Source organism: Pleurodeles waltl, chromosome 8 (genome assembly GCF_031143425.1).
Source record: "Pleurodeles waltl isolate 20211129_DDA chromosome 8, aPleWal1.hap1.20221129, whole genome shotgun sequence".
Taxonomy (NCBI): domain Eukaryota; kingdom Metazoa; phylum Chordata; class Amphibia; order Caudata; family Salamandridae; genus Pleurodeles; species Pleurodeles waltl.
In genome coordinates, this window is record NC_090447.1 from 800,519,850 (window position 1) to 800,808,207 (window position 288,358).

The 288,358-nt window shown below is 46.9% G+C and overlaps 1 protein-coding gene across 1 annotated transcript; it reads right to left on the reverse strand.

Moving 5' to 3' along the window:
- Nucleotides 1-13,060: 13,060 nt before the first annotated feature.
- Nucleotides 13,061-166,882, reverse strand: LOC138250306 (uncharacterized). The gene is made up of 3 exons (XM_069205058.1): nt 166,784-166,882; nt 132,355-132,426; nt 13,061-14,122 (listed from the first exon to the last, which is right to left on the reverse strand). Exons 1-3 carry the CDS (start codon nt 166,833-166,835, stop codon nt 13,362-13,364), a joined length of 885 nt encoding a protein of 294 aa, XP_069061159.1. The 5' UTR covers nt 166,836-166,882; the 3' UTR covers nt 13,061-13,361.
- Nucleotides 166,883-288,358: the final 121,476 nt, after the last annotated feature.

The following is a 288,358-nucleotide window of genomic DNA, read 5'->3' on the forward strand; positions in this document are numbered from 1 at the left end:
TTTCCAAATATTTGCGAATGTTTATTACGTATGATCAGTGAAATGCAAAATACCAGTACATTAAAATAGAGGTTCAGTATTCAGTTAACATTCTTTGCAAATCTTAAGAAAACCCCTTTTAAAGTCTTTAGTCCATATCATGTGCTTTTTTTTAGCATTCTACACCAATTTAACGATTGGATTGCAACTTGCAAAACAATACTACATCTAGCCCTTGGTTACTCATTTAACCATGAGTGAGGTATTAAAAAATAACAACGCTTCTGATATGTCGAACCACATAGTGTATCATCTACAACTTCGACTTCTTTGTTCCTCACCACATCCTTCAGCGAGGGTTTGCGGGTCCTCCAATCTGCATTGCACTATGCAGTAACATTTGTTCCATCTAAAGTTCAGTTATTATAGCAAAGGCCACGCCCAACCCACACATTGTGGCATTGTCAGTGCTTGTTAAATGTGAAAAGGATATTGATGGGACAGAATTCGCAATAATCTTAAGTGATGAGGCCACATAAACCAGGTTGTAGCACCAGCTCTGTCGTTCCATCTAAGGAAAGGCGACAAGAGGCTGAAAATGATCTGCAAAATGTAGAGATGCCTCAAAAATTTTAACTAATTCTTACTTGAAATGTAACCGGGGATCACACTTACACATTTCTGTGTTTTGGATGAAGACATTCTAGAAACCCCAACCGGACACAAACATAATTCCCAGATCTGTACATTTTTATAATGTATTTATTGTTGTAAGTTGCACCTGCACATAGAAATATTGAGTTTCTAAGTGTTAAGAAAACGTGATGGTCAACTTCCTTCCACGTGCTAGTGAATACATGTGTTATAGGGTTTTGTGGTCACAGCCATGACCAACTTCTCTCTTTTCTGGGGAGCAAGTGATATTATCACACCAAAACAACACCACTGACTGCCCTTCAAAATGCTTTTTTGCACTTTCGACATGCATTAATTTAAGTATATATTAACAAGAATAATGTAAAAACTGATGATGTTTATTTAGAGAACATAATATTGTGTGCTGAATTTTGTTTACAACAAAATTGACCTACTGAGTGTCGATTTTCTAAATTTAACTTCAGTGGGGTAATATTTCTCGCTATTTAGGGCACAATATTTATGTCAGACATTAATGATATTCTGGAACGACAGTTTACAGGAGTAAAATAACCCCAGTGGTGCAGCAAAACGGTTAACATAAAGCAACCTCATCTCTAAACCTTGCTGTTCCCGGATTAAATATGTGTCTGGGTGGACTGGCCCCATTATCTTCAGATACCTTTCACAGTAGAACTTTTGTCAATGTGAGAACTGCAGGATAAATGATAGAATAGGGCCAAATTAAGATCTGTAGTAAACTCATAGGTGGAAATGCAATCATATTTCACTGCCGCACGATACTTTGCATTTTAACAAGCTTGCACAGATTACCTAAAGAAGAAACGTTACTTTTTCTGTGTGCCCCTCTAAGAAGTTGATTTTCTACTTAATGAGTCCATAAAAGTCTAGCAAGGCCAAGGACTCACTAGGGTTATTAATGGTAAGTATCCCTGGAGCACATGACTCACAGCTAACTGCAGAAAAACAAAGGCCCATATTTACAAGAAAATGACCACGTTGAGCCATTATGAAAAATGCAGAGATGCATCATATTTACAGCAATATGACGCTTCCCTGTACTTTCCTCTGCGCTGGCGCACAATTGGCTGCCTAGCTCCAAAACAGGCAACCTTGCACCATTGGCTGCCTAGCTCAAAAACAGGCAACCTGTCCAAGGGTCCCTGCACTGCAGGGATGATTGTTTATGTACAGGAAGGGGTACCTTCCTCCACATAAGCAATAATCAATGGCGTTTTCCTCCTTCTATGTGTGCTGCAGAATGTTGCATCACTTTTTTGCCACCCCTTGGGTGTCATAGGAAACTGACGCAGTGTCAGGTTTACGAAACCATGTAAATCTGGGAATGCGTCAGATTTTATGGGTGTTGTGTGGGAACGCCCACAGCAACACCAATTGAATGTCTCTTCTACCTAAAATTATACGTGAAAGGGGGCCATATTTACAAAGCTATGAAAAGCCACACAAGATGGCTTTAAGTGGCTTTGTAAATATATGCAGACACACTGCACCATGGGAGCGTCACAAAAGTGATGCTCCAGCGGTGTTATTGTGCTGGAAGGGCCTTATAAATATTCCTCAAAGTCTTCCGAAACCTCTTGACCTTACATATATCCATATCCTGCTGTACACCCATATCAGATCACAACAGTCCCTGTCATTCAGTTTAGGATTGTCTTCTTACATAAATTCTTTCCTCAACCTTCCTTTCTGTGAAAGGATACATTGTTGAGATTTCCTCCTGGGCATCACAGCTGTGACTCCATGAACAGTAGAGAACATAACCTTGCAGGCAAAATATCGTGCACAATAACTTCTAATTGAATTAAACTGAAAAACAAAAATGATGTACAAAGTTCTATTCCCCATCTACTGCGCATAATGTGAACCATGAGAATACTAAGATTATTGCGAATTTTGTCCCATCAAGATCCTTTTCACAGTTAAATTATGAAAGGTCAAAGCACTGTAGTTTAAGGCACAAATTCACCAGGCATATGAATGCCATTTAAAGTTGTTGCAGCAGTAAGACACACTTCTCAAGCTATTTGACTGATGCCAACCCTTCCAGAGAGGGAATCCTTCTTATTTATTATATTAATAGGATTCTCACTCACTAGCGGTATTTAGTGGCACACGTCATCATTAAGTCCTCACACAGACACCTGTTGAGTTTGTGTGGGCCTAACCTTCCAGTGAGGGGTGCTCTTATCTAAGATTGTTTGCGAAGGGATTTGAAAAATTATTGATTAAAATTGCTCCTAGCTCCCTCTCCTCAATTGAATATGGTGTAGGGTGTCCAGCAAGAGTAAACACTTGGCTGATGCTAGTAGGGAGAATTAGTGTTATCCTGCATTAGAAGCTGGATTTAAGCGTTTCAGCCACTTTTCACAGCCCCCTTGTGGCTTTTATCAAGGCTAAAAATATCAGATCCACAAGTTATATTTCAGGACATTTTCCCTTCTTTGCCTCCTCTTGGGGTGTTCTCTCTGCCTCCTTAACTGCAATATGGTGGACAAGCATATACATTAATGCATGGCAAACACACACACCAACAGGGTTCATTGGCTATTCATTCACTGTGTTTGGCAAGAGAAACAAACTAGAGAGACATTATTACTCCTCAACTTAATCATCAATTCATCACTTCTCACCATTAGTGAGCACTGCAAGCTCTATAAAAAAGGTATACTGTCCCATGAGCAGACAACAGCATGCTTCGTTTACCTCCATGAGTGAACTATTGTGAAATGCAGATATAGGTCGCACGTGCTATCCTCGCCTTAAACAAACTGTGTTCAATCGTGGTTATAACTCGCAGGTTGAAAAGTGCATGCCATACCTAATCCACAGGCATTTTTTACTCCATAGAGTGGTTAGAGGCTGATTGGCCCTGTAGGGACACACTGCAAAAATACCTGTCAGATTGTAACACTCAGTACAAAGTCATTAGTATCTTTGAGCAATAATACTGAGAGGCCCCCTCCTCTAGCACGTATTTCGTCAAGGCATAGTATACAATTCGGAACCTAGGGGCATATTTATACTCCGTTTGCGCCAAATGTGCGTCAAAAATTTTGACGCACTTTCAGCGCAAACGTTGCCCCATATTTAAACCCTGACGCCCGATCCGGCGCACCAGGAAAATGGCGCTATGTGCACCAGTTTTTGGAAGCGTCACCCCGCCCTGCATTAATGACATGCAGGGTAGGCGTTCCCGTCCAAAAACAGACGCACATAGCGGTGCGTGGTATTTATGCTTCAGGGCAAAAATCACTCCCGCGCGGCAGGCGGCGCAAAAAAATGGCGCAAAGCACGAATATCGTGAAATTTTAACGCCTGGGTCAGGGCAGGCGTTAAAATGGGGCAAACACACCTGTACTTAATCAGAACACACAGAACAAACAACAGAGCAGCAGAGCAGCAGAGCAGCAACAGGGAGACATGGAGGTGATTTTTCTTCAACGTGCACGTAGACGCAGAGCCCTGCAGCAACAACAGCAGCCACAACAACAACAGCAGGGACCCCAAAGACAGCGCAGAAGGCAGGAGAGGATATTCCGCCCAAGAACAACCCTGCATGGCCTCAGGGAACGAGACATCATCCAGAGGTACCGGTTGAACTGGCAGGCCATTCAGCAGCTGCTGACAAATATTGAACAGCAATTGGCCCCCACTTTAGTGACTCCACGCACTATCCCAACAGAAACAAAGCTGCTTGCCGTACTTCACATGCTGGCAAGTGGCTCCTTTCAGACAACTGGTGCCCTGGTTGGTGGAATCTCACAACCATCTTTCTCCGCATTCCTGCCTAAAGTACTGGATGCCATCATTGGACTGACACCCCGCCACATCTGCTTCCCTAACACAGTGCAGAAGCAGCAGGAAACTAAACAGGGGTTCTACGCCATCAGTGGCTTTCCGCACGTCCTTGGTGCAATCGACTGCACACACGTACGCCTTGTGCCACCTGCTGCGAGTGAACACCTCTACCGCAACAGGAAGCACACACATTCCATCAACGTGCAGGCCATAGTCGATGACCAAGGACTGATCAGCAACATTGTGGCTAAATATCCTGGGAGTGTACATGACGCATTCATCTTCCGTCACTGCACCATCAACCAACACTTCCAGGATGGACGGTATGGCAATGGACTACTTGTTGGTAAGGACAAAAATCTACTTATATACTCACTGCACAGAAACCCTCTAGGATAAACAACCCATACACCACAATAGCAACACCTAGACAGGAACACACTGAGGTACTCACATCACTAGCCATGTTTCACAAGTCACCATTGAACCTCTCACACATTGGAATTTACTCCACAGCTTAGTGTGAAGACATTCATGACTGTGGTTGCCTAAATGTCACCTTGCAAATTGAAGTCTCACAATAACCTGTACACTAATACAATGCATAACTTTTAAGGGATGGGATGGCCTGGGTATGTTCAATTGAACGTTTCTAATACCCTTTCATGTTTCAACTCTGCATGGAACTATCATCACACCCCCAGTGAGGACACACGGACACCTGTGTCACAAGTCACAATGCAAGGGAGGGCACACTGTACTTGAGAAACCAATACATCCTGCTGACAAACAGTTAGCCAACAAACACTTGCTCAGCCAAGGAAAAAAAACAATGCCAAAGTTTCCACCAACAACCATAGGTTGTCACATTAGTACACAAAATAGTCACAGACAACACAACACAACTACTTCCATCAAAGATACGTACAACAGTGCCTCCTACATCTAATTGATACCATTCTGTGTTTCTCTTTCAGCTGATCAGGGGTATGGCATCCAGCCTTGGCTAATGACACCATATGGGAACCCAAATACTGCTGCTGAGCGGGCATACAATGACGCCCACAAGAGGACACGGAGCATTGTGGAGCGGACCTTTGGGATCCTAAAGTCAAGGTTCCGCTGCCTTGACATCACTGGCGGAAGCCTACTATACTCCCCAGAGATGGTCTGCAAGATCATACTCACTTGTGCCATATGACACAATATTTGTGTAAAAAGGAACATTCCCCTCCTTGAACCGGACACAGACATGCCTGAGGATGATGATGAGGAGGATGCTGGCCTGCAACAGGAGGGGGAACAGCCTAACACGGCAGCAGGAGTGCGTAGGCGCCAACAGCTTGTGAACAATTTTTTTACTTAAGTTATTATAATCACTTGTATTCCACACTTGTAAATAAACACAGATAACAAACACCACATCATGCTTTGGCCTATTCATTTCTGACCACCTTTAGTTTGAAATAGCTGAAGATGAATGTCGTCTCATTGATCAAGAATGCCATTAAAATTCATCACACCAAAAATAAACATCACAACTGTATGCACAGAGGGTAGGATGTGACATGATACATTACCATACACAGAGCCCAACAAGAGTACAAATGTGACAATTACACATGCCGGATCCAAACAACTGAAACAGTCTCTCATCCAGCCCAAAATTGGAGATCATTTGAAAGTCACATTACACGTGTTCAGAGACTGGGTGGGACCATCCATGTGTACGTGACCATGTCATCAATGGCTACTCTCAAGTGTGTGATATGAGCAATACACAATAGCTACAACATCAGCTGCCACTAACTCAGGAGGAGACCTTGAAGTTACAGTGACAACATACACCCAGACAGGTGATAGTGGATCCACATTCCAAAAACATGTACACATATGTCATACAATCAATCTAATATTTGAAAGTAGACCATCACAGTTGTGTCCCAGTCTGAACCTAGCAGGAAGATTGTAACATGACACTAAACCAGTTTATGCAGAAAGGGACACAGACAACCAAAATATTCTTCTCATTATCACATCGGGAACGCTGAGAGTCTTGCAAACATAGTCATAGTAAAATGGTATGCAAGTTTGCTCCAATTCATCATTACTGCAAACGTCAAATGGGCTAATGAGATGAATGAATGGTCAACAGTCATTCATACCATATGGCCTTACATTAGCCCGCTGCTGCAGGTTTGCCATGATATAATAAATATACTCCATGGATACAGTAGCTATTCTGGATGGTCAAATCCTAGGGTGCTGGTGGCCTAAGTCCACCTCTACCGCCCCCAAAACATACAAGAATCATGTACTTGTGAACCACACACATGCATAAGGCACATGTGTGGCCTCCATGTCACAAGTCCAACACAAATCTGAAACACAAAATCATAATGGGACATGCTCAGCCCCATAAAAACTGAAAGTGACTCTCCCACTCCCTGTTAGGACTACAGATAAAAGCATCACCATCATAAATGTGGACACATTTTGGAGACGGAATACATAATGGTATCCCATCCATCATTTCAAAATAGCCATCAGCAATTACACCAAATATGTCGTCAAATATGGTCAATACATTAGTTAACGTATCCCAAACATTACAGTGTGAATGCCTTCTATACATAAAACAACGGACATGTGTCATATACAAACACATATGTGTATCACATCGCACTGTTTGACCATGACAAATCCCCTTTCCAAAGCTAAAAACATGAAGACATAAGGAAAAATTTGCTCCATATTCGACTCATACAGCATGGCCGTCATAATTTGTTCACGTACATGTGTGCACACAATGCAGAGTCAAATACAAATGTATCCAAAAGTGTCTTAATATTTTGCCTTCAAAGTATAATTTACATCCACAATATTTTTGACTCTGCATCATGTGCACTACTGTACGTATAAAAAAAATGACGCCCATGCTGTATGCGTGGTAAAATTGACGCTACATGGACAATATGTTGGTCATCTCATGTACATTATAAAATATTAATATTCATATCATATTTTTTCACTCCGCATCATGTGCACTACTGTACGTGTAAAAAAAATGACGCCCATGCTGTATGCGTGGTAAAATTGACGCTACATGGACAATATGTTGGTCATCTCATGAACATTATAAAATATTAATAGTCATATCATATTTTTTCACACCGCATCATGCGCACTGTAATGCGTAAAAAAAAAATGACGCACAACTGTGTATGCGTGAAAATATGACGCAAAACGGGAAAATAAAAACGGCGGCCATTTTCTGCAGGAAGTGATGTAATAGGATATCCTGTTTCCAAAATCTGTACTTGGAGTTAACTTTCACTTTCACTTTGCAGTCTCAGATTTATCTAGACTGTGTGGTTGTGTGAAAGGTGTTGTCCTGTGTTTTACTGCTTTTGTGTCCTGTGTGCCTTGTATTTTGTCTTAGTGTCAATCTATTATTGTTGTATAACATTGTCTCAGTCTGTTTTGTGTTATTTTGTCTATACCTGTGATAGTTTGTATTGTCAGTGGGAGTCTGTTGTGGGTAGCATAGTTTGGGGGGTTATTTGGGCTATTTTTCTCCTTCTTCTTTTTCTTTCACACCTCTACCTTTCCCCATTTCCCACTTTTACTTTCATATTTATTTTGTCCAGCATTAGTCCTCTCAATATGTCAGGTAGGCCTCGCCTGTCCAGGATGGGTGAAGACGAATTGGGGGGGTTCCTATGGCTAGTAAGCCATTTCCTGCCCCTAATGCTGGAAGCTGGGGGCCGTGTGATACAGTGGTATCACACGGAGGCGAGGAAAATCCGGTGGGAGAAGGTGCGCCATCACCTGGTCCGGGTCTACGGGAGTCTGAGAAATGTACACCAACTCAAGCACCGCTGGGCAGATCTGGTCACCAGGGAACAGGACCTGCTGGACCACCTGGGACTCCGGATTGGTGGCCATGTTGGTGAGTAAAAATCTATTAAATGGGAATGATAGAAATCTGTGTGTGAACATGTGATGATTGTTAGCCAATCTGCAAAATAAGTAGCTGACTGTGTGTAATGCTAGGGAAACCTAGGCCCATGGTTATACACATAAATCCCCATATTTTGCAACACATGTACACGCAATAACAGCATTAAAATCCAACATCTATTTGTATTTTGCTAAGTCGCCCCCTCTCTGCGTCACAAAATGTTGCAAATGCTGCGCTACCAAGGTATACATATGTGTCCTAATGTGTATTTGTTGCAGAATGTGTATGAAGACCTATGCTACCAGTCCGATGGCTCATTTTTGCAACACATACCAGATGCCTGTAGCTGCATGTAATGTAGTGTTGCATTTGGGTCAGAAAAGCAACACGTGAACTGCTCTATTTGTACTCCACTGGTCATAATGGCCAGTGAGTACGTCATGTAGAAACAACATACCTACATATGCAGACGCCATAGCTAGACAGAAAATTGGAAACACATGATGATGCTATACATGTGTGTTGCCTTCACGTCACATGAAGTTAGTCATGTTGTTCACGCATATGTCACATGTGTGTCTGGTTGCTGTGTGTTGAACCTGTCTACATAGCCTGGTTGATTGTGAGTGATCATGCAGTCCTCATGGAACCAGTTTTGGAATGTCTCTCTGGGATGCACATGCTGAGATGTATGGTTAACATTATTGTTGGGGCATACTAATGGAGGATTAACTTGGACGACACATGACTGTCCTGGCCACTGCATGAGTGTAGTAGGGTGTGACACTGGAGCAGGAGACTCATCCAATGATAATGTTGAATACAAAGTTATCCATGCAGGATGAGCATGTGTGAAAGTCTATCATTACCATGTCATATTCACACAGTGTCATTGTAACAGAAATCATTTGTCCGTTCACCCAGTCTGAGTATAATCTTTGTTTCATGCTTTACAGGTGGACCAGCCCCGTACACCGTGGGAGAGGTGGCCCATTTTGACGACCCCGATACCTACAGTGAGTGTCGCCTCAGTGCTATTTACATTGTTTGGTAATGACGCATGATGGATTACTGTGTGTTAAAGAGAATTCATGATTTGATGTGCTGGCCGTCCATTGGCTTTGTTCTTTTAGTGTGATATCAAATTTGAATTATGTTTCTGCAAAGCAATACGTAGTCATCTCTCAGATTGAGGGGCTGTAGCCCATTCAATTAGGCTGGCAATTGGGAATGGTATGACTCATTTTTAATACACTGGTCAATGTTAGACTTGGTCAGGGACTTGCCATCAACTGAGTCTGCATATCAGACTGACAGTCTCCCAGATAGCTTAGGCACATGGCTTTGATGACAAATGCTTCTTCCTAGTTGAGGATGGACTGTGTACACTGTAGGTTGGATCTTACGGGGGCATGTACTTCCACAAGGTGAACTCGAAGTGTGTGTGACTTGAGTGCAATGCCCTAGGTGTTCAGTTGAATCATGTGAATGGGTGTACTACCTCCTCTGTGTGTGTTGTTAAACATGCCTCACTAATAGTATGTTATGTTGGGCTAAGTCATACCAGTTTGACATGTGTGGACCTGGGATGTGACAAGGTTGGGCTGACTACAACGTGTTGCTAGCCCTTCATAGGTGTTGTGTGTGAAGGCACATACTTGTTGAACTTTCTGTACACTCCTGGGTGTGCATTGAACATGGGATTGTTGGTTGTTCTTCCCACACCACCCACAAAGACTGGGATCTTACTGTGAAACAGGGTACCTAGGACTGTAGCAACCAGTATGTTACACGTCCTTAACACCTTTTGTGACTTGAGTTAGTACCTTGGGCCAGAGTGAGAAAAATGTCTACATGTTGCAAATGGCATAAATATATGTGTGGGATTTGCAAACGTCTGTTTCCTATTCCAAAATGTATTTGGTGGTCATGTACATATTAGCAAAATGCTTTTCAAAATTGAAATATTAAAGGGTTTTACCAGACCTACTTGCAAATCACAGTGGTAGGCAATCCCATTTGCAACCGAGTACGTGGTTGCAAAGTGAGTAGCTGTTATCATCCACTTGAAGTGGATGGTAACCAACTTGCTGACTGGAAGGGGTCCTCATTGTAAAGCTTCACCTTTGTGAGTGGACTAAAATAATCCTGCGCAAAACAGCCAGTGGTCTAAGGGACCAATAATTACAGTGAAAATTTCCAAGTTGAATTGTTGTGATTTAAAACTAATTGCAGCTCATTTTCCTTTCCGGTAAACGGCCATACACTTGGGGAAAAATAACTTGCTTAATTTAAAAGCAGTCACGTCTATGGAGTTCTGCTGGTCCCAGCAGGCCTCCATCCCCGTGAGTGCCCATGTTGCTAAGGTGGGGCAACTTGGAACCCACATCATTGATGTTCATGAGGTGGGTTTTAGGGACCCCACAGCGACTCGCAGACGGTGTCAAAGACACCGTTTTGCTTTGCAAATTGCTAGTTGATTTTTCTAAATTCCTACATCTGACCCCTAGTGTGGACATATGATTCTGGGCCAGGGGTTCAATCTTAGCACACAACTAATTCCAAATGCCATTGAGTGAGGAGTGTGAGTGTTATCACATAGAATGACATATGTACTGAAGTCAGTATGCGGAAGAGCTGGTGCCATAATGTCAAATGCCTTAGGTATGATTTGGATGAGTAGTTTAGGGTGATGTCATCCATCATGTAGAGACATGGATATGCTATGTGTGATATGACCTTAGGTATGCATGATTCACATGTACTTCCTCTGAGCCTTTCCGTGAACTATGTTGTAACAATTGCTGCAAACAATACATTTCTAGTAATGGACAAATGACCCATTGTGGTATTCAACCCACTGTAAATTCAATGCTCAATATTTCCCTTTTCTCTTCACAGCTGCAAACCTGAGTGCCGCAGAGCGCAACAATTTTGAGCGCCGTGCAATGAGGTACAGGCACATCCTGCAGGTGCAGTGTGGGTATCGGAGGATGGCCCGCAGATATAATTCGGATCGGGCCTCTGGGGCGTGGTATGCCACACCACAGGCTCCCCCAACGGTGCCACCTACAACCACCACCACTACAACCACCAGGTCTGCCCAAGGGGACCCAGCGACGGACCAGGCATCTTCATCAAGACCTGGACCCAGCCGCGTGTTGGGAGCAGGGCTGTCCCGTGGCCACTCCACTCCAGCACCAACATCCACCTCCACCGGCACGCAGACCAGCACTGACCCTCCTATTGACCCTGCAGCCTTCCAGGCATTGTCTACAAAATTGGACAGGTTAATTCGCAAGGTGGACAACCTGACGGAGGACATGGCTGAGGTGAAGAAGAAGGTGCGCTCCATCCGGCGCTCACTTCGGAGGGCAAATCTTTAGTCATTTTGCCCTCCTGAACTTTTACCCCTCCCCTCTCACCTCTTTCCTTTTTCATACTGTTATTTGAGTTTGGGGGGTTAGTTATAGGATAAGTATAGGAAATTAGCTTAGTTAGTGTTAGGTAAGAGGGTGGGGGGTCATTATTCTTTCTATCTAATATTTTTGTGTGGGTGGGTGGGTGGGGGGCAATGTTGGGATTCCTGTTTAATAAAAAAATAAAGAAAAAAAAAATACAAAAAAATATATGTTTGTTTAGGATAGTATAGTATGTGTGTAGGTTAGTAAGTGTTGTCCTGCATGTGTCTTGTCTCTTAATGGTGGGTGGGGGGTTGATGTTTAGATCGTTTTGTTACATGTGTAGAGTAAGTTTAGCTTAGGTTAGTTAGGGACAGTTGTGGGTTAGTAGTAGTCAGGTTAGATTAGTGTAGGTTCACCTTTCCCTTAGTTGCCTCTTTTATTACCACTTTTAAATACAAATTTTGTTAACCCTTTACCTGATGCGTTAGGTGCTACCTTTTCATGGCCTTGACATCAGTGTAGCAGAAAGTTTAAGTATGACATTTGTGTTCCATGCTCGCTATCCCCAGGCTTATGAGGTTTAACATGCCAGCTACCTGTGTGCTAACTTGGTAAGTATCCCCATGTTGGAGAGCCACCATTGGTAGTGTGCATTGATCATCAAGGTTTGGGGTTGGTATGTATCCTACTTCACAAAGAGTGCTTCCAGACTTGTTATTGTAGGTAAATAGATAGGCCGGACAGCATTGTGAAGTTCAGGGAGAGCTTTATAGATGATGATTTGTTCACACTCTTGTCTTGTTGCTGTCATTGCTGACCTACATCATGTGTGTACTGATTCAGCATTAATTTCCTTCATGGAAGTATCCGCCGTAAGGGTGATTGATGCTGTGTAATTTGTTTATCATTCCTTTCATTCTACAGCATAATTTCAAATTTTAGTATTGCATGGTGCCTACATTTCTCAGCCACCATTAGTTGTGTAGAATGGCTATAGATGGTGCATCATTCTGTCCAACACAGCATGATTGTGTGTGCTTAGTCCCTTCATCAGTTATTTTCCCCAGTATAGTAAAGCTATGATGCAATCCTGGCCACTGCACAGATGTTTCAGTATACATGAAATCAGGACAGTAGTATAGAGAATCGACATGGTTGCCACACAGCCACTTTGGAGTTATCTACTGCACAGTTGAATTTTGAAATGACACAGAGACACAATAGGTGTGCAAGTGATATTTATTTATAGGTGGTGTAGAGCAAAATGTCCATTCACCATGTTTGCTGACTCCTTTCTGGTGCATTATTACATGGTGATCCTACAGAAGGGGTGTGGATGATGCTCCTGACATGCTGGGGTGATGTCACAGACAGTGCAGAGGAACATGAAATGCCAAATGGTAGGAGAGAAACATTCACTGGCAAGGTGGACAAGTCATACAGTGGATTGCCGAACAGTCATTGAGGTTAGTTGTAGTGAGACTGGCACATGTCAAAACGTAGGACCTTGGTCAGAGTAGGGCATGGTGCAGGGACTAGGGCTTCCGGGTACTCTTGCGTGTGAATGATATCTGTTCCATGTCTTCTTCTTCTGATGTGTGTGTTGCCTGGTGTGTCCTTGTTGTTGTTGGTTGTGAAGGGGCAACACACACCTCAGTGTTAGAAGACATGGAGGCAGACATCCCGGGGGCTGATCCCTGTTGAGTAAGGAAGGGCAGTACTGCAGCAAGGAGGGCCTGCTGGTTTTTCAGAATGGCAGCCACATCCCGATGGTAGGCAGCCAGGTCGGCCCTGAGGGGTTCTATGTTGCATTCGTGCACACGTTGAGTGGCTTGCAGTTGGAGTTGTTGTGTCAACTGGATGACAGCTGTGCCAATTTCCTTCAGTGTTTTTGAAATGTCCTCCAAGAGCAAAGTTCTGGCTTGCATTGCAGCTGCCTGATCAGCAGTTGATAACATGCACGAACGCACCCCCTCAAGGCTGGCTGCCATATTTTGCATCCCCACCCGCACCTCCTTTGCCAGCTCCCGCTGGACCCCAATGACAGTTCTTTCGAAGCTGGTGCCAGTGTCGTCAGAGTCCTCAGCTGTGTTGGAGCTGGCAGGTCTTACAATTTGGGTGGCGGGTGGTTCTACTGTGGTGGCTGCTTCTTCTGTGCTCCTCCTTGTGACTGAAGGTGGGGTTTGGAGGCTTTCAAGGACCATGTCAATGGTCTCTTGTGGGAGGTTGATGGTCTCGTCATCCATGTCATCAGGGAACTCATGGACAGGCAGATCAGCAGGAGATCCGTGTTCTTCTGCAATGAAACAGGGTACAATTAGTGTGTCTGTGTTGTGACAATTTTGCAGTAAGATACAAGCCTTTGGATGCCTTAACATTGTACTCTGTGTTTGTCTAGGTATCTGCTGTCCGTCATAGGGCATTGTTGTAGGCCTATGGCCCACCTGTGTGTCACATGTTTGATATGGAGCTATCAGACATGTCTGCCTGATCACCTCCAGCTGTTGCTTTGTAATTATTTAGGAATAGGCGTTTTTTTCTCCTACTCCTCACTCCTCACTCAGTGTTTCACTATTGTTATGGAGGGTGGGCTCTCATTATCCAACATGTGATTCTTGGCTTTCTAGGCAGCAGGATAGCTAATGGTGTGGGGGACTAAGTTTGACCCACTTGTAAATATCTCTGTCACCCAGATATTCAATTTAGCTAAGACTAACTAGCAGTGCCTCTGGTCTCCCACATCAAAGGAATGTTTACACATCCGAGCGCATGACATCTTTGGAACTTCTCAGGGAAGTGGTGGTCACTCAGGTCCTACACATTTCTATCTTTTCCGGTATGTTCCCATACACAAATGACGAAGACAGTATTAGTTTGATATGAAGTTTCATTGTACAACTGACTTGTAGGAATTTAGGTGTGAGCCCCAATTACACAAACAATACACACTGTTAGAATTGAAATAGTCCGCAGGAGAGTAATACATTAGTACACAGCTTTCATGGTGCCTAACAGTTTCTACTCTCCCTCTGCATGTTCTATGTATAGCACAGCATGTTAAGTTTGGAGGTTGCCTGTCAGAATCACAGGGGAGACATCATCCCTCATATCAGAGGAATGGGCTGGGATCTGGTTGTGCATCAGCAGCAAGGCAGGCAGCATCTAGTTGTGATTTTCTGTTTGGAAACTCCCCCATGCGTGTCTTGGGACAAGGAAGTGAATGTAAAAGACATATGTCATGGTGATGACAAAGTTTCCCTACGCAGGAATGCCAAACCTTAACCCCTACCACATCTATCAGCAACGTACCAGACGGTATCCTTGACTGGGGCACAGAGTGAATATGTTCTGGCAAACTCCAGTGCAGAAGTAGGCAAAACAGTGTGATTTGACTAATTAAAAACACCCTAGGACTGACTATTGCTACATTAACTGATAGGAAGGGCAATGAGAATCATTTAGTGCAAATTGCTCTGAGGCACTTAGATGTGAGCAAATGAGTATGAGTACAATCAGGGTAAGATGCACAAAGGCCTAAAGCCTGAAGCTAATGCGCAAAGTATACGTTACACTTACAACACTACACTTTGACTGACTGTGGGTGTTGTGACTGCCCTGGCAGCACACTTGCCTCTCAGGCCCTACCCCATACACTTTTTATTCACATTGCATGATCTGTACATGTCACGTGGCATTACCTATGCATGTCAATGTTAGGATGTGGTATGGATGTAAACATTCTTGATGTTTTGAGATGATGTTGGGTGATGTGTATTTAATTGGATTTGCCTGTTTATCGTATGAATGTCCTATTTGTTTGTCCGACTTTGCAGGTGTGTTTCAGTGACCAGTTGCCTGTGTCCCCTCCTCAATGTTGTTGTCTGAGCAGTATGACATTAGTGATGTAGCCTTGTTAGCCAGGCACGTCAGGGACCCTGACGTATGCAGCATGTGTGTATCGTTAGTGCTGTGTGGCTCCTATTGCTGTTTACTTAGGCTTATGTATGTGTCAGTTATGGACATTCGGCATTTGAGTGTACTGGTACCTTTGTCTTATTTCTAGGAGTAATTGCAGATGTCATCCTCACCCCCTAATTTAGGTATGTATGTTCCAGGGTGGGGTTCCTGCCATTTGGTACTATAGCTGCACAGAGATGAGAGGTGTTATTGTCAACTGTGGTTGCAGTTAAGTTACAGTTGTTGTATTTGCTACTGCATTACAGGTAGGGACCTAGTTGATGGGGAATAGATTTTGCAATACAAGTGCCTGTATGTGGATTTGAGGTAGTGTCCTTCCCACCTGTCACTGCTTTCCCTTGGCTCTCTTGTTGTAATTACAGGATGTCCCCGTGGGACTGTTGTTGTTGCTGTATTTTGTCGTGCCCCAGCTTCGGTCAGTACTGGGCATGCCCCCCTGCCGTGCCCCTTTCCCCATGCCACTTCATATATGTGCTGACTTATATGCATTGTGTAGTAGGTATCCCCCCTCTGCTTACAGTCCCCATTATTGTATTATGATTCCCCATGCGACTTACCCTGCATGTGCGTAGTGTCGTGGTAGTCTGCGCTGTCCAGTCCTTGAATCCCTGTGACGATCTCCTCCGGGATGACGGCTGCGACCATCTCCTCCAGGTGGTCCAGGGCCTCCTGTTGTGCTGGACTCCCCCCTCCAGTCTGCATTGCTGCCTTCCTGTTCCTGGCCATTTTCTGTTTGGTCCTACGTTTGCAGTCATGCCAGTGTTTCTTACACTCGGTGACTGTCCGGCGTTCTTCAGCCACACTGTTAATCTTGCCCACAATTTGTTTCCAGATGGCCTCTCTCCTACTGAGTGGCAATTTAGAGGTGATGAAAAGTTGGTGCTGGTGTTCCGTCACCTCTTTCACCAGGATTTCCTGCTCCTCTGCACTGAAGCGACACTTTCTTTTTTTTTTTTAAATGTCCTGGTTCCTGTATGCTTCCTCCTGGCTGGTTCCTGGTCTGCTCTCATCCTCCTGGGGTCTGTTGGGGCATCTAGGATCCATTTTGGGTCTCCTCTCCTGAAAGGGCAGTTTTCGCGCAAAAATGTGACGCAATAGCATTAAAAAAAATGGCGTTTTCACGATTGCGCTGTCGTAAATCGACCCACAGTGATGTGCGTCGCATTTACGTTGGTTTCCTTTACGACAGACCGACGCTGTCTGCGTCACGAAATAATGACTCCCACCTGGTGGTTGCGCCGCCGTACGTCAAAGTATAAATTTGACGCCCGCATGGCGCATCCAAATGGCGTTAGACGGCGCAATTTTTTTTTACGCAAAACTGCGTTAGCGCAATTTTGCATCAAAAAGTATAAATATGGCCCCTAATTCTTCCTCCAAACCCGTGCATGTTCCTGGTGCAACAGGCCATGTTTGATAAACCCCACAGATCGTTGTTTGAAATGTATGGCCCTGCCACTTTAAACATCTCTGTCTCCCTCTTTTAATGTTATATAGCAGTAAGATCCACTTTAAATGCATCTCCACTACATCTATCCTTTATTCAACTGAACCGTTTGTGTTTTCCAAAGTTCTTTGCTGACAAAGTACATTTGTTATTAAATAACTTTATATCCATGATTATTCCCTTAATTATAAAATCTACAACTTGTCTCTTTGAGCCACATGTACGTAGGAATTGCAATTTACTAATTACAATTCTATGCGAATCTCAATTAAGAAATTGCAATTCCAAATGTACATAAGTTTCTTTTTAGAATCCAATTGGGTTGCAAATAGACCTACCTCATTAATATTAATGAGGCAGGTTGCAATTTGTGACCCACTGGCAATCGCAAAAATCACAGGGATGATGGACTGCTGGGTCAGACCAAGATCTGTGACTGTTTTTAAATAAAGCAATCTTTTTTTTATAAACGCAGTCTGTTTTCTTTAAAGGAAAATGGGATGCGTTGAAAAAGAAAGAAATGAAACGTTTCAGTTTCATTTTTTAAGATTAGGTCCGTGGGACCGCTGCCTGCTCTTAAAAAATGCGTTCACAAAGTGGAAAGGATCCCTTAGGGACCCTTTCCTGTTTTCAAATGTGTTAGCACCAAATTGAAATTGGTGTTAAAAACTGCGTGTTTTGCGACCGCATTACGGTCGAAAAGCATTCGCACATAGGGACAACTTTAAAACGCCCCCTCCTAATACAGAATTGCTAACCCATTTTGTGATTCGGTAATAGGTTACCGAATCACTAAATAGGGTTTTGTACATAGGAAAATGCTTTCTTTTGGTCGCAAACAGCCCGATTCTGTGAAAAAGGTACGTACATGTGGCCTTAAATGTTTTACCTCTCTGGAAAACTACTGTCTCACTCAAAGTCCCCCAACTAGACCCCATATTAGCACCTATGATCAAGAAAGCATGTCTAGAGAGGATGCAGCTCAGCTGCAATGCCGCCATCTTGAAGATTGTTAACAATCTCATTTGCATCCCACGCAAAGGAAAGGCTTGCCTGCCTATTCAAATCTGCCTTTAACAATCCAGACGGTAGAATACATGACTCATTAAAACCACAAATCCATACATAAGGGTTAATAGAAAAAACTTCAAATGGTATGCCTCTCTTCATCATTTGCTGATGTCAAATGTGATTACATGGGTATTACTGTTCAGAACTACTTTATGGCCACACATACAAAGCATTTTCCTAGTCACAAATGGGCCGATTCGCAGACTGAGCCCTTTTATGACTAGAAAAGCTCTTTTTGGGATGTTCAAAACTCACATTGCGAATTTGGTAACATGTTACCGAATCGTAATTTGAGTTTTACGATTCAGTATTAGGAAGTGGGGTGTTCAGGGTGTTCCTTCCTAATACTGAATCTGAATGGTATGTATAATTGTTTTGTGACCGTGAACGCGGTCGCAAAACAATCGCAGTTAACACCAGTTTCAAATTGGTGTTAGCCCATTCGCAAACAGGAAAGGGTCCCCAAGGGACGCCTTCCACTTTGTGAATGGTAGCGAAAATATTTTTTCAGAGCAGGCAGTGGTCACACGGAGCACTGCCTACTCTGAAAAAAGATCAAAAGAAAACTTTTTATTTTCTTTTTGATATGCATCCTGTTTTCCCTTAAGGAAAACGGGCTGCATTTAAAAAAAAAAAAAAACTTTATTAAAAAAGTAGTCACAGACATGGTGGTCTGCTTTCCTTAGCAGGCCGCCATCCCTGTGAGTGCCGCCATTCCCAATGGGGTCCCAATTTGCGACCTACCTCATGTATATTGAGGAGGGAGGCCATTTCGACCCATTTGGGAATCGCAAACAGTGTACTTAACACTTTTGTACTTTTTGTTTTGCGACTCGCAATTTGCAATTACCAAACGGATCGTAAATTGCGAGTTACAAAACAAAAGGTCGTACATCTGGCCCTTAATGACATTCACCTTTAAATTAAGATAATGCACTACCAGAGTGTCATGCCAAATTTTTGTTCAAAACTTGATGCCTGCACTTACAGTGTTACGTGACTCTCCAACCATAGATTCAAAAACAAAATTCTTTGGCTTCATGTTGGATGCAAGATCCCAAAATGTTACCTACATTTTATTCTAATAATATAAAATACCTCATCTGTCTCATTCTCCTCTGCACTCATTCATATGCCCTGTCAGTGCCTAGTCGTAGTATGTAACTTGCATATCCAGCCATGCTTTTTGGCACATTCTCATATTTACGAAGACTGATAAACCTGGGAATGCATCAAAATCACACACCTTCCCAATAGAGGTGCAATGCGGAGAAGTATCTTTATTTCTCTTGGTTGTTTTCTCACATTCTGCAGCACACTTAGAAAGAGGAAAACACCTCTAAGGATTGTTTATGTGTGGAAGGGTGGCACAAAAACAATCCTGGCAGCTGCACCATGGCGCAGGGGTGCCTGAGAATGTCGATAGGCAGTACTCTGTGTGCCAATGGAGGGAGAGAGCAAGAATGCACCATATCTTGATAAATATGACACATTTCTGTCCTGACCATTTGATACAGCACAGAAAGTTGGCTTGCTGCATTGCACTGCATCAGATCATGATAAATATAGACCAAAAGGTACAAATCCTGGTGTCTCTATGAGCATGGGTCTGATACATTACAATGTATGTTGAAGTTCAATGACATTTGTTTAAAGGCAATCTCTTTTATATTGCAACAATACATCCATGTAAGAAAGACAATAATTAGTTGGGGTGGATGATTGTTCAGCACAAATAATAAACCTACTAACCAGTTAGGCCCAGTCAAAGGTTTAAATAATTAAACCTGAGCTCAAACACTATTAGCTATGAAACTGAGCAGACAGGCTGAACATAAGGAAAATATATAAAGCAGTTAGAAGTACCAAAAGAAGCTAAAATGTCAAATTCAAAATACAATAAAAAATCTAAAAATATAGAAAAATATAATAAGCAAATGAACACCAAAACAATAAATATCTGGTGGGGGAAAACAGGTTAAGAATTTTTTAATGTAACAGCCAAGAAAAATAAAGTGTTTAATATAAGTCAATGGACACATTAGACCGGAACGAAGGGGCAATTTCAGGATGACCATGATTGTTTGAACTGGGGTCTCTAGTTGGCAGAGGTAGACACCCTTCTCCAAGTAGGGACCACAATCCTAATCAGGGTAATTCACACACAATCCAAATTAACCTGTGCCCACCCTCTGCTCGTTTGGCACTGAGCAGTCAGGCTTAACTTAGAAGACAATGTGTAAAGTATTTGTGCAAACAAATCATACAGTAACACAGTGAAAACACCACACAGGTTTGGAAAAATAGTCAATATTTATCTGAATAAAATAAGGTCAAGATGATGAAGGTTCAATAAGCTCAAGTTCAAATATCACTATTGCAGGTTTAAAAAGTGTCTTAAATCTTAGAAATCAACAGTTGTCTCTTGATTACACAAAGTACCTGGTTTATTTAAATAATAACACATGTGTAAACCACAGAGGAGGAGATGCAAAGAAAAATATGGTGTGCGTCGGATTTTCCGACGCGGCACAGACAATGTGTTGTTTCGTTCCACGCTGCAAAGGGTTTGCGTCATTTTTTGGTGCTCAGTCTTTGTTCCTCACTGTGATGCGGGGATCTTTTTGACGCCAAGGGATGATACGGGGAAATCCTGGGTGTGCTGGAAGAAGTGACAGGAATCGCGTCGATCTGGTAGGGCGATGCGTCAAATGTTATGTTGCACGGCAGGCGCTGCGTCGATTTTTTGCCCGGGGAATCAGCTGCATCATTCCGGTTTGGCTGTGCATCAATCTGGTAGGACTGTGCATCTAATTCTCTGTCGCAAGGCAAGCGCTGCATCGAATTTCCACTCGGGAAGTCGAGGTGCGTCGTTCCGGTTCGGCTGTGTTTCGATTTCTCGGTCGCAATGCAGGCTGTGCGTCGTTTCTGGCAGGCTGTACATCGATTTTCAGTGCACAAGGAGTTTCCTGAAGAGATGAAGTCTTTTTGGCCCTGAGACTTCAGAAAACAGGAGGCAAACTCAAACCAAGGCCTTCAAGAGCACTTCTCAGCAAAGTCAGAGGTCAGCAGGGCAACAGCAGTGCAGCAGTCCTTCTCAGCAAAGCAGTCCAGATGAGTACTTTGGGCAGCCAGGCAGTTCCTCTTGACAGGTTGCAGCTTCAGGTCCAGAAGTGTCTGAGTTAATTGGTGCAGAGACCCAGTTTATATACCCAAAAATGCCTTTGAAGTGGGGGAGACTTCAAAGAGTGGTTTTTAAGTGCACAAGTTCCCCTTCAGTGCAGGTCTGTCTGCCAGGGTCACAGGAGGGGGTTTGTCCGTCCATTATGTGAGGGAGGCCATTAGGTTATGAACTGTAAGTGTTGGGCCCTCCACCCTTCCAGCCCAGGAAGACCCATTCAGTATGCAGATGAGTGCAGGTGTGACTGAGTGTCCTGTGTTTGTGGTTGTCTGGGTGAAATGCACAAGGAAGCTTTCAACCAGCCCAGCCAAGACGTTGATTGGAGACAGGCTGTAAGGCACAGATGGATTTTAAGTGCAGGGAAATGCTCACTTTCTAAAAAGTAGCATTTCTAAAATAAGAATATAAACTCCAACCTCACTAGTAAGCAGGATTTTCTATTACCATTCTGGCCATACTAAATATGACCTGGTTACCCCTTTCTGATCAGAATCTACCACTTAAACAGTATTCAAGGGTATTCCTAATGCTATCCTATGAAAGGAATAGGCCTCACAGTGGTGGAAAATGAAGTTAGGAGTTTTCCCCTACCAGGACATAAAATAACACACATGTACATGTCCTGCCTTTTACCTACATAGCCCCCTGCCCTATGGGTTATCTAGGGCCTACCTAAGGGGTGACATATATAGAAAAAGGGGAGTTTAAGGCTTGGCAAGTACCTTAAAATGCCAAGTCGATTCGGTAGTGAAACTGCACACACAGGCCTTGCAACAGCAGGTCTGAGACATGGTTAAGGGGCTACTTATGTGGGTGGCAAAACCACTGCTTCAGGCCTACTAGTAGCATTCAATTAACAGGCCCTGGGCTCATGTAATGCACTTTTCTAGGGACTTACAAGTAAATCAAATATGCCAATTGGAAATGAACCAATGTTACCATGTTTAAGGGAGAGAGCATATGCACTTTAGCACTGGTCAGCAGTGGTAAAGTGTGCAGAGTCCTAAAACCAGCAAAAACAGTGTCAGAAAAGTGAAGGGAGGCAGGCAAAAACTTGGGGGATCACCACCCTGAGGCTGACAGGTCTAACAATGATGAAGATGGGACAAGTATACCAAGTGGATTGATTGGTCCCTGTGAAAGTTAAAAAGTCAAAAGATTTTCTAAGTCTCACTCCAGAAAGGGATTTTCTTACTTTTTTAAAGAAACTGTATGAGATTTCTAATGAATTCTAATGCAAAGGGGTAGTTTGTCACTTTTTGAGAACAAAACTAATCCTCAAATGGGTGCTATTGAAAATGTAGCTTCTGTCGTGGAACTAAAGGCCAGATACCTGCAACAGGGTGGTCTGGCTGGAGCTTTAGAGTTTTGGAAACTGTTTGCTGATAATTTTCTAAGTACTGAGGCAGAAGGGGACTTAGTCATTTTCATAGATGCTGGGACTTTTCCGTGGGACAAAGCAGAAATACAACCAGACTCTGTGAAACTGCTGGTTGGATACTTTTTGTAGCAGGTCCTGCTGAAGCTCTGGAGAAAACGTTTTCAAACTTTTTCTGGTGCCCAAACAAACACATGAGTACAGTTCTAAGGCACTCAGGACTGCATTTGTTTAAACTTTTTTTTCTCTTATTCATTAGGAAAAGATTAAAACATATAGGCCATCATTATGACCCTGGTGGTCGGTGATAAAGTGGCAGTAATACCGCCAACAGTCTGGCGGTAATTACTGGCAAATTATAACCATGGCAGAAAGATCTCCGAAAGACAGCCAATGCACCACACGGACCGCCAGGGCGGAAACAACCGCCACCACGGCGGTAGCCGCCTACAGTCAGGTGGAAGTCAATGTTCTGCCCACCATATAATGACCCTGCAAACCATCACCTTTTCCGGGGCGGTACCAATGACATCAAAAGCCTGGCGGATACTGAGCTCAGAAGGGAAAGGACTCACCATTGGAGACACAGTGAAAAGAACTACGCCGCCATGGAACCAGAACTGCATGTCTTCCCGATGATCTTCTACGTTCTGCTCCACCACGAACACCAACGCGGGCGAAGACGATGAAGGTGAGTACAGCTGCCTAGCACACAAGGGAGGGTGGAAGGAAAATGAGAGTGACACACACACGCATCATACACACCGCAGACACGCACACCATACACACAACCAGATGCATTATAAAAACAATTTTACCCAGTAACTCTGCAGAATAATGCAAGGACAAAATGATTTCACAAAAGTGAATGTAATATCAACACAGTATGAAAAATAAGTTAGGCAACATAATAGATATATACATATGTACAGAAAAAGGGAAACAGCCCAGTCCACAATGTTCATAGGCCACATGACCACAGGCCAAAGTCCATGGCCACACATGTCACCTGCTTCAACATGGAGAGAACACTGCAGGGGCATCAGTTGGTAAATAGGCAGGCACCTCACGGGAATGGGGGTGCACCTCAGCCGGGAGATGTTACAGGACCACTGGTTCTGGAGGGGGCAGCATGACCTGTGCTTGATCCTGGGGAGTGCAAGGCCACAGTCTCTCAGGTGGGTGTCTTCCCCACTGGTTCAGGAGGGGGAAACATGCCCTGTGCTTGACCCTGGGGAGTGCAAGGCCACAGTCACTCAGGTGGGTGTCTTCCCCACTGGTTCTGGAGGGGGCAACATTCCCTGTGCTTTTTGTCCTGGGGAGTGATGGGCATTTGGGTGTCTTACCCAATGGTTCTGAAGGGGTCAACATGCCCTGTGCTTGATCCATCCTGGGGAGTGATAGGCATGTGGGTGTCTTACCCACTGGTTCTGGAGGGGGCAACATGCCCTGTGCTTGCTCCTGGGGAGTGATGGGCCACAGTCTCTCAGATGCGTGTCTTACCCACTGCTTCTGGAGGGGGCAACATGCCCTGTGCTTGATCCTGGGGAGTGCAAGGTCACAGTCTCTCAGGTGGGTATCATACCCACTGGCTTTGGAGGAGGCAGACCGCATAGCAGCCCATGGAGGCAGGATTACATACCGTCCGCCGGCGGTGACGGCTGCACAGTGGTGGTGCTGCTGGTAGGGGGAAGCTCCTGCCCATCCCCTGCAACCTCGGACTGCTGCACAATGGTGGTGGTGCTGCTGGTGGGGGGAGGCTCCTGCCCATCCCCTGCAACCTCAGACGGCTGCACAGTGGTGGTGGTGCTGCTGGTGGGGGGTAGCTCCTGCTCATCCCCTGCAACCTCGATGGCTGCACAGTGGTGGTGGTGCTGCTGATGGGGGAGGTTCATGCCCATCCCCTGCAACCTCGAAGGGCTGCAAAACCATGGTGGTGGTGGGGCCTCCATCACAGTTTCTGCCCCAAGCCCCTTGGTGTTCCTGCCTTCTAGTGCAGGCTCCTTGGTCTTCCTGGCTGCTGGGGCAGGCTCCTTTCCCTTCCTGCCTGCTGGTGCAGGCTCCTTGGTCTTCCTGGTAGCTGGGGCAGGCTTCTTTCCCTTCTTGCCTGCTGGTGCAGGCTCCTTGGTCTTGCTGGTAGCGGGGGCAGGCTCCTTTCCCTTCTTGCCTGCTGGTGCAGGCTCCTTGGTCTTCCTGGCAGCTGAGGCAGGCTCCTTTGCCTTGAGGCTGCCTGGTGCAGGCTCCTTCACCTTCAGGACATGTGGCCTGGATCATTTTCCAACACGAGTGGGTGTGGTGACTACCGGGCCCGTGAACTGTATGGCTGAGGTGCTTGGCTGGGTTCTTCTTACCCTGCCTATAAGTGCAGGACGGGGGAGGAGTAGGGAAGAGGTCAATGGTGGATAGGAACAGTTTTTTAGGGGCATTGGGGTGGGAAGGGGGAGAAGGAAAGGGAGTGGAGGATGATGGGTGGTTGTTGGAGGTATCTGTCTGCTGCTTTTGGGTGCAGGTGCATGGGCTGTTTGCTGTTGTGAGGTGGATGACTGTTGGGTGTCTGAGTGCTTGTGTTTGTGTACTTTACGGGGGGGACAGACACAGTGGGAGAGGACACAGGGGTCATGTGTATGGCTGTTGGGGAGGTGTCTGCCAGTGAGGTCTGTCTTCTGCTTGGTGTGGTGATGCTGGTAATGGAAGATGATGTAGTGCATGCAGGTGTGAGTGTGGATGGAACTGGGTGGGAGGTGGTGGAGGAGGAGTGGGGAGACAGTGGAAATAGTGGATGTTGGTGTGTCTCCAACTGGATGGTGTTTGTGTGAGTGCCTGTGGGATGAAGTGTGGTGCTTGTGTTTGCTGTGACACTCTTGGATGTCTTGTGTGCAAGCTCGTCTGGCTGTGTGCTTGGGATGGGTTGGGTTGAGGAGAATGGGATTGGGCAGTGGAAGTTGGAGGCGGGAGGGTAGAAACAGAGACAATGGCTGCCATCAGAGAGGAGGCCAGAGCCTGAATCGATCTCTGTTGGCCCGCCAATCCAGTGTGAATGCCCTCCAGGAATGCATTAGATTGTTGCATCTGGGCTGCCAGCCCCTGGATGGCATTCACAATGGTTAACTGCCCTACAGAGATGGATCTGAGGAGGTGCCTGGGGCGAAGGAGATACCCACCCTCCTGGGTGAACAGGCACGGGAAACTCGGTGAGGGGCTGCTGGGAGGGCGGTGCTGGTATGGGGGATGGCGGATGTACCTGTAGCTGGGGTGGACACAGAAATGTCCCCCACCACCAGGGAGCTTTCATCGGAGGAGGTATCTGTGTCAGAACTGTCCCCTCCAGTCTCTGCCATGGGGCTCCCCTCTCCCTCCATCCCACTGGTGCCCTCACCATCGGTGGACTCTGCCTCCTGGATCCTGTGGGAAGCAGCTCCCTCTGTCGCCAGTGCCTCTGCTCCTCCGCCAGATGATGCTAATGCACATAAGGACAGGATGACAAAACAAAAAGGGGGGAAGAGACAAAGGATAGACTTGGTCAATGGCTGCACCAACACCACCGTTGGCATACACAGCACCCTCACACACAAGGAACAGGCCTACGCAATATGCCATAGAACTACAGGAGAAATAGTTAGCAGCCAAGGCATGGGGAGGTGTACACACCGCCAAATCCAGCACACCTGGGACCCACGCAGCGTTGACCAGTAGTGGATGCCTACGAGATAAGTAGCAGGATTATCCCTTCAGGACTCTTGCCACCAGGGGACCTACTCTGCAATGTCAGGCCTGGCCTAAGGGCACCCACTGACACACATCCCCCACACGGATACCACCCTACCGTGCGTAAGTTGATAATGATGGGCAGTGTACTCACCCCCCTTGTGGCTGCTCAAGCGCCCATCCAGCCCAATTATAACCAATGAGGAGTTGCACAGCAATTCCTGACCGCCTCCTGCAACAGCGCACAACGTCAGCGGAATTACCTCATTTCCACCTGTCCCTCCACACAGGAAAGACGGGTGCCATTTCAGGGGGGGAGCAGGCCCTGGAAAATTGCTGGATCACTGGTGATATTAGGACATATTGGACAAATCACACTGACCCATTACAAGTCAACAGGATCCAAAATTCAGTTGTAGCTCCATTGTTCAATTTGTGTCCGGCTCCTCACTCTTTTGTCCTTTAGATTCCTACCGCTGTGGATGAATAGGAGATGGAGACATACCCTGGTGTACAGACCCCTGGTGGACGTGGCAACATAGGAGGACAGGCACATTATCCTCACCTATAGACTTGACAGGGCCACAATAACAGAGCTGTGTGCCTAATTGGAGCCTGACCTGATATCTGTTATCTGTCACCCCTCGGGGATCCCCCCTTTTGTGCAATTTCTATCAGTGCTCTATTTCCTGGCAACTGGTTCTTTCCAAGGGACAGTGGGCTTGACAGCAGGAATGTCACAGCCAATGTTCTCAATAGTGCTGACAAGAGAGTTGTCAGCTCTGATTAAACACATGTGCAGCTACATTGTTTTCCCTCAGGTTGAAGATTTGGCCACAGTGAAGGCTGAGTTCTATGCAATGGCACATATCCCCAACATAATTTGGGGGATTGATGGAACACATACTACATTTGTCCCCCCCCCCTCTGCCAGAATGAACAGGTGTTCAGAAATCGGAAGAGTTTCCACTCTATGAATGTACAGTGTGCTTAGCGGACCAGTACATCTCCCACGTCAATGCTAAGTATCCTGGGTCGGTGCATGATGCCTTTCTCCTGAGGAATAGCAGCATCCTAAATGTGATGGGCCAACTACAGAGGCACAGGGTGTGCCTAAGAGGTGAGCCCTGGTTCCCACCCAGTATATGTTGGTGTATGGGTATGGTGTGGGACATATAGGATAGTGTGTGGCTAAATGTTGTCCCTCAATATTTCAGGTTACCCCAACCTATTGTAGCTGCTACCTCTGTGAGGAATGCCAGGGCAAGGGCAGAAGAATGTTATAATGAGGCCCATGGGCATACCAGAAGGATAATTGAAAAGACCTATGGCCTCATAAAGGCCAGGTTCCGGTGCCTCCATCTGACAGGTGGATCCCCGTGCTACTCACCGAAGAAGGTCTGCCAGATAGTGGTGGCATGCTGCATGTTGCATAACCTGGCCCTCAGACGCCATGTCCTATTCCTGCAGGAGGAGGACGCTGGAGATGACCGTGTGCCAGCAGTGGACCCTGTGGACAGTGAGGGTGAGGAGGCAGAGGATAAGGATGAGGACAACAGAACATCTGTGACCAGAAAATACTTCCAATGACACACAGGTAGAACAGTGTTACTTCACATTTCAATGACATTTGGCACTGGCATATTTCCCACCTCTATGCCCACTTACTGTTCCCTCTGGCAATTCATTTTGCAGATGTTGGTGACCTCACATATACTCCTGGTGTGATCACTGCCACCAGCTACAGGTCATTAACCTATGCCCATTTTCTGTACAGTTGATTTGCAATGTTTGGGCCTGTTTCAATGAATACAAAATTGATAAACATGACATACTCCAAACCTCTTTTTTCCCAAGGGTGTTTATTTAAGTGTTAAAATATAGAGGGACAAGTGCAATGGGATGGGGTGATGATGGAGGAAAGTCCAGGGTATTGTTCCAGTCTGTTTGTAGCACAGGTGCATTGTCCAAGGGGACATAGGAAGGGGTGCAATGGCAGTTCAAGGTGGACAGGGTGACTGAGTGGGACACAAGGGTAACAATCAGGAGAGTCTCATTTCCTGGTGGGTGTATTGGCAAGTGTCTCTGGCTTCTGTCTGGATCACAGGGAACGTTTGGGGTGTGGTTCTACTTCTGCAAGAGGAGGAGTGCTGGTAGCCTGTGAGTCCTGTGGCGGGGCCTCCTGGCCACTAGCGGTAGCAGAGGTGGAAGGCTGTTCAGATATCTGGCTAGTGGCAGGGGCCCGCTGTTGTGTGACTGCCTCCCTCATTATATTGGCATGTCTGCCAGCACCCCTGCTATGGAGATCAGGATGTTGTTGATGGCCTTCAAGTCGTCCCTGATCCCCTGATACTGTCCCTCCTGCAGCCACCTGTTCTCCTGCACATTGTCCAGGATCTGGCCCATTGTGTCCTGGGAATGTTGATAGGCTCCCAGGATCTCTGCAAGTGCCTCCTGGAGAGTCGTTCCCTGGGCCTGTCCTCCCCCTGGCACACAGCAGTCCTCCCAGTTTCCCTGTTGGCCTGTGCCTCTGTCCCCTGAACCGTGTGCCCACTGCCACTGGACCCAGGGCCCTAATTGTCTTGGGTCTGAGGTGTGGCCTGGGGTCCCTGTAGAGGTGGAAACACTTCAGATTGACGTGTCCTGGGGACAGAGGTGTGGGTACGCTGGGTAGGTGCTGTGGTGATGTTTCCTGATGGGGGAGGCTCTGTGGTGGTGTGTGACTGGGCCTGGGTAGCCGGCTGTCCAGAAGTCTCTGATGGGCCACGTAGGTCATCCAGATCCTGAAGACCAGAGTTGCTGTCATCACTGTGGGCCTCTTCTGTTGGGGGACTTGATATTTCTGACACCTCCTCTCCGCTGACATTGGCTGGGGTACCTGTTGGGATGTAAATGATGTGTTATGGTTTCTGTGTCTGACATATTGTGCATCCGTAGCTTGCCCTGGCAGCTTTCACTTGTGTATGTTGGTGTATGGTGGGATGATTAGTTCTCTATAGTGTGCATGCTTTAGTGATGAGTGCCCATGCAGCGCTGTGAGTGGTGTCCATGCATTGGTAGATCATGCAGGGCTTGGCATTGGGATGAATGAGATGTGATGGTGGGGTGTGTGGGAAGTGGTGGAGTGATTAGAGTGAGGATGAGGGTGGGGTATATGATGGAATGCAGGTAGGGGGGTGATAGTAGTAGAGAATTTACTTACCAGAGTCCAGTCCTCCTCCTACTCTGGCCAGGCCCTCAGGATGCAGGATTGCCAAGACTTGCTACTCCCATGCTGTTAGTTGTGGGGGAAACATTAGTAACACAAAAGGATGATGGACGGAGTGCTGACAATGCAAACACTCACCCCCAGTCACAGATCTGGGTTTAATTCATCATTCTTTTGCTCACCATGCCACCCCAGTTCGGACGCAGACATATGCAAATCAGTCTTGACCCTGTTCCTCATGGGAACAGTCCAGCCCGAACTGCCAGGCCAGGTCCTCCCTGGACCAGAAACAAGCATCCTGGGACCGGTTTCAGGGTATCACCCTTCTTCAGCTAGGCTAGCTTGATTCCAGTGGCACAGTGAGCAAGGGACCCACGTCTGGGCATACCCTTCCCACTTAGGGCAACATTAGTAACACAAAAAGATGATGGACGGAGTGCTGACAATGCAAACACTCACCCCAAGTCACAGATCTGGGTTTAATCCATCGTTCTTTTGCTCACCATGCCACCCCAGTTCGGACGCAGCCATATGCAAATCAGTCTTGACCCTGTTCCTCATGGGAACAGTCCAGCCCGAACTGCCAGGCCAGGTCCTCCCTGGACCAGAAACAAGCATCCTGGGACCGGTTTCAGGGTATCACCCTTCTTCAGCCATGCTAGCTTGATTCCAGTGGCACAGTGAGCAAGGGACCCACGTCTGGGCATACCCTCCCACTTAGGGCAACATTAGTAACACAAAAGGATGATGGACGGAGTGCTGACAATGCAAACACTCACCCCCAGTCACAGATCTGGGTTTAATCCATCGTTCTTTTGCTCACCATGCCACCCCAGTTCGGACGCAGCCATATGCAAATCAGTCTTGACCCTGTTCCTTATGGGAACAGTCCAGCCCGAACTGCCAGGCCAGGTCCTCCCTGGACCAGAAACAAGCATCCTGGGACCGGTTTCAGGGTATCACCCTTCTTCAGCCAGGCTAGCTTGATTCCAGTGGCACAGTGAGCAAGGGACCCACGTCTGGGCATACCCTTCCCACTTAAGGCAACATTAGTAACACAAAAGGATGATGGACGGAGTGCTGACAATGCAAACACTCACCCCCAGTCACAGATCTGGGTTTAATCCATCGTTCTTTTGCTCACCATGCCACCCCAGTTCGGACGCAGACATATGCAAATCAGTCTTGACCCTGTTCATCATGGGAACAGTCCAGCCCGAACTGCCAGGCCAGGTCCTCCCTGGACCAGAAACAAGCATCCTGGGACCGGTTTCAGGGTATCACCCTTCTTCAGCCAGGCTAGCTTGATTCCAGTGGCACAGTGAGCAAGGGACCCACGTCTGGGCATACCCTTCCCACTTAGGGCAACATTAGTAACACAAAAGGATGATGGACGGAGTGCTGACAATGCAAACACTCACCCCAAGTCACAGATCTGGGTTTAATCCATCGTCGCAGCCATATGCAAATCAGTCTTGACCCTGTTCCTCATGGGAACAGTCCAGCCCGAACTGCCAGGCCAGGTCCTCCCTGGACCAGAAACAAGCATCCTGGGACCGGTTTCAGGGTATCACCCTTCTTCAGCTAGGCTAGCTTGATTCCAGTGGCACAGTGAGCAAGGGACCCACGTCTGGGCATACCCTTCCCACTTAGGGCAACATTAGTAACACAAAAGGATGATGGACGGAGTGCTGACATTGCAAACACTCTCCCCCAGTCCATCGTTCTTTTGCTCACCATGCCACCCCAGTTCGGACCCAGCCAAATGCAAATCAGTCTTGACCCTGTTCCTCATGGGAACAGTCCAGCCCGAACTGCCAGGCCAGGTCCTCCCTGGACCGGAAACAAGCATCCTGGGACCGGTTTCAGGGTATCACCCTTCTTCAGCCAGGCTAGCTTGATTCCAGTGGCACAGTGAGCAAGGGACCCACGTCTAGGCATACCCTTCCCACTTAGGGCAACATTATTAACACAAAAGGATGATGGACGGAGTGCTGACAATGCAAACACTCACCCCCAGTCACAGATCTGGGTTTAATCCATCGTTCTTTTGCTCACCATGCCACCCCAGTTCAGACCCAGTCATATGCAAATCAGTCTTGACCCTGTTCCTCATGGGAACAGTCCAGCCCGAACTGCCAGGCCAGGTCCTCCCTGGACCGGAAACAAGCATCCTGGGATCGGTTTCAGGATATCCCCCTTCTTCAGCCAAGCTAGCTTGATTCCAGTGGCACAGTGAGCAAGGGACCTGCGTCTGGGCATAGCCTTCCCACTTAGGGCAACATTAGTAACACAAAAGGATGATGGACGGAGTGCTGACAATGCAAACACTCACCCCTAGTCACAGATCTGGGTTTAATCCATCGTTCTTTCGCTCACCACGCCACCCCAGTTCGGACGCAGCCATATGCAAATCAGTCTTGACCCTGTTCCTCATGGGAACAGTCCAGCCTGAACTGCCAGGCCAGGTCCTCCCTGGACCGGAAACAAGCATCCTGGGATCAGTTTCAGGATATCACCCTTCTTCAGCCAGGCTAGCTTGACTCCAGAGGCACAGTGAGCAAGGGACCCACGTCTGGGCATACCCTTCCCACTTAGGGCAACATTAGTAACACAAAAGGATGATGGACGGAGTGCTAACAATGCAAACACTCACCGCCAGTCACAGATCTGGGTTTAATCCATTGTTCTTTCGCTCACCATGCTACCCCAGTTCAGACCCAGCCATATGCAAATCAGTCTTGACCCTGATCCTCATGGGAACAGTCCACCCCGAAATGCCAGGCCAGGTGGTCCCTGGACCGGAAACAAGCATTCTGGGACCGGTTTCAGGGTATCACCCTTCTTCAGCCAGGCTAGTTTGATTCCAGTGGCACAGTGAGCAAGGGATCCACGTCTGGGCATACCCTTCCCACTTAGGGCAACATTAGTAACACAAAAGGATGATGGACGGAGTGCTGACAATGCAAACACTCACCCCAAGTCACAGATCTGGGTTTAATCCATCGTTCTTTTGCTCACCATGCCACCCCAGTTCGGACGCAGCCATATGCAAATCAGTCTTGACCCTGTTCCTCATGGGAACAGTCCAGCCCGAACTGCCAGGCCAGGTCCTCCCTGGACCAGAAACAAGCATCCTGGGACCGGTTTCAGGGTATCACCCTTCTTCAGCTAGGCTAGCTTGATTCCAGTGGCACAGTGAGCAAGGGACCCACGTCTGGGCATACCCTTCCCACTTAGGGCAACATTAGTAACACAAAAGGATGATCACCGCCAGTCACAGATCTGGGTTTAATCCATTGTTCTTTCGCTCACCATGCTACCCCAGTTCAGACCCAGCCATATGCAAATCAGTCTTGACCCTGATCCTCATGGGAACAGTCCACCCCGAAATGCCAGGCCAGGTGGTCCCTGGACCGGAAACAAGCATTCTGGGACCGGTTTCAGGGTATCACCCTTCTTCAGCCAGGCTAGTTTGATTCCAGTGGCACAGTGAGCAAGGGATCCACGTCTGGGCATACCCTTCCCACTTAGGGCAACATTAGTAACACAAAAGGATGATGGACAGAGTGCTGGCAATGCAAAAACTCACCCCAGTCACAGATCTGGGTTTAATCCATCGTTCTTTTGCTCACCATGCCACTCCAGTTCAGACCCAGCCATATGCAAATCAGTCTTGACCCTGTTCCTTATGTGAACAGTCCAGCCTGAACTGCCAGGCAAGGTCCTCCCTGGATCGGAAACAAGCATCCTGGGACCAGTTCCAGGGTATCACCCTTCTTCAGCCAGGCTATCTTGATTCCAGTGGCACAGTGAGCAAGGGACCCACGTCTGGGCATACCCTTCCCCCTTAGGGCAACATTAGTAACACAAAAGGATGATGGACGGAGTGCTGACAATGCAAACACTCACCCCCAGTCACAGATGTGGGTTTAATCCATCATTCTTTTGCTCACCATGCCACCCCAGTTTGAACCCAGGCATATGAAAATCAGTCTTGACCCTGTCCCTCATGGGAACAGTCCAGCCCGAACTGCCAGGCCAGGTCCATAGGGAACAGGGTCAAGACTGATTTGCATATGGCTGGGTCCAAACTGGAATGGCATGGTTAGCAAAAAAACGGATCAATTAAACCCAGATCTGTGACTGGGGGTGAATGTTTGATTTGTTCAGCATTCCGTCCATCAACTGTTCTTTTTGCATTACTTGTGGGGGAGGAGGCGGGGGTCCGCCGCCAGCCCTCTGTACAACAAGCTGGTGTCTTGCTGCAATGGACCATACCTTCCCCCGTAGGTCATTCCACCTCTTCCTGATGTCATTCCTAGTTCTTGGGTGCTGTCCCACGGCATTGACCCTGTCCACGATTCTCCACCATATCTCCATCTTCCTAGCTATCGATATCTGCTGCACCTGCGCTCCAAATAACTGTGGCTGTACCCTGATAATTGTCTCCACCATGACCCTTAGCTCCTCCTCTGTGAAACGGGGGTGTCCTTGTGGTGCCATGGGTGTTGTGTGAGATGTGTTGGTGAGGGTGTGTTGGGTAATATGTTGGGGTGTGTGATCTGGGGTGCATGAGTGGTGTATAGGTGTGAGAAGTGTATGGCTCTAGTTGTGTCTGCGGCAGTCAGCATGGCATTAAGTGGATTTACCGTCAATGTCATAATGAGGGCCATAATGACCCCAAAATACATAGTAATACAAGTTCATCTACAATTTGACAAATCAGTCATGAAAAGTATGCACATAGAGAAAAACAATAAGAGGTAGTTCTTAATCAACATAATGTTAGTCACATCAAATACATGTTAAAGGGTAATATCATCTTAACCAGACAGTAATCGGTTGAACCATGATTCCATGGTGCACCATATTTGATGACATCCTTTCCTTGCGTTTGTTCCCTCACAGAGGTAAAGTGCATTCTCAAGTAGATAACATGAAAAATATCAAGCCCGTCAGTGCTGACAAACTGGTAGAGCCATGCATAGTGATTAAATCATAATCTTGTCCTAGAGTAATAAAATGTGGACTGAGGGAGATCTGTACATTTTGTAGGTTTCCATTAAAATTAAATATTAATATCGTAATATATGCACTAAGCTGGCAGCTTTTTTTTTTTCACTGTGGACATTATGGATTATCCTGATGAGCCCAAGCCCATAATTTAGCCTGGGTGTTAAATAGATTAAAGATTGTCTTAAAGTGTTGAATCTTACTGCTGGCTGAGAGTGGAATCAAGTTTTCCAAACTAAGAGGCAGGGGAGCCTCCTCCATTAGGGCGGAGGAGTATCGTCCCTCGCCAGCAGCAGCAGCTGCAAAACCATTACAAGAAAACAATAATAAACTGTGTTTATTATTGTTTTCTTGTAAAGGGGCAGGGTCATGGGGGTGACGAGCAGTGAGGGGAGTGCACAGCACTCCCCCTCAGATCGCATGTGTGTTTGAAGGGCCGTCTCGGGCCGGCCAAACACACATGCGCAGTAGGCTCTCTCCAGCCCAGAAACACAGTTGGAGAGAGCATGCACAGGCTCCCAGTCTGCCTGGAAACACCTTGGCTGGATGCTCTGAGCAGCGTCAGGATTGGCTGCAGGGCAGGCTGGAAACCTCTGCCTGCAGCGACAAAGTAGAGGAGACGGAGGAGCGGAGTGGCACGCAGTGGGCAGGTAAGTGTTTTAAAAAAATAAATAATTTCATGTTTATTTCCCCCTGCCCCCCTCCGTGTGCTACCCCACCCCTTCCATGCCCTGTGAGCCGCAACTGCTAAGGTTTTTGAATATCAAATCTTTCTGCCTTTATGTTCAGTCTCCCACCTCAGTTTTGGTTCTGTATTTCAATTTCGATTTTATCTTATCCCCAAAAAATATTGTTATACTCTTTAATTAGGTGGATTTTCTGGGTTTTCATTTTGTGTTATAGTTCATTCTGTCCCATTGGTATCTAATTAGCTGCCAGTATGTTAATGAAATTCCTTATTCACAGATATTTCTAGAATGGTTCTTTAGAGCGATTACACTTGTTTTGCATGGAGGATAAGGCACAGTTTGCACATATCACCCAGCCTAATAATGCCTGATTTTCCCCATATCTTACTATAGACATCTGAAAATAATTCGGAAAATAATACAGAATGCCATAAAGGTGTATGTAAAGTGATGGGTGTAGGAGGCTGGACTGGCTTGTAGTGAGTACCAAGGGGTACTTGCACCTTGCACCAGGCCCAGTTATCCCTTATTAGTGTATAGGGTGTCTAGCAGCATAGGCTGATAGATAATGGTAGCTTAGCAGAGCAGCTTAGGCTGAACTAGGAGACGAGTGAAGCTCCTACAGTACCACTAGTGTCATATGCACAATATCATAAGAAAACACAATACACAGATATACTAAAAATAAAGGTACTTTATTTTTATGACAATATGCCAAAAGTATCTCAGTGAGTACCCTCAGTATGAGGATAGCAAATATACACAAGATATATGTACACAATACCAAAATATGCAGTAATAGTATTAGAAAACAGTGCAAACAATGTATAGTTACAATAGGATGCAATGGATACACATAGGGATAGGGGCAACACAAACCATATACTCCAAAAGTGGAATGCGAACCATGAATGGACCCCAAACCTATGTGACCTTGTAGAGGGTCGCTGGGACTATTAGAAAATAGTAAGGGTTAGAAAAATAGCCCACCCCAAGACCCTGAAAAGTGAGTGCAAAGTTCACTAAAGTTCCCCAAAGGACATAGAAGTCGTGATAGGGGAATTCTGCAGGAAAGACACAAACCAGCAATGCAACAATGATGGATTTCCAGTCGAGGGTACCTGTGGAACAAGGGGACCAAGTCCAAAAGTCACAAGCAAGTCGGAGATGGGCAGATGCCCAGGAAATACCAGCTGTGGGTGCAAAGATGCTGCTACTGGTCAGTAGAAGCGTAGGTTTCTGCAAGAACGACAAGGGCTAGAGACTTCCCCTTTGGAGGACGGATCCCCCCACGCCGTGGAGAGTCGTGGAGAAGTGTTTTCCCGCCGAAAGACCGCCAACAAGACTTGCTAGCTGCAAATCGTGCGGTAAGGGTTTTGGGATGCTGCTGTGGCTCAGGAGGGACCAGGATGTCGCCAATTGCGTCTGGGGACAGAGGGGGCGTCGAGCAAGACAAGGAGCCCTCTCAGCAGCAGGCAGCACCCGCAGAAGTGCCAGAAACAGGCACTACGAGGATGCGTGAAACGGTGCTCACCCGAAGTCGCACAAAGGAGTCCCACGTCGCCGGAGAACAACTTAGGAGGTCGTGCAATACAGGTTAGAGTGCCGTGGACCCAGGCTGGACTGTGCACAAAGGATTTCCGACGGAAGTGCACGGAGGCCAGAGTAGCTGCAAAAGTCGCGGTTCCCAGCAATGCAGTCTGGCATGGGGAGGCAAGGACTTACCTCCACCAAACTTGGACTGAAGAGTCACTGGACTGTGGGAGTCACTTGGACAGAGTTGCTGGATTCAAGGGACCTCGCTCGTCATGCTGAGAGGAGACCCAGGGTACCAGTGATGCAGGTTTTTGGTGCCTGCGGTTGCAGGGGGACGATTCCGTCGACCCACGGGAGATTTCTTCGGAGCTTCTAGTGCAGAGAGGAGGCAGACTACCCCGACAGCATGCACCACCAGGAAAGCAGTCGAGAAGGTGGCTGGATCAGCGTTACAGAGTTGCAGTAGTCGTCTTTGCTACTATGTTGCAGTTTTGCAGGCTTCCAGCGCGGTCAGCAGTCGATTCCTTGGCAGAAGGTGAAGAGAGAGATGCAGAGGAACTCGGAAGAGCTCTTGCATTCGTTATCTAAGGAATCCCAAGAGACAGAGACCCTAAATAGCCAGAAAAGAGGGTTTGGCTACCTAGGAGAGAGGATAGGCTAGCAACACCTGAAGGAGCCTATCAGAAGGAGTCTCTGACGTCACCTGGTGGCACTGGCCACTCAGGGCAGTCCAGTGTGCCAGCAGCACCTCTGTTTCCAAGATGGCAGAGGTCTGGAGCACACTGGAGGAGCTCTGGGCACCTCCCAGGGGAGGTACAGGTCAGGGGAGTGGTCACTCCCCTTTCCTTTGTCCAGTTTCGCGCCAGAGCAAGGCTAAGGGGTCCCTGAACCAGTGTAGACTGGCTTATGCAGAAATGGGCACCAAATGTGCCCATGAAAGCATTTCCAGAGGCTGGGGGAGGCTACTCTTCCCCTGCCTTCACACCATTTTCCAAAGGGAGAGGGTGTAACACCCTCTCTCAGAGGAAGTCCTTTGTTCTGCCATCCTGGGCCAGGCCTGGCTGGACCCCAGGAGGGCAGAAGCCTGTCTGAGGGGTTGGCAGCAGCTGCAGTGAAACCCCGGGAAAGGCAGTTTGGCAGTACCAGGGTCTGTGCTACAGACCACTGGGATCATGGGATTGTGCCAACTATGGCAGGATGGTATAGAGGGGGCAATTCCATGATCATAGACATATTACATGGCCATATTCGGAGTTACCATTGTGAAGCTACATATAGGTAGTGACCTATATGTAGTGCACATGTGTAATGGTGTCCCCGCACTCACAAAGTCCGGGGAATTGGCCCTGAACAATGTGGGGGCACCTTGGCTAGTGCCAGGGTGCCCTCACACTAAGTAACTTAGCACCCAACCTTTACCAAATAAAGGTTAGACATATAGGTGACTTATAAGTTACTTAAGTGCAGTGTAAAATGGCTGTGAAATAACGTGGACGTTATTTCACTCAGGCTGCAGTGGCAGGCCTGTGCAAGAATTGTAGAAAAAGAAAGTAATGGCACACATGTGGTAGTTAACTCTAAGTGAATCACAAATTAAAGTTCACTTAACACTTCTAAGCAGACAATCCATCTAATTGAGGCACCAGATATTTATCCTTAAATGGATTTATTAATCCTATTTTTTCATCCATCTAATTGAGGCACAAAATTATATGAAATATATACAAACATAAATCTCACTCTATTACAAGACCTATACGTTATCGGCAGCACAATAGAAAAAATATATTTCTATATCAACTCCATTAATCAGATTCACAATACATAGTTGATCCAATTGAATATCGGAGCGTACTCGCCGACACTAGGATACTACAACAGAGACAACCGATAAAATATACCTGGAAACAAGTTTCAGAATTAAATCAAGAGCATAAATTAAATTGACTTTATACTTTGGAATATCAAGAGATGCAATGAAGTACTAAAGAAAATAGGTGCAACGCAGAAAATAAGGAAGTCTTTGATGAAATTTAATGTGACAAGAAAGTCCTGAGGAAATCCCAGGGGTACTCCCCCGGATGAAACACGTGTTGACGACGGACAAGCATGTTGGGAATTTTCTGTTTAGACAGCTATGTCAATTGGATCAACTATGTATTGTGAATCTGATTAATGGAGTTGATATAGAAATATATTTTTTCTATTGTGCTGCCGATAACGTATAGGTCTTGTAATAGAGTGAGATTTATGTTTGTATATATTTCATATAATTTTGTGGATTGAAGTTTGAAAAAATAGGATTAATAAATCCATTTAAGGATAAATATCGGGTGCCTCAATTAGATGGATTGTCTGCTTAAAAGTGTTAAGTGAACTTTAATTTGTGATTTACTTAGAGTTAACTACAACATGTGTGCCATTACTTTCTTTTTCTACTGTTAGATATCCCATTGGGCATATCGTGGAGGTAACATTTTGGAGGGTGGTTACCTGGGTTCTGTGCACCGTGTTGATATAGTTATATTAAGCGATAGATTCTGGGAATAGGAGCGCCAATCACTCACTACCTCGCCCTCCTTTTGTTGGATTACTGTGCAAGAATTGTCAGAGCTCCCTATGGGTGGCAAAAGAAATGCTGCAGCCCATAGGGATCTCCTGGAACCCCAATACCCTGGGTACCTTAGTACCATATACTAGGGAATTATAAGGGTGTTCCAGTAAGCCAATATAAATTGGTAAAATTGGTCACTAGCCTGTTAGTGACAATTTGAAAGAAATGAGAGAGCATAACCACTGAGGTTCTGATTAGCAGAGCCTCAGTGAGACAGTTAGTCATAACACAGGTAACACATTCAGGCACACTTATGAGCACTGGGGCCCTGGCTGGCAGGGTCCCAGTGACACATACAACTAAAACAACATATATACAGTGAAAAATGGGGGTAACATGCCAGGCAAGATGGTACTTTCCTACAATGGGTTCTGCCCAGATTGTTTGCTTTTTGATCACCTGATTTTTTACCATTTTATTGCACGTGAGCCTTACAACTGGTGATTCACCAACGGTAAACTCAGAGTAAATGGACTGTCCATGTTTACTGCCTGTATCCCTCTTTTAAGATAAGGCTGCTGTGATGCAGCAAGGGTAAGGGGCATTTGGCTGTTTACATGTGAAAACGTGTGCAAACCTGTGGGAGACTCTTGTCGTGTGCAGTCCAGGAACTGTGCACAGCTAGCGTAGCAGAGAGGGAACTCTGCAGGATTGGATATTTACCTGGGTAGACCTCATAATCTTAGTGTACACTCAAAGGGAAAGTCAGTGTGGTTTACTGTCCTGTCTGCAGTGGCACTCAATTATACACCTAAGAGGAAGACTGCCTTAGAGTGTCCAAAGGTCCAAATGAAGGTACATGTTGCCCAGTGCCCTCAAGGGGCTAAGGGCAGATTATTACTTTTGCGGTCTGACCGTCGGATGGCCAAAGCCATGGGGATGGGGCCACCGTCAAGCATAGAAATCAAAAAGTCTCCTTCTGTGTCACAATCCAAAATCACCCTTTCCAATTCATTCAAAACCATCACGTTCTAAATATCACTTAAACACAAGTCATCAAATGTATGATCTACAGCAGGAATGCTAACTTACATCTTACTGCATTTACCCTCTAGTTGAGAATTTGTTTTCATCAATTTCTGTTTTCAAATAAACAAAAACACCCTTGACCACCCTGGATGAGTACCATTTTTTACAACAGAATCAAGGCCCACGGAAAAACCCAGACTGGGAAAAGGTGAAAACAATGAAAAAGGAGGAAAACCCAGAGAGGAGGGAAGGAGAGACAAAGCTGCAATGCCACATGGGAGGTCTACACGGCAGGCCAAGAAGAAATGAAGGGTGAGGAACCATCAACTGTTATGAATTTGTCACCACATAAACTGAATGAAGGCAAACAATCCTTTTTGGAATTAGGTTTCCGTTTTTGGCCTGTTGCCAACATGGACTATTGCAGAACAGGTACGGATATGTTTTTGTTCATTTGCAAACTGAAATTGATGAAGGTTTTTTTCTCAACAAGAGGGTAAATGCATTAATATGTCCTATGGATTTGGAAGGAGAGTAAAAATCATTATGCTGAAAATTTGGCTACACTTCAAATATTTGCCTTGTGCTCATTTCACAGGACTCCAGTATTGTATTTAAGCCTTCTTATAAAGGGAGTAATGTAGTGCTGTGGGATGTCCAGCATTACCTACAGGAGGCTAATAGACAACTTACAAGGTTGCGAGACTACAAACGTTCTGGTTATGAGGCTTACAGTCTATTTTACAATCTCACACTCTTCTAGGGGAATGTAGAGAAAGGTCTACTTAGTACGGATGAATTTCAATTTCTGCATGTTTTAAAACCTGTAGCGCCCTGTTTTTACATGCCCCTAAGATACATAAAAACAAATGTAATCCCCTTGGCAGACCAATCATTTCTGCTAATGGCAGTCTGTTGAAACCCACCTCAATTTTTCTTGATTTTTATCTGCTACTGATTGTGATGAACGTACTCCCGTATTGTAGGGACAGTGCAAATTTAATCCTTGAGATTGACGAGATACCTTGGTAGCCCTCAGATCTTCTGGTGACTACTGATGTGGTTTCAGTATATTTGTGTATTGATAAAAATTTAGGTATTGAGGCTTTTAAACATTTCTTTTGAGACAAATCCATTTATTTTTATGACCATACCATGATGTTATTGGACATGTTGACGTATTTTTCCGGAAAACCTTTTTTTTTCATTTAATGGTGTATGGTACATGCAGATCACTGGCATTGTGATGGGCAGTTGCTTTGCCCCAAGTTTCGCTGGCATTTTTACAGGCTGGTGGGAGGAGCAACACATTTGGGCGGAAGAGAATGTGAGGTGGACCAGGCACATAACACTCTGGACAAGACATATTGATGATCTCTTCATCATATGGGTTGGCCCCAGGATTCTTTGGCACACATACCACACAATGATTTGAATTTTCCATTCACACAACAGATTAATAGCAGTCAAATCAATTTTCTGGATGTGCATGTGAAGATCAAGGAGGGGAGGATCCCTTTTTCAGAAAAAGACAGCAGGCAATAGCTCACCACATGCCCACAGTCACCGTCCAACCAAGCTAAAGTGGAGTATTTCCTGTGGGAAACTCCTTAGGGCAAGACAGAATTGCAGCAACACAGAGGCATATGAGAAGGAAGAGAAATCCATGTTAGCAAGATTCAGAGCTAGGGGTTACCCCTGGAAGGTTCTGCAGGAGGTAAGGTTGATTAACACTTATAATGCAGAATCAGTTAAGGTCAAAATAGTGATTTCTAAACACTGGCATATCCTTAGATCTTACCCTATCATTGGACAGAAGGTTTCCCCATATCCATTGATTACTTACCGTAAATCCAGGACAGTGGAAGATATATTGATACATAACAATATGAGCACCCGATCAAAGCACAAGGTTTGGCTATCAGAACAAAGTGGCTTCTACAAGTGTGGGAGATGTGAAGGGTGCAGAGGTAGCAAAAACATGAAGACTTATTTGTTGCGCAATATAAAATGGGAAAAAACAATAAATTCATTACATATAGCAGTGATTTTTGTGTGTATGTATTGACCTGCTCGTGTGGCCTGCAATATGTAAGGTGTACTATCTTCCACGTGAAAAAGCGGATTCTTGAACATTGTGATCAGAATTACCCAGTAGTGCGACATTGGAAGGAAGTGCATTCTCAAAATCCTGATCACTCTCTTTCTTCAACAGTGATAAGATGGTGTTGACAGCAAGAGGAGGAGCCAGGGAGAAGGGACTATGAATTTTGGAATCAAGAATACATTGTCCGTCTCAACTGCAAGGCCCGATGGGTCTTAATGCGGTTGAGGAACCTTTTGTTCATGTGGGTTGAGTCTCTCCTCTGAGATAATGGTTTTTTGTTGACATCCACTCTGTCTTTGCCTTGTACACGTTTTGATTTTGCCATGTATATGTTTTGTCAAGGGTTTTTTCAACTCTCACATAACATGATTTCTTTTGAGGTTTAGAATATATCTGTTTGTTTTTGGATTGCGCTCCGCAATGGACATTTATATATATGTGCACTTTTTTATGGAACGTTTGTTGTCTTTTTTCTGTGACACTTTATTCAGCCAATAAAGGGATCAAGGCCATTATATAAATTTTTGGATGGACAGATTTCAATTTAAGAGAATCATGGATTATGTGAATGAGATTTAGACGAATGATAACATTTAGACAATGATAAATGTTATAGCTAGACTGTTTGTGATGTGTTTTTCACTTGAATCCATTACATATCTTTTTGTATTACATTTTTCTATTACATGTTACTATATGACATGACTGTCTGTAATATCATGTTATGTATTGTACTTCTCATTTCGTTTTCTCCAGTGAATCTTTTCTTTTATTAAACTTTGTCTGGCTTTGGCTGGTCTATAGTCTTTTCACTATGTTTATGTTTTTGGTGGGTCATGTTGTTTTTAAATGTGGTGGTGCACATTATGTGGGGTGGGCAGTGAGAAAGATCTTTGTAAGATCGAAATGCATTGCCATTAAACTTCTTTTTTATCTATATTGAACTTTGGAGTGTGAGTTTCTTAGTGCCTTGACAAGCGGCATTTGTCATTCTCTACTTTCTCCCAATACATTCTTTTTAGTTCTTCCTTTGAGGGAATGTGACCTGCTTTCCTACAGATCACCCTGCCCAATAGAGCAAAGTAACCGTTGGATGTTACCAAGCTATTTTATTTTATGGAAGCTATCAGATTTCAATATATACAAAAGGGCAACAGTATAGTGTGCCAACTTTAGGCTAGACCAGACGCACCTCCAAAATAGCAACAGGCGTAATCTACACTTATCCTCCACCCTTTTTATGCCCATGTCCAAAGTCAAGGGATGTAAGGCGGTCTGGATGGAAGGTGGGCAATATTTCTCAAACAATTACTCTTTGACCTAGAAAGTTCATTAGAATTTACAAAACCCCAGAGTTCAGTCCTGTATAAAGCAGACCCCCGTGCTTTTGATTCATAAATCTGGAGATCTGGGGATATTGGTTTACTGGAAGAGGCCTGATGCTTTTTGAGAATAGCTCCCACTATTTTTTCGAGCTGTACAGTTGCTCTAGTGACTTGAGGTTTCCAGGACATAGAGTCAGAAAATGTGAATCCCAAGTACACAAAGGAGTCCACCCTACCTAATGGTACTCAATCATAAACCAATCTTCTTTTCAATGTTTTGTGCTGATTAAAATACATAAATTATGTCCTAGCAGTGTTTATTACTAGTCCTCGCAAGTGGCATACCTCACCAAAGTGGCTCAGAAGCTTTTGTAAACCACTCAGGGTTTTGGAAATCAATGAGGTATCATCAGCAAACAATAGGATTGGGGATTTATTCCTCACCAGTAGGGGAGCCCCACCTAATGCCACCATGTGTGATGCTTATCTAAGATACTGTGCATCATGGCTGTAGTTAGGGAAACCAGTGTCAACACTTGATGCTAGCTCGGAGCTTGCAGGATTAGAGTCTAAAATGTATATGCTAATCTGGAAAAGCGCATTGGGCCCACTGTAAACAATCGTGTGCCTCCTTTTAACTACTGCTCTGAGCAGGCGTTAAAAGTGCTGAAAAATGATGCGAAGAAATCTCTGCGATTTTTTGGTGCCATTTTTTCAATTTCCCCTAACAGGGGAGTGCCCCCTTTGCATACATTATGATTAACACAGGCATAATGTAGTGCAAAGGGTTACAAATTGCGCAATGCATGCATTGGGCCACTTTGTAAATTTGCCACGATGATTTTGGCCTCATTGGGCCACATTAGCACAAAAACAAATGATGCTAATGTGGCGCTAAGAGGTGCTACGGGTGCTTAAATCTGCCCTTTAGCTACAGAGGCATCTTTAAGGTCCTGACATTTCCGTTCTTCCCAAGTCCTTTTAGCAATACCCAGAGATCGTTTATATATTTTCCTGCAGATATGAGTTTGCACTGTGTCTTTAGCCTTAATGGCTTGCACTGAAGAGCTTTTAAGTTTCCGACAATCCCAGTTATTCAGGTAGGAGGTTTATAGACAGTGCCATTAGGCTTCTTTGTGGAGTTGTGAAGCATGCCAAGATGTGTTGGAAGAAGGTAGTACCAGAACCCTTAATGACCTCTTCCATATCAACTGCTTGAGCAATCCAGCAAACTCTGCAATTCCTGATCAATTACACAGGGAATGGGCAACTATTTGTTGCCATTTTAAATGGTGCATGCCAGATGTGGTTTTAAGTTCACGTGTTATATCTGGGGGACAATTATCTACTATATCATTACTACTAAATGATTGCAGGGAGAGTCATAGTGGATTATGATCACTCTCCTCCCTGTGTGTTATAATCATATGATCTACAATTGGCCACAACCCTAAATCAACCAAAATATAGTCTATATGACTAGTTGAATTGGGTTTGTTGAATTTGACCTCCCCTTTAGCATCTGACTTAGTCCCCCAGTTAGTTGCTCTGACCTGAATTTCAATTGCGAGACCTTTCAATTCAATAGCTGCCTGGGTCCATCTCTTTATTGGAAGAAGTTCTAAGGAAGATACACCCCAAAGTTTATCCTCTTCATAGCTAAGCTGAGCTTCGTCAGAGCCAAAAGGCTCAAAAGTAGTATTAAAATCCCCACCCAAGATAAGTTGGTGTTGGAGATGACGATCCTCTAGATATTCTTCCAGAACTTGCACTGTTTCGGATGCGTGACCACCCCTCTCACCTCTTGAGTATATGTTAAAGATGGCAACCCGGACACTCTTCTTGAATGTGAGCAGGATCCCTAGTATATATGGACAATCTATATTTAGCCAAGTAACTTTACAAGCAAGGGAAGATCTAATCCAAATGGTTAGACCTCCAAAGGCTTTCCCACTTCTACATGTTGTAGCCGGATGAAAACATTTAAATAACCTTTTTTTGAAAACAGGAGCAGTACACCAAGTTTCCTGTAGCAAACATTGTGCTCTTCTATAAATATATTCCAGTCATACTTGGGGTATTCACATAGCCAGAGGGCAGTTCAAGTAGAGTAGAGGTAATACCAATATCTTCTGAGATTTGATAATCATTTAAGCTATCCCCATTGGCCTCTATTAAAATGGCTGACAGTGGAAAAATGGAGCTGGAAACAACCGCTTTCTTATAGTTAGTAGATGGCTTCGTACCAGATAGTAACTCATAATAGCACTGGGTTGTTGAAAGACCAAAAAAATTAGTAAATACAGGCAGAAGCTTGGTGACAGAGTTTAATGAGACTGGATATTGCTGCGGCGTCTCAAGTCAGTCTACCTTACCCAAAAATGATAGCTGTGTCCCCATGGTCTGCATAAAAGCTTTTGGATCATGCCCTGGCCTATAGTATTTAAATTGAAAATTGGAACTATCTGGGGGTCTACAGCTTCTAAATTATCAGCTATTTCCTGGGTTTTCAAAGTTAATTCAACAGTGTCACATGTCACAAAAGGAATCTGTCTAGCCCTCAGAATGTCATCCCGAATAACTGACCTGCAGGCCCTGACGTGCTTTATCCAATGTGACACTTTATTTATGAGGGAGTCTTCAGCTTTGTACCTCACAAAAGATGATGGCCATTTTGGAAACATATTCATTAAGATTTTATTTAAATCTGAGTTGTGCCCCAGATTCAATCTTACAACTGATTTTTGATATTGATGTGTGATGGGCTGCACACTATTCAGCTTATTGCCTTGAGTAGTTCTAGCAGTTTGCCTTAGTTGAATATTGGCCAGTGAGATGTTATGATTAGAAACACATGTTGGCATAAGCTTCTGTTGATGGCCACCCGGTTCCCTCTGAGAAGCTGGGAGCATCTCTGTAGCTAAACGTGTGACTTTGTGGGCCATAGGAGTTCTCTATTGCTGCCCGTTTATGTTAGCAACTTGTGGCTGTATTTTCATCTGACTATATAATTCGTGAGCATCTTTGTCCCCTATAAGTTGTTTTACTGCGATCGTCAAATGACAAATAATGTCTTCGAGCTCCCCACACCCCAGTCTTTAATTCATTAATCAGTGAGAAGCAGCTACAAAAATTGGTTATTAGGGCAACAGGTGGAGCACGATTGTCAGATGAGAGGGGGGAATAATAAATCTTAGTGTCAGTCAAGTAGTGGGAGAAACTGATTAGTGCACGGCAAGGCTTTGTCAAGAGGCGTCAAACCAGATCAGGACCTAACATATGAATTAAGGGCACTGCCTGTCTCTCCTATAGAAGGTAGGGAAGGTAGTGTATTTAAGGGTTTTGTTGATCGTTAAAGGTATTGGGGCTAGCGGGTTTTTTAAGAACAATTATTATATTAGTGAATCTCCATGATTGTGTAAGACATTTGCCTTCTTGAACTGCTCTAAAAAAGGGTCAATATAGTAACTGAAATTGGACAAAAGAACTGTCTCTGATATTCTAGAGGAATGCCGTCACTGTCAACCAACTTCCCAGCTAGTACAGTGTCTATTGCTTCTTTATTCTCATCCAGTCAGAGATATTGGCACACTAGGGCCTCAACGTGTATTGATTAAAGATCAAGAGACAGATTTAGGAGCCCCTAGCCCAGCTTAGCGCCGCCATAGTCTCATTTTGTTGACGCTAACGTGGCGCTAAAGTGGCATTCTCCCCACGTCATGTTCACAAAGTGACGCAATGCATGCAAGGAAAGTGGTGCTGCTCTAGGTGCAGCACCACTTTTCTTAAATCTTCCCATTAGATCGTATTAAATCATTTTGGCTTGGGATGGACTGCTATTTCGTTGATAGAATGTTTGATAGCATTTTGGGAAGGCCTGGACAATGTAATGACTGTCATTATCTATAATTGCCTCAAGGTTATTTCTAACTATATTGTGTCTGAGTTAGAGTGTCAATCTTTTCTCTATGCTTTTGCTCTATAGCTGTGACACTTTTCTACTGTCTTTTTTCTGGCCCAGAATAAAGATTATATATTAGTTTTTATCACAGCAAAATGTCACTGTAAATTCTCTTCTGCTGAGTCATGATTGTTAATAGCTATTATATGCCTAACAGTCAAGTTTTCTAGTTCCACATATTTGTAAATCTGATGTTGAGTCATCCTCTGTCTACTAATTGAGAAGCCCTTAATCATGCCTCATATCCTAGTGTTAAAAGTGTCCCACACAATCCCTGCTACAGCAGAACTAGCATTAACATTAAGAATTCTGGAATCCAGAGAGTGATTTATTTAATATATTCCTGATCTAGCAGCAAAGATGTTTCAAACGTCCATTTAAATGTTGGCCTACTAATTAAATCACTATGGATCTCAAGAACTATGGGGATATGAGCTGATAAAATTTTAGCTAAATCTGTATATCTGCATTTTACATTAAACTCAGAGATGTCCGGAAATAGTTCAATCTTGTGTTTTTTCTGTCGGGATATTAGTCAAGGTCGTGTTCTAATTTCCTCTCATAAATCCCCCCATGTGCCTGGAAATGTCGCTTTACAGCACAGTTGACCTTAGATGTCTTGTCATTTTGTGCCTGCTGGACTTTCATACTGCCTATATGACAGTTTAGATCCCCACATATAATAAGTGGAGTGGCCCATTGTGCTATATTAGTAGTTAAAAGATCACACATTTTAGGATTATCCAAAGTTGCTCCATACATTGAACACAACACAAAGGTAAATTACCCTATTGAGCATTCCGCAATTGTTTATTTTCACAGATGGGCGGATTTTTTTTTACTTTTTGACAGCAGTTAGCCTTTGATAAGATTGCTACATTATGGGTAGTAACTGACTGGGTGTTGATATTAAAAGCTCGTACCCTACAGAGTCCAAGCATTTCCAACTGGAATAAGCAATATGTGTTTTTAGTATACATAGAAAAAAAGCCTTGGACGCTTTAAGCTCTTCCCTAAGCCTCCCCCTTTCTCTTATGTTTCAAGACCCTGATATTTAATTAAATGATTCTAATTTGGGGCATGCTTCTGATTAGAGTACCAAAAAAGACAGGGCATACGTATTAATAAATAAATGATTAAAATCCCATTTTTTAACTGCCCCACCCCAAAGCCTTCCTTCCATCCTCCACTCTCGTTGAACCCATCACCACATGCAGCACTACACCATCCATTCCAATCTCCCACCCTTCCATGCCGCTGTGTCTCCCAAAGGGAGGGACCAACCCAACTAACAGTAAAATGAACCCTACTATGATCCCAACTATGGCCATAATATTGGGTTATAAAGGGTATGTGCCTAGCCCGCCAGCACCAAATTCATGAACGGTGATCAGCAAACATTACAATCATCCTGTTAATTTGAAGTATCGAGAACTTCCATTGCTTTTACCTCAGATCTGAAACACATGTATCTTGGATTTCTTCAGCACTTTCAAGCATGCTGGATTCAATAAGAACTTTTTATCCTGGAATGTTTTTATAAGCTGCCGAAGTCACCATCTCCTCTTGACTATTACATGGGAAAAATCAGGTCTCACAAAAAAGACATGCTGTTATGCTTTCTTCTGTGCATCTGGATCGGCCTTTTCAAAATCTTTTTGTCCCAGGAGAAAATGACCAAAGAAGACCAATATTGCTCTTGGGTTTGGCCCAGAAGCATTAATTGCATGCTGTCATTATTTCAACATCTGAGGAAATCTTTGATGCTGCTATATTTGATATTCCCAATATCAAATATTCAGTTCTGGAAATGTTGTTTAAAACAGCTGAATCATGAATCGATAAGTCTCTTCGTTGTGACCCATAATCCCTTGATATATGATTTCTAAAGTTGGGGATTGGTCAAGTCCTGTATACTTCTGGAAGCCTGCTGTGGCAAATAAGCCTATGTGTTTAAGTGATTTGCTGAGCGTGGGAATCATACAAATCAAAGTGTTTAGCAAGGGTCTTACAATGTTTCTGGGTAGTGTGCTCAGGATTATCTACACTCCTAGAGGATAGAGAGTAATTATCAGATTCATCAGTGTCATTTGTATCTTTAAGTTCTGAAGGCAAAACTGACAATGAAAAAAGCTGCTTAGTTAAATCATAATCTTGTGATTCACCAGTTTGGCCTATGAGCTTTGAATGTTTCTGATTTTAGTAGCATGACTCGATTTATGAGCTGTGGCTTCAGATGCAGTTTTGTTCTCATCCAGGTTAATTTTAGTACCAGCCCCTCACCCTGAATTTGCTTGAAAATGCCCTGCTCGGTCTGCAGGGTGTCACATAGAGTCATATTCATGCTTTGCAGTCCCCCATCTGCAAACAGAAAGAGTCTGTCTCCCCGATTATTATGTGAGAGGTAAGCTTAAAGTTCTAATCAACAGTTGCTTTATGTCAAACAAGCTTCATATCCGCTATGCTATAATTATCCTTCGAAGAGTGAGGCAGTAAAACTCCTTTCAAATCGTCTTCATAAGTACCTAATTTTGCAATTTAAGGCAGGTCATTCTTCTCTCTTGGGGCTCCTGTTGAAGCAGTACTGACAGAGTCTGACTCCAAATCTATAGAACAGAAGGGTAAGGGGGCAGGAGGCTCCCCAGCGAATTGCTCAGGGGATGTATATGCTGATCTAGTCTAAGCGAGGGCCACAGCTTCCTCGAGGTCCTTCATGCTATATAACGATAGTGTAAAGGATCGGTGTTGGAGTCCTGCGTGTGCTCTTTGGTTCCCCTGTTGAGATATCAAGACAGAAGAGATTAGGTCCTGCATCCTTCTGTTCTTCCTCAGGTCCAGATTGTTCTAAGGAGAATACCTTGTGGTGGCACCTTTATTATTGGCACCAGCTAGTTGGTGGGGGTACTCCTGTCTCCTTTCTATTCAATGGCTTAAAAATTCCCAGGGGCAACCCACACACTTTTACAGCATTTCCTGTTTGTCCTACTCCAAATACTTCCTCAGTACCACTCTCTCTAAAAATCCAGGATGGGTAAACACTTTTGCACTTAAGAAGTCCTCTCTTCTGTTGTCACTCAAAAGAGGTCCTGTGAGTAGTTTTTTCCCCACTGAGTATGGTGGTAATCCAACTAGGGGACAAAGTATAGGACCTTTCAAGGTGTCAGCGAACATTTACTTGTGACAGGACAGGCCCCTTTGAAGCTAATTAAGTTCCAGGGACCAACGTAACTGGTCTTTCTGAAAGGGAAGAAAAATAATTTTCTACACCCAGGCTGCTTTCTCTGTACTAGCAATAGTTTTCAAAATTGATTTAAGCCAAGTAAAGGCTTGCCAAGGGCTTTAAAGACAAAGAAAAGTAGCCTCCAGCAGCTTCAAAAAGGGTAAAAGAAAATGTCTTCAATTTACATTTCCCTAATATTTTATAGAAATCAAACTTCATTTTTAGAATGGATGTTTTAGAATATAGAAATAAGTCTTTGATTGGAGTGTGTAGCTAGTGTGCCTTAAAAGTTATAGATTATGTGATAGTTTCAGCCTGATCAGTGACAAAGTCACTGTGGGAACATGGCAATTTTAATTTAACACGGGCCCCATTTTTAGGGTCGAGCATGCGTATCGCTAGCGAGACGCTTTAGGTATTAGAAAAGGGCTCAGAGCCCTGTCGACGTCACGTCAGTGTCTTTCATTAGTAAGTTGGCTTGCCTGTTAGAATCCGCTTCTTTTGATTAGTGGAAGGCAAGCATTCATCATGACTTTTCCGTTGGTTAGCCCTCCTTGAGCACATCGACCAAGTACAGAAAACATGCGAGGCTCGCTGGGTTTGTGGACTACTTTTTCTCTGTTTTCGCAGCGCGATCTCGCTGGGCAGAAATCCAGCGCTTCGCATACTATCGACCTTGTTACGCAGTTAATTGTACTTTTGCCGATAGGTATTATTAGTGTGAACTGTAGCAGCGCAATCGTGCTGTTTTTTTTTTTTAATGCAAGAAAAATCCGGTTGGGAGTTTACAACTGTGAACAGCTGTAACTCCGACAACTTCGAGGCCCTAGTGCATTGCAAATGGTTGTTACATATTGTGCACCCTACCTTGTGGGCAGCAAAATGTGATTAGAGCGGTGGCCTGTTTCATATTTAAAATTAGGTTTTCTTTCGTGTTGGTGATTTTGACAGGTATGCATAGCTGCGTAGCCGAGTTCAAGTGCTGCTTCACTGGATAGGCCTAAAGTTATGTTTTCTTTGTCACACCACGGAATGGCATACTATGTGCTGCAGCCCACAGGTGGCATTTAACTTTTCATGCCATGTGTGTAGTTTCTACACCATATACTATGGCATTATAGGAGAGGTTAATATGCCAATCAGGAATGTTTACATGTTTTAGGAGCCAGAGACATACACTGGGCACTAAACAGCAGTGCCACATGGTGCCAAGCCTAAAAGCCAGCAACAAAATTCTGCTTAAATGGGCATAATCACAAAAAAATTGGTATTTTATCACAGTCAAAAATTGTGTTTTCTAAGGGGACAATAGTAGGAGTAAGATAAAATATTTTTTTTCTTGACAGGCCGGAAATATCTGTTTTTAGATGTACCACACCTGCAAGAGCAAAATAATTCTCTCACTCACTCACTTCTGATCTTGCACTTCTGCCCTCACCCTCTTTCTGTCCTATTATAGAGAGGATAGGTGGTCATGCATATTCACCAATGTATCCTCATTGACTTGTATTTTTGGATAGAAAGTCATAGTTACATTTCCATCCAAGTCTGTAGAGAATTGCTTGTTGCTGAGTGGTTAAGGCGTAAAACAATCAATGTGAAGGTTTATGGTTTGAGTGTTAGGGGCTCCATGTCTAATCAAAGGTTTTTTTTCATTACAAAGTGTTTCAACATTCAACGGGATAAGTAGAAGGTAAATTATTATCCTATTGTCCCAATATGCCCAATACTGTGTTTTGTTATATGGGAGAAGTAGGATTAAGGGGAAATCATGTTTTTCTTGGCACTCAAGAAATATCAGGTTTTAAATATTCTGTGCCTATAAGAACAAAAAAGTTCCCTCTCTCTCATTCTCATCTGCCCTCTCTAATCTGCCCTCTTCCCACTCCATCCTGTTCAAATGGTATACCGGGTTGTGTAAACTCATTCATGGAATCTTATTGGCTTGTATTTTGGATCAAATCACTTAAGTAAGTTTGCATCCAACTCTGTCTAGAGCCTTTTGTGGCCTAGTGGGTAGGGTGTAAGTCTCAGTCTGATAATTAAGGGTTTGAGGAAGTGTAACTACTTGGTCATCTCTTTCCTCAGAGGATTCTTATGTAACAAAATGGTTTACAGTTCAATGACGTAGGTGAAGTATTCATTTGCTATTTTGGCAGTTTCTATTGGAAGAAGAGTAGGATTAAGGTAAAATATTTTTTGGGGTACTCTGGAAATATCAGATTTTAAATAAACCATGCCCACAGTAATAAAAACCCCTTCTTTTGCTCACTGCTGGCTGTCTTCTCCTCCCACCAATAAAAGGTACAGCTAACTGTGTACAAACAGACCTGGAACCTCATTGACTTGCATTTTTGAATCAAATGAAATAGTTATATTTTCATTCAGCTCTGTAGTGTGCACTTGTGGGCTAATGGTTAAGGTATAGCATTGTTTGTCTGAATGTCAAGGATGTGAGTCCAAGGGCCTCTTTTACAAAGCCTGTGGCGCAGGGCGGCGCAGCAAGTACCATTTCTACGTCACGGGGAAAGGGCAGAAATGTGCCACATCTACAAGACATGGCACATTTCTGTCCTCTCCCCCTTCTCTGGCACGCAAATTGCTGCGTAGCCCCAATGCAGGTACCTTTGCACCATTTGGTGCAAGGGTGCATGCATTGTTGGGATGATTGTTGTTGTGCAGGAAGGGACACTTTCCTGCACAAAAACAATCACAAGAGGTGTTTTTATCTTTCTATGTGTGCTGCAGAATGCAGCACACATAGAAAGAGGTATAAAGGGGGGAGAAATAAAGAAGTTTCTCTCTGTTGCGCCATTCTCATGCCATCCCTGAGGTGGTGTAGGAATCTGATGCATTTCCAGACTCGTAAATCTGGGAATGCATCAGATTCCTTCGGCTTCCATGCGTGTTGCAGGAGAACACTCCAAGCAACACCCATGGAACGTTCCTTTCACTCAGTGTTATGTGTGAAAGGGGTCCATATTTACACAGGGCCATGAAAAGCCACTCATGACCTTGTAAATATGGGCTGGCACACTGAGCCACCAGAGCATCAAAAAACATGATGATCCTGTGGTGCAGTGGCACCTAGGGCCAAATGTATCAGAAAATGATGGGCGTGTCACTGCGCCAAATTTGGCAGCGTCATGCACCGTCATTTTCAAAATGCAGAGATGTACCGTATTTACTAGTGTGTTTCCCCCTGCGCTAAATTTGCACGCAAAGTGCTGCATGTGAAAGGGCCGTATTTACAAGATGGCGTTAAGCCTCAAAAAGTGGCTTAACAGCACCTTGTAAATACGCCACAGGGCATTGAGCCACACTAGCATCACGAAAAGTGATGCTCCAGTGGCACTAGGGGCTCTTGGGGTAGTGCAGCACCACTTTTCTTGCATCCCTTAGCGCTCCCCTAACACCACTATGTGTACGCCGTATTTAAAATACGGCGCACCATGGAAGGAGTTAGGGATATCGTTTCTAATGCACTTTGTAGGACTAGTGTCAAAAATATTTAAGCTAATCCTGAAAATCACTGAGAGGCCTATTGAAACCAATGGAAGCCTCCTTTTAACACCTGCTCTGAGCAGGCGTTAAATTAGCCCAAAAAAATACTGCAAGGAAATCTCTTAGATTTACTTGCGCCATTTTTTGCCCCCCTCTAACAGGGGAACGCCCCTTTTGCATTGATTATGCCTGGTGCCCGAATAATGTGGCGCAAAGGGTTATAAAGTGGTGCAATGCACTTTCTAAATATGGTGCAGCATTTTTGGCCTTCTAATGATATATTAGCATTTTTTTTTAAATGACGCTCATGTGGAGTTAGAATGGGTCAAGGCTCTCTTAAATCTGGGCCTTAGTGTCTCCATGGTTATTCGCCAAAGTAGGATGGGGGGCAGGGGACATTGAAGTTCTGCCTCTTGGGCAACTTGGCCAAGTGGTGCCGTCTAGGAGACTGCAAGGAAAGCAATTGTTTGAGAGAGGTCAGTGGGCAGTGGTAAAGGGTGGATGGCATAGGGGTTAATGTCATTACTGAGTAGGTGACATAGGGGCTGCTAGGCTGCCAGGGTATAGTTTTTGTGGGTCTGGTCAGATTAGTGGTAGGGTAGCAAGAGTGGGAAGATTGATGGTGACAGGGAAGACCGTGTCGAGGTGGCCCTTAAAGGGCTAACAGAGGTAGGGACAGAAGAATTATTAGTGCCAGGGGCATGGTTCCAAGCTCAGGCACCTAATGGTGCTTGTTGATCACATATTTTGGGACAGGGGATCAAAGTGGTAGTCTAAGCAGGCTAAAGTGGACTGAAGAGCCGTGGGGAAAAGGGGGATTGTCAAGAGAGGTAAGAATATGGCATCCCCTTTAGGGTATCAATGCAAGACGGGCTCATGAGGTCATGGAGGGCAGGAGATGGGAGCAATAGTCTCTTATCTGGTGAGGTTCTGGAGGGTGTGGTTTCTTGAGGATCAGTGGCCACAAATCTGCTTTCGGGTTGCAAGGGAAGGATGCTCATTGCAGGGGAGTAGCAGGCTGGGGTGGCGGGCCACACAGGACAGGTGGAAACAGCACAGAGATTGAACTGAGGGTTGAAAGCAAGGCAGGACAGTAGAGACTCTTGTCAATCCCTTCATTCAGGTGACACGCCTGCTGTAATAGCGGTGCTTTTGGAAAGATGTTACAGTTGGGACAGGGAAGGGGACATGGAAACATTGGAAATAGATAGTGAAAGCTGAGGACCAAATACATAATAATAGAAGAAGGTTTGGAAAGATCTACACAGGGAGAATAGGAGGTGGGGCAGGATAGGTGTATAAAAGGATAGGTGTTAAAAGGAGCATAGTGGAGGTGGAGGCTTTTAATGTTGGTTCAGAGAGGGGTTGCAGTGATGGCCCAACGAAGTCAGGGGCAAGTGCAGGGAAGAAAGGCAGGCGGGTATGGATACGTAGCAATGAGTGGAAATAGGCAAATGGGAGCGACGGAAGAAGGTTGGCCCATTCCACAATCATCAATGAATGGCATATAGATAAAGGAGTATGTAGGTTGGGAAAGTCCAGTGTGGCACAGCTGTCCCAGGGTGAAAGTGCATGCACGGAGGTGAGGGAGTATGAATGCTGGGAGAGTCCTTTGTAGCTCATCTACCAGAGGTGAAAGTGTTTCCGTGGTGGCTGGTGTAGCGTCTTCGGACTGTGAGGCGTAGGAACCCATGGCAGGGGGCGAGCTCAATAAAAGGAGGAGTACGCAATCATTTTGGGAGGCGTTAAGGTGTGGTCATTAACACTCATGAGATAATGACAAGTAAGTTCAATGTTGTACGCTGATGAATAAAGACATTAACTACAAGCTCCATGTGTGGCGTGCCCAAGTGCATGCTCCTGAGTTGGGGAGGATATAACAACTGGCAATGAGTTTGGGATGCGTGGCAGAAAGAAGCAAGACTGCTCTCCTTGAAGGTTTGAAAGAAAATAGCAAACTTCTCATGTGTGCCATATGCGCCCAGGCTGGTGCAAAGAAGCCTGCAGTTGGCATATGTGGAGTGCAAGCTCAACTCCAGCCTGGTCGAGGCCTCGTGGAGAAGTCGAAAGGCCTAACAGAAAAGTGCAGTTGGGAAAACCCACCAAGACCCGCTGGCCAGCTTGAGAGAACATGGTGATGCGCCACATCGCCGAGCCATCCTTCATGCAAAGAAAATGCTAAATGCAGTGACAACCAGGTACAACATAAAAGGTAGCAACGACCAGATATAACGCTATAAGACAGCAACAACCAGGTACAAGAAATAGGAATATACTCACCAGCAAAGGAAACATTTACTATTGCAATGGCAGAATTCTGTTGAAGAGGCCGTTCCGTGCACAGTAGCAGGTGGAGTCCACTAGGTGTTAAATCTCACCTCGAGCGAGGTGACTCACACACACAGCCCACCAGTATCAAAGTCATAAGTTCGGCCAAAATAGTGAAAGATGTTGACATTGTACAAAGAAATGACTCAAAAAAATCAGAAGGATGAAAGCAAAGACAAGGGCATGCAAGAAAAAGAAAATGTAATCACCGTCAAAAGTAATGAAGGTGCCAAACAACCGTTGAGCCTGCCTGGTGGCGCGAGCTCAGACACAACACCGGTACTTCCAGAAGGCAAGGATTCAGGTGCACAATGAGTGCTACCTAGGCAGCATATACGATCAGCAATGGTAGAAGGAGGTATGAAGTGCAAAACAGTTGCTGTTCTAAAACCTCTGCTGCCATTCAACACCACCAAAAAAACAAATATTGGCTCCAGATGGACCATATGGTTTGAGACTTTTGACGACTTCATAGATACCCTGGAAGAAGTAAATGATGAGAAAATCATTCTGTTTTTAAAGAATCCTGCTGGTGATGGAGTGTAAGAAGTGATATATAAAATCTCATAGACTGAGACAATGTTGTACTGGTAGATCAAAGAAGCATTAGGAGCCAAGGTCAATCCAGTGCCGAACGTTGATTATGAAAGGAACATTTTCGATCAAGCAAGACAACAAGTTGGTGAGATAATACATAAAATTGTTGATTGGCTTGATGTGCTTATTAAACATTGCAAGTTTAGTGAATTTAAGGATGAAGAAGCCATGCACCTCAGAGTCATTGATGGTTGCTTGTCGAACTCATCCAGAAGACAGATGCTACGAGAGACATTCAGGGGGTCATTCCGAGTTTGGTGAGAGGCAGAGGCTGCCCACCAAACCCAACCCACCAACTGACCGCTGGTGCCGTCAGGACACCGCTGGCCCTATTCCGACTTCACCGCAGGGCTGCCAGGCGGAAACAGTGTTTCTGCCCGCTGGCCCTACAGTGAAGAGGGCCTTAACATTGACGGTGGTTCGGAATCCAGCCGGCACCAATGTGGCAGTGCAGCGAGTGCAACAGCACCCGTCGCGCATTTTACTGCCCGTAATTTGGGCAGTGAAATGTGCAATGGGGCTGTGCATGGTGGCCCATGCACTGCCCTTGCCAAGTGCATGGGAAGTGCATGGGCCCGAGGGGGCCCCGGCACCCCCATTCCACCAGCTTTTCCACAGCTGTATGATCCGCCATGGAAGGGCTGGTGGAATGGAACTTGTAATCTGGCGGATTACAACCGCCAGGACTGCCAGGCTGGAGGCTGTCTCCAGTCTGGCAGTGTCTGAGGTATTACTGTGGCATTTCGGCCGCAGTTAGAATGTGGCAGATCAGACCGCCACTACTGTGGCGGTCCGATGGCCACCCTGAGTCTGGCGGTCCCAAGACCGCCAGACTTGGAATGACCACTTGAGTCTGGAAAAAGTACTGATGGCTACCAGAGACAAGGAATAAACAGATTGGCAAACCTCTGACATGGAAGCAGGAACAACAAAAAGTGAATTGGTAGTAGTCATGAAGAGTAAACACAGGAACAAGCAGATGCTTGTAAGTTGACATCTTTAAGGAAAGAAAGATGTGCTTCTGATGTGGGTTTTCATTTCCACATGAAAGCAAATTCACCAGCCATTGGACAGATGTGCAAAGGTTGCAGAAAAGAGAACCACTTCAGGGCAGTTTGCAAAGCAAAAGAGAATCCAAGTGCATGATGGCAAGATGAGAAAATTGATGTCAGAAAGTTCCAGAAGCACTCTTGCCGTGCTCATGACAACAAAAAGCAACTTAACTGTGATAGGTCTAAACTAAATAAAGTTGATCGTCATCAGGTTTGTCCTGCAAGGATCAATCAATGACATCATCAAGTGACAGTGAAGAGGGTGAATGTGCAATGATCATGTCTAAAAAAGAGTGACATGCACATGTGGGACTTGCCGCATGTAAGGAGGACAAACAAACAACAAAAGCAAGTGAGTTGAGAAAACGGAAGAACTCTTATGGACATTGCCCCAAGATCAAACTAAAAGTCAATGGTTGTCCCATAACCTTTGCAATTGACAGATGTGCATCGATGAACACCATGCCAGCTGGCCAGTTTACCAGTTTGTCTCCTGCACCACAACTCACTGCATGCAGTACAAACATGTATACATGGGCTGGTTCCAAACCATTGCAGAATCAAGGATCATTCATGGCAAGCTTGTGGCACAAGGAGACGTCTGTGAAGGCCCTAATCCACGTTCTTCAAGCTATTCCATTCAGTGCACACCTACTTAGTTTTGTAACTGCTGCTGATATAGGACTTATATCTATTAATTACAACCTAAATACTTAGGCCCTCATTACAACCCTGGCGGTCGGTGATAAAGCGGCAGTGATACCGCTAACAGGCCAGCGGTAAAAAAATGGAATCACAACCATGGCAGAAACCGCCAACACATACAGCCACTTTAACACTCCGACCGCCACGGCGGTAGAAATAAACACCGCAGCAGTAACCGCCAACAGCCAGGCGGAAGACAATGTACCACCCACATTATTACAAGGCACCAATCCGCCAGCTTTTCCAGGGCGGTACTAACGCCATCAAAAGCATGGCAGGAACAGTCTTTGGAACAGAAACCACTCACCTCTCGACACCCAACGAGGAACCAGGACGCCATGGAGCCAGAGTTACAGGTCCTGCCCATGTTGGTTTACCTCCTCATCTACCAGGAACATCAAAGACGGCGACGACGACGATGGTGAGTATTGCACCTAGCACACAAGGGGGGTGGAGGGAAAAGAGAGTGACACACACACGCAACACCCCCACCCACAACAACATACTCACACACACATCCAATAACATCAGAGATAAACCCCGTCACCCCGTGGAAGAATGCAAGGACCAAATGAAATGAGTTTAACAAGTGTAATAATCAAACATTAAGATAGCCCAAGATAACTTTAAATCATCAGTATATACAAATATTTACAGCAAGTACTCAAGTCCGTATACTGTCCCATTAAATGTCCGTGGACCAGTGGTCCCAAAAAACTTGGGCGAAGCCCACACATGACACCTGCCTCAAAACGGAAAGAACACTGCAGGGGCATCAGATCGAAAAAAACACAGGCACCTCAGGGTGAATCGGAGGGGGGGCACCTCAGCTGGATGATGGGACGATGCCACTGCTCCTCGAGGGGGATCCATGCCCACGGCTTGGTCCTGGGGATTGCAAAGCCACAGTCTCTCATATGGGTGGTCTGCCCACTGCTTGGTCCTGGGGAGTGCAAAGCCACAGTCATTGAAGTCTCTCCAGTGGGTGGTTGGCCCACTACAACGCCATACAGGTTGCTGGGCTGTCTTGAAAAAGGGGTGACACCAGTCCCTCACCCGGAGGCTCTGTGCCCTGAGCTGACTTCCCTTTTCTCTTGTGTTCCTTCCCCAACTTGGAAGTCACTGCTGGGACCTTGGCACTGTCCTCTTTGGTTCTGGAAGAGGCCTTGCTGGGTGGGTGGTGCTGCTTTTCTCTTCAGCATGCTGGCCCCTTCTTTATCTTGGTAGGTGGCGGAATAGGGTGGCCCTTGGCCGCACTAGGTGGCACACTGGCAGCCCTGATGGGTGCCACCTTCGATGTTCCCAGACTTGCAGGGACCACACTGGACGAGGATTTGGTGGCTTAGGTGCTGGTCTGGGCTCCAGACATCCTGGCCGTAGGGGAAGGATGGGGGGAGGTGTAGGGAAGAGGTCAAAGTTAGCTAGGAAATGTTTTTTAGACACACTGGGACGGGAAGATGGAGAGGGTTTGGGAGTGGAGGAAGAGGTAGTGGTTGTAGGAGGTCTATGCCTGCTGAGTTTGGGTGAAGGTGCATGGGCTGGAGGCTGTTGTGAGGTGGATGGCTGTTGAGTGGGTGTGTGCCGGCATTTGTGTACTTTGGGAGGAGGTCTCACAGACACACTGGGAGAGGACACAGGTGATGTGTGCATGGTAGTGGGGGTTGTGATTGCACGTGAGCGGTGTGTGGTGATGGGCGTGCTGGTGATGGAGGTAGTGGCTGTTGATGTAGTGCAAGCTGGTGGGAGTGGAGACGAGACTGGGAGGGAGGTGGACGACATGGAGGAGGGGGACACAGTGGAGGCAGTGGATGTTGTTGTGTCTGCATGGGTATGGTGCTTGTGTGAGTGCCTGTGGGATGTGTGGTGCTTATGTTTGCCTGAACCTCTTGTGTGTGTTGATGTGTGTGCATGCTGGTCTGATGGTGTGCTTGGGATAGGCTGAGGTAGAGGGGATAGGGTCGGGGTAGTGGAGGTTGGAGGGGGGAGGCTGGACACAGGGACAATGGCTGCATGAGTGCTGAGGTCAGAGCCTGAAATGCTCTCTGATGGGCCGCCACGCCAGATTGAATGCCCTCCAGGTATGCATTTGCTTGCTGCAAATGCCTCCCGACACCCTGGATGGCATTCAAAATGGTTGACTGCCCAACAGTGAGGGAATCTCAGGAGGTCAATAGCCTCCTCACTGAGGGCAGCAGGACTGACTGGGGCAGGGCCTGACGTGCCTGGGGCGAAGGAGATGCCCACCCTCCTGGGTGAGCGGGCACGGGAAACACACTGAGGGGCTGCTGGGAGGGTGGTTCTGGTAGGGGGGTGGCGGCTGTACCTGTTGTTGCAGTGGGCACAAATGTGCCCACCACCGCAAGGGAGCTCCCATCAGAGGAGGAGTCGCTGTCGCTGATGTCCCTTCCTGTCCCCGTCATGGAGCTCCCCTCGCCCTCTGTCCCACTGGTGCCTTCAGACTCCGTACATTCACCCTACTGGGCCATGTGGGTTGCAGCCACTGCTCCTCCACCAGATGATGCTAATGCACACAAGGACAGGGTGACAAAACAAAAAGGGGGGGACGACAGAGGACGCACATGGTTAATGCCAGAAACACCACTACCGTTGGCGGACACAACACACAGGGAGCAGCCCTATGCACTAGGCCATGCACTAACAGTTCTTAGGAAAATCACCTGCCCATGGGGGACTATGCCTAACCCCATTTGCTGCACACCTGGAACCCACAGGAGCCTGGCTAATTGTAGATGGCCACTACCACTATTGGGGTTGGAGTGCCACAGAGCCTGCCTAACAAGGGACCTACCCTACCAAGTTAGCCTTGGCCTAGGGGAACCCACAGCCCACACCCCCCACCCAGACACCTTGTAAAGCGAGCAGAGTCAGCTGAATGAGACTGTACCCACCCCCTTGTGGCTGCTGTGATGCCCTCAAGCGCCCATCCAACTCCGGATATGCCACCGCCAGGATCCAGAACATCAGGGGGGCCATGGTGCGACGGTCACCAATTCCACATTGGGAGGCCATCCCCAGCTGGGCCTCCACCGTCTTCTTGCTCCAGTGGTGCAGGTCCTCCCATCTCTTGTTGCAGTGGGTGTTCCGTCTATGATAGACCCCCAGGGTCCGCACTTCCTTGGTGATGGCACGCCAAATACCCTTCTTCTGGTGGGCGCTGACCTACAGGAAAGGTGAAGTAAGAATGGAACTTACGCCCCCATCCGGTTCTTCTTACTCATTGGCCACAACTTCCCACCCATGCCCTGAAACACATACACTGACCATCCTCACATGCAGGCCACAGCCCCCCCAAGTATCTTCCATCCAGGCCACTCCATACATTCATGTCCTATCCATCATGCTCACAGTGTACTCACCTGTTTGTCTGGAGGACCGTAGAGTAGCATGAACTGGGGGAGGACCCCATCCACCAGTTTGTCCAACTCCTCTGCGGTGATGGCAGGGGCCCTTTCCCCAGACACTGTAGCCATTGTCGCTTCCAGACTCAGGTCACAGCAGCACTTGCAGTGTAGGTCCTCTCCTGTTGAAGGTCAAGTATCAAGTGAGTGCACAGATAGACAATGGCGGTCACATCCGCGGCGGTGCGAACCGTCACCGTCGGCGTACATCGTCATTGGCTCCTGGAACCCATAGGGCTCAATGATAACCAATGCTGAATTGCGAGGCAGTCTTCGACTGTCTACCGCGAAGCTGCACAGCACCAGCGCAGTTACCTCATTTCCCCTTGTCCCTCCTTACAGGTCAGGCAGCCGCAATTTCAGGGGGGCACATTGCAGGGCACCTAACTGCGTCACAGCACATTTGAGCAGGAAAAGGGACAGACAGCGCCACACACCGATTAAATCACAATAGTGCAAAACACTCTTGTGCAACCTATGTGGTATATGGCCCTCTGCTCACCATTCTCCTCCATAGGGCACATCCGCTGGGACAGATGATGAGATGGCATCATCCTGGTGGGCCTGCCGACAATGGAAGACAGACACATCATTATCACCTACAGACTTGATCGTGCCACAATCCATGAACTGTACCCAGTTGGAGCCTGACCTGATGTCAGCTATCCGCCATCCCACAGGAATCCCCCCTCTAGTTCCGGTCCTGTCAGTGCTCCATTTCCTGGCCAGTATTTCCTTTCAAACAACAGGGGCCATGGCATCAGGGATGCCACAGCCAATGTTCTCTAACGTGTTGACCAGAGTGTTGTCTGCCCTGCTGAAACACATGTGCAGCTACATCGTTTTCCCCCTGGTGGAGGATTTGCCCACAGTGAAAGGTGACTTCTATGCCCTGGGACATATCCCCAACATCATTGGTGCCATTGATGGTACACATGTGGCATTTGCCCCACCCCTCAGGAATGAACAGGTGTACAGAAATCGTAAGAGCTACCATTCAATGAATGTGCTGATGGTGTGTTTGGCAGATCAGTACATCTCCCATGTGAATGCCAAGTATTCTGGCTCTGTGCATGACGCTTACATTTTGAGGAATAGCAGCATCCCTTATGTGATGGGGCAACTCCAGAGGCACCGTGTGTGGCTAATAGGTGAGTCCAAGGTCCCCACACAGTTTGAATAGGTGTCTGGTAATGGGAGAGTCCCTAAGGGTTTGTGTATGTCTAACAGATACCCCTCGATATTTGCAGGTGACTTTGGTTACCCCAACCTATCATGGCTACTGATCCCAGTGAGGAATCCCAGGACAAGGGCAGAGGAACACTACAATGAGGCACATGGGTGAACTAGGAGGATTATAAAGCGGACTTTCGGCCTCCTGAAGGCCAGATTGCGGTGCCTCCATCTAACAGGTGGCTCCCTATACTACTCACCGAAGACGGTGTGCCAGATAATCGTGGGATGCTGTATGTTGCACAACCTGGCTTTGCGACACCAGGTGCCTTTTCTGCAGGAGGATGGGCATGATGTTGGTCTTGTGGCAGCTGTGGAGCCTGTGGACAGTGAATAAGAGGAGGCAGAAGAAGAAGATATTACCAACCAATACAACATCATCATGCAATACTTCCAGTGAGACACAGGTAAGAGGCTGTCACTGCTCCTCTCATATCAGACTACTTTAGGATATTGTATAAGTCTGCCTTTTTACCTCTGTGTATGGACTCTGACAGTTCACTTTGCCTTTCCGTTTCACAGATCTGGGTACCACATTCTGTTTTCTGCTATGGTCACTGCTGCTCAACAACTGTCATACTTTGGTATGTGCAAATGAACATTGACGTTGATATTTGTCAAAGAGGTTGTAATAACACGTTTGTGAAAGTACAGACTGACTCCAGACTGTTTTGTGATTCAAGGGTGTTTATTTCAGTGCTAAGAAGTGGAGGGGGATGTGCAATGGGCTGGGGTGAAGGTGGAGGAATATCCATGGTAGAGTCCAGTCTCTTTGTATCACAGGTGCATTGTCCAAGGGGGTGTAGGAAGTGGAGCAATGGCAGTTCAAGGTGGTCAGTGTGACATAGTGGGACAGAAGGGTGACAATTGGGAGAATCTTATTTCCTGGCGGGTCTTGGCAATGTTCTCTGTCTTGTGCCTGGATCACAGGGACCGTTTGCGGGGTGGTTCTCCTTCTGCATGGGGTGGGGTGCTGGTGGTCTGTTGTTCCTGTGGCGGGACCTCCTGTCCACTAGCGCCGGAGGACATGGAGGGCTGTTCATCATTCGGGCTTGTGTCAGGGGCCCGTTGGTGTGCCACTGTCTCCCTCATGGTGTTGGCCATGTCTGCCAGCACCCCTGCAATGGTGACCAGGGTGGTGTCAATGGACTTCAAGTCCTCCCTTATCCCCAGGTACTGTTCCTCCTGCAGCCGCTGGGTCTCCTGAAACTTGGCCAGTACCGTGCCCATGGTCTCCTGGGAATGGTGGTATGCTCCCATGATGTTTGAGAGGGCCTCGTGGAGAGTGGGTTCCCTGGGCCTGTCCTCCCCCGTCGCACAGCAGTCCTCCCAGCTTCCCTGTTGTCCTGTGCCTCTGTCCCCTGAACCGTGTGCCCACTGCCACTGACCCCAATTCCCTGATCGTCCTGTGTTAGTGGGGTTGCCTGGGGTCCCTGTAGTGGTGGACACACTGCTGATTGACGTGTCCTGGGGACAGTGGCATGGGCCCGCTGGGTGGGTGCTGTGGTGGTGTTTCCTGAGGGGGAAGCTCTGTGGTGGGTTGGGACTGTGGCAGGGGAACAGACTGTCCGGAGATCCCTGATGGGCCGGATTGGTCATCTTGATCCAGGCGTGCACAGCTGCTGTCGTCACTGTGGGCTTCTTCTGTGGAGGGACTGGATATGGCTGGCACCTCCTGTCCGGTGACATTGGGTAGGGGTCCTGTTGGGGTGTAAATGCATAGTTATTGTATCTGTGTGTGCCATCTTGTGCAATGGGTGAGATTCCCTCTACTCGTGTGCTTGCATTACTGCCTTGGCACTTGTGTGAGTGGTGTTTGTGTGCCCTGGCTGAGTCTCTCTACTGGACATGCTGGGATGGTGGGTGTCCATGCAGGTCTGTAAGGGGTGTCCATGCACAGGTGTTGCATGCAGGGCTTGGTATTGGGATGGGTGGGTTGTGATAGTGGGGTATCTGTGAGGTGTTGGCGTGATGGGTGTGAGGGTAGGGGTAGGTGTTTGTGATGGCATGCAGGTAGAGTGGGGGATATAATAGTAAAGATTTGACTTACCAGAGTCCAGTCCTCCTGCGAGCCCCTCAGGATGAATGATCGCCAAGACTTGCTCCTCCCATGTTGTTAGTTGTGGGGGAGGAGGTGGGGGTCCACCGCCAGTCCTCTGTACGGCTACCTGGTGCCTGGATACCACAGAACGCACATTCCCCTGTAGGTTGTTCCACCTCTTCCTGTTGTCATCCTGTGTTCTTGGGTGCTGTCCCACTGCGTTGACACTGTTGACAATTCTCCAACATAGCTCCATCTTCCTTGGAATGGATGTCTGTTGCACCTGTGATCCGAATAGCAGTGGCTCTACCTGGATGATTTCCTCCACCATGACCCTGAGCTCCTCCTCAGAAAACCTAGGGCGTCTTTGAGGTGCCATGATGTGGTGCGGGTGATGTGTGAGGTGATGTTTGTTGTGATGTGTGCTGTGATGTGTTGGGGTGTGTTCTTTGAGGTGCATGGATGTTGTGTGAGTGATGGTGTTGTGTGCCTCTGGATGCTGGTGTTGTCTTTGCTATTCTCTCTCTCTCTGCTTCTTCCAAAATTTTCATTGTAAGGGGTTGTGGGTGCTGTGGGTGTGTGTTTTATATTGGATTGGGTGTGTGGGTGTGATGTTTGTATGTGTGTCAGGTGTGTGTATTTTCAATTGTCCAATATGGTTGTGTTTTGTAAATGTGTGCGTATTTTGAGCGCGGCGGTGTGTACCGCCAATGGATTACCGCGGTTGAGTGATCGCTGCGGTGATTCGTGGGTCGTGATAGTGTGGGCGTATTCCTCTTGGCGTGACGGTGTGGGTTTTGCTATCACCAGTTTATCACTGACCTTTGGTGTGGCGGACTTGTGTGGGTGTCTGTATTGTGGTGGATTTCTAGATGTGGGTCATAATACCTGTAGCGGATTTCCGTCGCGGCCAGGGCATGTTGGTGGCCGTCAGCACGGCGGTAGGCGGGATTTACCGCCAGGGTTGTAATGAGGGTCTTAATCTGAAATTGTAAGTCAGTTCCTGTCCCTGTTTCATGGTCTAATAAGCCTCAAAACCATGACTGTGCAACTCCACATTAATGAAGACATCCAGCCTGTTGCACATCGACATCACAGAATAGCTTTCATCTACAAGAAGCGGTTAAGAAGGAACTAGAAGCCTTGCTAAAACACATCATTGAGTGCTCTAATGATCCCACACCATGCGTGTCGCTCATAGGGGTGGTACCAAAAAAGGACAGTGGACGTGCAGTGTTCATCTGCATTGAAATGCGCCAAGCAAACAAAGCTATAGAAAGAGAAAGAGATCCTGGTCCACATTATGCAGATATGATGGAGCTGAATGGAGCCAAAACTCAAAATGGAAGTAAAAAGAAGCAGGTACATCACCGCTTTTTCTGCTGCAGAAATATTCAACCTGTTCCGCATGCCTGTTACACATGCCTACAGTTATAGGACCAGCACAAAAGATAAATGATAAGGCCCTCAAACAGGTGTCAGTTGGAGGTCTCACATTAAATACTGAAAAGTATGAATTTCACAAATCACAACTTAAGTCCTTTGGGCACATATTTTCTGATGGAGGGATGACTCTGGATCCTGATAAAGTGTGAGCACTATCAGCCACCGCCCCCCCACAAGATGTCACCATGGCACGATCCTTCTTGTGCATAGTCATCTATTGTTCAAGGTACATTTTTGGCTTTACCACAATGATTGCCCTATTGCGAGATCTGACAAAACGAAAAGACAATTCTGATGGTCCTCTAAATATAACCCAAGCTTCAAAACCATAACGTATGCATTTGAAAATGTGATTGAGAAGGCTTACTTTGATCCGAAACAGCACACTGAGATCACTGTTAATACAAGCCAGAAGAGCTGGGAGTAATCCTTGCCCAGAATAATGGGCATTCAAATGCTCAGAAACACATTGTGGTGTATGCCAAACAGTCAAAGCTTACCTGAAACAGAACATGCTTATTCCCAGTCAGAAAAAGAGAGTCTATCCGGATGTATAGGTCTGTGAGCATTTTCATGTGTTCCTGTATGGAAACATTTCATGATCATCACAGACCACCAAGCGCTGCTCACCATATTTGGAAATCCATAGACCAAGATGCCCCCTCACTTTAAAAGATGGGGACTGCATCTACAAGATCACCATTATACAATTGTGCAGAAACCAGCCAACAATCAAAACTCTGCAGACTATTTCTCATGAGTACCCTTATAGCGGCACAGCTCAACATCGAAAAGTGCTGAGGAATACACGAACTTCATTGTAAAATTGAGCATGCCAGCTGCTCTGTCCATCACACAGCTTTCTGCTGCTCTGAATGCTGAGAGGAACATGCTTGCCTTCAAAAATATAATTCAAGCACAATCATGGAGACAGAGGGGGTCATTATGACCCTGGCGGAAGGCGGAGAACCGGCGGTAAGGCCGCCAACAGGCTGGTGGTCTTACTTTGTGGAATTATGACCATGGCGGTTACCGCCATGGTCATCCGCTGGTTCTCCGTTCCGCCCGCCGGGCTGGAGACCTGGATCTCCAGCCCGGCGGCCGTCACTATACCGCCGGCGGTATTTGGACCCTACTTACCGCTGTGGATTTCCAGCGGTTTGAACCACCATGAAATCCATGGCGGTAAGCACTATCAGTGCCAGGGAATTCCTTCCCCCTCTACATACACACACGCACACCCCCATGCACCCACACAACACCCCCCACCCCCCTCCCCTCACAGACGCTCGACTTACCTGGTCCGACGATCCTCCGGGAGGGGACGGGAGCCATGGGGGCAGCTCCGCTGACACCACACCGCCAACAAAACACCGCCACGGCGAATCACAGGACGTGATTCGCTGGGCGGTGTTCTGTTGGCGTGGCGGTGGAGGTGGAGCAACCTCCACTTCCCCGCCTCCCGCCAGTATGGCTGTTGGCAGCTCTCCGTCCATAAAAGGACGGAGAGCTGCCAACAGTCATAATAGGCCGAGCGGCAAACCGCCACCACTGGCGGTCTTCCGCACAAGGTCAAAATGACCCCCAGAGTGTTTAACCTCAAAGTGACAATGTTGAATTTCAAAAATATGGAAATGTCCAAAATGAACTGTCCAAGACAGCAAGTCATTGAACTCACTCAGGAAGGACATTGTGGCATCGAGGGATGTTCTGTCACTTGGCACGAAAGTTGAGAGGGAATTAAAGGAGTATAATTTATGCAGCTGCTTGTCTCCTAAGGTGACCCAGCATCCACTAACTATGTCTGATCTTCCTGTGCATATGTGGAAAAGAGTACCCATTGACTTCTTTGGGCCCAAAGAAATGTAAAGCTGCTATGTGTTCGTGTTTTTTTTTTGTGTCTTTTTTATTTAACAAGGGGGGCAAGTAGTGTCCTAGCACTGTGAGCATTAGGACCTCAGAACATGGGGCGGACTCAATGAAGGGATTACACAATCATACTGAGAGGTTTTAAGGTGTGGTCATTCACGGTTATGAGATAATAAGAAGTCATCTGAATGTTGTACACTGATGTATAAAGATGTTAACTAAAACCTCCTTGTGTTGTGTGTCCTTGTGCATGCTCTCAGGCTGGGGAGGACAATACATCCAGCAAGGTCTGGGATGGCCTCCTGGTCATGAGGGCTATCTCAGAGGCAGAAAAAAATATTGTGATGGTGGTGTCACAGGTGGGTATATTCTGGTGGTAAGTGGGAAATCCCGAGTTGGGGATGCTGAGTGCTGGGAGGAGACAGTGTTGGATTACAGAGTGATGAAGAATGAGAAGAGGGCGAGCTGGTGGATGCGAGAAAGGAGGACAAGGAGGAAGCAGAGAAATGGCACTGGTGATCAGAGAGCTTGAGAGACTGCCACTGGGAGAGAGAGTAATGTGTCTGCAGAGAATGGTGTTTTACAGGAGAGCAAGAGGCAGACAACACTAGCGTCTATGAAAACTGTTCCAGCACTGGAGACCAGGTCATTGGTGGGGCAGCAGGCTTCGGTGTGTTACTTGATCATAAGGCCAGGTAAGAAGATTGACGTTGGTGAAAATCTCAGTTGGTGTTAAAAGATGTTGGTGATCTGTCAGAAGATCTGATAGGGTTGCAATTATTCAAGTGTTTATATGTGGTGGACCATGGTATGGCACAGAGGAGCAAGACAACAAGAAGGATGAAGGTGAGCTCAAAAAGAAAGGTAAAGAATCTATAGTAGGGAAAAAGCAGAAGGGCAAAAAAAGAATAAGGCAGTGAAATATAAAAAGCTGCTGCACATGGGAATCAGAAATCCACTGGGTGCCCACTTGAAAGCTATGAGGGAAAAATTAAGATATGGATAATTGAAAACATTAAAGTTTTAAATTACTGCACAGGGAGATTGGGGGCTATTAGGACTTAAAGGAAGAAAAATGTTAACTGACACGGAAGTCAAAGGTGCAAGTAGCTATTGAGAACTGGACAGCGGTATTTTTAATATCTGCTAGTGTTTACAGCCAGTGGTATGCGGATAGGCATGTTGCCTTCTTTTAATATATGGATGTAATATGGAAGGCATATATCATGCTTGAGGGCCTTGCTTTTAGTACAATCAGGAGTTTTGAGCAAGATCATCTGAAGATGCAGAAAAGTATTGGGAGGGCTGGTCACAGATCTTTGAGTGCAGTGGATAACACACACAAAGGGCCAGCATATACAGTATACAGAGCCAGTGCTTTGCAAATGTTATATTGACACATTCATGGGCGTCCTATCCAGGGATGTATGGGAAGAACACTGATTGAGTATATGCCAATGTGTTTTGCAGGTAAGAATACTGCAATTTCAGGCATGAGTGTTGGACTTGCAGGGCAAAAACCCAGTCACACAAAGTGGAGGTAATGTGGGTGACAGACACGGGAGCCAGAGTGGGGCATGGTAGCAGCAGTCTCAGAAAGGAGGCAGTACATGTCTTCAGGGGTCAATGGAGGAAAAGCCCATAAGACAATTAAAATAACATACTTGTGTTATAGACTCAAGTTTTCTGGGAACAGAGTTTTAAAAAAATATATATTTTTATTAACATTTTGCTGTTGTGTACATACAAATAAAAGTATGGTATTGATTGGTTCTTATCACATCAATGGACAACAATGTTTGCTTCTCCTGTACACAATTCAGGGTCTAATTTTTCAACATATTGTTACTATATCATTGCCTCGCTTTTGTAAGTCCTCAGTGATGTACTTCTGGGTGCAGACCTTCGTGATCACGTCTGTAATATACCATATTATCATTCACTTCCCCCCTCAACAGTCTTTGTCAAACTCTGAACAACATAATAACATGATGGCGCGTTGGTGACATGCAAGGTCTAGTAGCTGGGGGATGCTTCAGTGTACCCACTCCAGAGAAGGGGCACGGTCCCTTGCTCTGTCTCCATCTATTTATTTGTGTGTCAGGGGCCTCTCAGTTTGATGCTTAATTACTCTCCTGTCCTGTTCTGTTCAAGGTCTATGAAGGACCATGTCTCATACTGGTCTCCAGTTACCCCTCCCCACGTCCATTGTCGGTCCTGTTCCCTTCCCCGCAGTTCTTGTGACCTACAATATGGCTCTCAATCCCCGGTATCACCACCGCCTATCTTGCGTGTCAAACCGTCCCCTCCTCAGCGTCTCTTTCGCCCCTCACTATACGTTCCCATTTCATCAGTACCTCCTCCCACTCCGGAGCAATGGGTGTCTGGCGCAGGCCCCGTGCCTCTTCGCTCTTCAGGACTTGTAATTCAGCCCTGGCCCATCTCATCATGTCTCGTCTCCATTCAGTCAAAGAGGGGCCCTTAGGTGACTTCCATCCCTGTGCGATTAATCTCCTGAATAGAACCAGTGTTAGGTCCAGGAAGCGTTTGTTTACATTCCCAATTGCTAAACCCATTTTCAGGCCCAGTAGGCACACAGTCGGGGTCGGCATCATTTCTACCCCAAGCAGGTCTTTCAATTCAATCATCACCGCCCCCCAGCCCCTCTGAATATCGGGACAGTGCCATACTATGTGATCGAAGTCAGCGTCCAATTTGTCACATTTGGGGCACACCTTGGGGCCTCCTCCATATATAAGAGTCAAGCAATGTGGAGTGAGGTACGTCCTATGTATGTAATTGTATTGGATAAATCTTAAGCGCGTGTTCCTCGAGACCCCCGTGGGTATGACAATACCTTCTGCCACTCCATGTCTGAGAGATCCCTGCCCAGTGCTCTTTCCCACCTTTTCCTCTGGGATTGTGGTGGGTCTAATATACATTCGACTTGCGCTCTATACAATTTAGTTATTAGGTGAGTATCATCTCCCCATGTTAACAGGAGGTGTAAGACCTTGTGTGTGCATTAACCATGTCCCAATGCTCCTTTAAATTGTGTATCAGTCTCTGATATAGGAGGAACTGTCCCCGTGGGACCCCGCCGCTATCCATCAGGTCAGTGAATGTCCTCAGCACCCCATTACACAAGAGGCCTTCAATTGTCTCCACCCCTACCTTTGTCCATGCTGCCAACCCGGCGCCCGTTCGGCCCCCGTCCACTGTGTCTAACATTAGTACTGACAATGGTAATGCAGGGGAGTAAGCCGGTCCTACGCCCACCTGCTGCGCGTATCTCTTCCAACAGGCTAGGGCCACCTTCATCATTGCACTTTTTTCTTGGGGTTCTACCCTCCGACGTATCAGTTGTGCTATAATCCCATCGCAACTCATCTCGCCGCTGGTGTTGCCTCTGTCTAGGCGGTCTCTTCCTGCAAACCACCTGGAGGCCCACTGTAACTGGCACGCTAGGTAATAGAATTCAAAGTCTGGGGCTGCTAGTCCCCCCTTGAGTGTTGGCCTACAGAGGATTGAAAGCGCTGTATGCCTTCAACCTCCATCCCACACAAGGTCTCTGAGCAGTGTATTTAACTCCCGAAACCATGACGATGGGATCAGCACCGGAAGGTTAGCGAAATAATAAAGGAGGCGGTGTAACAGAATCATTTTAGATAATGACATTCTGGCCATTATCGATAACTTCAGTGACCGCCCGAACCCAACAGAAGTCCGAAGGGAGGAGAGTGCCCTGCCTATGTTCCCGTCATGGAGATCTTTTGTGTCGTGGAACACCTGTATGCCCAGATACTTAAAAGTATGTGGTGCCCATACCACATCCCCAGGGCACGAGGTGGGGCGGTCATATCCCGCTGTCACTGGGAAGACAAATGTCTTACTCCTATTGAGGCGTAGTCCCGAAAGACCCCCGAAGCAGTCCAGTGTTTGTAGGGCCCAAGGCAGTCCAGACTCCCCATCTCTGAGATAGATTAGAACATCGTCAGCGTAGAGTGAAATTATGTGCTTGGTCTGTCCCCATTCCACTCCCCTACCCTCGCCCTCCAACCGTAGTTGGGCTCCCAGAGGCTCAATAGTCAGGGCGAACAGCAGAGGTGACAGCAGGCATCCCTGCCTGGTATCCCTGTATATGGGGTAGGGTTCTGAAATCGTCTTACCCGTTCAAACTCGCGCTAGTGAGCTCGCACATAGTAGGTCCACCCATCTTACTCATCCTTCCCCCAGTCCCATCCTGAGCATCACTGTCCTCAAGTAGTCCCACCAAACTGAGTCAAAGGCTTTCTCGAAATCAATTGCAATCAGCGTTCCAGCTGGGGGTCTCTCTGTACTAGGCATCTGTAATATGGCAAAGAGGCGTCTGAGATTCAGCGATGTGCTACGGTTTGGGACAAACCCATTCTGGTCCGGGTGGACCAACGTGGGTATATGTTGAAGCAAGCGAGTGGCTAGGATCTTGCTAAGAATTTTAAAATCACTATTCAGCATGGACAGCGGGTGGAAATCAGTAACGGATGCTTCACCCGATTTCAATTTGGGCAGAGGTACCACCAGGGCCTCTCTAAGTGTGTCAGGTAATTGGCCACAGTGCAACGCTTCTGCGTATAAGTCCACCAACTGGGGTGCCAACTGTGCCATGTACTTCTTGTAAAAGTCCATTGGGAGACAGTCTGTGCCGGGTGTCTTCCCTGGGGCTAGCTGCGTAATGGCTTCCCATACCTCTGAACTGTAACCAGCCCCCCCAGTTCATCCCTTCCCTCGTGTGCCAAAGTAGTCAGTGGGAGCAATCGTAAAAAACTGTCTAGGAGTCCTGCCTCAACATTATCGGGACTCCGATACAGGTAGGTGTAGTAATCCCTGAAAGCATTGTTTATGGGGCCTGGCCTGAATCTGCGCTTGCCTTTCATATCATGTACACTCATGATGGGTGATCCCTCCCCTCCCGACCTCACCAACAAGGCCAACATCTTACCAGACTACCCTCCTCAGCTTGTACCGATGCTAAGTATCTCAGCGTGCAGTGGCATCTGAACTGTTCCTCTAGCCGAGAGTGTGACCTCTTTGCTTGCATGTATTCCTCTTGGTCGGATGTGTCAATGTTCCCTTTCATTTCCCCTTCATGTATGGTTTTCTCTAGGCTGATCAATTACCATTCCAGAGTGCGCTTTATCCCTACCGTTTGCCCTGTACTGTAACCTCTCGTTGCTACTTTAAGCGTTTCCCACTCTATATATCTGGAGGAGGCAGATCCCTTATTAATATTAATGTGATCCGTCAAGAATGTGTGGAGCGCCTCTCTGTATGCCTGGTACTCCAGTGCAGCTGGAGATAATCTCCACAGTGGTATGGGGGCTCTGTCCTCTGCTACCCTCCAAGTGAGCAACAGGGGATTATGATCGGATAATGTGCACCCTATGTATTCTGAGTGGGTCATACCCCACGCCAGGTTGGCTGAGCATACCACCCTGTCTATCCTAGTGTATACTCGGTGTAGTCCTGAGTAATATGAGTAGTCCTTGTCACCAGGGTGCTGTTCATGCCAGACATCAATTAGTCCCCAGGCATGTACCCATTCTCTCTGTTTTTTTGCTACTTTATGCGCTACTGCTCCTGGCAACGGCGGGGTAGAGTGGTCCATGTCTATGTCCATTATTCTATTGAAATCCCCCCCCAGTAATAACTCTCCATGTTGCTGGCGAGTAAGACGGCTCGATAAACTCTGTAGGAAGGGGATCTGGTCTTAATTAGGAGCATAAATACTTCCTAGCACTATTGGGACACCATGAAGTTTCCCCTCCACTAACACAAACCTACCTTCCTGATCTATGTCAGTCGATACTACTTCGAAGGGGATGGCCGCACGAACCCAGACCAACGCTCCTCTGGCATAAGCAGAATATTTAGTGGCAAACACCTGCCCTCTCCATCTGCGCCTTAGCTTCTCCACCTCACTTGCTGTCAGATGGGTCTCCTGCAGCATTGCTTTATGTATGCCTCTCCTCTTTAGATGGGACAATATTCTGTGTCTTTTAGCTGGCGACCCCATCCCCTGTATATTCCATGTTAGGAAACTATAGTCTGTCATGTAGAATTATCAAGAGAATTGGGGTCCCGACCGCCTCCCTCAGCATCCCGCTCTCCTTTATCCGTTTTCATGTGCTGCATACAAGCAATCTGAAGTCCCCAGGCCCCATCAAAACTCAAAATTGAAAAACCCAACTCCCCATCCCCAGGGCGCCTCTCAAAATGTAGGCTGCCCAAGCAAACTGTGCAACAGTGCAACTTTGTCAACCAAGTAGATATAGTTCTCGCCAGTCTGACTGAGTGGACGAGAAGCCGATAGGGGGGTGGGCCCGTACCCTTCGGGCCTGATGATTACACAGCGCACCTCACCTCAGGACCAGTTTATGTATACAGTTACCCCAGATTGTCCGCCGTCTGCGGGGTCACCGTTGGGGGCCGTCCGGAGCAGCCGGAACCATCCACCGATGAGACCGTCGCGCCATCCGAGTCTCTCTCAATACTCTCCGGAGGGGATACTTCTCTGCTCATGGAAGCCACCGCCCTCAGGGCCTCTTTCCTTCAAGACTCCTTCTGGGATCGTGATAGCTCGGCCCAGAGGCGGGCCCGACGGCGCCGCCCTCCTGGGCCCCCTGTGATCCACGGTCAGCATCGCTTGATCTTGTGTGTTGTCCTCTTTGTCCTCTGCGGGCCTCCAGCCACTCCCATGTCTCCTCCGGGTTCTGGAATAATGTGGTCTTGTCCCCCACTATCACTCTCAGTCTTGCTGGGAAGAGGAGTGAGTATTGGATCCCTTCGTCCCTAAGGGCCCTCTTCACTGCCAGGAACGAGGCTCTTCTAGTTTGGACGTCAATAGTAAAGTACAGAAAGAGAGTTACTTCTCCATTCGCCACTCTAAATGGACCCACCTCTTTGGCCCTCTGGAGCAAGAAATCTCTGCCTTTGTAGTGGAGTAATCTGGCAACCACTGCCCGGGGCGGCCTCCCAGGCGCTAGGGGCCTTGAGGGGACTCGATGCACTTGCTTCTGTGTAAAGAATGGTGTCAATTGTCCCGGTGCTACAACTGTGCGCAGCCATTCCTCAAGGAATTCCAACATATTTGTGCCTTCCGCACCTTCCGGGAGGCCTACCACCCATACATTGTTCCTTCGGTTTCTTCCCTCCGCGTCCTTAGCCCTGCGCTCCAGCCGTGCCACTCTATCTGTGAGACTTATCACTGTGGCAGCTAGGTCCTTCTGTCTTGGTGTGAGGTCCGCTAGCGCAGTCTCCGTCTCCTTAACTCTACCTGTCAGCTTTTGGTGGTTTGCCCGTAGGAGGCCCACTTCCACTACAACCTGGTTAATATTGTGTTGTAAAGTTGCCTTTGTGTCCTCTATTGCACCCAGTATTCTGTCCAGAGTGTCTTGGACTTTAGTCTGCGTGAGGTCTCGTAGGTCCCCTATAATGAAGTCGGTGGGTGTTGTGCGTTCCATTGCTTTGCCCCCGCGTCGGTTCCTGGAGGTCATCGGCGCAGGATGGCTTGGTAGCGGGGCTCTCAGTGCGGCCTGGGACCCTTTGCTGCGACTCTGTCAGCTCCTGTCACTCCGGGCCCAGATGCACCCAGCTCAAACTATTTTACCGGAACGGCAGCGTCCTGGCCCCCTTCGGCCCGCTCCTCTGGTCTTGTGTAGTGGCGTGTTCCTTTGTGTCCACTGCCCCGCCGAGACCGGTCACGTCCGTTCCCCAGGGCCAGTTCCAGGATCTACGTGGGGCCCCACTCAGCGCCGCAGAGCACAGCCCCCACAGGCCAGTTCGTCACCACACTGCTCCCGGAGGCCAAAGGGCCCATCCACCAAAGATCCGAGGCTCTCCCCTGTTCCTCGCCGGCGACCCCAGTGTCCCCGTCGACCAGTGCGGCCAGCATCAGCCGGGTCCTCACCTCGGGTCCTGCGACCAATTCGGTCCTGCGGCGGCATCTCCATTGGTTGGGCATCTTGCCCGCTCTTTCACGGTGACCCGGTTCTGCCAGGGGGGACCGGTATGTCCCGGGGTCCCCCCGCTCCCTGACCAGGGCCGCATCCGGGGCCTCAGGGCCCAGCGCTGTCCACGCGCTCGGGCCCCGGCCTGCAGTCCCGCCCCGGCCAGGCCGCCGCACAGGGTACCACGCAATCCCCTCTGGCTCCGCTGGGGCCGCCAGGCCCGTGCAGGCCCGTGCACGGCCCGGGGCAGGCAGTCCTCGCCCCAAACAGAGGGGCCTCAGGGCCGGAGCCACCGCTCCTCCTCCTCGTAGCGTCCCGTGGGACGATCCCGCTGCCGCCGGCAGGCCCAACACTCAAGCCCCCGACTTTCGCTCACCACCGGGCCTCGCCAGGGCTGCCCCGCTGTTCGCATCCAGAAGCGAACTCAGGGCCCGGAAATCCGCACCGCCGCCTGGCTCTAGCCCCTGACAAGTCCCGTGTGTGGTGCACACAGTGATGGTCCCGGGGTGGGGCTCGGTTTAGTGGATAATTGAAGGCCCCTCCTGAGCCGATGGATTATGCGGCCACCATCTTGGCCAGTCCAGCCACGCCCCTCTTTTCTGGGAACAGAGTTGATATGCAGTTGATGCAAAGATGTTTTGAAGTTGGCTCTGAATTGGGCTATGAAGGTCCAGGAGGTAGGAGTTGGGTGGAGAATTTGCAGTCTGACAAAGAGTGATGATTGTCCAGGCAACCTGGCAATACATTTAGAGGAACACAGCATAGTGAATCAGAAGTGTCTGGAGCTAACAAAGGCTATGGAGAGGGAAATGTGAGAAGTCAAGGGGTTGTGATGTGGTAAGTTTAGGTTATTTAGTGGACAAAGCTGCTCCTTGGGATAGCATGTCATGGGGTGGATAAGCTGGCAACCATTGACAGAACTAGGTGGAAAGTTAATATGGAGTTAAACAAACTCTACAAAGAAAGATATATAGTGAATAGTACATCCAGGTATTCAATATAAGGAGTAACAGTTTTTCCAGCATAAAAGTGTATATTTGTCCATCTTTGGCATAGACCTTAATTTGATGCAGTTTAGTGATACATTAGGAAAGGCACTGGAAGAGAAGATGTGGTGATTATGGTGTCAGGTACAGTTTTGTGGAGATGGGGACAGAAACACTCCTTTGAGAAAGAGGTTTTCGGGTGTCTGGTTTATGGGTTCTTTTAGGATCAAGACGAAGTTGATTGCACCGAGGTGGGAAATCAGCTTTGAGGTGAGGAACAGGGCTGGGTTGGTAAGGTTTACAATTCATTCAGCACAATGTTTAAGACAGATTGTTAAGATGTTGAGGAACAGATCAGTTGTGCATGGGAAGAGTGAAGCCACATGCAGGTGATGCAAGTATGTTGCTGGGTGGTTACTTATGGGTGGGGGTAAGTGAATGGACAGGTTGCACTGCTATATTGTGAGATATCAGTTTTGTTTGTATGGCTACGTGGCAAGGGTACACAGTTTGTAATACTTACGTGCTTCATTAAAGTGGCATTTTACATGACGTTGAATGGTCAGAGTAATTCTTGGAGTGTACCTATTTTCACCCAAATGTGGGGTTGCTCAATGTGGGTTCTCTTGTGGTAATCTGCTATGCCCATGACAAGTAAAATAATTTCCTGGACCCCCCAATCACCTCCTCCAGCCCAATAAGAAGGGCACACCCATTTTCCCCAGTCTGTGATGTGGTTACTTGTTGCAGACCTTAAACCTAAACAGAAGCAGCTTCATCATACAGGCCTAGTGTGTGCCATGTTGAGGTTCAAAGAACACTATAACATGGAGGCATCATTGGAAGCACTTCTGTGAAAGCCCACCCTGCCATCATGTAACTTAAAAAATGCAAACCAGTCACGTTAGATGTTCACTCATCAATTTGTCCAGATGGAACATATGTACAGTGGCTGTCCTCTCCCACATCTTCAGTTCACCAAATCAAACCTTCAAACCCCTCCCACAGCATTGCACCCTGATACGTGCGCACTAATGCCTAGACGGGACTGCTGGAATTAGGTGATTGTGTGGCTGCGGCGATTTTCACATAATTATAGATGTGGCACATTTGCCACATAATCCATCATCTGTAGCACAATTTGCAGTTTTTAACTAAAAGTTTTGTTTCTAGTCCAAACAGTTCAAAAGTTACTCAAAATGCAGTGGTACGTGTTGCTGCACAGTTTAAGGGCCTTTACAAAGCTGGGCTGGTCACCTTTCTGTTGCTTATTGCTATATTTGATGATTAAACTGGTACTAATAAGGTGCAACCGATACCCAGACCAATGCGTTATAATGCACCACATTATCACACATACTTTGCCTTTTCTTGTCACACAATTTGCTCAACCCTGCTGCATAATTTGGCCCTCTCCTGCTGCATGATGCAAGTGGCCCTGTGCCTAGGTATTGTGAAGCAAAACTGAATTTATCAAATGTTATGTGTGTGTACCGGAACTGGATACTATTGATCCCAGTGCTGCCAACTTTGTAAAAGTTACACATTATAGGACGTGACAATATATCCAAGCTGGCGTACTGGCTTTGTTAAAGGGTCACAGTTTAGTAACCATATGCTGCGCTTTGTTAGTGTGTAACCATTGAATGGAATGTGGACAATATCCATATTCAAATGCTATCATTATAAGTGTACACATTGCAATTTTCATTAGGAATATTATCAATAAAACGTTAATATTCAAAACAATCACAAACATATGTGTAAGAGCCTTACTGGATTTGTTTTAGGCCACATAATGCAACCATTGGACCAACTACGAGGAATCCCTACACTCCATAATACAAGAGCAAAGGCTCAAGTTCTAGGAGTGCTTGAACTTGAGTAGAACTTGAGTAGAACCTCTCAGAGTCAGGTAGATCTCTCTCTATGAGAGATAGGGTGCCTCAGGACAAACACACTACAGGGGGCTGCTCAATATCATTATTATCCTTAGTGGTACACCTGCCCTTCCTTGGGGCACCATAGGCAAAGCGAAATATGGAAATAAGCACTCCCATTGTGTAAAGGGGAACATTATGGGGCGCTAAGAGGCCTGAATCAGTGAATAATAAATTAGCAAGTCCTGAGCAGATCTAAGGCAGCTTCACAAAATGTTGATTTTTTTGTCCTTTAGTTTTATTTTTAAATTTGGGTGCTAATGCCCACTGGGTACCCAGATGTAGGTAGGAGTAGGTTAAGGCAATGGAAGGAGCCTACTCCTGGCTGCCCCAGCTAGCTCCCAGCTCGTGTGCGCATGCTGTATGCAGAGTGCGGGAGCTGGCACAGCTTTTGCTTCTCCTGTGGCATGCAAGGAACCCCTCTTGTGCTCCTGTAGTGGGAACATCTCTGCCTACTGTGGCAGGCCCTTCACCCCCCAGACACAGATTTTCATTGGGGCCACCCACAAGCGTGTGGAAAGAGTGTGGCTATGCTGCAACTGCTAGCCTTCTCTGTCCTGAGGCATAGGGGCACTATGATAAAAATATGTGTGTCAGGCCCTGGGAAATGTGGTTCCTGAGGCAAAAGGAGGCTTGTGAAGGGGCTCCCATGCATACAACTCACTTTATGAATCAATGAAATTACTTTGCACCAACACCTGGGCCGGGGGGTTAAAAGCGATATCGGGGAGAGTACCACGATCCTGGCTTCTCATTTTTCTTGGTGCTTGAATAGTCAAATCTGCATATCTCTTGGCCTGTTGTGCCTTTTCTCTCCATCTTTAACCTGGTTTTCCCTTGTAGCCAGGCTTAGCTGGAAGGGGCATATTCAGCTAGACTCCTAGGGGCATATTTATACTCTGCTTGTGCTGGATTTGTGTCATTTTTATTTGTGCAAATTCGGCGCAAACCTAACACCATATTTATACTTTGACGCTAGACCCCGCTAACGTCAAAATATCTCACTGTGCGTCATTTTCTGGATGCGTGAAACTGCCGTGCATTAATGACATGCAAGGTAGGCGTTCCGTTAAAAAAAACACCTGTGCGCCATATTTATCCAACCGCGAAAAAATCCCTCACAGCTGGGAGGTGGAGTCAAAAAATGGTGCACATCCCGATTTGCGTAAAAAAATAACTCCTGGGTCAGGGTAGGTGTTAAAATGGGGCAAACACACCACTACTTAAGGAAAACCCACAGAAGCAACATCAGAGCTCCAAAAGGAAGACATGGAGGTGCTATTCATACAGCATGCACGAAGACGCAGAGCACAGGACCAACAGCAGCAGCTTCCACCACACCAGCAGGGACCCCAAAGGCAACGCCAAAGGCAGGAGAGGATATTCCGGACCAGGACATTCCTTTAGGGCTTCAGGGAACATGACATCATCCAGAGGTACAGACTAAACTGGCAAGCCATACAGCAGCTGCTGCGCCACATTGAGCCACAGTTGGCACCCAGCTTGCAGACACCCCACATCATTCCACCAGAGACCAAGCTGCTAGCTGTCCTCCACATGTTGGCAAGTGGCTCTTTTCAAACCACTGGTACCCTAGTTGCCGGGATCTCACAGCCCTCATTCTCTGCCTTCCTACCCAAGGTACTGGATGCTATCATCTCTCTCACACCCGCCACATCAGCTTCCCCAACACACAGCTGAAGCAGCAGGAGACCAAACAGGGCTTCTACCAAATCAACGGCTTTCCACACATGCTTGGTGCCAATGACTGCACACATGTATGGATTGTGCCACCTGCTGCAACTGAGCATCTATACCGCAACAGGAAGCACACACACTCCATCAATGTGCAGGCCATTGTGGATCACCGGGGATTGACCACCAACATCGTGGCAAAGTATCCTGGGATGTACATGATTCATTCATCTTCCACCACTGCACCATCAATCAACACTTCCAGGATGGACGATATGGAAATGACCTACTTGTTGGTAAGTACAGAAACCTAGTTATATACACACTGCACAGCAACCCTTTGGGACACACAACACATACACCACTACATTGACACGTGGCAGGAAGACACTGAGGTTGTGACACTGCTAGTCATATTTGATATCCTGACCCAATGGGATACACACCTATGGACAAATGACAGATGCAAATAACAACAGATGACACTCTATAGCCACAAGGGACCAATTTAAAACCACACAGTGACAATGACATGGCCTTAACTGGCAGTACAACTTGGAAAATGAATCTTACAATATCACATCAATAGCACTCAATCACACACCCTTCCAAGCAATACGAACTGTGTAAGGGGTGTGTAATGTGTTTCGCTGCAGGTCAAACACCACGAGACACATAGCATGATGATGCTGAGTCTAATGAAGGTGAAATGGAATCATTGAGGCAGTACCAACATCTCACATCACTCCTGGGGTGACAGTGCCTGCTATAAATAAGGAAGTGGACTGTGCTAAGAACACATATTGATGTGACATTATTGCAAAGTGCACATTGCTACACATAAGGATTGAGACAATTACACATATACACAACAGATGTACAGTCATATGGACCTTCTGACAGTTAAACCTCCACCCCACAACCAAGTTAGCCAGCTTACCTGGAGCAGGTTCAGTAGTGTAGGTACACGTTTGCACATGAGCCAACTTGGTTAGGGCACAAAATATAGGTTTGCATAGAACTTGTCACACATGGGATATTAGTGCATTGTCAATTCTGAACACTCCAGTGCTGCCAACCTATGGAGATGTGTTGTACATTGTCACCTAACCAAATCAAAGGGCCTCACTGTTGTTTTTCACATGCTATTACATATGTTGAATTGGATGGGATGTTCAGGCCACATAGTGCAACCGTGTTACTACCACAGTGGAATCAATTCTGTGTGTGGAAGTATCATGTCACCTCCAGTTAAGGCACATGGACACTTCTTTCACATGACATAATGCACCACTGATATCTGGTCAATCAGCCAAACACCAGTTTAGATAAATAAACAACCCAATGCTGATAGAACATCTTAGAAGGCTAGGATCCCACACAATAACACAAAGACAGATGAGTCACAGACGACACAAGATAACAACTGCCATGCAAAGTGATAATCAAGGTGCAAGCAACATCCAAATATTTACACTTATTTTCTCCTTCAGCTGATCAGGGGTATGGGATCCAGCCATGGATCATGACCCTATATGTAAACCCAAGCACTGCAGCAGAGTGTGCCTATAATGAGGACACGCACCATAGTAGAGAGGACTTTTGACATCCTGAAGTCAAGATACAGGTGCCTCGACATCACCGGAGGCAGCCTCTTATACTCACCTGAAATGGTCTGCAAGATCATTTTGACCTGTGCCATCCTGCACAACATTTGTGTAAGGAGGAACAGTCCACTCTATGAACCAGACCCACAAATGCCTGAAGAGGAGGAAGAGGAGAATGCTGTTCGTCAACATGAGGGGGACCATCCAAACACCGCAGCAGGAGTGCGTCGGAGACAACACATTGTACAAAACCTCTTTTAACTCTAGTCACCATCACCACTTTCTTACTATATGTCATTAAACACATCACTTCATCACTCAGTCATGGTCTGGGTAATTATTTATGTATCACATGATCCCTAGGAATTATAATCAGAGTTTAGCCTCATGGAGCATTGTAGAAATACAGATTAGGATACTGTAAGGAAATGCCTCGTTGGCAAGGTTACCCCCTGACTTTTTGCCTTTGCTGATGCCAAGTTATGATTTTAAAGTGTGCTGGGACCCTGCTAACCAGGCCCCAGCACCAGTGTTCTTTCCCTAAACTGTACCTTTGTCTCCACAATTGGCACAACCCTGGCATCCAGGTAAGTCCCTTGTAACTAGTACCCCTGGTACCCTGGGCCCTGATGCCAGGGAAGGTTTCTGAGGGCTGCAGCATGTCTTTTGCCACCCTAGGGACCCCTCACTCAGCACATACACACTGCTTGCCAGCTTGTGTGTGCTGGTGGGGAGAAAATGACTAAGTCGACATGGCACTCTCCTCAGAATGCCATGCCAACCTCACACTGCCTATGGCATAGATAAGTCACCCCTCTAGCAGGCCTTACAGCCCTAAGGCAGGGTGCACTATACCACAGGTGAGGGCATAGGTGCATGAACACTATGCCCCTACATTGCCTAGTCAAAACCCTAGACATTGTAAGTGCAGGATAGCCATAAGAGTATATTGTGTGGGAGTCTGTCAAACACGAACTCCACAGCACCATAATGGCTACACTGAAAACTGTGAAGTTTGGTATCAAACTTCTCAGCACAAAAAAATGCACACTGATGCCAGTGTACATTTTATTGTGAAATACACCTAGAGGGCATCTTAGAGATGCCCCCTGAAAACATACCCAACTTCCAGTGTGGGCTGACTAGTTTTTGCCAGCCTGCCACACACCAGACATGTTGCTGGCCACATGGGGAGAGTGCCTTTGTCACTCTGTGGCCAGGAACAAAGCCTGTACTGGGTGGAGGTGCTTCTCACCTCCCCCTGCAGGAACTGTAACACCTGGCGGTGAGCCTCATAGGCTCACCCCCTTTGTTACAGCGCCACAGGGCATCCCAGCTAGTGGAGATGCCCGCCCCTCTGGCCACTGCCCCCATTTTTGGCTGCAAGGCTGGAGGAGATAATGAGGAAAACAAGGAGGAGTCACTCCCCAGTCAGGACAGCCCCTAAGGTGTCCTGAGCTGAGGTGACTCTGACTTTTAGAAATCCTCCATCTTGCAGATGGGGGATTCCCCCAATAGGATTAGGGATGTGCCCCCCTCCCCACATGGAGGAGGCAGGGCCAGTAGCCATTGGCTACTGCCCTCCCAGACCTAAACACACCCCTAAATTGAGTATTTAGGGGCCCCCAGAACTGAGGAAGAGAGATTCCTGCAACCTAAAGAAGAAGAAGGACTGCTGACCTGAAGCCCTGCAGTGAAGTCGGAAACGACAACTGATTTGGCCCCAGCCCCACCGGCCTGTCTCCCTACTTCGAAGAAAACTGCAACAGCAACGCATCCAACAGGGTCCAGAGACCTCTGAAGCCTCAGAGGACTACCCTGCATCTAAAGCACCAAGAAGCTCCTGAGAACAGCGGCCCTGTTCAAGAAACTGCAACTTTTTGAAACAAAGAAGCAACTTTTAAAGACCACACGTTTCCCGCCAGAAGCGTGAGACTTTCCACTCTGCACCCAACGCCCCCGGCTCGACCTGCGGAAAACTAACACTACAGGGAGGACTCCCCAGTGACTGCGAGCCTGTGAGTAGCCAGAGTTGACCCCCCTGAGCCCCCACAGCGACGCCTGCAGAGGAAATCCAAAGGCTCCCCCTGACCACGACTGCCTGCTTCAAGGAACCAGACGCCTGGAAACCAAACTGCACCCGCAACCCCCAGGACCTGAAGGAACCGAACTCCAGTGCAGGAGTGACCCCCAGGCGACCCTCTGCTTAGCCCAGGTGGTGGCTACCCCAAGGAGCCCCGCCCTGTGCCTGCCTGCATCGTTGAAGAGACCCCCGGGTCTCCCCATTGATTCCTATTGGAAACCCGACGCCTGTTTGCACTCTGCACCCGGCCGCCCCTGTGCCGCTGAGGGTGTACTTTCTGTGCCTGCTTGTGTCCCCCCCAGTGCCCTACAAAACCCCCCTGGTCTGCCCTCCGAAGACGCGGGTACTTACCTGCTGGCAGACTGGAACCGGGGCACCCCTATTTCCATTGAAGCCTATGTGTTTTGGGCACCACTTTGACCTCTGCACCTGACCGGCCCTGAGATGCTGGTGTGGTAACTTTGGGGTTGCCTTGAACCCCCAACGGTGGGCTACTTTGGACCCAACTTTGAACCCTGTAAGTGTTTTACTTACCTGTGAACTTAACATTTACTTACCTCCCCCAGGAACTGTTGATTTTTGCAGTGTCCACTTTTGAAATAGCTTATTGCCATTTTTGTCAAAACTGTACATGCTATTGTGATAATTCAAAGTTCCTTGAATACCTGAGTGAAATACCTTTAATTTAAAGTATCGTTTGTAAATCTTGAACCTGTGGTTCTTAAAATAAACTAAGAAAATATATTTTTCTATGTAAAAACCTATTGGTCTGGAATTTGTCTTTGAGTGTGTGTTTCTCATTTATTGCCTGTGTGTGTACAACAAATGCTTAACACTACCCTCTGATAAGCCTACTGCTCGACCACACTACCACAAAATAGAGCATTGGAATTATCTCTTTTTGCTACTATCTTACCTCTAAGGGGAACCCTTGGACTCTGCACACTATTTCTTAATTTGAAATAGTATATACAGAGCCAACTTCCTACATTGGTGGATCAGCGGTGGGGTACAAGACTTTGCATTTGCTGGACTACTCAGCCAATACCTGATCACATGACTAAATTCCAAAAATTGTCATTAGAAATTCCTGCTAGGGCCTTGTGTTAGTCCCTGTTAGCATTTCTTTTAGGGCTTAAAAGTTTTGTAAAAGTTTGGATTAAGTTCTAGAGATAGTTTTAGATTCTTAAAAAGTATCCCAACTTTTAGAGAAATATTGTCTACTGCAGAAGAGATGGTGGTGGAGCTCAACCTCACACCTTACCTGCATCTTAGGATGTCAGAGTTAAGGACTCTCTGCAGAATCACGAAACTAAAAAAGGGATCAAACCCTACCAAAATACAGCTCCAGGAGCTCTTGGCAGAGTTTGCTAGAGACAACCCCTCTGAAGATACCCTTACAGATGGGGAAGCTAGTAAAGTGGAGGATAATTTCCCCCCTCCACTCCTAGTTAGGGAGACCAGGGTTCCTCCAACCCTGACTCCACAAGTGATAGTCAGAGATGCTGCTTCTCCCACAGGGGAGTCCAGCAACTCTGGAAGCATTGAGGGCAGCCTCAATGAAGATGACCTCCTGTTAGCCAGGATGGCCAAAAGATTGGCTTTGGAGAGACAGCTCCTAGCCATAGAAAGGGAAAGACAAGAGATGGGCTTAGCTCCCATCAATGGTGGCAGCAACTTAAATAGGGTCAGAGATGGTCCTGACACGCTAAAAATCCCCAAAGGGATTGTAACATAATATGAAGATGGTGATGACATCACCCAATGGCTCACAGCTTTTGAGAGGGCTTGTGCAACCACAAAAGTAAACAAATCTCATTGGGGTGCTTTCCTTTGGGAAATGTTCACTGGAAAGTGTAGGTATAGACTCCTCAGACTCTCTGGAAAAGATGCAGAATCCTATGACCTCATGAGGGCTACCCTGATTGAGGGCTTTGGATTCTCAACTGAGGAGTACAGGATTAGGTTCAGTGGGGTTCAAAACTCCTTGAGCCAGACCTGGGTTGATTTTGTTGACTTCCCAGTCAAAACACTGGATGGTTGGATTAATGGCAGTTGTGTAAATGATTATGATGGGCTGTACAATCTGTTTATTAAAGAACACCTTTTAAGTAATTGTTTCAATGATAAACTGCATCAGAATCTGGTAGACCTAGGTCCAATTTCTCTCCAAGAATTGGGAAAGAAGGCAGACCATTGGGTCAAGACTAGGGTGACCAAGACTTCCACAGGGGGTGACCAAAAGAAAGGGGTCATGAAGACTCCCCAGGGGAAGAGTGTTGAGACATCCAAGGGTAAAAGTAAGGAGTCTTCTACAGGGCCCCAAAAACCTGCTCAGGAGGGAGGGTTCAAAGCCTCTTCACAATCCAATTTTGGGTACAAGGGTAAAAACTTTGATCCCAAAAAGGCCTGGTGTCGTAGCTGTAATCAGCAAGGACACCAAACTGGAGACAAGGCCTGTCCCAAGAAAGGTTTCACTTCTACTACTACTCCAGTTAGCACTGGAATAGCCAGTCTCCAGGTGGGATCAACAGTGTGCCCAGAGCAAATCAGAGTTCACACTGAAGCTACATTAGTTTCTGAGGGTGGGGTGGACTTAGCCACACTGGCTGCCTGCCCCCCTAATATGCAAAAATACAGGCAGCAACTCTTAGTTAATGGGACTAGTGTAGAAGCCCTGAGGGATACAGGTGCAAGTGTCACAATGGTGACAGACAAACTGGTTTCCCCAGGACAATACCTGACTGGACAAACTTATCTAGTCACCAACGCTGACAATCAGACTAAAGTACATCCCATGGCTATGCTAACTTTAGAGTGGGGAGGGGTCACTGGCCTGAAACAGGTGGTAGTCTCCTCTGCTATCCAAGTAGACTGTGTGCTTGGAAATGACCTGGAGTCCTCAGCATGGGCTGAGGTAGAACTCAAAACCCATGCAGCCATGCTGGGTATCCCTGAACTGGTGTGTGTCAAGACAAGGGCACAGTGCAAGGCTCAGGGTGAAAAAGAGGTGTTGGAGCCTGGAATAATAGCCCAACCCTCCAAGAGAAAAGGAAAGAAGCCTGGGGAACCAGATTCAACACAGCAAAAGAAAAAGAACCTCTCTTCCCAGGAAGAATTTCTGCCCTCTGAGGGAACTGAGCCCATGGAGTTGGAACCTTATCAGGTTGAACTCTTAGGCCCAGAGGGACCCACAAGGGAACAGCTGTGTAAGGGGCAAGAAACCTGTCCCTGTCTTGAAGGCCTTAGGCAGCAAGCTGCTGAAGAGACCAAAGGAAAAATCAGTGGAACACATAGGGTCTAGTGGGAAGATGGACTCCTTTACACTGAGGCAAGAGATCCCAAACCTGGAGCCACTAGGAGAGTGGTAGTGCCTCAGGAGTTTAGGGAGTTCATTTTGACCTTAGCCCATGATATTCCACTTGCCGGGCATTTGGGACAAACCAAGACTTGGGAGAGGTTAGTCAACCATTTCTATTGGCCCAACATGTCCCAGAAAGTTAAGTTGTGTGCCTCCTGTGCCACCTGCCAAGCCAGTGGTAAGACAGGTGGCCACCCAAAGGCCCCCCTCATTCCACTTCCAGTGGTGGGGGTCCCCTTTGAAAGAGTGGGAGTGGACATAGTGGGTCCACTTGAACCTCCCACAGACTCAGGGAATCAGTATATCCTAGTAGTAGTGGATCATGCTACTAGTTATCCTGAAGCAATTCCCCTAAGGTCCACTACTGCCCCTGCAGTAGCCAAAGCACTCATTGGTATCTTTACCAGAGTGGGATTTCCTAAGGAGGTGGTTTCTGACAGAGGTACCAACTTCATGTCAGCATACCTTAAACACATGTGGAATGAGTGTGGGGTGACTTGCAAATTCACCACACCATACCATCCACAAACCAATGGTCTTGTGGAAAGATTCAACAAGACATTGAAGGGCATGATCATTGGGGCTCCCTGAAAAGCTCAAAAGGAGATGGGATGTCCTCCTGCCATGTCTGTTTTTCGCCTACAGAGAGGTGCCTCAGAAGGGAGTAGGGTTTTCCCCCTTTGAACTTCTGTTTGGCCATCCTGTAAGGGGACCACTAGCTCTTGTAAAAGAAGGCTGGGAGAGACCTCTCCATGAGCCTAAACAAGATATAGTGGACTATGTACTAGGCCTACGTTCCAGGATGGCAGAGTACATGGAAAGGCAAGTAAAAACCTTGAGGCCAGCCAACAACTCCAGAAGATGTGGTATGACCAAAAGGTTGCTATGGTTGAGTTTCAGCCAGGGCAGAAAGTCTGGGTTCTGGAGCCTGTGGCTCCCAGGGCACTTCAGGACAGATGGAGTGACCCTTACCCAGTGCTAGAGAGAAGGAGTCAGGTCACCTACCTGGTAGACCTAGGCACCAGCAGGACCCCCAAAAGGGTGATCCATGTGAACCGCCTCAAACTCTTTCATGACAGGGCAGATGTAAACATGTTAACTGTTAATGGTTACAGATGAGGACCAGGAAGCTGAGAGTGAACCTCTCCCTGATTTCCTCTCCACTGACCCTAAAGATGGCTCAGTAGATGGAGTGGCCTATTCAGACACCCTCTCTGGCCAACAGCAAGCTGACTGTAGGAAAGTCTTACAACAGTTTGCTGAACTCTTTTCCCTAACCCCTGGTCAGACACACCTGTGTAGACATGATGTGGACACAGGAGACAGCATGCCTGTCAAAAACAAACATTTTAGACAGTCTGACCAAGTTAAGGAAAGCATCAAAGTGGAAGTCCACAAGATGCTGGAATTGGGAGTCATTGAGCACTCTGACAGCCCCTGGGCTAGACCAGTGGTCTTAGTCCCCAAACCTCACACCAAAGATGGCAAGAGGGAGATGGGGTTTGTGTGGACTACAGAGAACTTAATTCTGTCACCAATACATATGCCCATCCCATTCCAAGGGCAGATGAGTTAATTGATAAATTGGGTGCTGCCAGATACTTGAGTACCTTTGACTTGACAGCAGGGTACTGGCAAATAAAAATGCTACCAGGAGCAAAAGAAAAGACAGCATTCTCCACACCTGATGGGCACTATCAGTTTACTGTGATGCCCTTTGGCTTAAAGAATGCCCCTGCCACCTTCCAAAGGTTGGTGAATCAAGTCCTTGCTGGTTTGGAGTCCTTTAGTGCAGCTTATCTTGATGATATTGCTGTCTTTAGCTCCAGCTGGCAGGATCACCTGGTCCACCTGAAGAAGGTTTTGCAGGGCCTGCAAGCAGCAGGCCTCTTTATCAAGGCATCCACATGTCAGATAGGGCAGGGTTCTGTGGTTTACTTGGGACACCTTGTAGGTGGAGGCCAAGTTCAGCCACTCCAACCCAAGATCCAGACTATTCTGGACTGGGTAGCTCCAAAAACCCAGACTCAAGTCAGGGAATTCCTTGGCTTGACTGGTTACTATAGGAGGTTTGTGAAGGGATATGGATCCATAGTGACACCCCTCACAGAACTTACCTCCAAGAAAATGCCCAAGAAGGTAAACTGGACTATAGGATGCCAACAGGCCTTTGACACCCTGAAACAAGCTATGTGCACAGCACCAGTTCTCAAAGCTCCAGATTACTCCAAGCAGTTCATTGTGCAGACTGATGCTCTGAACATGGGATAGGAGCAGTTCTGTCCCAAACAAATGATGATGGCCTTGACCAGCCTGTTGCTTTCATTATCAGGAGGTTACTCGCCAGGGAGCTGCGTTGGAGTGCCATTGAGAGGGAAGCCTTCGCTGTGGTTTGCTCCCTTGAAGAAGCTGAGACCATACCTCTTTGGTACTCACTTTGTAGTTCAAACTGACCACAGACCACTCAGGTGGCTAATGCAAATGAAAGGTGAAAATCCAAAACTGTTGAGGTGGTCCATCTCCCTATAGGAAATTGACTTTATAGTGGAACACAGACCTGGGACTGCCCATGCTAATGCAGATGGCCTTCCCAGGTTCTTCCACTTAGAAAATGAAGACTCTCTTGGGAAAGGTCAGTCTCATCCTCTTTCGTTTCGGGGGGTGGGGGGGGTTGTGTAAGGAAATGCCTCCTTGGCATGGTCACCCCCTGACTTTTTGCCTTTGCTGATGCCAAGTTATGATCTGAAAGTGTGCTGGGACCCTGCTAACCAGACTCCAGCACCAGTGCTTTTTACCTAAACTGTACCTTTGTCTCCACAATTGGTACAACCCTGACATCCAGGTAAGTCCCTTGTAACTGGTACCCCTGGTACCAAGGGCCCTGATGCCAGGGAAGGTCTCTAAGGGCTGCAGCATGTCTTATGTCACCCTGCGGACCCCTCACTCAACACATACACACTGCTTGCCAGCTTGTGTGTGCTGGTGGGGAGAAAATGACTAAGTCGATATGGCAGTCCCCTCAGAGTGCCATGCCAACCTCACACTGCCTATGGCATAGATAAGTCACCCCTATAGCAGGCCTTACAGCCCTAAGGCAGGGTGCACTATACCACAGGTGAGGGCATAGGTGCATGAGCACTATGCCCCTACAGTGCCTAAGCAAAACCCTAGACATTGTAAGTGCAGGGTAGCCATAAGAGTATATGGTCTGGGAGTCTGTCAAACACGAACTCCACAGCACCATAATGGCTACACTGAAAACTGTGAAGTTTGGTATCAAACTTCTCAGCACAATAAATGCACACTGATGCCAGTGTACATTTTATTGTGAAATACACCCAGAGGGCATCTTATAGATGCCACCTGAAAACATACCCGACTTCCAGTGAGGGCTGACTAGTTTTTGCCAGCCTGCCACACACCAGACATGTTGCTGGCCACATGGGGAGAGTGCCTTTGTCACTCTGTGGCCAGGAACAAAGCCTGTACTGGGTGGAGGTGCTTCTCACCTCCCCCTGCATGAACTGTAACACCTGGCGGTGAGCCTCAAAGGCTCACCCCCTTTGTTACAGCGCCACAGGGCATCCCAGCTAGTGGAGATGCCCGCCCCTCCGGCTACTGCCCCCACTTTTGGCAGCAAGGCTGGAGGAGATAATGAGGAAAACAAGGAGAAGTCACTCCCCAGTCAGGACAGCCCCTAAGGTGTCCTGAGCTGAGGTGACTCTGACTTTTAGAAATCCTCCATCTTGCAGATGGAGGATTCCCCCAATAGGATTAGGGAAGTGCCCCCTCCCCACAGGGAGGAGGCACAAAGAGGGTGTAGCCACCCTCAGGGCCAGTAGCCTTGGCTACTGCCCTGCCAGACCTAAACACACCCCTAAATTGAGTATTTAGGGGCCCCCAGAACTGAGGAAGAGAGATTCCTGCAACCTAAAGAAGAAGAAGGACTGCTGACCTGAAGCCCTGCAGTGAAGATGGAGACGACAACTGATTTGGCCCCAGCACCACCGGCCTGTCTCCCTACTTAGAAGAAAACTGCAACAGCGACGCATCCAACAGGGACCAGCGACCTCTGAAGCCTCAGAGGACTACCCTGCATCTAAAGGACCAAGAAGCTCCTGAGAACAGCAGCCCTGTTCAAGAAACTGCAACTTTTTGAAACAAAGAAGCAACTTTTAAAGACCACACGTTTCACGCGGGAAGCGTGAGACTTTCCACTCTGCACCCGACGCCCCCGGCTCGACCTGTGGAAAACTAACACTACAGGGAGGACTCCCCAGTGACTGCGAGCCCATGAGTAGCCAGAGTTGACCCCCCTGAACCCCCACAGTGACGCCTGCAGAGGAAATCTAGAGGCTCCCCCTGACCGCGACTGCCTGATTCAAGGAACCCGACGCCTGGAAACCACACTGCACCCGCAGCCCCCAGGACCTGAAGGAACCGAACTCCAGTGCAGGAGGGACCCACTGGCGACCCTCTGCCTAGCCCAGGTGATGGCTACCCCGAGGAGCCCCCCCCTGTGTCTACCTGCATCGTTGAAGAGACCCCTGGGTCTCCCCATTGATTCCTGTTGGAAACCTGATGCCTGTTTGCACTCTGCACTCGGTCACCCCTGTGCCGCTGAGGGTGTACTTTCTGTGCCTGCTTGTGTCCCCCCCGGTGCCCTACAAAACCCCCCTTGTCTGCCCTCCGAAGACGCGGGTACTTACCTGCTGGCAGACTGGAACCGGGGCACCCCTATTTCCATTGAAGCCCATGTGTTTTGGGCACCACTTTGACCTCTGCACCTGACCGTCCCTGAGCTGCTGGTGTGGTAACTTTGGGGTTGCCTTGAACCCCCAACGGTGGGCTACCTTGGACACACATTTGAATCCTGTAAGTGTTTTACTTACCTGTGAACTTAACATTTACTTGCCTCCCCCAGGAACTGTTGATTTTTGCAGTGTCCACTTTTAAAATAGCTTATTGCCATTTTTGTCAAAACTGTACATGCTATTGTGATAATTCAAAGTTCTTAGAATACCTAAGTGAAATACCTTTCATTTAAAGTATTGTTTGTAAATCTTGAACCTGTGGTTCTTAAAATAAACTAAGAAAATATATTTTTCTATATAAAAACCTATTGGTCTGGAATTTGTCTTTGAGTGTGTGTTTCTCATTTATTGCCTGTGTGTGTACAACAAATGCTTAACACTACCCTCTGACAAGCCTACTGCTCGACCACACTACCACAAAATAGAGCATTGGAATTATCTCTTTTTGCCACTATCTTACCTCTAAGGGGAACCCTTGGACTTTGTGCACACTATTTCTTACTTTGAAATAGTATATACAAAGCCAACTTCCTACAGATACTGAAAAATCCACATCACATTTGATGGGTATGAATGTACATCTAACATCACACACAGTGGAAATTACATATGTCCTGTCTATTTCACATGTGAAGGGCAAAATCAGAGGACCACAGCTATGAGATACATCCATGTTGCCAACATGGGCCATTGCAGCACATGGCACACAACTAAGACACCATCAATCATAAGGTAAAATGTGTTCATACATGAGTGTGTGGATGTGCTATTGCATTGGTAACAGAAATCTCTGACCAGACTCTTGACAGCAGTAAGTGTGACATCAGCTATCTTTGCAAGGAGCATGTGTGATAAGAAGTCCATCTAAGCTGAAAATGGATAGCACAAGTGCCCCAGATATGACAAGCATTGCTCACAAGACATGCCCTGCGCAGTCCATCCCAGGTAATAAGTCCTGCCACTGCCATGTTTTCAGTCTCTGCCCACCCTTCTCTAGGGGGCCCTGTAAATGGATTATCTGTACCTTGATAACCTTCATCTACACACACCCAGACTCCCATTCTGACTCCTGTGTGCTTCCCTCTTCAGTATGGCATGCCATAGTCATAGTTCATCAGTCTGCATGAACTTCACATCCGATAATGCACTGCCTGGTAGTCGGTAGGACCTGTCATCAGCTGTCCATTGCTTTCCATGTGAAAGGTACAGTTGGCCCTTTGAACTTGATTCTCAACTACAGGACTTGTGAGAGACTGAAGCTGTACATACCTGTGAGCACTTCCATGCAGACCAGCCATTTGAACCTGCACTGCCATTGCTGCTGCCTGGAGCTGCTTAGAAGCTGACATTTTCTGAATATCCTTGTTGTGCATTGACATATAAATCACTTGTGTAACACGGGCCTTGGGGGATTGTATAATGTTGTAGGCCACAGGACAAGTACAGTTTTTGGTTCCCACAGTGTTGTTCCAGCTTTTCCTAATCAGGGTCTGCTCACTGTGTGTTTGCCTTGTTCATTTTTGTTCCTGACAGACCCTGCATCCTGTTAGCCTGAGTGGTTCCTGTCTTTGTCTTACTAAAGAGGTTCCCTGTGGCTACATTTGTCTCATAGTTGCTTTCCATGCCATCTCTTTACTCCTGGGGTATTGTGTCTGGTAGGTCTACGATGAATCCTCAAATAAATAGTATTGTTTAATCAGTTTACTTATCGTATTATGGTCTGGGACATGTATTCAAATTGCCTGTTCCAGCCCCCATCCCTTGTCTGTCTGGGTTTCATGTATTCATGAGTGCCAAACAGTGACAGTGTACTATGGCTGTATGCATGGATTTGGTACGGTGCCTCCAGCACAAAAACAAGGTTTGCTAATGTGTATGAAATGACAAAACATGTTTGTTCCCTGACGGTCCACACACAGAATCACATTGGTCCCAACCTATTGATGGGGCTTGCGTGGTGACCATCTGTGAGATTAATCAGCACAGAGGCACTGATGTTCCCTGTTGCAGTGGGAATTTTAGAGGCCAACCTGTGTACAAATGTTGTGATGAAACCTGCCTGTTTCCTATTAATGATCCATAAAGTTTGTGAGCACACCAAGGTTGCCCTGTTGTCAGCCGTATAAAAGGTCTGCAGTGCCATAGCTGGTCTATCCCCATGTGTGATGTCAATTTATCTTTGGCTTTAGGTTAAATCTGCTTTGAAGGATACTCTGTGAATGCATTAAATGGCTCCATAGACTTATGACTAGACCTGCACGTAACTGTGACAACATGGAGACCAATACTGACACAGGGTACACATGCCAACACATTTGAACTGGACACCTTTGTGCAATGAACCAATGAAAATATGTGAACACATGCAGCATGGTCTGCTGTTCCTCCACTGCCAGAGGAGAAACATAGGTCATTTATAAGATTCAAACTGTGGTGTACCATAAGTTTTTTGGGTTGGTGTTGGGACTCTGTGTCACACACCCTGTACCTACCTAGCATGTTCAAATGCCTGACACATGGGTAGTATACAAACAAGTGACTAGGAAGTGGTATCCAACTTTCCAGTACATGTGATGTCTTACCCTTGTAACATTGCCATTATCAACCAACCTCTATCTATCCTGTGCATAGTTTGTCATGGGAGATGTTTTGTCCCCAAAGTTAGGGAAGTTCACACTGCATAAGACGCTACGGGTATGACAAACCCATACCCAGACTGATGTATCTCAAAGAATGGCATATGATGGTTATCCACATTTACAACACATGCATATAAGCACATTATGCAAAACACGTCTTCTGACGTTCACACAGAGGCACAACAACAATTTAAATAGCCAATTCACAGACATAAACACACAGGCCATGAGTGAATTTATTAAGTTGCGTAGACTTGCTATCCTCTATTGACGCACCACCTGCTCAAACTATGGAATACCAATTTTTATTCCAAATGTTTGGGTTGCTGTTACGTCAGTTAAGAGTGCTAATCCGGCACAACAACATGAGTATTATGGTCTGCAGTACTGTGGTCTGCCACATGTGCCCAAACACTGGAACACACACAGCAGGCCCTAACAGCCTATCTCTGTATAGTTATAGCTTTCATGTACGTTAAAAATGAGAAAAATGACACAAACACAGTTAAAGACAGATATTTTGACGCAAACGCGCATCATAATAAAAACGCACCGCATTTGAGACAGGAATGGATGTAATAGGATATCCTGTTTATTACAGAAATGGTACAGTGGGTGTACTTTCACTTTCACTTTGCAGGCTGTGATTCTTTCAGACTGTGTGGCTGTGTTGAGAGTTGTGTCTGTCCAAATTGTGCTTTTGTCTCCTGTGTGCCATTCTAATTGTCATCTGTTGTTTTTGTAATTGTCTCAGTAATTCAGTGTAAGTGTGTTTTTGTCATTTTTGGTGTCTAATTTTGTCTTTGTACTGTTGGGAGTGTGTAGTGGGTATTGTTAGTTGGGGTATTGTTGGGCTGTTTGTGGGTTCTTTACATTTCATTTTCCTACATTCTTTCCCTGTATTTTCCTATTTTCCCTTTCCTATTCCTTTAATTTTTGTCATGTTGGGAAGGCCACGTCTGGGAAGAATGGGTGAGGAGGAGCTGGGGGCTTTCATTTGGCTGGTGTGCCACTTCCTACCCCTGATGTTAGAGGCTGGTGGCAGGTTGATACAGGGGTGTCACATTAAGGTGAGGAGGCTCAGGTAGCCCAATGTGCTGTTCCATCTGAAGAGAATATTCAACACTGAGCTCAACGACCACCAAATCAAACATCTCTGGGCTGACCTTGTGGCCAGAGAGCAAGACCTGCTGGACCACCTGGGTGTGGTGATTGGTGGCCCTGTTAGTGAGTACAAATCAGACTAATGTGCACATTTAAATGCTCTGTAGTGACAGTAGCAGATCTGTTGACATGCTGCATGAAATATTGGTGGACATGTGGAATGCAAGGTAAATAAACAGTGGTCCGGATTTATACAATATTTGCAACATATTGCCGTCATTTGTTGACGCAAAAGCTGCACAAACTTACAAACCATAACTTGATCTTGTAAATTAGTGCTGCTTTGACGTCAATAGATGATGGTAATGCAGCTCAAACATATGTTTCATTCATGGCCTGTGAGTGTACCACGAATGAGATGTATTTCACACGCTAAAGCAAGGAATGCATGTAGTCCCCAATTATTTGGAATACATGTCTGAACTGTATTCATGGCCATACATACAAAGTTCTTCCTTCCCTCTGGTAATACCTTAGGCTGATACTTTGACTTGCTTTGTTCAGCATTTAAATTAATTATGGATGCCAAAGTAATGCACACTGGATTATATCTAAATGTTTGGTGCTACTTTCCATAGCTGTAGCATAAAAACATGAAGCAAATGCTACACAATTAAATAAAGAGAATATCTGGCCCTATGTTCATTGTTCCTGTGTGTTTTATTTTGCCTTGACCACAATTGCTGGTACAGAGCTGATGCATTTGCCATCTGTGTCCCTTTATAGCCAAGCAATTTTCATAAGTTCATGGGTCATCATGGGATCCCTGAACTTTGTGAACGCATGGTCACAAGTTAATTATCTGCATGATGTTGTGCAAGAGACCCCTGACTGCTTCCATCATACGTTTAAAGTGACAAAATTGTTTGCTAGTTTACGTTTGGTACACCCCTGCTGATGTAGTGCAGCATATGTACAATTGTTCACTTCTCAGTATGAAGGCTATCACAGACATGGGTGTATGCTAAGATCAGCAGACCAGCATTCCTGCGGCTGCTGCCATTCCTAAGGTGCATACAAATTGAGACTTATCTCATAAAGATTGCCACAGTAGGACATTTGCTAAATCATGTTTCAAATAGGGGACAGTGTCTGTTCGTTATATAACCACAGATCACCCAACTTGGCAAATGTAAGATGATGAATGTGGCTAACTGTGATTTACAATACCTGATATAGGTACACAGGGCCCTGAGTAACACACTTCAGGTGCAATGACTACACCTGTGCCCATGCATTCTGTCACAGATGATCAAATTAGACACTGTCAGCATATATTTGTTTGTTGCTTTGATTTAGATAAATGGCCAATCCATGTTTACCGTAACATTGTTATCAAGTAACACACAGGGTCCATGCCATCATGGTGTCATGGGGGTATATACTGCTCTGGGTACACTGGCAATGTGACATATGTAACCTACAGACAACACAGGCCCACATATAATGGACCATAGAAAGCACAATAAATCATAAGCTAAACTCAACCCACATGAGCATCACAAAGTAACTGATTGTCCCTTGATGTACAAGCCACAATACCTGAGCGACTGGTATTGCAGTGCACCAGGAATGTGGCTTTGCATGTCTTGCATAACAACAAATGAAGAAATGGAGTACCCTCTATGAATAATACAGCACAAAATTGAGTAATCATGTTTGTCACCACATGATTGTTAGGGCCAGTGCATGTGTGCATATGTGTGTCTATCACTCACTGGAGCGACAGGATCAATACATGCTTGCAGTAGTATGCCTGTTGGGGTGTGTACATGCCTGAGGTGCTGCTCTATCATATAAAATGTCACACACACAGTGATTTGTTGTTCCAAGTTTTGTACAGTGAGCAGCCATTGAGCCCATTTCACCCTTCCATGTTTTACAGGTGGACCAGCCCCCTACACAATTGGAGAAGTGGCTCGATTTGCGGACCCAGACATATCGAGTAAGTGTTGATATGTTAGTTCTGTTTTGTGTTTGCAGATGTTGTGTGACTGACTCCTGTGTGTTGGACACATAGCAGGGTATGATGTGCTGGAACATGATCTGATATGTGACTTGCCTGGACTTTGACATTTTGTTCCATTTTTGAATAGGACAATCAGTGGCGGAGAGTCATTTTTAGGGATTCTAGTGCTACGCTGTAGGCACGGGCAGGTGAACTGGGTGACATTTGTTGCTACATTGATGACAATGAAAAATTTGAAGGTAGCAATGTTCCTGATATAGTCAGCAAGTCGTACCCTGATTCACACAGACCAGTGGTGCCAAAGTATTACCCACAGACTTAAGCCTCCCTGTGAATTAATGAACATGTAGGACTGTATGTTTGACTTCCTAGCAGCAGCTAGCTCTACATGTTGTGCTACGTTTATGTTGACCTTGACTAGAATGTCATAGATGTGCATGCAGATCAAGCCCAGATGGTTGCTTGCATCTAAGGGCCAGATGTAGCAAAGTTTTGCGAGTCGCAAACAGGCCGAATCGCTATTTGCGACAGTGCAAAATCGGAAATGGGATGCAAAAAGCCCATTTCCGACTTGCAAAAAGCGATGGGACCCGTTTGCGACTCGCATCCGTTGTGACCCCATTTTGCGACCCGCAAATACCAAGTCGCAATTTGCGAGTCGCAAACCTTATGCAATTGCAACTCGCAAATTGCGACTAGTCGCAAAAAGCCCAGTTTGCATGTCCCATTTACCACTAACTCAGAGCAGGTGGTAACCATTACCAAAGTATAAAAGGAGACCCAGAAGGCATCTGGGTTACACGAGATGGCGGAGATATACCTGATAGCAGTGAGAAGGAGAGTCCACGCAGCCCAGCAGAGGAGGAGGAGGGGCCACAGACAGGAGAAGATATATAGAACAAGGCAGACTCTTTTTCAGCAAACTGAGGAAGAGATCTATGACAAATACCGCCTTAGCAGCGCAGCCATACTAGAATTAATAGATTTACTCAAACCACAGCTAGAACACCAGACTCTGCGTGGCTGCGCCATCCCTACGCATGTGCAAGTGCTATGCTCACTGCACCTCTTGGCCTCAGGGAGCTATCAGGGGGTCATTGCTGTGGCAGGTGGGGTATCCCAAAGTGCAGTGTCAAGGTTCCTCAGGGCCTTCCTAGATGCCTTAGTCACGCACATGTCCCACTTCATATACTTACCAAGGAATGAGGCAGAAATGAACAGCACATTCTTTCCCCTCTCCAAGCTGGATTTCGTCCAAGGACCAGTACAGTGGACCAGGTCTTTAGACTGGCCATTCTGTACTGGAAGTACACAGCCCTGGCCAAACAACCATTATACATCGCCTTTGTCGACCTGAGATCAGCATTTGATCTGGTCCCGAGGGAAAAGTTGTGGGAAGTGCTACAAAAAATAGGGACTCCGGACAATCTAATCCAACTTCTAAAGCGGTTGCATGAGGATACATATGCGCAGGTGAGATGGGGGAACCTAGGCGAATTAACGGATAAAATCCCCATAAAAAGGGGTGTTCGCCAGGGTTGTGTGTTGGCACCATTTTTATTCTCTATTTTTATTAACGAGGTTGTACAGGTTTTAATGACATGCCAGAATGATGCCCCCACCCTATGCGCTCAAAAAATTCCAATCCTTCTTTTTGCCGATGATTCTCTCCTTATTTCTAAATCTCCCATGGGCCTTCAAACTCTTATTAATAGATTCAACTCCTTCTGTCGTGACTACGGCCTAGAGCTAAACCATAAAAAGACCAAGCTAATGGCGCTCCGCTCAGGAGTGCGGAAGAAATGTACTATCCATTTAGAAGGGAACCTTCTGGATAAGGTTTTCTCCATTGATTACCTGGGTGTAAGGATTGCTGATAATTTAAATTGGGGAGAACAGATCAATAAAAGTGTGGGTCGTCTGAGCATGGTGCGGCATCAATCCTGCGCTTTTACAGGGGCACAACAGCAAAAACTGTCTCCCCGGCAATTAAGATCTACATCGCCAGAGCACAGGGCGCTGCCACATACGGAGCAGAGGTCTGGGGTTTTTCAGACTGTAACAGGCTTACTATTAGTGAGAATAGTTTTGCGAGGTCCTTGTGTGCTTGCCCTCCTAGTACTCCACTGATACCTCTGTTCTTAGACTTAGGCCTGAGACGCATAGCCGATCTAATCATCTTAAGACCATTATTATATTGGATACGACTATGGACCAACCCCGAATTAGACGTTTATAAGACCTCACTCCACGACCTGCTAATGTGTCCCAATTCAACTTCTATTCTCTGGGTCAAACATGTATCCAGTTGGTTTAACAAACTCGGCCTTAGCCATTTTTGGGAGGAACCCCATAAACTAGAAAAGGCTCATTCTATTGCGCTAAAACGCATATATTGGTCTTATGTATGCAATGACTATATCACCCACAGAACTCATGGCACTTTAACAAATCACTTCACAGATTTTAAATGGTATCCACAATTTGAACCATACCTAGACAATATTACTGACATCCTCGGCAAAAGCTTATATGCCAGATTCCGTTTTGGGTCACTGCCATTGAAGACATTGATGTGCAGATGGGGTACAAAAACAGATACAAGTACATGCCCAGCCTGTGGCGCAAAATCAGAAACGGTTGAACATTTTATGTTTTTTTGCCCTGCTTACTCTCTTCCCAGGTCTAAGTGGATCTGTCATATTTGCCGCGATATGGGGATAAGAGATTGTGCCTCTGCTTTGAGGATTTTAAAAAGTCACCATTCCACGGTTTTAATACTTGCTGTTAGTAAATATTTATTAGTAGCATGGCGAATACGAAATTCCATTGTAAAGACTGTGTTTTAAATTAGAGCCTTACTTTTATTCTCTTATTCTTACAAGAACTATAGGAAGGGGGTTGAAACCGTATTATGTGTATTATGTGTACTGAGAATTTTAATTATAGTATGCTTTTAGTAACCCATGTTCCACGATATTTCTATTTATGTTTTACAATATTATTACTATTATTGGTTTTATCCTTTTTATTATTATTGTATTTTCGCTTTGATGATTGACTGATCGAATAAAGCATGTGTCAAACTGAACTGAACAGCACCAAGCTGGACTTTTACCGCATTGCCCACTTTCCCCATGTCATAGGGTGTGTAGATGGGACACACATTCAAATATGCCCCCCTGCTAATCTAGAACACATTTTCCGCAACAGAAAGTGTACCCACTCACTCAATATTCAGGTTGTTTGTGACGCCCATTATGTCATCACGGACATTGTAGCTAAGTTTCCAGGCAGTACCCATGACTCATACATGTTTAGGCATAGTGGGATACATCAACGCCTGGAACGTGGGGAATTCGGAGACGGTTACCTCCTAGGTAGAGCCACAGACACTTGCAGACATACACACAGGTCACTGTGGACGACAATCTGGACTTCCTAACAGTGTACTTTTTGTGCCCAACAGGTGACAGTGCATATGCTCTTAGGCCTTGGATCATGACTCCGTTTTTAACACCCAGCAATGATTCAGAGAGGCAATACAACAGTGCACATAAGAGGACCAGGAACCTCATCGAGCGCACCTTCGGACTCCTGAAGGCAAGATTCAGATGCCTCCACCGCAGTGGAGGTGCCCTCCAATACACCCCCATTACCGCATTCAAAATTGTGGTCGCATGCGCCATCCTCCACAACATAGCAACCCGACGTGGGCTACCTCTCACCCCTGCAGACCCAGATCCTGATGATGAAGAGCAAGAACAACCACATCGCCATCATGGGGATAGGGGTATAGCTAATCAAGGCAGACTGAGACGGGAACACATTGCAACACAATATTTTGGACGGTACGTGTCAACTCCCACCATACTCACCTATTGACCAAAAACTCCATTTGTTAAGTGGAACAAAAATAACTGTTTTATTAGTGCATTAATGAAACTATTCACAAGTACTGATTGTCCATGGGCATGAAAATGCTAACCAGGCATGTGGCACATTCACGTCATGTGCCACATTCTATGGTCCAGGGTGATCTCTAAGACCTTCTGCCCCTCCTGCCAGCCTGGCTGGTCCCTGGTGCTTCCGTGGTGCTCTGCCTGCCACTCCTGAGCACCCTGCTGTCAGTGACAGAGACACTGCTCACTGTCGAGCCCTCCTCACTGTCCTGGGGTGTTTCCCCTGTGCCCCTCGACATTTCCCGTGTCTCCATCATTTCTATAATGTGGGTCAGACGTCCCAGGCCCCTAGCCACATCCCCAGCGAAATGGCCCATCTCCACTTGCAGCCCAACTGTCCTCCTCGACAGGCCTGTGGTGTTCATGGCGAGCCTGCCGATGGATGTGGCCATCCTGTCCAGTCTGTGCATGAGCTGACGATCTCTGCGCTGCCCACCCTCGGCCTGGGCCAGTAGTCCTCCCGCCAGTTCCCTCATGGCAAGGGCAAGGTCCCCAGTGTTATTGCAAATCATGTCCATCGTGGTGTTGAGGTGCTGCATGCTGGCATGGTTATTGCGCACGAAGCGGTGCAGCACACCACTAATCCTCCCCAAAATTCTATTTTTTAGGTGCTGACCACGCAGCAGATGTGCCTCACTGGTGCTGGGAGGAAGTAGCCCGGATGCAGACTGCAGCCCTGATGGTATGGACCTGCGACGCCTGCGCAGCTGTGGCTGCACTGTGCTTCCACCTGTCTCATCCCTGCCTGTTGCTGGGGCAGCCTCTTGTGGAATTGTTGCAGCAGGTGTGGCTACTGCAGGGATGCTGCTGACCGTGCAGGTGGGGGTGCTGGCGGGTCCTGAGGTGTCCTCATGGGCCTGGCTGCTTGGAGTGTTGGTGGTGTCTTGTTGGAGACCTGTGGGACATGGGGAACAGACTGTCAGTGTCTACTATCTATTGCACACTTCATAATAAACATTTGCCTATGAACTGCCTACTTGACTACATTTCCCATAATGCATCATTCTGGCATTTGCTACCCTGAAATGGAGCTATCTTGGTTGTGCATGCCCCTGTGTACATGGTGGGTGGGGGTATGGCATTGATAGGGGTACAGGCATATTGCATGGTACTCACCGGTTGATGTGCTGGGCTCTGAGGTGTCCAGGTCCCCAAATCCAGACACTGCCTCCTGCTCCAAGGTTTCCTCCACCCTTTCTTCCAGGGGTGTGGGTGGTGGCACAGACGATGGTCCCCCTCCTGTGCCTCTCATCTCCCGGAGCCTTTCAGCCACCCTCTCCTTGGTCCGGGAGCGGAGGTCATACCACCTTTTCTTTATCTCGTCTATGGTCCTATGGCTCACCCCCAGGGAATTAATCTTGTCCTGTATGTCCTGCCACAGCTGTTTCTTGGTGGCTTCAGGAACATTGAGGGCTGATCTCCCAAACAAGTCATCATAGTGCTGACAGCATTCCTCTGTCAGCACCTCCAGCTCCCTCTCAGAGAATTTCAGCTTCCTCTTCCACGGTGTTCCCTCCATGGCAGCTGCTGTTTGTCCTGTGTGAAATTCGGCAGTTATAAAAGGGTGTGGTCCTGCCTCCTCCCAGGTGTATTAGTAAACTTCCTGGCTGTGATGTCATCATCATGTGCCAGGAAGTGTTTCCAGAGTGTTCTGGAGTGGTTTCTGGAGTGTTCTGCTGCACCTGTAATCAATTTTCAAGGTAATCGCAATTTGCGACATCTACTCGCTAATTGCGAGTTCGTTTTTTGCACACTCACAAAAAGCGACCTCGCAATCTGCGGACTCGCACACTTCGTTGCGAGTCCGGGTGCGAGTCGCTATTTCGGCACGTTTTTTTTTCCTGCATTCCAATTTGCGACTCGCATTTTGCGAGTCGCATCAACTCGCAAAATGCGAGTCGCAAATTTTTGTTTTGCTACATCTGGCCCTAAGTGCTTGTTTTTGGAAAGGTATAAGTGAGATCAAATTATGTTGACAATTGTCCGCAATTAGGAACATAAATGTGGATGTGATTGTCCAATGTTTGAGTCAATCCTAGTTGGCAGCCCAAATTAGGGTACCCCCTCATGATTAGCAACTGCATACCATCCTGGCAATTCCATTTACACATCACAGACCTTGTGGGCCTTGATTGTCATCCAGAAGATAGTCATTATTTGGCCTGTCACATGTGGAGTACTTGCACCATTTGTTATGTGACTAATGGCAGAACTATGATGCACAGATCACTTAAGTAGGTACACACCTTTTTTAGCATTGCTTTGCTGTTAGATAGAAGATGTGTAGGCTGCGTTGGCATGTAATTCCTCAGGGACAATCTATAATCTGTACTGTGATTTGGACTGTTTAAGCTAATTTTGAGGAAGTGTTAGAATATCATCAGTATATCTATCACACAATGATGTCACTAATGTTTGGCTTTCTCTATTTTGACAGCTGCCAACATGGATACCAAATCAGGTCAGAGAATTCCAGAGGCGGGCGATGCGTTATTGCCACATTCTAGATGTGGAATCTGGGTTCCGCAACATGGCATGGAGTTATTGCCATGAGAGAGCCACAGGGGTCTGGAGGGCATTTGCCCAAGGGGGCCCATCCTTGCCCACAACAGCCACCACCACAACCAGCACAACGGCTCCAACGATAGTCACACCCAGGATGACAGCCACTGTTGCAGGTCCCTCTACCTCCTCAGCTCCAGGCCCACAGGTGCAGCAGCTCCTGCACCTCCCCCTCCAAGCACGGCACCGGCACCAGCACAACCATCCACTAGCGGCACCCAAACAACCCCTGCTGCAGTCATAGACAAGGCTGAATTCCAAGCAATGAGACGTGACATGCAATGGATGTTGCGGAGGATGGACAGGCTGCAGCAGGAAGTGTCCCGCAATAGCAATAGCAATAGCAGGAGACTGCGTGGGATAAAGAAGATGATGCGGAGGGCAAACTTGTGACTCTGTGACCCTCAGCCATGATTCCCTACACTCCCTCCTCTTTCCTGGTTCTTATATTTAGTGAGATTAGGGGGCTTAGTGTTAGGTTAGAATAGGCTGTTAGTTTAGTTAGTATAAGTGGTTTGTGGGGTGGAGGGTATTATATTTTAACATGTGTTTTTGGTGGGTGGGGGATGATGTTGGGGTTTATGTGTAGAAAAATAATAAAAATACAAAAAATATATATAAAAAAACAAATATATATATATTTGTTTAGGATAAGATAGTATGGGCCTGATTTTAACCTTGGCGGACGGCGGAGGCCGTCCGCCAAGGTTCCGCCGCCAAATGACCGCACCGCGGTCACAAGACCGCGGCGGCCATTCTAACATTTCTTCTGGGCCGGCGGGCGCTCTCCAAAAGAGCGCCCGCCGGCCCAGAGGAAATGCCCCTGCAACGAGGACGCCGGCTCAGAATTGAGCCGGCGTAGTTGCAGGGGTGCGACGGGTGCAGTTTGCACCCGTCGCGTATTTCAGTGTCTGCATGGCAGACACTGAAATACTTTGCGGGGCCCTCTTACGGGGGCCCCTGCAGTGCCCATGCCATGGGCACTGCAGGGGCCCCCAGGGGCCCCGCGGCACCCCCTACCGCCATCCTGTGGCGGTAGGGGGTGTCAGAATCCCCATTGCTGCGGAGCGCGCTCCGCAGCCATGGAGGATTCCCCCGAGCAGCGGAAAGTCGGCGGGAGACCGCCGACTTTCCGCTTCTGACCGCGGCTGAACTGCCGCGGTCAGAATGCTCGTGGGAGCACCGCCAGCCTGTTGGCGGTGCTCCCGTGGTCGGTGGCCCTGGCGGCCACCGGCCGCCAGGGTCAGAATGACCCCCTATGTGTTTAGGTTAGTATATGTTGTCCTACATGTGTCCCGTCATATAAGGGGGGTTTATGTTTAGAGTGTTTAGTTAAATGTGATAAGTAAGTTTAGATTAGGGTAGTTAGGGCCAGTTGTGGGTAATGTGTAGTTAGGATAGGTTAGGTTAGTTAAGGTGTTTCCCCTAGTTTTAGTGTCCTTTTTTACTGTTAATAAATATTTAGGTACTCCTTTACATTATAGGTCATATGCTGGGGATCAGGGCCTTGGCATGGGTGAACAGTGTCAATTTAGTATTAGCATTTGTGTTCCATCCTGCATCCAAATCCCATTATTGACATGGTTATTCACAAATCCAATTGAGCTGTCACATTGGCAGGTACACCAAAGCTACTTCTCTATCCATCTGCCATCCATTGCACCCACCACTCAAGGTTACTATGGTTCCCAATGTGTTGTTAAGTTTGGATGTGTGTTTTCAATCTGTCATAGTTTGAGACCAGATTTGGAATCTTGGGCACTGTGGTACGTCTGCCTGCAGCCTGATGTTAATGTGAATCCTGATAAGGTGATTGATGGTATAATCTTATGTAGTATAGTAAACATAACTCACACCTATCATTTCTTACATTGTACTGCCAGGTTACATATTTGTCCATACACTCATACACATCCATTCCTGCTGTATGGTGTGTGTGTGTGATGAAAGTTTATAGTCAGATGTCACATACATAAAGATTGTCTAGAACGAAAATTTGAACACATTGATTTTCTGCTTAAACATCCCTTGAAGCAGACTTTTTCTGTCCAACACAGCATTATACTGTTAATTTTCTATTTACTTCAGAAATAACCCTCAGGAAGCACAGATGATGATACAATCCAGACCCCAGTGCATAGTTATCAGCCCACAATCTTTCAAAGCAGTTGTATTGACTTTCTACGGCCATTGACATGTGACATGCATCACTACTCTCCTACACGGTTGATGTGTCACATTACACAGAGACAAAGTGGTTGGGCAAGTGCTATTTATTTTAAAGTGCTGTAGTACAATATTTACATAGTCCAGGATTGTGAGTCCATTAGTGTGACGCATTCGATTGTAATACTACACAGGTTCAATGGGACATGTCATTGGACATGCTGGGGTGAAGTGTCACATAGTGCAGAGGAACATGTATTGCCAATGAGGCAGTGAGAGACAATCACAGAGCATAGTGTCAGGGTAAACAGTGGGCTGGAGAACAGTGCATGTGAGCAGCTGTTGCAAGACTGGCATGTTAACAAGCACAGGACCTAGGATATGAGTGCCCATTTGGCATGGACTTGTGTTACCGTGTACTCTTACGGGTGAAGGTGATCTGTTCCACGTCTTCATCTTCTGATGTGTGTGTTGTCTCCTCTGCCGTTGGTGATGGTGGGTTTGAAGGGGCAACACACACTTCAGTGTTTGAAGACGTGGAGTCAGAAATCCCAGTAGCTGCCAACTGTGGGGCTATTAAGGGCAGTACTGCAGCAAGGAGGAGCTGCTGGTTCTTAAGTACAGCAGCTACATCACTGTGGTAGGCATCCAGGTCAGCCCTGAGGGGATCATTATTGCATTTGTGCATGCAGTGAAAGGTTTGGTTTGCAAGGTGTTGTGGCAAGTTTCTTACTGCTGTACTGATTTCCTTCACACTTTATTGAAGTTCTTGCAGGATAGATGTTCGCCCTTGCATGGCTGCTGCCTGTTCTGCAGATGACATCATCCACGAATGCATCCCCTCAAGGCTGGCTGCTGTATTTTGCATCCCCACCCGCACCTCCTTGGCCAGCCCCTGCTGTACTCCAACTACCGTCCTCTCAAAGCTGGTGCCAGTGTCGTCAGATTCCTCAACTGGATTGGAACTGGCAGGTCATACAATTGGGGTGGTGGGTGGGTCCTCTGTGATGGCTGCTACTTCTGTGCTCCTCCTTGTGACTGAAGGTGGGGTCTGGAGGGTTCCAAGGACATCTTGGAGAGTCTGCTGGCTAATTTTTGTCAGCTCGTCATCCATGTCATTAGGGAATTCCAGGACAGGCATATCCCCAGGAGAGCCATCGTCCTCTGCAATGAGATATTGTACAATTAGTGTGTCTGTGTTGTGGCATTTGTAATGTGAAGTGCCTGGCTTCCTATTAGTTGCACATTGTGATCTTGGTACCTGTTCATTGTTCTTGTCATTAAGATTAGCATTCTCCCAGGCCTATGCCCCACCTGCATGTCACGTGTAGTGTGGGCAGTTTGGGAAAATGTCTGTGTCACATCCTCTAGGTGTAGGTTCTACCCAAATTGTATGTTGCCACCTTATTGTCCTACTCAACTCTCTGTCTACTTCCATTATCATGGAGTGGCCTTGCACTGACTGTGGGTGTTCTGATGGCACTTGCACCACATTTAACAATCTGGAACTGACCCAGTCTCTGATATTTCACATCCACCTATATGTTGCTGAGACCTAGCATATACTATGTATAGCACTGGCATGGCATGATACGGGTGTCACCATTGGTAGTGTGTACTGCTGATGTTGGGGAATGTGTGCTACATTGGATTGCACTGATGGTCCTAGCAGTGTTCCATTTCCTCTTATGTGCGGGTGTGTTTCACTAGCTGGAAACATATGTCCTCCCCCTCAATGCTGTTGTCTTAGCACTATGACACTTGAGATGTTGGATGGCAGCATTGCAGCTATTGTGACCCAGGCACAGGGTAGACCCTGACATGTGCAGCATGGGTATGACATTACTGCTGTGTACCTCATAATGTTACATACAATACCTGATGTTTGTAGCGCTTATGGACATGGGCATTTGACAGGATTTGCAAATTTTTATTAATTACAGGGGATTGATAAAGTTGTCATCCTGAACCCTCTAATTTGGGTGTGTTTGATCCATGGGCACATAACTGCCATTAGCTATTTGACGTGCACACACAGCAGAGGTGGTAGTGGCAACTGTTGTCAGTGGTAAATACCACTTGCGGATATGGCCTGAGATTGGAAATTGAGCCCTAGTTCACGTAGCGACAAAACCAGCTGTTGTGTGACAGCAGGCCAGTTTTACATTGTACCCTACCCTTCTGGACTGGCTTTGCTTTTCCAACATCCTTGGCATGGCAGAGTACCCCCATGCAAAGGTTGTTGGTGTAGTGTTGTGCTGTGCCCCAGGTTTGCCCTGCACAGCCCATGCACCCGTGCCGTGCCGCTTTGCCCTTTCCACTACCTGATTATCATGGCTTACATGCATTGTGTAGTAGGTATGTCCCCCCCCCTTGCAGTTAACAATTAGGCATTTTAGTTCCCCATGCCACTCACCCTGCATCTGTGTTGTATCGGTAGTCTGCGCTGTGCTGTCCTTGAACCCCTGTGATGATCTCCTCTGGGATGACGGCTGCCACCATCTCCTCCATGTGGTCCAGGGCCTCCTGCGGTGCTGGACTCCCACCTCCAGTCTGCAGTTCTGCCTTCCTGTTCCTTGCCATTTTTCCTTGGTCCTGAGCTTGCAGTCATGCCAGCGTTTCTTGCACTCAGTGACTGTTCTCCGTACTTCTGCCACACTGTTGATCTTATCGACAATTTGTTGCCAAATTGCCTCTCTCCTACCAACTGACAATTTAGAGGTGACAAAAAGTTGGTGCTGGTGTAACGTCACCTCTTTCACCAGTATTTCATGCTCCTCTGCACTGAACCGACACTTCCTTTCCTTCTTCTCCCTCTCCAGGGTCTTGTGTGGGTCCTCCTGGCTGGTTCCTTGATGGTTGTCATCTTCCTGGGGTCTCTCATAGCTTCTGGGATCCATTTTGGGCTCCTTTGCACATTTTGCTGTGTTTGCGCCGCTTTTTTATGCTATTGCGGCGAAAAAAGGCGTGTATCCGTTTGCAACGTCGTAAACTGGATTAAAGTCATTTTTGCCGTGTTAACGTCGTTTTTCTTTACGATGTGGCGCATTGGTTTGAGTAAAAAACAATTACTCGAACCAGTGGTTTGCGCCGCCGAGCGTCAAAGTAGAAATTTGATGCCCGGGTGACGCAAAGAAATGGCATTAGCGGCGTTAAACTTTTTGACGCTAAACTGTGTCGGTGCAGTTTTGCATCAAAAAGTATAAATATGGCCCATAGCCTTTAAAGGGGTAAATCCAGTAAAAAGCTAGATTTGTTGGCTCTTTGCACTAGAATTCTCCTCTGCTTGGCTCCGGGTCCTTCTCTCCTGCTGGTGGAGGCATCTTGTACCATCCCTCCACTATCAGAGTCTACACTCCCAAAGCCCTAGAGCACCTTCCCTGTCTTACATAGCACTGGGTTGGCAGGGAGTACAGGTCTTTCCCCCAACTGGTCCTCACAGAGTAAAAACAGTCAGCACCATGGGCCCTATAGAGACCCTTTTAGTCCTTGTGGGCAGCTGGTGGCAAAGTCCCTAGTCCATCGTTGCAAGGCATCATGTGTTATCTCATTCCAGCTGGGTATCCTTTCAGTCATTATCGCTTCCCAGGTCCAGGGTCTTCTCAACTGCCTCTCCCTTGTGCAGAGGCTTGTAAGTGGGAGTAGGGGTGGAAAGTTGTAGATGCCAAGCATTCTGGGATAATCCATTATGACAGCTTTACATTGTCTTTGGAAAGCGCCCCTCTCAGAGCCTCAGCTCCACCCCTAGCTGGCATCACTGCCTCATCCTTTCCCACCAAGACTTAAAAGGCAATCCTCCTCCTCTGTTGTCTCCAAAGGTCTGGTGCCCCCTTTTTTCTAGTGTAATGTGACAAGCTAATTATCAGATGAAGATTTCTTCCCCACCCTTTCCTTTCCTAGGAACTGGGTCAATCACAGATAATTGTTCCTTTTGTGTGGGTGGCCTTTGTTCCCTCTGTAGGGCAGCAGAGAAAATAACTTGGCCTAATATGGGGGGAAAGGTGTGCAATCTGATAAAGAGCTGAGCCAGAGAAATATGACAATTCCTAAAATCCCATAAGATGTGTATGTAGCATGTTACCCAGTTTAACACCTTGCTTGACTGTGTAGGCCTAAGTGGAGTGAAACTGCACTTTAGGGTACATTTTAGCATATATGTATAATGCAGTTGAGTCCTACCCCCCAGATCAGCACTAATCTTTGCAGGGTCCCTTCTGCAACAAGATACTGGTGCATGATTACTGGGCTGCGCACAAATGGTAGGCACATCACGTTGGCATGTTTTTACATGTAACCAGCCCAGTGTCCCATACCGTAGCTGTGCTGTAGCTGCCTTAATTCAAAAGGTGGACACTGATGGTCTCAGTCCAATAACTAGACTCAGGTAGTGATACGCACCCACATTAAAGGTCCAAAAAGGTAGTCATAAGCAAAAAATCCAGGTGTACTAAATGGGTGTAATTAATTTGCTACAGTTGTGATATCAGTTTTCCACTTTACAGTTAGAAAAGTATCTTTGTTTTTTTCAAACATACCTGTCCTTCACTTTAGTAGTTATCAGTGTAGTTTTTTGGCCTTTTTTCTTTGCTTTTTTTTCTCTCAAGTTTCAGATATAGCTTCATGCAATATGTCTGCCTATGCAGCATTGAAGGTGATTCTGGAAACCAGACTGAAACTGGAGATGATGCATGATTCAGAGTTATTTCTCTGTCAGAGAGGAAATGTGGGTATGATTTCTCAGGTGATGGTGGCACACCAGTTGTCAACAAGACAAAGCCTGACTATTGAACCCAAATTGGAACCTCAAGTAATGGTACCTCAAACTTACGCACACTTTCTTAGACTTTTGCCTGCTAGAGCAAAAGTAGAGGAGGAGCTGATGCGGCATACTCTAGATGTAGTCCAACCTGCTCTTCCTCTTTTTACTGGAATTGCTGCTTGTTCTGTGGATACAGACAATTTTAAATTCTTCATTGATGATGGATGTCTTGGCAAGATGGTCAATCAAACAAATGAATATTTGGCACAACACCAAAACATGCTTCAATGCCATTTAGGAGTGCACCAGTCAACATCAACCAATGTTAATAATTTTAGGAATGTAAAGGTCTTATTTTCCTTATTGGAGTTATTTACAATCCAACAGGGTCCTCGGCTACTCTTGTGACCCAGTGTGGTTCATGCCATTGTTCTCTGCTGCTACAAGTAGAGATGTGTTTTTGCTTCCACAGCACATAATAACACTCAGGCCCTTCCCAGAGACCACCCAGCCTAATTTGTTATTCAAAGTTTGTCCTATATTGGTCCACTTTGCCAGCATTAAAAAAAAATAGACTGGGAAAACATAACTGTGGATGAGTCTTTGGTGTTATACAATGGATTGCTGCAGTTTAAGCAGTATAGCTAAAACAGGAGAGCTCGGTAAGGGAATAAATTGTACCTACTTTCATGAAAGCTCTACTGGGAATACCTACAGCCTATGATTGTACACAAGGAAGGATTCCAGTATTTCACCACTTGATTTTCCGTTGGTTATTAGCTAACAGTGGAAAATTTGTTAAGAATCTTTTGAGGCCCCTAATGACAATGTGCAAGACTTCCACTACTCAGGGAGTAGTTTTCAATGGCCACAATTGCTTGTGGTAAAATTAAGAGCAATAGATTAGGGTTTACAGTGGAGCTGATTAACACGGAGCTTATCATAAGGCAGGTCAGTGCTTTACACTGTGAGGAACTGCTAGCCCTGAAATTTCAAGATTGCAGGCAAGTGACAAGACAATATTCTCAGTCTCAATGCACGGTCAGATGGCTGAAGTACAGAACTCTAAATGGATTCTGGACTACAACAGATATGTGGCTGGTGTTTACAGCATGACCAGCTGCTTTAGTCCTACAATTCCGCACTTGAAACATGCATGTGGTATAAAAAGCTGGCTGTTTACCTGATGCATATGGCAATGTACAATACATATGTTGTGTATTGCCATGCAGTTCCTTCGTGACTTTGAGAAGGCAGTCATTTGCAAACTTGTTTCAGTTGACAGTGGAGCTGTTCCAATGGAGTTGGGATGCATTTCGAGGTCGGTTGGGCAACACTTTCCCAAACTTTTTTCTCCAACAGAGAAGAAACACCAACCTTACTGAAAATGTTAATTTTGTGCTAGGAATGGAATCAGACAAAAGACCAGGAACTGCTGTCCGCAGTGTCCCTCACATTCTGATCTGTGCCACCTATAATGTTTAATTATATATCACACAATGTAGAAATTTTGGGAGACTTATTGAAAAAGGAAATTTTGTGGTTGTTGATTCCAGGCACTGAGTCTTTATTGACTCTGGTAAATAGGAACAAATTGCACTTGCTTATGCACAGCACAGCTTGTCATGTTCATCCCTCATCAAAAATTGGTGTATGTTCCATCCTCTGAATGGAAATTTGATTAAAGTTAAAGCACCACATATAATATTGGACATGACATATGCCATGTTGTCACAGAGTACATGGTGCCTCAAGCCCTATGGCCTTTAGTAGTTTTAGAAGTGCTCTGTAGGGACTTTAGGAGAGTCTGCTCCAGTATGTTTACCTTAGTTTTAAAGCTAGACATGCTGATACAGTCTGAGAAACCTGGGCCACAAAGCATACTTTGACACCAGTCACTGTTGAAGTTATTTTGACATAATATGTTACTGTGATTCATAGATTCATCTAAAGACTCTTACAGTGTTCAATAGAAAGTGATTTTCTTTATTCCAAATTGGGATATCTCACCAGTGGAAACAAATTTTATAAGAAACAGCCAACACATCTTTCAAGGAGCATTCCTCTTTCTCAAGGCAAAATAATTCTGGTGAGTACTCATTTGGATCTCTTTATAATATTATGTGGTACATCTGCATCAACCATATAAATGCTCTCTCCGATACGAAGGCTTCAGGATAATTAATATCTTCAATCAGAAATTCAATTTAAATTCAACACGTTACTCGGATACCCCCTACTTACATCCACACACTGGCAAAAGATGGATTTAGGACAGCAACTTTGCTAAAAGCCTGTGCAAAAAACATCTTTCTGAGCCTCAGCTGGCTCCTACAGGGAGGTGCTAGCAAAGATTTATTGGTACGAGTAAAGTACTAGTTGAGACTTCTACTAAGTGTCAGAGTCACCAGATCCTCTGGGTCTGCGCACGTTCCCAACACGTCCACCACAAGACAGCTCCAATACTCTGATTAGAATGTCACAGAGTCTAAGAGAGTCCAAGTGGGGAAAAGGGGATTAGGTAGGGAACAGCTGGGAAGGAGACCTGTAGGAAGCAAAAAGGTTAAAACACACAATAACAAGATTATATCATATTAATCATTACTAGACTATAATTCTAAGCATTGTCATACTAGAAACATGGATAACTTAAGCATGGACTAAATAGCTAGGCCTTAAGATGTCTGGTTACCTGTGAAGAAATCAAGAAGGATTAATACAACTGTTCAATGAACCTCTCAATGAAATGTTACACATGGATTAGAAAACATCAGAACCTTCTAGAATTACGCTTTCAAATTCAAGCATAGTCTTTTGCATGAGGACAAGAAAATAATCTGAATGAATTCTATAACACCATAGGAATTGTACTTAAGGGAGTTATTATGCACACACAATATAACATCCAGAATTCTAGCACTTTAGTTTCTTAGAATGCAGGAACATGAATTGCACACATTGCGTATTTCCACAAGTGTTTGTAAATGCCATGAAATGGTTGCGCACAATAAATAACATGAATTCAGCACAAAAAATGAATTGCACGTTTTTGCCTATTCGAATGCTACCTTGCGAATGCCATGAAGTGGTAGCGCACACTGAATATTCATGAATTAAGCACAAGGAACGAATCGCGCGTCTTGCCCATTCGAAGGCCACCATGTGAATACCATGAAATGGTAGCGCACAATGAATAACATGAGTTCAGCACAAGAAATGAATCACGCGTCTTGCCAATTCGAATGCCACCATGTGAATGCCATGAAATGGTAGCGCACAATGAATAACATGAATTACGCACAAGAAATTAATCGTGTGTCTTGCCGAGTCGAATGCCACCATGTGAATGCCCTGAAATGGTAGCACACATTGAATAACATGAAATACGCACAAGAAATTAATTGCGCGTCTTGCCGATTACAATGCCACCATGTGAATGCCGTGAATGGTAGCGCACAATGAATATCAAGAGTTGTACATGAGCAATGAATCGCGCGTCTTGCCGATTCAAATGCCAGCATGTAAATGTCATGAAACACCAAGCGCACATTCACACGAACAAGAGCCAAAATGTTTTATCATGCAAATTAGGCCCAAGAACTCAAAAGCCTTTGAGAACGGGATCGGGGGCCCAGCCTGACCTCCGTCTTACCGCCCTGATCAAGAATCACCAACAAAGTGAAAGGGCAAGGCCTGGAGGATCAAAGTAGGCCTCTGGAACAGGAGCTCAGGAAGTTGCTGCTGCTCTGCACTGGGACCTCTGAATAGTGAGCACGTGGAGCTGGGCTGGCTCCCTTATATAGAGTCTTGGCCCAGCCCACAAACCACACCCAGGCATGCTGCAGGGAAAGCTTCTAGAAGGCCCTGGAAAGGGACCACACCCTGACACACTCTGAAAGCCTGCAGCAATACATTGCCAATGAACAGTATTTATAAGCACCTTGAAAATAAGTCTTCAGGATTAAACTCTGCAATGCAAAAGGTTAAACAACAGCATATCAGCACAATGCCTAAATTACGTTATCTTGAAAGTGCTGGGTTTTTGCATTCTAGTCGCCCGTAGAGCGCGCACTGCCCTGATGTTGACTCTAAGGCAGGTGGTAAAATCTTAGTCTAGGTTACCTTTCATTGGGATTTCGTGAAGCTCATCAAGGCACCAACCTACATGTCCAATGATATATGTGTTGAGGTCTGCTGGTAGTTTGTTTGTATCCAAGTTGGCTGAATACTGGGTGAGCAGCAGTGTGATTGATTTTTCACTCTTATGGCATATGAATGTGATGACCCTAGAATGGCGGAGGTATTTTGATGTGAGTGCTGAGTTGTGTTGAACTCCTGGTTAGTGGTATGCATGGCTCTGTGTGTGACACATTAAAGACTTCCGAATAGACTGTACAGTAGTTGGTGCCCTGACAATGCCTTACAGCTCACCTCAATTAGTCTTAGGTTTAATATGTGATACTGTATTAGTCTTTTCTTTGACCTTAGCACTACAGGAGGTGCTAAACCCAACCAGTATGAAAATGTAACTGAGTAGTGGATGATCTCTAAGGAAACCTACCAAATCCACGCATTTCTGAAAAGTAGAAAGACTGGGGAATCCAGGGTGGTATGGCTTGCATGGATCCCATGACGTTTTCTTACACTTTATGCCCTTCAAGCCTGGCAAAAACACTAATTTTCCTAATAGTTTTGTGAGAGATAAAATAGTAGCCCACTTGTCTACCTGGGCCTAGTGCCCACTACAGGAACAGATCAATTAAAGGACAATGAAAGACATTTGGAGGACTCCCATTGGATTACTGGAGATTCTGGTGCTTCCTGTAACGGAATGGTTAGGAAGAGTTAGAGGTTTGCATGGCATTATGGGTGAGAAATATTGTGGGATCCATGCAAGACATACCATCCTGTACTTCCAGGATTTCGGGAATATCTAGTCTAGATAGATTTCCCTGAGTGGTGGCTGATCCAGGGTTCAAATTCTGCAGGTATCCATATTGCAAAAAAAAGGTTGGATTCATTTGGTGAAATGGTAAGTCTACATGTCTTACTTTTAGGATGTTTTGTGTCATGGGAGCTAGGTCCAGCCTCACAAGTGGGGTACTTTTTTATTGGGAGATGTGTGGGAGTGTTAAGTTGTAGGAATTTTGTGGATGCTTAGTTTCCACTACATTTCCTCACATAAATTTAGGGAAATGCCTGTTTGTAGCCTAAGTCTGAGTTATGTAAGAACATCTGGGTAGAAAATGTATGGTAGGACCCAGGCAAGTCACACCATCCTAAACTTCCCTGCATGTCTAGTTAGTTTTTAGAAATGTTCAAGCCGCCAACAAGGGCCCACATCCATAGTAACTAACATTGCCTAACAGGGTCCTTTTTCATGTCTACACATCATGTTTTTTAGCATTTTGTTTCGCTGGCCTGAGGCCCGGCCACACAATTGGGGTACCACTTTTATTGGGAGAAGTTTAAGAATGCTGAGTCATAGGAGTTTTGGTGATTTCCACAGCTTCTGGAACTTTCTATCACAGAAATGTTAGGAAAACTGGTGTTTTTAGCTAAAATCTTATGTTTGCAAAGCTTTCTGATAAACGAGCATTGCAGGATTCACACAACTCACTCCACCCAGCACTCCTCTGGGTGTGTAGTTTTGGTAGGTTTCCTCGATGTTGGCTGAGCTAGGACCCAAATTCCAGAGTTACCCACATTGCAAAAAAGTGTTGATTTGGCTGGTTGAAATGGGATGTCTCCAGGCATTGTTTTGGGGTGTCTTGTGTCGAGGACACTAGGCCCTGTTATACAAGTGTTTTACCATTTTATTGAGAGACATTTAAGGATATAAAATAGTAGAATATTTGCAGTTACCAATTGGATTTCTTTGAATTTTGAGCTTCCAAATATAAATTAGTCTGCAAGAAAGACAACGTTTTGCAAAATGCCCCCTGAATCACATAATAGTATGGGTAACCCCAAATTAAGAGGTGTGCCACTAACTTCCTAATGTCAGTATTTTAAGCACATTTCAGAAACACCTTTCCTTCAAACCCATTTTCCTTCACTATATTTTACCATATGAATTGCTGTATTGTCGATACACAATGAAACATAATTATAAGCTGCAGCTCAGTTGTTGGCTCTGGGTAAACTGGCAAACGCTATATATTCCTGTGACTTGAAGGGTCTACGAAATGTAACATTATATTGCTTTCTTAAATTGGCCTTTGTGACACAAAAAGCGCCCCCTTTGCATACCTTATGCTTGGCGCAGGCATTATGTAGCGCAAATGGCAATTTGGCGTGGCAATTTTGGCCTTGTTGGGCCACATTAACGTAAAATAAAAATGACGCTAATGTGGCGCAAGGAGGTGCTAGAGCACTTAAATCTGCTCCTACGTTCCCTTATAGTTTCCCGGGATGTCGGAAAGAATGTGGCGCAAAGTTACTGTTGATACCTTTTGTGGAAAACTACTCCAGACATCCAAAAAAGGTTCTCAGCACCAGAGTGGAAATCTAGCAGCCAAGTGGCTATAAAAATAGACCAAGAAGGGACAACCCTCATCTACACGTTTTTTACTTTCCCAAAGGTGTGGAAATAAGTGGGACGTCAAAGAAATTAGGGGCATATTTAAGAGCCCCTATCGCCATTCCAACGCCACATTAGCATCATTTGTTTATGCTAATGTGGCGTTAGAAGGCCAAAAATGCCAAACCATATTTAGAAAGTGGTGCAATGCATACATTGCGCCACTTTGTACCCCTTTGCGCTTCATTATGCCTTGAGGGCCAAAAAAATGGTGCAAGGAAATCTAAGAGATTTTCTTGCGCCATTTTTTTCTGCACTTTTTATGCCTGCTCTGGGCAGGCATTAAAAGGAGGCTTCCATTGCTTACAATAGGCCTCTGGATGCTTTGTAGGATTGGCGTCAGAATTATTTACGCCAATCCTACATAGTGCCGGACTAGCTTGAAAAATTCAGATGCTAGTCCCCTAACTACCGCCATGGTGGTCCGTTAATTTGTTCATTGATAAGGTGCTTTCATTTTTTGTAGCATAAATTTGGACCAAGGGCGTTTGAGCATTTTATATGAGCAACAGATTACATTACAAAAACTCCGATTTTTTTTTTATTATTTAGGTACGGTGAGATAAAGTGATATGCCCAAAATCACAGAAAGTTGAGCCGATGCCAGTACTCTTACCTGGCCGTTAAGACAATCTTCCCCAAGATGACAGGAAAGTTGAGTGCGAGAACATGCTTTCAAATCTTTGCTTTCCAAAAACTACAGCTCCGATATTTATGGATCACAAATAAAGTCATATGAAAAGTGTTGTTCAACAGCTGTGTGAATGGCGCAGTATATTTGTTCGCTTTAATGCTCTATGAATGTTAGCACTTACTGCCACCTTGTGTTCAACGGACATTGTCACAACTGGCTGTGAAATGCGATATTACATTCTCCTAACAACGGATGCTGCTAGATGTGACCATTGCTCCTAGGGTGAACAGACGTCCCGGATTTCCCCGGACAGTTCCGTTTTTTAGAGGACTGTCCCTGTGTCCTGACACTTCTCTTTATTTTAAATAAATGTCCCGGTTTTTCGGACAAAAGGGAGATTATTAAATAAATGTCCTGGTTTTTGGGAGAAAGCTCAGGTCAGCTAGGGAAGCATAAGTTAAAGACGCTTACAAAGTATAAAATACATTAATTTATCTGTTACTGTCAGGCAACACAGTCCCCAGTCTGCTCCTAGCAGAGAGAGGAGTGGGGAGCAGAGAGCGGTGGGTGGGGGCCGGTTGTTGGTGCAGGGTGGGAGGTCATGCCATAACTAATTTTATAGGTAGTCTTGTAAATGTGTGTGTGTCTGTACGTACGTATAGGCACACATTCACAAAGCCACACAAAAAGCAAAACACGGGACAGGCCAGATATAAAAGTGTGAGTAAAGTCTTTAGTCCTTCTTTTACAGTATGTCTGACCTATCCTGGTTTTTGCTCCACAAAATCTGGTCACCCTAATTAGGGGACATATTTATGACATTCTTGTGCAGCAAGTCACCTTGCTGCACTGCGTAAAAGGGAAAGGACAGGATTTTTTCATATTTAAGGCAATATGGGCGCATTCCTGCCCTTCGCCTGCGCTGTACAATGGTCTGCCTAGCGCCAACACAGGCACCCTTCCTCTCTGGTGCAAGGGTGTCTGATTTGCATGCAGGATTGTTGTTTTGCAGGAGAGGCAACAATCCTGAGAGGCTTTTTCCTCTTTCTATGTGTGATGTAGAATGCAGCAACACATAGAAAGATGGAAAAACGAGGAGAAACAAAGATATTTCTCTTCATTGCGTTGCAGTGGGTTTTCCCACCCTACACTCATCGATTTTGACACTGACCCAGATTTACTAAATGATGTAAACCTGAGACAGTGCCAAAACATTTCGGCTCCCTAGGGGTGGCGTAACAAGGGGAAATATTTTTATTTCTCCTTGTTTTCATTTCTTTCCATGTGTGCTGTAGAATAGAAAAATGAAAATACATCTCCAGATTGTTTTTGTGCAGGAAAGTGCCTCTTGCTACACAAAAACAATTCTGCATGCAGCGGTGCAAGGGTGCCTGCTTTGGCGCTAGGCCCCAAATTGTTCACAGGCGCTGGGTGAAAGGATAGTATTGAACCATATTTCATAAATACAGTACATTTCTGCCCTTTCACAATGGCGTTGGGCAGCACAGCAAAAAGATTTGCAGCACTGCCCTATGCCAAACTGTTGTAAATATGCCCCTTGGTATTTATAAAGCTGAGATTTGATGTCATATATCCTAGATCCATAGATAAAACCTATCCATTGGACCAGGTGCTGTGGCAGTGGGTATCTACTGGACAAGGGGGCATATTTACAAGGATCTTGCGCCGCCTCTGAGTCATTTTTTTTGACACAGCAGTGGTGCTGTTCTTGGCCAGATTTACAAAGTGACACATTTGGCCAAATGTGTCACTTTTCCCAGCTCTGTGTGAGAAAAAACCTGTGCGGGATCAGGCTGCATCATATACATTCTAATAATGTATGCAGAGTGGGTGTTCCATTGGTAAAAGTGAATTTCAACTGACGCAGTGCTATGATATTTACAACATTATCCCCTTTAACACATCTTCAAGATGCATCACGCACAGCCTGCAATGTGTCAGAGTTCCTATGCCATCAAAACCCAGATGTAAGGAATGAGGCAGTGGCTCTAAAACAGGAATCTGACCATTTGAAGTCACTTCACACCCTGGAAGATGTTTGTTTTGCACCTTCCCACTGGTTGTAGTAGGTCTACACATGTGTCAATCATGCTGTAGGACCCCTTGACCAACCTGGGACCATGGCACCTATGATCCCATCATCTACTACAGCAAGTCAATGTGACATTGTGTTTTTACAAGGGACAGGCCAGGACTGTTACTTCTCCAAGATGGGTCCCCAAGTCCAGGTCTGTGTGATCCAAAGGACAACAAGTAAGTACACACATAAGGTAGGTAACACATGTATTCCCTGTTGGAAATGTCCTTTTTGCAGGGTCACCCCCAAACATTTTGCCTTCATCCTCCTCTTTTTCTGACCTCATTTTTGCGGGCTTTAGGAATCTTTTGGTTACTCTCCTTGTGGGCAGAGTTTTCCCTGGGTCGGGGATAGAAGTCAGACCCAAGGAATGGAACGGGCCACAAATCTTTGTTGGCCATGGTGGTATTGTATGCATACTGGGATGCATCTGTGAGCAAATTAAAGTTAAGAGTTTCACAGATGGGGTTCTCAGTTGAGGAGAAGAGTTCCCCATGGGTCAGTTTAGTGGCCCCAGAGAGTATAGACAGAGGAGCCTCACTGAGTCAGAAAGGCGTAGAACTGGCAAGTGCCCCTGCAGTAGTGGGTCCTTGTCCATGTTCTATCGCCTCAAGCAAGGAAGTCCATCAGAGTGTTGATTAGCCTACCCTGGCTTTAGGCCTGGAAGGGGGATATGTTGGTAATGGCCTTTCTGCAGGGTCACCACCAAACTTTTTGCCTTTCTCCTTCTCTTTTCTTGACCTCATTTTTGCTGGCTTTAGGACTGCTAATCAGTGCTAAAGTGCATATGCTCTCTCCTTAAAACATGGTGACATTGGCTCATACCCAATTGGCTTATTTAATTTACTTATAAGTCCCTAGTCGAGTGCATGACATGTGCCCAGGGCCTGTAAATTAAATGCTACTACTGGGCCTGCAGCACTGGTTGTGCCACCTACATAAGTAGCCCCTAACCATGCCTCAGGCCTGCCACTGCAGTGCCTGCCTGTGCAGTTTCACTGCCACTTCGACTTGGCATTTAAAAGTACTTGCAGAGCCTTATACTCCCCTTTTTCTACATATAAGTCACCCCTAAGGTAGGCCCTAGGTAGCCCATAGGGCAGGGTGCTCTGTCGGTAGAAGGCAGGACATGAATATGTGTGTTCTTGATGTCCTGGTAGTGTAAAACCCATAAATTCGTTTTTACACTGCTGTGAGGCCTGCTCCTTTCATAGGATAGCATTAGGGCTACCCTCATATTCTGTTTGAGTGGTAGATCCGGAACTGAAAGGAGTAGCCAGGTCATATTTAGTATGGCCAGAATGGTGATACAAAATCCTGCTTAATGGCGAAGTTGGATTTTATATTACTATTTTAGAAATGCTACTTTTAGAAAGTGAGCATTTCTCTACACTTAAATCCTTCTGTGCCTTCCAATCCACGTCTGGCTAGGTTTAGTTGACAGCTCCCTTGTGCATTCACTCAGACAACCCCAAACACAGGATGCTCAGTCACACTTACACACAGCTGCATATTGAATGGGTCTACCTGGGCTGGGAAGGTGGAGGGCCTGACACTTACATGTCAAAGGACAGTAGCCTGCCCTCACACAAAGGACTACCACACCCCCTACTGGGACCCTGACAGACAGGATGGAACTGAAAGGGGACCTTCTACACTTCTAAGCCAATCGTTGAAGTCTCCCCCACTTCAAAGGCACATTTGGGTATTTAAGCAGGGTCTCTGACCCTACCAACTTAGACACTACTTGACAAGACACTCTTGCCACAGACACTTCCTGGAGAAGAACCTGAACCAGAACCTGCAACCTGCCAAGAAGAACTGCCTGGCTGCCCAAAGGACTCACCTGACTGCTTTTCTAAGAAGTACTGCTGCCTTGCTGGTGCACTGCTGCATTGCTGTTCTCTGGCTGTGCTGAGAAGTACTCTCCAAGGGCTTGGATAGAGCTTGCCTCCTGTTCCCTGAAGTCTCAGGACCAAAAAGACTTCACTCATGGAAGAAGAGCATCCTGTGCGGCAGAAATCGATGCACAGCCTGCAGAAAACGACTCACAGCCTGCATCACGGTGAAAGATTCACTGCACGGCGAACCAGAACGAATCAGCCACACTTCGCAAGGAGAAGATTGACTCTGCGCCAGCATAGGGACCCAGAATTCCACGCACAGCCCACTGGATCGATGCAAAGACTAGCTGGAATGACGCAGCCTGACTTCCTGAGAGGAATTAACGCAGCGCCTGCCGTGCGGTAGAAATTTACACGCAATGCCCACAGGATCAACGCAGCCCCTGTGACTTCATCCTGCAAGCACCGGATTTCAAAGCATCGCCCCCGGGGTGTCCGAAAACCCTGCAACCCTTAAGAGGATCCAAGTCTGTGTGCCGAAAATTGACGTAAAGCCTTCCCTGCGTGGAAAATAAACAACGCATCGCCGTGTGCGGCCTGAGAAATCGACGCACACCTCCCTGTTTTCCACGCTTCTCCTCCTCTCCGATTCCTTGCGGAGATTTTGAACACAAACTAGGTACTTTGTGCTTGCAAGAGATATTTGTGGCTTTTAAGAGACTTTAGACGCTTTATATCATTTTTACAGCGATATTTCAACATATTGCATCTTAATCATTTTGACCTGCATCTTACCAGAAAAATATATATTTTTCTAAACACTGAGTGGTGTATTTTTGTGGTGTTCTACTGTGTTATTGCATTATTTATTGCACAAGTACTTTACACATTGCCTTCTAAGTTAAGCCTGACTGCTCAGTGCCAAGCTACCAGAGGGTGGGCACAGGATAATTTGAATTGTGTGTGACTTACCCTGACTAGAGTGAGGGTCCTTGCTTGGACAGGGGGTAACCTGACTGCCAATCAAAGACCCAATTTCTATCATTCCCCCTTCACATTCCAACACTTAGTTATATTCACTTACCTTACACAGTCACACACTATGTCACATATACTCAGGTCTCTGCATGCACATATGTAGACTTTGCCCACTGTCATGTCATACATAGCCATACTTCATACATTACCCCTTACATCCAGGATCAATATTAAAGTGTAGAAGGTCATATTGCACCATTTTTAATTCTTTTAGATTGGTCCTCACACATTAGGCTTCTTGTGTGAACGTAAACTGACGCATCGCCTTGGATGCGTCAGTATTTCTGACGCATCCTGGGACCGTTCTCTGTGGAGTGTCATATTGTAAGTACAAGGCATCCATGGCATTGTAAACTTTTTTGACGTGGGGTAACTTTTTTGATGCCACAATGCAGCAACGTGTCAATCCTCGTAAAAGAGGATCACTGTGCATGGTAGATACTGATATTTAGCACTGTTTTTTCAATGTTTATGACTACTTCATTCTATCTGGATAACGGACTTCATTTTCTAAACTTGTCGCTCAAAATTGTAGTAGTGAGCAGACAAGGCCTACTCTAGAAGGCAGTAAAGGGATTAGAACTTAAGTATGGCATGAAGTATAATTTCACTTGATAACTTTAATCTCCAGCTGAGTTATCTTTTAACATGACCTGCTTTAGAGAGGGGAATTTAGAATGAATATTGACTGCCCTACTTGACCCTCACAGCAATGGCTGGGGACTGTAAGGCTCAGGGAAGGTGACCTGCAGCACTAGACCATGGATGTGTGCCCAGGGCAGTGGGTCAGATACCATGGACAGTCAGCACTATAACATAGCTATGAAGCCCAGGGGGTGGGACTACCATCCCCTGGGCCTCCCAGCTCTGGATCATGGTGGGGTATTCCAGGGGAGGGAGCACTCTTCCCTGGACCTGCAGTGCTACAGCATTGTTGTGAGGCCCAAGGAAGAGGGCTAATCTATTCTGTGTCCCCACTCCTGGCATCACTAGACCATTGTTCTGAGGCATAATGTTTGGATACCCCTATCCTATGTCTCGTAGAAATGGTGTGGTATTGATTGAGAGGCCCATGAGAGGGGGGCTCACATGGCCCCCCTCCCCTTGGCCCAATTGAATTTGTCGCACAGCAGTGTTCCATGGCCCTGTGCATGGATCCATGTCAGGGGTGTAGCCGTCTGTAGTGAATTAGGTGCAGTGACACCGGGCCTACGGATATCAAGAGCTCAATATTCTGCAAACAAAGTCACTGTGCAGCCAATAGACGAGGGTGAGGAAACATTTTACTTTGTCCAATGCCCAAGGCATCATTGCTGTGCTACTTGCCTCTCTTTCATTGGCCTCACAGTCATATTCCAGAGCAGTGAGGCTTGGGAGAGGCCCTCCCTCCCCTGAGCATCACAGCCACAGCTTGTCACTCATGGGAGGAGGCTCTTGTTCATGAGCTTAGGATTGGCTATGGCTATGAGGCCAATGGGGGGACATCTGGGGGTCTGGGGGTGTAGTTAACAGTAGTGCAGCAGGTGTGGTGGCATGAGGGCTCAAGGATGTTGGGGACGCAAACCACCCAAATTATGGTTATATTTCACTTCCAAGCATAATCTTCTTGCAACAGGGCCCACCCCAACTGGTCCCTTCTCCCATGCAGTGCACAACCATGATCCAGAGCTGCAAAGCCCATACAAGGCCCATCCTCCCCTGAGTCTTACAGTCATGGTCCAGTGCTGAGAGGTCCAAGGGAGGGAAACTGCTGCCCTACACATTGCAGCTCTGGTTCATGGCTTCAATGCCCAGGCCAGACACCCCTTGGAAAGATGCTGCTATCTATGGATGCCTTTAATAGAAGTCAAGCTATTTCCAACAGTTATCTTTGCTGTATAGCTTTCTTGCACACATACCTTATCTTTCACTGAGTATCTGAGAAACTATCTGGGAATTTTAATCCACACTAGCCCCCTAACAGTGCACTCTACATGCTGCAGCACACCTCACTAGGGCATGAATACATATGACCACATCATTCCACCATACTAGAACTCCACAGGTTCCCTTTGCTAGCCCACATCATCTTCTAATCTAGCTACATCATCTACAAAGCCATCTCAGTGTATTAACAATCCACATACCAGCTATCTTTCCTATCACTTTTTGACATTATGCTTTTGACTCTGAAGTGGTCCACTGCCTTTTGGCTAGGTCTGCACAATAGAAATACTACATACACATCACTGACACCCCTACCTACTTGGACAACACGTTTTCCATATCCACTGGCTCTCCACACCTTTGTGGCAAGAACAGCTTCAGACAGAAGAAGAAGAAGCACTAAAAAATAAAAATAAAGTATCTGGAACAATATTCCCATATCCATCCAGATAGCCCCAACCACACTCCAGTTTAGGAAACAACTGAATGGTCAACTCTTTAAAAAACAAGATCATGTTGCAGTCAGAGTCTACAAACCATATACCCCCCATCACATGTTGAATCTGTCTTTGACCCTGCGTAGCGCTTCACAGCCTTTCTGCTAGATTTGTGCTACATAAATACTACATGCATATGTACCTACCTAAAGCACCAATCTGGAAACAAATTGTTAACATTTTATTAAAGATACATTTTTTAGAGAAACCTAGGCCAAACCTTTCCATCCAATGTGATTAATATAATGTATTTTCAATTAGTGGAAAATTAAAATATATGTACTTATTTTATTAGCTTTAATATCTATGTTTTTATGTTTTTTACTGCTATCTGCACCGAGAAAAATGCTTCTTGTAAAGTCAGTTGTCAATAGTCAATTGATGGCACTTCTTGTGATGTAAATTACTGTGCTTTGATAGTGTGTGAAAATTAGAGTGGCCTCACACATTCCCTTCGTGCCCGGGGTCCCCAAAGTCCTAGAACTGGTACTGGTGTTATGAGCTGCAAATTGATCATTTAAACACAACGAGCCTCCTCCAAAACGTATCACCGGCTGTAGGAAGCTGGCTCTGTATATACTATCTGAAAGTAAGAGATAGTGTGCACAGAGTCCAAGGGTTCCCTTAGAGGTAAGATAGTGGCAAAATTTGATAATTCTGATGCCCTATTTTGTGGTAGTGTGGTCGAGAAGTAGGCTTATCAGAGGGAAGTGTTAAGCATTTGTTGTACACACACAGGCAATAAATGAGGAACACACACTCAAAGATTTAACTCCAGGCCAATAGTTTTTAAATAGAAAAATATATTTTCTTAATTTATCTTTAGAACCACAAGTTCAAGATTTGAAGTAAATACATAAAATGCAAGGTAGTCCACACAGGTAAGTTAGGAACTTTGAATTAGAGCAATAACATATACAGTTTTTGTTAAAATGGCAATAAGCTATTTTAAAAGTGGACTGTAGACGGGTCTCCTCGACAATGCCTACCGCTGCCGCGGCCTGGCGCCTCGTGTCAAAGCTCTCGTGGGTGTTTTTAAATATCCACCTCGACGAGCACTGGAAGAGCCGGGAACGTCCAGACCCGGAGAAACAAACCCCATGCAGCAGCCACAAAGTTTTAGCTGTGGGGAATGGGGACACATTGCGAGAGTGTGTCCCAGGAAAGGTGACAGGGTGGAACCTATGGAAATAGGAGTCACCCGGGGCCGGGTACTCTGCACTGGAAGAGGGCATCATCAGTTCAAACAGGTCATCAAAATAAATGGAACTACAGTCGAAGTTCTAATTGATTCGGGCTGTAGCCAGTCCGTAGTCCGTACCAACCTTGTAAACCACACTGAACCGACCACGAGTCAATGGGTTACCATCTGTTGCATCCATTGGGACAAGGAAAATTATCCACTAGCCTTGATTAGGATAGAATGGGGAGAGTTTCATGATTTCCTCCCGGTAGGAATTATGGACAGATTAGTTGAAGACTGTGTCATTGGTACAGATTACATCCACTTCAATGCTCTTTTGGAAAAAGTAAAAAATCAGAGGCCATCTTCTGATTGGTGGGCGGAAGCACCCTTTTCCAACAGTCACATTGAGAGTTCCCCAGCTCGCACTAAACTGTCAAGGAGGGAGAAAAGACAGGAGAAGCACAAGTACCAGACTTTAAGGACCGAATCGTTGCCTGAGAAAAAAATAGCCAACAACGACAGAATGACCCTCTCCTTTAGAGCTAGCCAACGCAAGGACCCTTCTCTATCTCATGCGTGGAAAAACGCCAAAATGGACTTCTTCTCCAGAGTCGGGTTTCCCCAGGAGATCCTGACAGACCAAGGTACTCCATTCATGTCCTCCCTCATGAAACAAATTTGCAAAATACTAGCGATCACCCAGATAAAAACCTCCGTATACCATCCTCAAACTGATGGGCTAGTAGAACGCTATAATCGCACTATTAAAAACCTGCTGAGGAAAACAGTGGAAGACTCCGGAAGGGACTGGGATCAGAAAGTCCCTCTGGTTCTCTATGCCATCCGGACTCATGAACAGTCCTCCACAGGGCACAGTCCTTTCGAGTTAGTTTTCGGGAGGCAACCCCGTGATTTGCTTGATATGGCAGCAGAAAGGTGGGAAGAAGAGAATGAGGAAGAAAAACAGTTGTTAGACTATGTCAACAATTTAAAAAATCACCTACACACGGTCTGGGAGGATGTCCGGAAACACCTTGAAAAAGCACAGACTAAACAAAAAGCTTATTACGATCAGGGGACTAAGTTACGGTCCTTTGATCCGAATGATCAGGTCTTGATAATGCGACCTACTTCCGATAACAAAATTATTAGCTAAATGGCAAGGACCCTACCGAGTAATAAAAGCAGTCTCCCCTGTCACATATCTTATTGAACTGAATCAACACCCAAAAAGGACACAGATATACCATGTCAATTGACTAAAAAAATGGGAAGCAGCGGAGGAGAACAACAATGTTTCTGCTTCCGGCTTCTTAATTACACCAACTCCTGGGGAAGAGATAGACCTATACCCCCCCGAGACCGAAGAACTATGGGAAAGACCATGTATAAATGAGTCCCTTACTGAGTCCGAGAAAACCCAACTAGACGCCCTGTTACAACAACATTCCCTATTGTTGTCTGGGAAACCAGGGAGAAACACATTAATCCAACACTGTATCAGAACCCCAGAAGGCAAAACCATCCACCTACGAACCTACAGAATTCCGGAAGCCCAAAAACACCTTATTGAAGAAGAAGTAAAGAAAATGCTTGCCTTAAAAGTTATCGAACCCTCCACAAGCCCGTGGTGCTCCCCGGTGGTTTTGGTTGCTAAACCAGATGGGTCGGTCCGGTTTTGTATCGATTTCTGTAAGTTAAATGACCTGTCCCTCTTTGACACATATCCTATTCCTCGATTAGACGATGTGTTAGAGAAATTAGGGAGGGCCCGCTACATGTCGACTCTAGACTTAACGAAGGGCTACTGGCAAATTCCCCTTGCCGCAACAGACAAGGAAAAAAAAGCCTTTGCAACCCAGTCAGGCCTGTACCAGTTTACTGTCCTCCCCTTCGGTCTCCACGGAGCGCCCGCCACCTTCCAACGCCTAATGGACCGGCTTTTAAACCTGTTCCAAGCGTATGCGGCAGCTTACCTAGATGATATTGTAATTTTTAGTGACTCTTGGTCTGAACACCTTCACCATCTAGGAACTGTGTTCCTCACCTTACAAAAAGCTGGCCTTACCGCCAACCCCCAAAAATTTATTTTAGGGAATACCCAAATCGCTTATCTCGGTTACCTTATTGGTAACGGGACTCTACGACCACAAAAAGATAAAGTCGAGGCCATTATGACGGTACCAGTACCCAAAACAAAGAAAGAGCTACGGTCCTTCTTAGGTTTAGTGGGGTACTACCGGAGGTTCATTCCCCAGTACTCTATGATTGCCTCCCCTCTCACCGACCTCTTAAAAAAACAGTATCCCTCTAAACTACCCTTATTCAACAAGACTCAATTGCGCAGCTTAGAACTTTTAAAACGGTCCCTCACAACCAAACCCGTCCTTCAATGTCCAGATTTTTCCAAGTCCTTCCACTTGTACACGGATGCCTCCAACGTCAGTTTAGGGGCGGTTCTCACGCACCCCGATAGTGATCAAAATGAACATACCGTTGTCTTTATCAGCAGGAAACTGCTTCCCAGGGAATGTCATTACCCCGCTATAGAGAAGGAATGCCTGGCGATTAAGTGGGCCGTGGAAAGTTTGAGGTATTATTTCCTGGGACGTCCTTTCATCCTCTATACTGATCATGCCCCTTTGACCTGGTTGGCGTCCCATAAAGACACGAATTCCAGGGTGTTACGATGGTTTCTGGAGCTCCAACCTTTTACCTTTCAGGTCCGCCACATTCCTGGCTCCCAACAGGGCCCTGCTGACTATCTATCTCGGTTCCCCGACTCTTCGGTCCTCTACCAGTCCCGATCATGGGATGGGGAGTGTAGACGGGTCTCCTCGACCACGCCTACCGCTGCCGCGGCCTGGCGAGGCCAATTTCCGGAGCCCCGCACTGAAAGGGACGACGGACTCGGGAAGAGGGGGAGAGGAATCCTCCTTCAAGAAGCCGGAGAAGGAGGCCCTGGTGACGCCGCGAATAGAGAGAGAAGACCGGCAAGCCCTGGAGACGCCGCGAACAGAGAGAGAAGACCGGCAAGCCCTGGAGAGACGCGAAGGAGGGGGAAATCAAACCCCTGAGACGAGCACTAGCCGCCACGACCCCAGAGGGTCGTGGCTTACTAAGGTACGGTCCTTGTTGCAAGTACAGGGTAAAACCCGTATGAGAGAGAAAACGAGAGGGGGAGGAGGAGAAGAAAAGGAGGGAAGGGAGGACAGAGAGCATGACTGAGAGCAGACCCAGAGGGGACAATACCTACAGAAAGAAACCTCTATGGGGCCAGAACTAGAAAGGATTTGTTTATCACTAGTGTTCTACCCTGCACAATCTCTCTACTGGGCTATCTTTAACCAAACCTACCCCTTTCTTCCACAAATCCCCTCCCTTGCATGACTGCACATAAACAACCCCAGAAATACCAAAAGACTTACCTTCGTTTCCTGCTGTATTTTGTGTTTCCGGTCCCTCCTGGGAGGTCCCAAGAACTGTCACCATCAGAAGACCTGGGGAACACAGGACAGAGACAAGAGATGAAGAGGAGGACACTAACCGAGCGGACCACCGTCTTGCACTGCTAGATATTATATCACCATTCACTATTTAATAAACCTTTACTTTTACAACCAACGTACGTCTCCGACCCTCAGTACCGCCGATCCCCTACCACATGGACACAGTGCAAAAATCAACAGTTCCTGAGGGAGGTAAGTAACGGTTAGTTTGTCAGGTAAGTAAAGCACTTACAAGTCTCAGTTCCTGGGCATAGGCAGCCCACCATTGGGGGTTCAAGGCAATCCTGGAGTTACCGCACCAGCATCTCAGGGCCGGTCAGGTGCAGAGGTCAAAGAAGTGCCCAAAACACATAGGCACCTGTGAAGAACAGGGGTGCTCCGGTTCCAGCCTGCCTACAGGTAAACCTGCGCCTTCGGAGGGCAGACCAGAGGAGTTTTGTAGAGCACTGGGGGGACACATGTAGGCACACAAAACACACCCTCAGCGGCACAGGGGCAGCCGGTTGCAGTCTGCAAAGCAGGCGTCAGGTTTTGTATAGGATTCAATGGAGGGACCCGGGGGTCACTCTAGCAGTGCAGGCAGGGCACAGAGGGGCTTCTCGGACCAGCCACCAACTGGGCTAGGCAGAGGATGCCTGGGGGTCACTCCTGCACTGAGGTTCGGTTCCTTCTGGTCCTGGGGGCTGCGGGTGCAGTGCTTGGTCCAGGTGTCGGGTTCCTTGTTACAAGCAGTCACGGTCAGGGGGAGCCTCTGGATTCTCTCTGCGTGCATCGCTGTGGGGGCCCAGGGGGTGGTCTCGGGCTACTCACTAGGTTGTAGTCACCTGGGAGTCCTCCCTGTGATGTTGGTTCTCTGGAGCGCGAGCCGGGGGCATTGGGTGCAGAGGGTGAGGTCTCACACTTCCGGTGGGAAGAGTGAAGTCTTTAGAAGTTGCAAGAAAGTTGCAAAGTTGTTGCTTGTTGTTGAGCAGAGCCGCTGCCCATGGGAGTTTCTTGGTCCTTTGGTTCAGGGCAGTCCTATGAGGCTTCAGAGGTCACTGGTCCCTGCAGGATGCGTCGCTGTTGCAGTTTTTTGAGTCAGGAGACAGGCTGGTAGGGCTGGGGCCAAAGCAGTTGTTGCCTTCCGTCGTCTCTGCAGGGTTTTCAGGTCAGCAGTCCTTCTTCTTGTTTCAGATTGCAGGAATCTGATTTCCTGGGTTCTTGGGTGCTCCTAAATACTAAATTTAGGGGGGTGTTTAGGTCTGGGGGCAGTAGCCAATGGGTACTGTCCTGGAGGGTGGCTACACTCTCTTTGTGCCTCCTCCCTGAGGGGAGGGGGGCACATCCCTAATCCTATTGGGGTAATCCTCCAAACTTAAGATGGAGGATTTCTAAAGTCAGGAGTCACCTCAGCTCAGGGCACCTTAGGGGTTGTCCTGACTGGTATGTGGCTCCTCCTTGTGTTTCTAATTATCCCCTCCAGCCTTGCCACCAAAAGTGGGGGCAGTGGCCGGAGGGGCGGGCATCTCCACTAGCTGGGATGCCCTGTAGCGCTGTAACAAAAGGGCCGCCAGGTGTTACAGTTCCTGCAGGGGGAGGTGAGAAGCACCTCCACCCAGTACAGGCTTTGTTCCTGGCCACAGAGTGACAAATGCACTCTCCCAATGTGGCCACAAACTTGTGTGGTTGTGGAAGGCTGACAGAAACTGGAAAACCTAACACTAGAAGTCGGGTTGGAATTCAGGGTGCATTTTACAATAAATGTCACACTGGCATCAGTGTGCATGTATTGTGCTGAGAGGTTTGATTCCAAACTTCACAGATTTCAGTGTAGCCATTATGGAACTGTGGAGTTCGTGTTTGACAAACCCCCAGACCATATACTCTTATGGCTACCCTGCACTTACAATGTCTAAGGTTTTGCTTAGACACTGTAGGGGCATAGTGCTCATGCACATATGCCCTCACCTGTGGTATAGTGCACCCTGCATTAGGGCTGTAAGGCCTGCTAGAGGGGTGACTTACCTATACCACAGGCATTGTAAGGTTGGCATGGCACTCTGAGGGGAGTGCCATGTCTACGTAGTCATTTTCTCCCCACCAGCACACACAAGCTGTGAGGCAGTGTGCACGTGCTTGGGGAGGGGTCCCCAGGGTGGCATAAGACATGCTGCAGCACTTAGAGACCTTCCCTGGCATCAGGGCCCTTGGCACCAGGGGTACCATTTACAAGGGACTTATCTGAGTGCCAGGGCTGTGCCAATTGTGGAAGCAAAGGTACAGTTTAGGGAAAGAACACTGGTGCTGGGGCCTGGTTAGCATGGTCCCAGCACACTTTCAATCATAAGTTGGCATCAGCAAAAGGCAAAAAGTCAGGGGGTAACCATGCCAAGGAGGCATTTCCTTACACCGGCTATCAGAAATATGTTTTTATATCTATTCCAAATTAAATAGTTGTGGAAAGTTTGTCTTTGAAAAGCCTCTCTGACCCCATTCCACCTTAGGAATAAACAAAAATGTACTTGTGACAAAGGCAAAAGTAATTACTTTTCCAGGGTGGCAACAGGAAGAAACACCTTGTAACAGGCAGTGGTGTACGAAAAGGGTTTTTCTTCACAGGGAAAATATTTCCCTATAGTCAAAAGAAAAACAAAATCATACCATACAAATGAGAAAACAGTGTCCTTGCACAAATGTATATTATCTACAGATGTGTATACAGCAATACCTTCCCACATGAAGAAATGGGACCTCACACAAGCTCTCCAAGAGTATGCATAAAAACCTGAGACGGTCACAAATTTCCAGGTGCAATCTGTGTAACCTTTGTGCATTCTGAAAATGAGCAATCTACACCCATTTGATGTCAGACATCTCTGGGGTAACATGTACTATTTTCTTTGCAGCCCTGCCCTGAGGTGTTTATTCAGACATAAAGCAAAACAACTAGTGGGCCTGTTCATAAAAGTATCTTGAGTACTAGAAGTAGTAAACCAGTCTTACTACTTTGTGTACTTACAAATACTTTTCACGAACCTAGAGCCATAATTCTCCACCTATTCTTCCTCTGTCTTTTATGGCCAGAGTTCTCTGCCACACATCAGGTGATCTTCACACGGGAATATATATTTTGTGCCTCATTTACAAAAATTTGGGGCCGTATTTATACTCTGGTTGCGCCGAATTTGCGTCGTTTTTTTCTACGCAAATTCGACGCTAAACTAACGCCAACTAACGGCATATTTATACTATGGCGTTAGACGCTTCGGGCGCCAAAGTGCCTGGAGTGAGCGTCATTTTTTAGCGTGAACCCCTTCCTTGCGTTAATGATATGCAAGGGAGGCGTTCCCGTCTTAAAAAATGACTCCCAGGCCTTTACGTGGAATTTATACTCCCGGGCAAAAATGACGCCCGGGAGTGGGCGTGGCCAAAAACGGCGCATTTGCGCCGCTTTTTAACGCCTGGGTCAGGGATGGCGTTAAGGGACAAGTGGGCTCAAAATGAGCCCAGAGTGCCCTCCCCTGCCCCCAGGGACCCCCCCTGCCACCCTTGCCCACCCCAGGAGGACACCCAAGGACGGAGGGACCCATCCCATGGACATTAAGGTAAGTTCAGGTAAGTATTTTTTTTTTTTTTTTTTGTGGCATAGGGGGGCCTGATTTGTGCCCCCCTACATGCCACTATGCCCAATGACCATGCCCAGGGGACAGAAGTCCCCTGGGCATGGCCATTGGGCAAGGGGGCATGACTCCTATCTTTACAATGATAGGAGTCATGTTGATGGGGGATGGGCGTCGAAAAAAAATGGCGCAAGTCGGGTTACGACGATTTTTTCGACGTAACCTGACTTGCCCCATTTTAAGACGCTCATACGCCATTTTCCCCCTACGCCGGCGCTGTCTGGTCTACGTGGTTTTTTCCCACGCAAACCAGGCAGCGCCGGTCTGATTGCGCCGTCTAACGCTATTCCATAAATACGGCGCCCGCATGGCGCTTCAGAATGGCGTTAGACGGCGCAAAATTTTTTGACGCTAAACTGCGTTAGCGCAGTTTAGCGTCAAAAAGTATAAATATGGGCCTTGGCATTTGGCAGCACCACAAGTCTTTTTGCTGCACTCCCCTACACTAAATCGAAAGAGCAGGAATGCACTGTATTCATGAGATAAGGTGCTTTCCTGTCCAGCACCAGTGCACAATTTGGTGCCTAGCGGCAACGCAGACACCCTTGCACCATGGTGCAAGGGTATCTGCTGTGTTGCCAGGATTGTTATTGTGCAGGAATTAACACCTTCCTGCACAAAAACAATCCACGGATATGTTTTTCTCACTCTCTGACCCTCATTATGAACACGGTGGGAAAGACCACTCCTCCGGCAATGGCGGTAACTACCGCCAACAGTGAGGCAGTCTGGCCCGCCAAATTATGAACCACCTGAAAAACAACCTTAAAACCACTCACCGCCAGCAGAGGAGTGCCGACAATGACGTCAGAGGCCACCCACAGGCCCTACCCGCCCAACAAATAATGAATCACTAAACTGCCGTCAGTTCCGGGGCAGGAACCACCGCCACGCCAAGCCAGGCAGAAACACTCACCGGAGGCTCACACAACACACTGTAGCAGACATGGATAGAGAGTTGCAAATCATGCCAGTCCTGCTCCTTGCCATATACGTCCACGACCGAGACCGACGACGAAGATAACGACGGTAAGTACTGCAACCTACTAAACAAGGGAAGAAAGGGCAAAGGTAAATACCCACCCAGTCCACCCACCCCGGAAAGCACCCACAACCCCTCACAACAGCACAAGCCATACACCCCAAAGCAAGAGGTACTTACCCAACACAAGGCCAAGACAACCTGCCCAAAGTGCACACATGTGCATAACACCCCCGTCACAAAGAGACGATGAACCACAGATCCAGAGTGTGCCAAAACCAACACTGGCCACAAAAACATTTTATTAAGCTCCAGGAGCAACAGAAGACCAACAGAAGGCCAATGGCCAGTCCAAAATTCAAAGTCCGAGGGGCCCAAATGGCCCCAACTTAACTCCCACAAGTGCAAATGGTACTCCACCTTAAAGGGGCAACAATGGGGCATCCAGGGACCTCAGGGAACAGGGGCAGGGGGTGGTGGGGGTGGGGACTTACGACTGGGAGGGAGGGCTTGGCTTTACATTTGGGAGGTGGAGGGGGCTTGGGTCTGGTCTTTAAAGCTGGTGGAGCAGCCTTGGACTGGGGTGCGGAAGATGTACCTAGGCCAGCATGGGGTCTCTTGCTCACAGGGGAGGTAGCACGGGAATGGGAAGGGCAGACAGGGGCAGGCTGTGATGTGGGAGGAGTGGACAGGGTAAGGAAGTGGGCACGTTTAGGGTCAACACAGGATAGAAAACGTTTTTTCGGGGCAATCAGGGTGGACCTGGAGGAAGGCATGGGAGTGGAGGTAGAGGGAGAGGTCCTGACAGGTGTAGGTGTGCGTGACGTGAGTGCAGGTGACCGTACAGTATGCTGAGGTGTGGTGGATGTGTGTTGGGTGGGTGTTTTGGAATGTTTGAGTGTCTTGGGAGGAGGGGGGTGGACACAGTGGGACAAGGCAGGCTGCAAGTGTAAATGTATGTTGTCTATGTGTCTGAAAGTTTGGTGAGTGTGCTGCATGTGTCAACCAAAGTTGTTGTGGGGAGTGCAGGTGCGGTGTCTGGGGTGCATGAATGGATGTCTGATTTTGTGGTGACTGCCAGACTGGGGTCGGTAACAGTGAATGAGGTTGCAGTGCCTGTGAGTGTGCATGTAGAGTTGACAGACAGGGAGGTGGAAGAGGTGGACGCACTGGGGGAAGTGGATGTTGGTGTGTGTGCCTTAGTATGTTGGCTGTGTGTATGCCTGTGGTGGGAAGTGTGGTGCTTGTGTTTTCAGTGTGCTTCTTGTGTGTTGAGGTGTGTGCATGGCTGTCAGAATGTGTGCTTGGAACGGGTGAAGGGTGTGGGGTGGTGGAAGGGGTAGAGGTGGTTGGAGGGGGGACGAATGACCAGGGACACTGGCTGCCGTCAAAGAGGAGGTCAGAGCCTGAAAAGATCTCTGTAGGCCAGACACGGCACCGTGAATGCCATCCAGGTAGGCATTGGTCTGCTGCACCTCCAATGCTAGCCCCTGTATGGCATTGATGATAGTTGTCTGCCCTACAGAGATGGTCCTCAGGAGTTCAATAGCCTCCTCCATGAGGGCAGCAGGGCTGACTGGGGCATGGGTTGAGGTGCATGTGGCGAAGGAGACGCACACCCTTCTGGGTGAGTAGGCACGGGCAACACGGTGGGGAGCAAATGGGAGGGTGGTAATGGTATAGGGTGGCAGAAAATGACACAGAATGGGTGGGCCCACTAGGGTCCACCACTGCCAGGGAGCTCCCATCGGAGGAGGTATCAGAGTCACTACCTCCAGTGGTAGTTGCCTCCCCCGTGGTACTCCCCTCATCCTCCAACCCACTGGTCCCCTTGGCGTCGTTCGACTCTACCTCCATGGAACCGTGGGCCGCTAAATTCCCACTCGCCGGTACCACAGCTCCCTCTCCAGATGGATCTGATGTACACAGACAACACAAGAGAAGAGGGATGGGGAGACAAAACAGGAGAGACACTTGTAAATAGCTGAATGGAGGTACATAACTGGTTCACACATACACCCACCTTGCAAATATTCTACCATGCAGCACCTACCGCTGTACACATGGCTATGCTCCTGACTAGTGGCCACAACCCTGCTCTACAGCCATTGCCTACAACACAGATGGACCTGAAGTACTGCAGACCTGTGCCTTACAACCTTACTTCCCATGGGGGCCATTATGTAAAATGACATCAGTCAGAGTCCTTGCCAATAGACAGAATACATACTACAGCACACTCACACATCCATCAAGGAGGCATACAATGGTTTATGTAGTCACCCCTTGTGTCTGCTGTGCAGCCTTCAAGTGCCCATCCAGGTCCAGATACGCCACCTCCAGAATGCGGTGCATTAGGGGGGTCAAGGCCCGACGGGCACCCCTTACTCGTTGGGAGGACTTCCCCAGCTGGGCCTTCCAGGTCTTCCTTGCCCATCGCCGCAGGTCCTCCCACCGCTTCCTTCAGTGGCTGCTCCACCGGTTGTAGACCCCCAGAGTCCTCACCTCCCTGGTGATGGCATTCAGAGTCCCCTCTTCTGATGGGCCCTGACCTATATGGGACACACAGAAAAAGTAACACAGAGGTCAGACAATGCCCATTAGATACAGCTGGCTAAACGTCCTCTAAGGGACGGACACTCACAACAGCAGAACAGGACCTCACACACGCAGCATGTCACAAACCCCACGACTGTGTCAAACGTGCACACATGTTTATAGCCATCTACCACCATTACACACATCAATGCCCCCAATCCAGCTACTCACCTGTATTTCTGGTCAACCATAGAGCTTGGCGTACAGGGGTAAGACCCGTCCACAAGCTTGTCCAGTTCCTTGGTGGTGAAGGCAGGGGCCATTTCCCCTGCCACTCATGTCATTTCCAGGACCAGAGTCAGGACACAGCAGCACACTCAGTGGAGTACCTGCATGCACGTAATCCGGGAGTCAAGTGAAGTTGGGGTGATGAGATGGCGTGCACTCCACTGCGGTGTGCAGTGTCACCGCCGGTGGCGATCATGATACGCTAATATTCTCCATTGACAACCATGTTAACCAATGAATGGTCGCACGGTGGTGAACACCGCCTTACGCTATTACGCCAACCGCTAGCGGAATGAGGTCACTTCCACTACAACATTTCTGGATTACAAGGGGCAGACATTTTGGCCATTACTACGCAGTTATTAATTTCTCATTTGCCCCATGCAGGCCCTATTGTCCTCAACCCCAATAGGCATGAACAAATATACATTTACTCACCACAACAGTCCTGATGTATCATTGAGGACATGTCACTCCAGTTTAACATCCTACTATGCATATGTGTCATGTCAGTGCTGAATTTTAACATGTTGGGCAGATGTATGTGTGTTCCTCACATGTGTTTTCAACTCCTCCTAGGTACAGACCCATGTGGCGAGGGAGAGCCCCATCAGTGTACAGACCACTTGTTGATTTGGGGACCATGGTGGAGCATCACATCATTATCAATTACAGACTCAACCGTGCTACTATTCATGAACTTTGTGCATTACTGGATCCAGCACTGAACCCGGCTAATCGGATTCAGCATGCCATCCCTACAGAAGTGCAAGTGCTCTCTGCACTCCATTTTCTGGCCACGTGCTCATTTCAAGTGACAGTGGGCATGGGTGCAGGTTTTTCATAGCCAAAGTTTAGCATTATGCTGTCCAGATTCCTGAATGCATTTGTACGACACCTGCAGTCCTTTGTGAGGTTTTCCCAAAGTGCTGACCTTCCTGTCATCAAGTTAGACTTCTATGCCTTTGCCAACATTCCCCATGTGATAGATGCCATCAATGGAACCTACATAGCTCTCATCCCCCCAAGAGTAATTGAACAGGTGTACAGAAACAGGAAGATCTTTCACTCCATGAACATTCCATTGGTGTGTACTGTAGACCAGTACATCTCACATGTGAATGCCATGTTCCCTTGATCAGTCCATGATTACTTTGTGCTGATGAACAGCAGTGTGTCACACATGATGGAACATCTACAAGGGGACAGAGGATGGATCATAGGTAAGTGTGTCTGACACTTTTTGGCACATAGCAGACAGCCAGGCTGTCTGCACTACTGTCTGCAACTGAGGGTTGTCAGTGACTGTCCTGTTTTGCCCCCTTTTGCAGGTAATTCTGGCTACCCCAACATTAATTGGCTCCTGACACCAGTGAGGAATCCTAGGACAGATGCAGAGAGGAATTACAATGAGGCCCATGGACATATTAGGAGGGTGATAGAGCACACAATAGGTCTCCTGAAGGCTAGATTCTATTTCCTCCATATCTCTGGGGGATCCCTGGCCTATGAGCCTGAAAAGGTGTGTAGAATAGTGGTGGCCTGCTGCATGCTGCACAACGTGGCTGTGAGGAAATCTACTCCCCTCTTGGAGGAGGAGGGGGCTGTATATCCAGACCAGCTTCCTCAGAGAGGGGATGAGAGTGATGGTGATAATGAGGAGGGGGAAGATGTACACTCCAGGAACCAACTGATCCCACTGTAATTCCAGTAACTAAGTGGTACTATTTGATTCTGTTGCTGGCTGTGCAGCATACTGTTGGTATTCCTTATTCTCAATGGGGGTGTTGGGTCTATAGACATTGTCACTGTGACCAGGTTTGCATGTGACATTATGGACAGCTTGTTTGACATTTCTGTTGGCACAACCCCATATTATGCATGGGGGGGCATTCCTGCAATTAAGAAATGAATAAATGATTTCAATGACAATTGCAGGCACACTTCCATTTGATTCAACATAATGAGAGGTGACATTTACATTGGTGAACGATTGTTATTATTTGGTGTCAGGGATGCCATGGTGCTCTTTACAATGATGGGAGTGGGCTACTGGTGGATGTCCATATAGGCTACTTGGTCTCAGCAATTGTTGGCAGTGGTAAAATGTCCATCTGTTATTTACAGTTTTGGGGGTTATTATTGCACGGTGTGGAAGTTGGTTCAGTGGCACACTTGGAGGACAGTTCTTGTCAGAGTCACTTCTTAGAAGGGGCCTTGGACTTGGCAGGTGTTCCAGTGCCATATCTGGCCTGAGGGACCGTTTGGGTGCCTGGTGTTGGCCTGTACGGGTTGAGGTGCAAGTCTCCTGTGTGTCCTCAGATGGTGGCACAAGTCCAGTTGTTGCTGTGGCTGTTGTTGACTGGGCTGTATTTTGGCCTGTAGTAGGGGCTTCCTGGTCTGTGGGGGTCTCAGGCTGGTTTGGGACAAGGTGCAGCAGCACACCTGCTATGGTGGCCATGGTGGTATTGTGCAGTTTCCACTGCTCCATGGTCTCTTGGTGTTGGGCTCTCTGCAGCCTTTGACTCTGCTCCAGAGTGGCCACAATCTGGGCCAATCTGTCCTGGGTATGGTGGTATGCTCCCAGGACCTCAGAGATCACGTCCTGGGCTACAGCATCCATCCTTTGGCCTCCCCCCTGGGCCACTGCCGCTTGTGCCCCCTGTGCCTGTGTCCCCTGCACAGGTCTGGCGGTACCACTTGTACTGGGGCCATCGTCTTCCTGCCTGTTGGTAGGTGGTGACTGTGGCCTCTGTCCTTGTGGTTCACCAGTCTGTGGCCTGGATACACAGGTGTGGGTTCAGTTGCCCTGGCCTGATGTTGGTGGGTGTGTGGTAGGGGTGTCAGTGGTGTCCTGGGTGGGGCTGCTGGATGGTGACAGTCCAGGACTGTGTGAGGGGCCAGGGTATTCCTCACTTTCCAGTGTTCCCTCTCCAGTGTCCTGGGTGGTACCTCTGACTCCATGTGGGGCACTGCCACTCCTTGTCTTGTCCGTCAGGGTAGCATGGGTTATGGTGCCTGTTGGGGAAATTGACTTGTCTGTTACAAACTGCATAATCGGATGGGGTGCACAGGGCTGGGCTGTTGTGTGCAGGTTTTCCACTTTTGGGGCATGAAGGGTGCCTTTGTGAGGTTGCCGTTGCATTTTGCTTAGGATGTGGAGGTGCATTTTGGGTGGTGTAGTGCCTTTGTGATTACTTGAAGGAGTAGGTGGCTGTGCACAGGGGGAGTTATGTGGGCCTGTTGGTGGAATTGTGGGCATGCAGGGTGACTGGATGTTGTGAATGTGGCCTGGGTGGGGTAGTTGTCCTGGTGGATTTTGGAGGGGTGGGTGGTGCATGCATTACAGGTGTGATGGATATGGGGTAATTGTAGACACCTTGCCCGAGTCCATTCCTCCATTGAGTCCAGTGAGGCCCTCAGGGTGCAGGATGGCCAGTAACTTTTCCTCCCAGTCAGTGTAGTCGGGTGGTGTTGGTGGAGGTCCTCCCCCAGTCTTCTGGACTGCAATGTTGTGCCAGGATGCCATGGACCTCACCTTCCAGTGCAGGTCGTTCCATCTCTTGCGGATGTCGTGCGTGGATGGTGTCCATCTGCATTGACCTTGTTGACAATGGTCTGCCATAACTCCATCTTCCGGGTGATGGGTGTGTGCTGGACCTGTGCCCCGAATAATTGTAGCTCAACCTTCAGTATCTCATCCATCAGGGTCCTTAGCTCCCTTTCTCTGAAGCGTGGGTGCTTGGGGGTGCCATGGTGTGTTGTGAGTGGTGTGTTGTGTGGATCTAGGTGAAGGTGCTGTGGTGTAGTTGGGTGTGTGATTCGTCTGTTGTGGCGTTCAGTGTCTGCTTGTGGAGTTCTCAATCTCAAGTGTCCTATTGGCGATGCAGAGGATTGTGGAGTGTATCTGTGAGTGTTTTATAATGTTGTGGATGTGTGTCAGGTGTGTGGGTTTCAAACTTGCCATTGTGTGCAATTCTTACTGTTGGGTTTCATTGCTGGCCATGGTGGTCTGTACCGCCAATGGTCGTTCGACTTCCACTGACCGCCGCAGTGATTTTTACATCATTATTTGGAGGGCAGGAAGTTTTTGTGTTCTCGGCGGTGGCGGGGTGGGATGTCCTGCATTTTCACCGACAAGGGTCCTGTCGGTGTCTGGTGGCTGGGAAATTTTTGACGGATTCTGATTTTTGCATCTTTATATGGCGGGTTTCTGTTCATCGTTGCCACGGTGGGGAACGGTGTTTACCGCCATGTTCATATTGACCCCCTCTGTGTCTGCTGCAGAATGCACCACACATGGAGAGAGATAAAAAAAAGGAGAAATAAAACATTTCTTCTGTTATGCCTGCTCTGGGGAGGCATTAGGTTTTGGTGCTGCCCGAGGTGTACATGATTTTGTAAATCTTGGGCAGCTTCAAAATCAATGGGTGTCACGGGGAACACCCACCACAATGCCAATAAAACACCTCCATGATGCAGAGTAACGCAATGCATTGCTTTGCGCTGCCTTGCCTTTCTCCTTATCTATGAGGCCATGCAAAGAAACGCAGGGTGGCTTGTGTCACCCCATAGATATAATTGAGAGACCTGCGCCACTGGAACATCTAAAAAAGTGATGGTCCAGCAGAGCAGGCCTCTTGTAAATAATCCCCTTTAGTTTTAGTAGTAAAAGTCGGAGGGACAAGGGGGAAAGATTGGAAATGGGAGCTATCTACTTTTAAATGGGTACAGTGTAAGAAAATTGAATTGGGGTTTACGGAGGTACATGCAAACACTGAAACACATTCACAAATGACAATTGCCATTCAGAAAAGTTATACCCATTTCTAATACAGTAATACTACTGAAAAATAAGGAAACCTTACCTACTCCAGCCAAGCATTGATTTAAATCAAGTGCTACTTCTGGCCAAAGATAAAACATCACTCTTTCATGAAAAGCACATGCCCTGGCCACATAAGAAAGCAAGACACAGAAAACAAACTCTTGTTTCACTATGTTGTCGATCAACTTTGTTACTTAGCCACTCATTTTGAGAAACAATTAATTGAGAAGCAGTGAGAGGATTTACAGGGAGAGGATCAACATCATTGTCATGAGCAGAGAAGCAATCATTGCTAGATACAACTTCTCACCTGATGTGACACTTGACATGGGTGCAGTTTGGGAACATGACCTAAACTCACCTACAGTCTGACATCATGGGTGCATCCGTGACATAATATGGACATTAATAATATTAATATACAAAACAACGACAACCCAAATATCACCACCCTATACATAAAACATAAAACCACACACATCAACTACAAACATATCACCATCTAAAATATCTAAATATTGAAAAAATAAATATAGAAATGCTAAATATCAAGATTTCAACAAAACATAAGAAACAAGTCCAAAAACTCAAAAACAAAAGTAACAATAAAAATCATAAAAAAATATATCTATATTTATTTCTTTAAATCAGTTTATATGTGTATTTATACAGAAAGATAAATTAAACATACCCAAAAAGCAGACAAACATAATGAGTGTTTACTATGTAAGGCACACAAAATCACACTACTAAACCATCAACCAATGAAATTAAACTGAAAAAGAGTTAACAAATATAAATCCTTTCACAATTAAAAGAAAGCTGAAAAAAGAAACTAAAACATGTATCTAACTGCTGCAGGAGAAATTGTCTCTGTGCCTGATTGAAGCTGCAACCTGAAAAGCTGCACCTCTCTCCAAAAATAAAGCCCCTACATTTACTATAAGTACTGAATAGTAACATACATAACTTAAACTTAAGTATAAATATACCTTAAATATTTAAAAACATACAGAATTAAATAACAAATATTTGAAAAGTATATCTCCAAAACACAGGTTCCAATGGTGCTAAAAACCGACACCAGAAAATATACAGAGCAACAAAATTATTTCAAATTATAAGTCCAAAAAGACAAAATGAAACTTTAGCTTAATAATAAAAAAATAAGAAAACTTTACCAGTAAAATTAAGAAATAACAAACCTTTTTTAATTAATAGCTACAAAAGTAATTCTAACGCAGTGCAACAAATGAGTGAAGGGAAGGACATTTAAATTGTGCCCATCACTATTTGCACACATACACACTATCCATGGGCAATACCATAACAAACATCTGTTTAATATAGGCACAAAGACAATCAGACCTAGTGCATGCACCACAAATAACTACAGCAAAAATGCACACTGACTACTGATTTAACAAACAATGGCCGATAGGTATAGAAAATAGATTATAATTAAACTTACCAATAACAGGGAATGTTAGAGGATGGTCTGGTTTGTAGTGGGTACCTAAAGTACTTATACCTCATACCAGGTCAAGTTATCCCTCATTAGTGAAATGTAGGACGTGTCTAGAAGCCAGGCTCTCTAGGGGTAGCTGTAGCTGAGCAGCCAAGGCTTATCTAGGAAAAATGCAAAGCTCATGCAATACCACTGTAGTCACACAGTACTCAAACACATGAAAGAAAATACTCAGTGTTACAAAAATAAAGGTACTTTATTTTGGTGACAAAAATGCACAAATGCCAAAAATAACATAGGGACTATACTTCCTTAGGATGTAAGTAATACACAAGTTATATACACTAGCATGCAGAAATAGCTGTAAAACAATTAGAAAACAGTGTGCGAAATAGTGAAAATCACAATAGTTAGAAATGGGCCTAGGGGGAACACAAACAATATACAAAGAAAGTGGAATGTGAATGTTGGGTTCCCACCTAGGTACGTGTAGTGTGCAGAGGGGCACTGGGAGTATTAGAAAACACCAAAGGTAAGTTATAGAACCCACTCTAGAGCCCAGGAAATCAGGAGTCCTAGAACACACAAGAACACGAGAAAGAACATTATGCAAGAACCAGAAGAGTCTCCAAAACACCAACAATGGATTCCTGGACCTGAAGACCTGTGGAAGAAGGGGACCAAGCCCAGGAAGCACAGAAGATGAGGAGCCCCTGCTAACCCAGAAGAAGGTGCAAAAGAAGAACCACTGGTGAAGGTCAACAGTCAGTACTGCATCCAAGAAGACAGATGCGGGTTCCTGGTGTGTGCAGATAATGCCCATGCTGGATAGCGGACAGTGGCGCTGACTGGAACCAACAGAAACCTGGTGGACTCTAACCAGGAGGGGGAGCCAGAGGGGGCTCTCAGCAACCCAGAGAGCCCTCAGAAGACCAGGCAGCATGCACAGGAGTCCCACAGCATGGGGACAAAGAAGGTGCAAAAGGACAACCATGCAGGAAGCTGTTCGTTGCAGGAAGAAGTGCTGGGGGCTGGAGTTGCACAGTGCATGAAGAACTTCGTCGAAGAATGCCAACAAGCCTTAGCAACTGCAAAACACGCAGTGCATGGGTGTACTCTCTTGCGTGGGGAGGCAAGCTCTTACCTCCACCAAAGTTGGACAGTTGGACGTCAGATCCGTCAGGACCACTTTTTGTCCACTACCAGTGACACAGGATCCACGCAGCTCATGAGGAGAGGGGTCCCAAACAACGGGTCGTTGTTGCAGAGAGGTGCCTGCTCAAGCAGGGGAGTGACTCTTTCACTCCAAGGGAGATTCCTTCATTCTTCTGGTGCAGGCTGAAGAAAGGCTTTCCAATGAGGATGCATGACCGGGAAACAGTTGCAGTTGCTGGCAGGAGCTGAGGATACAATGTTGCAGAAGTCATCTTTGCTTCTATGTTTCAGTTGTAGAGTTCCTGGAGGGTTCAGATGCAGTTTCTTCAATAATAAGGTGATGTAAAGTATGCAGAGGATTCCTGCTGGAGTCTTGCAATCCAAATCTAAAGAACTACTCAAGAGAGAGACCCTACATAGGCCTGAAAGGGGGATTGGTCAGCTAAACAGGTAAGCACTTATCAGGGGAGGGCTCTGACGTCACCTGCTGGCACTGGCCACTCAGATGCTCCCAGAGTGCCCTGCCAACTTGGAATCCAAGATGGCAAAACCCAGGGACCCTCTGGAGGAGCTCTGAACACCACCCCTGGGGTGGTGATGGACAGGGGAGTGGTCACTCCCCTTTACTTTGTCCAGTTTCGTGCCAGGGCAGGGACTGGGGGTCCCTGAACTGGTGTAGACTGGATTATGCAAGGAGGGCACCATCTATGCCCTTCGAAACACTTCCAGAGACTTGGGGATGCTGCCCCCTGCAAGCCTGTTACACCTATTTCCAAAGGGAGAGGGTGTAAAACCCCTCTCCCAAAGGAATTTCTTTGTTCTGTTTTCCTGGGCTTGAGCTGTTCAAGCAACAGGAGGGCAGTAACCTGCCTGCAAGGTGGCAGCAGCTTCAGCTGTCTGGAAAACCTCAGAAGACTGTAATGGCAATACTGGGGGTCCTCTAAGGATCCCCCAGAGTGCATGGAATCATTCAACCAATGCTTGCAAAATCATTGGGGTATGATTCTAACATGTTTGATACCAAACATGCCTATGTTCGGAGTTACCCTTATGTAGCTGGACATAGGTAGTGACCCATGTCCAGTACACACATAAATGACATCCCCACACTCATGAAGTCCAGGAAAATGGTCCTGGAGGTCGTGGGGGCATCTCTACTAGTGCGGGATGCCCTCACACACAGGTACTCTGCACCCTGCCCTCAGGGCTGGAGGGCCTGCTAAATGGGTGACTTATAAGTGAGCTGGTGCTGCATAAATCACAGTGAAAGGGTGCATGCACCTTTTCATGCAGGCTGCAATGCCAGTCCTGCAGACGCCTTTGTATTGGCTCCCTATGGGTGGCAAAAGAAATGCTGCAGCTCATAGGGTCCCCTGGAACCCCAATGCTCTGGGTACCTGGGTACCAAATACTAGAGACTCACAAGGGGGCACCAGTATGCCAATTGTAGATGAAATACTGGGGTACCAGTATGCAGTGACACAATTTAGAGGAGAGAGAGAATAATCACTGGGGTCCTGGTTAGCAGGATGCCAGTGAACACAGTCAAGCACCCTGACATCAGGCAGGAATTGGGGGTTACCATGGCAAAAAGAGGGTACTTTCCTAAACCCCCACCAAACGAGGGACAATAAGGCTAGCCTTGCCCAGACGAGTCTTCAATGTCTAAGTGGAAATATCTGGAGAGTCCATCTGCATTGGAGTGGTTACTTCCAGGGCTTCCAAAGCTTTCCATAGGTGTACCAGGTGGTCACCCCAAGGGGAGCTAAATACAGCAATATCGTCAAGATATGCTGCACTGAAAGCTTCCAGACCTTGGAGGACTGTGTTCACCAACCTCTGAAAAGTGGCAGGTGCATTCTTCAAACCAAAGGGCATAACAGTAAGCTGATAATGCCCTCCAACGGTACAGAAAGCTGTCCTAGGTTTAACCTCTTCTATATTTTCTATATTTTGATCTGCCAATACCCTGCAGTCAAATCAAAAGTGATGAGATTCTTGGCAGATGCCAGTGTATCAATAAGCTCATCTGCCCTGGGTATATGGCAAGCATCAGTCTTTGTGATTGTGGTGAGCCCTGTGTAATCTACACAGAACCTCATCTCCCCTTTCCCATTTTGAGAGTGAGGTTTGGGTACAGAGTGCTCAATCACTCCTAAGTAAAGCATTTTTGAACTTCAGAGTTAATGCAGTCTATAAATCTTACTTTTGACAGGTAAACTGTCTCCAGTATCAATGGTGTGCTCACACCATGTAGTCTGATCAGGTATCAGAGAAAAGAGCTCAGAAAATTGAGCCAAGAGATTCCTGCATTCTTCCTTCTGAGACTCAGTAAGGCAGTTTGCTAAGATAACTCCTTCCACTGAGCCTTCAGTTGCAGTGTTGGAGAAGAGATCAGGGAGAGGGTCACTCTCATTTTCCTGTCCCTCATCAGTGGCCATGAGAAGGGTTAAGTCAGTCCTGTCAGATTAGGGTTTAAGGCGGTTCACATGAAGTACTCTAAGAGGACTTCTAGGAGTGCCTGGGTCAACTAAATAAGTGACCTCACCCTTCTTTTCCACTATGATGTGAGGTCCACTCCATTTGGCTTGGAGTGCTATGGGTGCCACAGGCTCCAGGACCCACACCTTCTGTCCTGTCGGTACACTGTCAGGATAGCCTTTTGGTCATGCATTGTTTCTGTAACTCTTGGCTGGCCTAAAGGTTTTTAGTGGCCTTTTTCAGGTACTCAGCCCCTCTTTCACAAGAGCTAATGGACCCCTAACAGGGAGGCCAAAGAGGGGTTCAAAGGGGCTCTAGCCCACTCCTTTTTGGGGTACCTCCCTGTAGACAAAAAAGAGGCATGGTAAGAGGACATCCCATCTCCTTCTGAGTTTTTCAGAGAGTCCCATAATCATACCTTTGAGGGTTTTGTTAAACCTCTCACCCAACCCTTTTGTTTGGGGATGGTGAGGTGTGGTGAACTTGTAGGTTACACCACACTCTTTCCACATTGCTTTCAGGTATGCAGAGATGAAGTTGCTACCTCTGTCTGACACCACCTCTTTTGGAAAACCCATCCTGAAAAAGATTACCAAGAGGACTTTGGCCACTTCAGGAGCAGTAGTCGTCCTCAGACGTGTAGCTTCTGGATATCTAGTGGAATGGTCCACTACCACTAAAATGGACCTGTTTCAAGAAGCTGTTGGAGGGTCAAGGGGCCCCCAATGTCAAACTCTACCCTTTCAAAGGGCACCCCAACCACTGGCAGTGGATCAAGGTGTAACGATTTGCTCGTCACTTATGGCTCTGGCCAACTGGAACTGCAGGATGGTCTCTATTGTTGTAGGTCCTGCCTTGACCAAGGTAAGGGCGGCACTTTCTGGTAGCCACGGTGCTGCTGACAATGGGACATCAAAAGGCAGTGTAGGAAGTTGGCTCTGTATGTACTATTTCAAAGTAAGAAATAGCATACACAGAGTCCAAGGGTTCCCCTTAGAGGTAAGATAGTGGCAAAAAGAGATAATTCTAATGCTCTATTTTGTGGTAGTGTGGTCGAGCAGTAGGCTTATCAGAGGGTAGAGTTAAGCATTTGTTGTACACACACAGGCAATAAATGAGGAACACACACTCAAAGACAATTCCAGACCAATAGGTTTTTATATAGAAAAATATATTTTCTTAGTTTATTTTAAGAACCACAGGTTCAAGATTTACAAACAATACTTTAAATGAAAGGTATTTCACTTAGGAACTTTAGGAACTTTGAATTAGCAAAATAGCATATACAGTTTTCACACAAATGGCAATAAGCTATTTTAAAACTGGACACAGTGCAATTTTCAACAGTTCCTGGGGGAGGTAAGTGTTTGTTAGTTTTGCAGGTAAGTAAACCACCTACAGGGTTCAAAGTTGGGTCCAAGGTAGCCCACCGTTGGGGGTTCAGGGCAACCCCAAAGTTACCACACCAGCAGCTCAGGGCCGGTCAGGTGCAGAGGTCAAAGTGGTGCCCAAAAAGCAGAAGCTTCAATGGAGAAGGGGGTGCCCCAGTTCCAGTCTGCCAGCAGGTAAGTACCCGCGTCTTCGGCGGGCAGACCCGGGGGGTTTTGTAGGGCACCGGGGGGGACACAAGTCAGCACAAAAAGTACACCCTCAGCGGCACGGGGGCGGCCGGGTGCAGTGTGCAAACAGGCGTCAGATTTGCAATGGAGTTCAATGGGAGACCATGGGGTCTCTTCAGCGATGCAGGCAGGCAAGGGGGGGGGGGGGTCCTCGGGGTAGCCACCACATGGGCAAGGGAGCGGGTCACTTGGGGGTCAATCCTGCACTGGAGGTCGGATCCTTCACGTCCTGGGGGCTGCGGGTGCAGTGTCCTTACCAGGCGTCGGGTCTTTGAAGCAGGCAGTCGTGGTCAGGGGGAGCCTCTGAATTCCCTCTGCAGGCGTCACTGTGGGGGTTCAGGGGGGTCAACTCTGGCTACTCACAGGCTCGCAGTCGCCGGGGAGTCCTCCCTGTAGTGTTTGTTCTCTACAAGTCGAGCCGGGGGCGTCGGGTGCAGAGTGCAAAGTCTCACGCTTCCGGCGGGAAACGCGTGTTCTTTCAAAGTTGCTTCTTTGTTGCAAAGATGCTTCTTTCTTGGAGCAGAGCCGCTGTCCTCGGGAGTTCTTGGTCCTTTTAGATGCAGGGTAGTCCTCTGAGGCTTCAGAGGTCGCTGGACCCTGTGGAACGCGTCGCTGGAGCAGCTCTTTTGAAGTGAGAAGACAGGCCGGTAGAGCTGGGGCCAAAGCAGTTGGTGTCTCTGTCTTCTCTGCAGGTTTTTCAGCTCAACAGTCCTTCTTCGTCTTAGGTTGCAGGAATCTAGTTTCCTAGGTTCTGGGGAGCCCCTAAATACTTAATTCAGGGGTGTGTTTAGGTCTGGGAGGGCAGTAGCCAATGGCTACTGTCATTGAGGGTGGCTACACCCTTTTTGTGCCTCCTCCCTGAGGGGAGGGGGGCACATCCCTATTCCTATTGGGGGAATCCTCCAAAATCAAGATGGAGGATTTCTAAAGGCAGGGGTCACCTCAGCTCAGGACACCTTAGGGGCTGTCCTGACTGGTGGGTGACTCCTCCTTGTTTTTCTCATTATCTCCTCTGGACTTGCCGCCAAGAGTGGGGGCTGTGTCCAGGGGGCGGGCATCTCCACTAGCTGGAGTGCCCTGGGGCATTGTAACACGAGGCCTGAGCCATTGAGGCTCACTGCTAGGTGTTACAGTTCCTGCAGGGGGAGGTGTGAAGCACCTCCACCCAGAGCAGGCTTTTGTTTCTGTCCTCAGAGAGCACAAAGGCCCTCACCACATGGGGTCAGAAACTCATCTCTCAGCAGCAGGCTGGCACAGACCAGTCAGTCCTGCACTGAACAATTGGGTAAAATATAGGGGGCATCTCTAAGATGCCCTCTGTGTGCATTTGTTAATAAATCCAACACCGGCATCAGTGTGGGTTTATTATTCTGAGAAGTTTGATACCAAACTTCCCAATATTCAGTGTAGCCATTATGGAGCTGTGGAGTTCGTTTTTGACAGACTCCCAGACCATATACTCTTATGGCTACCCTGCACTTACAATGTCTAAGGTTTTGCTTAGACACTGTAGGGGCATAGTGCTCATGCACATATGCCCTCACCTGTGGTATAGTGCACCCTGCCTTAGGGCTGTAAGGCCTGCTAGAGGGGTGACTTACCTATGCCACAGGCAGTGTGAGGTTGGCATGGCACCCTGAGGGGAGTGCCATGTCAACTTAGTAATTTTCTCCCCACCAGCACACACAAGCTGGCAAGCAGTGTGTCTGTGCTGAGTGAGGGGTCCCTAGGGTGGCATAAGACATGCTGCAGCCCTTAGAGACCTTCCCTGGCATCAGGGCCCTTGGTACCAGGGGTACCAGTTACAAGGGACTTACCTGGATGCCAGGGTTGTGCCAATTGTTGAGACAATGGTACATTTTAGGTGAAAGAACACTGGTGCTGGGGCCTGGTTAGCAGGGTCCCAGCACACTTCTCAGTCAAGTCAGCATCAGCATCAGGCAAAAAGTGGGGGGGGTAATTGCAACAGGGAGCCATTTCCTTACAGGCAGTCTGTGCCCTCCAGAAGGAGTCCCAGAAGAGAAACCCAAAGGAAAAAAACCTCTAAGACTAGAACTCCCTGGAACAGAGACTAAGCACAAAAAAGGTAAGTCTTCCAATAAAAAGAAACCAAATACTGGAAGAAACTGGAACAGGCGAGTTAAAGGGCTGGAGGAAAAACCACTGGAGCATGATTACCACCAAAGGAAGTGTTGCAGCGCAAGAGAGCAAGAAGTCCACTCCTTATATACCCTAAAACAGGAAGTGACGTACAGGAATATAAAAGATGCCATGTTGGATTGGGAAAGGACCATAGGAAAACATAGATGAAGATGCCATTTTAGAAAAGGAACCTAATGCTTGCAGGGAAATAGGTAGAAGAAGGGCATGCTTGGAGCAAGAAGAACATGGCTCCTATTTGGAAAAATGAAGGAAAAAAGAAAAGGAGAAAGAAAAGAAAAGAAGACAAAGAAAAAGAAGAGGTAACACCGGGTGAGTGAGGGGTGGGCACCCACTTCTAATTTCAAGGGTGTGCCTCACCCTGAACTCTCCGAGGCCATGATACCCAAATTAGAGCCTTGTGCGAGATAAGGTCGGACAAAAGGGCTGCAGCAAGCCCTGTGGCAGAGAAATTGAACAACGGCCCCAGCCGTGTCTCGAGCCGATCTTCCTGCTCGGCCCACGGTGGACCGCGGCGCGACACAAGATGGCCTTTGGGGTGCCACCAGTCTTACCACTGGCATGGCAAGTGACACAGGAGTGACAAAGCTCCTTTGTGTCCTCTGACATGTGAGGCCAGTGAAACTGTGGGACCAGTCTGTCCCAGGTCTTACTTTGCCCCAAATATACAGCAAGGTGAATATCATGGGCTAAAGTTAGCACAAATTCTCTGTACTGCAAGGGAATGATCAGTCTCCTTGTGGCACCAGGTTTTGGGTCCCTTGCATCTGTGTACAAGAGATTGTTCTCCCAGTACACCCTTTGGGTGTCACTGATATCCCCTGCCTCTTGTTTGACAGCTTACTGTGTTAAACCCTCAAGTGAAGGGCAGGTCTGCTGTGCCACACTAAACTCCTCCCTGGCAGGCCCCACTGCACCAAAAAGCTCAGTTGTGTCAGCTTGTAGTTCTTCAGGTGTAGGTTCTGTCCAGGGAGTAGACTCTCCTCCTCAAAGGGGGAACATTCAGCAGAGGGAGGGATAGTGGATAACTTCTTACCCTTTCTACCCCTACGTTTGGGAAGCTCTTGGTCCATTGTTCCATTATCCAAGTTTCCCTGTCCTCTTTGCTTTTTGGCCCGAGCCCTTGTCAAAGCAAAGACATGCCCAGGAATGCCCAGCATGGCAGCATGGGCCTCCAACTCCACTTCAACCCAAGCTGAAGTCTCCAAGTCATTTTCTAGTAGACATTCTACAGGTAGGTCTGTAGATACCACAAATGTCTTTGGACCAGTAAATCCCCCCCCCCCAGTTGAGATCAACAAAAGCCATGGGGTTTGTTATGGGCGTCTGTCTGTACTGATGACCAAGTAGGTGTTGCTCAGGGGCCACCAGTTTTTCAGTCACCAATGTGACACTGGCACATGTGTCCCTGTAGGCCTCACCTGAACACCATTTATTAGGGGTTATTCCTTGTACTTATCCATATTAAGAGGACAAGCAACAAGGATGGCAAGGTCAATGTCATCATCAAAGACTAAAACAGCCTCAGTGGTTTACCTAACTAAACCAACCCCCACTACACATCCCAAAGTGAGCCCTGCCATACCCTTGGATTGACTATTGGTAGTGTTATTTTCCCACCATTGGTCTGGGGATGATAGGGAGTGGTGAACTTATATGTAACACCACACACATACCACATTGCTTTCAGATATAAAATGTGTACCCCTATCTGAGACAGGTAGAGCCCTAGTCAATGTGGGAGCAGTGACTGTTCTGAGGGAATAGTGCCTCAGGGTACCTGGTGGCATGGTCCACAACTACCTGTTGCCTGAGGCAGTTGGTGGGTCTAGGGAATGAACATTGTCAATCCCCACTCTCCCAAAGGGAGTCCTAACCGCTGGCATTGGTATCAAGGGAGACTTTGGCTTGCCCCCTGCCTTGCCCCTGGCCTGGCAGGTGACACAGGAGCTGCAAACCTCCTTGACCTTTTCTGACATGTGGGCCAAGAGAAATGGTTGACCAGATTGTTTCAGGTCTTGGTCTGCCCCAAATGTCCAGCTAAGGGAATATCATGGCTTAATGATAGGAGGAACTCTTTATACTTCTGGGGGAACACCACTCTTCTGGTTACCCTTGGTTTGGGGTCCCTTGCCGCTGTGTAGAAAACTCCATCCTCCCAATAAACCTTGTGGGACCCCCTGGTATCCTCTTGTTCTTGTCTGGTGACAGTCTGCCTCAGGCCCTCAAGAGAGGAACACTCTCTTTGTCCCTGGCACAATTCCTCTCTGGTGGGTCCACCTGCCCCTTGCAGTTTTGCCAAGTCAGGCAGAGCTTGCAGGGGAAAGGGCCATCTCTCAGAGGTTAGATCCTCCCCCTCAGGTTTGGATTACTCCTGACTCTCTGTACTTGGTGGGGCTGGCAAGCCAGACCCAGTGCCCTTTCTCTTCTTCTTGGAGGCTAGGCCCATGTTTCCAGGGTCCAAGTGTCCAGCACTTCCCTGTTGTGCTGGCTGTGACCTGCTCACAGTACACACCCATTCAGGGAGGTTCGGCTTCCGCGCTTGGACCCTTCTTTCCAACTCTGACCAGATAATTTCCCAGCAGACATTTTACTGGGGCAGAAGCTACTGCTACCTTCTTGAGGCCAGTCACGCCTCCCCAGGCTCACCATGGCCTTGAGATGTAATTTAGTTCTGCTATCTGCATCAGTCACCTGGTGGAAGACACAAGGTAAGACCTTCTATGGAGAAACCAGCTTTTCTGTGACCATTGTCACACTAGCTCCTGTATCTCTGAGCTTCCACCTCAGTCCCACTGACTTTAGGCCTCTGACTATACCTCTTCATGCTGGGAGGTAAGGTGGCTATAATTGCAAAGTCCACCCCACCCATCGACACTAAGGTGACCTCTGTGTACCCTGATCCCAGCCCTGAGCCACTTTCCATCCCCACAGCTACACTAGCATCCCATGGGACTTCCCACTAGTGGGGGCTTCTTGGACCAGATAGCATCCCCTCTTTTGTTTCCAGGCTGATGACACTCAAAACACTTGCCAGCATTAACAAGGTCCTGAAACTTCCCTGCCTTAACAGGATTATAATGCTTCCCCTGATACGCCTTCCCCTTAGAATTGGAATGACTCAGGGCTCCCGCTCCCTTAGAAGGTTTCAGGGACTCTTGTGAGGACTCCTTGAATTTTTTTATCATCTTTCCCTTGGTTTTCCCCTGAGAAGAACCATGTCCTCCCTTTCTCTGGTTACCCCCTAGGGGTTTCTGGTTAACTCTGGTTCTTAACCAGTCATCTGCTGTCTCCTCCAGCTCCCTGGGGTTGGTCAACTTAGAGTCAACTAGATACTGGCAGAGCTTTTCTTGGGCACAATTAGTCAGAAGGTGCTCCCTCCTAATCAAATTGTACAGCCCCTCAAAGGTACTTACCTTGTTGCCCTGTATTCAGCCCTCTAGTGCCTTAACTACGATGTCCAGAAAATCAACCCAGTACTTGGTAGCTGTCTTATGGGTGTCCCTAAATTGAAGCCTATATTGTTCTGGGGTCAGACCAAACTTTTTAGTTAAGCACCTCTTCATACTAGGGTATGCATCTGCCTCCTCCTCACTTAAGGTCAGAGGCCTATCCCTCTCAGAACTGGGGACCAACTCCCATAGGGATGACCCCAGTATTTGAGGCTTAACTCTCCTCTTCTGGAAGGCCCCCTCAAAGCCCCCCAGCCATTTATCTATATCATCCGCCTTCTACATAGAAGGAAACACCCCTTTCGGTAGTCTGGGACAAACCCATTCACCCATGGAAATCTCAGGTTCTCTCTCACTGCCACCATCTTATTTCTCTTCCCATGCCAACTTTTTATTTTCCAGGACCAGCTTCTCTGCCGCCAAAGCTATATATTCCAGCTGGGTCTCCAGCTCTCTTTCTCTAGAGACAGGTTCTCTCCTTCTGAAGGGACCCTCTTCCCCCAACTAGCTTTAGGTTTGGCCCTGGTAACAGTGTGCAGTGAGGACCGGTCTTCCTCATCCTCACCAAGGCTCAGATGCCCTCCCTCCCCAGAGAGATTGGAGCTGGCATCCACCCCTACTTCTTCCTCCCCTGGAGCTTACGCTGTGCCTACTTCTTGGGCCTCAGGCCAGACTGTCACGGATTTAACTAAAACATTTTTCCTAAGGTTAGTGGCTGCAGGCAACTCCCTCTCCGCACACAACTAAGCTGGACTACTGTCATTCTGGGTAGGCTAGCCAGATCAAGCTCCATGGTTCCCTAGTTTTGTGTCAAAAAAACATTTTGCAAAAATTGGAGTCAAGAATTTAGGAAAATCACAAAAATGCAATAATTTAAATTAGTCCAAATAATTTTTGCACAAGGACAATTTAAATGACTTTTAATTTGTTTTATTTAAAACTGTAGTGTGATACTGACCACAAGTACTGGATCCCACCACTGCGCACCATAAATGTTGGAAAGTGGATTATTGGTAAGTGCATGTAAGTACCTACACCGAGCAATAGGCCACTAACCTCCACTTAGGCCCAGTTAGGTCTCAATAAATTAAACCCAGCTCAAACCTTGGTAGCTTGGCAACGAGCCACAAGGCTTAAATATTAAGACAAGTGTGTAAAGCATTTAAAAATCACTAAACAGTAAATAAGTAAAACACAAAACACAATACAAATCCAACACCAATTTATAAAAATAGATTATGTTTTTATCTTTAAAATGACACCAAAGCGATTAAAAGAAGATAAGGGAAACCTGAGATATGATTTTTTTAAATAATAAATGTTTTCTAGTGCACAGAAGCAACTAGCGGTCAAAGGGTTAAAAAAAAAAGGTCCCAGTGGACAGGGACAAAGTTCAGAGTTTAGGCCACCCATGTGGTAACACTGTTACACTTACTTTCAGAAGTGTTTCTTGCTTCAGGAAAGTGGTCCACAGCACACACACGCCAAGGGGTCAGAGGCTCTGGTTTGCCTCTTGGGGTCTGGGACTACAACTCCCACAATGCACCTCTTCAACTTATAGAGTTGTTCCAAACGTCTCCAAACTTCTGGATCTTCTTCCAGAGGTTCGTTTTGGGTCCTAAGTGTCCACAACTTGATCTAAGGTTCTAGAAGCTCTGAGCTGCTCCTTGTGAGCTGGGACTACGATTCTCAGAATGCACCTGGTCAGAATCCTCAAATGGCCACTGGACGCTAGTCAGCTGGGCCCTTCTTGCAGGACTTGATGCAGGGGACTCTGGGCTACTGTGTAGCAAACAGGGAGTCCCTTCTTGAAGCAGTAGAAGACAGGCAAAGACCTTTTAGTGGTGAAGCCCCATTGTGCAGCTGGCACAGTCCTTCAGAGTGCAAGGTCCAGGTGCAGGTCAGGGTTCCAGCAGGGCAGTCCTTCTTCTTCTTTGTCTTGTTCCTTGCAGGGATCTGAGGTGTGTGTGCAGCTCTGCTATATTTACCCATGCTCCTGGGTTGGGAAGCAGGGGGGTCTGACTGTCCAATCACAGGCAGGCTCATTTCCCCTTTGATGACCACTTCCTGGTAAGTGTGGCAAATAGCAATCCCAGGGAGCAACATTCTTCAAAAATCCAACATGGCTGAAACTGATTTTTGGAGGTTAGATCTGGCTGAGCCAACCTACTGGTGTGGCTAAAAATCCTAAACACACCCCTCTCCCACCCTCTCCTAATCTAATCACTAGGGCTCCTAATTGTCTGGTGTTGCGGGAAATGGGGGAGGTCCTGACCTGCTCCAAGTGTCCTTCCCTGCCTTTCAAGATCAGTTTGGCTGCTCTCCCCCTCCATCCTGTTTCACCCTCTGCTGAGTCAGATCTCCTCCCCCAGGCACAACCTTTGTGTTCAACCCAGGCAACTTCACACCTCATCAAGGCAGCCTGGCTAGGCTGCCAGATGCTGGCCAATCAGAGAAGGAAACTACAAAGCTGAAGTTGGCAATTTTCAGGTAGAGTTTTAAAACTCTTGCCTAAACTAGTTATATTAAATCCAACAATGGCAAGTTGTGGGATTTATTATAACAATTAATTTGATACCAAACTCAAGGTATCTGGCACTTATGGGAACTTTTCTAATTAAAATAAAGTCTCCCCATTTTATCTTATGGGGGCCATTCACTACAGTGAGGGAAAAACGAATTTGGCTATTTTACCTCGACAGTGCTTATAATTTATAAGTTCCCTTTTTATAGTTCCATGGCACCCAACCCTAGGGGCACATAGGGCATACCTTAGGGGTGACTTATATGTAAAAATAAGGTGGTTTAAGACTTTGGAAGTACTTTTAATTCCAAAGTCGATTTTGCATGCAACTGTGGCTGAAAAGCAGCCAGCAATGCAGGCCTGCCTTTAAAATGACACTGGACACCTCAGCTGTGCACTACCTATGCTGTGATCCCTTAACCTACATGCCCTACCATACACTAGGGACTTATAGGTAGGTTGAGACTGCCAATTAGAATTAGCCTAATTTGCATATCCACTTTACACAAAGCACTGGCCCTGGGACTGGTAAGCAGAACCCAGGGCACAGCCAAGAGTCAGTTACCACCAGTATCTGTCCAAAAGGTTTGGGGGTGACCAAGGCAAAAAGGAGGACTTTCCTACACCCTGTCATGTTTACTAATGCCAGAAGGGTAATAGAAAATCCTGCTCACTGGTTGAGTTGGATTTAATATTGCTATTTTAGAAATGCCACTTTTGGTCATATCTATGCACTTACTAACAGTTGTGCCTTACAGCCCTGTCTCCAATCCACATCTGGTCTGTGCTGGTTGAAAGCTCCCCTTGTGCATTCCACTCAGACAGCCATAAACACAGGACACTCATTCACATCTGCATTCATCTGCATACTGAATGAGTCTCCCTGGACAGGAAGGGTGGAGGGGGCTCTCTATTACATTTCAAAGGCCCGTGGCCTGCCCTCAAACAAAGGACTAATTACCCCCCGCCCCCCACAGGGATCCTGACAGGAAGGCCTGGGATGAAAGGTGAACTTGTGCACTTCAAAACTACTCTTTGAAATCTCCCCCACTTCAAAGGCATCTTTGGGTATATAAACTGGGTCTCTGACCGCACCAAATCACACACTTCTGAATCTACACCTGAACTCTGTCAGAGGAACTGCATGGCTGCCCAAAGGACTCATCTGGACTGCTTTCCTGAGAAGTACTCCTGCCCTGCTGCTGCCCTGCTGCCTGCTGGTCTCTGACTTTGCTGGAAGGACTCAACCCTCTCCAAAAGTGCCCTCCGAGGGCTTGGATTGAGCTTTCCTCCTGTTCTGTGGTCTCAGGGCCAACAAAGCCTTAAACAACCAGCTTTTAGCTAGTTCACTGACTTCAGCGACACCAGTAACCACTTCAGCAAAGCCAGCAGTGGTGCTGCAGCTGCTCCCCCCATGGACCTTGCTGCACACAACGACTGGGGCCTGAAATGCAAGTCTGACATTGCCGCGACGTCACTGACTTCACGCAGTGTGATCGCAACACTGCAAAGTCGGCTCATCATGTCTTGACCGACTAGATTCATTGACCCTGCCGGGTCACAAGGAGCTAACACCTCACCTCTGATGCCGCACCTGCTCCCCCTGCAACCGGACGGGCCGACACCTCCCCTCCCCTGCTTCACATTGCAGAACCGACACCTTACCTCTCTGGACGTCATAAGGGAGTCACTCGCCACTGGTTCCAGTGACACTTCATCTCCCTGACTCCGTGCAATGCTTTGTTTCTTTGTTTTCAAAGGTACTGTGCCTGGGGGTCCGTGCTACTCCGTGACCTGCCCCTGTGGTCTCAGTTTACTGGGAACGACTCCGTCAACAACACCGTGGTAGCCTCAGTTGGAGTTATTGAGTTTCTAAGTGCTTTAGTGGGATTTAATCTTTAAAAATTAACAACTTTGCTTGTGTAAATTGGATTTTCATTGTTTTTACCTTATTTTCTGTGTTACTGTATGAACTATTACACAAACACTTTACACATTGCCTTCTAAGTTAAGCCTGCCTGCTCTGTGCCAAGCTAACCGAGGGTGAGCACAAGATAATTTGGGGTGTGTTGTGACTTACCATGACTAGAATTGTGGTCCCTACTTGGATAAGGGTGTATACCTCTGCCAACTAGAGACCCGATTTTAAACAAGTGTCCTGCAAATTCATGGCCAAACAAGGTCAGCCATGTCATAGACTGATTTAAAGTACGGAATACTTAGATAATTTAACTATATCAAAATACTTTACACTATGAGAGTAGTACAAAAAGGTAAACATGACATTGGTGATCATAGATAGACAAGACTAAGATTAATCAAATATGACTCTGTGGCAAAGCAGAATATTTGTATGTTACTTTATAGCAGTAATCATGGTACATGTTAGTATATTTAGGAGGTGGTGAACTCTATCAATGAATATGCCGTGTCGGCCGAGGTGAGAGCCAATACATTTGTATGATAAGAGGATAAGCTGATGGATTTTAGTGTTGTTGCAGATAAGAGTACTGATGTTACGCCCAGGTAAATTCCAGTGTTATTATGGGGTGCCTGTGAATCAACTTCCATTGGTTTAAGACATGTGTATTAGTATGAGTATCATGTGTTGGTGTGAAAAGTTTGTAATTAGGCTAGTGTCAAGGTAGCCTACAGTTATTAGTGGAACAGTGTTAGTGAGACATTTCTGAGACTAGTAAGTCCTTTATAAATGCTTCCAGCTTCTTTGGTTTATCAAAGATATTTGACTGTCCATTGTGAATTATTTTCTGCTTCACTGGGCCTACTAAGGAGAAGGAACTATTCATATATCTTAGTTGGTTTCTTTTAGCTAGGAAGCATTTTTTGCGAATTATGGTAGGTTGTGCATGGTCTTTAGATATGTCAGTTTTGCAATGTATTTGTCCTTTCCAATCTTATTTTCCTCATGCATTTCAGTATTTTTCCAAGTACTGATATCAAAGTGGTCTAAAAATCATTGGTGTCGGATTTCTAGGTTTTGCAGGGCTTCTGAAAAGGATTCTGTGGGACATTTCAATCTTGAAATATTTCTCAAATGAGATTCCAAGGGCTTGTGGCAGCCAAGGTTCTGGGAAAGCAACACAGGATTTTACTTCTTTCCATATTTTCTTTGGTAGAACAAATATTCTTCAGGTTCCACCAGGAGCGGCTCACTGGACTTTGTTGTGGCGCAGCGGCGCAGGAGGTGCGGGGGTGAATTAATTTTAAAAAATAACAAAATTCCCTAACCTGCTTCTCTGCTGCCGCCACACTGCTCCTCTCCTGCACTGCAGGCACATGCTCCCAGCCTGCCCTGCAGCCAATCCTGACGCTGCTCACGATCGTCGTTGCTTGCCCTGTTGTTGCTGCTTCCCATTTCCCCTTTCAGCGTCACTACTTGCGTGTTGTTTTGCTTGCCCCATGAACTGACCCATGTTGTTGTCTGCTCATTCGTTGCTTTCACCTTTCTTGTTGCTTCCCCATAATTTATTTTTGCTTCCCTGTGGCACCCACCAGGCCCCCAGCCCAGCCATTGTTGTTTAAACTTAGCTGTACCACCTGAAACCAGACCTGCATTCCAACTAGGTTGATTGTTTATATGCAATCCCAGATGGCAGGCTAGGCTTCGAGCTTACATGTACATTTATTGACTGTGTAAAATGAGCCTGCTACATATCATAGTATTCAGCATTGCTGTATGGCCACATATCTACCGGTATTGGATGCATATGAGTGCCAGGATAAAATCTGACACTCGGCACTTCAGAGGTGCTGCTCAAGTTATTAAGAAATAGACTATCTAGAAAAATATAAAGAAATTCTCATGCAGAATGAGAGGGTGCACTGTGAGTGTCAAAGCAATCCAAGTGGGAAGGCACTACCACACTCACAAACCTACTAATCCTGTCTCAACTGAAAGGCTTCTATGGTCACTGGGCACTCACTTCCTCATCTTGCCTGCTGTGCTGCCCTATGGCTGTCTCGCTCAGCCTTGAGAATCCCATGGTCTCTTGTCTTGCATGTGATGCCCTGACTGTGCATCCGCACAGTGCTTCTGTCTTTCTACTCCATCCGGTTCGTTGAGTGTGGGTGTCGGGACGGGATTCAGCATGGATGGAGCTTTGTGGCATTTGTTTTTGTTAAGCAGCTGCTTGATGACTGCTGACTTCTTTGATGCAGACTAGAGGCACCTGGTAGATCTCTTTAGTATTACGCCCACTCTATCACGGAGGAAATTATACTATTTCTTCTTAGTCTGTCTTAAAGCAAGGTGCATGACCTACATATTTCTGGAATGACACAGAAATGAGTCTCTGAAAATACTATAAAAATCAAATAAACCATGCACTAGACTAGCGCATCGCAACACTTCCAGACGTTTTGCCCTTCGTCACACTCTGCAGCCCTTGCATTTTCATTCTTGTTTTTAGGTCTTGCCTTAGACATGTTGCTTGCAAGATATTTTGTTTTACTTATAGGGCTAATAGCCCACAAATTGCTAACCATTGGTTGACTTCATTGTCACTCTCATTTGCTTGCTTCTCTTTGGTAGGCAATTGCTAACTTCACTTCCTCTTTGTGTGTTTGCCCCTCCCGTGGAGCATGGCCCATGTGCTGCTTCCTTGCCCAGATTTCTTCCACTGCTTGTACTTTCAGTCTACTTTTTTTTTTAGTTGCAGGCCTTCACAGCCCTGCCAAGTTTCCCAGGACCATGAGTGATGTGCTGCCGTTCTCGAGTTTTAAAAAAAATGTTTTTATTCTGGGACTTGTCTTGTTTATTCCATTGTAGAACAAATCTTAAAATTCCTGAATTCAGACTGGAGCAGCACATCAAGCAAGGACCTGGAAAACTTAACAGCTATGACTTCATTAAAGCCCATGTCTTTGCAAGCCATCTTCCCATTTCCCATCCAGCTCTCTGCTTCCCCCTCCCACTCTCCCTGCGTTGTTTTGTTTTGTCCCACCCTACCTGCCCACCATCCATGTTGCTTTGCTCCCATCTACTCTTCCTGACCTCCATGTTGCTTTGCCCCACGTACCCTTCCTGTCTGACATTTGTTTTGCTTTGCCCCCATTGACCCTGCCTGCCATTTGTTTCGCTTTGCCCCCACCATGCTTGCCGCTGTCTGTGTTGCTTTGCCCTTAACTATTCATTCTGTTCCCGTGACCTCCCATACCAAATAAGCGCTATGAGGCAGACAACTCTATCCACATCATATTGTATTTTCACCTCCCTTACCCGTCCTCCGTGTTGCCTCCCTTCTCTCCCGCTGTGTTGTCTGCCACCTCGACCTCCCTCCAAGCAATAAAAAAACAAGCTACGAAGCAGTCAGTGGCGGCTGCATAAGAGTGCTTTAAAAAAAATATTCCGCCGATTTCGCAAATAGGCGCTGTTTCTCCGCGGCTCAATCGCTTTCTATTGTGGAACGTGACTGTTACATCTTTAGGCACACTTCGAATCGGCACACACTCCATATTTACTTCAGGTACTGGCATGCCACTCTATAAAGGCTGACGTTTCTATTTTTTTAATATGCCCTGTATTGTAATAATCACCAATGACAGACATTCTAGAACGTTTCACTGTTTGACTTCAGTTTGGATTTTAAGACATATTGCAACATCATCCACCTGATGGCCGCTTTGACTCTCAGGAAAACGGTAACAATGCCATTGCCCTGGAAAACCATGACTGAATTTGGCAGGATGAAACTGGATATCATGTATCGTTGTAGAATAATGAGCAGGCTGGATTTAAAAACAGAAATGGGTAAAGGAAGACGATTTTATATGTGGCACATGTAGTGTCCTGCTGGACACGTTCTAGTGTTTGGCCAGCCTCTCTGCTGAGGGCTGGCCTCCCACATACACCCCACACCCACCCAACACAGGCGTCACCGGTCAGGTGACCCTGGCAAGAAAAGGGGCCGGGCGCACGTGCCCAGGGCCAGTTCCACCTACCATACCACTGTGTCTGTGTGGTTTCTTTAGTAGCATGAGGGCCCCAACACTACATTGGCGACGAAGGCGGGTACAGCAACCCCACGTGGCCGGAAACGACTACTTTCCTCATGGAGGGAACAGGACAGTAACCCGGTGGAGAGACTGGTGCCCGCCGTGAGCCCTGAAAAGAGGAGGGAAACGGGAGCGCCGACCGGCACTGCACCGAGAATGAGGTGAGGCCAGGGGTACCCTCCACATCGAGGTTGAAAATGGTGCTGCTACGCACCACGAAAAAAAACAAATGCGGTAATGCCCAAGGCCGCCCCCCTTTGGAAAATGCGTATGGCAAACGCGCGGCCCGCAGCTTGTGAAAAACCCATAAACAATAACCGGGGATGGCCACCCCCCGAAATGCTGCTGCGGGCGTGCGCAGAAGTAATGAAATGCGCCGCAAAAAAAATAAAGAAGACGACCGGGGGCCGTGTCCCCCCTCTTTCCTTTAAATTGGCGCTGTCGCGCGCCATGAGGAGAAGGAGAGCGAAGGTGCCAAATTGGGGTCGGGGCCGGTCGCCCTTTTTTCATTTTAAATAAAGGTGCTCTCGCGCACCGAAGAAAATTGCCCAGGGCCGCCCCCCCTTTTTACAGATAGCGCCAGAAGCTCGCGGCCCGCAGCGTGCATGAAAGAAGCTGCCGCCGCGTATGAGAAGAAATGGTGCTGTTTTGCACCCAGAAGCAAATCAACCGGAACATCCAACAAGGGCCAGGCCGGCCGCCCGCACTTCCATCCTCAAAAAGGAACGCGGCCAGCAGCGTGAGAAATGTTGCTGCGGCCGCGCACCAAACTGCCTGGTGGTGCGGTGCTTCCATGCACCAGGAAAAGGAAGGAAAATGCCCAGAACTGCCCCCCCCCCAGCTGCCGCGTGGACCGAATAAACTAGTGCAGACACGCACTGAAAGAAATATGGAATACGTGGTGCAGACATGCACCGAAAGAAGTCTGAAACGACATGGGGCAGGCACTCACCAAGGACACAGAAAAATTGCCAAGAGCCGCCCCCCACAACCTCCCAAAAACATGTGGAGTGAAGCTTTGAGGTGCTGACACACACCTAGAGAGGAAAACAGTGCCCGGAGCCCCCACCCCCCTTCTCACTGCAATGTGTGCCCTCTGCATGCCTCCTCAAACGAGGCTATGCAGTGCTAAAGGAAAAGAAAAGAGAAAAAAGAGAAAATAAATAAAAATACACTTACCTGCAGCCCCCTCCAGAGCCCTCTCCGACCTGGTGAACTCCTCCTGCAGCATGGCTCCTCAGCATGGCTTCATGGCGTGTGGTTCAAAACAAACAGGCCGGTAACAGGAAAGACTGTCATCAAGCTGGAAAAGAAGTGCACTGCTGGCATCCAGTGGCCAAAGTTGGTACTGCACCCTATTTCCATTTTAAAGGAATACAAGATTGGATGAAGGCAAGTCTACAGCAGCACTTTCAGAAAGTGACTGCTCCAGACCAAGAGTGCGCCCCTGGAGGGAAGTGGGGCAGAAGACGGAAACGGCGAGGAAGAAGGACGCGACGACGCTGCACAGGGAAGGAGAAGACTGCAGCTGTCTCAGCCAAGCTGCAAAAGTGAGAAATGAACGCAAGTGCCACGTGAGGCACGAGGAGAGCGCGCATGGACTGCGCAGACCCTGGCGGGCGTCTGCTGCCACCGCCGAAAGAACGCCACATGCCCCAGAAGTGATGGACATCACCGTAGGACAAGAAAGGGACATATCAGGCGTTACCATAGGACGCCCAGAAAAGAGACTATGGGGGTTATTCTAACTTTGGAGGAGTGTTAATCCGTCCCAAAAGTGACGGTAAAGTGACGGATATACCACCAGCCGTATTACGAGTTCCATAGGATATAATGGACTCGTAATACGGCTGGTGTTAAATCTGTCACTTTTCCGTCACTTTTGGGACGGATTAACACCTCCTCCAAAGTTAGAATAACCCCCTATGTCACATGCGCAGAGAGCAGCGCCAGAGAACGTGACGACTAAGGCAGCGCCTGCGAAATTGGAGAGAGCACCCGAGAGCGTGACGTAACGCACAGGACAAGAGGCCGTGCCAGCCGGCCTTTCAGCAACACAAGATGGCCACCATTGGCCCATCACACAGGAGGTCATCAGAAGCGACCAACCCTGCAAAGCACACCCAGGTTCAAGCAAGACCCAGTGCCAAGAAAGCACTGCCTTGAGGCACAAGCACTGCGCCCTCAAGTGAAGAGGAAGCGGAAAAGAAAGTGACCCGCCGTCACTGCCCTGCAACGGGCCAGGGACTCAACAAGGAGTGTCCTCCCCCACACTGCCTCAAGACGGAGTCGGCAGTGACCCACAACAGGCAAGAGGAGAGTCGCACACCCCAAGTGGCACGATGCCACCCAGCAACACTGAGAAACACCTAGTCCTTGGACAGGACAGGACCTTCTAAAGGTCCACAGAACAAAGGAGAAGAAAGCGTGGCGTAGCACCACGCTATGAAGAAGGAAGAAAGGAGACTGTGTAACATCACCTGTCACACTGCAATAAAGAAAGGAGACTGTGTGACATCACCTGTCACACTGCAGCACCTGACGACCACAGAAGAACAAGAATGGAAGATCAACAGGGTGGAGAGATGGAGGACTCACACAACAAAGGAAGAGTGCACCCACAGACAAGACAGCCACCGGGGTGCGGTGACGTCACTAGAGACAGCTCGGCGGGAGTGCCAAAATGTAAGACGCCATGCGCGAACCGCGTACTTACCCCACACGTCAAAGGTGACCATCCAAGACACCCGTCATCGGCTTCCTGAAGCAGATGGCACCACTGCTAGCATCTGCACATGAGCAAAAGAAAGACTGCACTCGCTATGACAAAGTTACTCCAATCACCCTTACTCCAGCAACAATCACTTGTCGTCCAGGTCTCTGAATGGCAAACACCATCATTGCCATGTGCATCACGGTATCCATCAAAGGAGCAGTTAAACAACCAGACTGGAGTCCTACACCTCTGCTTTAATGCTCTGAAGAACCAGTCAACCAGTGACCAACTGCTCGCCCTGACTGTATCCTGCTCTCGGTGACAAGAGCAAGTCGTGACCTAGACCCATCTACCCCTGCAATTGCACGAGCGACTAGGCAGTGGCTCCTAGGAGGTCTTGCAGCTGCCCTATGTGGCACACAAGCAGCCCCAACGCAGACCACAAGCAGTCCCGTGACAACCCAGACAAGGGGCCTCTCAAGCTTGAGAGAGGACTGGACATTGCCCCACCGATGAAGACAAAGAGACAAACAGGGCTGTGCATTTGGAGACTCCAACAGGTCACAGCACACCAAGACTGTCTTCAGTGAATTAACATGACACCAACTAGACACCCGCCTGGCAACGTGATAGACAATTGCCCTGAGTCCGTCTGAGAGCCCGCATGCACCTGATCCATGTCGGCAAGCGCCCTGACCACGGAACATCCACCCTTGTGGTTGCACGAATGATTTGGCCATGGCTCCTGTCCGAGAGCCTGCAGCGGCCGGCAGATGGCCCACACGCAGCCCAGCACAGTCCATGCCAATCCCGTGGCAAACCCATCGAAAGGGCCTCGAGGAAGTTCCATAGTGAAGAATCCAAAACAGAGAGGTGGTCTGGAACCAGCTCTGCCATCAGAGGGTCAGAACATACAAAGGTTTCAGAGGAGGACCTCACGCCATCACAGATGTCATCCGTCTTCAAGGGATTGGCCTTCGTGAAGCCAGGATGTCTCGGCAAGCAGATTCACAGTAGATTCCACCAACGCTCGTGATGCACCCAATTCGGGTGATGCACCCAATTCGGGTGACGCACCCAATTAGAATGATACGCCCTATTTGAACAAATTGAACTGTAAACACCACCAGCCTCGCCACGAGTGCCCACAGGACTGAAGCACGGTGCATCAGTGGACACTTGTCCAACCATCTGACGGTCAGAGTCTGGATTTCTTCCACACTGTGTTCGTGCCCGGCTGTGACTGGTTAAATCATGAACTCATGCAGAAGGATGCGGGTACTCCCAGCTGCACCTGCCCACGGCAATCCTGCGGCCTGCCTTCTTGAGACTGATGGTGGTGTTTTTGTTACTCTGTTTTTCTTTTTCAGGTTGGACTTTGTTTTTGTTCCTCGAAGTTTTGGAGGAATGTAGTGTCCTGCTGGACACTTTATAGTGTTTGGCCAGCCTCTCTGCTGAGGGCTGGCCTCCCACATACACCCCACACCCACCCAACACAGGCGTCACCGGTCAGGTGACCCTGGCAATAAAAGGGGCCGGGCGCACGTGCCCAGGGCCAGTTCCACCTACCATACCACTGTGTCTGTGTGGTTTCTTTAGTAGCATGAGGGCCTAGGGCCCCAACACTACAGCACAGACTTGAAAGGCAAAGGAGACAGACATAAGACAAATAAGAAAACATGCATTTCAGAAACTTTCCTAATTAAAAAATAGTTTAAAGCCAAAGGAAGAACTGATGGGGATATCACACTTTAATAGCTCATTGTCTGATTTGGTTATATTGTAGGACCGGTAGTCCTTCTTTTGAGGTGGTAAATACTAAACCATAGGTACCAGAAAGCAAATTATAAAACCTCAACTGCTAAACTTTCATCGGTGTTTTGGTGAAGCAGAGAAGGCAACAAATGCACACAGATTCGTAAAGGGGATTATTTCTATTCTGCAGGCATACAACAAAAAAGAAAACGGTCAAACCCCATTTTAAAACTTGGTGTAGAATTACGATTGTGCCAATGTTTATTATAAGGTGGAGGAAAGCACTGAAATAAAGCTTTATTAGGATGCACTGTATTGTTGCAAACTAACACGGGTGTCATTTAGGGGTTGCCAGGGGTCGAAGCACCGACCTCTGGCTTGCCCTTTGCGATCCCTGTCACTGTCTTTGCGACCCCTGACCTCAGAGGTGGCAAAATCAGTGCCAGGAACACAAGAGGCAGCTCCTCCTTACAGACTCAATTGGGGACCTACTTTCCTTGTTTTTTGCTATTCTTTTACTACACTAATAGGGAATATATATATATCATTCATTATTAGTGTAATACAAAATTGAGTGTTTTAGAAACGGGGTCTTTGGTTGGCAGATGGTTAACCCCTGTCCAAGCAAGGACCCTCACTCCAGTCAGGGTAAGTTACACATATTCCAAAGTATCCTGTGCCCACCCTCTGGCAGCTTGGCACTGAGCAGTCAGGCTTAACTTAGAAGGGAATGTGTAAAGTATTTGTGCAATCAATCATACAATAACACAATAAAGCACCACAAAAATATACCACACAGTGTTTAGAAAAATATATAATATTTATCTGGATATTTGCAGGTCAAAACAATCAAAGATGCAATAAGTAAATGTAGAGCTATCACTGAAAAGTGATATAAAGGGTCTTAAGTCTTTTTAAAGCAAACAAAGTCTCTTTTAGCACAAAGTACCTGGTTCGCGTGAAAAATCTCCGCATTCGGCCACAGAGGAGGAGAAGCGTGGAAACAAAGGAGGTGTGCGTTGATTTCTCGGGTTGCACGCGGTGATGCGTCATTTAGTTTCCATATAGGGACGGCTGTGCGTCGATTTCCGGCGCTCGGTCATGGATCCTCTTTGGGTTGTGGGGTTTTCCGATGCCACGGGGTCTGTGCGTGGAATCCTGGGCTTGAGGAGCGAAGTCAAAAGCGCTGCATCGTTCTGGTTCGGCATGCAGTGAATTTCTAACCGGAGGGCAGGCTCTTCGTAAAATATTTGCCGCACAAGGAGTCCAGTTGCAAGAGATAAGTCTTTTTGGTCCTGAAACTTCAGGGAACAGGAGGCAACCCCTATCCAAGCCCTTGGAGAGCACTTCGTCACCACAGCCAGGGAGCAGCAATGCAGCAGGGCAACAGCAAGGTAGCAGTCCTTCACAGAAAGCAGTCAGGTGAGTCCTTTGGGCAGCCAGGCAGTTCTTCTTAGCAGGATGCCTGTTCTGGTTACAAGTTTCGTCTCCAGGAAGTGTCTGAGTTGGAAGGGGCAGAGGCCCTGTTTATATACCCAAATGTTCCTTTGAAGTGGGGGAGACTTCAAAGAGTGGCTTAGAAGTGCACCAGGTCCCCTTTCAGTTCAATCCTGTCTGCCAGGATCCCAGTAGGGGGTGTGACAGTCCTTTGTGTGAGAGCAGGCCCTCCACCCTCCCAGCCCAGGAAGATCCATTCAAAATGCAGATGTATGCAAGTGAGGCTGAGAATCCTGTGTTTGAGGTGTGTCTGAGTGAATGCACAAGGAGCTGTCAACTAAACCCTGCCTGACATGGATTGACGGCATAGAAAGATGTAAGTGCAGAGAAATGCTCACTTTCTAAAAGTGACATTTCTAAAATAGTAATAATAAATCCAACTTCACCAGTCAGTAGGATTTTATATCATCATTCTGGCCATACTAAATATGACCTTCCCACTCCTTTCAGATCATCAGCTACCACTCAAACAATATATGAGGACAGCCCCAATGTTAGCCAATGAAGGGAGCAGGCCTCACAGCAGTGTAAAAACTAATTTGGGAGTTTTACATTACCAGGACATGTAAACTACATAGGTGCATGTCCTGTCTTTTGCCTACACAGCACCTTGCCCTATGGGTTACCTAGGGCATACCTTAGGGGTGTCTTATATGTAAAAAAAGGGGAGTTTTAGGCTTGGCAAGTACTTTTGAATGCCAAGTCGAATTGGCAGTGAAACGGCACACACAGGCCTTGCAATGGCAGGCCTGAGACAAAGTTAAGGGGCTACTTAAGTGGGTGGCACAACCAGTGCTGCAGGCCCACTAGTAGCATGTAATCTACAAGCCCTGGGCACATATAGTGCACAGTACTAGGGATTTATAAGTAAATTAAATAGTCAAATTGGGTATGATCCAATTATACCATGTTTAAAGAGAGAGATCATATACACTTTAGCCCTGGTTAGCAGTGGTAAGGTGCACAGAATCTAAAAACCAGCAAAAATGAGGTCAGAAAAAGAGGAGGAGGAAGGCAAAAAGTCTTGGGATGACCATGCAGAAAGGCTATTTCCATCAGAGTGGCATTAGCTAGAATATGGCCCTCCCTGGGTCCTGAGATAAGCCAAAAACACTTTTAAATGTATGATGTGTGCATGCTTGCAGATGAGAGTGTGTTTAGGTGAGAGGATCTGTGTATGTGTGAATGTCTGTGTATGTGTAAACAAGTGTGCATAAGTGAAAGTAAAGATCAAGTGGCGTGTGATGTCACTTCCGCTACCCCGGGCATTTTGGTGAATTGATGTCCATGAAACTAACCCCCCCAATACTGTGATGAAGTCCAGAAGAAGGCAGGTGACACTGGCCACTGTCTGATCTGCTCAGTCCCCACAACTCTTTAACACACTCTGCACTGTATGAATAGATCGAGGCAGTGCATCTGGGAATGCCTTAAAACAGTTAACTTTCATTCAAGGCGTGTTGTGAAAAGAGAGGGTCTTGGTATATGGCACTAGACGTAAGTGGTTATTATGAACATGGCGGTAAACACCGCACCGCCGGCGGTGGCGGTAACTACCGCCAACAGGCTGGGGGTCCGGACCACCAAATAATGAAGCACATGAGAAACAGGCAGCGGGCCGTCCACCCACTGCCATCTTTGTTGTCCCGACGAGGACGGAGGAGGCTGCCCACAGGCCAGCAGAAAGACTCTACATGCCCAAAAAATATTGAAACACCAGACCGCCATCAGTTCTGGGGCAGGAAACACTGCCAGGCAAAGTGTGGCAGAAACAAACAATATAAAAGGAAACACTCACCGGAGGCACACAGAAAATGCTGACGCAGACATGGAGCGAGAGTTGGAAATGATGCCAGTGCTGTTCCTTGCCATGTTCCTCTAGGACTGTGACCGATGACAAAGATGACTACGACGACAATGGTAAGTACAGCAGCCTAGTACATATGGGTAGAAAGGGCACAGTTACACAACCACCCCACGCACCCTGCAACACACTCCCACTCCCTCCCACTTCCCAAGCCAATCATACCATAACAAAGTGTACTTACCAGACACAAGCCAACAAAGACCTGCACCAAAGAACACATATGTGCACACCACACCACTACAGTGAAATGCGAACAACATCACTATATTGTGCCAATTGCATTACTGGGCACTGAAATTTATTTTACAAATCAAAACTAATGTCCAAATAAGGCCATTGGCCAGTCCCTTGAAGGGCCAATACAGCCAGAACGTGACTCCCATGTGGGCAGGGGTGGTGAGGGTGGGACTTACGTCTGGAAGGGGAGGGGGCTTGGGCTTAGGTTTGGGAGGTGGATGGGGTTTGGGCTTGACCTTGGAATGAGGGGAGTAAGCTTGGGCTTGGGCTGGGGTTTGGCAGACGGACCTGGGACAACACGGGGCTTCTTCCCCCCTAGGGAAGGGGCTCGGGAATGGGAAGGCCAGACTATGGCGGACTTGGACAAGGAAGGAGTGGACTGGGCAAGGACATGGGCACGTTTAAGGACAAGTTGGGGTGGGCCTGTGGGTTCAAACAGGTAAACACAGGAGAGGAAAAGCTCCTTAGGTGCAGTGGGAGTGGATTTGGAGTGCAGGTTGAGGGAGTGTTCACATCAGGTGTAGGTGTGGCGGACGTGGATGCAGGTGCCTGTAAAGTATGCTTATGTGTGGTGGATGTGTGTGGTGTAGATGTCTGTGAATGTCTGAGTGTTATGGGAGGAGAGGCTGTGGACACAGTGGGAGAAGACAGGCTGCCAGTGTACATGGATTTTGTCTGGGTGTCTGCAGGTCTGGTGAGTGTGCTGCAAGTGTCTGTCAATGTAGTCGTGGTGAATGCAGGTGTGGTGTCTGGGGTGCATATCTGGATGTCAGATGTTGTGGTGACTGCATGAATGGGGGAAGCAGCAGTGACTGAGGGTGCGGTGCATGTGGTGTGCATGGTGAGGTGACAGACAGGGTGGTGGGTGAGATCGACACACTGGGGCAAGTGAGTGTTGTTGTGTGTGCTTTTGTGTGTTGGGTGAATGCCTGCTGTGGTGGGAAGTGTGGTGCTTGTGTTTGTCTGTGTGCTTCTTGTGTGTTGATCTGTGTGCATGGCTGTCTGTATGTGTGCTTGGGATGGGTAAAGGGAGTGGGGTGCTGGAAGTGGTAGAGGTGGTGGGAGGGGGGATGGAAGACCAGGGACACTGGCTGCCATCAAAGATCTCTGTAGGCCAGATATGGCACCGTGAATGCCCTCCAGATATGCATTGCTGCATCTGGGATGCTAGCCCTGGATGGGATTCACGATGGTTGTCTGCCTTCAAAGATGGTCCTCAGGAAGTCAAAAGCCTTCTCAGTGAGGGCAGCAGGTCTGACTGGGGCAGGAAATGAGGTGCCAGGGGCGAAGGAGACGCCCATCCACCTGGGTGAGCGGGCCCGGGCAACTTGGTGGGGAGCAACTGGGAGGGCAGTGATGGTTTGGGGGTGGCAGAAGATGGCAAAGAATGGGTGGACCCAGTAGGGTCTGCCACCACCAGGGAGCTGCCATCGTAGGAGGTATCAGAGTCACTACCTCCAGTGGTAGTTGCCTCCCCCCGGTACTCCACTCGCCCTCTAACCCACGGTCCTCTTGGTGTTGCTCGACTCTGCCTCCTTGGAACCGTGGGCTGCTGCATACCCAGTCTCCGGTGCCTCAGCTCCCTCGCCATATGATGCTAATGTAGACAGAAACACAAGATCACAGGGTAGGGGAAACAAAACAAGGGAGAACATTGTCAAATCCCAAAAATATGTACATTTTGGCTCACACACATTCCCATCCAGGTCACGCACATACACTCAGCACAGACAACATACGTAATGACTGTGCCTCTGACTAGTGGACATGACCCCAAAATACACCACATAGCCCTCGTGGAACACAAACCTGATACACTGTGTGGAGTACACCCATGGGAGACCATGCCCAGCCAGTGCACTTACAAGTCCATAAGGCCACAATGAATAACAGATGCCAGTAGGGGACCACTCAGAGCCTATAGACTCTCCAAACTAGCCCTTACACCATCCCAAGGACTTTGAGGGGGCAGGACTTCAGGAGCCCACATGTCCAAGTGGCTGGTACTACGATGCGTACATATTACAGCACCAACATACATCCATCAAAGTGGTATCACCACAGTGTTGGTACTCACCACCTTGTAGCTGCTGTGCGGCCTTCAAGCGCCCATCCAGATCCGGATAGGCCACCACTAGAATGCGGGCCATTAGGGGGGTCAGGGTCCTTCCTTGTTGGGAGGCCTTCCCCAGCTGGGCCTCTCCGGTCTTCCTGACCCAGCGCCTCAGGTCCTCCCACCGCTTCCTGCAGTGGGTGCTCTGCAGGTTGTAGACCCCCAGGCTCCCCACCTCCTTGGCGATGGGTTGCCACAGGCCTTTCTCTTGATGGGCCCTGACCTGCAGGGGACACCCAGAGCAAATAAACAGACGCCAATATGTGTGCACCGAATACAATTGCCATGTCGTTCCTTGTGGAACGGCCATTGTTGACAGGCATGTTTTCAACTCACAGGCAGAACGTGCCAGACAATCCATGGCTGGTAAGACACACATCGAACACACCTGCATACAGGCATCCGCCACAATCACACACATCTAAGCATGACAGATAGCAACTTACCTGCTCCTCTGGTCGCCCATACAACTTCTCATACAGGGGTAGGACCCTGTCCACCAGCTTCTCCAGCTCCTCTGCGGTGAAGGCCGGGGCCCGTTTCCATGTAACTCGTGCCATCTCAGGGACCAGAGCCAGGACACAGCAGCACACACAGTGGAGTACCACCCTTCATAGGATTCAGGACTCTGGTGTCAAGGGTCTGCCAAAATGGCATAGGTACCGAGGCGGTGTTCTCCGTCACCGCCGGTGGCGATCATGATTGGCCTAGGTTTCCCATTGACAGCCATGTAATCCAATGATCAGGTGCACTGCGGTGAACACCGCCTTCTGCCATGACGACTAACACCACCGGAATGAAGTCACTTCCACTCTACCATACCTGGATGGCAGGAGGCTGCCATTTTGCTACCACCACCTCACCATATCCTGGCCAGGGCCCTCACCCAGGGCCACAATCTCTCCCCCCTTCGTCACTTGCTGACATGAATCTACAATCCTCACGTGTACCCATCTTTGGAAGTGTGTCCACACTGTGATGTCATTATGACAGAGTTAACCTAGCCCACATTTGCCTGACGGTGTACCTGATACTTTTCGTTCGAGTGTGTTACCTATGTGTCGCACAATTTAAAATACAGTGACATCATGGGTTGCAAGTGTAAGTTGACACTCAGAATGTGTTTCTTTATTCCCCCATAGGTACATACCCATGCATATACAAAGCCTTGGTAGATCTGGAAACTATGGAGGAATGTTACATCACTATTACATACAGACTCAATAGAGCTACAATCAATGACCTTTGTGCATTCATGGATCCGGTTCTGAAGCTGGCCAATCGAAATCAGCATGCCATCCTTACAACTGTGCAAGTACTATCTGTGCTCCATTTTTTTGTCTATGGGCTAATTTCAGGTGACAATGAGCATGGGTGCTGGGATGTCACAGCCAATGTTCAGCCTTATTGTGTCCAAATTCCTGGATGCATTCGTTCAACACTTGCAAACATATGTCCAGTTTCCCCAAAGGAATGCACTTCCCATCATCAAATCTGTTTTTTATGCCTTAGCTAATATCCCCCATGTGACAGGTGCCATTGATGGGACCCACATAACTCTCATACCCTCAAGAGTGAATGAACAGGTGTATTGGAATCATACGAACTATCACTCCATGAATGTACAATTGGTTTGTACTGCTGATCAGTACATTTCACATGTGAATGCCATGTCTCCCGGATCAGTCCATGATTCATATGTCCTAAGAAACAGCAGTGTGCCACACATGATGGAACAACTACAAGGGGATAGAGGATGGCTCATAGGTGAGCGTGCATGACACTGGATCAGTACATTGCTGACAGCCAGGCTGTATGCAAGTAAAGATAGTTTGTTCAAGTCCTCTTTCGCCCGCTTTTGCAGGTGATTCTGGCTACCCCAACTTGCAATGGCTCCTGACACCTGTGAGGAATCCCAGGACAGATGCAGAGAAAAATTATAATGAGGCCCATGGATGTACTAGGAGGGTGATTGAGCGCACCATAGGTCTCCTGAAGGCTAGATTTTGTTGCCTCCATCTCTCTGGGGGATCCCTATGCTATGTCCCTGTCAAGGTGTGTAAGTTAGTGGTAGCCTGCTGCATGCTGCACAACTTTGCTGTGAGGGAAGCTATCTCCCTACTGGAAGAGGAGGGTGCTGTCCAACCAACCCTGAAACCTCAGAGAGGGGAAGACAGTGATGGTGAGGAAGAAGAGGGGGAAAATCTCAACTCCAGGACCCAGCTAATCCGCCTATAATTGTTCATATGGTGAGAGTTACAGATAATTCATTTTGGACTTGAAGAGATATAGGGGGTCATTCCAACCTCGGCGGTCGGTGTTAAAGCGGCGGCAAAACTTCTAACAGGCTGGCGGTAAAAATAATGGAATTCCGACCCTGGCGGAAACCGCCAACAGAGCCCGCCACTTCAACACACCGCCCGCCACGGCGGGACAAACAAACAGTGCGGCGGTCACCGCCAACAGACAGGCGGGAGACAATGTACCGCCCACCCTATCACAACCCACCAATCCGCCACCTTTTCCGGGGCGGTAGCCCCGCCGATAAAAACACGGCAGAAACAGCCATTTCAAACGGAAAACGCTCACCTCCATACACCCCATGAGGAATCTGGACAGCATGGAACCCGAACTCCACATCCTCCCAGCGATGGTCTTCCTGCTCCTCTACCAGGAGCACGAACGCCGGCGCAGAAGACAACGGTGAGTACTGCACCTACGACACAGGGGAGGGGGGAGGCAAAAAATTACGGGGACACACATATGCAACACACCCACCATCACCCTCACCCACTACAACACACAAATCAATGCATAGCAACACATCACAGTTACCCCCCCAAACCCCCCGGAAGAATGCAAAGACAAAAGGAAATGATTATAAACTTTGGAATATATTGTATGACTGAGTATAAAATATATCACACATCTAAAACTTTATATACATAAATTGTCAAGTCCGATATGTGTATCAGGCATTGTTCGTGGGCCACTGGGCCCAAATCACATGGGCAAAGCCCACACAGGATACCTGACTCCAACGTAGAGAACACTGCAGGGGCATCAGATAGGAAAACTACAGGCACCTCAGGGGGAAGGGAAGGGGGGGCACCTCAGCCAGATGAGTCCACGACGCCAGATCCACCAGGGGCCTCAATGCCCACTGTTCCATCCTGGGGAGTGCAAAGCCACACTCTCCCAAGTCTCTACAGTGGGTGGCTTGCCCACTGTGCCATCCTGGGGAGTGCAAAGCCACAGTCTCTCAAGTCTCTACAGTGGGTGGCTTGCCCACTGTGCCATCCTGGGGAGTACAAAGCCACAGTCTCTCAAGTCTCTACAGTGGGTGGCTTGCCCACTGTGCCATCCTGGGGAGTGCAAAGTCACAGTCTCTCAAGTCTCTACAGTGGGTGGTTTGCCCACTGTGCCATCCTGGGGAGTGCAAAGCCACAGTCTCTCAAGTCTCTACAGTGGTTGGCTTGCCCACTGTTACATCCTGGGGAGTGCAAAGCCACAGTCTCTCAAGTCAATATCAGTCTCCACTGGTACTGGAGGGGGACTAGTGCCCAGAGTGCTTCGTGCAGCCCTGCCCGACACAGATGCGGGCCTGCCCCTTCCACCAATGGGCCAGCGGTGCTTGAGATGAAGGGCCCAGTTCAGCGGTGCTTGAGACGGCAGTGCCCAGCGGAGCGGTGCTTGAGATGAAGGGCCCAGTTCAGCGGTGCTTGAGACGGCGGTGCCCAGCAGAGCGGTGCTTGAGATGAAGGGCCCAGCAGAGCGGTGCTTGAGATGAAGGGCCCAGTTCAGCGGTGCTTGAGACGGCGGTGCCCAGCGGAGCAGTGCTTGAGATGAAGGGCCCAGCGGAGCGGTGCTTGAGATGAAGGGCCCAGCGGAGCGGTGCTTGAGATGAAGGGCCCAGTTCAGCGGTGCTTGAGACGGCGGTGCCCAGCGGAGCGGTGCTTGAGATGAAGGGCCCAGCGGAGCTGTGCTTGAGATGAAGGGCCCAGCGGAGCGCTGCTTGAGACGGCGGTGCCCAGCGGAGCGGTGCTTGAGATGAAGGGCCCAGCGGAGCGGTGCTTGAGATGAAGGGCCCAGCGGAGCGGTGCTTGAGATGAAGGGCCCAGTTCAGCGGTGCTTGAGACGGCGGTGCCCAGCGGAGCGGTGCTTGAGATGAAGGGCCCAGCGGAGCGGTGCTTGAGATGAAGGGCCCTGTTCAGCGGTGCTTGAAACGGCGGTGCCCAGCAGAGCGGTGCTTGAGATGAAGGGCCCAGCGGAGCGGTGCTTGAGATTAAGGGCCCAGTTCAGCGGTGCTTGAGACGGCGGTGCCCAGCGGAGCGGTGCTTGAGATGAAGGGCCCAGTTCAGCGGTGCTTGAGACGGCGGTGCCCAGTTCAGCGGATCAGCCCATGGCGTGGAGGTCATTCGCCACCTGACCTGTGGCTGGCTGCGCCTTCCTGCCCACCTGGGATGGGCCTGGTGGGGCCCTCCTGGGCTGCAGTTCCGGGCCTGTTGGTGTCCTCCTGCCCACCTGGGATGGGGCATGCGGGGCCCTCCTGCACAGCTGGGCTGCTGGCGGTCTTGCCGGGCGTGCTGCCCTTCCCAGCCTTCCCTGGTCGCCTGTGGCCCTTCCCCACGTTTGGCGGTGTGCCAGGTGGCACCACACTCCCTGCCGGAGCCATGGTAGGGATTTTGTTCCCATGTGTTTTAGGCCTCTCGCGCCGGGCACTGACAATCTTCGCCTGTTTTTTTGGCGGTGGGCTGACCGTGCCTCGGCTCCCTACTGAGCTGTCTGCCCTTGAGGGTGGGGGACTCCACAGTCCATGGCAGACTGTCTTCACAGGGCCCGCTGTTGTGGTGGCTGAGGTGCTGACTGGAGTCTTTTTAGATGGACGGGGTGGGGGAGTTGTTGGGAAGGGTTCAAGTTTGGAAAGGAAAATAAGTTTAGTAAGAAAGGGACGGGTAGGTGTAGTAGGTATGGGAGTGGAGGAAGAGGTTGTGGTTGTAGGAGTTTGAAGTCTGGTGTCTTTGGGTGCAGGTGCTTGGGCTGGAGGCTGTTGTGAGGTGGATGGCTGTTGGGTGGGTGGCTTCCTGCGTTTGTGTATCTTGGAAGAGGGGGTGACAGACACACTGGGAGAGGACACAGGGGACGTGTGAATGGTAGTGGGGGTGGTGACTGCACGTGTGCGGGGGTTCTGGTGGGTGTGCTGGTGATGGACGTAGTGGCTGAAGATGTTGTGCATGCAGGTGTGAGTGGAGACGTGACAGGGAGGGAGGAGGGAGACGAGGAGGAGGGGTACACAGTGGAGGCAGTGGGTGTTGGTATGTTTGTATGTGGATGTTGCTTGTGTGATGTGTGGTGCTTATGTCTGGATGAGCTTCCCTTGGGTGTTGAGGTGTGTGCAGGCTGGTCTGATGGTGTGTCTGGGATAGGCAGAGGTACAGGGGATTGGGTCTGGGTGGAGGAAGTTGGTGGGGGGAGGCTAGAGACAGGGACAATTGCTGCCATCAGTGCTGAGGCCAGAGTGTTGAATGATCGCTGATGGGCAGCCTGACCCGAATGAATGCCCTCCAGGTATGCATTACTCTGGTGCACCTCCCTTTCTACACCCTGGATGGCATTCAAAAGGGTAGACTGCCCAACAATGATCGTCCTCAGGAGGTCAATGACCTCCTCACTGAGGGCCTGAGGTGCCTGGGGCGAAGGAGATGCCCACCTTCCTGGGTGAGCGTGCACGGGGCAAACGCTGAGGGGCTGCTGGGAGGGCAGTGCTGGTGCGCTGGGTGGCGGCTGTACCTGTTGTAGTGGGGGGCACGGATGTTGCCGCCACCACAAGGGAGCTCCCTTCAGAGGACGAGTCGCTGTCACTGACATCCGCACGAGTCACTGCTGTGGAGCTCCCCTCGCCCTCCGTCTCACTGGTGAAATCCGAGTCAGTTGCATGGCCGGCCATGGCCATGTGAGATGCAGCTCCCTCGTGCTCCGATGCCACTTCTCCTCTGCCTGATGATGCTAATGCACAAATGAACAGGAAGACAACAAAAATAGGGGGGTGGGGAAAAATAAAGAAATGTTGAGTGCATGCATTGGCGACACCGTTGGCGGACAGGACAGACACAGAAGCCCCCTGCATTACGCCGCGCACTTGGGGTCCACTACGCAATCCGTGGGACATGGCCTACAAGCCTATGGGCGACCCCTGCTCACATACATGACACAGGGCAATGAATAGCTGCACTTGGCACCCTACAGAGGTGGTGGGCGGGGGCACAGGGCCATGCCTTACGGAGGGGCCTAGCCTACAGATATCGCCCTGGCCTAGGGATACCCACAGCCCTCCTCCCCCACCCAGACACCTCCACTGCGCGCAAAGTCACCAGGATTTGAGTGTACTCACCCCCTTGTGTCTGCTGTGATGTCCTCACGCGCCCATCCAAATCGGGGTAGGCCACCGCCAGGATCCGGGACATCAGGGGGGTCAAAGTACGACTGGCACCCCTCCCACGTTGGGAGGCCATCCCCAGCTGAGCCTCCGCCGTCTTCCTGCTCCAGCCTCGGATGTCCTCCCATCTCTTCCTGCAGTGGGTGCCCTGTCTCTGGTGGACCCCCAGGGTCCGGATGTCCTTGGCGATGGCACGCCAAATAGCGATTTTCTGGTGGGCGCTGACCTATGTGACATGTACAGGGAGAGAAGAATAATCATCACCTTCTGCATGCTCGATGTGAGTGGCCCCCCATCCCCACCCTTGCCATGTGGCACATGCTCTCATCCGTCGTTTGATGCATGCCTCAATCGCTGCCCTCCCCACCATCTTTCATCCACCCCACTCAACACAGGCATTGGCCACAAAGCATGGTCCCAGTGTACTTACCTGTTGGTCTGGAGGACCGTAGAGTAGCGCATACTGGGGGAGGACCCCTTCCACGAGATTCCCCAACTCCTGAGCAGTGAAGGCAGGGGCCCTTTCCCCAGTCGCATGAGCCATTGTCTCTTCCAGACCGTGGTCACAGCAGCACTTGCAGTGTAGGTCCTCTCCTGTGGAAGATCAGGTATCGAGTGATTAAGCAGATAGAAAATGGCGGTCACGCCCGCGGCGGTGCATACCGCGGCGGTGCGTACCGCGACCGCCGGCGCACATCGTCATTGGCTCCTGAGACCCATAGGCTTCAATGTTAACCAATGCAGCTTTGCGCCGCGGTCTTCGACCGCCTACCGCCACGGTGTCCCACGCCAGCGCATTGACCTCACATCCCATTGTCGCACTTCACAGGTCAGGCAGCCGCCATTTCAAGGGCCCACATGCCTTATTTTATACTGCGTCACACATACCTAGGCCTTGCATCGACACTCATACAAGCCATTCAATGCATTGGGAATCGTGTTATGTACAAGCTGTGGTTACGTACCTGTGGGTTGTTTGACTCTGTGCTCGCTGTTGTCCTTCATAGGCACCGTCCGCTGGGACATGCGAGGAGATGGAGAAATCTTCCCGTGTACAGACCGCTGGTGGACCTGTCGACAATGGAGGAAAGACATGTCATACTGACATACAGGCTTGACCGAGCCACTACACAGGAACTATGTACCCAGTTGGAGCCAGACCTGATGTCACCAATCCGCCAACCCACAGGGATCCCCCCTCTAGTGCAGGTGCTGTCAGTACTCCATTTCCTAGCAAGTGGGTCATTTCAAACAACAGTGGCCATATCATCAGGGATGTCCCAGCCCATGTTTTCCAAGGTGTTGTCCAGAGTGTTGTCTGCCCTGCTCAAACACATGTGGAGCTACATCGTCTTCCCTGAGGTGGGGGATTTGGCTACAGTGAAGGCTGATTTCTATGCCCTTGGACATATACCCAACATCATTGGTGCCATTGATGGGACACATGTTGCTTTGGTCCCCCCCAGCCGGAGTGAACAGGTGTACAGGAACAGGAAGAGTTATCATTCCATGAATGTCCAGATGGTGTGTTTGGCTGACCAGTACATCTCCCATGTTAATGCCAAGTTCCCTGGGTCAGTGCATGAGGCGTACATCATGCGGAATAGCAGCATCCCTTACGTGATGGGTCAACTTCAGAGGCACCGTGTGTGGCTATTAGGAGACTCTGGTTACCCCAACCTGTCATGGCTACTGACCCCAGTGAGGAATCCCAGGACAAGGGAAGAGGAACGGTACAATGAGGCCCATGGGAGAACTAGGAGGGTGATAGAGCGGACCTTCGGCCTCCTGAAGGCCAGGTTTAGGTGCCTCCATATGACTGGTGGATCCCTAATGTACTCACCAAAGAAGGTGTGCCAGATCATCGTGGCCTGCTGTATGCTTCACAACCTGGCTTTGCGACGCCAGGTGCCTTTTCTGCAGGAGGATGGTCCAGATGGTGGTGTTGTAGCAGCTGTGGAGCCTGTGGAGAGTGAAGAGGAGGAAGGCGAAGAGGATGACATAGACAACAGGAACACAGTAATACACCAGTATTTTCAATGACACACAGGTAAGAATCCACACCGGCATATTACATATACATATACTTAACCCGTACTACCTCTCTACTGCATTGTCCAGATGCCTGTGGAAAGTGGAGCAGGGGCAGTGTAAGGTTGGACAGGGTGTCAATGTGGGACAGTGGGATGACAATCAGGGAGGTATCCTTTGCTGGCGGGGGTCTTGGCCTCTTACTCTGTCTTCTTCCTGGATCTCAGGGCCCGCTTGCGGGGTGGTTCTCCTTCTGCAGGGGATGGGGTTCTGGTGGCCTGTTGGTCTTGTGTCGGGGCCTCCTGTCCACTAGCGCCGGCGGAGGTGGTAGGCAGTTCTTGGTCCATGCTAGTGTCAGGGGCCCTTTGTGGTGCAACAGTGTCCCGCAATGTGGTGACTACCTGATTCAGAGCCACTACGATGGTGCCCACGGCGGTACTGATGTTTCTTAGTTCTTCCCTGAACCCCATATACTGTTGCTCCTGCAGAAGCTGGATCTCCTGAAACCCTGCCAGGACCGTGGCCATCGTCTCCTGGGAGTGGTGGTATGCTCCCATGATGGAGGAGAGGGCCTCGTGGAGGGTGGGTTCCCTGGGCCTGTCCCCCCCCTGTCGCACAGCAGCCCTCCCAGTTCCCCTGTTTCCCTGTGCCTCTGTCCCCTGGACTGTGTGCCCACTACCACTGCCCCCAGGTCCCTGTTGTTGTTGGGGTGGTGGGTTAACCTGGGTGCCCTGTAGGGGTGGACACACCGCTGATTGACGTGTCCTGGGGACAGAGATATGGGCCCGCTGGGTGGGTGCTGTGCTGGTGTTCCCAGAGGGGGGAAGGTCTGCTGTGGCCTGTGGCTGTCTGAGGGGAACCGACTATCCAGAAGTCCCCGATGGGCCGGGCTGGTCATCTAGATCCAGGGAGACAGAGGTGCTGTCATCACTGTGGGCCTCTTCTGGGGGTGGAGAGGACATTTGTGGACCCTCCTGCGCGGTGACGTGGCGTTCGGGTCCTGCAGGGGTATAAATGTATGATTATTGCTTCTGTGTGTGCCATAGCGTGCAATGGGTGGGTGCCCGTGTACCCCTGTGCTTGCATTCCTGTGTGGGGGCTTTTGTGACGGTGGTTTGGGGGGTGGGATGGGTATGTGCAGTGGGCATGCTTAGGTGATGGGTGTCCATGCTTTGTGTTCGCATGCAGGGCTTGGTGTTGGGATGGGTGGGTTGTGAGGATGAGACATTTGCAAGGAGTAGGTGTGATGGGGGTGAGGGTGGGGGTATGAGTTGGCATGCTGGTGTGGTTGGGGGGATGAAGTAGTTAAGATTTGACTTACCAGAGTCCATTCCTCCGCCTACTCCTGCGAGGCCCTCAGGATCGCCAAGACCTGCTCCTTCCATGTTGCAAATTCTGGGGGAGGAGATGGGGGTCCGCCGCCAGTCTTCTGCACCGCGATGTTGTGCCTGGATACCATGGAACGCACCTTGCCCCGTAGGTCGTTCCACCGCTTCCTGATGTCGTCCCTATTTCTTGGGTGCTGTCCCACAGCGTTGACCCTGTCCACTATTCTGCTCCATAGCTCCATCTTCCTGGCAATGGTGGTGTGCTGCACCTGTGTCCCGAAGAGCTGTGGCTCTACCCGTACAATTTCCTCCACCATGACCCTGAGTTCATCGTCAGAAAACCTGGGGTGTCTTTGCGGTGCCATGGGGTGGTTTGGGTGATGTGTGGGGTGGATTGTGTGGTGCTAAGTGTGGTGATGTGTATTGGTGTGTAGTTTGAAGTGCGTGGTAATATTGCTGGGTGACAGTGAATTGCGCGTCTGGGTGCTCGGGTCTCTTATCTCTGTGCGTGTTCACGAATCTCTAGGAGTAGGGGTTTGTGGGTGATGTGGGTGTGTGTTTTATATTGTATTGGGTGTGTGGGAGTGGTGTGTGTATGTGTCTCAGGTGTGTGTATTTCGATTTATCCAATGTGGCTGTGTTTAGTAAGAGTGTGTGTATTTTGAGCGCGGTGGTGTGTACCGCCAATGGAATACCGCGGTTGAAAGACCGCCGCGTGGATTCGTGTGTCGTGATAGTGTGGCCGTATTTCTGTTGGCGTGACGGTGGAGGTTTGGTCATCGCCAGTTTCTCGCTGGCCTTTGGTGTGGCGGACTTTTGTGGATGTCTGTATTTTGGCGGTTTGCCTGTTGTGGGTCAGAATGACCGTGGCGGTTTACCACGGCGGTGTTATGGCGGTCTTCTGCACGGCGGTAAGCGCCTTTTACCGCCGATGTTGGAATGACCCCCATAGACCTCTCCACTTTTCCTTGCCCTTCAAGTGCATAGCTTTATGCTAACACTGAATTTCCTTTTGAAGACTTCTACTGGAGTCTTAAGTATGCTGACATCTACCTTACGCTATTCCCAAATTCCTTGACACCTTATCCTGTACTTTCCCAGTAAGTTTAGAGCTTGAATTAGATGTCCTTAGATGCATTCATGTTTAGGAGGAGTAAACCGAATTCCTTTAAGCTGTCAATTTCTATTACTTAGGCACGTATTTATACTTTTTTAGCACCACATTTGCATCATTTTTTGATGCAAAAGCAGCGCAAACTTACAAAAAACTATTAGATTTTGTAAGTTTGCACTACATTTGCATCGAAAAATGACGCAAATGACGCGCTAAAACAGTATAAAAATGGGCCTTAGTTTTTGTATTGCTGTGATTGTAATTTTTGTATTCCTTATACAATTGAGATTGGATTTATTCCAGCATTTGTGCTTGCCGACTTTGATTCTGTCCCTTTTAATTTTATATTGATGTGCACCTATATTAGACTGATTACTAATTCTACTAAACTTCCCAGTCCTCGTATGAGGCCAAATTTGTGTCTATTATCATACCAGTAAAATGTTCCTAATAAAGAGAAACTGTTCATTTGTGCGTTTTAAAGCAAAAGCTACCTCAGCTTTCTGAAACGTACTTATAAAAAGTTATGTTCTTCCCGCTTCTTTGATTCTTGTCACTCACCTTACTTCAGAGGCTTCATTAGAGGGCTCTTTTATTAAATTGAAGAGGGATGTAAAATACGCTGGTAAAATAAAAATAAATTATGTTCTTATGTCATTTTAGTTTTTTTTAAACATATTGCACAAGTTTATTTTTGGTCTGCTGCAGTTGATTGGGAAGACATTGATGTTGCATTACGATCAAAGCTGCTGGTTTGGGAACTGGAGATCAGGTTCCAGTCTAGGCGTGGACTCAACATCTTGTGATCCTGGGAAAATCACTTTATCTTCCTTAATCCATAAATGTGACCTTGTGTAATGTGGCTGGTGTTCATGTAAACCCCTCCAGTACCTCCAAGTCGAGTTGACCCTACGTAAAACTGCCCAAAAGTATTTGCAAAAGAGATATGGACATTTACTATGTTTCCTTCTGCTACCATAATTGTTGGCAGCTTTCTCAAAATATACTGTTAGTCTTTTTTTCATCAGTATGCAAAGATTCTCAAATACAAAGGTTCCAAATTTTATCTATAATGGGTGATAAAAATCTGAATTAAACATGCCAAAATGGAAATCCTGATTTTCTTGTATCATGAGGGTATTGGCAGCTGGCATATTAACCCACTTATTCATAGAGTTTCTGATACTATTTGACATTAAACCTGTAAAGTGTAAGATAGCTCAGTGAGTTAAGGCTTGCAGTTCTGGAAACACTTTCAATCCTCGTGAGGTGAACTCTGGATTTCATCTTTCCAGTATTACTGAAATCTGTAACATTTGATGTCTGAAAATATATATTTATGTTAGATAACCCATTGAGTCTCTGCACCACACAACCCTCACCGACCTGGATCCCCTGCTGTAATGATCTTCCATCCATACTCCCACCCACAGTACTAAATTGCTCAATTCAACAATTGTTACCACCACTGAAAACCCCTCATAGCAATGCTCTGTGGCACTGGAAAAGGACAGTGCAGCATGTGTCACTGATGGGATAGATTTTTCCCTCGACCCTATACTAGAATGGAGAACATTTTGGTCCAGCTGCCATGGTAAGCAATGTACTGAAAAAACACGGTTTCCCCATAAAGGTAATCCAAGGAAAACCTTTGCAGTGGTGGAGGATTTAAGGAAACATGCCTACACTAAGAATGGCTACAGTGTATATCTGAGTTGGGTTCTCTGCAGCGAGACCCTCTCATGGTTGAAACAATCCTTACATTCCCATTCAGTTCTCCAAAGCCAGAGTTCCTCACCTCCTTCAACCTCAAACAATATGATACTGGCCTAGCTTCTTTATTATAAGCTCTCCCAACACCACAGCAAATGAATGCCTAAGCTATTCAAAAATTGTCATTACACTTTGGAAATTTGCAAATGTCAACTTCCTCAAAAATTATGTGAATTCCACAGTGCAAAATTGTAGGCAATTTTGTTCTGTATGAGGCTTGTTCAAGTAAAAAAATACCTTGCAGGAGATATTTTCTTCATGAACCATGCCCATATGTCACAAGACTTTCAATCATGAGGTATGTCCTGTTGTTCAACTTTCACACAAGATAGCAGATTTTTGCTTCATATACTTTTGTTCTCTAGACCCAGTCCATGTTTGAATAACGTTGGGGGGAGAAGGAGACAACCATCAAGAGCTACTTACGAGGGGATCCAGCTGCCTAGCCCCTATCTGAAAAGGCTCCGTCACGTTTTTCTTGCAAACAGCTCCAAATGCACCTTGTAAGAATACAATACCTGAAAGGCCTTGGGCCCATCACACAAAAACTCTGGGCAGCTGCCCCCCATCAATCAATCAGTTTTTTTGAAGTGTAGCTGCTCATCCATGAGGATCTCAAGGCGCTGGGGGGAGGTGAGGGGCATCATCTGAAGAGCCACATTTTGAGGTTCTTCCTGAAGATGGTGAGCGATGGGCTTTGTCTGAGATGCAGGGGGAAGTTGTTCCAGCTCTTTGCTGCAATGTAGTTGAAGGATTGTTCTCCGGTGGTGGTTTTACTAATGCGAGGGATGGTGGCCAGGGCCAGCTAGGGGGAGCAGAGCGATCGGGCGGGGGTGTGGAAGGAGATGCAGTGATTCAGGTAGGCTGGTCCTGCATTGTGTATGGCCTTGTACATGTGGGTGAGTAGCTTGAAGGTGATTCTTTCTCGACCAGGAGCCAGTGGAGGGTCCTTGGTTGTTGGGAGATATGTTCTCAGCGTGGGTGGTCCAGAATAAATTTGGCTGCGGCATTCTGGATGAGTTGTAATTTTTTAGGTTTTTAGTCGCGGTGCCGGCATAGAGGGCGTTGCCGTAGTTTAGCTTGCTTGTGACTACAACGTGGGTGACTTTCCTGTGGCGGTCTGCTGGGATCCATCTGAAGACTTCTGGAGTTTGTGGAGTGTGTGCCAGCAGGAGGAGGTGACTGAGTTTACCTGGCGGGTCATGGATAGAGAGGAGTTGAGGATGATGTCTAGGTTGCAGGTGTGGTCAGTCAGTGCAGGGGAGGCGCTAAAGGATGTGGGCCACCAGGAGTCGTCTCAAGCTGAGTTGGTGTTTCCGAAGATGATGAGCTCAGTCGTGTCAGACTTAAGCTTCAGGAAACTTTCTCTCATCCAGGTGGCGATGGCTTCCATTCCTGAGTGGAAGTTCCTTTTTGCCATGTCCAGGTTTTCGGTGAGGGAAATGATGAGTTGTGTGTCATTGGCATATGACACAATGTCCAAACCGTGGCTTCTGGCGATGGCTGCGAGAAGGGCAATGTAAACATTGAACAGTGTGGGACTCAGTGGAGATCCTTGGGGGACTCTGCAGTTTACTTCTGTGGATCTGGATGTGTAGGGCACTGAGTCCTCCCGGAGAGGAAGGAGTGGATCCATTCCAGTGCTCTTCTGCAGATTCCTATGTTGTGGAGCCTGGTGCGTAGAGTGCTGTGGGAGGCTGTGTTGTAGACTGCTGAGAGGTCGAGGAGTATGAGCGCTGCCGTGTGGCCACGGTCTAGGAGTAATCGGATGACCTGCATTCCCAGAGAACCATCCATTTGGTTCACTCTTTTCATTGTTCTTCTCTTTCCCATATCCTGTCCCTCCTCTACCTCCATCTTCTGCCACCAGCTCTGTCTTTACTCTTATCTTAAGCTTAGACAATATATGGAGGCACAACTAAATAAATATTCAAGGCCAGAAAACCCTGACAGAATGATCTAGACTCGCCGTCTCCTTTTCTGCCTCTATCTCTCACACCCTACTTAACCTTCAACTCTGTCATTTTTACTGGTAATGTTTGAAGGTGGTAGAGTGGGGAGGGTAGAGAGAGTAGAGGCCTGTACACAGAAAGTTATGACACCAAAATACTTTTGAGTTTAAATGGATAAACAAATAAAAGATCTAGGAATGCTGAATTATACTGTCTGTCAACAGGCTAGCCTTCTCATTTATTTCATTCTTAATAATGCTCCTAGAAGAAAGCTTGATAAATGTTTACATAGAAGTGGGATCACTCATGGTTTCATTCACACCTACAGTTTTCACATAGCATGGTCTCTCACATCTCCAATCTCTAGTTCCCGTACTCACCCAATTGTCAGCTGCATTAATCTAACTCATGCTTGCTGCTTCCATTGCCTTCCTGTTTCAAACCATCCCCAGGCTGTGTCATTCTCTCCTAGTTTCTCCCGCCTACAGTCTTCCCAAAGGATTCCAATCCACTTCTCCCAGGAGCACTGATTGTGGAGATGCAGCTGTCTATGTGAGAGAGAAGCAAGGAGTCGAGGAAGCAGTAGAAGGTAAGCTAGAAAACAATTTGTGGTTCAGAGAGTGCATGAGTGAGTGGTGTTGCAACCAATGCCCACACTGGTGACCTGCTGACGCTCACATAATAGTGGTATTCCTTGGCAACTAGACATCCAGCTCATGATACCAAATATTTGTAAAATTTTGGCTGTAAAAAAGAAGATTATCCTTGGCCATGTGTGAGCATACATGATATGCTCCCTACCTATGGTAAAATGCTGGCTTGGATATAATGTTAGGGATTCCTGGCATATTGTGGGCTTCCATGATACAATGGTGCATGTCTTTGACATAATGCTAGTTCTAACTGAATAGTTGTTATTCTTGACATAATGTGTTCCTTTGTTGCATAATGGTGCCCATGCATGTCATAATTATGTCCACAGACCTAAGGTGGTATTTATTAGCTTATGGTTAGAATCAGTAGCAGAATGATGCCCACAACACCATTAACACTTCACATGGCCTGGAATTTAAGTCAAAAGATTGACAAGTATAAATTTGCCTCTGATAAGACACCTTCTGCCAGGCCCTATGGACAACCCCTCTGCATTTTGGTGATATCCGGCCAAGCCTTGCACTCAAACCTTGGGGCCCCCAACACCCCACTGCACAAGGACTTCGGCAGTGTGAGGTTAGGTGGTCAACTCCATGCCTGTTGCCAACTGCCTGCTGCACATTGCCTTTGCCTGTGTGCCATCGGGGTTGGCAGCAGGGTCTGGCCTGTGGACACACATTGCACCCAACCCCTTTTGTTGCTTCCCAACCACCCTACCGGCACCCAACCCCTGCTGTGCACAGCCTTCAGCTGTGTGCAGCAGTGGGTTGACCCACATCAGGTGACCAACCCACAGGGCCTAATGACTGCATAGTTGCAATAGATCATATTGTCTTAAAAACTGTTTTATCAGTATCACAGTGGCTGCCACGTTGGGTTCCATAGTACCAGACACTGATACTGGAGTTCTTGCAACCCAAAATAAATATATATCTTTTTTTTAATATGTTTTGACTTAATCTGGGAGAGCCGAAAGGTGTGCCTGTCCTGACCACCCTTTGTGGCGTTTCATTTTTATTTTCTTCAGGACTAGAGGATCGAGATGGCTGACCCAACATATTCTCGTTTTTGAGCCCAGCCAATTAGGGTCCACCCATCCACTATGAATTGGTCAACCACAGAATAGCTGGCATGAATGGTCCAGTTATTTCTAAGTTTTTACCAGCATTAACACCTCACAACACATGCATTTGCAAAGTGCACATTCACCCAGAAAGGTATCTTGGTGCTGAATAAGAGATGTTTATTTTTACCCAACTCAAAGGTACTCAAATTATCGACCTACGAAGGGTGCAAGGCTGAGTGGTGGACCCGCCAGGATTTGAACCTGTGACCATGAGGTCAAACACCAGCCCCTATACTGGGCACAAACCCACTAAGTCATCAGACCCGGCTCATCTGGAGCACCATTTTTATGCTACTATCAAAAGGCAGGTTTTCTCTGTAAAGTTCTAACTCTTTGCCAATTTTGGTATAATTTCTATGCTGTTTTTTCTGAATTGGAAAATAAACTTTTCTTTGGAAATTAATTTGGGATTTCTCACTCTTGGGAACCCCCCCCCCTTTTTTTTTCTTGGTCTCCACTTAAAGGATCGTCTCATAACTTCCCATGATGAAGCCAAAGTGATTTTTTTTGGGGGGGTGAAACTGTACCAAAGGTATTAAAGAAAAGAAAAACATGTATTTCCTTTAGAAATTCTGGCCTAACTGTACCTACACAGTGGCGACTATACAATAAATATATAATATTCATCAGTCAAAATGTCATTACATGGTGTGGGTACAGCTGGATGAAACGTAGGGTTTGCTTTAATATTTGATCTGATCAAGTGTATTATCTTATCTGTTGTGTATGTGTTTAATTTATTTCCTATCATGCAACACAGTGGGGAATCATTTCACCTGAGAGCGAGTGAAACTCAACCACTCAAACTATCACAGTTTGTGGTTAAGAAGTTGAAGTCCCAAAGTTATGTGCCCATGTACAAAGTACTTTTTTCAACATAAGTAACTCATTTATATTTCTTGTCAATTATTACTGTAAATTAACGCTATTTGTCGGATTACCCTGCTACTGATCTAAATGAGGAGCTATTATTAATAAAAACCAAACCTAAGAACTTTTCAAGCTACGAATAGTTGCTAAACAGGTAAGTGAAACATCTTTTGAAACAAAGTAAGTAGCAACAACTTTATGACCACATAACCCAAAGTACCTAATTATCTGGCACTTTTCTTTCCTACTCCTCATCTGCATAGATCAGGAATAGGTTTCTATTCATCAAATGTTGTTCCTTTAAAAAAATATATATATATACTTCTGTATTGTAAGACAACTGAAGTGCATGTGGATATCAGTCGACTGTTTGACATTTGCAGACAGTACTGTGTGCCTTCACAATTTGTAGATTCCCTGCAAAAAAGAAACTGGTATTGGAGTACATTTTTGACATGGCTGTGAATTTCCGGCACTAATGCATCCGTTTTTGCTCACTGTTACACATGGTGCTTATGTATATATGATGGAGAATATAATAATGCTTTGTACTTTGATTTGCAGAAAAATATGCAGCAGCTGGTGACTGTTCAATTGGACCCTATTAAAATGAGTGTGTGCTGAGGAAAGCACTGGACAAGGATCAACTGAAAATAGATGCTTGATTTGGTAAGGTATTCCAAATAGACTTATAACCCTTCTGGTAACAAGCATTCAGCTCAAAGCTGCAAATTGTTTGTGTAAAAACAGTAATGAACATTAAACATTTGCTTTCATTGATAAAACATTTAGGTTCAAGAGGTCCCCTAGCAGATCACATTATGGCAGAAGAGTTCATTTATTGCTGTTTTGCATTGTCTTTTTACACCTTCAGTCACTTCTCTCCAAATAAGCAAACCAGCCAGGACTTAACCCAGAAAACCTGGTGACAGCACTGAGAACGCACAGTGCTTCCAGCTTTACTTCTGCTTTCATCTGCATACCACGTCGAAACACTTTACTGTAGGCCATCATGTACTGGTCACCGAGCCAGTCTCTTAACTTGTTTTTCAGACAGGTATTCTGCAAGAATGGTTCAATGGAGCTCCCTCCAATATCCACCTTAAAGGCAGCATATGTTGAACACAAAATAGTTTACTCCTTATTTGCACAAAACACTTGCTGCTTGCAACTTTTGTACATCTGTTATTTATCCTGTATGTTAGAGGGGAAGTGTTTAAAGACAATGTGCTGTCAAAATATAGGGTCAGTGTTTGGTGTTAGAGATCGAAAGCTCAGATTCCCTCCTCCTTTGAGACAAAACTGTTTTTTCTATCAAGATGTTGAAACTCTGGGATTGATCTTCTGAATCTAACTTGCCACTTTGCTCTTACAGTCCAGAAAGGGGCATCTTCTTTTTTCACCTTACGTCCAATCAATGACCTAATTTCATATGTCCACCTTTGAAACAAGCACCATAAGCAAAGCAGTGTTACAAACATCTTATAAGGCACCCTTTATGCTGGAGGCGAAACCAGTGATTTATGAAGACTGCCAGTCAAAAAGAAAACCTAAAGTATCTTTGTTGAAGCAAGGGTACTAAGCTATGCTTTTGTTTATCTTTTTAGAATATTTTGGAATCTCCGTGCAATCTGGCTACCTTTCAACAACCAAACTATGAGGCGGAATCTTGCCATTATGACCTGCAATTGCAAAGGATAACACAATACCGCTAAACCTAGGAATGCACAACATACTTCTTTGTCTTGTGGACTTTTTCAATCTTTTTGCTTACTTTTTTTGAACAGTGTCCTATTTCCCTTTGAGGCCAAGTATGTGCTTTGGCTAAATAAAAGCTAATAAGAGCAAGTCATTTCAGATCTATTTTCTTTCAACCAAGTCTTTGTTCGGTTTGTTGTCACAGGTAACCATATCAAAGTTTAGGGTAACATCCTTTACCTCAAATGAAGACAAGACACAATGAGTATGTGTAAATGTCATAAGTTGCAAAGATGCTACTCAATGCAAATTGGCATTCTTGCCAATACCTACTTTCCTCACAAATTCATTTTCTTTCACTCTCCACCTTGCATAAGGAAGGAACGTTTTAAACCCAAACAGGGGTGATGTGTTTCTCCCAAGTATTCAATTTCAAATGTGTGTTTTTAAATTAGATTTGAGGAATCCACAATGATAAAAATGGCATTTGGAGAGAGTACTTGTGTAAGATAGCCTTCAAGAAATTATCCAACCATAAGTCACCATTTAAACATTTAGGAGTGATCCACAAGCATTCAGAGCATTTAATGGTATAATTCAGAAGTAATCCTCATCCGTAACAACCAAGGGTTCCCACTCACTGCATACTCTTGGTTGTTATGAATGGGGATTACTTCTAAATGATTCCACAGGGTATTCTTGGTTGTTATGCATTGATTAGGGACTGTACCATAGTGTGCTTCCCCACTCCCCTTGTGTGTATTAACTGTAATCTCCATTCATCCTGCAGTAGTCATTAAACCATCTAAAAGTAATCCACACTCATTCTGAAGTCATACAATCATACTGGCGAAATCCACAATCATTCTGAAGATGTTAGAAAATCATCAGGAATTATCCACAGTGTTCGGGCCATTGTCCTGAAATTATCCTGCAGTATTTCACACTCATCCTGAAGTTATCAATTAGTTTTCATTGAGTAGTACACAATTATCACACATTTTTAATTGAAGTAATCGGACATCATTCTGGAGTCGTTTTTGTGACATGTCTCTGGAGTCATGTCATTTAAATATTCAAACTACACACACACTTCAGGATGGTTTGGGATGACTTCCCAAGATAATTGCAGGATTAGCCAAGCTGAAGTCATTGAATGACTCCAGAATGATTCTAGGATGATCTTCCTTTTGGACTTGGGCAGTGAGACCAGTGGAAATATGCAATGTAAAACTAAATTATCTCAACCTCAGAAACATAAGTGTCTGTTCATGAAAAAGGTAGGAAAGGTCTGGCTGTTCGAAACTAATTAAAAAAGGTGGTACACACTTCAAAGAAACTGAAAAGGCAGCTTGTTTAGACAATTTTTAGCAGTCCAGTGACACAGTACCTTCCTATTAATAACACCTGTCATTCCATACCATTGAAATAATTTGGTTGAAGTCAAAATGTTACTTGCAAAGTTCAAATTTTGACCTCCCATTGATTAACAATTTATTGTCATTGTTGTGCATTGGGGATTTTTTGCAGAGGGTTCAATGTATTTGTTGCCTTCTAGTAAATGCATTTATTCGTTTGTCATTTAGCACTCATGGCACACTTCTGTGTAGCTTTGTATGTGCTCTATAAATATAATAAGATAGTACTCAAGTATTTAATCAAATAGTACTCAAGTACTTGGCCATGAAAGGATGAAGGGCTGAAATGGCCCCCCAGGAATTTAAGCTGGTGGGCTGCACACAGTTGTCTGTGGCAGGCATACTAATACACTGGGCAGGTTGCTCAATAAGGAACTGATGCTTTTTTTAGCATCACTGATTCCGAGCAAAGTCCAAAAATAAAGGCATTGTCTCGAGGGAGTGGCATTTGTAACTTGGCTGCTGTCTAATGGCCATCATCTTTTTTTAAAGCTTTATTTAGCATTTTTCCAAAATAATACAAACAAGGAAGCTACAGTTCAAGAAAGAAAAAAACTATTCCATGTGTGAAACTCCAGGAGTAGGAACTGGAAGAGAAAAGTTAAAGAAACAAGGATAAGTAATGAATAAGAAAAAGGGATCAGAGGGTCAGATTCCCAGGAGAGGCATGTAACAACATAAAGCATGGTACAGCTTAGCAGGGAAACACCGTGTGAGCCTGGGGATGGGCTCCCTCGGGCTACTGGGAAGCAGTGGGGCCTCAGTCCACCATGCCACTATCTTCAGGGTGATCGAGTGTCAAGAGGAAGTCCTGTAGTGAATGCCAAATATCTTTTGGTCTGGAAGTGACTGGTTATAGGGAGATGTAGAGTTTGGAGGTGGTGTTGCAAAATTACATGTTTGCCAGCCAAGCTAACACTGCAGGGAGGGTACCAGTTCTTTAGTGAAGCCAGATCTGTCTGCCAGGGGCAGCAGTTTAACATACCCCAGCAGGACTATTAGGGGCTCTGTAGCAAGTGGCCGTTCTAACATGAGAGACAATGTGGCATAGATTTCCCCCAAATAAAATACAATCGCCACACAGGTCCATGAGGGATGAAGGAAGTCAGCCTATTCTGTCTGGCACTTCATACAACAATGGGATCTAGCGGGGTCTAATTTTGTCAGGGCCTTAGGGGTTGTGTAAGCCCAGTGGAGATATTTGTAATGTAGCAGTGGCAAAAGTTGCCGCAAATGAGTTTTGGGGGCAGCAGTAATACCAGGTTTCAACTGGGATAGAGATATCCAGATGGGCTTTCTCAATGCCAATGTGTCTCAAGTGCAAGGAAGCATGGTACAGCTTGGATAGGAGGTGGCAGCTATTGGGTGAGGAAATCACCAGTGTAAGGGGGGGAGTCTGTGGGCTCCTCTGGGAAGGCAGGTAGCATCTCACAAAGTGTGCCGTGTTAACAATGGAATATGAAGCTATACATGAGTAATGAGTCACCCATCTCGACCATGGTGGAACTCGGTTTTAGCATACCATTAACAGATAAATCCCCTGTGACTTGTAGGCTATGGGCGTGAAGGGTGTGTTGCACCAGATGCTCCAGAGTGAGCGGGAGCCATGGGTTATTTATGAGAGGAAGATTTGGCGAACAAAGGGTGTCCCCGCCAAGGTAGTGCAAGAGTTTGGACCAGCCCCAGCTAGTAGTAGCGGGCATCTGAATTTCAGTAGGGTTGAGTAATAGGTTCTGTGGTAGGATAGTGGACAGTGGGAGATAAAATAATTGTGCCCTTTCAAGTTTAATAAATGGCAGCCTAGCGTCTGGGTGGTACCAAAGGTGGGTACAATGAGCCTGGCCCACTAGGTAATATAGATGTAGATCAGGGATTCCAAAGCTGGCTTGTTCATATGGCAGTTTCAGTACATCCCAGTGAATACGGGGCTACCAATTTGCAGATATAAGATGTATCAACAGCCCCCACAATGTTGTGAAAAAACTACCACGTAACGCCTTAGGAATATTGAGAAACAGATAAAGAAAGCACAGTAGCACCATCATTTTAATTATGGCTATGTGTCCAGCCATACCTAATGTCAATTTAATCCAAAGATCCACTTGTGTTGCAAGCCTGTCTATGGCCGGGGAGATAGTTACGCTGGATCAACTCGGACCAGTGTCTGTGAATGTAAATGCCCAAGTAGTTGATGGATTCCATAGACCACTGTTGAGGAAACTCAAGGCCACATGGTGAGTGGGAATAATGATAATTTATCCCAATTCACTTGCTATCTGGAAAATTATCCAAACTGCTGCATTTCTTGGATAAGAGGGGGAAGATTAGTAGAAGGGTCGTCTATAAACTGCAGTGTATCTTCTGCATAGAGGGAGAAAAATAGAGTCCCGTGTGGGAGTCCAAGGCCCCTCTGAAGATGCTGCTGTTTCACATGCCACACCAGTTGGTCCATAGGGATAATGAACAAGAGGGCAGAGAGCGGGCATCCCTGTCCGGTGCCTCAGGTTAAAGGGAAGCACTCAGAAAGTGTGGCATTTAATTGCCGAGGGGCCAGGGGATCTTTGTACAATAGGCTAATAAGGTTCCACAAACCGATAGGCATGCCCAGTTTAGTTAAGGTGGCGTGAAGGAAAGATAATTAAAGGTAATCAAATGCTTTTTCAGCCTCCAGGAGGGCGACAGCTGCTGGGATATTGGCTGGGACCAGGTTGAGAACTGCAAAGAGGGTACATGCATTAATGGAGATGGAATGGTGGGACACGAAACCAGACTGCACGGGGATATTATGCGGCTCATTAGTAAAGAGAAGGAGGCAGCTATCACTTTAGCCAAAATGTTATTGTTGTGATTTATGAGTGACAGTGGCCGGTAAGAAGTGCACAGGTGGGGAGGTTTATTGGGTTTGAGCAGCAAAGTGATCAAGCCTTCCCGAAGTGTGGAAGGAGCATACCAGGTTTGAGGGATTCAGCGTATACCTCCAGCAAATGGAGGGTCAAAATTGTCTTGTATGCTTTAGAAGAGTCCCCCAAGAATCAGTCGAACCCCAAAGCCTAGAGCCACTCAGCGCATCAATGGCCTGCGATATGTCTTCCCTAAGAATTGCTATTGGCCAAGTTGAAGCCATAAAATGGCTATCTCAGCCAAATAATCAGCCAGGGTGGCTTTATTGGTGCCTGACCGAGACGTGTAGAGTGATTCGTAATACGCTGTAAAGTCTTCTAGGATTGTAGCACCATCAGTAGTGACCATGCCATCTATCTTCTGCAGGTGAGTCACCTAAGTAGCATAATATGGGGGCCATAGCAGACGAGTCAGTTTACGGACCGGTCGCTTACCCTCACCGTATCTGCGAGCTCTAGTATATTTTCCCAAATAAGCCATTACTTGCTCAGCCAGTTCACAAACTCATTTAATAGCACTGACCTCGTATGAAGAGGCTTGGTGTGTGTGGATGTTTTGCCGACTGCGTCAATGTCCCACAGCTTCCCTTCCACTGTGGCCAGATAGTTACGAATTCTGCGGCAGACCCTAGCATATTTAGCAATACATATGCCTCTTCTATGGGCATTAAAAAGCTCCCCAAGGGAAAAATACTTCTGCACTGTGCCTGCATTTGTGGCAAAGTATTCAGTGATAGCACCCTTGGACTGCGTTTGCAGAGAAGCATCGGTTTCTAGCCATGGAAACATGATAAGGCATGTATAGTGTTGCCAACAGAGGGGCGTGATCCGATAGTGTGCGGGAAAATGTCTTATTGCATTGAGCCACAATAACGCACCTGGGACATATACCAGTGGTCAATGTGGGTCCAAACGTTGTGTGGGGCTGAATAGAATGGGTAGTCCATCCCTTGTGGGTTCTTGTAGCGATATCCATCAGTAAGATGAAAGGTATCGAAAAGGTCTCTGAGGGCTTGCAATGAGCGTGGTTTAATGATCGCAGAGGAGCCGGTAGAGTTGAGTTGACATGTAATATTTAGATTGCCACCAAGTATCATGTTATCGGTATGATGTTGACTAATTTGAGCAGCAAGGTCAGAATAGATCTCAGGGGAATCTGTATTTGGTGCATACACATTGACAAGCAGGACAGACTGGCCTGCTAACTTACCCGATACCATCAAGTATCGACCCTCAGGGTCTGAGACACTCTGGAAGAAGGTAAAAGGAATACCATTATGGATTAAAATACAGATCCCACATGAGCAAGAACTGTTGTGGGAGAAGTAGCAGTAGGGCCCCATGAGGTGTCGAAGGTGCACTAAGATCTGGGTGACAGGTGGGTCTCTTGGAGGAAGGTTAACAGTTAAAAGTTAACGGTTAAGGTATGTGAAGACTTGTTTCCCTTTCCTTAGATATTTAAGGCCTCTAATATTCCATATCATGCTGGAGAGGGTAATCACTGAGCCCCCATTAGTGTGTACAGCCATAATTCCAAGAAATACAATGGCATGTGTGTGGTGGGACAAGGTGTCAGAGTGTCACACAATATAATAGAGGTGTAGCTTCGATAAGCAAAAGAACAGCATAACAAATGCCCCTACCCCCCACCCACTCCGGCAGTAACAAAGGCCGGAGAACCTCAAGCAGTTCAAAACAAATCGATAGTACAAACATAGTGGAATATGCCTCGGGGGGATGACAATGCTCAGAGGAGCTAGGCCCTTATGAACAATGTGGTCATATTCAATAGATGGTCATCAGGCAAACTGTTGTGAAGAAAGAAAGCTGGTTGCCGTGTGACTGCTAAACCCAATGAGGATGGGTAGGACTAGAGTGAAGCAAGGCCCAAAAAAAGAGCATTCAACAATGCATCTGAAAAATAAAGAACAGTTATGGTGTGAGGGCAGATGGGGAGTCAGGTGCAGAGTTAGCTTGGTGCCAGACTATGAAACAATGCTTGGGGAGATTCTAACAGATTTTTGCTGTTTGCAGAACTGCATGGCATCAGCAGGAGTATTGAAAACATATTACAACTGTTGACATCCACACAAAGCTGTTCAGGGTGGAGCATCCTGTATTTAAAGCCTTGATTTTGAAGAGTGCGCTTTACATCAGCATGTATGCGATGGACCTCCTGAACCAGTGGCATGAAGTCTGGAAAAAGGATACTGCAGCGCCTTGGTATCACAAAGGGCCCTTATAGCGAGCAAGGCACAGGTCTGTGTCTCGGTCTCTAAAGTTGAGGAGTCTAGCGATGATCAGCCGTGGAGGTGCCCCAGGGATAGGGCACAGGCCGAGTGATTGGTATGCCCTCTCAACCACGAAGGTGTGACTGAAAGAGTTTTTGCCAAAGAGTTCCATCAGTAGTCTCTCTACAAAGGAGTCCTTACACCCAGTGTTGGTGGAATCTACTATTCCAGTTATACGAATGTTATTGTGGCGGGACTGGGCCTCCAAATCGTCGTTCTTGGGGGCTGTGGTTTTCAAAATACACTCAACACGTTCAAGGCGCTTCAACATTTCCATGCTCCCATATTCGGCCTCCAAATTTCTGTACTCCACACGATCAAGCCTGGTGGTGTGCCTACACCCCACCAAATCTGGCCACAATCGGCATGTGTGCAGAGTACATCAGGGCTTCCTAGGGTGATGGTAATGGAATCAGTGGCCTTGCCAGAAAGCCATCCGAGGGCTGGGTCAGAATGCAACAGTAGCTCACTCAGTGGCAATCACCCTGCGAGCTCCCTCCAGATCAACGTCAGCAATATCACATTTGGGTCTCATTTACAAAAAAGTGGTGCAGTGCACTGGCAAATTTTGCAACGCCATGCGACATCAGAAACGCAAGGATGCACCATATTTACTATGTTAGAAATGGGGTCTTTGGTTGGCAGTCAGGTTACCCCATGTCCAAGCAAGGACCCTCACTCTAGTCAGGGTAAGTCACACACAATCCAAATTATCCTGTGCCCACCCTCTGGTAGCTTGGCACTGAGTAGTCAGGCTTAACTTAGAAGGCAATGTGTAAAATATTTGTGCAATAAATCATACAATAACACAATATAGCACCACAAAAATACACCACACAGTGTTTAGAAAAATATATAATATTTATCTGGATATTTGCAGGTCAAACCGATAAAAGATGCAATAAGAAATTGTGTCTTAAGTCTTTAAAAAGCAACAAAGTCTCTTTCAAGCACAAAGTACCCGGTTTGGAGTGAACAAATCTAAGCAAAGGGCCGCAGAGGAGGAGATGCATTTGGGGGTGCTCCTGAAGGGAGTGGTCTAGGTGGTTCCCAACCGAGTGTGGTGGGAAAGGATTGTAGTGTCCCAGGTAGGTCCCAGGTCCTAGAGGGTTCCATGAGGGAACACCAGGAGGGAAGCCTAGCCTGTACCGTAGGGCCACCTTTTGAAGGAAGCCCCGCAGTGTCAGAAGAACTTGGGGGGGTGACTGTAGCCAGCATCCCAACAGTTCTGGTGTCTGGCAGTACCCCTCATAGTGAGGGGGTGCAGAAGTCCAGACATAGGGTTGAGAGGGGGTTGCAGACCCCAGTGGAGGACCTTGAGAGTCAGGGGACACCTCTGAGAGCAGAGCCCCCCAGGAATGACCCAGGTGAAACCGTTTCTGGTTTGGGGGAAACCCAGACTCTGCCGGATGGGCAGAGGTCGGGAGACCTGCGCCAACCAGACTCTTGTGTGGCCCTTGGGGACGGTGTGTCCCTTGTGGGGGGTGAGAGTGCCCCCCAGGAAGTCCTGGCATGCCAGGCAAAGATTCAACCTCAGGGTGGTGACTCTGGGTTGGATACCCAGGTTCAGAGGTTAAACTCTGACCTGGTGGGAGGTAGATGTGCCTCCCAAGAAGTCCTGCTGTGCCAGGCAATTGTCCAACCTCAGGGTGTTGACTCTGGGTTGGATGACCAGGTTCAGAGGTTAAACTCTGACCTGGCGGGGGGTAGGTGTGCCCCCCAGAAAGTCCTGGTGTGCCAGGCAATTGCCCAACCTCAGGGTGGTGACCCTGGGTTGGGGAACCAGGCTCAGAGGTTAAACTCTGACCTGGTGGGAGGTAGGTGTGCCTCCCTGGAAGTCCTGGCCTGCCAGGCAATGGTTCAACCTCTGGGTGGTGACTCTGGGTTGGCTAACCAGGTTCAGGGAATAAGCTCTGACCTGTTGGGGGGTAGGCGTGCCCCCCAGGAAGTCCTGGTGTACCAGGCAGTGGTCCAACCTCAAAGTGCTGACTCTGGGTTGGATAACCGGGTTCAGAGGTTAAACTCTGACCTGGTGGGGGGTAGGTGTGCCCCCCAGAAAGTCCTGGCGTGCCAGGCAATTGTTCAACCTCAGAGTGCTGACTCTGGGTTGGATAACCGGGTTCAGAGGTTAAACTCTGACCTGGTGGGAGGTAGGTGTGCCTCCCAGAAAGTCCTGGTGCGCCAGGCAATTGTTCAACTTCAGGGTGGTGACTCTGGGTTGGATACCCAGGTTCAGAGGTTAAACTCTGACCTGGTGGGAGGTAGGTGTGCCTCCCAAGAAGCCCTGCTGTGCCAGGCAATTGTCCAACCTCAGGGTGTTGACTCTGGGTTGGATGACCAGGTTCAGAGGTTAAACTCTGACCTGGTGGGGGGTAGGTGTGCCCCCCAGAAAGTCCTGGCGTGCCAGGCAATTGCCCAACCTCAGGGTGGTGACCCTGGGTTGGGGAACCAGGCTCAGAGGTTAAACTCTGACCTGGTGGGAGGTAGGTGTGCCTCCCAGAAAGTCCTGGTGCGCCAGGCAATTGTTCAACTTCAGGGTGGTGACTCTGAGTTGAATGGCCCAGTGCAGAGGTTAAACTCTGACCTGGTGGAGGGTCAGTGTGCCCTCCAGGAAGTCCTGGCGTGCCAGGCAATTGTTCAACTTCAGGGTGGTGACTCTGAGTTGAATGGCCAAGTTCAGAGGTTAAACTCTGACCTGGTGGAGGGTCAGTGTGCCCTCCAGGAAGTCCTGGCGTGCCAGGCAATTGTTCAACTTCAGGGTGGTCACTCTGAGTTGAATGGTCAGGTGCAGAGGTTAAACTCTGACCTGGTGGGGGGTAGGTGGGCCTCCCAGGAAGTCCTGGTTTGCCAGGCAGTGATCCAGTCTGAGGGTACAGACCCTGGGCTGGAAGACCAGGTTCAGGGTGTCCCCCCGGACCTGGAGGGAGGGAATACTGATAACAGTGCCCCTACCATGTTGTCTTCTGAGGAGGCCACTCCTAGTTGGAGGGTGCTGGACCCCAGAAGGGAGGGCAGGGGGAGGGAAGCCTCACCCCGGGCCCTAGTCCAACCTGAAGGTACAGGCCCCAGGTTGGAGGGCCAGTTGCAGGTTAACAGCCCTGCACTGGTGGAGGAATGGTACAGGGTGACTTCTGTAAGCACCCTGACCATGTTGGACTCTGGGGGTACCGCTCCAGGAGGGAGGGTACAAAGCCCCAGAGGGGAGGACCAGGTTCAGGCTGTCATCCCTGACCTGGTGGAAGGGAGAGTAGTTAAAGGGTGCCTAGCACCTGGGGCTACCGCCCCCCACTCTCCACAGCCACAGTGGTTGGAGAGCTTTGAGAGGCCTGGGGCCTGGCTCTCATCCCTGGCAGCTGTCAGTAATCACTGTGGCTTGCTGTCCGGGTGGACAGAGTTATCCCTGGGGAGGGGACAAGTGTCACACCCCAGGGGTAGAGTGGGCAACACCACTGTGTTGGTCATGGTGGTACTATCCTGCTCCTGGGATACATCTGTGAGCAAAGTAAGGTTAGGTGCTGCACAGATGGGATCCGCAGGTAAGGAGAAATGTTCCCCATGGGTTGGCTTAGTGGGCCCTGAGAGTATGGACAGAGTGATCCAATTGGAGTCAGGAAGGCGAAGAACTGGAGCATGCCCCTGCTGTTGTGGGCCTGGGTCCTTGTTCTGTCGCCTCAAACAGGGAAGTACATCAGGATAATGATTGTTCTCCCCTGGCTTTAGGCTGGTAGGGGGTCATGTTGGACCTGGCTTTTTGACGGGGACATCCCCAAACTTTTTGCCTCCTTCCTCCTATTTTTTCTGACCTGTTGTTGTTGGCTTTTGACCTCTGGGCACTTTACCACTGCTAACCAGTGCTAAAGTGCATATGCTCTCTGGGTAAATTGTACTACTGATTGGTTTATCCATGATTGACTATTTAATTTACTTGTAAGTCCCTGGTAGAGTGCACTACATGTGCCTAGGGCAGGTAGATTAAATGCTACTAGTGGGCCTGCAGCACTGGTTGTGCCACCCACCTCAGTAGCCCCTTAACCCTGTCTCAGGCCTGCCATTGCAAGGCCTGTGTGTGCAGTTTCACTGCCACTTCGACTTGGCATTTAAAAGTACTTGCCAAGCCTAGAACTCCCCTTTTACTACATATAAGTCATCCCTAATGTGTGCCCTAGGTAACCCCTAGAGCAGGGTGCTGTGTAGGTAAAAGGCAGGACATGTACCTGTGTAGTTATATGTCCTGGTAGTGTGAAACTCCTAAATTCGTTTTTACACTACTGTGAGGCCTGCTCCTTTCATAGGCTAACATTGGGGCTGCCCTCATACACTGTTGAAGTGGCAGCTGCTGATCTGAAAGGAGCAGGAAGGTCATATTTAGTATGGCCAGAATGGTAATACAAAATCCTGCTGACTGGTGAAGTCGGATTTAATATTACTATTCTAGAAATGCCACTTTTAGAAAGTGAGCATTTCTTTGCACTAAAATCTTGTTGTGCCCTTCAATCCACGTCTGGCTAGGTTTAGTTGACAGCTCCTTGTGCATTCACTCAGACACACCCCAAACACAGGGTACTCAGCCTCACTTGCATACATCTGCATTTTGAATGGGTCTTCCTGGGCTGGGAGGGTGGAGGGCCTGCCCTCACACAAAGGACTGCCACACCCCCTACTGGGACTCTGGCAGACAGGATTGAGCTGAATGGGAACTTGGTGCATTTCTTAGAGACTCTTTGAAGTCACCCCCACTTCAAAGGCACAACTTAGTATAAACCAGGGCCTCTGCCCTACCTCATCAGACACTTGCTGGAGAAGAAACCTGAACCAGAAACTACATCCTGCCAAGAAGAACTGCCTGGCTGCTCAAAGGACTCACCTGTCTGCTTTTCTACAAAGGACTGCTGCCTTGCTGTTGGCCTGCTGCCTTGCTGAACTCTTGCCTGGCTGTAAAAGTGCTCTCCAAGGGCTTGGATAGAGCTTGCCTCCTGTTCCCTGAAGTCTCAGGACCAAAAAGACTTCACACTTCCTCTTGGACGCTCCGTGCGCCGAACTTTTCGACGCACAGCTTGTTCCGCGGCAAGAAAAACGCCGCACACCGACGCTGATCAACGCGACGCCTTCGGGACGACCGAAACTTTGACGCACGGCCTCGCAAGGACAACGCCGCTCGACTTCCCGGGTGAAATCGACGCGACGCCTGCCGTGAGATCAAAACTTTGACGCACGGCCTCGCAAGGAAAAGGCCGCCCGACTCCGCAGGAGAAATCGACGCGACGCCTGCCGTGAGATCAAAACTTCGACGCGCAGCCCCGCAGAACGACGCGCAGCCGGAAAACAAGCAGGAAAATCCACACACAGACCCGGGACATCTGGTAATCCCTGCGACCCACAGAAAGAGAGTGTCCGCGCGCCGGTAAACGACGCCCGACTTCCCCGCGTGGAAAATAACAACGCAAGTCCGTGTGTGCTGGGGAGAAATCGACGCACACACCCTTTTTCCACGCACCTCTTCCTTTGGGGCCCTCTGAGGAGATTTTCCACCAGAAACCAGGTACTTTGTGTTTGAAAGAGACTCTGTTTACTTTCTAAAGACTTAAGACACTTTGGTGGTCATTCTGACCCTGGCGGTCTTTGACCGCCAGGGCGGAGGACCGCGGGAGCACCGCCGACAGGCCGGCGGTGCTCCAATGGGGATTCCGACCGCGGCGGTAAAGCCGCGGTCGGACCGGCACCACTGGCGGGGTCCCGCCAGTGTACCGCGGCCCCATTGAATCCTCCGCGGCGGCGCAGCTTGCTGCACCGCCGTGGGGATTCCGACCCCCCCTACCGCCATCCAGATCCCGGCGGTCGGACCGCCGAGATCCGGATAGCGGTAGGGGGGGTCGCGGGGCCCCTGGGGGCCCCTGCAGTGCCCATGCCACTGGCATGGGCATTGCAGGGGCCCCCGTAAGAGGGCCCCTACATGTATTTCACTGTCTGCTGCGCAGACAGTGAAATACGCGACGGGTGCAACTGCACCCGTCGCACAGCTTCCACTCCGCCGGCTCGATTCCGAGCCGGCTTCATCGTGGAAGCCTCTTTCCCGCTGGGCTGGCTGGCGGTCTGAAGGCGACCGCCCGCCAGCCCAGCGGGAAAGTCAGAATTACCGCCGCGGTCTTTCGACCGCGGAACGGTAACCTGACGGCGGGACTTTGGCGGGGGCCTCCGCCGCCCGCCAAGGTCAGAATGAGGGCCTTTATATCACTTTTCAGTGATATCTTTACAAATTCATATTGCAACTTTGATCGTTTTGACCTGAAGATACCCAGATAAATATTATATATTTTTCTAAATACTGTGTGGTGTATTTTTGTGGTGTTATGCTATGGTGTTGTATGATTTATTGCACAAATGCTTTACACATTGCCTTCTAAGTTAAGCCTGACTGATCGTGCCAAGCTACCGGAGGGTGAGCAAAGGCTGATTTTGGATTGTGTGTGACTTACCCTGACTAGAGTGAGGGTTCTTGCTTGGACAGAGGGCAACCTAACTGCCAACCAAAAACCCCATTTCTAACATTGGTGATCAGCGGTGAGGATAGGACTTGTGTTTGTGCAGTGACGTGCAGTAGCTAAGTATTTCACTACCTACCCACAGTTGAAGGTCAACTTAATTTTTCATCTTTTTTGGCTCTTGGTTCTCTGATGTCCTCCTGGATATACTATTGATATTTTGGACTTTGGATTTTGGTTTTTGCTGATAAGATCTTATCAAAATGGGATTGTGTACCTACTCATTCTTTGTTCGTACGGACCACCTCACTAAGGCTGACCTAAGGAAGCTTTGCAGAAAATGGGGCCTTCCTGTGGCAAGGAGATCTACTAAGGCGGAGATGCTCCATCACTACATAGTCTGGGGGGAGGAAAGATGGGCAGAGAGAGAGGCAGCAAGAAACCAAATGACTAAGTACCCCTCAGATGAGGAGGAGGACTACTCACATGAGGAGGAAGACTGCTCACATGAGGAGGAAGACTACTCAGATGAGGAAAGAGAACCAGTGGGAGATGAATGGCTCCTAGCTCTAGAGCGGTGTCTAGAAGAGCTAGATGAGCAGCTTGAAAGGGCTGAGGCAGCAAGTCTCTTAGCCCTGGAAGAAGAAAAGATTGCAGCTCAAGAGCTGAGCTGTAAAGAGCTGAAACTGGAGGCCGGAAGGGCTGAGTCCAGTTCAGATGGTGGCAGCAAAAATCTTGCATCCAGTACTGCTGAAGAAGGGCACAAGCCCAGAGATGTGGTGCCCAACTTGAAGAAGGGAGTTGACACACCCCAGGCGGTTCAAAGGTATGAGGTAGTTCCCGTTATGCACAGGGTCCCTGAGAAGGATTGGGGAACTGGCACAGGGAGTCATATTCCTACTGGGGGGAGGGACACTTTACTGACTCTAGCAGAGAGTGACAGAGAAAAGGGTTCCCCCCTGGTGGACGTCCTGGATATAGAGTGTAGAGACATCCCAGAAGAGTTTGGGTTGAGTGTCAGGGACAGACAGATACTGTCTCACCAGTCTCAGGAGGGCGAAGTAGAGTGCTTTTCCAAGGTTGAGTTACTGGGTGGTTGGGTGAAGGGTACTGTGGTTAATACATGTGAAGGGCAGAGTGATGTAATTGCTGGAGAGCATATGTCTGGTCCTTATTTTCCAGAGCTACGCCAACACCAGGTGGAGTGTGAGTTCTCTGACCCCAGGGAGCTTACAATGGAGGCAGACTTCTGGGTGAGTACCAGAGAGTCTGAAGAGGCATTTGGGGGTGCTCCTGAAGGGAGTGGTCTAGGTGGTTCCCAACCGAGTGTGGTGGGAAAGGATTGTAGTGTCCCAGGTAGGTCCCAGGTCCTAGAGGGTTCCATGAGGGAACACCAGGAGGGAAGCCTAGCCTGTACCGTAGGGCCACCTTTTGAAGGAAGCCCCGCAGTGTCAGAAGAACTTGGGGGGGTGACTGTAGCCAGCATCCCAACAGTTCTGGTGTCTGGCAGTACCCCTCATAGTGAGGGGGTGCAGAAGTCCAGACATAGGGTTGAGAGGGGGTTGCAGACCCCAGTGGAGGACCTTGAGAGTCAGGGGACACCTCTGAGAGCAGAGCCCCCCAGGAATGACCCAGGTGAAACCGTTTCTGGTTTGGGGGAAACCCAGACTCTGCCGGATGGGCAGAGGTCGGGAGACCTGCGCCAACCAGACTCTTGTGTGGCCCTTGGGGACGGTGTGTCCCTTGTGGGGGGTGAGAGTGCCCCCCAGGAAGTCCTGGCATGCCAGGCAAAGATTCAACCTCAGGGTGGTGACTCTGGGTTGGATACCCAGGTTCAGAGGTTAAACTCTGACCTGGTGGGAGGTAGATGTGCCTCCCAAGAAGTCCTGCTGTGCCAGGCAATTGTCCAACCTCAGGGTGTTGACTCTGGGTTGGATGACCAGGTTCAGAGGTTAAACTCTGACCTGGCGGGGGGTAGGTGTGCCCCCCAGAAAGTCCTGGTGTGCCAGGCAATTGCCCAACCTCAGGGTGGTGACCCTGGGTTGGGGAACCAGGCTCAGAGGTTAAACTCTGACCTGGTGGGAGGTAGGTGTGCCTCCCTGGAAGTCCTGGCCTGCCAGGCAATGGTTCAACCTCTGGGTGGTGACTCTGGGTTGGCTAACCAGGTTCAGGGAATAAGCTCTGACCTGTTGGGGGGTAGGCGTGCCCCCCAGGAAGTCCTGGTGTACCAGGCAGTGGTCCAACCTCAAAGTGCTGACTCTGGGTTGGATAACCGGGTTCAGAGGTTAAACTCTGACCTGGTGGGGGGTAGGTGTGCCCCCCAGAAAGTCCTGGCGTGCCAGGCAATTGTTCAACCTCAGAGTGCTGACTCTGGGTTGGATAACCGGGTTCAGAGGTTAAACTCTGACCTGGTGGGAGGTAGGTGTGCCTCCCAGAAAGTCCTGGTGCGCCAGGCAATTGTTCAACTTCAGGGTGGTGACTCTGGGTTGGATACCCAGGTTGAGAGGTTAAACTCTGACCTGGTGGGAGGTAGGTGTGCCTCCCAAGAAGCCCTGCTGTGCCAGGCAATTGTCCAACCTCAGGGTGTTGACTCTGGGTTGGATGACCAGGTTCAGAGGTTAAACTCTGACCTGGTGGGGGGTAGGTGTGCCCCCCAGAAAGTCCTGGCGTGCCAGGCAATTGCCCAACCTCAGGGTGGTGACCCTGGGTTGGGGAACCAGGCTCAGAGGTTAAACTCTGACCTGGTGGGAGGTAGGTGTGCCTCCCAGAAAGTCCTGGTGCGCCAGGCAATTGTTCAACTTCAGGGTGGTGACTCTGAGTTGAATGGCCCAGTGCAGAGGTTAAACTCTGACCTGGTGGAGGGTCAGTGTGCCCTCCAGGAAGTCCTGGCGTGCCAGGCAATTGTTCAACTTCAGGGTGGTGACTCTGAGTTGAATGGCCAAGTTCAGAGGTTAAACTCTGACCTGGTGGAGGGTCAGTGTGCCCTCCAGGAAGTCCTGGCGTGCCAGGCAATTGTTCAACTTCAGGGTGGTCACTCTGAGTTGAATGGTCAGGTGCAGAGGTTAAACTCTGACCTGGTGGGGGGTAGGTGGGCCTCCCAGGAAGTCCTGGTTTGCCAGGCAGTGATCCAGTCTGAGGGTACAGACCCTGGGCTGGAAGACCAGGTTCAGGGTGTCCCCCCGGACCTGGAGGGAGGGAATACTGATAACAGTGCCCCTACCATGTTGTCTTCTGAGGAGGCCACTCCTAGTTGGAGGGTGCTGGACCCCAGAAGGGAGGGCAGGGGGAGGGAAGCCTCACCCCGGGCCCTAGTCCAACCTGAAGGTACAGGCCCCAGGTTGGAGGGCCAGTTGCAGGTTAACAGCCCTGCACTGGTGGAGGAATGGTACAGGGTGACTTCTGTAAGCACCCTGACCATGTTGGACTCTGGGGGTACCGCTCCAGGAGGGAGGGTACAAAGCCCCAGAGGGGAGGACCAGGTTCAGGCTGTCATCCCTGACCTGGTGGAAGGGAGAGTAGTTTAAGGGTGCCTAGCACCTGGGGCTACCGCCCCCCACTCTCCACAGCCACAGTGGTTGGAGAGCTTTGAGAGGCCTGGGGCCTGGCTCTCATCCCTGGCAGCTGTCAGTAATCACTGTGGCTTGCTGTCCGGGTGGACAGAGTTATCCCTGGGGAGGGGACAAGTGTCACACCCCAGGGGTAGAGTGGGCAACACCACTGTGTTGGTCATGGTGGTACTATCCTGCTCCTGGGATACATCTGTGAGCAAAGTAAGGTTAGGTGCTGCACAGATGGGATCCGCAGGTAAGGAGAAATGTTCCCCATGGGTTGGCTTAGTGGGCCCTGAGAGTATGGACAGAGTGATCCAATTGGAGTCAGGAAGGCGAAGAACTGGAGCATGCCCCTGCTGTTGTGGGCCTGGGTCCTTGTTCTGTCGCCTCAAACAGGGAAGTACATCAGGATAATGATTGTTCTCCCCTGGCTTTAGGCTGGTAGGGGGTCATGTTGGACCTGGCTTTTTGACGGGGACATCCCCAAACTTTTTGCCTCCTTCCTCCTATTTTTTCTGACCTGTTGTTGTTGGCTTTTGACCTCTGGGCACTTTACCACTGCTAACCAGTGCTAAAGTGCATATGCTCTCTGGGTAAATTGTACTACTGATTGGTTTATCCATGATTGACTATTTAATTTACTTGTAAGTCCCTGGTAGAGTGCACTACATGTGCCTAGGGCAGGTAGATTAAATGCTACTAGTGGGCCTGCAGCACTGGTTGTGCCACCCACCTCAGTAGCCCCTTAACCCTGTCTCAGGCCTGCCATTGCAAGGCCTGTGTGTGCAGTTTCACTGCCACTTCGACTTGGCATTTAAAAGTACTTGCCAAGCCTAGAACTCCCCTTTTACTACATATAAGTCATCCCTAATGTGTGCCCTAGGTAACCCCTAGAGCAGGGTGCTGTGTAGGTAAAAGGCAGGACATGTACCTGTGTAGTTATATGTCCTGGTAGTGTGAAACTCCTAAATTCGTTTTTACACTACTGTGAGGCCTGCTCCTTTCATAGGCTAACATTGGGGCTGCCCTCATACACTGTTGAAGTGGCAGCTGCTGATCTGAAAGGAGCAGGAAGGTCATATTTAGTATGGCCAGAATGGTAATACAAAATCCTGCTGACTGGTGAAGTCGGATTTAATATTACTATTCTAGAAATGCCACTTTTAGAAAGTGAGCATTTCTTTGCACTAAAATCTTGTTGTGCCCTTCAATCCACGTCTGGCTAGGTTTAGTTGACAGCTCCTTGTGCATTCACTCAGACACACCCCAAACACAGGGTACTCAGCCTCACTTGCATACAACTGCATTTTGAATGGGTCTTCCTGGGCTGGGAGGGTGGAGGGCCTGCCCTCACACAAAGGACTGCCACACCCCCTACTGGGACTCTGGCAGACAGGATTGAGCTGAAAGGGAACTTGGTGCATTTCTTAGAGACTCTTTGAAGTCTCCCCCACTTCAAAGGCACAACTTAGTATAAACCAGGGCCTCTGCCCTACCTCATCAGACACTTGCTGGAGAAGAAACCTGAACCAGAAACTACATCCTGCCAAGAAGAACTGCCTGGCTGCTCAAAGGACTCACCTGTCTGCTTTTCTACAAAGGACTGCTGCCTTGCTGTTGGCCTGCTGCCTTGCTGAACTCTTGCCTGGCTGTAAAAGAGCTCTCCAAGGGCTTGGATAGAGCTTGCTTCCTGTTCCCTGAAGTCTCAGGACCAAAAAGACTTCACTCTTCCTCTTGGACGCTCCGTGCGCCGAACTTTTCGACGCACAGCTTGTTCCGCGGCAAGAAAAACGCCGCACACCGACGCTGATCAACGCGACGCCTTCGGGACGACCAAAACTTTGACGCACGGCCACGCAAGGACAACGCCGCCCGACTTCCCAGGAGAAATCGACGCGACGCCTGCCGTGAGATCAAAACTTTGACGCACGGCCTCGCAAGGACAACGCCGCCCGACTCCGCAGGAGAAATCGACGCGACGCCTGCCGTGAGATCAAAACTTTGACGCACGGGCTCGCAAGGACAACGCCGCCCGACTCCGCAGGAGAAATCGACGCGACGCCTGCCGTGAGATCGAAACTTCGACGCGCAGCCCCGCAGAAAGACGCGCAGCCGGAAAACAAGCAGGAAAATCCACGCACAGACCCGGGACATCTGGTAATCCCCGCGACCCACAGAAAGAGACTGTCCGCGCGCTGGAAAACGACGCCCGACTTCCCCGCGTGGAAAATAACAACGCAAGTCCGTGTGTGCTGGGGAGAAATCGACGCACACACCCTTTTTCCACGCACCTCTTCCTTTGGGGCCCTCTGAGGAGATTTTCCACCAGAAACCAGGTACTTTGTGTTTGAAAGAGACTCTGTTTACTTTCTAAAGACTTAAGACACTTTATATCACTTTTCAGTGATATCTTTACAAATTCATATTGCAACTTTGATCGTTTTGACCTGAAGATACCCAGATAAATATTATATATTTTTCTAAATACTGTGTGGTGTATTTTTGTGGTGTTATGCTATGGTGTTGTATGATTTATTGCACAAATGCTTTACACATTGCCTTCTAAGTTAAGCCTGACTGCTCGTGCCAGGCTACCGGAGGGTGAGCACAGGCTGATTTTGGATTGTGGTGACTTACCCTAACTAGAGTGAGGGTTCTTGCTTGGACAGAGGGCAACCTAACTGCCAACCAAAAACCCAATTTCTAACACTACTCCTTTCAGATCAGCAGCTACCACTTCAACTATGTATGAAGGCAGCCCCAATGTTAGCCTATAAAGGGAGCAGGCCTCACAGTAGTGTAAAAACGAATTTAGGAGTTTTACACTACCAGGACATGTAAACTACACAGGTACATGCCCTGCCTTTTACCCACACAGCACCCTGCTCTAGGGGTTACCTAGGGCACACATTAGGGGTGACTTATATGTAGAAAAAGGGGAGTTTTAGGCTTGGCAAGTACTTTTAAATGCCAAGTCGAAGTGGCAGTGAAACTGCACACACAGGCCTTGCAATGGCAGGCCTGAGATAAGGTAAAGGGGCTACTAAAGTGGGTGGCACAACCAGTGCTGCAGGCCCACTAGTAGCATTTCATCTACAGGCCCTGGGCACATATAGTGCACTTTACTAGGGACTTATAAGTAAATCAAATAGTCCAATTGGGTGTGATCCAAGGTTACCATGTTTAAAGGGAGAGAGCATATGCACTTTAGCACTGGTTAGCAGTGGTAAAGTGCGCAGAGTCTAAAAGCCAGCAAAAACAGTGTCCAAAAAGTGGAGGGAGGCAGGCAAAAAGTTAACGGTGACCACCCTAAGGCTGTCAGGTCTAACATACTACAATACAGCACACCACTGTGTTTAAATTAGCTGCCTAGCACCAACTCAACCACCCTTGCACCATGGCGCAAGGGTGCCTGCATTACAGGGAATGATTGTTTATGTGCAGGCAGGTGTCCCTGGGGTGGCGTTAGTATTTGGCGCTGCCTCAGGTTTACGATTTCTCATAAAGCTGGGACAGCGTCAAAATGCAATGGGTGTTACTGTGAAACACCCACAGCAACACCCACTGCACTCCCCTTTCAGGCAAAGTGATGCATGTAAAGGGGCCATATTTACAGGGTGGCGTTAAGCCATAAAAAGTGGATTAACACCACTTTGTAAATACTGAGCATGGCATTGTGCCACCGTAATGTCTGAAAAAGAGACGTTCCGGAGGCACAATGCCCTTGTAAATGAGGCTCTTAGTATGTCTGTGTCACTGGGGGCAGAGCTTGAATTATTTGTAGTGGCCAGCAAATGCTCGATGTTGCCGGTTTGTCAGGCAATGCTCAGCGGAGCTTAATTGCGGTACAAATATATTGGTCACCGGCTTGGCCACCCCCCTTGTCTCATGGTCCTCTTTAAAATGTATTCAGCAATTATGGTAACGTTTCTTGCTCTCTTCAAAGCTCTCCACTCTGATGTAGATCCAGCAAAACACGAGGCACACATCCACTGTTTTTTGCTTTACAACATTGGCAATCGCACCAAAAACTTATAGATCTTATGGCAGTCTTTTATAAAGGAATTTCAACCCCGTCTCTAGACACTGGTAGAAGAAAACAAGCAAGTTCTCCAGAATCACAGCTGCTTTATGTTGTTAAAGAGACAATACAAAAAGCTCACAATCAAAAGACAATGTCACTGTAAATGTTGCTTTTGTCAGCCAGAGAAACATCTCAGGAACTAGGACGTAATGCAGAACCATGCAGTGCAGGGGGGTTCCAACCCTAAAAGGAACACCAAACATTCAAGGGGTTCTATCCAGCTGAAGGTCAATGAATATCTGTGACATATGAGCTCCTTAGGGGCCCCTCATTGCATTCTGTGGAGGGGCCATCATTTTGCTTATACGCTACTGCTCTCAAAGATATTTAACATTCACTAACCCATTTTGCCCTTTGGTTGTATTAGCCACATTATGAGGCTCAAAAGGCGGTTCCACCACCAGCACCACCACACCGATAATATCCTACCCTCCAAATTAAGACCCACAAATCAGCACAGCGGTCTTTGCACGGCGGTAATCCACTGGTGATCTGAACCGCTGCGCTAAAAACTCAACTTCACCAGAACACAACACCACATTGGACAGTATGAATACCCCACATCTGACACACATACGCACACCACACACACCTGATCACTGCACTATAAAACACCCCCCCACACATACCCACTACCCCTTGCATCCTGAATTTTTCAGAGAGAAAGGGAAAAACGCACAAATAGAACACACTGCACCTGGATACCACAGGCACCACCACACCTAACATGCAGCGCACACTATACAACTGCACCCCTGCACACAACAAACATGTTGCCACTGCACATAACCACCACATACCACAAGCACACTGAATCACACAACCCAACCTCACCAAACAGCACACAACTGCACATTACACACCCGACCACCCACAGGATATTCACTGTGTCACAACAGAAACACCCAGAATTCACAGACGAGGAGTTGAGGGTCATAGTCAACAAAATCATCACAGTGCCACAACTGTTTGGAGCGCAGGTCTAGCATACATCCATAGCCAGAAAAACAGAGTTTTGGCAGAGGATCGTCGACAGGGTGAACTCAGTGGGAAACCATCCATGCACAAGGGAGGACCTCAGGAAGAGGTGGAACGACCTACAGGGGGAAGGTCTGGTCCATGGCAGCCAGACATCAGATAAGTCATCAATAAGACATGCAGTGGATCCCCACCTACTCCCCCAGAGTTAACATCGTGGGAGAAGAAGGTCTTGCCAGAGGGCCTGACTGGAATACCAGGAGGACTGGACTCTGGTAAGTCAACCACACTCCCTGGGCACCATGTACTCCTGGACAGCATGTATCCCCACCACCCTTATACCCCCTCACAGAACCCTTACATGCACTAATCCACCCTGAACCCAATACACTCCCTTTCATGCCACACCTCCCCACCGCCACTAAATCCCACAGGCCCACCAAGGGCATGGATATCTCCCACTGTAGCAAGTACTACAACAAACACAAGGCAACACTCCCAACCCTTGTGTAACTGATAATTCCACTCCACATTAGGACACATGCACGTATAACCATGTCACCCCCTTCATCTACAGGTTACTTGGACTGCTCACTAGTACATGGCAATGACAGCATTGATTACCACAGCCTTCTATACTACAAAAATACAACAGCACTATTCATCAGCCCTTAAACATTGCTACTGGACACGCAGGTGTCATTGCCATCACTGGAAAGCATGTCAAGGCTGTGATTGCAAACAACCGTGTGAACAACACACTTCCTCTCCATCCAAAGGTATCCCTATTACTGCCACCCAGCAGAGGATGCCAGAAACAGACAGTCAGCCCCTGGAAGTAGGCTCAATTGAGGACTACAACTCTGAATGTCTAGAACGGACGCCTCACCTGGCCCATCCAGGATGACTGGTCAGTCCACCACCACCAGCCTCACCCTGCCCACATCTGAGTCCCCCACCTCTGTCTGTGGCTATTAAAGCACAGGAAACCCCTCCTTTCCAAACTTGTGTCCCAAGGACAGATCAATGTGTAGTGTGCCCCACAGTACAGGGACATGAGTCTACCCCTAACATCCAAGACAATGAAGGTCCTGGTGTCAGTGGGAGTGGGCACACTTTGCCAGGGTCACAGGCATGGGGGCAAGGGGCAGTGGGAGGGCAACTGTGGGTCAAGGGATGAGGCACCAATGGGACACGACTGGCCAGGTGGCCATCTCCATTTGACCAATCCCAGGACAGGATTGGTCAAATACTGACAACCTTGCAGGAGAACTAGAGGCAATACCACCAGGAGGCCATGCAACAGTGGCAGGCACACAAAGTGCTCATGGGCTCCATTTTTGGGGTGCTCACTGAACTTACCAGCATATTGCGTGTGTCCCCCACCCACCAGCAGGCCCCTACCTGTAGCCAATAAACATCTGTGCCATCTACATCTGTCACAGCTACTGCAATGGGGCCCAGCCAGAGGAGCCACAGTCTAGGAGGATCCTTGCCCCTGCAGCTGAGGATCCCCCACTCAAACAAGGTCGTCCATCCAGGCATCCTGCAGGACCTGAGGCCGAGACCAAAAACACCGCCAGGAAGTGATATCGCTCCTGAACATTCTCCCTTGTGTGCCACTGAGACACCCAGTTGACTATCCACTGCCAAAACTCCATTTCCCCTTGGCCCATGGAGACTCGACCTGTGAAACCAACAGCTGGGCCACATACTCTGATGCTTTTAAACCCTATGACCCCACTCCTCAGAAAAAGCACTTTGAATTACAATAAACACATTTCAGCACAGTAATGACTTACGTGTCATTATTGTCACCAAAACCATTTACTGTGAAAGATATTAATGGAAATGCACATTTAGGTGTCAATAAGTCTGAAAGATGGACAGATGTGGCAGGAATGTCCAGTAGGTGTGTCATGACATCCTTCCTGTGCTGCAAACCTATGCCAAGGGTCCAACAGTCATGTCAGAAAGCATAGTGGAACCACACATCTGACCTGAAGATAAATCAAGATAGGGTAAAGCTTCAAGATATCTCCCATGTCGCCCATCCAATACACATACAGGACATAATGTAATCCACAGGAATCATGTTTCAGTGGGGAGGTCATCACATCTCTACAAGGTAGTTCTGTAGGTCACACACATGCAGAGTAAAAGAGCCATTCCTCATAGCTTACATCACCAACAGAAAACCTATCTTGCAATGTCTAAAACTCGTAGGTACCAGACATCAGCTTTGGGAACAGTGTGGATGGGTAGCTGGACAGTTATGTGATAGGATTAGGCCAGACCATTGACATCCAAACTGTAGTCTTGAAACCATGCAACATGGGGAACCCTATGCTGAAGTCATGCCATTCCAACAGCAAGTCCCACATGGCTTTGGCAGTATAGCAGTTACACCTTCGCTGATGGTTAGTCAGCATCCCATCAAAATGCATAACACAGGGGGGGCGGGTTAGGCTGAGCAGAAAGATAGCCGCTCCCTAGAGGGCTCTGCTGGCCGGCTGCGCAAAATCCAGCAAACTCCGTCTAGATCGGGGCCCCCAGTGGCGCGTCATTAAGATAAATATGTGTAGCGGTGGTGAGTGACAACTAATAGCGACAAACGCTGCCCGGAGCGCGGCCCCCGAGACGGAGTGACCGATCGGGCATAGGCCTGACCTGATGCAGCGCTGGAGAAGAGGGGGCCGGAGAAGTTCACCGAGCCCCGTTTGCCTGGTCCCGTGGTGGATGTCGGCAGAACGAAGGCACAGTGCAGCCCGTGAGGTATTGCATCGCTGGGCACTGACTGGGGGAGCCGCGGCACAGCCTGAGTGCTGTGTGAAGATTGGTGGCTGTTCGCGGATCGAATCCGGCTTGGGTGAACACCCGGTAAGTGGAGAACTGGGAGAGGAGATCAGGGTGCTGCTGAGCAGTGCCCCCCTCGGCTGGGGGGGAGACACATTGGGCTGTGTGCGGAGCCCTGCTGGCTGGCGGTTGTGCAGCAGCGGGAGGGAAACCCAGGCCCCCTTGAGCGGCCACAGGCGGGGAGGTGTCAAAATGCTCCAATTCGTTGTTTTCACTGAGTTTTTTTCTCTGATTTGTGAACATTTCATAAGACCTGGGCGGCCTGCGACATTTCAAACTGGAGGAAGCAGAGATCAAACAGGCCAAACTATAATTTGAGGGGAAAAAGCGTAAACACCATAACGAAGGTGAAAGATCTCAGAGGGCGAAGTCTGACCGCACTCCAGAGGAAGGCCCAAGTGAGCTCGATCTCAAAGTCATACTACTGGAGGTGAAAAACAATCTTAAAACCATAGACGGCAAACTGGACCTCCTCATAGCCCGTCTTGACCAAGTCAAATAACGTGTGTGGACTCGCATGAGAGCAGGCTAGACAACCTTGAAACTCGGATCTCCGACATAGATGACCAGCAAACTGACTCTAAGGAACACCTCTTAAAAATGGATAGAATCTTAGACATTATTAAAGCCAAGATCAAAGACCTGGAAGCGAGGTCCCGCCACAGTAATCTTTGCCTTGCAGGCATACCGGAATCCACGGCCATAACTAAAATGGAAGGATATGCTGTGCAGCCCATTTGGAGAACATCTATCCTCAGTTTTCATAGTAGAACGAGCCCACAGATCGCTTGTCCCCCACCCTCCCCCAGGTGCGCCCGCCAGACCTATTACTGCTAAACTCCTCAACTACCAAGACAGAGACACCGCTCTTCACCTGGCCCGTGAAAAAAGCCCGCTGCAGTACCATGGCAATGTTATCTCTTTTTATCTGGACTTCACGATTGCTGTGCAGGCAGCGCAACATGAACTTACTCCTGCAAAAAGCTCCTGCAGAAATCGGAAATTCCCTACGCAATTCTTTTTTTTTTGTGGTCCTCATTTTCATACCACCCTTACTCACCACGAGAGGGTGTAAGGCGGGGAGATCATTTAATACAGAGTGTACTATGATCAATCGCTGCCCAACTCCGCCAAACCTTTACCTGCCCGGGAGTATAGCCTCACTATACCCACTCCACCTTCCAACGACGGTCGATGGTGGTACATTGGTGGCATGTTTAATCATTTGACTGAGCCAGACCAAAATATACTCCCTTAACCTCCCCCATCCTCTCCCAAACCCCACCATTGCTTCAGTTGATTCCAGAATCTGTTTTTTTTTACAAATCTTACTCGTGTCTAACTTCAAATTATACATTAAAGCATCTTTCCAATCCATAAGGGTCGGGGTGAGGCATCAATCAATTTTTTACAAATCGCTCTCCTTGCCACAAGCATCATATAAAATAACAGTTTAGAACTATCCCTACTTATACGCTGAGGGCCTGTCAAACATCAAAAAATCACAAGCGAGGTGCTTACCTTAAGTCTTATAGCGAGTATATCACCAATAGCATCACCAACCTCTACCCAAAATTTGCTGAGCTTGGGGCAATCCAGAAACATATGAATATCGTCTACTGCCGGGGTCCCACACTTTATGCATCTGACCACGTTGCCCTGGTCCATTCTAGAAAACTTTGCGGGTGTCCAGAAAACTCTGTGAATTGAAAACAAATGATTCCTCCTTAATGCAGCAGGTTTAACAGTATTATATAAAAGTGTAGTAGATAATTGCCATAAATCTTTATGTTGGTGCTCCGGCAAGCACTCTCCCCATAACTCCTCTGGGAAGGTGAAATCGCCTTCCACGATATCCATAATTAGCCACTACCATCTGGCCACCTCATTCTTCACCGAGATTTCCAGGTGCCACTGATCTTCCAACTCATTTGTGCCTCCCAGCTCCACTTTTAAGTCCTTCACCCAACTGATAATCTGAAGGTACTTGAATCTAGACAAGTTACTCCCTACTTCCCCATTCAGGTTTTCAAATGATCTAACCTTTCCATTATATCAAGATTGTCCCCAATATAAAAAACCTGCTGCCTGAAGGGAGTTGCCAATGTATCCTTGGTCTACTCTGGTGACCTTGGAGAGTCTCAAATAGGGGCCTTATTGCTATAGTACGACAGTTTTGTGGCTCTCCTGATCACATACCACAACCTGGCTGAATCTTGCAGCACCTTAAATCTGATTTTCTTAAAGTACTTAGGATCTCCAAACTTATACATAAAGCTAGTCTGCAAATCATTATCCTCTGCCATTACGATCAAAGCCTGCCCCAGCTCGGACCGACGTGGGTGGTTAAAGGTCTCCCTCGCATTCTTCAGGAAGAAGGACCACGCATAGTATTGCATGTCTGGCACAGCCAACCCACCTTTTTCTTTCCTCCTTCTCAGTTTTTTCCAAGAAATACATACACCCTTAGATGCCCAAATGAAGCTGCTGATCTTTCCTTGCAGTTTCCTTAAAGAATCCTTACTAAACATTAATGGCATCGAGTTAACTATAAATGTAAACTTGGGGACGATCACCATCTTAATTAAATTTTTCCTGACCGATAATCGTTATAGGTAAGTTTGACCATCTCTTCAGAAGAATATCCACCTCCCTCATTACCTTTCTCAAATTTATTTCTGCCAATTTATTTATATCCTGTGTTATAGTAATCCCTAAATATTTAACCTCCTCCTTCTTAATAACAGGGCTACCTACCTCCATATTCCAAGCCATCACCTCCGTCTTTTGATTATTAACTGCATAACCCGAGATACTCCCAAAATCTCTCATCAGCTCTTCCAATACCAATTTAGTCTGGGTTAAATTAGAAGTATAAATCATCAGGTCATCTGCATATAAAGCCACCTTCATAGAAAAATTCCCGCACACAAAGGGGAAAATTCGCTGATCGTTCCTAATTCTGGTAGCAAGTGGCTCAATATACAGATCAAACAGTAGCGGGGATAACGGACACCCCTGCCGCATACCCCTTTCTATCTTGAACGAGGAAGTGAGATTGCCATTAACCAATATTCTTGCACAGGGATCCTGATACATTTTTGTAACGTCCTAATAAAATGTCCCCCAAGATTATACCCTTCACATACCATGTTTAAATATTTCCATTTAACTATATCAAAAGCTTTGGTTGCATCAACCATCACGGCTGCTAGAGGGGAGTGGCATGTGGTGGCCATATCGACAGAGGCTACCAACCCATGTGTCAAATCCTGCACGTCTTCCTTTCAAAAACCCTTTCTGATCAGTGTGTATCAGCTTCCCCAAACCCCCCCTAATCTGTCTGCCAAACTTTTTGCAAAGATCTTATAATCACAGTTTAGGAGGGATATTGGACGATAAGATTCACAACTCCTGGGATCCTTTCCTGGTTTTAAAATTATTATGATAATAGCTTCCCTCCAAGAGGGGGGGGTCCTCCATCAGTCACAAGAATGGCATTGAAGAGTTCTCTCAAAAAACCCACACTACTACTACCCAAAGCTCTATAAACTTCGACGGGCAACCCATCAGGTCCTGCCGCCTTACCTAATTTACCCGAATTTATCGCATACTCAAGCTCAACCATATCAATTGGCTTATTCATCACCTTATTCTCCTCCTCATTTAGAGATGCCAATTCTAGGGGGTCATTACAACCCTGGTGGACGGTGTTAAAGCGGCGGTAATACCGCATACAGGTCGGCGGAAAAAAAAAGGGAATTCTGACCGTGGCGGAAACCGCCAACATAGACAGCCACTTTAACACTCCGACCGCCACGGCGGTACAGACAAGCAGCGCGGCGGTGACCACCAACAGACAGGCGGAAGACAAAGTACCGCCCACAGTATTACAACAGGCCAATCCGCCACCTTTTCCGGGGCGGATTCACCGTGTATAAAAACACGGCAGAAACAGACATTTCAAAGGGAAAACGCTCACCTGAATAAACTCCACGAGGAAGGAGGGCACCATGGACCAGGAACTCCAAATACTCCCTGCGCTTGTCTTCCGGCTCCTCTACGAACATCAGCAACGCCGGCGCCGATGACAACGGTGAGTACTGCACCTACGACATAGGGGAGGGGGGAGGCAAAAGTCACGGACACACACACGCAACACCCCCCCCCCAACCCAACCCTCACCCACTACAACATACACACCAATGCATTTCCGAACATCACAGTAACAACCCCCCCGGAAGAATGCTAAGACAAAAGGAAATGAGTTCAACCATTGTAATGTATCAAAATACAGTAAGCTAATATATACATCAATATATACACATTCCAAATATATATGTCACGATTAGTAGTGCAGGTATGCACATTTCAATGTCTGTGGACCACTGGGCCCAAAATGCATGGGCGAGGCCCACACACGATACCTGTCCAGAAACGGAGAGAACACTGCTGGGGCATCAGATAGAAATACAACAGGCACCTCAGGGGGAAGGGAAGGGGGTCACCTCAGCCGGATGACAGCACCACGACAGATCCATGACGGGGCTCCATGCCCATTGATGTATCCTGGGGAGTGCAAAGCCACAGTCTCTCAAGTCTCCACAGTGGGTGGTTTGCCCACTGTTCCATCCTGGGGATTGCTTAGCCACAGTCTCTTAAGTCTCCACAGTGGGTGGTTTGCCCACTGTTCCATCCTGGGGAGTGCAAAGCCACAGTCTCTCAAGTCTCCACAGTGGGTGGTTTGCCCACTGTTCCATCCTGGGGAGTGCAAAGCCACAGTCTCTCAAGTCTCCACAGTGGGTGGTTTGCCCACTGTTCCATCCTGGGGAGTGCAAAGCCACAGTCTCTCAAGTCTCCACAGTGGGTGGTTTGCCCACTGTTCCATCCTGGGGAGTGCAAAGCCACAGTCTCACAAGTCTCCACAGTGGGTGGTTTGCCCACTGTTCCATCCTGGGGAGTGCAAAGCCACAGTCTCTCAAAGTGCATCACGCTCCTGTGACGGTCCCAGTTCCGTCACTGCCCCTGCCGCTCATTGGCAAACCATGCTTGAGTTGGCGGTGCTTGCCCTGTTCAGCGGTGCTTTCCATTGCGGTCTTTGCCCTGTTCAGCGGTGCTTGCCCTGTTCAGCGGTCCTTGCCCTGTTCAGCAGTGCTTTCCATGGCGGTCTTTGCCCTGTTCAGCGGTGCTTGCCCTGTTCAGCGGTCTTTGCCCTGTTCAGCGGTGCTTGACTTTGCAGTTTCTGACCTGTTCAGCGGTGCTTGCCTTGGCAGTCTTTGCCCTGTACAGCGGTGCTTGAGTTTGCAGTTTCTGACCTGTTCAGCGGTGCTTGCCATGGCACTCTTTGCCCTGTACAGCCGTGCTTGACCTTGCAGTTTCTGACCTGTTCAGCGGTGCTTGCCCTGTTCAGCGGTGCTTGACTTTGCTGTCTCTGACCTGTGCAGCGGTGTGTGTCATGGCAGTCCCTCATTGCCCAGCGGGGCTGTGGCTGCCGGGGCCCTCCTGGGCACTGACTCCGGCGGTGGTCTCCTGACCAGTGACGATTGTGCTGCCCTCCTGGGAACTGACTCCGGCGGTGGTCTCCTGACCAGTGACGACTGTGCTGCCCTCCTGGGCACTGTCTCCTGACCAGTGACGATGAGGCTGGCGGTGGCGTCTTGGGCAGCGGGGAGAATGGCGGCCTTCTCCGCCGTGCTGCTCTTCCCAGACTTTGGAGACTTCTTCTGCCCCTACACCACCTTGGGATGAGTCACAGCTGACTCGACACTCCCCCCGGGACCCTTGTGGGCGGCTTTGCCGGCAGGTGTCTTCCCCCTCTCCCGTCGGGCACTGTCCAACTTATGGTGCTTCACAGGGGGTGGACTGGCGGTGCTTTGGCTCCGTGTCACACTGGCTGCCCTGGTGCCCGGTGCACTCCACATACCTCGAACAGACACCACTGGTACCGGAATCTTTTTGGCTGAGGTGCTACTACGGGACCTATGAATTGGAGGGGGGGGAGATGGGACAGAGGTCAAGGTTGCTCAGGAAAAGTTTCTGACGAACACTGGGACGGGTAGATGCTGGGGGTCTGGGAGTGGAGGAAGAGGAGGTGGTTGTAGGAGCTGTAACTTTTGATGCTTTGGGTGCAGGTGCATGTTCTGGAGGCTGTCGTGAGGTGGATGGATGTTGGGTGTGTGTGGCCGCGTTTGTGTACTTTGGGAGGGGGCATCACAGACACACTGGAAAAGGACACAGGGGACGTGTAAATGGTAGTGGGGGTGGTGAGTGCAGGTGAGCGGGTGTGGTGCTGGGTGTTCTTGTGCGAGTCCTAGTCCTGCAATCTCTGGCCTCAGCACTGATGGCAGCCACTGTCCCTGTGTCTAGCCTCCCCCCTCCAACATCCTCCACCTGGACCCAATCCCCTGTACCTCAACCTATCCCAAGCACACCATCAGACCAGCCTGCACACACCTCAACACACAAGGGCAGCTCAGGTAAACATAGGCACCACACATCCCACAGGCACTCACACAAGCATCACCCACATACAGACACAGCAACATCCACTGCCTCCACCGCCGGCGCACTTCGTCATTGGCTCCTGGGACCCATAGGGTCCAATGTTAACCAATGCAGCATTGCGCCGCGGTCTTCGACCGCCTACCGCGACGGTGTACAACGCCAGCGTAGTTACCTCACATCCCATTGTCCCACTTTAGAGGTCAGGCAGCAGCCATTTCAGGGGCCCACATGGCTTCATTTACAACTGCTTCACACATACCTAGGCCTGGACTCAACACACACAGAGGAAGAATTTTGTAGTTTGTGTCGTGTTCTGTGTAACTGTGGGTACATACCTCAGAATTGGTTGACTCTGTGGTCGTTGTCCTTCCTAGGCACTGTCAGCTGGGACATGTGAGGAGATAGCGGAACCCTCCGGTGTACCGACCGCTGGTGGACCTGTTGACAATGGAGGAGCGACATTTAATCATCACCTACAGGTTTGACCGTGCCACAATCCAGGAACTGTGTACCCAGTTGGAGCCAGATCTGATGTCACCAATCCGCCATCCCACAGGAATCCCCCCTCAAGTGCAGGTGCTGTCAGTACTCCATTTCCTAGCAAGTGGGTCATTTCAGACAACAGTGGCCATGGCATCAGGGATGTCCCAGCCTATGTTTTCCAACGTGTTATCCAGAGTGTTGTCTGCCCTGCTGAAACACGTGAGAAGCTACATCGTTTTCCCTCAGGTGGAGGATTTGGCTACAGTGAAAGGTGACTTCTATGCCCTGGGACATATCCCTAACATCATAGGTGCCATTGATGGAACCCATGTGGCTTTGGTCCCCCCCCCACAGGAGTGAACAGGTGTACAGGAACCGGAAGAGTTATCATTCCATGAATGTACAGATGGTATGTTTGGCAGACCAGTACATCTCCCAGGTAAATGCTATGTTCCCTGGCTCTGTGCATGACGCCTACATCCTGCGTAATAGCAGCATACCTTATGTGATGGGTCAACTCCAGAGGCACCGGGTGTGGCTATTAGGGGACTCTGGTTACCCCAACCTGTCATGGCTACTGACCCCAGTGAGGAATCCCAGGACCAGGGCAGAGGAACGCTACAATGAGGCCCATGGGCGGACTAGGAGGGTGATCGAACGCACCTTCGGCCTCCTGAAGGCCAGGTTCAGGTGCCTCCATATGACAGGTGGTTCCCTATTCTACTCACCAAGGAAGGTGTGCCAGATCATCATCGCCTGCTCTATGCTTCACAATCTTGCTTTGCGACGCCAGGTGCCTTTTCTGCAGGAGGATGGTCCAGATGACGATGTTGTGCCAGCTGTGGAGCCTGTGGACAGTGATGAGGAGGAAGCAGAGGAAGAAGACATTGATAACAGGGACTCTGTCATACAGCAATATTTCCAGTGACACACAGGTGAGAACAATTTTTTTACTATCACATTTACTTTCACACTTCTACCTCTATCCTGTCTGTCAATTTGAAGCAGTATTTGCTAACTGAGTGGTACATTTCCATTACGGTTTCACAGGTGTGGTTACCAACGTGTGTCATCTGCTTGCATCCTTCATGGGCTTGTGATGTGTGACATAGGTATGTTGACATTACTATTGATAACGGATTTTGTCATTGTCATAGCTAATACACATTTTCAAAATCACAGACTGACTCCAGATTGTTTTGTGGTTCAAGGGTGTTTATTGAAGTGCTAATTATTGGAGGGGGTGGCCAAATGGAGATGGGTGATGGTGGAGGAATGTCCATGGCAGAGTCCAGTCTATTAGTCTCACAGGTGCACTGCCCATATGGGCATGGGAAGTGGAGCTGGGACAGTTCCAATCTGGACAGGGTAACAAAGTGGGACAGTGGGATGACAATCAGGGTGGTCTCATTTCCTGGTGGGGGCTTGCCATCTTGCTCTGTCCTGTTCCTGGATCTCAGGGACCGCTTGCGGGGGTGGTTCTCCGTCTGCAGGGGGTGGGGTGCTGGTGTGGTGGTCCTGTGGCGGGGCGTCCTCTTCACTAGCGCCGGTGGAGGTGGTGGGCAGTTCATCGTCCAGGCTAGTGTCAGGGGCCCCTTGGAGTGCCACAGTGACCCTCATGGTCTTCTGTATGTCCTTCAGCACCCCTACGATGATGCCCAGGGCGGAGCTGATGGTTCTGAGCTCCTCCCTGAAGCCCAAATACTGTTCCTCCTGCAGGCGCTGGGTCTCCTGAAACTTGGCCAGGACCGTAGCCATCGTCTCCTCGGAGTTGTGGTATGCTCCCATGATGGAGGAGAGTGCCTCGTGGAGAGTGGGTTCCCTGGGCCTGTCCGCCCCCTTTCGCACAGCAGCCCTCCCAGTTCCCCTGTGTTCCTGTGCCTCCGTCCCCTGGACCGTGTGCCCACTACCACTGCCCCCAGGTCCCTGTTGTTGTTGGGGGTGGTGGGTTATCCTGGGTTCCCTGTAGTGGTGGGCACACAGCTGATTGACGTGTCCTGGGGACGGAGGTATGGGCCCGCTGGGTGGGTGCTGTGGTGGTGTTACCAGAGGGTGGAAGTTCTGTGTTGGGCTGTGCCTGTGCGAGGGGAACCGACTATCCCGAGGCCCACGATGGTCCGGGCTGGTCATCTGGATCCAGTTGGCCAGAGCTGCTGTCATCACTGTGGGCCTCTTCTGTGGGTGGGGTGGAGATGTCTGGACCCTCCTGTCTGGTGACGTTAGGTAGTGGTCCTGCAGGGGTATAAAAGCATGATTATTGCATGTGTGTGTGTCATGGTGTGCAATAGGTGGGTGAGCGTGTACCCCAGTGCTAGCATTCCTGTGTGGGGGCTTGTGTGATGATGGTTAGGGGGTGTTATGGGTATGTGCAGTGGGCATGCTTTAGTGATGGGTGTCCATGCTTTGTTGTGTCATGCAGTGCTTGGTGTTGGGATGTGTGGTTTGTGTTGTTAGTACATTAGTGAGGAGTTGGAGTGATAGAGGAGGGGGTGAAGGTGGGGGTGTGTGATAGAATGCAGGTAGGGTGGGGGATATGATAGTTAAGATTTGACTTACCAGTGTCCATTCCTCCACCGACTCCTCCGAGGCCCTCTGGATGCATTATGGTCAAGACCTGCTCCTCCCATGTTGTTAGTTGTGGGGGAGGAGGTGGGGGTCTGCCGCCAGTCCGCTGAATCGCGATGTTGTGCCTGGAGACCACTGAACGCACCTTCCCCCGTAGGTCGTTCCACCTCTTCCTGATGTCGTCCCTATTTCTTGGGTGCTGTCCCACTGCGTTGACCCTGTCGACTATTCTTCGCCATAGCTCCATCTTCCTAGCTATAGAGGTGTGCTGCACCTGTGATCCAAATAGCTGTGGCTCTACCTGTACGATTTCCTCCACCATAACCCTGAACTCCTCCTTGGAAAACCTGGGGTGTCTTTGGCGTGCCATGGGGTGGTGTAGGTGATGTGTGTGGGGTGTATGTGGTGATGAGTGTGGTGATGTGTAGTGGTGTGTGGTATTTTGTGCGTGGATGTTGTGTGGGTGATGGTGTTGTGTGCCTCTGTGTGGTGGGGTTGCCTATTGCTGTGCTATCTCTCTGTCGCCTTTGTCTCTAATTTTGGGTCGTAGGGGTTTGTGGGTGATGTGGGTGTGTGTTTTATATTGTGTTTGGTGTGTGGGAGTGGTGTTTGTATGTGTATCAGGTGTGTGTATTTTGAATTGTCCAATGTGGCGGTGTTTTGGAGATGTGTTTGTATTTTGAGCGCGGCGGTGTGTACCGCCAATGGAATACCGTGGTTAAAAGACTGCTGCGTGGATTCGTGGGTCGTAATAGCATGGGCGTGTTTCTGTTGGCGTGACGGTGGAGGATTTGTTTTCGCCAGTTTATCACTGACCTTTGGTGTGGCAGACTTGTGTGGGTGTCTGAGTTTCGGTGGATTCCGAGATGTGGGTCATAATAGCTGTGGTGGAATTCCGAAGCCGCAGCAGTGCATTGGCGGTCTTCTGCACGGCGGTAAGCGGCTTTTACCGCCAATGTTGTAATGACCCCCCTAGTCCCTCTCACCATCCCTTAAACAAGTCTGCTGAAACTTTTAAATCCTCAGTGTATAGTTCCTTAAAATGTTTTAGAAAAGTATCTTCCACCTCTTTCTTGCTCTTCCTAACCTTCCGTCCTGAATTTCTACCACTCGATTCCTAACTATACCAGTTCTTATCTTCCAGGCCAGCAATTTGCCACTATTCTCACCATATTCAAAATGAGACACCCTATTGGCCTCACATCTCATTCTAATTCGATTTTCTATAACTCCTTCTAAATCCAAATGGGCTTCTTGATCTTGTTTATATAACTGATTAATTTCTTCCTCTTCTATATCCATAGCTGCCAATCTCTGCTCAACCTGCCAAATCACATTTTCTAGCCTACTTATCTCTTCATAGTACTTTTTCCTTCTATATGCAGCTGCGCTTATAAACTTCCCCCTCAAAAAGGCTTTTGAACGCGTCCCATACTACCACAGGCGAGGCTGACCCTTTATTAAGATAAAAAAATTATTCAGTCCCTCTCCGTAATTCTGTTACGACCTTGTCTATCCAGAGTCCACCTTCTCTCTCTTTTCTCCCCAAACCAATTAAGCTTCAGGGTCACCGCAAATGATCCGAAGGATGAGCCCCTATATGTAGAACTTCTTCCACCGCCTCTTTTAAACTTTCATCTATTAGAAAATAATCAATCCTGGATTGATGTCTATATTTTTTGTTATTATAAGTATAGCCTCTTTCACGTCAACATCATATAAGCCAAATTGTGACATCATTAATTGAACCTGCGCATGCATTTTCTCGTTAATTCTTGACTTACTCCGTGAAGACCTATCCAACTCATAATTCAATACTACATTGAAGTCCCCCACCCATATAATCGGGTCCCAATATTGAAGCAAAAAAAGTAAGAGTTCTCTCAACGGAGCTATATCATCCCGTTACGACCGTAATACCCCACTAGAGTAAATGCAAAGTCATACACTGTTAGTTTCCCCACCACCCATCTCCCTGAATTATCCACTGGACCCTCAACAAACGATATATTAGCATGTTTTTTTTATTATAATGGCTACCCCTTTATTAACCCCGTATAATTAGAACTAGCTATCTGCTGCACCCATCTACATGGTTGAAAAGCTTCCACACACTCTTCCTTAGAAAGATGGGTGTCCTGCAAGATCAACACATCAAATTGAGCGTCCTTCTAATATTGCATCATCTTCTTTTGTCTGCTCTTCACCCGGAGGCCATTAACGTTCCAGGACAGGAGCTTCAAATCAATTCTCCACATCATCCTTTAAGGGGCCCACCACCCCTATTAAACCTCGTATTTCCTCACCTTCCTCTCTATCCACCACAAGACCCAGGACCTTTTTTCCCTTTTTCCCTATACTACTCTCCACCCAGTGCTCCCCATCACCACCCTGCCCCCCCAACCTACCCCCATCCTTCCAACCCCCGGAGAACCCTCCTTATCTTCATAGACCAGCGTTACAGCCTATGAAGGGTCATCATGCAGGACTCAGAGCGTCCTATCACCATAACCGGCTGACCGATGTTAGATGAGAAGGCCAATGCCACACCAGAATCTTGCTCTAACTTCTTGATCAGGTCATCAACATCACTACAATCATTGAAATTATACATCCTATTATTTGCCATTAGTCTTAAGGATGCCGGGAACCTTAATTGGGCCGTTGCCCCTAGTCTTCTCAGTATATCGATTCTTTTCCCCAGCTCCCATTGCTTGTTTAAGGTAATAGTTGCAAGGTCCGACCTAACCTCAAATGGGGCACCATTCACCGAAAGCGACTTCTTCTTATACGCCATTGTCAAAATACACTCCTTAAGCCCATATGTAAGAAAGTAAACCAGTATTATTATTGGGAGAACATGGCGGCCGGCTGAGGGCCGGGCGCAGAGGGCTCAGCAGGACTGGAGCACGGAAATGCTCGAAATATAGATGAAAAGGTAGCCGCTTACCGGGGGGTCGGAGGAGGCGGCGCAATGTTATTTTTTGCCGGAGGACGGTCTTTTCTTCGGTTTGAAGGTGGCAGGGGCACGGAGCAGTCAAGTACAGAAGCGGGTAGCGCCCCTGCTGAGAGCTGGATCAGAGGTGCTCAGATGAAGGGAGGCAGCAGCAAGGATTCCATTCCAGGGGAGGTGTGGCAGAGTCAGCACTGACTGTATTTGCAATGGCAAAGGCAAAGGCTTAGAAGAAGGTGAGAAGGTGTTTTTCAGATTGGGTGCTGCAATGAGTGAGCAGGAACGCCAAAGGTGTGTAGGAGGTACCTTCTGTTTTTCAAATATCAGACTGCAAGTAAGGAATAAAGGTATTTCTCCGGTATCTCAAGGTCCCATGGTGGATAAGGCAGAAGGGGTGGCTCTGAGCCAGGGCAGAAGAGGAGAAGGGAAGATAGGAGCTATGGGTGGCAGAGGTGGGGTAGCCTATTCCCTGTGGAACGTGAAGGCAGTGAAAAAGTGTATAGAAGTAGAAAGTGGTGAGAATCCTCAGAAGCAGGCTACGGGGAGGAGTAAGGAAGAGCAATTTAATAATTAGGTACTTTGAGCTCCGCCACAAACAGGAAAATAAAGGTTACCCCCTCATTAAGGACTTATTTCAGAGTGTTACCCGGACCTGAAAATGTCAAGTATGCAAGGGGCAGAGGCAGTACTGCCCTTGCCGGGAAGCGAGGATATATCTTATTCAGCAGTTAATGTGGACTTGATGCAGCAAAATATCCCTGGAATCCGTTTTAGGGAAGACGGACCTGTTGGAGGAAGAGAGGGGGTTAGTCAAGCTGACACACAGGCTGGGGGGGAACTAGTTCCTATGAATGGGGGTGCAGATGTAAATCTACCCAGTGACTCTGTTACAGACATGCTGAGGCTCTAGCCATGGAGTTAAAGGATGGTTTTAAAACATCTGAATCTAATCAGGGGGAGATTAGGATTTTGTGTGAAGATCTTGGCAAAAAAATAGATGATTTGGCAGGTCGGACAGCTGCCTTGGAGGAAGAGGTCGGTGATCTGAGGGCTGCTTTGGAGGAAAATAAAGAGCAGATAAGAGGTTTGAAATCAGGAGAAGCAGGGGTGTTGGCTAAGCTGGAATCCTTGGAAAACAATCAAAGGAGAAATAACCTAAGGTTCCTCAGAGTCCCCGAGGGATTGGAGGGAGATGATCTGAAGGGATTTGTGGTAAAATTGATAAATCAGGAAATAAAATTTGAGGATGCCGGAATCGACATTGCAAAAGATATCCAAAGGGTACATAGGGTCCCCTCAAAAATGCCCCCCAACAGGGACAGTCCATACGCAATGTTGTATCCTGCTAAGCTCCGAATCACAACCGACGGGAAGGCACATGCCTTCATTGACGCAAAGCTAGCCTTGAAATTTGCCAAAAACGTGGCCCACCGGGAGATTCGTCCGGGCCGCAGGGAATGCTGACTTAAGCGACAATGTTTAAGTAAATCCGGTGTTAAAACTTTGATCAAATAGCTCACCACCCTCAACTCGGATATGAGACTCTTGTGCCACGCTGACTGGGACTCTGGAACCTAACTGCCTGCCACCCAGCCACCTGGCTGGTAATAACTAGGATTCATCTCGCCTCAGAGAGGCTTCCCTCAATGGTGCTTTCTAGCACAAGTTGGATAAGTCGGGATGGGAGACGGGGATCCTTTCTCAACCAAGATCGGGGGGTTGGAGTGGGAGGGGGAGGGTAGGGAAGTTTGTTGTTTTGCTAATATGTATAGCAGTTTGTTTAAGTACACACAAATGAGGTACGGGCCAACAGTCATTTTGCACATGACATGTGACACCACAACCTATAACCCACACACAAGTCCCTAGAATCGAATGCAGACATTCTCTGTTATGCCATAGCGCTATGACAACCCTGAAGTGCCTATTCTGGAATATCCAGAGTTTCAATGATGCCAGAAAAGCCCGACTGGTGCATTTATACCTGGCCAGACATAAGGTGGACATATGCTTTTTGCAGGAAACATATTGAACTGACCCCAACTCACCTCGCCTCAAAGCCAGGGGCTGAGACGCTGCCTACTCATCCGTTTATTCAACTTACGCCTGGGTGGTAACAATCCTTTTAAGAAGGGGTCTTGCTTGACACGCAGCACAAACAATATCCGACCCTGAAGGCAGATACATACTCTTAGCTGGTTCTCTAGAAAGACAATCTGTATTACTCACTGCCGTATTTAGCCCCAACACTGATGACCCACACTTCCACTCATCATTGTGGTAAAGGATGCAAAGTCAAAGTCCGCGGATCATTATTTGGGGGGGGGGACTTTAATTTTGTACTTGATGGACAATATAGATAGATGTTGGGACCGAGGGAACTACACCCACACGCATCTAAAATGCTGCACACTATAATGACTGACAATTCGCTGTTAGATGTTTAGAGGTTTTACCTTCCCCGTGATCTTGAAGGTACCTGTACATTGGCCCACCACGGGTCATGGTCCCCCATAGACTTTCGGGTAGTTCTGCCGGTGGTGCGGACCTGGTTTTCTGGGGTCAAACACCTTCCCTACACTCTCTCAGGCCACGTTCTGGTTCTACTGAAGCTCCAGATTCCTCACAGCACACCACAGCCATTCGCCAGGCACCTCCCACCCGGGGCCCTGTGTGATGCTGTGTTTCGCAATGAGATCCGCAAGGAGATTTCTGGATTCTTCTCACATAATATGAATTCGATCAAATTAACCTCAAATTACCCTCAACACTATGGGAGGCGTTTAAGGTGGTGATACAGGAGGCATGCATAGCCAAGCAAGGAGGGGTTTTAGAGGCCATCCGCTCTATGCTGGTGGGCCTCGAGAACTCCGAGACCTTGAGACTTGCTTTTTCCACTCAGGGGACACTGATCTGCTGGCAGTCAATAACTCTAAATTCCAAGAATTCAAAGAGGAGGCCACTCGCGAGCCTCTGTACCTACAAAAAGAAACTCAGGTGCGGAGATATGGCGAGGGCGATATACCAGGTGGGACTCTGCAAGACTAATAAAGCCCAACCTCCACTCCTCCCATATAGCCGAGATCATGGATGCCACAAACAATTTAGTCTCTGCTACGCAAGAGATAGTGCAAGTATTCTCTAATTTCTACGAGACACTGTATCAAGCCACACCTGTGACAGAGGAACCGTACCTCATTGTGTATTTTGATTCAATACAACTGGTGTGGTTAAGCTAGGCTCATCATGCCTATCTAGATATCCCATCACCACATTGGAAATAATAACTGTGATTGCTAGGCTCACGGGCGATAAGGCCCCTGGTGGGGATGGACTCACTGCCCCATTCTATAAAGAATATGCCCACATGCTTGCCCCACACCTTCTTGTTATGTACCACGATTCACTGTCTCGGGGACACCTCCCGGGCTCCCTACCACAATCTATGATTATCACCCTTCTCAAGCCGGACAGGCCAGCAACCAGTTGCGAATCCTATTGGCCCCTTCCCCTAATTAATGTTGATAATAAAATCTTTGCTAAAATTGTGGCCAATCGACTACTGCCCCTCTTGCCCAACTTTATCTGGACTGATCAGGCTGGTTTTATTCTGGGCAGATCCATGTCTCATAACTTACGTACTATTTTCGCCATCATGCACTACTTGGCTCCACATGACCAGGCTACAGCAGTCCTACTAGACTACACTAAGGCATTCAATACATTAGAATGGGTGTACTTATTTCCCCCACTGGAGGGAATCAGACTAAGTCCTACATTTAAAAAACATGTTCGCCTTTTATACACCCTCCCTACAGCTAGAGCGTGCATAAATGGCACTGTTTCGGAATCCTTCCGGGTCACCCAAGGAACCAGACAAGGGTGTCCGCTGTCGCCACTGCTGTTCGCGGTGGCGATGGAGCAGTGGTGCCGCACCTCCGATAACACCATGCGATCAGGGGAACTGGCCTCACTTCCAGAGCCCTGGTCGGCTCCCTATACGCTGACGACATAGTGCTCTATACCCACGACCCACGTACCAACCTATCCCCTATGAAACAGGAGGAGATTCATTTCGGCTGACATTCGGGGGGGAAAATCTACACTTCTCCCTCTTATGGAGGAGACCCTGACCTTCCACCCTGAATTTCCGCTCCAATGGGATCTGGCTCAGTCGCAGTGTTGAGACTGTGTGGCAGGTGAATTATGGCAGAGCAAGGATTTGGCTAGAGGACAGAATTATGATCTGGTCTCGCCTCCCACTATTCCTTACGGGCCACATCTCTTTGGTTGAGATGGTGGTCCTCCCTAAATTTCTCTACCTGTTTCTCAACATACCCCTCCCCTTGACTGTCAACTTCTTCAAACACTTAAAATCTAATTTGTGCTCTCTGGTTTGAGCTGACAAACAGCCCAGGGCATCTTGGGATCTACTCAATCTACCATCTTCAAGGGGAGGTCTGGGGGCGCCAGATATGTCCCTCTATGCCTATTGCGCACAGGCACAATTTCTCGATTTTTGGGTACACCAGACCCTCTACCAACCGCATGCAGCAATAGAGGCTGATAGGGCTGCACCTTGCCCCCTCAGGACGGCTTTGTTTATTCCTTATAAAGCACCCAGGGATGAAATAGATACGGTTGCCTGCGAGCGATGGACTTGGGAGGGCAAACATAAGAAAGCTGACATGCCCCTACTATACGCACCTTCCCTATCTATATTTTAAAATCCATTGCTTCCACCCCTGCAGGAGCGTGGGGCCAGGGAGCGTGCTAGCTAACTCAAACTCTTTGACTTTGCACATATATACCCCGATGGCAAATTTCTTTCACAACTGCACGAGGTAGATGGAGCACACCATACACCATTAGACTTTTGCTATACCAGTTCAGAGCAACATGTAGGGATATACACTCCACCTTCCCCACATCACCACCTACACTGCCACCACTGAAGACCATCCTCATGGCCTTGTCCCCTAAAAAGCTGATCACTCTCCTATACACCTCCTACCAGGCTGCTGCACCACCCATGTCGTCTGGGGCAAGCACGATTGGACGCAGACCTCTCTGTTACACTATCAGATGAACAGTGGGACTACTGCTGTGGCCAATTCACTCACCTTTCTCCTAAGTACAGATTACACCTCATTCATTTTAAGTACCTGCTTTGTCTTTAAAGGAGTCCTTTACAACTCTTTAAGATAGGATTGCAAGCTGAGGTGACAGGTACTAGATGTGGCGATGACCAGGCTTCCTTCCTGCACCTAGCGGGGGTGTGTCCGTAGGTATTTTCATTCTGGGAAGCGACCTTTGACACTATCCAGTCAATAACATGCCACACCCCACCGAGAACGTTGCTAACAGCACTATTGGGATACGTAGAGCTGGTACCGGCCGAATGCAGGCATCTCACAGCCATGCTAATCCTATTGGCCAAAGAAGCGTGGCCATACACTGGGGTAGGGGCCCGTCCCTCACTAAGGTGGCCTGGGTGGGGGACATTGCTTACTGCCAAGAACAATTAGGGGAATACGGGGAATTGTTGCCACTCAGCTCCCTCCCCAAGGATATATGGGGCCCCTTCTGTTCCTATTTGTCATCGCTAAGCGGACCTACCTCCCCCATGACAAGAATATACACCACACTGACGTAACAGTCGGCCACAATCATAGAGGCAACTGCCACATACTAATCCCTACTTCGCTACCCCCATCAAATTGAAATGGCAACGCTATTCCCCGCACCAGCTGGAATCACTTTACATTACAAGACTGGCTCTTATTCGCGCCCTTTATGGGCGACACTGACTCCCGTTGCTGCCACTTGTGGGTCTCCTGACAAGGCCGAATTAGCATCATATGTCATGTGAATGGCAATTGCATAAATGATCAATAATTGTCTGATACCATGTACTGCACCTCACGTTGGTTTTTGGTATTGTGTGTACAAGTTGTAAAAAGTACAATAAAAAGAAATGCATAACACAGATGGATGGATGTAGTACGCTCACATCCCCTGATGCAAAACACAAGGAGGGACAATGTCACTAGGCAGACAGAGTTAGAGGTTCCATTAACTTTAGACGACACATACTTGGCATTGTTTGGAAGAATTGCCGAATCACCTCAGTCCTAGGCTCAGCCCTGTCCTCCTCATCTGCTTCCTCGTCAGCTCCAAAGTCATCAGCCTATGCCACTGGTCCAGTTGCCACCTTCTCCTAATCCAACAGTGGAATGTGTCTTCTCAGGGCAAGGTTATGTAGCATGCAACATGCTACAATGATTTGGCAGATTTTCTGTGGTCTGTACTGTAGGGCACCACCGGACACATGTAAGCATCTGAATCTTGCTTTCAGTAGCCCAAAAGTCCTCCATATTACATGTGGAACCTGTCTAATGTCATAAAAGGCAGACTTCACAATGTACAGATCAGCACGTTGTGGGAACCTGATGTTCAAGCGCTCGAGAAAGGCATCCAGTACATCCTGTAACACAAAACTGAACATCGGCTGTGACATTCCTGCAGCCAGTCCCACTGTCACTTGAAAAGATCCTGAGGTGAGTAGATGCAGGACAGATAACACCTGTAATTTTGGTGGGATGGCATAGGGATTACAAATGGCTGGCAAGAGATCTGGCTACAACTGGGTACAAAGTTCCCTGATGGTCTGACAGTTGAGACGATAGGTCTGGATAATGTGTTTTTCATCCATGGTAGCAAGGTTGACTAGGGGCTGGTAGACTGGTGCATTTTTCAATCTCCCCATTAGACAGTATCTAGGCATCGGACAGAACAAATTTCAGGACATCTGTTACACTGTCGTTACTAAAGTACACCATAGAAGTGGAAAACAGGACAAGTCATGTAAGGTATTTGAAACCTGACACAGGGAAACAGTTATTCAAAAACTACACAGCTGCGACATCCTGGCTGTCAATTCCATTGCTGTACTTGTCACACTGGGTATGTACAGAGATGAAAGTCAGACATAGTAAACTTGTCCCTAAGTCGGATACAGTTATCAAACGTCCACACATTGAAAAGATAATACATCAGATATATTGGAGGTGACACTCACTTCACTGGTGAGTTTACATGAGTTGACATCGTACATGAAGCAACTAGTGATTAACATCAAGCTATGACTCACTAGGATGACATAGATATCTTAAAAATATGTAAAATGGCAGCTGCCTGTCCTGCATGCAGAGGACAGATGGAAGTGGCCTCATTCTGCCGGCGTTAGTTGTTATGGCGGGAGGCGGATGGAATCGCTGTGCAACTCCTCATTGGTTAACATTGATATCTATGGGAAACTGTGGTCAATGATGATCACCGCCGGCGGTGAGTGTCAAGACTGAGGCGGCCGTGACCGCCATTTTCTATAGCATAGCTCACTTGACTTCTGACACTCGAGCAAGCAAAACCTCCACTGCGTGAGATGCTGTGTTCTGTATCTGGAAGCCACAATGGCATGTCCTGCAGGAGATCTAGCCCCAGCCTTCACTCTGGACAGTTGTATGGGGCTTCAGATAAACAGGTCAGTAAAATGTGGAATACTTATCAGCTAGGGTGGTGTTTAACGGCAAAGGTGTGTGAATATTGGCATGGCATGATTGACTGCTGGGGTGTGTTGTATGAATGATAATGGTGTATTGTGGACTCTGAATGAGCATGTGCTGTGCATGTTGTGTGTAGGCCAATGCTGTAGGTGTACTGTAACTCTACATGAATATCTCCTTTTGTCTGTGTCTCCCATGCAGGTGAGCGCCCATCAGAAAAAGGGGACATTGAGAGCCATCGCCAAGCAAGTGCGGACCTTGGAAGTCCATAGCCGATGGAGCACCCACTGCAGAAAGCGGTGGGAGGACCTGAGACGCTGGACCTGGAAGACCGTGGAGGTGCAGCTGGAAACGTCATTCCAATGAAGGAGGGGTGCCCGTTGGACCCTGACCTCTCTAATTGCCCTCATATTGGCAGTGGCCTACCCGGAGATAGATGGGTGCATGAGAGCTGCAAAGCAGCCACAAGGGAGTGAGTACAGACTGTTTAATATCAATTGTATGGGCTTCTATTGTGTCAGTTAGACTACTTAGGTACTAATGAGGTGTGTGTACATTAGATAAGAATATGGTCCTGGCTATTACTTCCACTATTTAAAAGTGGTGTAAGTTTCGTTTTAAACACCATGCAAGCAGTAATATGTTAGTGCTATACCTCCTTGTCCAGTTACGTTTAGACACACTCCTATGTTGAGGAATTCCCAAATCTTAATTTCTTATCCCTGAGTCTGCTTTAGATAGCCAATGTCATCTAGTTAGGGCTGAAATTGGGTAATAAGTCCTGTGAGTAGGGAACTTCTACTGTGAAATCAATGCATTGTTAATGGACTTCTGTACATCAGGAGTTCTTTACCAACCTGTCCTATATTTTGTGTGCAATGTACTTATCCAGGACATTTGAAGACCAATGTGTCTAAAGTGTCAGATTGTTAAGTATATGTGGATAGTTGTTAGTTTTTACTTTTGTAGAATGATGACTGATGACAGACTGCAGCATGTCCAAACTAGTCATTTTGTTGGAAGTAGGAGGTAACAGCTTGAATATTAGGTTATGTCTTCATGACCAATATCTGGGGACAATGTATCATAGCCATTCCTTGCCACGCCAGAGGAAGAGTAGATTGCTTGTTGGTATGTGTACTAGATGGGTAGGTATTAACCCTTTCCGCCCTTTCTTTCTCAACCACCCTCTCTTCCTGTCCTCTTCTATCCTTGTGGGCATCAGCATCATCAGGTGAAGGAGAAGCGGCAACGGCGAGTGAGGAAGCTGCAGCCCACGGGACCCAGGAAGCAGAGTCCAGCGATGCCGAAGGGACCAGTGGGACGGAGAGCAAGAGGAGCAACACGGGGGACACCGGTACAGCTACATCATCATCTTTGAATTCCTCCTCCGATGGAAGCTCCCTGGAGGTGGCGGACCCATTTGGTTCCATCCCAGCACCATCCTTGTTTGCCACTCTCTTACCAGTACCGCCCTCCCTGTAGCTCCCCACCCAGTTGCCCATGCCTGCCCACCCAGGAGAGTGGGCATCTCCTTCGTCGCAGGCACTTCTGCCCCGGTCCCAGTAAGCCCTGCTGCCCTCAATGAGGAGGCTATTGACCTCCTGAGGTCCATCTCTGTGGGCAGTCAACCATTGTGAATGCCATCTAGGGACTGGCATCCCAGATGCAACAAAGCAATGCCTACCTGGAAGGCATTCACAGTGCCTTGGCTGGCCTGCAGAGATCTTTGATGTCAGCCAGTGTCCCTTCATTTTGCGTCCTCCCTCCACCTACTTGTGCCCAATCCACAACTCCTCTCCCTACACCTGGCCCAAGCACACCTACAGACCAGCATACACCTACTACAACAGACAAGGTGTGCAAAGACAGTCATAGGCATCATAAAGGTTTACACAGGCATGCACACATACAAGAAACATCTGTAGACACAACAAGAGACACTTCCCCCACCACCTCCTCCCTTGCAGTCAGATCTCCACTCACACCTGCCGGCACTGCATCATCACACACTGGTCCTACTACCATTCCTGTCATACCCTCAATCACCACAACAGCAGACTCACAGACACACACCCCACACACCTCTCACCCATCCAGAGCACACATACAGACCAGCATTCACCCACTGCAACAGACAAGGTATGCATAGACAAACACAGGCACCACAGGACACACCACAAGCATGCACACAGTCAACACACACCTGCAGACACAATAACAGCACTCCCTACACTGTCTCCCCACCACCTCCTCAATCACAGTCACGTCACCGCTCACACCTGCTATTACTACATCAACACTCCTTGATCCTGCCACCAGTCCATGTCATACCCACAGACACCACAAGAGCAGACCTGCAGATATCCACCCCACACACCATATCTGCACTAGTAGTGCCCATGCCCCTATCCCTGCAAAGAACACACCCCCTCCAAAGCCTAAGGTCCCTACTCCCACCCCAAAATCCAAATCCCCTCTCCCACAATCAAAATCTAAGCATAAACACCCCATTCCCAAACCTAAACCCAAGGATCCCCCTTACATGTCCAAGCCCCTGCCACCACCCCCCCTTCACCACTGAGGTGCCTGCCTGCCCCATTGATGCCCCTTCCACGGGGAGGCCAATTTTCAATCAGGAGTTAAATTGGGGCATGTGACTGTGCCCAATGTGCCTGGAGCACTTAAGACGTTTGAACTGGCCAGTAGGTCTCACATGTACATACTTTTTACTATTTATTTATTCAATACTTCTGCAAACATAGATGTGGATGTCAAGGTTGAGAAATTATCCTGGATTTCGTTCAACATGTTTGCGTTATATATGTATACTTTGATGTTTGAGTTGTATGTGTATGGGATGTTTCTGTGTTGCTGCGTGCGCTAGGTTGATGACTTGTACCATGTGCTTGTTGTGATGTGTGGTTATGGTTCTGTTTGGCATTGTTCGGTAGTTGTGTGTGCGTTCGTGTGTATAGTGATACATCTGTGATGTCCTTTGTATGTTAGTTGGATGTGTCGTGTCACCTGAGGCCTTGTTTGGATGTCTGTACTATTTTTATGATTGTGTGTTGCTACGTATTGCTGCAATTATGTGTTGTCGGGTGGTGTTGTTTGGTGTGCCTTTCTGACAATGATTTTGTGTGTTTGTGATGTTGTTGAGTGATTGTAGGGTGTTGTGTATGGATGTGTTTGACAGTGGTGGTGGTGTGCGTGTGCAGTGTGCTGTGTGAATGGCACATGTCTATTGGCCGTGGTGTGTGTATTTAGCATATGCATTTGTGTAGTTAGTGTGTGCGTGTGTGTCTGTAGACGTGTGTGTTGATACAGGTGTTTGTTTGCGTGTGTGTGTGGCCGTCACTGTCCGTGCCAGGTGTGTGTGTTGTGTGCGGGTGTGTAATACTATCCTTCCCTCCAGTGTCTGCTAGTCTTTGTCGTCATTGCTGGTCCTGGAGGTGTATGGCAAGATACAACAGTGGGAAGACTTCCAGTTCGGCTTCCATGGTGGCCATAGACGTGACTGTGTACCTGTAGGTGAGTGTCTCCTTTTTTACTCGCAGTTTTCCACCAGGCTTTTTGTGGCGGTCGGACCAACCTGGAAATCCTGGCAGTCTGCTGACTTGTCAGATGGTGGGCGGTTAATTGGTCCCCGCCAGCCTGGTGATGGCTACCACCGTCGGCGGTGGTCCGACCACACTGGCCGTACTAGTGGCTACTTGGCTGTGTTGCAGTGAGATCACCGTCGTGGTCCTAATGTGGTGGTCTGCACCACCGACATTGCGATCCAGTGACCGCCAAACTCATAATGAGGGTCTAGGTCTTGCCATGACAGTACTATTGGCTTTGTCAATGTTTTTAATCATGTTGCACAGCAGCATGGCTGCTTTGTGGCATGACTAAAATTTGAAATCAATCAACCAAACATTTATAGAGTGCAGCAAGTCACCCGTGAGGGTCTTGAGGTGCGTGGAAGACTGTTCATTCGAAAATCAAGGTCTTCAGTTCTTTTCTGAATTGCTGGAGTGACGGTGAAGTCCTGAGGTGCAGATGGAGGTTGGTCCAAGCCTTGGCTGCCAGGGGCGAGAAGGAGCATCCTCTGCTGTTGGCTCGATGGATCTGTGGACTCTCTGCTAGGGAGGGGGAAGCTGATGGGAGATGTCTGGTCGGTTGGTGGAAGGTCAGGTGTTTGTTGATGTATGCTGATCCTTCATTGTGCAGGACCTTGTAGGAGTGGGTCAGCATCTTGAACTGGCATTTCTTCTGAATTGGGAGCCAGTGTAGTTTTTTGAGGTAGAGTCTGATGTGAGTTCTTCTGGGGAGGTTGAGTATGAGTCTTGCCGCTGACTTCTGTAATGTCTATGGTCTCTTCAGGAGGAGTGCTGTGATTCTTACATAGAGCATGTTTCCATAGTCCAGTCTGCTGGTGATGAGGGTGTGCGTGATGGTCCTCCTGGTGGCTGCTGGGAGATGTTGTGGAGCATGCAGAGGACGTGGAAGCAGGCAGATGAGACTACATCAACTTGTTTCTTCATGGATAGTTTGATGTCTAGGATGATGCAGAGGTTGCGGCGTGGTCTGTTGGGACGGGGGGTGTGCAGAGCTCTGCTGGCCACTGTGTGTCAATACTCACACAAAATTAGCAGGAAAGGGACAAATTCAATAATTATTGCACCGAACCAATAGTAACTCTTGGTTCAGAAGGGTAAAGCTATTTCCCTTATTTATTTCATTTAATAATACGCAACAGCATCGGAGTCAAAGGAAAAATGCTTATCTATACACTAAGGTGAACCTATATACACTTATATATACACATTTACATGAATACCAGGCTTATGAAACAGACAATACATACAATGTCTAAAACCATGTGCCCTACTCCAACATATTATAGGATAGTCACAAAAAAACAGCAAACGTAGTGATCAACAATCACATGGTGGCCAAGGGTCTTGCACCCAGCTGTATGCTACCTAAAAAATATTTTTAGAAAGGTAGTAAGTAGTGCTATACAAATTTTTGGGAATCAATTAATTTTTTGCCCAGACTCCTTTGACCCAATAGAAATATGTTGACGCGTTTCGGCCTAACAACTCAAGGCCTCATCAGGACTGTCGGAGAACGCTGGCACCACTCTTTCCATCTGTGAAGCAAAGATCCAAACTAGGTTACTCAGTTCCCGAGTGCTATTTGCTTGCGGCACTCGTTTAAAAAACCGGCAACTGTATATTATTTACGAAATGTTTTCCTGTATTATGCAGGTCAGCACAAGTGAGCGATCTCTGTGTCATTGGACGATGCTGTAACACTGCTCAAACTCTATCGTGAGTCTCTATCGTGAGGCGCCACTGTGTGTCAGTCCATTGCAAGGTGTTCTTCCCAAAGATTAGGACTTCCATTTTGTTGGTATTGAGTTTGAGACAGTTGTCCTTCATCCAGTCTGCTATCTTCACAATGCATCTGTGGAAGTGAGCTTTTGTGTTGGAGGGATCTTCGGACAGTGAGAAGATGAGCTGTGTGTCGTCCGTGTAGGAGATGATGTTGAGTCTGTGTGAACTGAGGGTGATGACCAGGGGGGTCATTTAGGTGTTGAAGAGGGTCGGGCTGAGGGATGATCCTTGGGACACTTTGCAGATAATCTTCTTGGGCTCTTAGGTGAACGGTAAGAGACTGATCCTTTGGGTTCTGCCGGTGAGGTTTGAGATGATCCATTTGAGGGTGTTTCTTTGAATCCCAATGTGGTGGAATCTGTTGATCAGGATGTGGTGGGAGACGGTGTCAAACGTGGCGTACAGGCCCAGGAGGATGAGGGCTGCTGTTTCCCCATGGTCCAGGAGGGCTCTGATGTCATCTTTGGCTGCAATCAGGGCTGTCTTGGTGCTGTAGTTAGCTTGAAATCCAGATTGGGAGGGGTCCAGGAGATTGTGGGTTTGTAGGTATTGGTTGAATTACTGGTTGATCACTTTCTCAAGGGCTTCTGTGGATTGGGGAGCAGAAAAGATGGGCCAATAGTTTTTCAATTCGACTGGGTAGGCAGATGTTTCTTTCAGGAGGGACCTCACTTCAGTATGTTTCCAGATCGCCAATCGTCTTACTTGCAAAGTTGAAGACGTGGTGGGGATAAGGGTCGGTGGGTGCTTTAGAGTGTACAGAGTTCATGATGGAGATAGTGTCTTGCGTGGTGAGAAGTTACCAGTGGGTGGGAAGGTGTTCCGGGTTCGTGTTTGTGCATACGAAAAGGCAGAGGGTTGGTGTTTAAAGTTTTCATAGCTAGCCCAGATCTTGTTGTGAAAGGAGTCTGTGAGGTTGTTGCACAGTTCCTAGGAGGGATTGATGTCATTCTCGGTGGCTGTGGGGTTGATAAAATCCTTCATGCTGGCTAAGAGTTCTTTGCTGTGGTTTGTGCTGGCTTTGATGTGATCTGTTAGTGTGTTCTTCGAGGTTTCTTTCTGGAATCGGTGGTACTGGTTGAGGGTGGTCCTGACGGTGGTGTGGTCTTCTGTTTTTTTGCTGATGCACCATTCCTTTTAAGTTATCTGCAGTTCCATTTGGAGGAGTGCAGTTTGTCACTGAACCAGCTTGTTCTTTTGCTTTGTTCTTTGACCTTGGATGTTTTAGCAGGGGCAATGGTGTTAGCGCATTCCGTGATTCACTGGGAGAAGCTGTTTTTCTGTTTGTCAGGGCTGTGTGTAGAGTCTGGGAGATAGGTGTGGAGAGTGTCTGCTGATACCTTTTTCCAGTTTCTTCTTGTTGATCGGGGGCACGGTGCTTGGGTATGTGGGTCCAGAGATGGTAAAGTGTACGCTGTGGTGGTTAGACCAGGTGAGGGGTGTGGTTTGGGTGTACCTGACTCTGTTGCTGGAGGTGAAGATGGGGTCGAGCATGTCTCCTGCGATGTGGGTAGGGTTGGTGACGCGCTGCTTGAGCCCGATGTTGCTCAAACTTTCTAGGAGGTTGGTGGAGTTGGTGTCGCTGGGGTCACTATGGCACTATGGGAGGCGCTGGTCACGACATTGTGCTTTTTTTTACCTTTCAGTTGTACATACACAGCATCCGCACTTCTGCATAACATGTAAACCCATTGACAAAGCCAATGGCTCTTGTAGGCAAGAGCTACTGGCTTTGCCAATGCTTCTTTGAGTTCAATTTGCTGCCCACTATAAAAAAAATCTGCAGGAAAAGGCCCCATAATAGGACCTCGGCCGTTTTAGTGGAAATCTGAGACAGAAGCGTATTTAATAAAGAAAGAACAGAATAGCCACATTAAATTAAATGAAAAAACAACCACTAACCCTTCCACCAGGTGCCACTACATACACAATCTGGTAATAGAAAGAATCTCCATTTATTGGCAAGTCAGAAAATACGTTTATTTCCTAATCTTTTTCATCCATGTTCTGTGCCTGCTTTTGAGATTTTCATACCATTTCTGAAGTTTCTTATAAGAAAGCGGGATCAGCATTCTCAATGATTTGGGTTGTAGGAACCATGTTTTTGCCCGCCATGCCTTGTGGCTTCCACTTCCAACTGAGCCTGCATCGCGTTTGAAATCTTTCTTGATAAAATTGCGACGAGGAGAACCCTCCGTGCAGGTTGCTGGGGTGAATGATGAATGCGGGGCCTGGAGCAACATGTCTTTTTCGTTGCTTTTGCTTGATGATCCAGCTAAGTAGTAACAATTCCGCGTTTGTGCCTGTAAATATGAACGGCTGTAGTTTACTTGCGTGTTTATACATTCATTCTTTGAAACGTTTGGCGGTTTTTGATGCTTTAGCGATTCTCTTGTCGTTTTTTCTGGTTTGATATACCCGTCGATGTATTGTTTTTTGGCCTGAGACTGGTGGGTGTAATTTTGTGTTTCAAATTCAGATTCGAGGGAGGATACAATCTGCCAAGGGGAGTTTGCAGGGTTATGTCTGGCACAGACTTGCTTCTTTCTTACGTCTAGTTTCTGACTGCTGAGCTCTCCGTACAATTTAATTTTTAAGGGGGGTCTGCATATCTTTCCCTCTGATGTTATTTTGGGACCTTTGTAACACACACTCTTTTTGCATGGTTCATCATGTATTATTGGGGGGTATACATAGAAGAGTGGGGTTTTCCCAGTGCATGAGGAATGAGTGGGGCACCTCAAATCGTTGCTGTAAGAGGAGCTCTCGTGAGTTGTGGATATTGAAGACTGTAAGTATTGCCTTTCTACGGTGCCTATCTGCTGCGATTCGTAAGTGAAGGTTTCTTTGCCATACGTGTGCTTGAGATAACTGCGTTGAACACTGTTGTGTTCCACCTCCAGTGAGTGATATTGAGCAAAGAATGTCCTCATTCCATTAGGAAAAGCAAGGCCAACTTCCTTCCAAAAAAAGCCCCCAGTATCTGTATGGATTTGCAAAGGCTCTCCATACTCAATTGTCTCGTGCAGTTTGCGTATGTTAGCAAAATGTGAAATGGCACTTCCGTGTTGGTCTCTAGCTTCATTGTCTTCTTGTTGCAGCTTGTTTCTCAGTATCTCCCTAATTTTCTTGGTGAGGTCTCTACCCTCTTGAATTTTGTTAATCTTGTGAATGGCTTGAGATTCTATAACCCGCCATGGGATGCAACAGGATTGCATTATTGTTTTCTGTTTCAGGTGTTTCTTGAGTTTCTTGGCTATCATTCGGCCGGTACTACCTTTTGTTTCAGAATTTAAGAGAGGAAGCTCTGTTTCCCTGGTTACATTCCTCAGTGTCTGTTTCTCTTTATATTTTTTTGCCTCAACTGCAAGGAATGGGAAATATGATCCAAACACAGAGTATTTTTTAATGGTGCATGTTTCATGGGAATGCTTTGTGTCTCCAATTCCGTGACAGTAATGCATGTGTGCTGCTTGTTGATGAGGAGACCTTTCTGCAGACATTTCCAATATCTCGAGTTTAGGGAATCTGATGGGTTGTGGAGAGATATGCTTAAGCTGTATTGCTGTACTGTACGGGTAATCATGGCAAGAACAGTGGCAAGCATTGATGTGGACTCTTAAATCATAGGGCGTCTCTTGTCTCCCCAGAAACTTGAACCCTAGCAATAAGCGGAGAACTATTATCTTGAAACTAAATTCTAGCTTCTTTTTGGTGTGCACCCTATTGATTTGCGTCTCTTCAATTTGAGGCACCACCAATGGTTTCATTGTTGCTGAACAGCATTGAGGAGCTGGGATGTGACGGCTCATTGGAGTATCCATTCCTGTCCTTGTGTGGGAAACATCCATTGCTCTATGCTCTGCAAGTTCAGGACCTAGACTGGGAGCAACTGGGGGCTTGGCGAGAATTCTGGATTTTTTTACTAGAAGGGGGATGCCAAAGTAGTCTTCGAGCATTTTCTTTTTCAAATGTATATCCAAGAGAGTAGTGAGCTTCAGCATGCCTTTTGGAGTGATAGCGTGTGTTGCCAAAACCATGTTGTACATTTGCAACTTTCCCACAGGCGGGACACCAGGGTCATGTGGAGATATAGTGAGCTTGTTTGATTGACCTGGTTTAGGCAGGTGTTCTGACACAAGAGAAGCATGCAAGCGTTCAACTTTGCGCTTCAAGTGCAAGTCTATGGCAACTTTAATCTGCCACTTGTTGTTAATATTGGGTAGGGTGTTAGCAGGCTTAAATCCATGTGTCAGTGGAAGCCTTTGTGGTTGGTAAGAAGCAGCAGAGCTCCAGTTTAGATTTATATGTTCCTTTGATGTCATTTTTATTTTATTAGTTTCAGAATTTGTTGATGTTGAGTCCCGCAAGCTAGAAAAAGTTCCAGCTCCATAGTTAGAAGCAATCAATTTTTTATTGTTCGTCAGCAAGGAAGAGTTTGATGCTTTGTGAACACCATCTTGCTTTCTTCCTAGAAATGAAGATAAGTTGGGAGATGGTGGCATGAATTTTTTCAATGTAATATCAGGAGCTTGTGGACATTTATCTAAGATGATCTTTTCATCTGCCACATTATGTATAGTAGGAGACTTCTCATGAAACAGCTGATTGTTGAGCTGGATATTTGTATCTATAGGTTTCAGAGCTTCTTTCTCCATAAATAGTACACATTGCGCTCTACCTTCTTGGACTCTATCACCAACAAAACTCAGTTTAGGAAGCATACGTTTTACTATGTGAAATGCATTGTTGTGGGACCATTGCACCAAAGGAGGTACCCCATCTCTTATAATTTCAAGGCATTTTTTCATTAAATGCCTCTGCATCCTGTTTTTCTGTGTTAGTGTGAGCATGCCGCCAACAAACATTGGCTCTACCAGGGTGGCATCAGTGCAGTCTGGGTATTGCGTCCTTTCTAAGCTTTTCATTTCCAAACTGAAACAACTCTCTGTCTTAGAAGCATTTGAGGTAATTGGAGAAGTTACTTCTTCGACTTGTGGAGGAAGAATTGCCCCATTCAATGATTGCTGCACACTCATGAGACTTCCCATGTCTTGATGTCTGGTCATGCTTTCTATATGTGAATCGAGCATCTGCTTAATTTCTCTAGTAATGAAGTAAAGATGGCTAGTGTATACAGATATGCATGTATTTGAGTGATTGTTGACTTTGGAGGTAACTGGATTAGGGGGAGGTGGCAGACATAACTCCTGAGATCTTTGAATTTTCACTGGGAACCCGCCTTGGTTTTGTTGTATTTGTTTGTTTTTGATGTGCCATTCCAACTTCTTCCAGGTCTGCTTTGGTGAAGAAGATGTTCCTTTATCAGTCATGTCAAGCCTCTTTGGATTTACTTGGACTAGTGGTGGTAAACATGGAGGTGCTGACCTTGTTCTGGCCACAGATTGTGTGGGAGAACCAGTGATTTTCCAGACAAACCAAAGATATTTGTACTTTATGTTCATGCTTACACGCTTCACAGCATCTTGTTCCATATATGGGAAAAATACAGCTCTGGATTTCAAAACTCTTTCCCCAGGGTGATATCGTTTAGGAAGAGTGAGCTCATCTGCTGATGGTATGGATTTGTAGGACCTCTGCACAAGAGCCGGTATTATCTCTGCCTTGATTTCAAGGCTTTTATCTGTCAAATGACGGTTAATTTGTTTAATTGTTTGTGAATTTATCATCTCACCAGACCTTTTATCTCTAGCTTTACTTATATGGTCTCCTCTCCTTAACAAAGAGGCAGGGCTGCCTACATGAGCAGTACCAGAGAAATTTCTGGATGGCCAAAATTTACAGGACGAAATCAGCCCACAGACATTACAGGGTTGCCGTACCGCAAAGGGTAGGTCCCATACCTTTTGCAGGATAATTTCTTTTTTGTGTGCCATTATAAATTGTTTCGTTTTCATACTGATGAAAAACAGTTTGCTTTTAGGCAAAATCTTTAGTGTTTGTGAATATTTCTTAAAAGTTGGTTGTTGAACAGGAGGCATAAAAAAGTACTCAGTCTGGTGTCTTTTCATTAACAGCGCCCACTGGTCTTGATGTTGATTCATGTTTTTATTATGCCGTTTTATGTTTCCTCTGTGATTCTGGTGGTAAGGTTGTTTACAGGCAGCTGTCTCCTCAGTTGTTAATTGGACTTTTGCAGGTACATGTTGCGCAGACTCAAACCTACCTGGTGCTGGTGGTTTGGGACAACCAGGACATTTCCAAAGAAACCGGAGATATTTGTGCTTAATATTAGTATCAATCATTGCAACAATCTCATCCATGACATGAGGCATAAACATGAGTCTGTCAAGATTGGGTCTTTCTCCAGGTTGGATCAGTTTGGGCAGAGATCCCTTAACCTCTGCATTGGCAGTATAATGTGACATTTTGATGTGTGTATTTCTGATTGCCAGTTTTATTTGAAGGGATTTTTTGGTCCCATGTTTTAAAAGTTGATCCTGTCCTTGTAATGTTAGTCGACTAGAGACTCGACATTCATTCATGGTTCCTTCCGGCGATGTTTTAGATCTTCTACCTCCATCATGATTGGACCTTATATCTTCATGTTTATAAGTGGATTTGTCTGTTGCTGCACGTACGTAAGTGCTTAGCATTTCATTTGCAAAGTCAGTTTGAATTCTTGGTGACAGGGGTATAAACTGGTGTAAGGAGTATATCACTCTGGTTGGTATGCCATATTTCTTCTGGACACACCACTTCTTAATATGTTTGTCAAGCATGCATTGAGTTTCCTTTGTCAGAAACAATACTTCAGAGAAGATTGTGAACACACTCACTTGTAAACGATGACAAATCCTCAATTTATTTGATTTTGGAGGAGAGTGTAAGATGCCACCTTTCGATTTCTGCACCAATAATGGTAAACCGCACTGAAGGTGGAGATTTCTCTGGCTAATATGACTTTCAAGACTGTGCCTGGCTGTCTTTATAAAACTCAATGTATTCATGTCTGTGATATAAAGCAACTCGGGTTGTAGTTCAAATATAAAAAAAGGATGTGGAGCTCTAGGAACAACACTTTGCAGAGATTCTGCAGTGTCACCTTGAAATCCACAGATACAAGTTAGAAACTTTTGTTTGATGCTCTTGTCCACTATTTTCAATGTATGCAATTCTACAAAAGGCAAAAACCTAGGTCTGAACAATGGACTTTTTTGGCCCTTCTGAATAGCAACAGGAAGACAAATGTCAAGAGAATAAACAATCTTATGTGAAAATTGAATCACAACAGGAATTGTTCCTATTGTTATTTCTAGTGACTTCTTAGAAACATGCCAGTTTAGATGGTCTTCCACCATTGGCATATGTTTAATCGATAAAGATTTTTTTGGTATTCTTGGCATTTTCTCAACTGGGTAAACATGTTGTGTACTCGCCAAAGAGACCACTGGTAGGCATTTCCCCCATGAACATGTTAATTCCTTTTTAACAGCCATTCTTTTTGGATTTCTTCTGACACAGTTCTCATAAGTTTTCTTTTTGACGTCAGAAATTGCACAGGAATAATCAGGAATCCATGCTCCTGGTGCATTAGGAGGTGAGCTGTTCTCCAGTTTGAGTAAATTAGGGCTGCTGTGCATTGGTGTCTTGTGGGATTTCTGAAACTTTAAAGGAAAAACCCAGTGCTGAAGATGTGTCCCAAAGATATCTGCCTCTTTGCGCCTTTGAAATTCTTTTGTGAGGCAACAGGTGCCTCCATCAACGATTTTATTAACACTCTTGCTTGCTTTCATGACAAGGACTGATGATTGCTGCGTAATCTTCATTTCAGTAGAGTCTTCAGAGGCACCATTAAGTTGAGTAAGAAACCTATGATATTTGAGTAGTATGTTGGAGTCCACATGATTGAGTACATGTACTGGAATAGTTTGGAAACATGGGTCCCTATGCCGGGGTGACCTTTCGCCTAGAAACACTGACTGCGGGAAAGTATATTTTATACCACTGAAAGATGTTTTCACAGTAGGAGGTATTATTTCAATAAGTATCTCAAGGGTTGTTCGTGGTGATGGCAGACATAGCTTGTTCTTCTTATTGAAAAAATACTCTTCCTGTTTAGACTCCCTGTGGTTTCCAGCATTTGAACATCTGGTGTGTCTACTGAGGAGCTCAGCACCGCATGGATGGTTAGTGCCTCTTTTTGTTTCTTTCTCCTCATCAGTAGAAAGTTTTTGTACAGAATGGGAAAATGAGATACTCTTTGGCTTTTCACACATTCCATTATGTGCCATCTTTTGCATGTTTTTGTTTAGAATGTGTACTTTTTCCTTACTGATGAAAGGGATGTTGTTTGAGGCAGTAGCTGTTTTTTCACAAGCAACAATTTTTTTTCTAGGCAGTGCTGCTATGGTTTGCTGGAAGGCTTTGTTCGACTTCTGTACCTTCTTAGGCAATCCGCCCTGCTGGGGTAATGTCTTCTGTGCAATATGCCATTCTAGATTCTGTCTATTCTGCTCTGTTAGGAATGAGGTGCCCATTGCAATTATTCCAAAAGCAGAGCCATTCAACTTCATTTCATGAGGATATTGCCTGGTTATAGGGCTGAAGAAATAATTTGGACTCACCTGGACAATGATGTGTTTGTCCATCCCTAAATGATCTTTAGTCCTTAAGGGCATGAGCGAAGTTGGCTCTAAAGCTTGAGCAGATTTTTGATCCACTCTTGGCAAACCCAAAAGCTGTTGAATATTTTTCTGCAGAACATTCCACTCAAGACTTTTCCTCACCTGATCAGGCATAAGCGGAATATCTGACTCAGTGATCTTATTAATACCTATGTCCTCATCCATGGTTTTAATGAGAGCTGGTGGTGATGGGTACATGCCAACAAAATTCAGAAAACCCCAGTGGAAAGTGATGCATTTGTGTTGCATGTTCAGCTCTAAACCATTTACCTCAGATGCTCTTAGAAATGGCAACAATGTATTCCTTGACTGGGAAGCTCTCACACCTAATGGAATGCATTTTGGCAATGATCTGATTTTTGCTCCCCAACACATGCCTTCATGTGACTGTGTAACGATGTGTGGTATTGTTCCCAATGAACATTCAGTACATTTCTTTGCAAACTGAAATGTAAGTTCATTTATTTGATTTATTTTGAGTTGTCTTAAAATGGAAGGTCTCTGCACTTTGTTTACACCTTGATACTTTGCTGGAGTCTTGGTATACATAGAAGATGCATGACGTGAATGCTGGCCAACATATTGCTCTCCAATATGATCATCATCACAAGGAACATGTGTAGATGGCATTTGGTATTTGAATATGTAAGATGTTCCTGTTGCTCTCCATAGAATGCCATACTTTTTCTGAGTATTAGGCTTTGATAAGCACCTTTCAAGACATGGCTTGGATTCTTTGAAGAAAGAGAGAGGCACAGAACACTTTATTATGTTGTCTTCTTTCTGAAAGACTTCAAACAGATTTCCATTTTGCTTGCTAGACAATAGGTGTGCTGGCAGGACAGCAGCAGGCATTTTTTGTCCCAAGGAAGCAGAGAACATTGACCATTCTGTGGACACTGTCACCCTTTGAGAAAGGTCACACCTTCGCTGAACTGTTGCCTTCTTAGCATTTACCTTCTGATGCAATTCAATTTCCTCCCCAATCAAGTATAATTTATCAGTGCAAAATACAATTTCTTCATGGCTACCTATTTGTACCAGTGACTCTGGATATGATGGAAGTGGCATAAAGGCATTCATTGATTCTTGTATCACCATGGGCAAACCCCACTCATGTTCCAGATATTTATTTCGAACATGATGCTCTAGGTGTTCTGTGCCACGAATTGTCTTTAATAGTATAGTCAAATCTTTGTTTTTATTTGCAGTCTTCTGTCCCCAAATTAGCAGATGCACAGGTGGAGGTTTAGGAATCATGAAATCAAGAGACTTCTTATAAGTTGAAGGTTGTCCACAGAGAAATAGCAGCTGCTTATGTTTTATGTTCCACTGTATATGAAAGTCTTTGTTGGTTTTAAAGAATGGCACATAGTTTACTCTAGGTTTTAAAGCGATTTCTCCAATTAGATACAACTTGGGCAAAGATATTCTAACAGCAAGGCATGAAGCTTTAAAAGAATTTTCCAGAATTGGACAGAAAAATGCCATCCCAACTTCAAGTAATTTATTCATTAAGTGGAGATGTAGTCCTTGATATCTTTGCAAAGAAAGTCTTGTGAGAGGTGAATTGCTTGAATTGTGAGTACTCTTTGAGGCATGCTCATCTTGTCTATCAGTGTTTTGTGATATTCTATATTGGAAATGGCAATGAACCTTTCTGTGTATCAGTACTTTTGCTGGCTGTATAATTTCTTCCTCTTTGGGCAGAAAATGCTGTCCATTAATAGATGGCACAGGAGCCATGAAGTTACTCAAAGATTCCATCACTTTTGTTGGCATACTACAGTTCCTCTGAATAATGAGTTTAGTGATATGGAGATCAAGACAATGGGTACTTTCCTGACTGATAAAGGAAGGTGGACTGAAAATGTTATTGGGGTTTTGGGAATGTCTATGATCCTTCCATGAAGCAAGGCATTTAGTAAGAGCCATGTTTGCTTTTAGTGACTGCCTTTCAAGCTTTGGAAACCCCCACATCTGCTGCAGATTCTTGTGTGTTATGTGCCATTCTAGCAGGTCTCTACTTTTTGCAGACAATAAAGGTGTAGAGATATCTGGAGCTCTTATCTCAGAGAGTTTTCTTGTTGAAATGCCTGATGAGAATGATCTGTGAATACGTTTTTCTGAAGCATGTGTATCATCAATTCTCCATCCTAGGAGTCGCTGCAGACATTTATGATGTAAATTTAAACCAATACTGTGCACACATTTCTGCTCCATGAAGCAAATGTGCCTTGTTCTCAGTTGTTTCACTAGCTTTCCTCTTGGTTGGTTGACCATTTGTTTTGCTAAAAGTACATCTTTGTTGTTTTCAATACAGGCTGAGACAGGGTCCATTCTGATTTCAAAACCATTATCAGAAAAGTGACCTAAAGTTTCCTTCTTATTTTGGTGGGAGATTTTGCGAACAATTGACATGCTGTCCACTGGATTTCTTATTTTCATGTTTTTCATTGGTTGATGTCTTCTTTCATAGTGCTGAAAGCAGTGACTTGAAGTTATTTCAATGTTTGTTTGTTTTTTAGGGGCTAGCAGTGACACTTGCTCCTGGTTGATTACAAATATTTTCTTATATAAACCATTCCTGGGAGGGGGCAGCAGGGAAACTGAATACATGCATATATGCTTGGCATTTTCTGCCATTACCTCAGTGCTAATCCTGGAGAGTGGGAAGAGTGCTTTGGAATAGAGGTTGAGGGAGTCCATCTCTTCATTTAGCACAGATTTGTTTGCTATATTTAGTAAATGAGTGTGGCACTTTTGGTAACAGACTTGAGGAGCAGGCAGCGCTGTCTTACAAGATTCAAAAGGAGGCTGGGCAATATTATTTTTTATGCATATCTCAAGATCCCTGACCTGGTCCATGCTTAGAATCGGGGTGTCTACTTGCTTTATTTTTAGTTGAGTTGCTTGCAGTTTTCTGGCAGGTGGTGGTGGACTTTTTCGTACAGTTTCCAGCTGTTTTTTTTCAGTTTCCCTCATCCAGTATCTTTCAAATAATTTTTTGGTTATGTTCCACTCTAATGATTTTATTGTTTTAGGAGATAATAATGGTACATTGGTTGGCATATTATGTATCTCAAGGCAGGCATTCTGACTTTGTAAACTCTTTTTTTGATAATTTGCCATTTCTTGTACCTTAATTTTATTGTATGATTCAACAACTGCTAGGGGGAATCCAAAAAGTGAGTGAAGGATTTTTTTTCTTACAATTCCTTCCAGTTTCTGAATTGTGCTGTCCGTCATAGATAGTGTATGATGGGCATCACTATGATATCCCTGGGTGAGAAAGTCACTGGAAAATGTAGAACTTATCTGGACATGTTTGCTTCTTGATTGGACCAGCCCAGACTTTTTTAGTTGTGTGGTTCCAGTGAACATGGCTGAGGGTCCTGACATGCTTGCAACTTTTGTCTTTGATTTACCATGAGTAAGATGACTAATGGTCCTTGAGTGAGCCAATATAGAGAAACATGACATCTCAGATGATGAGGGTTTTGAGTTGGAAGTGTTCGCACTGCAATATCTGCTACCTGTGGAGGGCCAGGAGAGATAGTCTTCCTTATGATTTGTACTTCTGACTGAGCTGCCGTTTGGCTTAAATCTGTTGAAATCTGAGAGAACAGAAGTGTAGGTGGAGCTTGTGTCTCCCGAAATACCTCCAAAAAGGTCTCTTCGTAGTTGCAGGTCGCAATGGCACAAACGATCCATTACATGAGCTGATGATTCGAAGGAAGGCCTGAAATTGTGAATAGGAGAAGATATACCAGTATTGCAAGCTTGAGTGATTACTTGCCCTGCAGATCTGGCCCTTTTTCTTTGAGAATAAATATGCATTATCTTTCCACAGGGAAATTTATGTAAATTGTAAAATTCCACATCAGTACTGGTAAAACTATTTCTGCTTTCTTTTTCTGAGACTTGTGAAATGTTGCTTGAAGGGGAGTCATCCTCACTTGAAAATATAGTTTTGTAAATGCTGAAAAGTTAGATTTATATAATTAGCGACAGTTTTTTAATTCGTAAGTTCAGGCAAAGTAAACAATCACATTGATATATGCACATTATAAAACAGCTTTTATACAGATGGGACGGATAACAATATCCACATAGGGTGACTTCTATCAGACTACTGAGCAATGGTATTACTCACTAACTTGACCAGCAATGGCTCAGCCGTTAGGATTCTTATTTTTATTTACCATTCCAACAGGGACAGCAACATTTTAGAACAATGAATTAAAAATGCAATATAAAGTGTGCAAGCTGCAAGGGTGCAGAAAAATGCAGCCGGTGTACCTGTGGCCCTTTGTACCAAAAAAATAAAAATAAAAGGTGGGAGCGGGACAGCAAGGGGCCGAGGAATACTGATGAGCAATGGACAAATAAGGGAGAAGCAGACAGAGTGCATCAGTACAGGGGAAAATGCTATTTTACCAAAGTAAATACATTAAAAAGTTAGAAGTGGGACAGGGAGCAAAAGATGAGCAGTTGGGATGAAAAGAGAAAGAAAGAGTGAGAAAGTGAGAGTGATATGTGCAGGGGAACAAGCAGACATATAGACAGCAAGGAATTATATACACTCCAATTGAATGCTAAAATAAGAACTCCTCAAGTCAGCAGCAGCAGAATGCAACTCAACCAATCAGAAGCACTGTAAAGCAGCAGCACTCCACGGGTAAGACAAACACAAGAATAAGGAGGACAGCAATTGAAGAAGGTAAAGAGAATTGAAATACTCAAGGAAACCATTAGGTCCTGAACAAGTGGTTGACCCAGAGCCCAGTCTATGAATTGCCTGCGCTGTTCCTCCACACGTGGTCCAACAATGGCACTGTTTCTGTAAAAGAAATTGTAGCTGGGTCACCTCCCTAAACAGTAAAAATAATGTTGATGGATGTTAATACATGGTTGTTAATTCATGTTGAGGAAGCGCCGAAATTCTTAATGCAAGCTATCATCATGACCAGACAATGTTACAAACTGGTGTGACCTGTGACCTTTGGCTTACTAAGGGGCCAAGTTATGGAATTCTCTACCTCTCAGTCTTCGCCTCACCAAACATTAATTTTTCTTTCGGAAAGTATTGAAAACTTGGCTATTCAAGGCTTAATCCCTAAGTCTACTTCTCAGAGTTCATTCCTCAGCGCCGGGAGGCCTACGGGTAGCCATGCGCTATATAAATATAAATAACATAACATAACCTTGTCAGTTTTTATAAGCAGCATTAAACAAGGGCATTTATACCAGTAATAAACAGAGACTAAGGCAATGAAAACTGTATGCCTGCCAGCAGCGGCTGCCACTGGAGGGCGCCAGGGCGCAGCCCACATTAAATTCCTAGTTATATGGATGGTAATTGTCAAGAACAATTACCATCCACATAAGTAGTTTTGTAATAAAAAAACCCAGAGCTTTAAGCCCATGAATGTGTTGCCCTCGATGTCTGGCTACCTTTCGTTCTTGGTGAGAGTTGGGCAGCCAGGCATTACTGTGAGGGACACATGCTCTAGTGAGCATGTGCAACACAGCTTTTTTTTAATTCAGTCTTTAAGCAGGCTAAGGGCTGACCTAGTGCCACCCTTTGCCTGCAATTTTCGGGGTTCTAAAGAGAACTCCCATTCATGACGCCATCAGCATCATATTTGCAAGCACTCCTGGGTGTCTAGGGCACAAACCTTGCATTCCGAGGACTGCCTGTCAATTATTTCACAGCCTGCAGGCAACACCCTTCCAAAACTCGTCACCCATGATGTGCTGGGAAAGGGTGTTGCTTGCAGTCTGTGAAGGAGAGAGGGCATGTGACTCGAGGTCACAGAGTCATGAGACTGTGACCTCGAGCACATATATGCTGTAAATAAATACACTGTGCATGCTTTAGCACGCACACAGTATCTGTTTAGAGCATGTACTACTTGGTGTTTAGAGTGCTCCCTTTGTGCACTTTTAACTTGTGGAAGTGTTTCACTTTATTTAGTACATCCATTCCTATTACTATACTTAGAGGTATTTATTACCAGTTCTGATAAATGCCTCCTGATATAGTGATATTAACTGATGTACTAAAGCGAAACACTCCTGCATGTTAAAAGCACATAAAGGGAGCACATTTAAGTATGCCAGGTCTCAATGTGTTTAAAGACTCCTGTATGCTTTTAAAATGTGAGAGCGCTTTCTTTAGTTCATCCGTTTAGATCACTATACTGAGAGGCATTTATTAACATGCTTAATAAATGCTCGTCAGTTTAGTGATATGAACAGATGTACTAAAGGTTAAGACACCCCCATGTTAAAAGCAAACACAAGAGCACTTTTAAATATGCCAGCTCTGGATGTGTGCATCCTGAACTAACATAGTTAAAAGCTCTTGTCTGCTTTTAACAAGTGGGAGTGTTTCCCTTTAGTACACCAGTTTGTATTACTATATTGAGAGGCATGTATCAAAACTGTTAATAAATGCCCCTCAGTATAGTGATAATAATGGATGCACTAAAGTGAAACACTCCCACATGTTAAAAGCATACACGAGTCGCTCCCCCATGTTGAAACCCCACCAGCCGCCACTGATGATTAGATCATAACTTTGAAATAGGGTTCCAGATTGTTTCCAATGTGCACCAACATTTTTGGTTTATTTTCCTAATGACATTGTAAAGACTGACATGTTTGTTTGTTAGACATAGCTAACACGTTGAAATAAAACTTACAATAATTTTCCATCTGTGAATTAAAAAAGCTGAACACGATACCCATTTATTTTTCATGTTGATATTGTCAAAGATTCAATGTCAGAACAAGGATGGGGTGAAAACAAATATTGGCTTTGTGGAAGGTTGAGAAAAAGAGGAACTGGCATGGCCTTTGGGCGAGACTGCTGGGGTCAATAGAGAGTGTCTGATTCACAAACAGAAACATAACCTTTTAATAGTCATAGGACTACTCCTCTGGTGTCTGAAGGGTTAGCAACTTTTGGTGATTCACAAAAACTCTCTTCATTGTGCATGGAATTCTAAGAAAATAGCAGATTCGTATGAGCACTCCTGATCCCAAACTGGCAGATTTTCCTCCAGTGGAACATCTGCATCTTTAGGAACAGGGTTAAGGTGCACCATAACCTTATAACTCTCCTTCTTCGAAAATGTTTTCTAAGCTTCCTTTCCTAAGAACTTTTACATCCAATTTGCAGGTTTGGTCAAGCCTTTCACTTCCTTTTAGACAGTATCTCATATAATTTCTCTGTACTGGTACAAATTATAATGAAATTATTTTCAGTTGTGACATAGTGCGTTTTGGTGCGTTAATAGTTTGAGCTCTTAGATTCGAATGCTTAGAGCAGGGGAACTTGCTGCGCTATGTTACGGGAAAGGAAGAAAGCAATAATGCCCCATATTTAAAAAGATACTGAGGGCTAGAATTACCAAAGTGCCATTCAAACCCCTGAAGCTGCAAAAATGCTGTGCTGCCTTGCATGACAGGGACGGAACAGGGGGGTGCCATATCTACGGAGATATGGCACTCCTCTCCCCTCTCCTGAATGAATGCATAGATTTTTGCACCACGCACACACGTTTGTGCCAAAGTGCATGGGTATGTGCTTGAGTCTAACATAGCTTATGTATTGTAAGGGTTCACTTTCAGTACAAAGAACTATACCTAGACAACTTTTAAAACATTTCCTACTTTGTATGTGTGCTGTGTAGTGCAGAGTACAATAATGAGGGGTCTGGAAGTGCATCTAGGTCTAGCATACAAGCTCTCTAAATTTACATGTATACAAGTGAAGCACATATGCAAAGTCAAGAAAGAAAGAAGAAATGAAACGCAGCTTTCAAGCGGCATTCATTTTTGATGCAAAACACTAACTACTATTGGTAGTAGTCAGAGTATTGCGTGAAAAACAATGAGTGGTTTTACGTAAATTCCCATGTGCCAACCATGTAATACCCGCTTGACGCTAAATAACACAAGTAGTGTTTCACACTGGTTTGTGTTACTTTCAGGCTACGTTTCAGCACAAAACAAGTCTGCACTAAAAAGTAAATTACTAAAAATATTTTCAGCTGGTTTGCGTCACATTTGTGATGCAAATTTAGTGCCAAATGTTAGTAAAAGTGGCCTGGAACATTTCTGCTCGCTCCTTGCACTGTTGCACTGTGTGCTGCCTGGCGCCAATACAGGCAACCTTGCACAGTAGTGCAAGAGTGCTTTGGTTACTGGCAGGATTGTTTTCTGGGCAGGAAGGGATACCTTCTTGCACAAAAACAATCCTTAGAGGCACAGTCCTCTGTCAATGTGCACAATGCAGCACACATGGAAAGAGAAAGTAGTAAGATATTTCTATATCATTTTGGTGCAAACTGAGGTTTACAAGTCTTTGTAAATCTGGGTATGCGTCAAAATACATGGGTGGATGCATAGAAATGCCCATGCTCCACCCATGCAATGTATTCCACGCCCAAAGTAAAGCAAGGCAAAACCATGCGCTTTGTTATTTAATATTTGTTAAACTATCCAAAGCCACACAAAGTGGATTTGAATTGCCTAATAAATGTGAAAAATGATTTTGGGTCAGGGCTCTGCCAAAAAGTGACCCTGTGCAGATGGAAAATCATTGTAAATTTTGGCCCTAGTACATTTGTTTTCATTTTTGTTCACTTGTTCTCTTTCACCAATTACATATTGCATGGATCCCAAACCTTTTCTGCTGGACTTTTTCCCTTGACATCTACCTCTGATAGAGTTACCACCTGTCCGTGGTTTTTACAGGCATGACCAGGATTTTAATGTCCTGGTCAGTACAAAAGGAGGATAATCCCCTAAGGCTGGTATTTTTTCCTCTAATTGGTGCATACTTACAACACCAAATATAATCTGAAAGCACTTTAAAATATGCTCTACATCTAAGTTAATGATCCATGACTGATGAAGTAAATGAAGATAGCAAAGCTATGTAGAAGAGGAATACAGACAGTTTTATAGAAAGTCCTATTTGAGTATCATGTCTGTGATTTTGCAAAATCTTAAAACATCAATAAATGGCTGATATTTTTCTCTGAGAAAGGTGGCAACCCTAAGTGGTCAGTCTCCGTGTTAAAAAAACAAAATGATGGATGGAATGCTTGAATAAATATCAGCCACTGGCAGTCACTCGGACACATCCCAATCCATTGTTTTTCCCATCATGCCACCTCAATTTAGACCCAGCCATATGCAAATCAGTCTTGACCCTCCTCCTCATGGGAACAGTCCAGTTCGAACTGCCAGGCCAGGTCCTCCCTTAACTGGAACAAAAGTAACCGAGGACTGGTTTTGCCCTTATTAGGACTCTTTAGCCAGTCATAGCTTGGTTCTAGGGGCACAGCACGGGACCCACGTCTGGGCAGACCTTGTGCGCTGTGGGTGTAAAATGCCAAAAAGTAAGGTGATGGATGAAATGCTTGAATTCATCTCCGCCACTGTAAATCAGTAAAGGATGCATCCCAATCCATTGTTTTTCGCTCACCATGCCACCTCAGTTTGGACTATGCAAATAAGTCTTCACCATGCTCCTCATTGGAGCAGTCAAGCCTGAACCACCAGACCAGTTCTTCCCTGAACTGGAACACAAACAACCCACTTGTTTCACCTTTGTTAGAGTTCTTCAGCCAGGTATAGCTTGGTTCCACTGACACAGTGACCCACATCTGGATATACCCGGCACACCTAGGGCATAAATGCAAATAAAACAAGTTGATTGTGGAAGGCACTGTGCTAGTTTTAGTCTTTTTTAAAAGGGCATTGTGATTGTGCTTGCTTATTATTTCAAACTGCCAAAGCAGCAGCAGTCAACAACCAGCAGCAGACAGGGAGGGTGGAGGACAGGTAGTAACTGGGCCAAAGAATGAGAGCTATTACTGTAGGCAATTGATGATTAGGGGCACAATGCTTTGGAATATTTGCAGGAGATATCCTGGGTGAAATACAGTAGTGGACTTCTGTCGAACAGGGGAAGTGAAAGCAGGAGACAGATAAGCAAAGCATCTGGGCAATACAAGCGAAACTTGTACAGTGCACTCACTTGTCTGATGAATAGTATTCAAACCTCAGAGTGGGTTTCAGGCTTAGATCCTTATTGCTCCCTTGTGATGAGTGGCCCCTTCAGCCACACAACATCTTAATCATCAGCCCAATGTATCTGGAAAATGTTAGTTTCATTTATAATAGGCTAAGCAGTGCTTTAAGTGGAGAAGGTCCTGTCTCTACCTAGCCCTCATTTCTGCACTTGACAGTGTTGTCTCAGCAAAAGAGATCTGGAAGCCAACAGAAAAATAATCTGAGAGACAGGCTCAGAGGTTGTACCTGAGTAAAGTTATTGTGGAAGGGATCTGGGGAAGGAAGGGGTTGAACTGGTAGGAGGAGGATGATGACTGGTAGGAAGATAAGGACCAGGCGGTGGACCCCTATGAGGACAAAGACAAGGCAAAGAGATCTAATCTACAAGGACCAGAAATACAAAGACCAGAGAGGACCAGGACTAAACAGTTGAGGATGAACAAGACAAGAAAAAACAGGACTAGGGCGAAAAGGATCAAGAGGACCAGGAGGGATGTGGAACAAGGGATCAGGACCCAGTATGCGAAGGCCTACAAACAGAGTGACCATGGGTAGGAAGAACAGAAGGCCCTGGACCAGCATGATGACGAAGGAAAGGGGTGCCCAAACATAGCAACCGGGAAAAGAGGGAAAACGAGGGACATGACCAGGCGTAGGAGACCCAGATGGATAGACTAAAGAGGACCAACACCAGGAGAACAATGGAAAGAAGGACCACAGATAGGATGAGCAACTGGAGACCTATTTAACAGGAGTCCCAGGATTCAGAACCAGGATGATCTAAGGCTAGCGAGAACCAGATATCCTAGATGATCATAACTATGAAAGGCTAGGATGACTGTAGTGGCCCAGGACAAATTATTGCAGAACCATGAGGACAAGGGGCAGGAGGACTAGGACCAGATTGAGGAGGACTCTGAGGCTTAAAACCTGTAGACCAGGATCAGGACACAGACTAGGATCAAGGGAACTCGGAGGACCACAACAAGGAGGACTAAATGGACTAAAGGGATCATGTCTGAGATGACTGGAAACAAGGCAAAGAGGACTATGAACACCAGGATCTAGGGAATCAGGTCTCGGATTACCAAGTGGGTCATAGCAATTGTCTCTGATAGCAGGACCAGAGTGTGGAGGATGAGGTGTAAAAAGGCCACCCAGAGTGAAGAAGACCAAGGGGACTGAACAATGGTGGCAACAAAGACCAGGACAAAACTTACCAGTCTCAGGAGGACCTGAACAAGGAGAACCTGAATTAAGAGGGCCAGGACCTGTGGGTTTAATACCGGTAGGAATAAGAGGACACAGAACAGAGCCAAAATGAACAGGACAATCCAAACCACAAAAGACCAAGATTAATGTCACAGCTCAGTCCTGTGCTCTATGTACACTGGGTGTTGCTTGCCACTTTCTGTAATTTCTTCCTTCTGTGGCGGCTTTCCACCTCGGGTATTCCCTCCCCAAAGACCTGAACTATTTGCCCTTCAGTTCTGTTGCCATGTAAGTTTAGGCTAGTTAGCACCTGCAGATAGTAACATTTCCTATGTGAACTATTGGAATGTACCATCATGCACTTGGAATCAATTGTACTTGTTGTTGTCATTTACAGTTTTCACCTGCTGCCTGTTAGGCCTCATAGCCATTGTATGTAACACTTGATTTCCCCAGGTTAATTAGAAGATTCCTTGTGGGACACGTGCCCTTCTGGAACATGTCTGGCTTCCTGTATAAATAATCTCTTGGAACCTGCACTGGGGCTTGACCCCGTACCTGTCCCTGGACCTGTCCCACGTCTGCACAAGCAGCTTCCCTGCTCCCACCTCTTGAGTTACCCAGAACTTTCTGAGTTCCTGTACAGCGCAAGTTTCGTCCCTACGCTCATCTTCTGAGTTACCTGGATTTCATCACCCCAGTCCTGCGCAACCTCATCCCTGCACTCATCTCCCAAGCCATCTGGGAACCTCCAGCGCTCTAGTCTTCCAAGCCCTCCTCGTGACTCAGAGATCCTGATTTCTGTGATGCCTCCAGTGTCTCCCTCTATGAGCTATGAATCCGCCACTTCTTGAACTTCTTACACTGATCCGCCTGCCATCAATTTCCAGTTGAAGTAGTAGTCCAGGCTAAGTACTTGCCTCCAGGTTAATGCGCACAAAATCTTAGTAGTAGTTGTAGGCCTGTCTGTCATCCCCTTCAAGACTCTGGTCTTCAGCACTCCTTTCTTGTCCTGGCTCCAGAACCTCTCTCCAAAACCTTGGCTCCTAAACTGTGTTGCTCATGGACTAGAGTCTGTCTCCTGCATGATACTTGTTTTCTAATATATCTTGGGCGTGCCCCAGACTCCACCCTCTGTACAGAGTGTAACCTTGTTTTCTAGCATATCTTGGGAGTGTCCCTGACTCCAATCTATGTACTAAGTGCAACCTGGTTTTCTAGCATATCTTGGGAGTGTACCCGACTCCAATCTATGTACTGAGTGTGACCTTGTTTCTAGCATATCTTGGGAGTGCCCCTAAACCAGCCTATGTACCAAGTATAATCTTGTTTCTAGCATATCTTGGTAACGTCCCTGACTCCAAGCCATGGTTCAAGCGCAACCTTGAGAGAGTGTTTGTAACTTTAACCTTGTGCCAAGAGCAACCTTGTTTCGAGTATAGTTTTGTTCCCGAGCGTAGCCAATGTACTGAGTACAACCTTGAGAGTGTCAGTAGCTCCAACCTTGTGCCAAGTATAGTATTGTTCTGAGTGTTACCTAGTTCTGAGTGTAATATATTTCTGAGAGTACCATGGTCTCTAGGATACCTTGAGAGTTTGTGTGAATTTCACCCTATGTACCTAGAGCAACCTTGTGTCTAATTTATTTTGTGGGTGTTCCCAACTCCAATCATGTACCGAGTACAACCTTGGAAGTGCCAGTAACTCCAACTATGTTCTGAGTTTACCCTTGGAGTGTCTTAGACTGCAACCAGTATTTCAGGTTTCTAGAGTAAATTCAAATTTAATTGATACCAAGGTGCACCAATGGATACATAACATGAACTGACAACTTGGACACAGAACACAAGCATACATAATCTGAGTGCTCTGCTACTATATATTTTCTTTGTACAACTGACCAAGGATCTCCTCTTGGCTTGTTTCACACATCTCGGCAACAGGTGTGTTTAGTGTTAGAGCACCACTATATAGCATTTTAGTACAATATATTGAACCACAAGGAATGTACAACAAAGACATCACTGTTGACTAATTCTAGTTTCTCTAAATATTATTAGCACTGCTTGGAATACTAGGAAATGGCCACGCATTTCTGCCACACGTAAGTTTGTATAATATTTGACATGTCGTTCTGTTTGGATGATAAGTACTATTTATAGGACTGGGATGTTTTTAAAGCTTTATTTGATTGTTTTTGTGAGAGTTTGTTTCATACCGGATGATGCATTTTTGATGTATGTTCATGTTTTATCTATTTATCTGTGTGGACTTTTATGTATTTTATGCCAAATAAAGAAATAATAACTGACTAACAAAATAATGATCAAAAGTTCCTAAAATTGTGGTGGCAAATGTTGCAGTGCAGTGGAAGGTCCTATGCAAAACAATGACTGCTCACCTTCTGGTCCTTTCTGCTGTATTTGGATGTAAAACTGGTACTAATGAGGTAAAACCTATGCCCTGGCCCTGTTAATATACGTAAACATAACAAAATTATGAAATAATACGATGGCAAAATGTGCCACATTATGGTGGTCATTTCGACCCGCTAATAGGACGGAAGCACCGCCAACAGGCTGGCGGTGCTTCCAGCCCTATTACGACCGCGGCGGAAGCGCTGCGGTCGCACCGCCGGGGCCGGCGGTTTCCCGCTGTTTTAGCCCAGGCAGTGATAATCCGCCAGGGCAGCGCTGCAAGCAGAGCTGCCCTGGGGATTATGACACCCCTACTGCCAGCCTGTTTCTGGCGGTTTGCACCGCCAGGAAGAGGCTGGCGGTAAGGGGTGTCCAGGGGCCCCCTAACAGGGCCCCGGCCAGCTTTTCGCTGTCTGCATAGCAGACAGTGAAAAGCGTGACGGGTGCAACTGCACCCGTCGCACGGCTGCAACACCGCCGGCTCCATTAGGAGCCGGCTCCTATGGTGCGGCCTCATCCCCGCTGGGCTGGCGGGCGCAAACTTGGTTTGCGCCCGCCGGCCCAGCGGGAATGTCATAATTGGGGCCGCGCGAGTGCGGCCGCATTGGTGGTCGCACGGCGGTTACCGCCTGGCGGGCGGCGGTAGCCGCCCGCCAAGGTCGTAATGACCCCCTATGTTGCTTAGTTTGCTTTTTTTTTTACTTATACGTTAGTCAACCGTGCCACATAACTTCGTCCTCCCCGTTGCATAATTCCAGTGGCCCTGGACATAATCAAAGACCAGAGTTTATAAAAGAAATTGCAAGCTCACATCAATGTGACACATTAAGTATTAGAGTTTCTGAGTTCATAATTTACATTTTTCATGTTAAAATAGGTACTTTACACACATAACCAGTAAATAATTTATGATTTGCATTCCAGAACACTTACCTGTGACTTTGATGAATCACATTATTATCCAAACCTTGATGAAAGACCATTGGACCTTTAAAAACAGAAATCACGTATGTTGGTGCAGTTCTTTTTAATCAAATTATGTTCTGAAAGAACATTCTAGAACAGCTGCACTCATCTTTGGCTAGAGATATATGGGAATATAGCTTTAATCTAAGGTGAAAATGGATTGATTGACCAGGACCATTGGAATTATGTGCAGTGGAAGACTAAACTATGCAGCTGTGTTGATTGAGCTGCATGAAAAGGTGAATTATACAGCATACTACAGCACATACTGTGGCGGTACTATTATGTAATTTTCATGCTCATTAGTACTGCCTGGGCAAACCGCTTCACTTCATTAGGAACTGTTAATCACCTGAATACAGCAGTCAGCAAATGAAAGTGACCCGTTAAGCTCCACAAAGTGTCTACCACTGCACAATGATATGTGTGTTACTTTTTTAGTAATTTGTGATCTGCTTGAGCTAAAAATGTTTTTAAATCTGCAAATTTTGTAGCAGGTACAGAATTATGTGGCACGCGCAGTAAATGCCTAATTATGTGGAATCGCTGCTGCATGCATTGGTGAAATTTTGAAATCCACCCAATGATGTCTGTGATGAAAATCACCTTTAAGAATGAGCCACTGTGTGTGGAGTGAGATGGAACAAAATGCGCCTGGCCATGAGGGATTGCCACCTATCACGCTGATGAATACCTATCCTTATGTGGCCACAGCTGTAAAATGGAGGCATAAGAGACGGGCAATCTGTACCTCCAAGGTAGCCTGTGGGGGGCCTGCTGGCTGTGGATGGGGCCAACGGGCACTTCGATCTTGCCCTAATGCGGTGTCCGAAGCTGTGGGAGACCAGCATGCGGCTGGTATCCTCACATGTGATGAGATCCTTGCTGACTTAGGGCCCCAACAGCAGGGAAGGGGGCCAGGCATAATAGGTAAAGGAGTGGCAGGCAGTACAACAGAGGAGCTGTCCAGCATGTGAGAACAAGGCAGTGCAGACTGCATAATACAAAGGGAGACACTATGCAACATCAATTGCGAACGGCAGTCGCTCCTGAACCATTTGAGAAGTACCTGGGTTCACTCAGGTTAAGCATGTTTCTTAACAATTTGAGGTATAAAGACACTGACACCAAGTATACAACACAGTATCACTATAGAGTTTGCCCTAAGATAACAAACTGTTCAATATTGATTAAAGATGTTGAATAAACAAGCAAAACTGTGGCTAAGGTTGAAGTGGTGATCATGGTGAAATTTGGGAAAGCAACTGCAGTCCAGAATCAACACCAACTAATTCACTGGTCCAATTGCACTTGCAGACGACTACCAGATAATAATGCCACAGGATGACCCAGAACCTACAATAGCAGATGTATTTAGGGATATCCAGGAATCTAGAACCTTTCTGGAATTTAAAGTCGATGCTGTTGCAATAGATCTGAACATGGTAAGGACAGACCTTCGTGAGAATGCCCCAAACTGAAAAGCAAATTGTTGTTATTGAACGTGAGGTGCCCACACTAAAGGCTAAAGTTGACAACCTACTACATGGAATGAAAATACTAGAAAATAGAGCTGAAGTTGCAGATGATGCCGCAAAAATGTGAGACTTGTGGGCTTCCCAGAAAAGGTGGAGGAAGTGTGTTGATAACTGTATCTGGAAGAATGATTCATGAAAGCTTTAAAAGCTAATGGGGTTGTCCACTTTTTTTAACTGAAAGAGCACATAGAATGCCAGCTCTTTCCCCCCAGCCTGGGGCAACCCCAATGGCAATTGTTTTCCACTTGCTCGACTATAGAGACAGAGATGTATTGCTGCAGAGTGCAGATTGAAGGCATGTGTGTAATGCTATTTCCAGGTTACACACAACAAGTACATAAACTGTGCTACAATGAAAAGAAATGTAGAGACAAGAACTTAAAGCATATGATGTTCTTTCTTGCAAAGTTCAAAATTATTCACATTGATGAAGAATATTTTTTACAGAGGCAAACCCAGAAAAGGACTGGCTGGAGAACCAGAATAGTGCTAAAGATTGAGCAGCAAGCACACCCACCAAGATGGTGCTCTACACCAAAGTCCTTTAACTAAGAAGTAGACATTCAGTGATTGGCGTGGATGAATCGGGTGCCCTAGGAGAGTGCTGAGGTGGCAGGAGACACAGAAAGTGCTCCCCCAGGAACTTAGATATTCGTGCAAGGTCAGTGAATGGGCAGGGAATTTCACAAAGATACAGATCCATTGGTAGGTACTCCCTTACCTAATTTAGGATTGTAGTGGATCCTATTTAGTTTTATTGTGAATAAGAAGTTTGTTAATCCTTCTGGCTTGCAGACCTGTGCCCCCTCACCTAGTTTTAAGAAACTTAGCATACTCTGTTTTAGCACATTTATTTAATTATTTCTTCCAAGATGGCTACTAAGTTTATAGTTTGGAAGATGTTTTTATTACACGTTATCAGTGCCATTCTGTGAAGGTGTCACTATCAGCATCAAAGATAAATGATATACGTAGGTATTCACATCATGTGCCTTTCCCACTTACGTGCGACAGGAACATAATGTACTTTTGGAGGGAATTGTTTATATAATTGCTGCCCCAAGAATGCCTTATTATCTATTGTTTGGTAACATACCTGTGTCAGGGGTCCAACAAGATCTGTATATATACATCTCATGCAGACAAGGTTATCAGAGGGATTCCTACCAGTTGCCATCAATGCTATCTATGCTACATGTCACCTTGATGCAGACCCTGCCTTCGTGTCCCCACAGTGTCTGATGTAGAGATCTCATTTCTAGGTAACGAGGGCTGGGGGCATTTCTCATGGACATGGTACTGGCAGATTAGGTTTACCACACCTAGCTCTCTTTAGGTTAGAGATTAGGTTCATCATGCTAGGGCATTAGGGCCTATTTCACATCTTATGTTATTGCAAGATGGTGGGGGTCTTTGTATTCACAACTCTCATTTTCAAAGTGATGCTTCCTGCACTTTGAATTATTCTACTCATTGCAATTCATGCATTTTTCAGTTGATTGCAGTCTTGTTAATAAAACCTATTGTAAACTTCACTGCATCTCCTTCATTGCATGTGTGTGACTGAGACTTGTTGCTTATGTGAGATAAAGATAGTCTCCATTTAACCACGACTCCCCTGAGATGTCGCACTCTAGAGTCCATGTGTTTAGGCTGCCAGAAATCACGTTTTACTGTTTGAGTTTTTGGTGAGATACTGCTCGTGAGCCGGAACGGTTGGGCTGACAGTTGCAACTTGATGTAGGAATGGCCTAGTCACCTACAAACAAAAGTGCTGTCATCCCTAAACCAGCAGTCTTGCCTAGAGCAAGAGTCCAACAACGAAAGGATCCTGACTTTTGGTGTTCAGTTATTCCACAGTCACCATAGTAAATAGTCAATAAGGTCAGCATAAGCATGTGGTGTCATTACTATGGTTTGGACTTTTGTTTGTTACTTAATTTTCATTTTGCTTATTCGCTACTTTCATACAGGTTTTCTTCAAGTTCAATAGTTATTGTTGACACTGGTTAACCCATAACAAAATCCATATGGAGCATAATGCAGCTAGAAATACTGTTGTTACCCAGAGGCGTAGGCAACCGTGGTTGCAGTTCAAGACGGAGGTTAATGTATACAGTACAGACGTTGTTTGAGTGTTGGTTTCTTTGTACAGGTTAGGCACTGCGTCAAATTGCATGAAATATGCACACGTTAGTGGCCAAACAGTGTCGCGTGGGCTCTCATTATCCTAAATGAGACTACTGGATTTCTAGGCAGCAGGATCGATAACGGTGTGGGGGACTGAGTCTGACCCACGTGTAAAGAACTCTGTCACCCTAAATCCGTTTTTTGCTCCGGCTAACTAGCAGTGCCTCATTTCTCCCACGGGGAAGAAATGATTAGGCAGCTGAGCACATGACATCTTTGGAACTTCTCAGGGAAGGCGTGGTCACTCAGATCCAAACCAACTCTCTTATTTCCAATATGATCTCATATACAAATGACAAAGACAGTATAAGTTTTATATAATGTTTTAATGAAACAACTGTATTTTAGATATTAAGGCGTGAGCCGCAATAACCAGAACAATACAACACAGTAGGATTGAAATAGTCACCAGGAGAGTAAAACATAAGAACAAAGCTATCATATTGTCTAACAGTTTCTACTCTCCCTCTGCTTGTTCTATTTGGAGCACAGCATGTTAAGCTTCTAGCTTGCCTTTCAGAATCACTGTGGAGACATCAGCCCTCATACCTGAGCAAAGACCTGTGATCTTGGTTCAGCATCTGCAACGAGGCAGTCAGCGTCTAGTTGTGGTTCCCTGGTCAGAATCTCCCTCTTTCGTGTATTGGGACAAGGAAGTGATTTTATAACTAACATGTCATCGTGATCACAAAATGTCCCTACGCAGGAATGCCAAGTCTAAACTCCTACCACGTCTATCGGCAATGTACCAGACTGTATCCTTGAGTGAAGCACAGAGTAAATATGTTATGGAGAACTCCAGTGCTGAAGTAGGCAAAACAGTGTGATATGAATAAAAAAACAACACCGTAGAACTGGCTATTTGAAAAATAACAGTACGAAGCCTAATAAAAAGCATGTAGAGCAAAGTGCACAGAGGCTCTAAGCTGTCAGCAAATGAATAAAATATATTCAGGGCAAAGTGCACAAAGGCCTAAAGCCTGAAGCTAAAGCGCAATGAATACGTAAAAACTGACCACACTACAACAGCAGATATGGAAACAATTAGAATATTAACATGGAGTATACAAGTGCTAAATAAGTATACTAAGATGGTGATAGAGGACGTAGATCTGCATAAACAAAATGCACAGCTGGCTTGCCTTCAAAAATGCATTTCACCCCGAGGAAGCCAATATGATGAGACGAAAGTGGAGAGGTCACTTAACCATTCTAGTTCTAGCTGACATGCACGTGCAATCAGTGCTTAATTTGAAAATAGAAATGTGCCGGTGCCCAAAGCCCTCCTCTTAAACACACGCCTGCTGCAATGAAATGTGTGAACACGGAATACTGAGGCAGCGTAATCCTGAAGTCATCGCGGGCCTCTTTTATCCATTTACAGCTGCTCCCTGTCCCTTCAGCTCATTCTTGCAGCTTTCTGTTTTCTTCCATTGTGCCTCCTTTTCATTTTCTCTTAATCCGTCTTTTCCTTATGTGTCTTTTGCTTGCAGTAAATACTTGAGGCAAAAGAATAAGTGCCAGCCCTCAAAAATAAGTACTGGTGATCCTCACCGGAAACAACAAGCACAAATTAAGCACTGTGTGCAATGTCACTGTGGGTGGCCCTGAACCTACCATTGACATAAGGCAGCATCTATCAGGATGTATAAGGAAGATATGTAATTCTGAGTGGGAAACTAAATAGCAGAGAATTAACAATAGATAGCATATATGCCCTGAATGTAGTTGACAATACATTTTTTGTGAACCTACAGGATGTAGTGCACCCCTATATAGGTTCAGCCCTAATTTGTGAGAGGGAAATTTAATTGTCTCCTAAATATGATCAGCTGACCATCTCCTGTATACAAACAAGATCTTATGCTCATTCCATCAGGTGATGAACCACATGGCCCTAAAAGCTATGTGGAGAGCATATAGGCCTCTTAAAAGTGAGTGCACAACCTCATAACCCGTACCACAGTTTTGACATTATACTGATTAACAATACACATGCACAGTGCCTGGACGTGTCATGTTACATGGGTAGGGTGCTGTCAGTCCCATCCTCTGTGTAATTTGAATATAACATAAGGGCCTACAGGGCTAGAGCACCTGCCTGTAGATTGCCAGTTTTGACACTGATGGAGGTGACAGCTCGCAAGCCATGGGCACTGCTATGGAAAATTATTTTACATCATAGGAAAACCCAGCTTGTGATACGGCCATAGAATGGGATGCCTAGAAATTTGTGATAAGAGGCATTGCAGTCTCTAAGGCCACTAGACACTACCATGCTAACAAAAGAGGGAGCAATCCAGGTTACAGAATGCAGCAATGGGGAATACACTTGGGGGCATATTTATACTCCATTTGTACCGAAGTTGCATCATTTGTTTACGCAAATTCGGCACAAAACTAACTCCATATTTATATTTTGACGTTAGACCTGTCTAACCTCAAAATATTGGAGCTTGCACCTTTTTTTAGATGTGTGAACCTACCTTGCTAACCCCATTGCCCCATATTTAACCCCCGTGCTAAAATGACACACGGGTGGGAGGAGAGGCTAAATAATAGTGCAAAGCTTGCTTTGCACCATTATTCAACGCCTGGGTCAGACCAGGCATTAGGGTACCTGTGGACACATTTCCATGGTTAAACACCATGGAATGGGTCCACAGGTGCCCCCCCAAGTCCCAGGAACACCCCCACCCACACAAGAGCACAAGAGGGACACCGGATGATGGGGCACCCCATCTCAAGTAAGTAGGGTAAATAGAGGTAAGTATTTTTTTTTTAAATCAAAGTGCCACTGGTGGCCCAACTTGGGGCCCCCTGCATGACACAGGGTGCAATGGCCATGCCCAGGACTCTGGTCCGCTGTGCTGGCCATTGGAGTGGTGGGCATGACTCCTGTCTTTTCCAAGACAGGAGTCATGTGGTGTGGATGGTTTTGCATTAGAAAATTACGCTAGGCTGGTTAGACACATTTTTTTGCCTCCAACCAGCCTTATGTCATTTTTTGGTGCAAAACCCCCTTCTCCCATACCACCACCCTCAACCGGCTAACATCACTTTTTTTACGCTAGCCCACCCTTTGCACCGGCTGGCGCCAATCCATAAATATGGTGCCCCGCTGGCACTCAGGAATGGCGCGAGGCGGTGCTAAATTGTTTGATGCAAAACTGCGTTAGTTCAGTTTTGCATCAAAAAGTATAAATAAGCCCTTTGGTGAGGGTTGTTTAGTGGCCCTCCGCTCTGAGATAATGTAAAAAGTTACAGAGAAGGAATTACTCCAGAATGAATCATTTCGTCATTAGCAACATACTGTATAGGGAAATCCCATCTACACACAAGATGGCAAGATTGCAGTCCATTCCACATACTTCAAACAGCTTAACCCCTTCGCTGGCAGGCCTTTTCCCTTCCTGTGCTGAGCCTTTTTTTTAGCTATTTGGGGCAGTTCGCGCTTAGGCCCTCATAACGTTTTGTTCACAAAAATACCCATGCCAAATTTGCTTCCTTTTTTTCCAACATCCTACGGATTCTAGAGGTACCCAGACTTTGTGGGTTCCCCTGAAGGAGACCAAGAAATTAGCCAAAATAAAGTGAAAATTTAGTTTTTTTTTTTTTAAATGGGAAAAAAGGGCTGCAGAAGGAGGCTCGCGGTTTTTTCCTGAAAATGGCATCAACAAAGGGTTTGTAGTGGCAAGATCACCATCTTCCCAGCTTTCAGGAACAGGCAGACTTGGATTAGAAAACCCAATTTTTCGATACAATTTTGACATTTTACTGGGACATACCCCTTTTTTACTATTTTTTGTGCTGTCAGCCTCCTTCCAGTTAGTGACTGAAATGGGTGAGAAACCAATGCTGGGTCCCAGAAAGCTAAACATTTCTGAAAAGTAGACAAAAATCTGAATTCAGCAAAGGGTCATTTGTGTAGATCCTACAAGTGTTTCCTACAGAAAATAACAGCTTAAATAAAAAATATTGAAATTGAGGTGAAAAAAACAGCCACTTTTCTCCACGTTTTACTCTGTAACTTTTTTCTGTAATGTCTCTTCTGGTTGCTGTGATATATAGGGCTTGTAGGTTCATCAAGAACCATAGGTACCCAGAGCCAATAAATGAGCTGCACCTTGCAATGGGTTTTTATTCTATACCGGGTATACAGCAATTCATTTGCTGAAATATAAAAAGTGAAAAATAGGTATCAAGAAAACCTTTGTATTTCCAAAATGGCCACAAGATAAGGTGTTGAGAAGCAGTGGTTATTTGCACATCTCTGAATTCCGGGGTGCCCATACTAGCATGTGAATTACAGGGCATTTCTCAAATAGATGTCTTTTTTACACACTGTCTTACATTTGGAAGGAAAAAATGTAGAGAAAAACAAGGGGCAATAACACTTGTTTTGCTATTCTGTGTTCCCCCATGTCTCCCGATACAAATGGTACCTCACTTGCATGGATAGGCCAAGCACCCGTGACAGGAAATGCCCCAAAACACAATGTGGACACATCACATTTTCACAAAGAAAACAAAGCTGTTTTTTGAAAAGTTCCTAGCTGTGGATTTTGGCCTCTAGCTCAGCCGGCACCTAGGGAAACCTAGCAAACCTGCACAGTTTTGAAAACTAGACACCTAGGGGAATCCAAGATGGGGTGACTTGTGGGGCTCTGACCAGGTTCTGTTACCCAGAATCCTTTGCAAACCTCAAAACTTGGCCAAACAAACACTTTTTCCTCTCATTCCGGTGACAGAAAGTTCTGGAATCTGAGAGGAGCCACAAATTTCCTTCCACCCAGCGTTCCCCCAAGACTCCCGATACAAATGGTACCTCACTTGTGTGGGTAGGCCTAGCGCCGTGAAAGGAAATGCCCCAAAACACAACGTGGACACATCAAATTTTTCCACAGAAAACAGAGGTGTTTTTTACAAACTTCCTACCTGTGGATTTTGGCCTCTAGCTCAGCCGCCACCTGGGGAAACCTAGCAAACCTGCACATTTTTGAAAACTAGACACATAGGGGAATCCAAGATGAGGTGACTTGTGGGGCTCTGACCAGGTTCTGTTACCCAGAATCCTTTGCAAACCTCAAAATTTGGCCCAAAAAACACTTTTTGCTCTCATTTCGTGACAGAAAGTTCTGGAATCTGAGAAGAGCCACAAATTTCCTTCCACCCAGCGTTCCCCCAAGTCTCCCGATAAAAATGGTACCTCACTTGTGTGCGTAGGCCTAGCACCGGCGAAAGGAAATGGCCCAAAACACAACGTGGACACATCACATTTTTCCACAGAAAACAGAGGTGTTTTTTACAAAGTGCCTACCTGTGGATTGTGGCCTCTAGCTCAGCCAGAACCTGGGGAAACATAGTAAACCAGCGTATTTTTGAAAACTAGACACCTTGGGAAATCCAAAATGGGGTGACTTGTGGGGCTCTGACCAAGTTCTGTTACCCAGAATCCTTTGCAATCCTCAAAATGTGGCCAAAAAATCATTTTTCCTCTCATTTCGGTGACAGAAAGTTCTGGATCTGAGAGGAGCCACAAATTTCCTTCCACCTAGCGTTCCCCCAAGTCTGCCGATAAAAATGGTACCCCACTTGTGTGGGTATGCCTAGCGCCCACAAAAGGAAATGGCCCAAAACACAACGTGGACACATCACATTTTTCCACAGAAAACAGAGGTGTTTTTTTACAAAGTGCATACCTGTGGATTTTGGCCTCTAGCTCAGCTGGCACCTGGGGAAATCTAGCAAACCAGCCCATTTTCGAAAACTAGACACCTAGGGGAATCCAAGATGGGGTGACTTGTGGGCCTCTGACCAGGTTCTGTTACCCAGAATCATTTGCAAACCTCAAAATTTGGCCCAAAAAACACTTTTTCCTCTCATTTCGGTGACAGAAAGTTCTGGAATCTGAGAAGAGCCACAAATTTCCTTCCACCCACCGTTCCCCCAAGTCTCCCAATAAAAATGGTACCTCACTTGTGTGGGTAGGCCTAGCGCCCGCGAAAGGAAATGGGCCAAAACACAACGTGGACACATCACATTTTTCCACAGAAAACAGAGGTGTTTTTTTACAAAGTGCATACCTGTGGATTTTGGCCTCTAGCTCAGCCAGCACCTGGGGAAACCTAGCAAACCAGCGCATTTTTGAAAACTAGACACCTAGGGAAATCCAAAATGGGGTGACTTGTGGGGCTCTGACCAAGTTCTGTTACCCAGAATCCTTTGCAAACCTCAAAATGTGGCCCAAAAATTCTTTTTTTCCTCTCATTTCGGTGACAGAAAGTTCTGGAATCTGATAGAAGCCACACATTTTCTTCCACCCAGTGTTCCCCGAAGTGTCCCGATAAAAATAATACCTCACTTGTGTGGGTAGGCCTGGTGCCCGCGAAAGGAAATGCCCCAAAACACATCTGGACACATCAAAATTATCAAATACAAAACTACCTGTTTTTGCGGGGGGCACCTGCGTTTTTGGTCCTGGGCTCAGCAGCCTTCTAGGGAAACCTACCAAACCCAGACATTTCTGAAAACTAGACACCCGAGGGAGTCCAGTGAGGTGTGACTTGCATGGATCCCCCAATGTTTTCTTACCCAGAATCCTCAGCAAACCTCAAATTTAGCTAAAAAAATCACATTTTTCCCACATTTCTGTGTGGGATCACCGCACAGGGACACATTTCATACCACCTAATGTTCCCCTCAGTCTCCTGGTAAAAATGATACCTCATTTGTGTAGGTGGGCCAAGTGCTTGTGAAAGGGAAGAGCCTAAAACATGTCGATATTGAGGGGGAACCAAAGGGGGTCCAAAAGGGCAGTTTGCACAAAAACATTGTTAGGCTGACAAGTGCAGCAAAATTGTTATCAGTATAGATGAGACAATGCTGGGTGGTAGTAATTTTGTGGATTCCTGCAGATTCTGGAAGGTTCCATCACAAAAACGTGGGAAAAATGTGTGATTTCCAGCAAAGTTGGAGGTTTACAGGGGATTGTGGGTACAAAAATGGTGCGGGTGCATGTGAAACACACCACCCCGGAATCACCCAGATGTTTAGTTTTCAGATGTGTCTAGGTCTTGTGGATTTTTCTACATGGCAGCGTCTCAACGTCCATAAAGTGCAGCCCTCACAATTCCAAGTTGGACAATTATGAGAGTGAGCCATGCTCTCATGGCCTAAATGTAGAACTAAAACTTAAAATAATCAAATGTCTTCTTGCTTGCTGTGGGATAAGATGTTTTAGAGTGCGGGGGAGAGCTGAAAGACTGTTACCCCCTTCAGTTGAGGTGGGGGCGTAACCAGGCCCATACTGGTTGGTAGCCACTACCCCAATATTTTTAGTTTTTTTTAAATTCTCTGGCATCTAGTAGGCTTTCTGCCCCCGGGGTGTGGATCAGGGGTAATTACCCCATCTGCCAACTGGAGGGCAGAACAACTTTGGCTCCATTTATTTGGGGTGGGGGTATGGCCATACCCCCACCCTCTTATTTTTGAAAAAAAAACTTCCCTGGCCTCTGGTGGGCTTTCTGCCCCCCCTTGGGGGCAGATGGGCCTTCCAAAAATAGGTCCATCTGCCCCAATCAGGGGCAGATATGGCCAACAGTAATGTGCCCCCATAGGGAACGACCCTTACCCAAGGGGCTGCCCCCTAAAGAAAACACATGCATACACACACACCTACCCCTGGTGCCTAAGTGGTTTCTGCCCCCATGGGGGCAGATTGGCCTAACAAAAATCGTGGGCAGAAATGGTCTAAATACAATTTTCCCCCCACGGGAGCGACCCTTGACTAAGGGGTTGCTCCCCACCTCTAAAAAAAAAAAAAACATTTGTTTTTATCCCTGGCGCCTAGAGGTTTCTGCCACACCTGGGGGCAGATCGGCCTAATAGCAATAGGCCGATCTGGCCCCGGGGGGGCAGAAAAGGCCTAAAATAAATTTGACCCCTCCCCCGGGGAGCGACCCTTGCCTAAGGGGTCACTCCCCACCTCTAAAAAACAAAACATAATCAAAAAAACGAAATAAAAAAAACAAAACTTTTTTATCCCTGGCGCCTAGAGGCTTCTGCCCCCCCTGGGGGCAGATCGGCCTAATAGCAATAGGCCGATCTGCCCCCAGGGAGGGCAGAAAAGGCCTAAAATAAATCCCCCCCCCCCCCCGGGTAGCGACTCTTGCCTAAGAGGTCGCTCCCGACCTCTAAAGAACAAAACAAAACAAAAAAAAATCCCCCAAAAATGTATCCCTGGCGCCTAGAGGCTTCTACCCCCCCTGGGGGCAGATCGGCCTAATAACAATAGGCCGATCTGCCCCCCCGGGTCTAAAATAAATTTGCCCCCTGCCCCCCCAGCCCCCCGGGGGGCAACCCTTGGCTACGGGGTCGCTCCCCCTGCGTGACATTGGCGCAAAAAAACAAGATCCCCTGTGCCTAGTGGTTTCTGCCCCCCTTGGGGGCAGATTGACCTAAAATCAGCCGATCTGCCCCCAAAGGGGGCAGAAATGGCCTAAATAAAATTTGCCTGTCCAGGGGAGCGACCCTTGCCTAAGGGGTCGCTCCCCATCTGTAAAACAACAACAAAATAAAAATCCCCGGTGCCTAGTGGTTTCTGCCCCCCTTGGGGGCAGATCGGCCTAATTAAAATAGGTTGATCTGCCCCCCAGGGGGGCAGAAATGGCCTTAAATAAATTTGCCCCCCAGTGGAGCGACCCTTGCCTATGGGGTCGCTCCCCTTGCGTGAACTTCACGGGGAAAAAAACTCCCTGGTGTCTAGTGGTTTCTGTCCCCCTTGGGGGCAGATTGGCCTCATAAAAATAGGCCAATCTGCCTCCAAGGGGGGCAGAAATGGCCTAAATATAATTTGCTCCCTAGGGGTGCGACCCTTGCCTAAAGGGTCGCTCCCCACCTCTAAAAAACAAAACAAAAACAAAACAAACAAAAAAAATGATCCCTGGTGCCTAGAGGTTTCTGCCCCCCCGGGGGCAGGTCGGCCTAATAATAGGCTGAAAAGGCCTTAAAAAAATGGCCCCCCGGGGAGCGACCCTTGCCCAAGCGGTCGCTCCCTTAATGCCAATTTCAGCTAAAAAATAAATCCCTGGTGTCTAGTAGCCATTTAAGCAGCCGGATTGCTTTGCAATCCGGCTGCTAAAATGCTCAGAGAGACTTCAAAGGGAAGGAAATTCCTTTCCTTTCCTTCCCTTTGAAGCCTCTCAGGCCTCCTCCACGTGATCGGAAGAGAAATGCTGAGCATTTCCCTTCCGATCGCGCTGGAAGCTGAGGAGGCCTCTGTGATGGTCAGCGCGTGATCGCGTGCTGATGTCACAGGTGGGGTGGGGGGGCCAGGGGGGCTTTCGGGGTTGGATGGGAAGGGCTTCCCCTTCCATCCCTGCCTTTGGTGGGTGGGAGGGAAGAACACTGAGGGAGCGCTAGCGCTACCTCTGGGCTCTGTGCCGAGGATGTTATGGTTACGTCCTGGGCACACGAGCACTGTGCGGCAGGACGTAACCATTACGTCCGTGGCACAGAAGCAGTTAACAAACACTCCAAACAGTAGTTGGTCCAGAGGGATATCCAACTCTGCCCATTTTCCCCATTGCTCTGGCGATGGGGCCTTTCATGTGCAACTTCAATAAACCATGGACAGCTGAACAATAGAAATAGGGGCCTGCACACATTTGGTGTCCCTATTTGCGGATGATCTTCTACTGTACCAAAGAAAACATATATTCGGCAAAGTTGGGCCTCTGACGAAAAAAGCAAAAAGCCCTTATATACCTAATAGGCTGGCTATCGTAGATGCCAATACAGAATTTACTGATTCTGGACATGCCCTGGGAACTAGACATGTTTAGATAGCTTGGTTTAATGGTAAAAAACTCTGAATCCAAATGGCGTGCGTGGAGCACCATAAGATGTATTGGGAGTCTGCAAGTGTCACTGGACTTCTCGGTGTGTTCCCATGTTCATGACAGGGTGAATAGCAATTGAAAATATATTACTGCTGCCTAAATGTCTGTACTTGCTCAAATGCAGATTACAGAATATTCAAAGGCTGTACATTAAGCAATTGAAACCAATATTGAACACTTTTGTGTGGGGGTAAAAAACACAATAGGGTCAAGATGGATGTCTTAACATGAACATATGAATATGGAGGGCTTAGAATCACAGATATGGAAGCATATTTTTGGGCAACCCAACTACAGTTTATAGCTGACTGGTTCGGCCGCAGTCTTGATAGAGAGTTGATGGAAGGTCCATTAGATGGGAGTAAAATGATAATGTGCCTCATTTTCGGGTCTGGAACACCCCCTAAAATACCTCCACTAGTCAAAGACATGAAACTAGTATGGAAAAGATTCAGGGTGTTATTACAACTTTGGAGGAGGTGTTAATCCGTCCCAAAAGTGACGGATATACCACCAGCCGTATTACGAGTTCCATAGGATATAATGGACTCGCAATATGGCTGGTGGTAAATCAGTCACTTTACCGTCACTTTTGGGACGGATTAACACCTCCTCCAAAGTTGTAATAACCCCCTCAGTGTGAAATAGGTTAGCCATTTGCCATGTGCTTCTGGTTTGCTGATATGGCAATTGCCAGAGTTTGTACAGCTGGAACATTGTATGGACATGTTAAAAAAGATCAGTAGTGGATCCATAACAATCAAAGACATATGGGAATGGGGGACTGTGACCTACCTACGTGCGGTAATGGAACTTCTCCAGGTGGATATGGAGCATTTGTACAATATCATGCCATGCGCAACACAATCCATCAAGTATTTGGAGATACACAGAAAATACCAATGGGTCTTGCACCTCCTGCTATCAGCAGATCAGGGATGCGGCATTATCATTAGATTTATACTGCACTAAGAGAAGACACAAATAAACAACAGTTGAGGCCACATTCACGGTGGGAAGCAGATTGTGGGAAAGAGTTCACGGATGTCCAGTGGGGAGGTACACTTGTGCTGTGTGTTATTGCAAGTTCCGAATTCTTCACTTTAGTTTCGTGCACAGAACCGATATAATGCCAGATATACTACACAAAATTGACCCTACAAGGACTACGTCCTGTCCCAGATGTGATAGACTTGAGATCACATATTTGCATTTCACAGAGGGTGGCTCCTCTGCTAGGGCAGAGAAGCGTTGCCCCCACTAGCAGGAGCAGCTGCTAACCCTTTTCAAGAAAATGGTAATAAACTGTGTTTATTATCTTTTTCTTCAAAAGGGGCAGGGCATAGGGGGTGACGAGCATTTGAGGGGAGTGCACAGAGCACTCCCCTCAGAGCGCATGTGTGTTTGGCCGGCTGTCACGGGCCGGCCAAACACACATGCGCAGTGGGCTCTCTCCAGCCCGGCACTGTCTTGTCAGGCTGGAGAGAGTCTGCACAGGCTCCCATTCTGCCTGGGAGCGCCCTGTCCGGGTGCTCCCTGCCAATCCTGCTGCTGCTCTGAGTAGCGTCAGGATTGGCCACAGGGCAGGCTGGAAGCGTCTGCCTGCAGCGAGACAAAGGAGTGCAGAGCAGATTGAGCGGAGAGGTGTGGCGTGGGAAAAAGGTACATTTTTTTTTTTTTTAACGTTGGTCCTCCAACGCACCCTCTCCGGCATGCGCCGCCCTGCCCCTTTTCTCTCCCGTGAGCTGCGCTCGTATTTTATGTTGAGTTGCCCTAAGATAGTGAATCACTGGAAAGGGATAACAGGTCGATACAAAACACCCTTTTGCTTCGTAATGCCAGTCATCATACAGACCTGCTTATTGTGTATAAATACCATTAGCTTGAAACACAAGCTTAAGACTAAGGCCATATTAATACTTTTTTTGCACTGCATTTGCATCATTTTTTTACACAAAAGTGGTGCAAACGTACAAAATTTAATTGTATTTTGTAAGTTTGCACCGCATTTGCGTCAAAAAATGACGCAAATGCAGCGCAAAATAACTATAAATATGGGCCTAAGTTTGTGAAATTCACCTTGCTTTTAACTAAACACAATGACAAAGACATGGATGAGCACCATGGTGCCAATATTAGAAAACTGGATTAAAGACATTACTGAGCGATCGCTTGCAGAGATTAGAATTATATTTAATGAAAAACAGATAAAAAACTACAGGAGGATCTAGATGCCTTTAAAACGTTGCTGAGAGTCTGGTTTATCCTCCTGATATCACACTTGAATGAACTTGAATTTAAATTTGAATTTGTACTTGCACTGAAATTTGGCAGTGCTTTTTATTGTGCTTTGTTATCTGACGTGCTCAATATATACAGGATTGTTCTGCATTGTAAGAAAAAGAGAAATATGATCACCACGTCAATTTACAATTCTGTGAAGAAATACGTTTTTTGGGTGTAATCTTTACATAGCATGGAGGACCCTTTTCTGTCATTCGAATTTACATTTAAGAACCCTTTAGACAGTCTTGCTAAAGAAACATTTATTTGAACAAAGCCTCTCGTATGCGTGTTAAATGAGAAATGACGTTAGGTCACAAGAGTTCAAGCTCAAGAAGTGTTTTTAATGATTTTCTCTATTAAATCTTCCCTGGCTGTCAGCAGGCATCAGAGCTGGCATTCCCATACATATGAGTTTGAGCATAGGATGCTGGGGACTGTGAGCGTTTAATTGTATTTACACCCTCATTTTGTGAGTGGACGTGCACACATTATATGAGATTTGTAAAGAGGTAGTTATATCTATAGGAAGATCCTGTTGAGAAAAAATGGGTGCTTTTTCCACAGAACACTAAGGGGCAGATTTAAGAGCCCCTAGCATCACCTTAGTGCCGCCATAGCATAATTTATTTTAAGCTAAGGGGGCACTGAAGTGGCTTTTACACACGCTATATTTACAAAGTGGCATAATGCATTTTGCAACTTTGAGAACTCTTGTGCTACATTATGCCTGCACCAGGCATAATGTATGCAAGGAGAGTCTTCCTCCATTAGGGGGGCCCAAAAAAATGGCACAAGGAAATCTAAGAGATTTCCTTGCACCATTTTTTTCGGCACATTTAACGTCTGCTCGGAGCAGGCGTTAAAAGGGGGCATGCTATAGAATACAATGGGCCCCTATGTACGCTGCAGGAGTAGCACCAAAATGTTGGCACTACTCCTGCAGTGTACATCAATAGCGTCAGGAATTCTGACGCTATTGCCCCCTACCCTGTGCCGTATTTAAAATATGGCGCACACACAGTGGCGGTAGGAGATGCTAAGGGGCGCAAGGTAAATGCAGCACAACTTTTCTTAAATCAGCCCCTAAAGCCCATATTTATAGGGAAGTGATGTATGAAATACAGTGCATTTCTGTACGTTCCCCCTCCACTGGCACACAATTGGCTGCCTGGCACCAACGCACTCACCCTTGCACCATGGTGTAATGGTGCCTGCGTTGCATGCTGAGAGGCGTTTTCCTCATTTTCCTATTCCTATGTGTGCTGCAGAATGCATGGGAATAGGAAAAAACCGTCACCACCACGTCATCAGAACACCGCCCACCATAATACCACCCAGTATTCGGCATGGCGGTGTTCTGGTGACAGGGTGCTGGCGGCGGAGCAGCCCCCATGGATCCCGTTCCCTCCCAGAGGATCACCAGGATCACCAGAACAGGTAAGATTATCGTCTGTTAGGGGAATGTTGTGGGGGGATGTTGTGTGGTGTGTGCGTGCATGGTGGTGTGCGTGTGAGTGTGTATAGGGGTTGTGTGAGTGCGTGTATGCATGCGGGGATGTAATGTGTGTATGGGAAGTGTAACATGTATGTATGTGAGCATGTATGTGTGTGAGTGGTGTGAGCATGCGTGTAGGGTGGTGTGGGAGGTATGTGTGGGGTTTTCAATGGAGGTGCGGCGGGGAGGGGGTCCTACCACCTTCGGGGTGGTAGGGGGGTCGTGGGTGTTGGGTGAGGACTCAGAGGAGGGGGTAAGGGGAGGGGGAGACCCCAATCAGTGCCAGGGAACGAATTCCCTGGCACTGATAGTGCATACTGCCATGGATTTCATGGTGATTGAAAACCCCACGAAATCCATGGCGGTATGTGGGGTCCTGATACGGCCGGCGGGCTAGTGACGGCCGCTGGGCTGGAGACCGTTGTCCCCAGCCTGGCGGTCGTTACCGCCATGGCGGATGGTGCGGGACATTGGCGTTTTGGCATATGCCAAACTGCCAATGTCATAATGGGGCGGTAATGACCGCCGGCATGTTTGCGGGCTTACCGCCCTTTTTGCACTGTCCGCCAGGGTTGTAATGAGGGCCTATGTATGGACTCCTGTAAATATGTTGGATGAAAATAGAAATAAGCCACAATGGTTTATGGAGAAATATGCAACTATTTTGAAAATGTAAAACGTGAAGTCCTAATCCATTTCTTCTTTTCCTGTTTTCTGAAATCCACTTAGCAATATGTCAATGAGTGGATGAAAATCTATGGGACTAATTTATTGGAAAAGGGTAACTTGCTTTCTTACACCCATGCTCTATTTGCTCCTTAGTAGTAATATTGTTTTGTTTGTTTTGCATTTCTCAGACATCCATCGGCAAACTCTTTCTGATTACTGTCAAAATATGATTGCATATCATTTAACTCAAGACTGCTTTTGACAATGAATTTAATGTGAAATCTAGTATCATTATTCCATGTTTAAATACTATTAGTGGAGGTATGAAATGCACTTAAAATGAGCATTTTGAGTCTCACAACAAGTGTTCTCAGTATTTCCACTGAGACGGTAAAGGAAGGTACTGTCCAAGAAGGCATAGCAAGATTTGTTGCTTCACCTGGAAGTTTCTGCTGCTACAAAATACAGTTGAGTCACCGAGCTAAAAGACACAGGAGTCGGCATAAAAACATATTAATTTATGTGATCCAACACTGGGCCCTATTTCTGAATCTGAGCTCCAATTAATTTTTCTTCTTTGTTCCGAAGGGTGAGGAGATAATGCATCAAATTATTCAAATTAATTACAGTGTAACTCGATGGTCACACATTCAATATCAGAGACCAACTTATTTCAGACTCAAAGTCCAACTTACATATATGAGTCTCAATATCATAGTATAAATGTACAGAATAACAAGAGGAGAATCAAAACGTCGCACTATATGAAATTTAACTAACATGTAAAAGACCACTAATTCAATAACGATAATGCAGAAAATAAGGAAAAATAAATGCTGCATTAAGTTTGAATCCAAGTTTTCCTGCCTAACAGTTTGATCTAAAATCCTAACTATGCAAATATTCTATGGGTTCAGGAAAATGGTCAGCATGACAGAACTTCCATGGGGTTGTATGGCAGAATGAAGTCACATAGAAATTAATGCTCATGAGATGTATCTAAGTAAGGTCCGCTCTCAGCTAACGACAAAGGGAATCTGAATCTTATCGCTAACTAAGCCATACTTAAATCTTGAATCTTCCAAGGATGATCTCATAGGCAAATACCTTTCCCAGTTCACAAACATAATCACAAGTTACTAATTGACATTTGAGCCTTCTGCAATTTTAGCATTGACCTTGATACACCTTTGTGCTTTGTAATTTCACAAGAGTTACAGCTGCCATCCCAGGATACTCCTCTTGTACCGATAAGTATTCCTCTGGGCCTTTCTTATTACCACAAGCAATGAGCTCCCTATTAACTCGCTCTCAGATCCTCACACCTGCAGCTTTAGAAAAATATTTTAAAAGCAAGCTTCATATTGAAGATTAAAACACAAGAAAAACATATGGGCTTTCACTCTGGCAAACTAATTAACCACAAATATACTTTCAGGTTATATCAATTTTAAGCATCTCTTATGTCAAATATATTATTATAAATAATAACTTTTCTGAAGTACTATAACATAAACATTCTTTCAAAATAATGATAAAATATGGCATACATGAAACATTGCAGTCACCTGTGCACTTTACTCATATGTCTCACTGTGCACCACGTTTAAATAAAAACCTTTCTTACATTAAGCAGAAAACAACCACCCTTTCATTTCATGTTTTAAGAGATGTAATGGCACAACCAGGTTACGCTCTCTCAACCCTCCCTCTGATGACTTTTTGAGTCATCAGAAATCCCTTTTAGTCTTGAGTGAGACTCTTTAAAATCTAGTTGTTTTAAAAGGTTTTCCCCTGACTTCTCCAGATGCTTTATATTATCATAAAATTTACACTGAATATCTTCCAATTCAGCTTCTGCTGTCTTTCTCTTCTGACTTCTTTGGATCTTCATTTACTGGAAGATTTTGCATCCAACCAACAAAACTATTCCCACTATTGAAATATTCAACAGTGGTCTCAACACAAAACCAATTCCACTTCTCAAATTCCCAAACCACTTGCCTATAGCAGAAAATCAATTTCCAATTGCTTCCCATCCACCAGTCGCTTTCAACTCCTTCAAAACCTTTGTCAACCCTGAAATGTTCTGCATATACTTCTCTAAATCCGTACTTTTATCTAGAATAAAGGTACAACATTGTTGAACCTT

What these genes read in the sequence shown, in the direction of transcription:
- LOC138250306 (XM_069205058.1), bottom strand. Translation starts at nt 166,835, where the DNA reads ATGCTGCAGGAGGAGTTCACCAGGTCGGAGAGGGCTCTGGAGGGGGCT. An exon ending in GGCTCTGGAGGGGGCTGCAG is followed by an intron (nt 132,427 to 166,783) that starts GTAAGTGTATTT and finishes TGTGTTCCCCAG; the next exon opens with GTCTTCTGATGGTGACAGTT. An exon ending in AAATACAGCAGGAAACGAAG is followed by an intron (nt 14,123 to 132,354) that starts GTAAGTCTTTTG and finishes GTTTCATTGCAG; the next exon opens with AAGAACACGGATCTCCTGCT.